This window comes from Staurois parvus, unplaced genomic scaffold (genome assembly GCF_062004578.1).
Source record: "Staurois parvus isolate SC_StPar_1 unplaced genomic scaffold, SC_StPar_1.0 ptg000257l, whole genome shotgun sequence".
NCBI classification, from domain to species: Eukaryota; Metazoa; Chordata; class Amphibia; order Anura; family Ranidae; genus Staurois; species Staurois parvus.
This window is the reverse complement of record NW_028318053.1, coordinates 605,807-894,164: the sequence shown is the minus strand read 5'-3', so window position 1 is coordinate 894,164 and position 288,358 is coordinate 605,807. Positions and strand designations below refer to the sequence as shown.

The 288,358-nt window shown below is 42.9% G+C and overlaps 3 protein-coding genes and 1 non-coding gene across 9 annotated transcripts in view; 2 read left to right on the top strand and 2 right to left on the bottom strand.

The window, feature by feature from the left end:
• Positions 1–7,577: 7,577 nt before the first annotated feature.
• LOC149459484 (uncharacterized) lies at positions 7,578–41,313 on the bottom strand. Its single transcript, XM_089681030.1, has 5 exons — positions 41,181–41,313; positions 36,128–36,292; positions 34,968–35,578; positions 11,714–11,892; positions 7,578–7,797 (listed from the first exon to the last, which is right to left on the bottom strand). Exons 1-5 carry the CDS (start codon positions 41,311–41,313, stop codon positions 7,578–7,580), a joined length of 1,308 nt encoding a protein of 435 aa, XP_089537156.1.
• A 7,705-nt stretch (positions 41,314–49,018) lies between these two features.
• On the top strand, positions 49,019–49,128 carry TRNAL-CAA (transfer RNA leucine (anticodon CAA)). The gene is made up of 2 exons: positions 49,019–49,056; positions 49,083–49,128. It is a non-coding gene; the product is annotated as a tRNA-Leu (tRNA).
• Positions 49,129–62,655: 13,527 nt separating this feature from the next.
• GALNT12 (polypeptide N-acetylgalactosaminyltransferase 12) lies at positions 62,656–201,627 on the top strand. Its single transcript, XM_089681039.1, has 10 exons — positions 62,656–63,253; positions 98,132–98,301; positions 100,482–100,671; positions 107,235–107,420; positions 123,754–123,871; positions 132,271–132,447; positions 135,090–135,221; positions 138,789–138,902; positions 174,869–175,024; positions 193,463–201,627. Exons 1-10 carry the CDS (start codon positions 62,835–62,837, stop codon positions 193,598–193,600), a joined length of 1,800 nt encoding a protein of 599 aa, XP_089537165.1. The 5' UTR covers positions 62,656–62,834; the 3' UTR covers positions 193,601–201,627.
• A 22,302-nt stretch (positions 201,628–223,929) lies between these two features.
• Positions 223,930–288,358, bottom strand: part of ICE1 (interactor of little elongation complex ELL subunit 1) — a 304,724-nt gene continuing 240,295 nt past the window's right edge. For 4 of the 6 annotated variants that reach the window (XM_089681035.1, XM_089681033.1, XM_089681037.1 and 1 more), the window contains 3 exons: positions 279,272–279,378; positions 273,321–273,419; positions 237,268–237,684 (listed from right to left, as the gene is read on the bottom strand). In XM_089681035.1, coding sequence (XP_089537161.1) covers positions 237,506–237,684; positions 273,321–273,419; positions 279,272–279,378 — 385 coding nt within the window. In that variant the 3' untranslated portion in view covers positions 237,268–237,505. Of the gene's footprint in view, positions 224,580–237,267; positions 237,685–255,841; positions 256,026–273,320; positions 273,420–279,271; positions 279,379–288,358 lie in introns of those variants that run through there. The other 2 variants (XM_089681038.1, XM_089681036.1) reach the window with 2 other exon arrangements.

The following is a 288,358-nucleotide window of genomic DNA, read 5'->3' as shown; positions in this document are numbered from 1 at the left end:
TCAGTTGGCACCTCTCTTTTCTTCCAATACCCGGGGATCAGACTCTTTGCTGCGGTCAGATAATGCCATATCCCCGAACTCTTATATACCTTCGTTGAGAGTTCTGAGATATGGAGGAGACATAATTCTGGGTCCAATCCTATATTGATTTTGGTAATTTTTCTTATTAAATAAACTATCCTCCTCCAAAACACCTGTATTTCTGGGCACTCCCACCACATATGATACCACGTGCCCTCCTCGCGACAACCTCTCCAAAACATCTGTGACATTTCCGTATTCATCTTGTGCTCCACGTTAGGGGTAATGTGCCATCTATTTAAACACTTATAATTTATTTCTACTTCCCTCATACTAATATTTTCGTGAATTAGTGTGAACATTTTCCTCTGCTCCTGCTCCTCTATTTTTCTTCCCATATCTCTTTCCCATTCTCTACGTGCATTAATTTTGTGTCAGTGTCAAGTTCCGTTAATATCTTGTATATTTTTGTCATTCCGTGTCTACCATTTATCCGTGTCTCAAATATTCTCTCAAATAGGTTCCAGTCTTTTCTAGTTCTTATTGGCTTTGGGAGGCTTTCAAAAAAGTACTTCAATTGGTAGTATCTCAATCTATCCATCTTGTTAAAGACTTCTCCCTTTCTTTCCTCCATTTCCTTATATGACCCGATTTCCTCTCCTACCATTATATCTCTCAATTGTGCCTCTTGTTTTATTATCCATTTCCCTGCTATACTGTCAATGCCTGGAATGAAATATTTTGTATTTCTAAGTGGTATTAATTGTGAATTAAAAACCCACCCCTTTTGTCTATGTAGTGAATCCCATTCTTTTAAAACATTAAAAGTGTACATACTAGTGCTCTCCTCTAATTCCCTATATTGTGCCGGTACCCAAATACTTTTACTTAAACTTATTCCACTCAGTGCATTCTCGATTTTAACCCAACTTTTCTCCGGGTTATGGATCCAGTCAAAGATTCTCGCAATAATCCCCGCTCTATAATATCTCCTAAAATCTGGTACTCCCAATCCTCCTCTCTTTACTTCTAATCAACGTCTCATAACCTATTCTAGGTTTTTTATTTCTCCATATATATTTTATTATCATTTTCCTGAGTTCTTTGAAATATGCCTCCGGGAGTTTGATTGGAATCATTTGGAATTTGTATAATACTTTGGGGACAATTACCATCTTTATCAGGTTTATGCGCCCTATCCATGAAGGATTTCCATTTCCCACCCTCCTGAGCTCCTCCTTGATCTCATTTAATAATGCTATATAACTGGCTTTATATAGGTTCTTAGTTGAGGTTGATAGTTTTATTCCTAAATATTTTAACTCTTTATCTCTCCAGAGGAAAGGGAATTCCTCTTGTAATTTTTCTTTTTCACTATTTTTAAGGTTTATATTTAAGATTTCAGTCTTTGTCGGGTTAATTTTCAGGTTTGACAGTTCTCCATACTCCCTCAATGCTTTCATTAAATTTGGAAGTGATGTTCTGGGGTTTCCAACATAAAACATCAGATCGTCTGCATACGCCACAACCTTATGTTCTCAATCTCCTATCTTTATTCCTTTTATATCTATATTCTTCCTTATCCTAGACAACAAGGGCTCCAGTGATAACACATACAGCAATGGAGACAGTGGACATCCCTGTCTTGTACCATTTTTTATTTTTTTATAATTTAAATATTTATTTATTTTTCAAATAAAACAATACACATTTCCATAATGTAAAAATATAACATTACAAAATCTCATAAAACACTAATTTCATATCATTTTCTCCCCCTAACCCCCATCCTTTCCACCCTCCCACCTCCCACCCTGCTTCGATATACCCCTGACATCTATCTGATCGACTTGTATCTCACATCCTCTGGATACCGAGGCTTGGAAAAGAAGAAGAAAGAAAGACAGGCTAATTGCTATATTTTCTCCTTTTCCTTGGCCTTTCCTCTTTTCTCTTCTTTTCTTCTTATCCTCTCTTTCCCTTTTCTTTATGTTTACTTACTCACTCAGTACCTTCCTTTACCTTTACTTTGAACTCCTCCCATTTCCCCCATTTCATATGATATGTCACCATCCTATCTTCCTGCATATAATAAAGTTTTTCCATTCTAGCAATCTGGTCCACTCTATTCATCCAATCCTCTTCCCTCGGTACCTCAACCCTACGCCAAAACCTAGGAATCAGACTTTTTGCTGCGTTTAAGTAACACATTATACCCAGTTCTTTATATTTATTTCCAGGTAATATTGAGTTATGAAAGAGACAGGTTTCAGGGTCCAGTCCTATCTCTATTCCAGTGATAATCGTGATTTGATTTCTAATTTTTTCCCAATATACTTGTATTTTTGAACATTCCCACCATATGTGATATATCGTGCCCAGCCCTCCACACCCTCGCCAACACCAGGGTTGGTTCTCCTCACTCAACTTGTGTTCTATCACCGGTGTAATATACCACCTTGTCAAACATTTAAAATTCATTTCCACCTCACGCATACTAATATTTTCGTGTACCATTCTATATATTTTCCTCTGTGTGTGCTCTTCCCACTCCACTCCTAAATCCTTTTCCCATTTTTCTATGTACTTTAATTTGAACTTACTATCTAAATCCGTGAGAGCTTTATATGCTTTAGCAGTGCTGTGTTTCCCATCACCTCGGTCTTCTAAGTATTTCTCAAATTCATTCCACTCTTTCCTAGTTCTAAGGGGCTTCGTCAATTTCTCCACAAATTGTTTCAGTTGATTATATCTCCATATATCTATCCTAGTGAAAATTCTTCCCTCTTCCCTTTTCAAATCCTCCAGTGTTCTTAAGTTTACCCCCTCCATTACATCTCTTAACTGAGCGTCTTCCTTCATAATCCATCTACCTGAAATTTCCTCTTTACCTGGGGGGAAAAACTCTGAATTTCTTAGTGACATTAATAGTGAATTATAATCCCATTTCCTCTGTTTGTGCATTTTATCCCACTCCCTTATTACAATTCTCGTGTATATACTCGTGTTCTCCTCAAATTCTCTAAACTGTGGTGGCACCCATACACTCCTACCCAACTCCTTTCTACTAAGTGTATTTTCAATTGTGACCCAATGTTTACTCTTTGAATTATATATCCAGTCAAAAATTCTTGCTAAAATGACTGCCCTGTGGTATCTTTTAAAGTCCGGTACTCCCAGCCCCCCCTTTTCTTTATTTCTGCTTAGCACTTCATATGATATCCTAGGTTTTTTATTTTTCCATATATATTTAGTTACCATTCGCTTAATTGTCCTAAAATACACCTCTGGAAGATTAATGGGAATCATCTGAAATTTATACAGTATTTTCGGGAGAATTACCATTTTTATCAGGTTAATACGACCCAGCCAGGGAGGATTTCCACTACCCATTTTCCTCAATTCCTCTCTAATTTCGTTTAACATTGGGATATAATTAGCTTTATAAAGATTTTTCTGTGAGGGAGTGAGTTTTACTCCCAGATACTTTATTTCTCTATCTTTCCATATAAAGGGAAATTCTCTCTGTATATTTTCTTTTTCACTCTTTGGAAGATTTATATTTAATATCTCTGTTTTGCTCGGGTTAATTTTTAGATTTGACATTTCCCCATATTCCTTCAGTGATTTCATTAAGTTAGGAAGTGTTATTCTAGGGTTTCCAACATAGAATAATAAATCATCCACGAAGGCGGCTATCTTATGTTCTGTCTTTCCAACATTTATTCCCCTTATATCTATATTCTTCCTAATTGTTGATAACAGGGGTTCCAATGATAAAACAAACAGCAGTGGGGAAAGTGGGCATCCCTGTCTGGTTCCATTTGACATAGAAAAGGTCTCTGATCTCTCTCCGTTTACCATTACCATCGCAGCCGGTCCTTCATACAACTTTCCAATCCACTTTCTCATCCTACTACCCAATCCCAGGATCTCCAGTGTATCTAACATAAAGCTGCAGTTAACCCTGTCGAACGCCTTCTCCGCATCTATCGAGAGCAGCACTACTGTTTTTTTTTTCCGTTTTACTTTTCTGTATAAGCATCAGGGATCTCAACCCGTTATCTCGACCCTCCCTTCCTCTAACAAAGCCCACCTGATCTCCATGTATCCAATCCGGCATCAGATCTCTTAACCTATTCGCCAATACTTTTGCATACAGCTTCGTATCTACGTTCAATAGTGATATCGGTCTATAACTTGAACAGTGGGTGATGTCTTTACCTTCCTTATGTATTAAGACCACCTGTGCCAGAAGGGATTCCTGTCTTATCTCCATCTCTCCCCCCAACACCTCCATATATCTCTTGAGCTTGGGTATCAGTAAATCACCATATTTTCTATAATATCTCACAGTATACCCGTCTGGGCCTGGACTTTTCCCCGTCTTAAAGCTTTTTAATGCTATGTTTAGTTCTTCCTGTGTGATTTCAGATTCTAAGGAGTTTAATAGTTCTTCACTTAATTTTGGTAATCCTGCATTTCTTAAATAATCCCTTCTTTTTTCAATATTTATCATTTTATCTTTATTTATGTCATCCTTGGGGGCAATATTATATAATTTACTGTAGTAATCTTTAAATACCTTTGCAATGTCTCTGGTTGAGTGGACTAACTCTCCCTTGGAGTTTTTTATTTTATCTATATAGTTCCTATTCTTCTTTTTCCTCAGGGCTCTCATCAGATATTTTCCTGATCTGTCTCCCCATCTATATCTTTCACCATTGATCTTATTAAAGGTTCTCATTTTTTCTTCCTCCATTACCTTCTCTAGTTCTTCCCTCTTTTTTATCACTCTTTGCTCTATATCTTTTCTTATGTTATTTTTATGTAGGAGTTCCATCTCAGCTATTTCCTTCAAAAGCTCACTGATCTTCTCTCGTCTTTCCCTTTTTTTCCTTGCCCCAATTGCTATTAGGATTCCTCTTACATATGCTTTATGTGCCTCCCACACTGTAGCTAGTGATACATCCCCTGTTTCATTTTCCTCAAAGAACCTCTCTATTTCTACCCTGATCTTCCGGTCAATATCTGGATCCATGAGGAGTGTCTCATTCAACTTCCATGATAGGCCTCCTGACACCTTCCCTCCCCATCTTAAATCCAATACTACGGGTGCATGGTCCGAGAAAGTTATTGCTTCTATTTTTACTTTAACCAGATCCTCAACAAGTTGATGGTCCACCAAAATATAGTCCAATCTAGAGTATGTCCTATGTACACTAGAGAAAAAAGTATAATCTCTATCTCTCATATTAACAATTCTCCAGCTATCCACCAATTGGCACTCTTTCATCACCGTTTTCAATAATCCCATGGACCTATTTTCCCCTCTTTGTGCTCTAGATGTTGTATCTATTTGTGGATCCATACATATATTAAAGTCTCCCGCCACTATTAGATATCCCTTTCCAAAGTCCATCAATCTTCTCATTACCCCTTTCAAAAATATCTCTGGCTTCTTATTCGGGCAATATATGTTTACAAGCGTGCATTCTATGTCCTGTAGTTTACCTTTCAAGAACAGAAACCTCCCTTCCGGGTCCGTCTTTCTATCTTCCAGTTCAAATCTAACGTTTCTTGCAAATCCTATAGCTACACCTTTAGCTCTCTTAACTGGGGAGTCTGCGTAATGCCATGTCGGGTGTTGTCTAGAGTTTAGCTTGATATTTTTTTTTAACTCTAGATGTGTTTCCTGCAAAAAGACGACTGAGGCCTCTCTATGTTGTAATTCTCTGTATAATCTAAATCTTTTACCTGGGCAGTTTAATCCATTTACATTATGGGTTACAAAGCGTATTACCTCCATATTTTATTTGTCTTCTTCCTATTTTACCCTTTCCTTTCCTCTTCCCCTTCCCCATACCTCTCCTTTCATACAAGATGTCAGTTTTAAAAACCTCTATGCCCACTCCCTCCCCAATTCTCTCCCTCCCCTCCACCCCCCCCCCTCCATCTCCCTCCCCCCAGGCCTCCTTTGCCTTTGGATCATGATCCTCCACTGATCCCTCCCTAGGGGTTCGGCTCCACCCATGACCGCTCACCTTCCCCCCCTCCTCCCCGATGTCCCCTTATCTATTGACTCTCTGTTTCCTCTTCTTACCAGCTGCCACTCTCCTTCACCAAAAGTACTTAACTCTCCCTCCTCCACTTCCCAACCCGGTATCACTAATCTCTGCAGACCAAGTTTATCACAAAAATCTTCCATGTCTTCTGGGAATCTTAATATTGCTGTGATTCCATCTCTCCAACCGATTAAACTCACTGCACGGCCCCATCTGTATTTCACATTATGCTTTTTCATCAGTTCTAATAGGGGTTTCAGTGATCTCTTTCTTCTCAGAGTCTCTGCTGTTAGATCTGCAAAAATTTGAATATCTTTCCCATCATATGAAATACTTGTTCTTCCTTTGATCTTTTTCCATATCTCTTCTTTATCTACAAAGTCATGGAATTTAACAATTAAATCTCTTGGTCTTTCTAATCTTTTTTCTTGTTGATATTTTCCTATCCTATAGACTCCATCCAATTTAAACGTCTCCACGTCTGTTTTCTCCATTATGGAACTCAAGATTTTGTCGATTAGCTCTTTTAAATCTTCCCCCTTTGTCAACTCTGGGACTCCTCTTACTCTAAGATTATTTCTCCTTTCTCTGTTTTCTTGTTCTTCCATCATAAAAAGCAGTCTTTTCTATCTTCTTTTATCCATTTCTCTAATTTTGGGACAACTTGGGAATGAATTTGAACCTTTTCCTCCATTTCCTCCACCCTAGTTAACATTTGCTGCAGTTCTTCCCGAATTGTCCCCATCTCTTGCTTTATTGATTTTTCCAGATTTTTGAACATCTCCGCCATTTCCTTTTTATTAGGCAATTGCAGGTCTCTTTCAAAATCTCTTGATTCAATCCCTTCCTTTAATTGTTGACTATTATATACCGGTCCCAGGGATAGTCTCGGGCTGTTATCCAGACTTATTTCCAACTCACTTTTTTCACTTACTCCCAACGTTCTTTCTGGGGTCAAATTTCCCTGTGATACATACTTTTTAATCGTACTAGATTGGGAACTCTTGGACCCACTCCCTTTAGTATTTTTTCCTTTCATGTTGATTTTTAATGCTTTACTTTTACTTCGAGGCTCCTCTTTCACTTCTCCAGGTCTTCAGACCCTCCCTAGGAATCCCCTATATCCTTATTTCAGACTCAATGCTTGATAAAATGTCTTTTTTTTTTTTTTTTTTTTTTTAGAGGCACAAGGAGATCCAATATAAAACAGGTTCAAGAACATAAATCCAGTTTATAAATAATGCATAAAGAGTTGCAAGAAAATCCCACAGTTAACACAGTTATCACTCACCCTCCACGTTGGAGTGTCTTTCTCAATACAGTCCTCTCCTGTAGCCGTGCTCTCTTAGGGGGATTCCTATGGGTCTCTTTTTTATATATATATTTATGCTGCTGATATGTCAATTGGAGGATTTGAGGGGATTTGAAGTTGGGAATGGTGTAGTTTGGAGGTAGTATGGCTGCATTCCCCCCCTCCACCAGTCCACCAGCTCACCCAGATGCCGAGTGTTGGAGCGTCAAGCTGACAAGCAGTCTCTCCTCCTGAAGCTCCCAGGGCTCCTTTGCGGCTGCCCACGTGTCTTCGCCGCTGCGTCCGTCTCCCTGGCAACCCTGCTCCTGCTCCTCCACTGCAGCCGCCGCGAGGGTTCCCAGTGGACCTCCCGGTCGTCTCTCTCCGGGATCCCGCCAGGCTCCAGGCTCGCCACCAATACTTATTAAGATAGTTATTAAAGAGGTTATTAAATACATTAACGTGTCACCCAATGTATGGTCTCCATTCAGTAGCCAAAAGAGGCATACAAAAAAGGAGGGTTGTGAAAAGAGATTCACAGAAAAGCGGCTACATAATGAACAGAACGTGACACTAAGGGAATAATTTCCAAAAATTATGCTTTATTACACACAAATGAATATGACATATGGGCATTCGCCCTGGTTTACCATCACCTCAGTATGAGACAATACACACAGACCTAAAACCATTTAAAATGACACAAAGACCGGTCTAAATGTATGTGTAGCAGGGAAAATGGCTACATGAGTCTAGTGTCCCTGCAACACAAACACACAGGTGAACACTTCCCCAAGGAGGTGTATCCAAAAATTATGCCATGGGCATACCATAATAGAGGATATAAGGGATTAAACAGTAACCATAATGGCAAATCCCTATCAACAAATCCAAAAAATTATGCTGTAGATATATATATCACATGTATGCAATGGAGCAAGCACAATATGCGTCAAAAAGGAGAGTAGCAGGCCTCAGGCCTGTATGAAGGAAGACATAAATGTCAAATATATTGTACAATACATTCCTGTGCCGGCACAAGTGGTTGGGGCCCATTCATCTGTAATATAGATAGCTGTTTCCTAGAGCTCTTGAATGGGAATATGCCCCATTTATTTCCAGGATGGAAGAAAAGATGCACACAGCAGCACTCTGCTTAAAATGGTTTCTTCACCACTACACGTGGACTATACACCACTTTTTGTAGGAAAAAACAAGACACATCCCAAAGACTCTTCTGCCTGTTGAAATACATATGGTATGTCTTGTTTCCTATACAAAGAACCATGATGTCCCCATCCTGTAGTGAAACAAACAATATGTGGGAAGTCACTGACAGAGCTCACACTCTATAGAAGATATATAGGTCATATAGATCACAGAGGACCAAATATCTAATGTCCTGCAACAATCCACTCACCACCTGTGCTATGGATAACGGGAATGAAAGAGAAATCCTTCATAGGTACTGCCATACAGGGCCAAGGCGGCCAAGGAACCACCGCTGACATCCGCCGATATACCGCGGGTTCCAGCCCCTTCTCGGCGCTTGTGCTGCTTAGGCTTGCCTCATGGCTTGTGAAGATGGCTTCCTCCTTATGGGTCAGCGTGCGTTCCACCTAGTGCGCATGACCGGAAGTGACGTATCTGACGTATGACGTCAACGCGTTTCGCCGATGGGCGTATCTCACTCAGCTTCGTCAGGACCAATGAAACAACCGCATTTCAATTTCCTATTTATAGTGGGTAAAGACCCACCCATTTATGCAAAAAGCCAACCTGCAGTTATTCCTAATGGAAGAAAGAAAGGGCTAAATACTTAGCACAGCTGCTGGTCATTATTGAATATAATTAAAAAACAGATATCCGGAGACAACAGAGAGGGGAGAGACTTTAGCAATTTTGACGATGCATATATTGATCAAAAAATCATGAATTAAATATATTCGTCAACTAAAGCACCCATCACATTCTAACCAGAAGGTGGCGATATTAATCAGAGAATCTACAAGTCTATCCACTGAGTCAAATTATCAAAGAAACCCCTCTGAATTACCATAATATACCACAAGATGGCAATATAACCTGAAAATTCTCATTAAGGGTCACTTCAACAGAAATACCCCAATTTTTAAATATCCATCCTATGGTATGATTATTATTAAAGAAAAAAGGTACAAAGAGAGAAATTAGCTCAAAATACCGTCCTGATACATATGGTTTGGAGCTATATTTAAACTCATAACTTGAGATCATCCATATTGTTTTAGTTGTTTCCATATACATACATACTTTTTAAGGATTTAAGTGACATATTAGTGAAAACAAAAATCCCACAAATTAACCACCACATGGCAATAATAAAGTACATGGCTATAGCTATTTTTCCAAAAATACTTGGAGATCACATTCCACATTTAACCCCTTAGGGTGCAATGTATCAAGTTTATATATCCAATATTTTTCTTTTTTAAGCAGTTCTCTGTCAAAATCACCTCTCCTCTGTGGAAAGTGCAGTGCATAGAAACCTTTCACTTTCGTACCATCCAGTTTGCCTCCATGATATTTAAAGTAATGTTGGGCAAGATTACTATCAGGTTCATTAGATCTAATATCTCTAAGATGTTCACCTATTCGTACTTTAAGTTGTCTTTTGGTCTTACCTACATACATCTTTTTACAGGGGCAGGTTAAGATGTATAATACTCTTACTGTAGAGCAATTTATGAGACTCTGAATTTTATAATGAGTATTATTTCCTGAATCATGAAAGGAATCCGTGCGATCCACATATTTGCAAATTTGACATTTTCCACATTTAAACATCCCTTTAGTACGTGATTTTAACCATGTTGTTTGTTTTAATGGTTGATAATCTGAGTGAATGAGAAGATCACCAAGATTTGGTGCTCTTCTCGCTACCATCTGGGGGCGTTCGCCTACAATCTTACTCAATCTGGGGCATTGAGTCAAAATCTTCCAATGTTTTTCTAATATCAATTTTACATCTTGCCATTGGGCTCCAAATTGGGTTATCATTCTAACAGGTTGATCACTCAAATTGGCCTTCACATCCTTTTTAGAGGATAATAAATCCTCGCGGTCAGTTTGATATGCCCGTCTCCGAGCATTTCTAATTTGGGAATGGGAATATCCTCTTTCCCTAAATCTTCTATAGAGGTCCTGGGCCTCCATCCTAAAGTCATTGATATTTGAACAATTTCTCCGACATCTCAAAAACTGTCCCACTGGAATCCCTGAAATCAGTGAACGCGGATGATAACTTCTTGCCTCCAATAGGGTGTTGGCGGCAGTGGGTTTTCTATATGTCTTTGTAAGAAGTCTTCCATTTTCAACTCTAATCTCCAGATCTAGAAAAGAGATACATCTTTCATCAAATATATATGTAAGTCCAATGTTAAAGGAGTTCTGATTAAGCTCTCCCAAAAACAATTTTAATTCCTCAGATGTTCCTCGCCATACAAGGAACACATCATCTATATATCTTAACCAGATCTGGACATTTGCAAGAAATCTTGATGATCTAAATACAACCCGCTCCTCCCAAAACCCTAAATGGAGACATGCATAGGCCGGAGCCCACGGTGCTCCCATACTGGTACCCCTAGTCTGTTGATAAAAGGTATTATTAAATTGAAAAAAATTATGTTTTAATGCAAATTCCAATAGCTCACTGATAAACTCATTCTGTCCCCCCGACGTAGGATATGTTCTGTCAAGAAAATAAGAGACTGATCTCACACCACATTCATGTGGGATAGAGGTGTAAAGTGATTCCACATCTATACCCACTAGAATGGCATCATCATTGATAATCATATTCTCAATTTTCGCCAACACATCTTTAGTATCCCTTACATAGGAGGGAAGATTAGGGACCATGTCTTTAAGAAACAAATCTATATATTTCCCTGTTTTATCTAGGGGGCCATTAATGGCTGAAACAATAGGTCTACCCGGAGGATTTTCCTGATTTTTGTGTATTTTGGGGATAATGTAGAAAGTAGGGTGATTAAATTCTTCAGTTCTCAAATACTCATATTCCTTTCTAGTTAACAGACCAGCTTCCTTTCCTAATGTTAAGATGGAATTTAATTTTTTAACCACCATATGAAAAGGATTCGTAGTCACTTTCCTATATGTGGATGAATCACTCAATAAGCGTTTCACTTCCCTAACATAATTTTGTTCATTCAAAATCACTACATTACCCCCTTTGTCACTTCTCTTAATAACAATATCCTTGGTCTCTTTTAGTTCTTTAAGGGCTTTCCTTTCTTTTTTGGTAAGGTTATCACCAATTGGCATTTTCCACTCAAGATTTTTCAAATCATCAGCAACAAAGTCTAGAAACGTCGATATCCTCATATTGGAACGAATTTTCGGCATTTTCGTTGATCTAATGTTCAGATCAACCTTTCTAATTATATCACTACAATTATCAAGATCAATATCACTTTCATCACCATCCTCATTTTCCTCTATGAGAGATATCTAAAAGAGACCAAGGATATTGTTATTAAGAGAAGTGACAAAGGGGGTAATGTAGTGATTTTGAATGAACAAAATTATGTTAGGGAAGTGAAACGCTTATTGAGTGATTCATCCACATATAGGAAAGTGACTACAAATCCTTTTCATATGGTGGTTAAAAAATTAAATTCCATCTTAACATTAGGAAAGGAAGCTGGTCTGTTAACTAGAAAGGAATATGAGTATTTGAGAACTGAAGAATTTAATCACCCTACTTTCTACATTATCCCCAAAATACACAAAAATCAGGAAAATCCTCCGGGTAGACCTATTGTTTCAGCCATTAATGGCCCCCTAGATAAAACAGGGAAATATATAGATTTGTTTCTTAAAGACATGGTCCCTAATCTTCCCTCCTATGTAAGGGATACTAAAGATGTGTTGGCGAAAATTGAGAATATGATTATCAATGATGATGCCATTCTAGTGGGTATAGATGTGGAATCACTTTACACCTCTATCCCACATGAATGTGGTGTGAGATCAGTCTCTTATTTTCTTGACAGAACATATCCTACGTCGGGGGGACAGAATGAGTTTATCAGTGAGCTATTGGAATTTGCATTAAAACATAATTTTTTTCAATTTAATAATACCTTTTATCAACAGACTAGGGGTACCAGTATGGGAGCACCGTGGGCTCCGGCCTATGCATGTCTCCATTTAGGGTTTTGGGAGGAGCGGGTTGTATTTAGATCATCAAGATTTCTTGCAAATGTCCAGATCTGGTTAAGATATATAGATGATGTGTTCCTTGTATGGCGAGGAACATCTGAGGAATTAAAATTGTTTTTGGGAGAGCTTAATCAGAACTCCTTTAACATTGGACTTACATATATATTTGATGAAAGATGTATCTCTTTTCTAGATCTGGAGATTAGAGTTGAAAATGGAAGACTTCTTACAAAGACATATAGAAAACCCACTGCCGCCAACACCCTATTGGAGGCAAGAAGTTATCATCCGCGTTCACTGATTTCAGGGATTCCAGTGGGACAGTTTTTGAGATGTCGGAGAAATTGTTCAAATATCAATGACTTTAGGATGGAGGCCCAGGACCTCTATAGAAGATTTAGGGAAAGAGGATATTCCCATTCCCAAATTAGAAATGCTCGGAGACGGGCATATCAAACTGACCGCGAGGATTTATTATCCTCTAAAAAGGATGTGAAGGCCAATTTGAGTGATCAACCTGTTAGAATGATAACCCAATTTGGAGCCCAATGGCAAGATGTAAAATTGATATTAGAAAAACATTGGAAGATTTTGACTCAATGCCCCAGATTGAGTAAGATTGTAGGCGAACGCCCCCAGATGGTAGCGAGAAGAGCACCAAATCTTGGTGATCTTCTCATTCACTCAGATTATCAACCATTAAAACAAACAACATGGTTAAAATCACGTACTAAAGGGATGTTTAAATGTGGAAAATGTCAAATTTGCAAATATGTGGATCGCACGGATTCCTTTCATGATTCAGGAAATAATACTCATTATAAAATTCAGAGTCTCATAAATTGCTCTACAGTAAGAGTATTATACATCTTAACCTGCCCCTGTAAAAAGATGTATGTAGGTAAGACCAAAAGACAACTTAAAGTACGAATAGGTGAACATCTTAGAGATATTAGATCTAATGAACCTGATAGTAATCTTGCCCAACATTACTTTAAATATCATGGAGGCAAACTGGATGGTACGAAAGTGAAAGGTTTCTATGCACTGCACTTTCCACAGAGGAGAGGTGATTTTGACAGAGAACTGCTTAAAAAAGAAAAATATTGGATATATAAACTTGATACATTGCACCCTAAGGGGTTAAATGTGGAATGTGATCTCCAAGTATTTTTGGAAAAATAGCTATAGCCATGTACTTTATTATTGCCATGTGGTGGTTAATTTGTGGGATTTTTGTTTTCACTAATATGTCACTTAAATCCTTAAAAAGTATGTATGTATATGGAAACAACTAAAACAATATGGATGATCTCAAGTTATGAGTTTAAATATAGCTCCAAACCATATGTATCAGGACGGTATTTTGAGCTAATTTCTCTCTTTGTACCTTTTTTCTTTAATAATAATCATACCATAGGATGGATATTTAAAAATTGGGGTATTTCTGTTGAAGTGACCCTTAATGAGAATTTTCAGGTTATATTGCCATCTTGTGGTATATTATGGTAATTCAGAGGGGTTTCTTTGATAATTTGACTCAGTGGATAGACTTGTAGATTCTCTGATTAATATCGCCACCTTCTGGTTAGAATGTGATGGGTGCTTTAGTTGACGAATATATTTAATTCATGATTTTTTGATCAATATATGCATCGTCAAAATTGCTAAAGTCTCTCCCCTCTCTGTTGTCTCCGGATATCTGTTTTTTAATTATATTCAATAATGACCAGCAGCTGTGCTAAGTATTTAGCCCTTTCTTTCTTCCATTAGGAATAACTGCAGGTTGGCTTTTTGCATAAATGGGTGGGTCTTTACCCACTATAAATAGGAAATTGAAATGCGGTTGTTTCATTGGTCCTGACGAAGCTGAGTGAGATACGCCCATCGGCGAAACGCGTTGACGTCATACGTCAGATACGTCACTTCCGGTCATGCGCACTAGGTGGAACGCACGCTGACCCATAAGGAGGAAGCCATCTTCACAAGCCATGAGGCAAGCCTAAGCAGCACAAGCGCCGAGAAGGGGCTGGAACCCGCGGTATATCGGCGGATGTCAGCGGTGGTTCCTTGGCCGCCTTGGCCCTGTATGGCAGTACCTATGAAGGATTTCTCTTTCATTCCCGTTATCCATAGCACAGGTGGTGAGTGGATTGTTGCAGGACATTAGATATTTGGTCCTCTGTGATCTATATGACCTATATATCTTCTATAGAGTGTGAGCTCTGTCAGTGACTTCCCACATATTGTTTGTTTCACTACAGGATGGGGACATCATGGTGCTTTGTATAGGAAACAAGACATACCATATGTATTTCAACAGGCAGAAGAGTCTTTGGGATGTGTCTTGTTTTTTCCTACAAAAAGTGGTGTATAGTCCACGTGTAGTGGTGAAGAAACCATTTTAAGCAGAGTGCTGCTGTGTGCATCTTTTCTTCCATCCTGGAAATAAATGGGGCATATTCCCATTCAAGAGCTCTAGGAAACAGCTATCTATATTACAGATGAATGGGCCCCAACCACTTGTGCCGGCACAGAAATGTATTGTACAATATATTTGACATTTATGTCTTCCTTCATACAGGCCTGAGGCCTGCTACTCTCCTTTTTGACGCATATTGTGCTTGCTCCATTGCATACATGTGATATATATATCTACAGCATAATTTTTTGGATTTGTTGATAGGGATTTGCCATTATGGTTACTGTTTAATCCCTTATATCCTCTATTATGGTATGCCCATGCCATAATTTTTGGATACACCTCCTTGGGGAAGTGTTCACCTGTGTGTTTGTGTTGCAGGGACACTAGACTCATGTAGCCATTTTCCCTGCTACACATACATTTAGACCGGTCTTTGTGTCATTTTAAATGGTTTTAGGTCTGTGTGTATTGTCTCATACTGAGGTGATGGTAAACCAGGGCGAATGCCCATATGTCATATTCATTTGTGTGTAATAAAGCATAATTTTTGGAAATTATTCCCTTAGTGTCACGTTCTGTTCATTATGTAGCCGCTTTTCTGTGAATCTCTTTTCACAACCCTCCTTTTTTGTTCGCCACCAATACTTCCCTCTTCAACCGGGTGAGTCTCCGCTCACCCTCCGGTGCAGCTGGTCTCTCTGTGGGAGACACCTAGGGAGGATATACGGGGGAGGCTAACGAGGAGTGCTTACAGCACACTCTCTCGTGCCGCCATGTTCAGGCTCCACCCCCTTTTGTGTGTCTTGTACCATTTGACATCTTTAACTGCTCTGATCTTCCTCCATTTACCATTATGGTGGTGGTAGGCCCTCTATATAACTCTCCAATCCACCCTCTCATTCTATCTCCCAATCCTAGCGCTTCCAGGGTATCCATCATAAAACCCCAACTTACTCTGTCGAATGCCTTCTCAGCATCTATCGACATCAGCATCATTGGGGTTTTTCCTTTTTTACCTTCCTGGATGAGCAACAGTGATCTCAAAGCATTATCTCTACCCTCTCTTCCCGGGACAAACCCCACCTGATCTCTGTGTATCCACTCCGGCATCAGTTCTTTTAGTCTTTTTGCCAGCATCTTTGCAAATATTTTAGTGTCTACATTCAATAACGCTATTGGTCGATAACTTGCACATTGCGAGGGGTCTTTATCCTCCTTCTGTATCAGTACTATATTGGCCTGTAAAGATTCTCCCCTCATCTCCAACCCGTTCCCCAAGGCGTTCATATAGATCTTCATCTTGGGTATTAAAAGCTCTTTATATTTTTTATAATATTTTACCGTATATCTGTCCGGACCCGGACTTTTCCCTCCCGCCATACTTTTTAACGCTATTTCTTCCTCTAAAGAGTTCAGTTGTATTTCTCCTAATTTCGGTAGGCCTGCGTCCTCTAGGTATAACTTTCTTTTCCCTCTATTTACTGTTTCCGTTTTTTTAAACATGTCCTGGGGTGTGATAATATACAGGCCACTATAATACTCTTTAAATACTCTGGCAATATCCTTGGTTGAGTGTACAAATTCCCCCTTGGGATTTCTTATTTTCTCAATATAATTTCTATTTTTCTTCTTTCTTAAAGTTCTCATTAAATACTTTCCCGGCCTATCTCCCCATCTATACCTTTCACATATTATTTTATTAAAGGCTCTTCTTTTTTCTTCGTCCATTACTTTCTCTAATTCTTCTTTCTTCTTTATTAACAGCTGCATTATCTCCTTAGATCTTTCCCTTTTGTGCACCTGTTCAAGATCATATATTTCATTTAATATTCTGTTTGTCTTTTCTCTCCTTTCTTTTTTCTTTTTTGCCCGTATTGCAATGAGAAGACCTCTAATGTAGGCTTTATGTGCTTCCCACACCGTTGTAACCGACACATCCTCTGTCTCATTCTCTTCAAAAAACCATTCAATTTCCTTCTCGATTCTTTGTCCAGTCTCTTCATCCATGAGGAGTGTCTCATTCATCCGCCACACATATCCCTCCCTCTCCTCTCTGCCCCATTTTAACTTCATTGCAACCGGGGCATGATCCGACACAGTGCTTTCTCCTATTTTTACTTCCCCCACCCACTCTATCATTTGATGTTCTACTAATATGTAATCTAGTCTAGAATAAGTCTCATGTACATGCGAAAAGAAAGTATAATCTCTCTCCTTCATATTCCTAATTCTCCAGATATCCACCAGTTGACACTCATGCATCAGTTTCTCAAGGACTTGCTTTCCTCTCTCCGCACACCAGAGTTAGTGTCCATTCGCAGATCCATACAGAGGTTAAAGTCTCCCGCTACGATCATACACCCTCTTTTAAAATCCATCAATCTCTTCAACACTTCTCTCATGAATGTCTCCGGCTTCTTATTTGGACTGTATATATTTGCTATTGTGCACTCAATTCCCTGTAATCTACCTCTCAAAAACAGAAACCTTCCCTCCAGATCTGTTAATCTATCCTCTATCCTCCACCTCAAACCTTATATTTTTGGCAAAGCCCATAGCAACTCCTTTTGCTCTTTTAATTGGTGAGTCTGCATAAAACCATGTTGGAAAATATCTGGTCCTCAATCTAACCTTCGACTCTATCTCTAGGTGTGTTTCTTGCAGGAATACCACTGAAGATTGTCTATGCTGTAATTCTTTAAACAACCTAAATCTCTTTCCTGGGCAGCTTAACCCTTTTACATTATAGGTTATATATTGGATTTCTTCCATCTTACTCTTTTCCTCCTAACCCCTTTTCCCTCCTTGCTTTCCTCTTTCTTATTCCTATGGAGCGTTTTTATCCTACTAACTTTTTCTCCCCCCTTCTCCCCCCCCCCTATCTCCCCCAAATCTCTCCTCCCTCCCCTTCCCCTCCCTCCCCTCCACCCCCCCCCAACATCGTTGCCATCACTCCCCCCCTCCCACCCCCCTTTTTTTAGGCCTTCGCTTTGCCTAAGTATCATTTGTGGAAATAACGTCCACCTTTGATATTATCCTTAGGGCTACACTCCTCCCATGAACGGCCTCCCCTCCAACCAGATCTCCCCATTGACCCCCCTTCTACCTATACTTCTTAACAAAAGGAAGAGAAAAGAGAGTCAAGTTAGAGGGGTTATGGAGGAGACAGGCGACGGAGTGGGGGCAAGAGAAAAAAAAAAACACGCACATCTTCTCTCCCCTCCACTCCCACCGCCCCCCCTCCACCAGTGTCTACCCCTCCCCCCCCTCAATCCACTTCCCCCGGGTTCTTCTTCCCAACCAGTAATTTCAATTCTCTGCATTTCCAGTCTATCGCAAAAATTTCTTAAGTCCTCTGGGAACCTCAATTGGGCTGTTACTCCGTTTTTCCATCCTATTAAACACTCCGGTATCCCCCATCTATATTGCACCTTCTGTTTTCTCATCTTCTGCAGCAAAGACCTCAGAGCTCTCCTCCTTCGGAGAGTCTCCGGTGACAAATCCGCATATATTTGGATGTCCATTTCTCCATATTTTATTACTGGTTTTCCCTTAGTTTTCCTCCAGATTCTTTCCCTTTGCTGCAGTTCATAAAATTTAACAAGTATGTCTCTCGGCCTGTCCTTTTCACGGTTCCCCTGGAGTTTCCCGTTTCTAAAGATTCCTTCTATATCAGTCCTTTCCATATCAGAGTGTCCCGTTATAAAGTTCAGAATTTTACAAACCGCCTCTTCCATTAGTTCTCCTTTTAGGCTTTCTGGTACTCCTCTTATCCTTATATTTCTCCTTATTTCTCTATTCTTTTGAATTTCCGCCTTATACAGCAATTTTTCCTGAACTTTTTCCATATTAATTATCTTCTTTTCTAATTTGGAGATAATCTGGGTCTGATTTTTAACTTTCTGCTCCGTTTCCTCCACTCTTAACAGCAGCTGCCCCAGATCACTCCGAATATTTACCATTTCTTGCTTTATTATTTTCTCCAGATCTTTAAACATTTCTGTCATCTCTTTTTTATTTGGGATTTGTAGGTCATTTTCTGTCTCTGATATTTGTTGACTACTGATGTCAAGATCCATTAATTGTTTAGGACTACTTTGCATACTTAAATCTAGTTCTCCTTTATCAATTCTACTCTGGTGCCTTTCCGGGGTCACGTTTCCCTGGGATGTGTACTTTTTAATTGTACCCGTTTGGGTTCCTTTAGGCCCGGTTCCTTTTGCACTTTTATTTTTCATTTCTTCTATTTCTTTTATTTTTCTCACATATCTTGAATTTTACACAGAGAAGGAAGAAATCAGTATGATATGGAGATAGAGATCCCAGCCCTTCTGTTAACTTTCCTGTGTTTTTGCCTACATCTTACGTTCTTCTCCTTTATATTCTCTGGGGGCCCCCCCCCCCTTTTCTCTCTCTCTCCCCTCCTTCAGCTCGACACAGTCTCACCAGAATCTACACAGTTTTTATGTTTGAGGTCACAGCCGGAGTCACTCACCCTCCCTGCTCCTCTCATGAGACTGCTCCAGGCTCCAATTCTCCAGCAGATCGACACTCTTGTTCTCAGGGGGGCCCTCCAGGACTTTCCTCTGTTTTCTTATTGTGCAGGCAGTTCCTCCCAGTTCACCCCCACCGGACTCCAGCAGTGGCTAGTCTTCCAGAAGGACGGTATCTCTCCTGCTCTTCCGTCGGCCTGCAGCCGGCCGGCCGGCTTCCTCGCTCCCAGGAATGCACCACGGCCGGTCACATGTCCCGGCCGCGCCTCCCTGTTTCCCGGGAACCACGTTCAGCGTCCCCGTCCCTCTCCGATGATCTCCGCTCCCCAGCTCCTCCTCACGCAGGCCGCCACTCAGCCAAGGAAGCCCGCCAGACCGAGGTAGGTCTCCGGCTTCTAGGGCTCCATATTACAGGGGCATTTTGCGGATAGGTACAAGGTGGTCGGTCGGAGGGGCTCCGGCCGGGAGCTCCTACCACGAGCTCTCCGCTGCCGCCATGGTTAGGCTCCGCCCCATGTGATGCAAATTAAAAATTTTAACATAATTATGGTAAAACATCATAAAAGTGGAGGTTTTGACAGTGCAAGAATATTGCAGTTGGATTCTGTTATTTCTTGGAGTGCAGGGTGAATTCTATGATGTGCCAGGGTAGGTGTTCATTTGGTAGATGGGCTTTCACATGCGCAGAATATGTAATGATTTAAATGCTGATTAAAAGGTACCTGCATGACTACATGTCGATTGTGTGCGTGTATATGACTTGCTTTTAGTTATTGCACCCTGTATCTCTATAACAACCTTATCTGAGTGTGGGTCAAACTGTGAGATAAGAGGCTGAAGTGACAGGTGGTGGGCAGACTTCTGTATATTGTGGATCACATATGAAAGTGTTTTATGAATAGCAAGGAGTCAGAAACATGAAACACATTTGATGAAAGACTTTTTGAGATCAGTGTATAGACTTCACTTTATGATGTTTGTTTTATTTATGGATCTATTTATCTTTGTTATTTGGACATTTTATTTGTTGGTCATATTATTGCACTGCACTCTAAATTATATTTACTACTCTGACCTATACAACCTGAGCCAGGCAACTTGCTCATTTGAGGGAAGACAATCTTGGGTTGCATTAACACAAGATTTTTTGAAGAGATACTGCCCTAAACTCATCTCCAGAACTGACACGCGACAACTGGAGAGCTCTATATCAGAAGAGGAGCTAAAACAAGCAATCAAAAAACTCAAACAGGTAAAAGTCCTGGCTCCAGTGGGTTTACAGCAGCCTATTATAAAACCTCTTCTCGACACATTTACTGAATATTTTCTGCGTGCTTTCAATCTTCTTCGATGCCCCTGTTTCACAGACTGATGGAAGCGCACATTACGGTTATCCCAAAAGAAGGGAATGATGTTACATCAGTAGCCAACTATAGGCCAATCTTGCTCCTAAATTTAGATATCAAGATATTCGCACTAAAATATTGCCTAATCGCCTGTTGCCGCTACTTCCTTCCTTAATTGAAAAGGACCAGGTAGGCTTTGTCCCTGGTCGGGAAGCCAGAGATAATGCTATTAAGGCCTTGAACTTACACCATTGGCTCACCTCCTCGAAATGCTGCGGCTTCTTCATGTCCTTGGATGTGGAGAAGGCATTGGACAGGTTGGCCTGGGACTACATGGGGGCGGTTCTCCATTCCATCGATATTCAAAACCACATGTTTAGCTTCATTGTGTCCCTTCACATACTACACCAACTGCCAAAGTTCGAGTTAACCTGTCGAATGCCTTCTCCATCCATACCGGCACAAGGCAAGGATGTCCACTTTCCCTGATTCTCTTCGTGCTTACTCTAGAGCCACTCTAATGCCGACTTTGAGTCGATCCATATATTAAGGGTCTGACTGCCTCAAATCAAACTTACAAATTAGTGGCATTCGCCAATGACATATTACTTTTTCTCAGGGAACCTCACACTACCCTCCCAAAGCTCTTAAAAGATTTTGAGCTTTTCTGAATAATTAATCCAATTTAAAAATTAACTTTGCAAAGTCACACATTCTCAGTGTTACCCTCCCTGCAGAGGTAGTCACCCAATGCCAGAGTAATTTTCTGTTCAAGTGGCAGTCAGAAGTGATCACATATTTAGATATCCAACTACCCACCTGTCTGTCAGATCTGTATTCTAGAAGCTATCTTCCCATTCTCTGTACCATTTCTGATGACCTACGTAAGGGATAAACCTTTCTTTTCATGGTTTGGATGGGCAGCCATTTTAAGGATAAATATTCTACCGCGCTTTCTATACATTTACAGACAATCCCAATTCAGGTTCCCCCGAACCTTTTTTCAGATGTATAGGCACTCCTGTGTAATGTTTCTATGGAAACAGAAATGCTCGAGGATAAGCTATGAACAGCTAACTTTATCCGAGCTGAAGGGTGGGATAGGTTTGCCTGATCCCTCAACTACTGTTGGACATGCCACCTGTCCAGCATTGTGGACTGGAAAGTTCACAAATGATTGAAAGACTGGTTGAATCTTGAAGGCTCCTTCTTCACCCTCCCTCTTAGTTCAGTTCCCTTGATATCGCCCCACTATATTCCTACTGCTGTCCAAAAGCATGCTCTAATTGGTCCTACCCTACATAGTTTTAGGAAGGTCTGCATGAATTCCAGCTTTCATCCTTCCCAGGGCCCATGACACTAGTTCAATTTAACCAAGACTTGCCCCCTGGAATGTCCAGACAATTTCTTGCAGACATATGGCCATATGTCAACATTTTAGCTCATAATTTTTTCCAGAATGGTAAACTACTAGATCAACTACACAACTTCCTTCATGACGTTGATAACTCCTCATCAGTCTCTTGCTCTTTCACTCCTTTTGAATTTCTATGCTCCATATCCTCACCAGAGCAACATGTTATTTCTGCTGTTCATGATGTGTTCTTTCTTTCCAAACTTCCCAAATCGAGTAAAATCTGCCAGGCCTGTGAAAAGGATCTAAAACTAGAGTTGTCAACGGAGCACTGAGAACATATTTTCACTGCCACAAATAAAAGTTCCATTAACGACATGAGGAAAACAGCTATAAGATTCTATCACGGTGGTGCCAGACTCCTGTACTGCTTCACAAATTTAACCCTGACACATCCAACCTGTGTTGGAGATGCTTTAAGGAACCAGGCATGCTTTTGCATATTTGGTGAACATGCTCATCTCTCCAAATGTCCTGGTCCCAGGCTCACGAAATAACCTCGCAAGTTTCCACATATTCCCTAGAACACACCTCGGCACAGTTTCTCCTACATCATTCCTTCCTTGCAGTCCAATTGCAAATCATTGGGTATGCAAAAAGTCAGCACTGCCAAACTCTGCAGTCCAGCACACTGGGGCTCGCCTCATGTCCCGTACATATCCAAATGGTTTATGCATGTACATAATATTGCAGAGATGGAAGAATTGATCTGCACAGTGTGAGATACCCTCTCCAAATTCTCAAACATATGGGCCTGCTGGACTCATTTTCAAACCACATAACAGTACAAAAACTTGATGGAAATGACCCCCTGATCGTGGCATCAGATAACTCTGCCACAGGCCCCTCATTATTACAATGCCTTTACACACAAAACAAACAGCGCAAACCAATTAAAGAGACAAAAAACAAACAACAAAGTCCCAAATAAAAAAAGTCTTGTGTTTCAAAAAAAACTTCAATAAAATAATATAAACATTATAGTTCCCAACATGTTCAAAATCATCTAAATGGTGCAAGGTTTCACTCACACTCCCTCAATCAGGTGATTGTCAAGTGGAAAATGACTTCAGGAATCAAACACACATTTTAGAGTTGCGATGAGATCTTCTGAACAAATCTCCCGATTACTTAAGTATTTTCTTAATCAATACCTCCCGAATAGATGACAGAAAAAAAACAAATTGTGTAATACAGCAAAAAATATTTTTTTGTCCCAAATATTATTCATTACACTCACATTTAAAAAATCATTAAAATATCTCACAAATATAGAACTTTGGGCAAAATGCATCGTGATTATACCTGCGTTTATGTCATAAAATTAACTATGATATGCGTATAAATAAACACCGTTCATCAATCAGGTCTCCTGATGACAATATTACTCCCAATAGTCTTGGTATTCTCAGGTGGTGCAGGAAATAAATAAAATGCACACTCACCGGATGAGGGGAAAGGCAGTCAATCAGAGTTCTCTTTAAGGAGATGCGTGGGTCACCCTCTTACGGATTTTAGATGGTCATCAGGGGATAGCTGGGAAGTTAAAATGCTCGGTGCAGAGCAAAATAAGGGGGGGGGGATACCCATAGTGCAGTATTTTAAATCACAAATACTTTAATGGTATAAATTAAAAAAAAGCAAAAGTAAACATACACTGTGGTTCATATAGTGCACAGTAGGTATTGCAGTAAAATTGCTGAATAAAACACTGACCAGTTGGTACCAAATGATGACCGCCGGACCTCCGTGATCCGGCGGTATAACGTCTGGGCGTACAGGGCTTCTCCCTTGACGCGTTTCAAACTACAGTTCTTTTTCAAAAGGGGTATGCTCCATAAGCTGTCAGATGTTATCAGAAAGCTGTTTATAGCTTCAAAAACCGTGCTTTAATTGATAAGCACCATCTTGCCGAAGACCAAACGCTACTGCGCATGCGCGAGCGCAAGGGCACCATTTTGTGTTGGTCTATAGGCTTGTTAACAGAGAACCGGAGCATGGTATGTACTGCAAATAAAAAAAATAAAAAACAAATAATGCAGCGCTAATACCATAAAGAACCTTAGCACATAGATAAATATGTGAAACAGTGCAAAAATAGTGACACAAATAACATAAATGCACAATATGTGAAAAATAATCACAAGTGAAAAAGTGTCAATACGAGGTCCTGTACGGACCAAATAACATAAACAGTGCCCCAAGTGGCCCAATGAGATCAAGTAGTGCTCCAAAACAAACAAGACACAACAGGACTCTCTGTGCTACAAACCTCCCACCGGAACTATAATTTAGTTCCAACCATATAACACAAAACACACATGTATTCCAATCAACGTATAAATTTATAGACAAACATAAATAAATATATATATATATATAGTCCCGTGAAGTGAAAAAACTCCTAATAATATTCAAGGAACCATAAATAAAGTCCACAACAATTCTTGGAAAAACGTGCTGATAGATGTGCAGAGATATCCACAAACGGCTGAATTGCCCACTCACCTCCCTCTTGCGACCTACACAGGGTCAAAAGGCCTTCAGGATCACTAGCACATGGACCCTTAATAATAGATAATCCTCCACAGCTCTCCACACTGGTCTCTCCTCATGTAAGATTCAAGCACAGGCTCACAGGGCAGCAGATCTCCTCTTCAGGTACATAAGGTGTCTAAACCACTTAATACCTCAAAAAGTAAGTGAATACTTGCATAGTGTAACACTATTTATTCACCAAACACAGTATCAGATAACAAATTATGCTCACATTGTACATCATCTTGTTCATCACATGTAAATCAAACCTCAGATCAGATATACTTGCATGGGTGTCCAATGTAAATAAAGATGGCGTCCGACCGGAAGTGCGTCACCGCCAACGCGTATCGTCGCACTTATCACGTAACTTCATCACGTGCATTTTAACTTCCCAGCTATCCCCTGACCATCCGAAATCCGTAAGAGGGTGATCCACACATCTCCTTAAAGAGAACTCTGGTCGACTTCCTTTCCCCGTGAAAAAATGGAGAGCTGACTACCCCCAGGCTGTATCCAGACCTGTTCAGTGCAGGGACACCAGACAAAGCACCTGTATATGATACAACACGCTTATTCTAAGCGCATCTGGTGAGTGCGCATTTTATTTATTTCCTGCATCACCTGAGAATACCAAGATTATTGGGAGTAATATTGTCATCAGGAGACCTGATTGATGAACTGTGTTTATTTATATGCATATCATAGTTAATTTTATGACATAAACGCAGGTATAATCACGATGCGTTTTGCCCAGAGGATTTTATGAACTTTTAATATATTTATCATTTATTTATCATTGCCATCTTCCAAATTTCATATTTGTGAGATATTTTTGTGAATTTTCTTAGATGCATATTTATTTCTCCACGTTTTTAGCACTGCACCTTTATTTGTATATTTTACCTGAAGGAGTTTGGTTTTTTACCTCAGTGCATTCGATGCTACCATACTTAGCACTCACTTTATCTCTTTTACACATTTAAAAAATTTGACTGCAAGCTCAAACGGAGACAAGTCCTTCCAAACAACCCCCAGCAATCCTTCCCTGGTAATCCGCAAACTTTCGCTCATGGATGGATGATGGGTGCAAAAAAAGAAGGGGGAGAGCCTAATAGCATAATACTGTATAAAGCCTTTTAATAAAACATTTTTTTCATATTGCACTCACACTTTAAAAGAATAAATCAAGCCTTTTGACACAATTTACTTCTGGTAAGCTGAAAAATCCATTTTTACACATATATGATCCCAATAGCATGGAAAGAGATGAATTGGCAGCAATTAGGGAATTTAGCCTGATTTGCCCACATCAAATATGGCTGCGGAACACCGAACCAGCGTGTGTTCCACTCACCGGACATGACGTCACACGTCGTGGATTGTAAACTAGAAATTATGAGTTTCGCCCTTCCTCCAAGGCGTCGTCACAGACTCAGAATCCCCGGCTTTCATGCTACATATACTAAACGAGTGCTTCTCCTCACCCTGTGATTCGCTAACTTCTCAATGTGCGGGAATACCTTAATTAGAACCAAAATACACACCTCTCCTGATCGTAACAAAAGGGAAGGAAACTAACTTTGCTGCAAATTCATCTCTCGATTGAAACTGCCACCATGCATGTTGCAATTCACATCCCAAAAATATATGGGTGTATATATATAAAAAATCTACAAAACAAATTACCATTAAAATAAACCTAACAAATGTAATAAATGAAAACAATATATAAAAATAAAAACTATCATAATGAAAAAATGAAAATGAAAAACTGAAAAAAAAAAATTTACATAAAAATAAAAAATGGAAAATAAATTATATTAAATAAAAAATAAATAAAAATAGAAAAAGACAAAAAAATATAAAAAAAAATAATAAAAATGAAAAATACAAATATACTCAAATAATATTGTAACCTAATAATCATTACACACCAAAATTACCAATTGGATAAATAATTCAAGTCAATATCGACGTTAAGCCCCCTAGGGGCCGGACAACCCAACCGCAAGATCCACTTTGTTTTGTTCTGTGAGATTGACTTCCTCCTATCGCCACCACGCCGATGAGGCTCGATTCTGTCAAATAGACCAATGACTTGTAAAAATATTCTCAACTAATCTATGTTGTTTAGAGAACCCGGTTATAAAGGCCATATCAAAATTATTACCCTTACACACTTTCTGTTTTAACAGATCATTCCTATCTAAATTGGCAATCACATCCCTGATCTCCTTTAATTCTTTACTTTTATATCCTTTTTCTTCAGATCTCTCAATCTACATATCTGTCTGCTTCCTATAGTCTTCTTGTTCATCACAATTCTGTTTAATTTGTTTAAACGGACTCTTAGGAATAGCTTTAAGCCATCCATGATAATGACAACTGTCTGTAAGGGAATGTAGCCATTTCTATCAACTTCTTTGAAATGTGTACTTGTATACAATCTATTCCCCCTTTTTAAAAATCGTTAAATCCAAAAAGTTGACAGAATCTGCATTAATGGTCTCAGTAAATGATAAATTAAATCTATTCCTCCCCATTTGCTCAATGACCTTCTTTAATGATTTTTCCATGCCTTCCCATACAATATGACATCTGTATTGTTTTTTGTCTCTTTAATTGGTTTGCGCTGTTTTTTTGTGTGTATTTTGATGTTTTTTTCATCTCTTGAACAGCAGCATTGTTTGATTGTGTGTTATTTTCCTTGGCTCAGGTCATTTCACAAAATTGCAATGCCTTTAACTTTGAGACAATGGTTTTTCTCACCTACCCCAGGGATTAGATAGGATGGACTCATGCCGAGGAGGTCCACCAAATTGACACACACGATCCTCTTTCTACACATGCTACAACTGATACACAGTAACTATTGTAACGAATAGTACCCCTAATTGTATTGGAGGCTGCGAAGACTTGCTCTGCCTCCTTCCACCGCTTCTGCCTCAACTTCACCCCATCTCTTGGCATGGGGTGTTCCCCAAAATCCAAACCAGACCTAAGGGCCTGGTATGGATATGGATATGACCCCATGCCATTTTTTTTAAATTTTGGTGTGGAGTTCTTAAAATTCATACCAGGCCCCTGTGCAGGGATTGTTTTTATAAATGTATTTCTGCATTCTTTTTTTTTCACATTCAGCAAGTCACATCCAAAGTCGCATTAAGGTCACACCCATCCAAAGTCACATCAAAGTGGCATCAAAGTCAATACTTTCCTAAGAGCAAAAAAAAGCAAAATGCGCCAAAAACGTGTGTTCAAAACTGCACTGTGAAATCGTGCAGTCTGCACAGATGTGAACCTAGTAAGGGCTTCTGACAATCTATCCTTTATCCTCTGTGTTGTTTCCCTATTGTAGTATAACCCACGTGCGCATTTTAACAAATAGACTACAAAGGAGACATGTATAATACCCCTCGATGTCTATTTTCCTGCTTGCGTGAGGGTGTATGAAAAATGAACCCTCTATCATGCCCAACAATGTACACAGGACAGGAATGGAAAAGATCCATTGCATTTAGGACCCAGAAGTGAAAGAGACTGCTTTTTAGGAAGAACTATGTCAGCATTGGCAATACTGTTCGTTATGGATTTGCCTTTACTGTAACACTTCAAGGGTGGTTGTTGGATTTCTTCCATGTCAGGGTAATTTTGCTGTAACAGTTTACAGTGTTTTTCAATAAATGGAATGGAAATGTTCAAATGTCTAGTAACATTGATATGTTAGTGATGTCATTATCTCGAGAGAGGATAAGACAGTGGTTGTAAAGTGGTTGTAAAGGCAGAAGATTTTTTACCATCATGCATTCTATGCATGAAGGCAAAAAAACCTTCTGCGTGCCACTCCACCCCCCAGTCCCCCTTATACTTACCTGAGCCCCATCCAGCAATGTGGACAAGAGCCGAGGCTCTCCTGGGTCTTTCTCTCCTCATTGGCTGAGACACAGCAGCAAGAGCCATTGTGTCCGAGACACACATAAAGGCTGCTCCTGGAGTGAGCATGCACGAGTGGCCCTGAGAAGATGAGGATCAGGGCTGCTCTGTGCAAACCCATTGATGGCTGATAAGGGTCACCTGAATGCAGGGCAGACAAAAGGAACCCTGCCTTTACCCCCTGCATCCCGCACCAGATGTTGTCTTTGGCATCGCAAAATGGAAATAACCATAGAAATAGAGAGAAAAGCACCATTAAAAGAGAGTTAAGGTAAACAGTAGTTATTTCAGACAACACAAAATATCTTGCAAAAACTTGCCTGCTGTTAGACCGCAACAGGTGATGAGTTTCAGCTGGGTCACTTCGCAAAGGTTCAGTTGCCAGGTCACTTGGACACCCAGGAGAACCTTCACTCTGGGTGTCGGTAGAGGCTCAAGCACAAGGGGAAGCAGGAATCATCCAATGGGTGCCTCGTGCAATAGTGGAAGATCTGCAGAGTTAAAGGCATCCTGATCATCGGCAGGCTTTCTGGAGCATTCACTGCTTAGCACACAGGGTCACAGCATGTTTTGGTGGAGTCACCTCTTCATGGGGTAGGGCCACTCAGAGACCAAGTTGTAGACAGGGGTAGGTGGGAAAGGTTGCCCCAGCACCTGATGCGAGGTGCACTTCCACTTGGGCTCCAGCTTGCTTCCTCGAGTGTGCTTGGCATTATCTACCTACACCCAGTCCCCTGGTCACAGTTACAGTTCTCCCAGGTTCAAGAACCATCTCCTTGTACTTGTCCAACACCAACTGCTTGGCCTTTTTCATCTGCTCACAAAGTTCCTGTCCCCAAGAGTTAAGTTTTCTGGATGGAAAGTGTTCCGGTGTCCCCAACAAGATGTCCACGGGCATCTGGCCGTTGTAACAGAACCAGACCCAGTCTGCACTTGGGCATGTACGTTAGACTCCTGCTTCCCTGTCCGAACACAGTCCATGGACCCCACCGCTGGCCATACGAGACTAGGCAAGACCAGTCTTGAAATAAACCAGGAAATAGACTGTTTTATTTTATCACAGACATAAGATCTATACATTCAAGGGAACAATTCCCCCCTCCCTGCATAAGGACACAGGGCGGGGAAAACCAAATCTAGCAACCAGAGACACATCAGCAGACACCCCCCACCAAGCCAATACACTAACACCTACATCCCATAATAGTTTGCTCCTAAGCAAGACACACAATAGAACAATGGGATACAATCACATGGCATTAAACAATGAACAAACCCCCCACCCCGCCTATACATATCTACACATTATGACATATCACCCTGCACCCCTAACAGGCACAGGATGACTTACACATAAGAGGGATATGGGGAGCTGAGACAGGGGTTTCCCCACCTCTCCAAAGTGAGCTGTGTTCCATGGGCCCCCCACACAAAGTGACTCCCATCACAGCCGTACTTGCCAAACATTAGAAAAAGGGCATGTAGACGGTAGAATTGCGGATAGTGCTGTTATAGGCCCACAGTATGGCCCCCCACGTTGGTGCCACTGATCCTGATAACTCAGTTCTAGGGTCCGCAGCATTCCCAGTAGGGTGTGGTTGAATTGCTCACATGCACCATTGCCTTGAAGGTGATTGGGAGTGGTGTGAGACTTCCAGATGCCAGTCATGATTACTGACTCGAAATTCAGGCCTTGGTCCAACAGAACCCACTTCTGGCAGCCATACAGTCGGACAATGTGCTCCCAGAAAAGCCTGGCAGTGGTGTCTGCCATCTGGTCCTTGGTGGGCACCACTACTGCAAATTTGGTAAAAATGTCGACAAAGACCAGCGCATATTGATAGTCAGAGAGAGAGCTGAATATTTTCAGGTAGTCTATGCTTACCAATACGAAAGGTTCAGAGGTAATGATTGTCATGGGGGTTGTTTACTTAGGTGAGCCTTGTGTGTGGCGCAACCTTCACACTCCTGACAAGCCTTGAGCACTCAGTATGACAAACAGGAGCAGAAGAAGTATCTCTAAACCAATGATTCAGTCTGATTCAACCCTGAAATGGCCGCCTGTCATGTGGAGCATCTGACAGACCTACAGGATATGTGACTGGGGGACCACGATTTGTAAGATGTCCTGCTGCTTGGAGGCGATATGGGACTGAAAATGGGTACTTTGTCCCACAATACTAAATGGTCCCAATGTCTCAGGAGGGCCCGAGGAACAGGGGACAACTTCTGACACTCTTGAGAAGTGATTTTGTGTTTCCGAGAGAGATAGCGCTGCATCGGCATCAAATCTGGATCTTTTTGCTGAATCAGTGCCCACTCTTCTTGACCGTAAAGCTCGGCCGCTTTGGTCCTTGGGTCTGGCTGTTGTTCCTCGATGGAGCGTAGTGTGGCTGGCAGCAGTAGAACATTTGATCTCTATGTCCTCTCGACTAGAGTTCACATCCTCCCATGGGCATTTCAGGGGTTGGGACAGAGCATCAGCATGCCCATTAATCTTCCCTTGCCAATAGTGAATCTTAAGCTTTAACAGGAATGCCCACCTCTGTTCCACCACCCCCAGCTTTAAGGTTTCCAGGTAGGACAGGGGGTTATTGTCTGTGAAAACATTGATCTCAGCCCCTGTGAGATATTCTGCAAATTTTTTCTTGATAGCCCAAACCAGGGTGAGTAACTCAAGCTTAAAAGAACTGTAGTTGTGGGTGTTCTTTTCAGTAGGCCGTCGGCTGCGGCTGGAATATTTTCACCCTGTTCTTCAGAAATGCAGTTGTGGCCTTAGATGTGTGTTTTGAATCATTGTCATGTTGGAAAAGTGCACGAAGACCAAGGGCACATAAAGATGGTGATGTCTTCTCTTTCAACATAGAGCAGTACATCTGTGAATTCATGATACCATCAATGAAATGCAGCTCCGACACCAGAAGCACTCATGCAGCCTCACAGAAGGACACAGCCACCACTATGTTTCACTGTAGGCACAATGCATTTTTCTTTGTACTCCTCACCTTTACGATGCCATACAGTTTTGAAGCCATCAGTTACAAAAACATTTATCTTGGTCTCATCACTCCAGAGTGCAGAGTCCCAGTAGTCTTCTCCTTTTTCAGCATGGGCCCTGGCAAATTCTAGGTTAGCTTTTTTGTGCATGGGCTTTAGGAGAGGCTTTCTGCATGGACGACACCCATGCATGCCATTCCTCTGCAGTGTACGCCGTGTTGTGTCACCCCAGTTTAGCTTTCTAATTCTTTATCAAACTGCAGTGAACTTGCATGGAGATTTTCTTCAACCCTTTTAATCAGAAGACGCTCCTGTCGAGGTGTTAACTTCCTTGGACAGCCTGGATGTTTCTGTGACATGGTTGCAGTTCTATCTTTTTAAAATTTTTGTATCACTTTTGCTACAGTATTCTGACTGATAAGTAAAGCTTTGCTGATCTTCTTGTAGCCTTCACCTTTCTTGTGTAAAAAAATGATATTCTTTTTCAGGCCTTGTGACATTTTTCTTCCATGTGGTGACATTGCTGATAGCATGAAATAGGAAGGAGTTTTCTTTAAGTAACACCCTTTTACAATCAACTGTCTGCTGGACACCTGTTTAATGAATAATTAGACTCACCTGTAGTTGCATTCTTGTTAGTTGTCTAAAATTTAGCTTTGCTCCTAAGACTTTCAATGGAGTGTATTCATTTTTACAACATGGTCACTATGTAGTGCAAGGGCCTGCCTAATTAGATACATTTGAAAGTGTTGTTTAGGTTTGACCTCATATTATATGGTGTTTGGTAAATCTAAAGAAAAAATCTCAGGAAAATTGTATAATGTATGTCCAGCCTTAGATTTAGCTTTGCTCCTAAGACTTTTATTGGGGTGTATTCATTTTTGCAATAGAGTCTTGAATGATTTTGGTTGAGATACCAGGCATTGAATGGACTGAGAGGCAAGTCTGTCAGCTGGTAAAGAATCTGGTGCTAGACCAGGAGGGTATCTCACTGACATGAGGATTGAATGCTCTATGGACTGCACTAGTGTATTACTAGAATGGAAGGAAGGTATACTTGCTTGTTTCCAGAGGGACAGCATACGTTTAGCAGATGGGGTTGAGGCCCAGATGATCCCATTGTTGCCCACAGGTGAATCGTTGTGGATCACCAACATGCAAGGGCGGAAAGTCCAGTTCTGGTGAATGCTGACCCACTCACAATTGGGTTTCCCCCTGCCTTGTTCTACACAGACATGAGCAAGATAGTCGAGAACTTAATAAAGTATAGCTCTGCTTCTGTTATTAAGGATATTGGAAGTTTCACTTTTTCTCAAGGCGGATTCCAACCCCTGCAGGAGAGGAAGAGTTTGAAACCTTGATGGATCAGGCAACTCAGGCTGTGGAAGAATGGAATGTCCCCGAAGCAGTCAAGAGAAAGAGACTAAGTGAAAGTCTTCAAGGGCCAGCAGCTAAAGTGATTCATAGTCTGAGGATGGGAAAGCAGGATTGTTTAGCAAAGGACTATATTGATGCTCTATATGTTGTGTCTGATTGAGTGGATAAAATTCCATACCTTTTGTATAAGTTCAAGAATAGTGGTGAGTGACTTTCTGAATACATTACTTGAGTGGATAAAATTCTACATTAGATTATCCTAAAGAAAGGGATTGATCACCGGGATACTGGCAAAGTCTGTTTGCAGGGGATTCTACAAGGTGCATGTAGTAATCACCTGATTGTGCTGAAACTATGACCCTGACTTTCCTTGAATTAGTGAGAGAGGTGAGAGAGGAGGAAGTTTTATTAGCATAGAAGAATCAAGAACTGAGAGAACTGCCAATATCTGCTTCCAAGAAAGAAAAAGTATTGACTATGGTCTTACAGGTAGATAGGTATTTCACAGATGAGGATAATAACAGGAAGACAGAAGCAGATGAACACTCAAGCTCTCCAATCAACAAAACCATTAGTAAGCAGCCCCAGCCGACCTGCTGACTCAAGTTCATAATCTAATTCAGCAAAGCTTGCTGAGCATAATGGAGTGAAAATGCAGGCAGCCAAACCATATCAGAGTGTGGCCCATATTTTGGCCTATGAAGAGTGGAAATGCTTCTGATGTGGCGAACCTGGACACTTTCGGGCTCACTGCCCCAGGAAAAAGACTGAGCCAGACCTAATGGATAAAGTGCTATGAACAATACATAAGCTTCCCCTGGCAAAGAAAGGGGGAAACTTCAGGTGTGCCTCAAGGAAGAAGCTAACGGAGGGCCCCCGAGATAAGCCAACGCTCCAAAAGACAGAAGAGTCTAAAAGATCATCGGAATCCTCAACAAAGCTCAATCGAAAGCCACCAGAGCCAGGGGAAAATGCACAGAGAGTCAATGCACCAACTCAATCTCAATCTAAAGTCACTGTCAGATCATTCCAACAACTAGCAGGAAAAACAAAGGGTCAAGCCAACCATGCAATGCCAGTTGACTTACCTGAAAAGCTTGTAGACCCCTCTCCTATAGTATCAGTTTAGATTGAGGGAGTGTACACTGAGGCACTGCTAGACACCAGGGCTCAGGTGACCTTTTGTCACGATATAAGGTCAGGTTCAGAGACCAGTTGCTACAGCAGTTGTAAGGCTTACCTGAAACCAGCAGGATTGGTACACCAGCGGCCTACCCTGGAAATGATGCAGGCTCACCTGAGGTGCGGGGTCTAAGCATCCACCGGTCTTCCCCAGAGCTCCTAATGGTGGAGATAGATTTGGCTGCGTGTGAATGCCAGGTCGCAGATCTCAGGATCACCCCACCAGGGAATGAGTAGGCTGGAAACCAAAAGCGGATCAAACAGTTCAGGGATCAAACAGAAGCGGAGTCAGTCACAAGCCAAGGGTCGGTCACCAATGGTAGTAGATAGGATGAGGCAGAATCGTAGTCAGTAGCAATCCAAAGGTCGGTAACGTAGATGAAGACAGCAGCAGGAACAGTAAGCGGGATATTGGCTGGTAAGGCACAATAATCTGGCAAGGAGTAAGTGCATGGACATGGCTTTTATAAGGAAGTTCATGGGAGGAGCAAGGAGTTCAAGGTTCAAGAGAAATCAAGGCACAAGGCAGGATTATCCAAGAATTGTCAAGGGAGCTGTCCAGCATTCCAGATAGCTTAGTGAGAAGAGACATTGCCTCCCACTGCAGAAGGACCAGGTTCAATCCCAGGCTCTGACAGTACTCCCCTCCTCACAGGATGTCCCCTGGATGTCTTAGGACCAGGCTTGTGAGGAAACCTCTGGTGAAATTCTCTTGTCAATCTAGGAGCATGGACGTTTTCCTCAGGCTCCCAAGAATTTTCCTCTTGCCCATATCCTTCCCATTGGACAAGATACTGCAATTTTCCTCTAAACAGCCTAGAATCAAGAATCTTCTCTACCACATATTCTTCTTTACCCTGTACCTCAACAGGTGGAGGAGGAGGAAGAATTCTTCCAGAGAAAGGATTTTCATGAAATGGTTTGAAAAGTGATACATGAAACACAGGGTGAATCTTCATGCTGTCAGGAAGTTTTAAGCGAAAGGTGACTGGGTTGATCTGAGCAGAAATCTGGAAAGGTCCCACAAACTTTTGGCCCAACTTTGCAGCTGGAACATGAACCTTCAGATTTTTGGTAGATAGCCAAACCTTGTCACCCACATGAAAGATAGGAAGTGATCTGCGATGACTGTCGGCAGCCCTTTTATAATTTTCCTGAGCCTTCCCCAAGGTCTCGATCAACTTCGCCTGAATCTCCGGCAATGTAGTTAATCTGTTGGCAACAGCAGGAATTTGAGTTGTGATAGGGAGATCCGGGATAAAAACTGGATGATACCCCATATTGAGGAAAAAGGGGCTTTGGGAAGTGGAGCTAAGTTTAGCATTGTTATAGGCAAACTCTGCCGTAGGTAGATAGTCCACCCAGTCATCCTGAAGATAACTGACGAAGCACCGAAGGTACTGTTCCAAAGTTTGATTGGTCCTCTCAGTCTGACCATTAGATTGTGGATGAAAAGCAGAGGACAGGTTAATGGTTACCCCTAAAGCTGAACAAAAGCTTTTCCAAAATTTTGAAGTAAATTGTACTCCTCTATCAGATACCACATCATCAGGGATTCCATGTAATTTAAAAACATCTCGAACCATAAACTCTGCAGTTTGTTCAGCAGACGGTACCCCCTTAACCGGTATGAAATGAGCCATTTTAGTAAGGCGGTCGACAACTACCAAGATCGTAGTCATTTCTCTTGAAGGAGGTAATTCGACTATAAAGTCCATAGAAATTGACCCCCAAGGCCTTGATGGAACAGGAAGTGGTTGGAGCAACCCCAAAGGAGAAGCTTGGGGTGTCTTATGACGTGCGCATGTCAAACAAGAGGCCACGTAGCTTTTGAAATCTTTCTTATAACAAGGCCACCAGAAGGAACGTGCCAGAAGATCCTCTGTTTTTGACATCCCAAAGTGTCCCGCCAGTTTGGAGTCATGCACTAATTTGAGGACTTCCACCCGAGCCGACTCAGGTACATAGAGACAATGCTCTACAGTTCAAAACCCGTTCTTGTACTCAAGGTTAATGTCTCTAGGAGAATCACTGAGAAGTGGGTCGTTCTCATACCCCTCTTTGAGAAGACTCAAGAATGTCTTTGCACTTGTGGCCCCTAGAACGTTTTGAGTCAGGATCGAACATTCGGAATTACCCTCCTGGGGAGGCTCAGACAGCATCCTTGATAAGGCATCGGCCTTACCATTCCTCGATCCAGGTCGATATGAAATGATAAAATTGAATCTAGAAAAGAATAGCGGCCAACGTGCTTGTCTAGAAGACACTCTCTTGGCTGAGCGAACAAATTCAAGATTCTTATGGTCAGTGAGAACAATTACAGGGTGATTAGCCCCTTGTAGCAGATGCCTCCATTCCGAAAAGGCTTCTTTAATTGCCAGTAGCTCTTTTTTCCCAATGTTGTCGGCTGGAGACATCAAACGGGAAAAATAGGCACAAGGATGAAGCTGCATCTTTTCATCACTTCGCTGAGACAGGATCGCTCCCACGGCAGAATTGGAAGCATCTACTTCCACTATAAAGGGTAGTTCAGGATCGGGATGTACCAAGATTGGTGCGGAAGTGAAAAGAGTTTTCAGCTTTTCAAACGCAGCTTGTGCCTCAGAGGTCCACACGAAGGGTACCCCTTTCTTTGTAAGTTGTGTGATTGGAGCTATCACTCTAGAGAAGTTTCTTATAAATTTTCTGTAGAAGTTGGCAAACCCGGCAAATTGTTGAATTTCCTTAACATTTCTGGGTGCTGACCAATCTAGCACTGCTTTGACCTTCTCGGGGTCCATGCTCACTCCCTCCGGAGAAATGATATAGCCTAAGAACTGGATCTGGGTTTGTTCAAACTCACATTTCTCCAATTTAATGTAAAGTCTATTTTTCCTTAATCTTTCAAAAACTGTGCAACTATGTTTGCGGTGCTCTTCCCAATTATCAGAAAAGATAAGGATATAATCCAGATAGACAATTACAAATTGTTCCAACAGATCACGAAAGACATCGTTGATAAAATGTTGAAATGTTGCAGGGGCGTTGCAGAGTCCAAACGGCATCACCAAGGATTCAAAATGCCCATACCTGGTTCTGAAGGCAGTCTTCCATTCGTCTCCTTGACGCATGCGGACAAGGTTATATGCCCCTCGTAGATCAAGCTTGGTAAAGATCTTAGCAGAACGAAGTCTTTGCAACATTTCCGAGATTAAGGGTAATGGATAGCGGTTTTTAATAGTGATTTTATTCATGTCTCGGTAGTCAATGCATGGACGCAAGGTGGAGTCTTTTTTAACGAAGAACAGGGCTGCCCCCGCAGGAGAAGTTAAGTGTCTAATAAAGCCTTTTCCCAAATTATCATCGATCCACTCCCTGAGTACTTTTAGTTCAGGTTCTGACAGATTGAACAGGCGGCCAAAAGGTATTTCTGCCCCTGGGAGCAGCTCAATGGGGCATTCATATGGGCGAAGAGGGGGCAATTTATCTGCAGTTTTCTTGTCACAGACATCCCGGAACTCATGGTAATGTGGGGGCAAATTGTCATATGACTGGATAGCCACTATATCACTTAGCACCTCCTTGGTTGGTGACGGACTTGGTTGGCAAGGTTTTTTGCAATATTTTTTACAGTGGGAGGACGTAAAATCTATAGTTCGTGCTCCCCAGTTAATGGCAGGATTGTGAGTGGAGAACCAAGGAATGCCCAGGATGATGGGAAACTTGGGTGATGTAATCAGCTGAAAGCTGATGGTCTCACAATGGTCAGCTTCAAACAACAGAACCAGTGGAACCGTTTTATGGGTAACAGGTCCTGAAGAACTGTCTTCAAATCAATAGGGGTAAATGTATCTCTTGCTTGAATATTATTGCTGTTGGCAAACTCTATATCCATAAAGTTCCCCCCCGCCCCGGAGTCCAGCATAGCTGAGCAGGAGATTTCACGGCCCTCAGATACAAGTTTAATAGGGATAACAAAGTGAGAAAGTAGTGAGTTCACTTTATTCTCTTCAGGAATCAGTGGGGAGACAGACTGGCTTATGGAGTTTATGTGTTCAGGCTCAATCACATCAGTCACAGCAATAGTTCTTTTAACCTTGTTAGGACAATTAATTGCATAATGACCAGAATCCCCACAATAAAGACATAAGTTCTCTGAACATCTTCTCTCTTTCTCCTGGATGGAAATGGATCTCTTGATCGCATCAACCTGCATAGGCTCAGGAGTGTTAGAACCCAGAGAGACTCTTGAATCCTGCTGAACAAATGGACTAGCAGAGAGATGCATGCCCCTATTGCTTCCAAACATTCCCAACCTCTCCTTCCTCCTTTCTGTAAGCCTTTGATCGATTCAGATACACAATTGGATAAATTCCTCAAGATCATTAGGAATATCTACTCTGGCAAGCTCATCCTTTACCTGTTCAGAAAGCCCTTGGCGGAACTGGCTCTTTTGTGCTGCAGGGTTCCAAGTGGTATCTGCCATCCAACTTCTGAATTCGGCTGTATATTCAGTGACCGAGCATCTACCCTGCCGCAGACTATGCAATTTTGCTTCGGCAGTAGCACAACGGTTGGGATCATCAAAAACCTGATTCGTTGCGGTCAAAAAGGTATCAAAATTATTCAGAATGCTATGGTTCTGCTCTATATAAGGGGAGGCCCAAGCTAGAGCTTCCCCAGTCAGAAGCCCAATAATAAACATTACCTTCTTTTTCTCTGAAGGAAACGCAGCAGGGTACATTTGGAAATATACACAACATTGATTAAGGAAACCCCTGTAGTGGCGGCGATCTCCAATAAACTTAGATGGTTGGGGCTGGGGCATATATGAACTAGTATCATCTCGGTTCAGCAGTTGTCTCTGTAGAGACTGAATCTCTCCCTGTTGCCTTTCTACTATACCTTGCAGTTCAGAAAATTTTTCTTGGTAGGTAACACCAAACTCTTGAAGCTCTGAAATTTGCTGCCTGACAGGAGCCATGGCATTTGCTATAGCGGCCTCCATGTTTTGGGCCAGATTATTCTGTCACGATATAAGGTCAGGTTCAGAGACCAGTTGCTACAGCAGTTGTAAGGCTTACCTGAAACCAGCAGGATTGGTACACCAGCGGCCCACCCTGGGAATGACACAGGCTCACCTGAGGTGCGGGGTCTAAGCATCCACCTGTCTTCCCCAGAGCTCCTAATGGTGGAGATGGATTTGGCTGCGTGTGAATGCCAGGTCGCAGATCTCAGGATCACCCCACCAGGGAATGAGTAGGCTGGAAACCAAAAGCGGATAAAACAGTTCAGGGATCAAACAGAAGCGGAGTCAGTCACAAGCCAAGGGTCGGTCACCAATGGTAGATAGGATGAGGCAGAATCGTAGTCAGTAGCAAGCCAAAGGTCAGTAACGTAGATGAAGACAGCAGCAGGAACAGTAAGCGGGATATTGGCTGGTAAGGCACAATAATCTGGCAAGGAGGAAGTGCATGGACATGGCTTTTATAAGGAAGTTCATGGGAGGAGCAAGGAGTTCAAGGTTCAAGAGAAATCAAGGCACAAGGCAGGATTATCCAAGAATTGTCAAGGGAGCTGTCCAGCATTCCAGATAGCTCAGTGAGAAGAGACATTGCCTCCCACTCAGAAGGACCAGGTTTGATCCCAGGCTCTGACACCTTTACTATACAGAGACTTTTATAACAAGTATCTGAAACATATCCCTTTACGCAAGTTGGAAGAGTTGGAGATCTGGGGTTTTGGCTTTGAAAAATTCCTCTATGATAGCTACATTCTGGCTAATTCCTTAATTAGGTTCATGTCTCCCACTGTGCGCTCCATCAGCTGTTGGAATTTGGCAGAAGCCCCTAATAGTCCTAGAGGCATCCGATTGAACTTGAAGAACCCTAATGGACAGATGAACGCCATCTTTTCTCGCTTGTCTGAATGCGTGGGGATCTGATAGTACTCATTTTTCAGATCTAGTATACTGAACCATTTCTCCCCTGACAGACACTGAAAGGCTTCTTTGATTTGAGGAGTTGTGTTCTGATCGGAAATGGTTCTTCTGTTCGCAGTTGTGTGATCGATACACAACTGCAGGGTCCCATTTTTCTTGGTGTACTTGGATGACATTGTCATTTTCGGGAAGACTTTGGAAGAACACAAAGTGAATGTTCTTCAAAGGTTTCATGAAGAAGGACTTAAGTTGTCACTGGAAAAATGTAAATTCTATCAAACTTCTGTCACTGACCATAAGAAGTTGGAGGTGGTTACCATGTGGCCCAGATCAAGAACAGTCACTGAACTGAGGTCTTTTCTAGGGTTCTGTTCCTATTATCACAGATTTGTGGTGAATTTCGCAAGACTTGCCCGCTCACTCAATAAGTTACTACAGAGTGATGAAGGGGAAAGGCAAAGGTGAGAATTGCAAGGCAGTTCAAGTGAGGCAAGGAGTTCAAAATGTTCAAAAATCTATAGGGCTTGTGAGCAGCAACCAGGATGGCTGCTTTCTAAAGTTCCACCTCGGCCGCCGGACACATCGGCCGATTTTCACCCTCCAGGGGGGGTCCCCCTGTTTCCTCCCTGGCCCCCTGTCTCCCTGGTGCCCTGATGGGCAAAAAAACGCCGGCCGCCCGTGCCTCCAGCTCCTGGCGGGTAGGCCGCAAACTCCGGAGCGGCTGAAGCCGCGGCCTCGATTTTGGGCCGGCCGCCGGACACTTCCAGGACCCCGGCCGCGGATTCGCGGCTCCCACCGGGGACCTCAGATAGAGCCCCAGCCGCGATTTTGGGTCCCTCGCTTTCACCATCCATGGGTGGGTCGGACCCTGGCAGTGGGGAGGACCTGGCACCAGAGCCATCCCTGCAGTCTCCCATCCCATCCCTGCGGGATGCTGAGCTCTTACGCCGCTTTAAGTGCATGTTGCAGTCCGAGTTGTCCTCCGCTACCTCCAAGCTGGCCGATCGTCTTTCACGGGAAATTCGGGAGTTGGGCAACCGGACAAACAACCTCGAAGATAAGATGGACGCGGCAGTCATGGTCATGGAAAATCACGAACAGGATCTGTGCGACCTCAAGAAAGAATTGGCGGACACGCTACTACGGCTTGAGGATTTCGAAAATCGTTCCCACCGTGGCAATCTGCGGTTAAGGGGTATCCTGGAAACGGTCGCGGATCTTACTTCTACTGCTACTGCTCTGTTCCAGGAGCTGACACCTGCTATTCCCATAGACCGGCTTGAATTTGACCGCATACATCGTGCATTGGGCCCCAGACGACCGGAGGGGCCCCCAAGGGATATTATCATCAAGTTTACGTATTACCGCACTAAGGAAACTATCCTCTTGGCGGCTAAGAACAACCCTGACCTCAGCTTCCAGGGGCATTGCTACCAGCTCTTTGCGGACCTCTCCCAGACCACTCTTCAGAAGCGCCGCCAGTTGAAGCCCTTCACTTCGGTCCTGGTGAAACACCGTATTAAATACGCCTGGGGCTTCCCGTTTCGCCTCACCTTCACCTACCAGGGCCGCAGTCACTCTGTGGCTACGCCGGAGGAGGCCCATTCTCTCCTGGAATCCTTACACCTTCTTTCGCCTGATTCTGCGGATCGGAGCCCGGCTCATTCATCAGGATCTCCGGCACGGCCGCTTCCTCCGGGCCGCATCTGGGAGCGGTCGTCCGATAGGAAGAGGGCTCTCCCCCAGACCCCTTCGCGATCAAGTCCTTCTTGTTCTTCTCCGGGCTGAGGATGTGTCTTGGACTTCCCGTGTATCATCTCAGCGATGGACTTCTCTGGCGGGACCGTGAGTTTGGCCCTTGGGGCTCCCCCGGTTTGTCATCATTCCGGGTTGGGATTGATCTGATTTACCCCCTTGGGTTCCTTCCCTGGTTGGGGGGGAGGGGGTCATCTCACGGACTCAAGAATTATGACTTTCCGCTGCCGCAACCTATCTTGGGCCTGGGTGAGGGTATTTTGGTTTCCGTTGGTAGCATGGGGTGAGGGCTCCCTCGGGCTTCGGGGTGGGAGGTTGATCTGGCGGGCCCGGCTGGGTGGGAGGGGGTTGGCCCCAAGGTTCTTTGGGTTTTTATGGGAGGTCATCACGGAGGCCTCGCTCCTGGGACCTTGAGTTTTATAGCTTCGGACCCCGTTTGATTATGTTTGTTGCCTTATTGCCCTTTTGCCCCCTGGGGGCTTTAGTTTCTGATGTTTCCATTTGCAGCCATGTGTCCGGTGGTAGAGCCACCCCTAACTGGTATCCTTCCTTTGTAGGATGCGCGTCACCATTGGCGTGACACAATTGCACTATTGTATATACTTTTTGTGTTTTTTTCCTTTTTTCTTTCTTTGTCTTTTTTCTCCTTTGGTTTTTTTTTTGTTCTTGTTTTCTGCAGGGTTCCAGGACGTCACGGTTCGCTCGCCATTGGAAGCGGAAATTGCTAGCTGCTTTATGGTTTTTTCTGCCGAGCGTGTTGCGTTGATATCACCATGGCCTCGCCCCTTTTGAAAATACACTCGCAGAATGTTCAAGGCTTCAATTCACCTCAGAAGCGGGCTAAAGTCTTTCATCACCTTAAATCGCAACAAATTGACGTGGTATGTTTACAAGAGACCAGGTTTTCGCAGTCCTCCGCTCCGCGTTATCTTTCACCTCACTATCCCACCTTTTACACGGCCTCGGCTCCTGAGAAGCGTTGCGGTGTACTGATAGCTTTTAAACGCAATCTTCCCTTTGTCTGTGCTCGGAATATAGCGGACCCCACGGGCAGGTATTTGCTTTTGCAAGGCACTCTCTGGGACCAGAAGGTTACTTTTGTCTCTTACTACGCACCCAATCGTTTTCAGGATAAATTCTTTTCGCATCTTTGCACCATTGTTTCCCGACACTCCAAGGGTCTCATTCTTGTTTTGGGGGATTCAAATGTTACTTTGGATTCCACGTTGGATAGGCGCTGTGCACGGGGGGCGGCCCCTTCCCATGACTTGGTGCTGGAGGAACATATGCGCTCTCTCTTGCGGACAGCGGGGCTAGCGGACGTCTGGAGGGAGCTTCACCCGACTGAATGCGACTTTACATTTTATTCCAGTCCTCATGATAGTTTTTGTAGAATTGATCATATATTTATGCCGGTTCAGCAGCTTCCCTTGGTCAGGCGGATAACTATTCCCTTCTCACCTTGGTCGGATCACGATCCCTTGGTACTTCTCCTTGCCCTCTCTGGGTCAGAACGGCGCCCTTTTCATTGGCGCATCAACGATTCTTTATTGAACACTCAGGCTACCTGCCAACAAATAGAATTTTTCTTACGTACATACTTCACGGAAAACTCGGGATCGGTCTCCTCGACAGTGCCCCTATGGGAAGCGCATAAGGCCATGGTGCGGGGTCATGTTATACAGCTGGCGGCGGTCCGGAAGCGGGAGCGCCGACTTTTGGAGCTTCATTCTCTCCTGGCTTCTGCGGATGCGCGCTGGAAGTCGTCTCCATCCGCAGCCCATAAACGCGCTCGGGGCGCTCTGGCGACCGAATTAGACCTACTTGCCTCTTCGGAGGCGGAACTGGCCCTGCGTTGGACCAAACACAAATTTTATTCTTGTGCTAATAAACCGGGCCCGATGCTGGCTAGGAAGCTCAATTCCGTGGGGAAACCCCATAAACCAATCCGACTGCGACTTCCCACAGGTGGATGTACTTCTAATCCCCGGCAGATTGTTTCCCGATTTTCTGACTTCCTTTCACTTCTTTACACTACACCTGATCCCTTCCCTGTGGCTCAGGCAGAGGCATTTTTTCAAGATCTTCGTCTTCCGGGATTATCCGAGGCAGCACAGGTGGCCCTCAATGCCTGTGTTACCGTACCGGAAGTGCTCCAAGCTATCAAATCTTTGAGGTCCACCGCGGCCCCAGGTCCTGATGGCTACTCCGGTCTCTATTATAAGAAATTCTCGGTCCTGTTGGCGCCCTTCTTGGCTGACTATTTCAATGAGTTACGACAGGGCTCCTTGCCCTCCCCGGACGCGCTTAGAGCACATATAGCCATGATTCCTAAGACGAACGAGGATGTACAGGAACCGCAAGCCTTCCGGCCCATTTCTCTTCTTAATGAAGACCTGAAGATATTGGGCAAGATTCTTAGCTCTCGCATCAATAACTATTTGCGTAGCCTGGTCCACAGGGACCAAGTGGGGTTTGTCCCTGGGAGGCAGGCGGGTGATAACGTTCGTAAGGTGGTCCATCTTATACATCTTCTGCAACAGCGGAAAATCCCGGGATTCTTACTGTCCTTAGACATATATAAAGCTTTTGACTCTCTATCCTGGGAATATCTGCGGTTTGTGCTGTCTCGTTGGGGTTTTGGGGATTCTATCCTTTCTTGGATTCAAGCCTTGTATTCATCTCCTTTGGCCTCCGTTAAATATGCTGGGTATTTCTCGAACCCCTTTTTTATTGGGCGAGGGACGAGACAGGGCTGCCCTTTGTCCCCGGCGCTTTTTGTACTGGCGCTTGAGCCGCTGGCTTTAGCGCTCCGGACCGATTGCAATATACCGGGGGTTTCATACGCGGGACAGGAGTTTAAGCTGAATCTTTTTGCGGACGATGCCCTCTTGACTCTTACTAAGCCTCTGACGACGCTTCCTAATCTGCAACAGGTTCTTGAGCGCTTCTCTTTGATTTCGGGTCTCCGTATTAACTTGGATAAGACTGTCGCTCTTAATATTACTTTGGATTCCGATTTGGTTTCACGCCTTCAATCCTACTTCCCTTATAAATGGGCTTCCTCCTCTCTTGAATATTTGGGCATCCGCTTGACCCCCACCTATGACTCCCTCTTTGCTGCGAATTATTACCCATTGCTTAGTTCTTTATCTTCTCTTCTGCATTCCTGGCAATTTCCGCACCTGTCTTGGATAGGGCGGGTTCATTCGGTGAAAATGACCGTCCTGCCGCAATTGTTATATTATTTTCGTACTCTCCCGATGCGGGTTCCCCCTCATTTCCTTTGGTTGCTTCAGGCGAAGCTTATGCGTTTCATCTGGGCCAATAAGCACCCCAGAGTATCTAGAAATACACTCTTTGCTCATAGACTCCAGGGTGGCCTTGGGGTGCCCAATGTAACTAAGTATTACCAGGCGAGCCAGATTGCCCCGCTGTCTATGTTGCACGCTTCCTCTGACGTCCCTCTCTGGGTCTTGCTGGAGCTACCTAACTGTGCCCCTATCCAACCGTCGGCGCTTCTATGGCTTCCCCCTGCCCTGCGCCCTATATCGCTGAGCCCGATGTTGCTCCATGGCTTACGAGTCTGGGACTCGGTACGTTATTCCAGTGGCCTGATGTCACCCTTTCTGCCTTTGCTTCCAATTGTTAACAACCCTCTTTTCCCACCGGGTTTAGATCACCCAAGGGCGTTCTCTTGGTGGGTGGCTCATGGGTTTTCGCAGGTACGACACTTTTTGGTTTCTCGGTCCTTTCCTACCTGGGATTTTCTTCGGGAGTCCCAGGATGTTCCCCCGGTGGAATTTTTTCGATACCTTCAATTGCGGCACTGGCTATTCTCGCTGCAGGGCACTTCTTCTTTTCCATACCAGAAATCGGCCTTTGAACAGCTTTGCCAGCAGCGCCCGGGCGCCCCGGGCCTTATCTCCCTTCTTTATGCAGCCTTGAACAGACGCCCGTCGCATACTTCTCTTTCATATGTTGTTCAGTGGGAGCGTGACCTGTGGATCCGGAGGACTGGAATAGGGCCTGGTCACTCATAGCTAAATGCTCATTCAATACCACCACGCTAGAGGCAGCCTATAAGGTATTGTTTCGTTGGTATTGGGTTCCGGCTCGTTTGGCCCAGGCTAATCCCGCTTGTAGTTATCGATGTTTCCGGGGTTGTGGCCATCGTGGCGATGTCTTGCATATCTGGTGGTCATGCCCGAGACTGGTCCGTTTTTGGTCTTGTGTATTTGGCCTCCTTTTCACGTTGTTTCATCTATCCATACGCCGGGATGCTCGGTATGCCTTGCTTCATTGCCCCATACCGGGTCTCTTTGCTCATCAGCAGAAGCTGGCGTCCTATTTGTTTTTGTCGGCCAGCAGAACAATTGCTCAGGCCTGGAAGAGTCCGTTTGTCCCTTTTCAGGGGGTGCGAGATCGTATGACCAATATGATGCTTAATGAGCAGATGTCGAGCATATGCAACGACTCCCAATGTAAATTCTCGAAAATATGAGAACCATGGTTGCAATATGCCTTTCCCACGCTTCCTTTGGCTAGTATGGGGATGTACTGGCGTTAGGCACTGGCGTTTGATGGTGGCGCTCTTGGATCTCTGCCCCCTCTTCTCCTTTTTTTTTTTTCTTTCCTCTTATTTCTCTTCTCTTTCTTTCTCTCCATTTCTGTTAGTTTTTTTGGGTGATAGTTGACAGCTGTCTTTAATTGCAGTTAGAATTTCATTACCGTCATTGTAACCTATGTGCCATTGATAGCCCCTGCGTGGGCGTACCTTCTGCCTTGTTGAAGTTAGAGCACTGTTTTTCTTTTATTATTATGTTTTTTATCTTATCGGTGCAATTGATAGCCCCTGTGGGGGCATGTTTTGTCAACTCTGTTTTATACTGCTGAAAACTAATAAAACTATTGAAATACAAAATGTTCAAAATTCCCTTCAGGAGAGATGGACTTCCCAATGTGAGAGCGCTTTCCATCATGGCAAGGAAAGCCTTATGGAAGATCCAATGCTGGCTTATGCAGATCCTACCAAACCATATGAGCTCCATTCAGATGTCAGTCGAGAGGGGCTGGATGGGGTCCTATACCAAGAACAAGATGGAAGGTTATGTCCCATAGCTTACGTAAGGTGAAATCTAACTCCATCAGAGTAAAACTAACCGGCCCTGAAGTGGGCCGTCATCAACAATTTATGTATGGCTCCTCCTTTGAAGTCAAGACAGACAATAATCCCCTAACTTATCTTCTGCCAACAGCCAAGCTAGATGCCACTGGAGATCATTTGCTACCTGATTTATTGGGATTTCAATTCACTTTGAAATATCAGCCATGAGTAGGGAACCGAGATGCTGACACTTGATCCTGAAGAGCACATAATTGGGACACAAGTCCAGAAAGTTGCCATGCATTTATCATCAACACAAAGGAGGCCATTTGAGTCACCCCATCGGGAGTGACCAAGTGCTAATGTGACTTGTCTCAAGTGAGAAGCAAGGGGCTCCCACAATTGTCAAATAAAGGCTTGAAGGCAGATCAGAGTGAAGACCAGCTCTGCAGTTTAACTTTGAAAGCTCTGACCAAACAAGATCCCAACCTGCTACTAAATGGTTCTATCATGAACTTGAAGTTAGTCTACAAAGAATAGGACTGGCTGCAGGTACAATACTGCATCATCTGCATCAAGCAGAGATCCTTTAGAAGATTCAGAGGAAAGGTGGCAGTTGTTCCTCCCAGAGAAACACAGACAAGCAGTATTAACGGCTCTTCATGATGAACATGGGCACTTAGGAGAGAGAGAGCTACTGTCACTCATGCTTATAGTGCATTCAAAGGAAAACTCTAGCTGCTTTCATGGGTCACTACAAAGTCAAGGGCCTATGGAGTTGGTGTACATATCAAATCAAAGACATTGGTGATCACTAGAACCCAAATTTTCTCCCACCTCAACATTAGACAGTTGATCCCCATTTGTCAGTACTATATCTAGAATATGATCACCTCAAGTTGGACTTTTTACTAACTTACTCCTGTCGTTTTACGCTAACCTTTCAACTCATTTTTTAGAAATTCACTCATTTCAGCAAAATTTGTCTTTTTGAAATCTAAAACTTTTCTTTTTGTATAGAATTTTTCAGTTCTTTTTGTCAGTACTAGGTCTAGAATATGTTCACCTTGGCTTGGACTTTTTACTAACTCTTTTAGAAAAAGCCCATTCAGTGCTTCCATTACATCTCTGCTCTTGCTTGTAATAGCAGTTTGAGAATTCCAATTAATGTCAGGCATGTTGAAGTCACCCATAATCAATACCTCCCTCTTCATTGCCATTTGAGTTATTTCGTCAAACATGTTATCACAATCTTCAGTCTGTCCTAGTGGTCAGTATATTACACCAATTCTAAGGGATCCTCTCTGGTTGGAAGGCAGACCAAGAGGGTTTTGAGTATCTCATCTGTTTTTTGAATGAATGTTAGCCTTATGTTATTTTTGACATATATGGCAACTCCACCTCCCCTCTTTCCTACTCTGTCTTTTTTGTATACTGTATATCCTGGTATAGTTATTTCCCAGTCATTTGAATCTTTCCTACCAGCCCCCTTCCCACTGGGCCCCCTCCCAGGCTCCTGCATCTCAGCTTTCCTCACATCTTCCACCCAAACTTTCCAGCTGCTGAGCATGACCAGTCATACTTAAGGGCTGCTCTGGTCCCATGCCAAGCCTCCTGCTTGGGGATTGTCCAGACTCCCTTGAGTATGCAGACCAGCAGCTCCTCACCCATTGCTTCTAAAATCTTCTCCAAGATTCTAGAGCATGGGGAGGTATCTAGGAACTGATCTGCAGAGCCTCTCAGCCCTGACTCAAATTTGACCCCACTGACTATTGCCCAGGCTGCTACTCAGCCCTTCTGACTGAAAAATAATCAGCTAGCTCTCAGTAGCTAACTAGGAGGGTGCTACATTTGATTAACAAAAAAATCCAAAATGTGTATATTGATTTTTTTTCTTTTAAATACTATTATTGCGGTCTCTTGTCAGGATGGCCGAGTGGTCTAAGGTGCCAGACTCAAGAGTTCCCTCTTCACATTGCGTGTGTGTTCTGGTCTCCAAATGGAGGCGTGGGTTCAAATCCCACTTCTGACAATCACATTTTTTCTCTCTGTTGGAGTACATGTGAGTGCGTTTTTGTCATTTTACCTTGTGTGCATTAAAATAGTGTTGCACTATGGAGGTCTGCTCTTCTCTTGCATATGCGCCCTGTTTGTGAGGGAAGGTATTTGAGAGGAACCCATAGCTTGGAGGAGGATCTTGATTTAAGTCGGTGGAGGCAGTGGAGTATCAATATCCTGGCAGAGATATATATTATATATATAAAGCCTTGTGACCCGCAAGGGTCGAATATTGAAGGTGAGGGGGCACTTTGGCTATTTATGAGGGGAGTCACTTCAAGAGTCACGAAGAGCACAATGGCAGCATGGAGTGAAATCATTACCACAGTGTATTGAACACTTTTATTATTTTACACAGTGTGGCATCACTAATAATAATTTTTGGATTTGATTTTGCATTATATTTTGTTTAATATTTGTCACTTTGCACAGTCTAAGTGTCATTCTGTTGAATATCACTATTTACCACTAGGGGGTGTATAATTTACGTGGGGGATTTTGCACTATATATGTTTGTAGATTGATTATTATTTTGAAGGATATAAGTTGAGCGCTTCATCATTTATATTATTTATTATTGCGGTGATCAGCAACTTATAATGGAACTGCAATGGTGCGGTAGGCAATCTGATACTGACTGACGCTGGGGGAAACTGACTAACTGCCACTGTTGCCAGTGACATTAATACAGTGATCAGTAATAATTCTATACACTGTCACAAAGGCGCTAACTAGTAAAGGGTTAACATCTCGGGTGATCAAGGGGTTAAATGAGTGCCTAGCTTTGTGTAATATGTATAAAATGTGCGCATGTGGTTAGGCAAGCAAGTATCTTGTGTTTCTGGGCATATTCTATCAGGGATATGGTTTTAAGAGTATTATCTTGGGGTTTCCTGTCTGGAGTAAACCCAACTTTGTCAAGATGTACAAGACTAGGATTGTATGGAGTAAGGCTGTTAGCCAACAGCTTAGTATAGGTGAATATCTACATTTCTGAAAGATAGAGGATACTACAAAGGGTGGCATCTTTCCCTGGTTTTGGCAGAACTGTTACATGGTCTTCTAGAGCCTGAGAAGGGAAACCTGGGAAGGTAGGAGACCACCTCATCCACATCTGCTCTTCTCCATAGCTAGGACATGCCATTCATACCTGAGGGATCACTGGGGAAGCTGACAATCACTGTAGTAGTTGATGGTATTTCAAGGAGAGCTGTGATTTTCTGGGTCCTGTCTCCGCTCTGCACCACTGCCATCCACAGAAAGCCTTGCATTTTTTAATGAATTCAAGGCATACTCTGATTGAGGACCCATTCACACTAGAAACTGCATGTGAATTGCACAGGAATGCGCTACATATTCCAGTGCGATTCACATGCAGTTCTGTGCAATGCAATTTCAGCCCATTTATTTTGAATTGGCTGAAATCGTACCATATTGCACCAAAAGTAATGCATGCACTACTTTTGGAAACACACTGCAACAGGATCTGCACTTTTGTACCATGCGATCTGGTGCGGGCAAACACACTTCATTTGTGACCTGCGTTTGGAGTGTCGTTACTTTGCACTGACACCTGCTGCAGATTGCAAGGGCAGTGCAATTTGAAGGAGATGCAGAAGGTGGAATTCCAGCACAGCATTCTAGTATGAATGGGCCCTGATAGACCTGATGATCATGATGTCACCTCCCCTCCTCTTCATCCAATCAGAATATGCCTTGTGTTCCATGAAGAAAATGCAAGGTGTTTTGTGAGTAGCAGCAGTACCAAGCAGGTGACCTCCTAGGGTCACAGTTCAGAGGAGAAGCCACTCACCACAGGACCAGGAAAATCACCATTGGTGCCAAGTTGGACTAGTATAACTTTACAACAATCATCATAGCTGATCATACCTGGTTGTCACCTCATCCCTTTAAAACCAAAAACATTAATTACACAAGTTCCGGGGCTAATTTAATGCAGATAAGATACTAAGTGAGTTTAATTACCACCTTAACCTCTTGGCGCCGGCCGCATGCAAATTTGTAAATGCTATAACTTTCACGTAAACCAATTAATTTACACGTATTGGGATTTTTTTTTTTAGGAAAGACATGTAGCAGAATACATTTTGGCCTAAATTTATGACTAAATTTGATTTTTAAATTTTTTTTACTGGACATGTTTAACCAGTTACCGCCCGCCCACAGTACTTTTACTGCGGCAGGGCGGCTTCGCTGCTTTTCGTGGGCCGGGGGGGCGCGCGCCCCCCCGCGACCTGCGGGTATCCCGATTCAATCCCCGAGGGATCAATCATTTGATTTAGGCCAGTGATGTCTGGCCTAAGTCAGATGATAGATCCCTAACCTATCCTGTCCTGTGTTGACAGTTACACAGGACAGGAAATCATATCAATCTTCATTGCCTGGGCACATTCCGTCCCAGAGAGAGAAGAAACAACACAAAACATAAGTAAACCAGCAAACAATTACAGTTAGAGCTCCCTAGGACATATTTAACCCCTTGATCGCCCCCCCCAGTTAACCCTTTCACTGCCCTGTCACCGGTGTCATTAGTACAGTGTACAGATTTTTTGCTAATCACTGTATTAGTGTGGATGGCGACTTCCGATAGCGTTAGCGTCAGTTAGCACCCCTCCCATATAGCGTCAGATTGCCCGCTAGTACACCAGTATTCACATTTAACCCCTTGATTGCCAGGAACATGCTCACTTTCACAATAAACCTCCATTGCTAGTATAGTGTCTGAACGGATCAATATCTTTGATCAGATCAGCACTATACTAGTGTTCACATTAGTATAGTGTCCCCAAAACTGCAGCGCTGGCAAATCAGCCCCAGCACCTGCGTGTAGCCCCTACGCTTACCACCCCTTCTCCCCCAGCAAGTGCAGTGTCAGTAGATCACTGTCACTTGATACATTGCACACAAAACCGCAGTGTTCACAGAATCAGGCCTGATCTCTGTTAGCACTTGTTGGTAAATTTTTTGTAGCGGTTCATGCAGTCCCTGACAGCCAGGCGCTCTTTTTCCCGTGAGTCGACTAGGTACCTTTAAATTTAGTGGGCAAAATGTCCAACCAAAGATGCACTAGTGAAGAGGCCTACATGATTCTCAGCATGTCAGGTGAGAGTGAAGGAGAAGACTCACTGACAGAATCTGGCTCAGAATATGAACCTGTAGACAGCAGCGGCACCCTGACAGATAGCTCAGACGACGGAGAAGAGGTTCCTGCTAAGATCAGGCATACCCGAACCCGTTCCCAGGTTGCTGAGGTGGTACAAACGCATGATGACTCTCATATGCAGCAGAGTGCCAGTACTAGTGCCACTCTACATTTTGGTGAACTGGCGAGCACCAGCAGCCTAGTACATCCCGGTCTTTTTCATACCAGCACTGCAGTATCACTTGACGTGGTGAGTCCCATAAGTGCAGTACAAGCTGGTCCGGTGGCGAGTATAAGTATTGTCCCACAGCCACCAAGAATTCGCACACAGGCCCATAGAGCCCCTAGTATCCTTCCGGATGTGCTTGCAAATCCTGATTGGCAGCCCACAAATTCTGCAACACCCGTACGTTCCCCCATTCAGTGCCCAACCCGGAATTCAGTTGGAAACAGCAAATTTAAATACTCCCCTTGATTTTTTGGAGCTGTTGTTCACAGAAGATCTATATGGATTGATAGTGGATCAAAGCAATTTATATGCACAACAAATTATCACCGTCAACCCAAATTCAAACCTTGCCAGACCATTCGCATGGAAACTCATTACGGTTTCCAAATTTAAAGTTTTTTTGGGCCTAACCCTCAACATGCGCATTACTAAAAAAAATTAATTGTGGTTGTATTGGTCCACAGAACCGATTCTTCATATGCCCGTGTTCTCTGCTGCCATGGCCAGGCATAGATACGAGACGATATTGCGTTTTATGCACTTCAATGACAATACACTCTGTCATCCTTGGGGTGACCTTGCATTTAACCGGCTACACAAAATTCAGCCCCTCGTAAATCACTTTGACTAAAAAGATGTGTATACTCCCCAGCAAAACGTCTGCGTTGTTGAATCAATCCTTAATTTTTCTGGCCACCTTGCATTCAAACAATTTATCCCCAGCGTGCCAGATATGGGATCAAGATGGGATCAAGATGATCAACAGGCTATACATATAAGTTTCGGATTTATGAGGGAAAAGATAGTCACATGGAGCCCCCCCGGAAGCCCAGATGAAATGGGGAGCAGTGGCAAGATAGTTTGGGACTTGGTGTCATCCTTTTTGCATATTGGCTACCACTTATATGTGGACAATTTTAATTCAAGCGTGCAACTATTTAGACATTTGTACAATCCTGGAATTGGCACATGTGGCACTGTGCAACCTAATCGCTGGGGCTTCCCCCAGTGGCTTGTAAATACCCCTTAGAAAGGGGGGAAAAAGCCTGCTTGAGAAACGAGGAATTGCTCACATTGAAGTGGAAGGACAAACAGGATGTTTTCGTCCTGTCTTCCATTCATGCAAACACGACCATCCAAATTGCCACGGCAGCTGGTGTTGGTGAGAAGCCCCCGTGTCCATGATTATAACCTTAACATGAGAGGGGTGGACTTCAACGACCAGATGATGACGCCATACTTAGTTTCCCAAAAAGCCAGACGCTGGTACAAAAAAGTGTCTGTTCATTTCAATTGGCTTTATATAATGCTTTTGGGCTTTACAAAGCAACTGGAGGACATGGATCCTTCCTAAAATTCCAGGAAGAGATCATCACGGCCCTTTTGTATCCAGAAGGTGCTATGCCCCAAACCCCCAACACAGATGCAGTTAGCCAGCTGCATGAGAGGCAGTTTCCCGATGCCATTCCTGGTACCCTAACCCAAAAGGCACCCCACAAAAGATGTTGTGTCTGTAGCAGACATGGCGTGACACCTACTTTTTTTGTTCCTCCTGTCCTGACCAACCTGGTCTCTGCATCAAGGACTGCTTCCCTCGCTACCATACACTAGTGGAGTATTAGTATAGTTTACAGCACGGCACAGTTCAGGGCACATATTTACACAGGGTCTCGAAAGATGTTACGTAGTCAGGAAACTGGCTATCGCATTTAGAGAGATCTTAGAATCTGTTTTTAAAATGTTAAAGTTAAAAAAAAAAAAAAGTACAAATCCCCCCCAAAATTAAACATTTTAAAAACCAAAAATAGTTATTGTTGTAATTTTTGATATTGTTCTACTGTTACACTTTTACTGTTTTATTGTTACTGTTTTATTGTTAACCATTGCTGTTTTCTTTGCAGGAATGTCATTAACTGCAGCACCGACTTGTTTATTCTGACAGCAACAGGGTCTTGCTCTCAGAATATACAAAGTAGGTGTGTGCAGTGCTGTTGGATGAGATTTTTCATCTGCAGTTAAAATAAGAGCATATATGCCCGAAGCATGGGGGTCTGAGGTGGCCAGTCGGTGGATGGCCCCTATGCTTCGGCAAATATATTTTATATTCTGTTGGCACATTTCAAGTGTGCCCACCATTAGAAGTGGGTGGATACAGAGAGGTACATTCTAATGGTGGGCATACCACACACTTTTTCTAGCAGAGATTTCTTCTCTTTTTCCCAATCAGCCCACAGGCTGCATAAAAAAAAAGAACATAGCATATATACTGACGTACTGGTGCATCACTGGACTTTGAGTGGTTATATCAGAATGATGCCTACAGCTGCAGGCATCATCCTGGTATCATTTTTTTCAGTCGGCAATAGGCTTTCATGTAAAAGCAATCCTAGTGGCTAATTACCTGCAGGATTGCTTTTAAAAACAGTGGGAGAAGATGCCCCTCCTCCCCCGCTGCCTTCCACAGCCTTCTCGGGCAGTCCCGTGCCATCGGGGAAACCTGAGAATGCAGCCAGTGTTTCTGCCAGCTGACCATAGAGCTGATTGGAGACCAGAAAGGTGCCAATCATTTCTATTGTCTAAGGAATTGGAAGCTAGGAGCATTTCATCACTTCAGTTGCGCAGGATATAAACAGTGTCATTTGTAAATTGGGAAAGCATCTGATCACACCGATCTTGGTGAGATTAGATAATCTAAGGACAGAGGAGATAGCTAGAGTCTGATAGACCCCAGATTTCTCAAAAAATAATATTTGACAATGCCCATTGAAGTTATAGGGGATATTTGAATTTCCTGTGATAGCATTAAAATTAATAAAAAAAAATGAAAGGAACAGTGTAAAAATAATTAAATATATAAAAATAACTTTTCTCCCCTGCGCGCACACCTGCATGCGTGAGCGTTGACCCCATGCCAGTATGTAAACAGCGGTTGTACCATGCATGTGAGGTATTGCCACGATCATAAAATCAAGGGCAGTAATTCTAGCACTAGACCTCCTCTGTAAATCTAAAATGGTACCTTATAAAGGCTTTTAAATTGTTGCCTATGGATATTAAAAATGTATGCAGTTTGTCGCTGTAACGGAACTGGACCCCAACTGCACTAGGGTATTTCCGTTAGACTCTCGCTTCCCTGTCCGAACACAGATCCACGGACACCACTGCTGGCCATACAAGACGAGACAGCACCAGATTTGAAGGAAACCTGGAGATAGACTGCTTTATTTTAACACAGACACAAGATATATACACAGGGAGGGGCAATACATTTAGTAACAAGAGACACACAGCAGACACCCTCCACCAAGCCAATAAACAAACACATACATCCCATAATAGTTTGCTCCAAAGCAAGACACACAATAGAACAATGGGACAACCAGGGGCGGACTGACAACTCATGGGGCCCCCGAGCAATAGGGGATCATGGGGCCCCTGTGTCCTTGCCCAAACTCAAAAAAGCCTATGAAAAAGGTACCAGGGGCATCTCATGGGGTCCCCTACTGACCCTGGGCCCTCGGGCAGTGCCCGAATTTCCAAATGGTCAGTCCGCCCCTGGGAACAACCACATGGCATTAAACAATGAACAACCCCCACCTATACATGTCTACACAATAGCAGGACATTTCTCCCTGCACCCCTATCATGCACAGGGTGACTTACACAAAAGAGGGATATGGGGAGCTGAGACAGGGGTCTCCCCACCTCTCTAAAGTGAGCTGTGTTCCATGGGCCCCCACCCAAAGTGACACCCGTCCCATATCTCCCCTTTCGGCAGGAGACTAACGCAGGAGTAAACCCCAGACGGGTGGACTCTGAAGTTAGTCTGTACTTCCAGTCCCCCAATGCCAGCACCCACACAGTACCTCAAACAAATTGTCTCAAACATAGCATTACTCACCCAGCCAACCTCTGCCTCTCTCGTAGAACATACCCGCCGCTGGGGAGAAGTATGGGCTGGTCCTTCTCCCTGAAGTCCTCTCAGCCGCTGGAGAGAAGACAGGGTGGCTGGACCGACTCCATCATGCTGTGGGGGATCTGGGCCGACTGCCCAGCATCCCTAGGGTATCCAGGTGGTGACTGTAGTTGCTAGGCAGAGGCCAGCGGCGCTCTGTCCTGTTGCCAGCACTTCTGCTGGGGACCCCACATCTGCTCCGACTAACCATAGGGGAGGGAGGCTGGCTTCCTCCACTCCCAGACCATGGATCTGCTGCTGGGATGGCATTCCTCTGTCACTGTCCCCCTGGTGCACAAATCCTGGCTTGGGAGGGAAGACAGTTTCCCCCACTCTGACTATGGGGGAGGGAGGACAACAACCTCCTCTCCCTTCTCCCCCTGGGCCTCTGAAACTACCACAGGTGTGGGGCAGAGGTACTGGACCCTCTGTCCGGTTGTCAGCGCTTCAGCTGGAGAAGTTTCTTCTACCTCCAAAGATGCTGCTGGCAGGAAATCCCATGTCCCTGTCAGTGGTGTAGGAGAAATGTCGTCCACCTCTTCTCTCAGGGAGACTGAAGCTGTTGTTGGTACTGGGTAGAGCTCAGCAATGTTTGGCCCTGTTGCCAGCTCTTCTGCTGGAGGCTCGCCGGCTGGTTCCTCCTCAGCAGAAAAGTCAAATAAATCCCCAGTCTCTGGAACTGGTGTCTGGGGATAGGGGTTCACATCTCCTGTCCGTGGAACTCAGAAGATGTTACCAGTGCTGGGCAGAGTTCAGAAATGTTTGGCCCTGTTGCCAGCTCTTCTGCTGGAGCCTCACCGGCTGGTTCCTCCTCAGCAGAAAAGTCAATCAAATCCCCAGTCTTTGGAATTTCCACTGCTGATTCTTGGGCATGCTGCTGAACATGTTTTAGCAGTTGCCTGTAAGCCCTTTCCAGATCCTGTTCTTTCATCAGCAGGTATTCCAGATCTGGTTCAAGCTCTGAGACCCCTGTGAGACCTAACATAGCCTCTCTGTCTTCTCGCAGGTCCTCAAGGGTAGGTTCTCCTTCATCGCCAAACAAAAAAGATCTGTAAGGCTCTTCCACAGCAATCCAGGGCCACTAAAGTCATATCCCTCCGGAAAGCATTTTGTTGTCACCCCTAAATATTCCTGCTCTGCGTACCATTTCAGAGCCCGATATCGGTTGTCCACCTCTATCTCCTGCTGGACCAGCCTGTCCAACTCAGTCACCCATTGCTCCTGGGGTCGCTCTCCAAGGAATGGCATCCATAACTTCCGATGGTCCTTGGCCCATTCCCCTGGGGTTGGATAGCAGCTGCCCTTGTCCATACCAGCAACCTGGAGGGCTCCTCTCCAAAGCACCTCCCAGATCCGCTGCCTGAGCTCCAGGTACTCATCCGTACTCAGTCCTGGGGTATGTTGCAAGAATGGTCTGCAGCAGCCCTGGGAACTCTGATGCCAGGTCTATATTTCCACTGGGGTGACCGACGTCTCCTTTCCTGATCTTGAATCCCGTTGGTGGTTTGGACATGTTCACAGCCAGGAAGCATAATCCCACCGTTTGCCAACAATGTAACGGAACTGGACCCCGACTGCACTAGGGTATTTCCGTTAGACTCCCTCTTCCCCGTCTGAACACAGATCCACGGACACCACCGCTGGCCATACAAGATGAGACAGCACCAGACTTGAAGGAAACCTGGAGATATACTGCTTTATTTTAACACAGACACAAGATATATACACAGGGCGGGGAAATACATTTAGTAACAAGAGACACACAGCAGACACCCTCCACCAAGCCAATACACATACATCCCATAATAGTTTGCTCCCAAGCAAGACACACAATAGAACAATGGGACAACCACATGGCATTAAACAATGAACAACCCCCACCTATACAAGTCTACACAATAGCAGGACATTTCACCCTGCACCCCTATCAGGCACAGGGTGACTTACACATAAGAGGGATATGGGGAGCTGAGACAGGGGTCTCCCTACCTCTCTAAAGTGAGCTGTGTTCCATGGGCCCCCCACCCAAAGTGACTCCCGTCACAGTCGCCATTGCATGGGGCATGCACAGTTTTAAAGCATGTCATGTTTGGTATCTATTTTCTCAGCATAGCATCATCTGTTATATTTTACCACATAATTGGCCCATATATTGTGTTTTTGTGCATTAAAATTAAAAAAAGTTTATTTAAAAAAAAAAAAAATAGCGATTGAAAAATCGCTGCGCGACTATTATGTGACATGAAAAGTTGCAGCACCCACCACTTTATTCACTAGGGTGTCTGCTTTAAAAATATATAATATTTGGGGGTTCAAATTAATTTTCTAGCAAAAATACAGATTTTTTTCATGTGAAGAAAAAGTGTCAGAAAAGGCTTGATCTTCAGGTGGTTAGTGAGTGAGTGATGTGTGGCATAAACTTCTAATACTGGGCATAAAATACCCCCACCACCCAAAACGATCCCTTTTTGGAAAGTAGACACCCCAAACTATTTGCTGAGAGGCACGTTGAATCAATAGAAGAATTTAAGTTTTTGGAAAATGACAAAAAAAAATTTTTTCTTTACACAAAATTGTCACTTAAATGATTTATTGCTTACACATGCCATGGGAATATGTGGAATTACTCCCCAAAACACATTCTGCTACTTCTCCCGAGTATGGGGGTACCACATGTAAGAGACTTTTTGGCAGTCTAGCAAAGTACAGGACCCCAAAATCCAGAGCTTTATTTCCTCAATACACTTCCTGACTAACTCTCACAGTTTTGGAGGCCCTGAAATGCTAGGATAGCACCAAACCCCCCAAATGACCCCTTTTTGCAAAATAGACAACCCAAGGAATTTGATAAGAAGCATGGTGAGTAATTTACAGGCCTCGTTTGTTGCCAAACGTTTTTGGAAAATGAAAAAAACAAAAACATATTTTTTCTTTTCTTATTTTATTTTTCAAAAAGTGAGAAAAAAAGCCTCCAAAACTGTGATACCTAATGAGAAAGTTGAATGAGGAAGTTACGCACCTTCAGGCTTTGAAAGTGGTTATTGGATTTCAGGCTCCTGTATGTGGCTGTATGTGGCTAGGCTCCCAAAAAGTCTCACACATGTGGTATCCCCATACTCAGTAGAAGTAGCAGAATGTATTTTGGGGTGTAATTCCACATATAGCCATGGCTTTTGTGAGCAATATATCATTTAAGTGACAACTTTGTGCAAAAAAAAACCAAAAAAAAATGTTTTTGTCATTTTCTAAAAAGTTGTGGAAAAAAAAATAAATCTTCCATGGACCTAATATGCCTCTTACCAGATAACTTAGGGTGTCTACTTTCTAAAAAGGGGTCATTTGGGGGTGTTTGTACTGTCCTGGTGTTTATGCACCTCAAGAAATGTGATGAGCAGTCAGAAAGAAAAGCTGTGTAAATTCCATTATCTATACCATAGTTTGTAGACACTATAACTTTCACACAAAGCAATCAACATACTCTTATTGTGATTTTTTTTTACCAAAAACATGTAGAATACATTTTGGCCTAAATGTATGACAAAATTTTAGTTTTTTGGATATTTTTTATGACAGAAATGAGAAAATATAGTTTTTGTTTCAAAATTTGTTTTTTTGTTTATAGCACGAAAAATAAAAAACACACAGGGGATCAAATACCAACAAAAGAAAGCTCTATTTGTGTGAAAGGACGGACATACATTTTGTTTGCTGGAGCTTTGCATGACCACTCAATTGTCAGTTAAACTAGTGCAGTACAGTATCTATACCATAGTTTGTAGACGCTATAACTTTCACACAAAACAATCAATATACGGTACACTGATTGGGATTTTTTTTTACCAAAAACATGTAGTAGAATACATTTTGGGCTAAATTTATGCCGAAATTTGAGTTTACTATATATTTTTTATAGCCAAAAGTAAAAAATAGTTTTTTTTCAAAATTTTCGGCCTTTTTTTGTTTATAGCGCAAAAAATAAAAAGCACACAGGTGATCAAATACCACCAAAAGAAAGCTCTATTTGTGTGAAAAAAAAGGACATACATTTCATTTGGGTACAGCCTGGTCAGGAAGGGGGGTAAATCCTCAGGATGGCAAGTGGTTAATGGCAAAAAGTCAAAAATATTTTTTTTTCTCAAAATGGTCGGACTTTTTTTTTTATAATGTGAAAAATAAAAATTGCACAGGCGATCAAATACCACCTAAAGAAAAAAAGGATGTAAATTTCATTTGGGGGCAGCATTGCATGACTGCACAATTGTCAGTTAAAGCGGAGTTCCACTCGACCTATCAAAAAACAAAAGTCAGCAGCTACAAAAACTGTAGCTGCTGACTTTTAAAAAACAGCCTCTTACCTGTCCCTCTGTCCTGCGGTGTGTCCCCCGCAGCCCGTTTCACCGGCCGCCCTGTATTCCAGGAGGCCGGCATCTTCAGTGTGGGCACCCGGCTGTGATAGTTTGCGGCTTTACAGCCAGGTACCCACTGCGCATGCGCGAGCAGCACTGCGCTTCATGAATGGTCCTGTAGTCTTCTGGGACCTGTCACGTGTCCCAAAAGACTACAGGGAGGGAGGGCCTAGGCGATCAGACTGGAAGTGGGAGCGGGTACCTGTCAAATTCGGGTACCCACTCCCCAAAGGTGCCAATCCTTAATGGGGAGCAGTCCTTAAAGGGGAACTTCTCTTTTTGGGTGGAGCTCCGCTTTAAAGTAATGCAGATGGCCTTGTCAGGAAGGGGGGGGGGGTAAATCCTCTGCAGGGCATTACCACCCTCATCATCCACAGAACCTGGGTAATTAATGTGTTTGGTTTAAAGGGATGAGATCCTACCTGGTGTCCACCTTTAAGCCACTCCCACTTCCTCACATGCCTCGTTTTCTCCAGTCCTATCAACATCTATTAACCAGCAATAACACTCTTTACCGGGGGGCGGACTGAACTGACACTGCCCGAGGGCCCGGGGTCAGTAGGGGCCCCATGAGTGGTCAGTCCGCCCCTGCTCTTTACAGACTATTGGCATCACTGGTCATTTTTAATAGCTAAAAACCCGACTTTAGGTGGCCTTTTTCCTCTATTGTGGGCCAAACGCGAGGCGCTGTACAAGAAGCCTTTGACGCCAAGAAGCCGTGAGAGGGTTTGCCGGAGTAGGCGGGGTCAGGAGAGGGGTGTGGTGTGAGGAGTAAGGTGACAGAAGGAAGAGGAAGACGTTAGCGAGTCATAAGTACTGCCGGACTTTTCGTAGGAAGGCTGCCGGACCGTACAGCCCCAGGAACAGGAACTATCACCCCGGTGTTGGGACCAGGGAAAGACAAGCTGGGCTGGAGGGGGAACCCTTATCGTGCGGAGCTGAGGGAGGAGGAAGGACCAAGTCAGCTGTGAACCCAGCGCAGGGCTGATAGTCGGCCGACAAAGTTTGCTTGTTGCGGAAGCTGCGATGTGTTTGTGGGATTCTAATGTTTATTGCTCGTAGGTCACAGGTGATCAGCTGAGGGAAGTGGGAGGGGTGTATAGATAATGAGCTAGACAGGTGAATGCTGGCCTGTTCCTGCATCGCTAAGAAGGTGATTCATTGGGATTGGTCGCCGGGTGGGAGCGGGTTTCCTCCTACACTATCGCTGTACACGTAGCTGGAGTGACAACGCTGGCATTTCCCTACACCTGAGACTTGATCATTCATGGTATAGAGCATTCCATATCTTGGACAATAGATCATTTGTATATAGGATCGCTGATCAGATGTAGGATCGCTGATCAGATGTAGGATCGCTGATCAGATGTAGGATCGCTGATCAGATGTAGGATCGCTGATCAGATGTAGGATCGCTGATCAGATATAGGTTAATTCATCATTCATAGATTGGATGCTAGCCGATATTTTAGATAATAGATCACTCATTTGTTAAACAGTGAATACAGTATACTTATTTGTATGCAAGATATTTGATCGTGCATATATAGGATCATTGATCATTCATCTATAAGAAGACTGTTTATTCATTAAAATATAGAATAATTGATCATTTAAAGAATACCTTGAAAACCAAGTTTTAAAGCTCAGGCACTAATATATATATATATATATATATATATATATATATATAATTTTTAATATTTGTTATGTACTATATGTTATATCTATAAAGTAGGTATTTGAAAACTATTGAAGGGGCTTGTTAGACATTTTAATGTTCAATCTTTGCAGATACACCGTAGACGAGTGTAGTTGTGGATGTGAATTTGTACATTTTAGTAATATTCTAGAAGATCACTGTAAGCCTCTGAAAACACTGAACTAGAAACGCACTTTCTTAGGTCAGTAAGCACTCTTTTACATAATGAGTAAAAGGAGACGTGGCGTTCTCGGTCCTTGGTTGCCACACAGGAGGAGGAAGAGTATATTTGTGTTGGTGGCTATAGCCTGTGTATTGTTCTTTGGGTTCCTGCTGCTAAGTAAAGGGGTGGACGATGGTAGTAGCCAGAACTCTGAGGGACATAAAGTAGAGAAGCATGTGATACCCAGGGAAGAGGCTGCTATACAAAATGAATTGAGCGATGAACAGCTTAAGAGGCCAGTATATGAAAAGCCACCGCTCGATCCTAATGCCTTGGGAGAGCTTGGGCGAGCAGTGAATCTCAACCTTGATGGCGACGAAAAAAAGCTGGAAGAGGACAGCATCAACAAACATCAAATAAACATCTACCTCAGCGATAGAATCTCATTACATCGTCGACTGGAGGAACGATGGAATCCATTGTAAGTTTGAGTTCTGTAATATACAGAACAATTTATTTTCACATTGGTAGGATTATGCTTTGTTGGCACTATGAGTGTTTTTGCATTTTGTTTTTCCACTCATACAGGATAGACGAGGTGAAGCTAGGCTCTTCCACTCATACAGGATAGACAAGGTGAAGCTAGGCTCTCATCCCTTGTGATTGTACTCAGTATATGTTAGTGTCCAGAGAAAAGATTAGGTATGGATATAAGGCCGTGGCTATTGACTTGTAAAGTTCTCTTTAGGCTACTTGCACGCTGCTCCATTGCAAAAATGCAGTATGCATTTTGCTGGCATTTCAAGTGCATTTTGCATCTGAATTAAAAAAAAAACTCAAAAAAGTGACTCAAAAAACGCAGTTTGCCACTTTTTGATGCGTTTAACATTCACGTCAATGGGGAGGTGCATTTTTTTTTCTTGCTGCAGTTTTTTTTTTTTTTTTACCGCACCAAAAATGCAGGAAGTTAAAAAAAAAATGCAACTGACCTTCAACTGATCTGTGTGAAGAGTTCCATAGGATTTGTCATGCTTTTTTCTTCCACTTTTTTGTACGCAAACCCGGAATAAAATGGATCAGTGTGAAAGCAGCCTTTGTGTTCTTTAGGGTATACACTTTGGGGAGAAGAGCAGTTCATTTGAAAGAACTGATAGATTATGAAAGAACCACTGCTAGGGCCGTCTTAAAGTGTTACTAAACCTAGGACCCTGCATTCACTATATCTGGTCTTCCACAGTACACAGAACATGGAAGTGCAATTATTTTAGGTAATAGAATCTGCTAAATACCTTTTCTCATCAGCAGTTAGAGCAGTCTTGTGACTTCTATCAGCGTCCAGCAGACCACATGTTAAAGCTTGTCAGAGGTGTTTTCATTCTGCTCTAGGAGGATGCAGAACCCTTGACCTCCGTCTGGACAGCGCGGATTGACCCTGTGCTGATCACATGCACTCTCCCAAGAAAAAAAATACCTCTCTAGCAATACACACCAAACTGAGTATGTACAGAGTGACCCCACACAATATATTTTATCAGGAGATAAGGGGGGCACTGGAAGAAGGGGAGGATCAGAGAAGTCAGGCTCAAATAGCCTTTTTACACAATGCGGAGGATTAAACCCTTAGGTTCCACAGTGAGTATAACAAACATGCTTTACTACATATACAGTTTGATTTTACTGTTGTGGGTTTAGTAACCCTTTAATAGCATTATGGGCCCTTGGGCAAAGTCATGCACTGGGGTCTTACCAGCCTGCTCCAATTTATGCACCCTCTCTCAAGAATTAAAGTATAAATAGTTGATAGAATTAAACCTATTTTTATTACTTTCACCAATATTGATTTTAACAATAAGAAAACCTGCCATAAATCAAAGACTAATCAACACAAAGGACACAGTACAGGGGGAGGCAAAAGGGCACAGTATAGGGGGATCAGGAGAGCACAGTACAGGTTCCTGGGCTCTGCCTGGAACATGGCCATCCTGGGTCAGCTTGGCAAAAAGCATGACTGTCCCAGCAAATCTGCAAGGGTTAGCGAGTATGATGTATGCCAGATTATCATGGAGCCCCCATGCATCTGGGGCCCCTGGGTATTGCCCAGGGATACCCATGCATTAAGACGGCCCTGACCACTGTAAACCTTTAACTATGAACATCAGGCAAAAACAAACCTACATTAAATATATACAGTACTTCCTTCAATAGCCACAAACCATATGAATCCACTTTGAGTACGCTAAATGCCTTTGCGTATCATTCAAAATCAGCAGGGGATCAAATACTTATTTCCTTCACTGTATATTGGAACACAGTAGTGGCAATATCACTGTGCTGGACATAACCTGTGCAGACAGCAGAGAAGAACACAGCAGGTCCACCCACTACAGAAAACTACAGGAGGGGTCGGAGTCATAACCAGTCATCCTTGCCAAGGAGAGAGAGCAGCAGTGACTGGTCTGTGTTACAAAAAAGTTAAAGGAAAAGTTTCATGCTTTTTTACTGCACAGAACTGGAAGAAATATACACAGCACTCCATGATTCAATACAAAAAGAAATACACATTCCTGTTGTATTTAGATAATATTTGCTTTATCAGCCTTGATTGACAACTTTAGGCAGGCAGAAATATGTGAGACCGGAGCATACTCGGAAAACTTTATAGCCACTTTAGACTTGCAAATTGGTGTCCATAAAAATTCGGAGGTAGTACAAAGATGAGTTGAAGAGAACATGCCACAGCAAAAATGATATCCCTTGTCTTTTTCAACAGGCAGTACTGTGCCCAATGTGACCCATTCAAGTGAGTGAGGCCACATTGCAAGGTCAAGCCAAACGCGGTATTTACATAGAAAAATCTTTGAGGTAAAAAAGAAGGGATTCAGGAGGCAGCAGTACCATGTCTTGAATGCCTGACGGGTGCTGTTCTACTGCAGAGAGTGCTGCAAGTGTGAACAGTCCATAATGTCCCTGGCCCCCCTTTTACACACATGTAATTGTTCTGTGTGTACAGCATACCAAGGTGAAAGGTGAGCATGACCAGATTGTGCCAAAGATTGAGAGTGATTTGAAGAGAGTGTTTAAATAGAAAAGGAGCCAATGCCGGGGAGTGTAAATTATTGAAAAAAAAATACTTGTCCAGGGACAGATCAGGGTCTTAATCTACCAAACTGAGCATGTGTAGAGTGACTCCACGCGATATGTCTTATAAGGAGAGGGGGGCACTGGAAGAAGGGGAAGGATCAGAGAAGTCAGGCTCAAATGGCGTTTTTTACTCAATGCAGAGGATTAACCCTTTATGTTTCACAGTGCATATATAGACTGATTTTACTGTTGTGAGTTTATTAAGACTAAGAATGCTTTCAGAAATAGAAGTGTTAATAGTTTGTTTTTTATTGAAGGTTTTCAAAAAAGAATATAAAAAAGAAAAAAACCATTATATAGAATGCACAGAGGTGCTCCATGATCGTCACAGTAACAGAACAAAGAAAATGTATCAAATCTTTTAGGAAGACTTCACTAGGTCACATAGAAACACCAAATGCAATATGCATAACGTACTTTCTCAAAGACTACACCAATTACACCGGTTTGATTTGATATGTCACATCACCTCCAGGTCAGGAGAAGGAGGGGAGGGGAGGGGAGCAGAGCAGATGTGTCCGCTCTCCTTCCTCCTCTATACCACATCCCGTGGTACCCACCGAACCAGTCTTGGCCCACAGATGGGCAAGCGGAGCCCAGGACATACAGTTGTGGCCAAAATTATTCAACCCCCACTGAAATTGAGTGTTTTGGCCAGTTTGACATTGCTTTTGATCATTCAGTCATCTTGCTTACATTTACATTAAAGAGGCACTTGTAGGTCAGACAAATATAACATAACAGTTATAATGAAATAACCACAAATGTCTTTTCTGTGCTCACAGCATTATCAGTTTTATTCAACCCCCAAGTGACATTCAATCTTAGTACTTAGTACAGCATCCTTTTACAGTTATAACAGCTTTTAAACGTGAAGCATAGCTTGACACAAGTGTCTTGCAGCGATCTACGGGTATCTTCGCCCATTCTTCATGGGCAAAGGCCTCCAGTTCAGTCACATTCTTAGGCTTGCGCACTGCAACTGCTTTCTTTAAGTCCCACCAGAGGTTCTCAATCGGATTTAAGTCTGGTGACTGCGATGGCCACTCCAAAATGTTCCAGCCTTTCCTCTGCAACCATGCTCTAGTGGACTTGGAGGTATGCTTGGGATCATTGTCCTGTTGAAAGGTCCAACGTCTCCCAAGCCTCAGGTGTGTGACGGACTGCATCACGTTTCCATCCAATATCTCCTGGTACTGAAGAGAATTCATGGTACCTTGCACACGCTGAAGCTTCCCTGTACCTGCAGAAGCAAAACAGCCCCAAAGCATGATTGACCCTCCACCATGCTTCACAGTAGGCAAGGTGTTCTTTTCATCATAGGCCTTGTTCTTCCTCCTCCAAACATAGCGTTGATCCATGGGCCCAAACAGTTCTAATTTTGTTTCATCAGTCCACAGAACACTATCCCACAACTTTTGTGGTTTGTCCACATGGCTTTTGGCATACTGCAGTCGACTCTTCTTATTCTTTGGAGACAGCAAGGGGGTACGCCTGGGAGTTCTGGCACGGAGGCCTTCATTACGCAGTGTGCGTCTTATTGTCTGGGCTGAAACTTCTGTACCCACATCTGACAAATCTTTTCTCAGTTCCTCAGCAGTCACACGGGGACTTCTCTCCACTCTACGCTTCAGGTAGCGCACAGCAGTCGAAGTCAGCATCTTCTTTCTGCCACGACCAGGTAGCGTTTCAACAGTGCCCTTTGCCTTGAATTTGCGAATGATGCTTCCTAAGGTGTCTCTTGGTATGTTTAACATCTTTGCAATCTTCTTATAGCCATTGCCCTTCCTGTGAAGAGAAATCACCTCTTCTCTTGTCTTCCTGGACCATTCTCTTGCCTTCACCATGTTTGTAACCACACCAGTAAATGTCTAGAAGGAGCTGAGTATCACAGTCATTTTAAAGCTGCCTAATTGGTGCTTATTATGCTTGATTGCTGCTCGGTGACATCCACAGGTGTTTTCAATACCTGATGGAAAGCACCTGTATGAACCTCTGTTCTTCAGAGTGGTAGTCTTTAAGGGGTTGAATAATTGTGGCAATGAAGAAACCACATAAGAACCATTTACTACTGTATTACATAAACAATTGATGTCATTTTAGTTGCATTTGGGTAGTTACAACGTCCTTGTAGGATTTGATTCTGAATACAATTCCAAATGTACACTATAGTCCCTAAACCCCTTTACAGCATTGGGGGTTGAATAATTTTGGCCACAACTGTATAGCGGAGGAGAGACTGACACTGTAGGCTTCTCCCTCCGCTATAGCTGATGGCGAACCAGGCCCGCAGATGGGCAAGCGGAGCCCAGGAAACCTCACTCCGGGTGCATGGAGAGGCTGGCACTGTGTGAAAGCAATGCTGGCGCCGATTGCTTCACCTGACAGGTGAGCCCTGCTGCTTGCCCGCAGCAGGGCTAAAGGCCAAAAAAAAACTACCTGCCCAGCACCTGGATCTACATGTCCCAGGCGTCGGGCAATAGGAATTGCTCATCCCTGTAAGTGTACCTAGAAAAATTGATGCTTTATTGATTTGATATGGATTTCTTTTCTGTTCATTTACTTTCCATTTTGTTAATTGGTAAATAAACTTTCAACACCTCTATTTCTGAAAGCATTCTGAACCACTTGCCCTCCAGAGGATTTACCCCCCCTGACCAGCCCATTTGTTATGATACGGTGCTGCATTACTTTATCTGACAATTGCGCGGTCATGCAACGCTGCACCCAAATTAAATTTACGTCCTTTTTTTCCCTTACAAATAATGCTTTCTTTTGGTGGTATTTGATCACGTGTGTGTTTTTTTTTTTTTTTGCGCTATAAACAAACCTAAATATGTGAAAAAAAAAAAAAACCCACAATTTTGAGGAAAAAAAATATATATTTTTGACTTTTTGCTATTAAACATGTCCAATAAAAAAATTTAAAATATCAAATTTCGTCATAAATTTAGGCCAAAATGTATTCTGCTACATGTCTTTGTTAAAAAATAATCCCAATATGTGTAAATTGGTTTACATGAAAGTTATAGCATTTACAAATGGCCAGTGTATATATACTGGATGTATTTATTTTTTTTACTAGTAGTGGCAGCGATCAGCAACTTATAGCAGGACTGCGGCGGGCATTCTGACACTGGGGGGGAACTGACTTGGTGTCATTGACATCCCCAGTGACACCAATACAGTGATCAGTGCTAATAAAAAGCACTGATACTGTACTAATGGCACTGGGCAGGAAGGGGTTAACATCTGGGGCAATCAAAGGGTTAACTGTGTGCTGTTTCACGTTATGTGCTGTGTGTGTGCTTCACTGTAAGCACACTGCTTTGTATGGCTCTGCTATGGAGCGCCATACAAAGCAGAGTGCAAGAGCTGACGGGAGAGATTTGTATTGTTTTACATACAAGAGGGATACTTGGTGATCGCTTGGTGCCGGCGAGTAATTACCGGCCAGGACCCGGTGATTGACAGTCGAGGCCGCGAATGACTGTGCGGGTAGGGCATGGGGTGGAACATGTAACATGTTCCCATAGCTGCAGCCGCCGCCCTCCCTCCCTCTGACACATAGTACGACCTTTAATGATCTAAGAATCATCAGCTGTCAGCTTACGTGCAGGTTACCCGCTGACAGCTGAATGTAAAAAAAAGAATTGAAGGCAATTTAAAAGTGGAGCAAAAAACCAGCGTGCTGTTCCCCCGCCCCCCATTCATACCAAGCCCTGTGGGATGGATTTTGAGGGAAACCTCAACTCTAAAATAAGTGATTTTCCCCTCCCCGCCCCCCCAAATCTTGAGCCCACCCATTTTGTCTCCATGTTGATTGGGATAAGGGCCTCTTCTCCACAACCCTGGCCGGTGGTTTTGTGGAGGTCTGCGGGGGGATTTTTGGAATCTGGACGAACCCCCAGACCCCCCTCTCTCCCATGTGAATGAGTATGGGGTATATGGTACTGCTTCTCATTCAACAAAAAAAAAAGTATAGTGCAAAAAAACCACATGAGGTAGTTTTTGACAAGTCTTTTATTAGAAAAACAAGCATAAAAAAAAAAAAAGTCCCTCGGTGTAGATCCATTGTCAATCACGATGCCTGCTGCCACCACCGACCCGAAAAAGAAAAAAAACCCTCTGCTCTTGACGAAGGCTCCTGCTGTCTGATAACTCTGCCACCCCCAGACAGTTCTTTTGTTTATATAGTGTGGGGTATTTTTTCAAAATCCTTATTCAGGGGATAATATAACCTTACTGCTTAACAATTATGATGGGGGTTGGGAGAGAAGCACCCTTTTTTTTTTTTTTTTTTTTTTTTTTTTTTTTTTTTTTTAATAAGTAAAGTATTTTGGTGAATGTCCGGTTTACTACTCTACAAATATGTCCCTAAGTGTTAGGTTTTAGGTTATGGGATGAAGACTAGCTGTCATGTAATGCACTCTGAGATAGGTTTGCAATGCCAATCTATGAAAAAAGAAGGTTGCCTGGCTGGCCCATTGATTCTTTGGGTTTAATACTTGAAGTTGTTTACCTGGGACCAGTTTACAGGATAACACTTTTGACAACTCTGAACCCGAAAGTGATGGAATGCTTTTGGGCTCAATAGTCACAGGAGACCTGGTAATGGATTTTCCCCGAGCTCCTCTCACTCCATGCTGAGGCATTTTACTGTAGTCTTGGGCATGATCCCTTTAGTTCTCAATCTCCAGACATGTATTGTTACCCTTCAGCACCTAGTACCCAGCTTGTGTAGATAAATCGCTCAGCACTCAGTGTCCAATATACACTATATTGCCGAAAGTATAAGGACACCCCTCCAAATCATTGGATTCAGGTGTTCCAATCATCTCCATGGCCACAGGTGAATAAAATCAAGCACCTAGGCATGCAGACTGCTTCTACAGACATTTGTGAAATAATGGGTTGCTCTCAGGAGCTCAGTGAATTCAAGAGTGGTACCATGATAGATTGCCACCTGTAAGCCAGGCCTACTCGTCTCGTCCGACATCAGTGCCTGAACTCTCAAATGCACTTCTGGAATAATGATTAAACATTCCCATAGACACAATCCTAAACCTTGTGGACAGTCTTGCCAGAACAGTTGAAGCTGTTATAGCTGCAGAGGGTGGGACAACTCAATATTGAACCCTATAGACAAAGACTGGAATGCTATTAAAGTTCATGTGCGTGTAAAGGCAGGCGTTGCGACAGGCGCGGCGTCAGACCCCAGTCCTTCTCACCAACTTGTGACCGAAGGACCAGCCAATCTTAAGACCGCGCTGCCACTTGCGCCCTGCACAAAGATATTCCAGCTCGCTGGACCTCAATCTGTGTGCCAGCAGCCCGAGAGCGATTGTTACTGGGTCAGGTTAATTACGCGATTAACCCGTCACACTGCCACCACCACCTTTTTACAGAGAAGGAGGAAACTCACAAATCTTAGCAGTAACACTAGGATGTTTTGAATAACCGTCTGTATACACACTGCCACCGCAGACAGATGTATGCAGAGGGTCAAAACACACGGTAGCACTCTTCAGAGACAGGGATTCTTTTAGTTTGCATTAAAAACATTAGAGACAGTTTCAACACTTTTCAGAAACTAGGATGTGTTACTAAAAAGGTCAAAATGGTGCAATTAAAGTATTTACAGAAAAGATGTAATATATATATCGAGAGAGAGAGAGAGAGAGAGCAATAACACAACAGAAAGATAAAATAAAGAAGTTTCAGAAGGTAGGATACTTGCAGAAGTCCTTTGGTTTAAGCAGAGTCCACGTGTCCGAGCAAAAGGTTGTCTTTCTCCCAAAGATGGTTCCTGGTGTTAAAAGGGAGAATCTCTTCTTCTCTCTCGAGGCATGACAGCCTTTTTTCTAGTGTCCCAGCAGGGGGTGTCTACTGAAGCCAAGGGCCAATCGCCTTATTTGCGGAGGGGTGTTAGGCGGGGGACCCAGGCTATGACCAAATCCCTCACAAGTTTATACCATGGTCAATAACCTTCAATGTACATGTAGCATTTTAGCCACTGGTAGATTAATATGCAGAATCATATTCTGAACATCCAGACACCAAATATGGCATATCTTACCATTCCAGATAAAAATATATTGCTTTCTACACTCTTGTAGACGCCACATAGGGATGTAAGGTGTCAGGTGACTCGTATCAAAATGACCTATCTGAATATATGCTTTATTTTACTGTGCCCTGTTCCTGTTGAAGTTTATGAATTTGTATGAAAAAGTTATTCACGTGGGATATGCGTTTTATGGCCACTCTGAGATAATGTTTCATGTCAAGTGACGACTGAGTTATAGTTTTACGACTGGGCAGATGTTTGTCAGACCCTCTGGCACCAGGCTTAATTGGGGTTACAACCATGAAGCGTTTCCAGCTGTGCCTTATGCACTTGTGACCCCAGTGCCCACACACACATCACATTCCATTCAAAGAGGGAGGGGTAACTGGAGAGAGCGAGAATGATAGTTGCAGAGTATGATACAAATATGATTCAGCGTCCGTATCTATATGCACAATTATCACAGGCGTCCCAACACTTTTGGCAATATACAGTAGTGTGTTCTTAACCCTCTCAAAACCTATTCTTTTGTTATGTCTTCTGCCTATGTGCATTAATCTCTCAACTGCCAGTACCCAACAGATGTGTACCTACTTCCCAGCGACCAGACCCCAGCATATGTGTAATTAACCTTTCATGCCCAGTGCATGTGTGTTAACCCCTCAGCATCCAGTCTCTAGCACAGTTAGGATAATCCCTCAATATTTCTTCATGGCATTATGCCAAATATCAGTACCACCTCCACTAAACAAAACCAATGATCATTTAAGCTCTGCTGTCGCATTTCCTGTGTAAGCATTCCCTGGCAGCCACATTTCCCATATCCCCAGTAATATCTCCACTGTTAATGGACTCTATGACTAAGTCCCTGCAAAAAAACCTGCTCAAATGTTGGTGTCTCATTTTTCATTCTTCATTCTCCCCATTTCCACTGACTTACTACTTCTGTTTTATTTTGCGTCCTCTAAACTACCTTCAAAGTCTTTAGACCACCTCATTGAAGGTGGTGGACAATGTGTTGGCAGTGCTAACACACTCCCCTCCAACTCCACTGTTCCAGAATAAACTACTTCATCCTTAACTGGCTGTTTCCCAGCCTTCTCTATAAAATCCCCAGTGTGAAGAGCCTGGCTCTGATTCTGCCAGTTTAGAATTGGTCCGTTTTGTGAGTGGGTGCTTAAAGAGCAACTTTACTCCTGGGATGTTCATGTCCTGTCTTGTCTCTTCTCTGTTGCCATCGTAACATACCTCACCCCTGCACAGATATGCTGCAGGTCTGGCAAAGACTTGGTAGAGACCTGTGGGGCATCTGCACACAAGCAGTGTAGTCCTGTATGGGTGAACACTCATTACTGTTATTGGTGTCTGGGACCTTGGATACCCCTGCAGCATGTGCACGTGCACAGGAATCCCCCGTTTGTGTGCACAGATGTGCTGCAGGTCTCTTCCAGGTTCCAGAGACCTGCAGGACATCTGTGCATTGCAAAAACACCTATTGACTTCAGTGCAAATCTCCTGCCAATAGCAATCCTATTTGAACACTTATCTTTGCATACACCTATTCTTTAACTTGCAAGTCTAGAACGCACCTAGGAACACCTAATATCTAGCCTGTCATGTAAAACCTGTGAGTTTGAAAACACATCCAGAATTGCATTTGTATGAACCAGGGCGGCTTTATTCACACCTGGGTGTGTTGAGATTGCGGCAGAATAACCATCATTGCAGAGCACAGGTTCAAGTGCCATTATTTTCAGGTGGTTGCATGGGAGGGAACTGCAAGTTTCCTGAAGCAACTGACGCCTGCTGCCAGTTTGGCTGATCAGGACGCAAATCCGTTATGCCTAAGTGTTCACCTTGGTGTAATCTGGTACAACTGCCCTGCTGGAGAACCAGGTTCCTCCTGAGAAGGATGCTGTTCTCCCTATCCGTACTGTTGTGCCAACAAAGTGAGTTGTGAGGGGTGAGTACCAGTCTGCTGTGACTACCCGGATATCGCAGCAGCTTCCATGGTGCCCACCTGATCACAAGACACGTCATGTGACGAACTGTCCCTTTGTGATAACATTTTGCCCTTTCTGTTTCGGTTTTATCCCCTTGGTAAGTGGTTTTCCCATTCTCCCCTTTGTAAAGCTGTATATGTTTAGCAGCTGTTATGTAGACAGGCATTCTACACTGTTTGTTTAGGGCAGTGGTGGGCAACCTTTTTTTTCAACTGAGCCAAATCTCGCCAAAACCACGATTGAAATTTATTTTGAGAGCCACATTTTTAAAACTGAAAATACATAGGATGGTACACTGTTTTTAGTTTCAATAAGTTTTTATAGTAATTCATCCCCCATATAGTAATTCATCCCCCATAGTAATTCATCCCTCATATAGTAGTAGTAAGTAAGTAGCAAGTAGTAAGCCAAGTCCCCCCTGTGTCAATTCACTTACCTTTGCTCCGCGCGTTCCTCTCGCCGTGTTCCCGCGCCGTTCCGGTCTTCAGGGCGGACTGTGAGAGAAGCCTAGCTCCTCTCACGTTTGTCACGCTGCCCCGCCTACACACATCCTGACAGCCAATCACTGGCTATCAGGATGTGAGTGGCAGCGAGACTGGCCAATCATTGCATTTGAGCGCACTGCCCTGGCTGTTTTTTTTTTTTTTTTTTTGGATCACGCTGCAGAGTCCCTGCCGCTCGAGAGGAGGGAGGGGAGCGGGCGCCCGGCACACAAGAGCCGCATTAAAGCGTGCAAAGAGCCGCATGTGGCTCGCGAGCCGCTGCTTGCCGACCACTGGTTTAGAGGAATGTGAACTTGTAGTCTTTCACTTCTCTAGATTTCATACTGTATTGTTGGATTGTAGGGTTTTGTTGTGGGTGGGGAAAACCTGGTGCCAGGCTGTCTGGTGGGGGTGGGCTGAAGGGGGCAGGGATTACTGCCGGGATGTGCTGTGTGTATATATACTGAGCTGTGTTCAATAAAGACTCATTCATTCACCCTACACAAAGTTCCGACTCGTGGTTTTGGATATCGGGGAAGGATTGTCTTTGAGCTCTAATACCCGACTTGGCAGAGCACTGGAAGACTTGCCGGAAAAGGGGACCATTGGCTGAGACGCATCGCTCCACACAAGGAAACCCAGGCGGAACGGTTCCGCCACACTTCTGTTCAGGGGTGTCATATGCTAACATCAAGTCAGCTCCCCCCCAGTGTCAGAATGTCTGCAGCAGTCCCGCCATATGTCGCTGATCGCCACTATTATTAGTGTGTGTCTGAGTGTGTGTCCATAGCAAAAAAATAACACGCATGGGCAATCAAATACCACCGAAAGAGAGCTCAATTTGTGGGGATAAAAGGACGTAAATTTAATTTTGGTGCAACGTTGCATGACTGCACAATTGTTACAGTAACGCAGCGCCATAACACAAACCGCTTATGTAACCGCTTCCTGACCGCCCTATAGCAGAAATACTGCTGCAAGGCAGTATGGGTGCTCAAAATCACATATATACATGATTCGCGCTCCCGTGGTTTTTACAACCCTCCCAGATAGCGTCAGATTGCCCGGCAGTACACCAGTAATCACATTTAACGCCTTGATTGCCAGGAACACGCTCATACACAATAAACCTCTATTGCTAGTATAGTGTCTGAACAAATCAATATCTTTGATCAGATCAGCACTATACCAGCGTTCACATTAGTATAGTATCCCCAAAAACACAGCGTTAGTGGGATCAGCCCCGGCACCTGCGTTTAGCTCCTATGCTTACCCCTACCTTCCCCCTTCTCCCCCAGCAACTGCAGTGTTAGTAGGTTGCTGTCATTTGATACATTGCACAGAAAACCGCAGTGTTTGCAGAATCAGGCCTGATCTCTGTTAGCACTTGCCGGTAAATTTTGATGACTACTACTGATTTTTTTGGAGCTGTTTTTCACGGAAGACCTGTATGCATTGATTGTGGATCAAAGCAATTTATATGCACAATAATTTCTTGCCACCAACCCAAATTCAAACCTTGCCATACCATTCGCATGGAAACCCAATACGGTTTTCGAATTTACATTTTTTTTTGGGGGGGGCCTGTCCCTCAACATGGGCATTACTAAAAAAAAATTAATTGTATTGCTTCACAGACCCGATTCATCTCATGCCCGTGTTCTCTACTGCCATGGCCAGGCATAGATATGAGAGTATAATGTGTTTTATGCATTTCAACAATAATACACTGTCATCCTCGGGGTAACCCTGAATTTGACCGGCTCCACAAAATTTAGCTCCTCATAAATCACCGTAACCAAACATTTGCAGATGTCTATATTCCCCAGCAAAATATCTGTGTTGATGAGTCCCTCATTAATTTTTCTGGCCGCATTCCATTCAATCAATTTCTCCCCAGCAAGCGTGCCAGATATGGGGTCAAGATGTAGAAGACCTGTGAGAGGGCAACAGGCTATACTTATAAGTTTTGGTTTTACGAGGGAAAAGATAGTCATGTGGAGCCCCCTGGATGCCCAGACTACATGGGGAGTAGTGGCAAGATAGTTTTTGACTTGGTGTCATCCTTTTTCCATATGGGGTACTACTTAGATGTTGTACATTTGTACAATCTTGGAATTGGTGCATGTGGCAAAGTGTGACCTAATGTGTGCCCACCATTAGAAGTGGGTGGATGCAGGGCGGTATATTCTAATGGTGGGCATACCACACACTTTTTTTCTGGCAGAGATTTCTTCTCTTTTCTTCCATTCAGTTCACAGGCTGCATAATAAAAAAAAAAAACACAAAAAAACATAGCATATATACCCAACAAGGACCAGCGACGTACTGGTACATCCCTGGAGTTATACCAGCTACAGGCATCATCCTGGTATTGTTTTTTTTCAGCCAGCAATTGGATTTCATGTAAAAGCAATCCTAGTGGCTAAATTAGCTGCAATATTGCTTTTAAAAGCAGCGGGAGATGATGCCCCCCTCTCTCCCGCTGCCTTCAACGGCCTTCTCGGGCAGTCCTGTGCCATCGGGGGAACCTGAGAATGCAGCCGGTGTTTCTGCCAGCTCACCATAGAGCTGATTGGAGACCAGAATGGTGCCAATCATCTCTATAGTCTAAGAAATTGGAAGCTATGAGCATTTCATCACTTCAGTTTCGCAGGATATAAACAGCGCCATTTGTAAATTGGGAAAGCATCTGATCACACCGATCTTGGTTTGATTAGATAATGTGAGGGCAGAGGAGATATTTAGAGTATGATAGACCCCAGATTTCTCAAAAAAGAATATATGACAATGCCCATTGAAGTTATAGGGGATATTTGCATTCTCTGTGATAGTGGTAAAGGTGATTAAAAAAAGAAAATGAAAGGGACGGTGTAAAAATAATTTAAAAAATCAAAATAATAAAAAAAAAAAGCACCCTGCCCCCCCCCCCCCCTTCTCCTGCGTGCGTGAGCGTTGACCCTGTGCCAGTATGTTATCAGCGGTTGCACCATGCATGTGAGGTATCGCTGTGAACGTCAGATCAAGGGCAGTAATTCTAACAATAGACCTCTGTAAATTTAAAATGGTACCTTGTAAAGGCTTTTAAAGCGTTGCCTATGGATATTAAAAATGTATGCCATTTGCACGGGGCATGCGCAGGTTTAAACATGTCATGTTTGGTATCTATTTACTCAGCATACCATAATCTTTTATATTTTACCAAATAATTGGCCGATTTATATTGTGTTTTTGTGCATTAAAAGTAAAAAAAGTGTATTTAAAAAAAAAAAAAAGTGTTTGAAAAATTGCTGCGCAAGTACTATGTGACATAAAAAATTGCAGCACCCACCATTTTATTCACTAGGGTGTCTGCTTTAAAAAAATATGTTTGGGGGTTCAAAGTAATTTCCTAGCAAAAAATGCTGATTTTGTTCACATGGAAAAAAAAAAAAAAAAAAGTGTCAAAAGGCTTGGTCTTCAGGTAGTTAGAAGAGTGAATGATGTGTGGCATAAACTTCTAATGCTGGGAATAAAATGCCGCCACCCCCCCTCCCTTCCAAAAAAAAACATCTCTTTGAAAAGTAGACACCCCAACCTATTTGCTGAGAGGCATGTTGAGTCACTAGAAGAATTTATTTTTTTACTTCAAGTTTTTGGAAAATTACAGGTTTTTTTTACACAAAATTGTCCCTGAAATGATTTATTGCTCAAACATGCCATGGGTATATATGGAATTACTCCCCAAAATACATTTTACTACTTCTACCAAGTATGGGGGTACCACATGTGAGAGACGTTTTGGCAGTCTAGCCAAGTACAGGACCCCAAAATCCAATAACCACCTTCAGGCTTTAAAGGGCTTTATTTCCGCATCACACTTCCTCACTACCTATCACAGTTTCGGAGGCCCTGAAATGCCAGAATAGCACCCCCCCCCCCCCCCCAATTACCCTTTTTGGGAATTGGAAGAATTTGATAAGAAGCATGGTGAGTATTTTACAGACCTCGTTTGTTGCCACAAGTTTTTGGAAAGGGAAAAAAGAAAAAAACACTTTCTTTTCTTTTTTTATATTTCATGAGATCTGCAAAATACTCATCATGCCTCTTTTTAAATTCCTTTAGGTGCCTACTTTCCAAAAAAGGGCTCATTTGGGGGGTTGGTGCTATCCTGACATTTCAGGGCTTCCGAAACTGTGATAGGTAGTGAGGAAGTGAAATGAGGATGGCTCCTGTATATGGCTAGGCTCCCAAAAAGTCTCACACATGTGGTATCCCCACACTCAGTAGAAGTAGCAGAATGTATTTTGGGGTGTAATTCCGCATGTACCCATGGCTTGTGTGAGAAATATATAATTTAACCACTAGCCTACAGGGCACTTATACCCCCTTCCTGCCCAGGCCAATTTCCAGCTTTCAGCGCTGTTGCACTTTTGAATGACAATTGCGCGGTCATGCAACACTGTACCCATATGAAATTTTTATCATTTTTTTGTGACAGAGCTTTATTTTGGTGGTAGGTAGTTTAATCACCTCCTGGGTTTTTTATTTTTTCTTAAACAAACCAAAAGCCACTCAAAATTTAAAAAAAAAATTTTTTTTTCTTTGTTTTTGTTATAAAATGTTGTAAATAAGTGATTTTTCGCCTTCACTGATGTGCGCTAATGAGGCTGCACTGATGGGCACTGATGAGGCACTGGTAGGTGGCAGTGATGGGTGGCAGTGATGGGCATTGACAGGCATCACTGATGGGTGGCACTGATGGGTGACACTGAAAGGCAGCTCAGATGGGCACTGATATGTGGCATTGATGTGGTACGGATGGTCACTGAAATGCGGCACTGATGTGGCACTGGCACGTGGCACTGATCGGCACTGAGAGCTGGCACTGATGGACACTGACAGGTGGCGCTGCTGGGGCTCTACAGATCATCAGGGCACACTGATCATCAGTGCTCTGATGATCTGTGTAGATGTCCCCTCTGAGGAAAGCCGATTACCAGCTCTCCTTTCCTCACGAGCTGTCAGCGTGACAGCTCGTGGGGAGAGAAGTGCCGATAACTGGCATTTCCTTGTTTACATGTGATCAGCTGTGATTGGACACAGCTGATCACATGACCGAGCCGACATCTTCGGCTCTTTCCATGGATCGGTTATCCACTGTGTCCGAGGGACACAGCGCACCGCCGATCGCCGCGCTCCAGGAGCCGCGCATGCGCGGTTAGAATGGGAGGACGTCACATGACGTGCTCCCAGAACTAGAGAACCACCTTGTGTCCATCATATTACTATATGGTGGGCGGGAGGAGGTTAAATGACAACTTTGTGGAAACAAAATAAATATTCCATGGACTCGATATGCCTCTCAGCGGATATCTTGGGGTTTCTACTTTCCGAAAAGGGGTCATTTGGGGGTGTTTGTACTATCCTGGTATTTTAGCATCTCAAGAAATGTGATGGGCAGTCAGAAAATAAAAGCTGTGTAAATTCCATTATCTATACCATAGTTTGTAGATGCTGTAAATTTCACACAAAGTAATCAATATACACTTATTGGGATTTGTTTTTAACCAAAAACGTAGCAGAATACATTTTGGCATATTTTATGACAGAAATGAAAAAATATCTTTTTTTTTTTTTTTTAACGTTTTTTGCAAAAGTTTTTTTTATAGCGCCAAAAATAAAAAGCTCACAAGTGATCAAATAGCACCAAAAGAAAGCTCTATTTGTGTGAAAAAGACGTAAATTTAGTTGGGGTACAGCATTGCATGACCGTGCAATTATCAGTTAACCACTTCCATACCGGGCACTTTTACCCCCTTCCTGCCCAGGCCAATTTTCAGGTCTCAGCGCTCTCACACTTTGAATGACAATTGCGCGGTCATACAACATTGTACCCAAATTAAAATTTTATCATTTTCTTCACACAACTAGAGCTTTATTTTGGTGATATTTAATCACCACTGGGGGTTTTATTTTTTGCTAAATTAACAAAAAAAGACTGAAAATGTTGAAAAAACCCCCCACATTTTTCTTTGTTATAAAAGTTTGCAAATAAATAATTGTTCTTCATAAATTTAAGCCAAGATATATTCTGCTACATTTTCTTTGGTGAAAATAACCCAAATCAGTATTTATTATTTAGTCTGTAGGAAAGTTATAGAGTTCACAAACTATGGGATATATTTGAAAATTGATCAATCCTGAATTACTGACAGCCAATCTAATTTCTTGAGGTCCAAGAATGTCAGAACAGTACAGATATCCCCCCAAATGACCCCTCTTTGCAAAGTAGACAGTCTGACGTATTTCATAACAACAGGCATGGCGAGTTTTATGAAGTTGTCCTATCAACACCGGCATAAACACAGCCTTGAGAACCCGAAGAGAAAATCTACTTCAGTACAAAGAGAAAAAAAACAAACAACCGTGTACCTCTAGTAACCACATACAACCCAGCACTAGAAGGAATAAGAAAAATAATCAAAGATTTACAAACCATCATAAAAGAAATATTCCGGCAACCCCGAATACTGGCCTTCAGACAACCCCCCAACCTCAGAAATAAACTAATCTGTAGGAAACTTCGTTCTGATTATGATGTCACAAATAATGGCATCAAACCCTGCAATAAAAAACGCTGCAAACTGTGCAACCAAATCAATCCATCAAAAAGTGTCACACTCAAAAGGGATCTTCAATATCTTCGTATCATACAGCTGCACCTCCAGTAATGTTGTGTACCTTATCCAGTGCAGAAAATGTAGCAAAGGATCTTATGTTGGCGAAACAGGTCAGAAGTTGCAAGCAAGGATGAATTTGCACAGACATACCATCAAGGAGCATAAAGAAGATGACCTCTACACACCTGTGGGACACCATTTTGCACAACCAGACCACACTTTGGGAGACCTCAATGTTTTAGCTCTGAAAGGAAATTTTCAAATCCATTCAGGAAAGAAAAACTTTTGAACTAAGAATGATACAAGAGATAACGGCCTTAATTTGGACATGGGATTCCTCAATCATTATCCAACATTTTTATGACTGCCTCTGAGAGTGTTGTTCTATCCCCCAGTCTTTGCTTTTGCTTTGCTGTGTCTTATCTCTAGGCTGACCTTAGGCTTGTGTTTCTTTCTGCCCTCTTTTTTTTTTTCCTCAATCCCCACATATCTTCTAACATTCTGCTAAAACTTTGTAACCGTACTGCTTGGACCTTGAAGAAGGAGACATTCCCCGAAAGCTTGTCCTCAAAATTCTATGTTAGTGCAAATAAAAAAAGTATCACGGACAGTACTCAATTGTTCATTTTCCGAAAAAATTATAACAAAAATTACAACTTCATAAAACTCGCCATGCCTGTTGTTATGAAATACGTCAGTATCACGGACAATACTCAATTGTTTATGTCGCAAATGCACTAATACGGCTACAATCGCCTCTTGGAAAATTAAGAAATTTAAAAATATTATTTTCACATTTTCACTTTTTTTTTTTTTTTTTTTACATACTGTCACCAGTGCAGTACAGCGTCATCGTGTAACTGGCATGGCAATGATCAGGGACACTGATGACAGTACGAAAAAAAAATTTGTTTCAATTTTTATTTTTATTATTTAAATTTTATTTTTTTTTTAAAGATTTTTTTTTTTTTTTTCATATTGCACTATGGCCAAAGTAGTATAATGTTACCATAGTAACATTGTACTACTTTGGGGAAGTGATCAGTATTTTTTTTTTTTTTTACACACAATTTGCTTATAGCAAAGAATTACTTTACTATAAGCAAGCATTTACCTGAATGACATCGATTCATTCAGGGTTTTTTTTTTTTCTGTGCTTAGCTGTGATTTGGCCACAGCTAATCACATGACATGTGCATGTGATTAGCTGTGACCATTCACAGCTAGACACTAGTATACAATGGATGGCATGAATGAAGCCATCCATTGTATACAACTGTCATGTGACCTGCTGTGATTGGTCACAGCAGGTCACATGGTACCGGGGCCGGTACTCAAATCTGTCATCGGCCGTGTCCGAGGTACACGGCCGGTGACAGATCGCGCCGCTCTGCAGGAGCGCAATCTGCGCATGTGCGGGAGGACGCCATATGGCATCCACCCGGAACGCTAATGACATTTGCCGCCTGCCATTCGGCCATAGGGCGGGTGGCAAATGGTTAAAGACACCTGTCCACCCCACAGTCAGTTAGATGCCAACTACTACCATGGGCAAGACTAAAGAGCTGTCAAAAGACACCAGAAACAAAATTGTGGACCTCCACAAGGCTGGAAAGGGCTACGGGGCAATTGCCAGCAGCTTGGTGAAAATAGATCAACTGTTGGAGCATTGTTAGAAAATGGAAGAGGCTAAAGATGACTGTCAGTCTCCCTCGGACTGGGGCTGCATGCAAGATCTCGTAGATATAGATCACTAATTATATGCATGCAAGATCTCACCTCGTGGGGTATCACAGATTAGAAAGATGAGGAATCGGCCCAGAACTACAAGGGAGGAACTGGTCAATGACATGAAGAGAGCTGGAACCACAGTTTCAAAGGTCATGGTCGGTAGAACACTACGCTGTCATGGTTTCAAATCATGCATTGCACGGAAGCTTCCCCTGCTCAAGTCATCACATGTCCAGGCCCATCTGAAGTTTGCCAATTACCATCTGGATGATCCAGAGGAGGCATGGGAGAAAGTCATGTGGTCAGATGAGACCAAAGTAGAACTTTTTATCTAAACTTCACTTGTCGTGTTTGGAGGAAAAAGGATGAGTTGCATCCCAAGAACACCATCCCTACTGTGAAGCATGGGGGTGGTAACATCATGCTTTAGGGGTGCTTTTCTGCGAAGGTGACAGGACGACTGCACTGTATTAAGGAGAGGATGAATGGGGCCATTTATTGTGAGATTTTGAGCAGCAAGCTCCTTCCCTCCATCAGAGCATTGAAGATGGGTCGTGGCTGGGTCTTCCAACATGACAACGACCCGAAGCGCACAGCCAGGATAACCAAGGAGTGGCTCCGTAAGAAGCATATCAAGGTTCTGGAGTGGCCTAGCCAGTTTCCAGACCTAAATCCAATAGAACATCTTTGGAGGGAGCTGAAACTCCGTGTTGCTCAGCGACAACCCCGAAACCTGACAGTTCTAGAGGAGATCTGTGTGGAGGAGTGGGCCAAAATCCCTGTTGCAGTGTGTGCAAACCTGGTCAAGGACTACAGGAAACGTTTGACCTCTGTAATTGCAAACAAAGGCTTCTGTACCAAATATTAACACTGATTTTCTCAGGTGTTCAAATACTTACTGTATATTCAGCAGTGCAAGACAAATCATACAATGTAATTTCCGGAATTTTTTTTTTAATTCTGTCTCTGAGTGGGAATGCACCTACAATGTGAATTTCAGACCCCTCCATGATTTCTAAGTGGGAGAACTTGCAAAATCGCAGGGTGTTCAAATACTTCTGTTCCTCACTGTGTAACTGTCATGTGACCTGCTGCAATTGGTCACAGCAGGTCACATGGTACTGGCAACGGTTTCGGTACACAGATCTGTCATCGCCCGTGTCCGAGGTGCTGGTGACAGATCTTGCCACAGCGCGGCCCTGCTGGCCTGCACAAAGAGCGTTCCGGAAAGGATGCAATATGGCATCCACCCGGAGGGATGAGCTGTTATAGCTGTTATATCTGGCTATAGGCCGGGTGGCAACTGGTTAAACTAGTGCAGCGCTGTATAGCAAAACAAATGGCGTAAATTACAGTATCTATACCATAGTTTGTAGACGCTATAACTTTCACACAAAGCAATCAATATACACTTATGGATTATTTTTTTTTTTTACCAAAAACATGTAGCAGAATACATTTTGGCCTAAATTTATGACTAACTTTGAGTTTACTATACATTTGTTTTATAGCCGAAAGTAAAAAAATAGCGTTTTTCTTCAAAATTTTCAGTCTTTTTTGTTTATAGCGCGATAAATAAAAAGCGCACAGGTGATCAAATACCACCGAAAGAAAGCTCTATTTGTGTGAAAACAAGGAAGTAAATTTCGTTTGGGTGCAGCATTGCATGACCCCGCAATTGTCAGTTGAATTAGTGCAGCACCGAGTAGCAAAAAGAGGCCTGGTCATTAAGGGGGGTAAATCCTGGAGGGCAAGTGGTTAAAAAAAAAAATTTTCCTCCTACACTCCAAAAACGCACAGATGCAAACACTCTGTTAAGGACCGACTGGCGGTAGCCTCTAGCAACCCACAGGCCGGAGTCCCTCAGGAGGCTGAGTCTAAGCCTCAGTCTGCTGTTTCACCAGAGCCCCTGCTGGTGGGGATGGACTTGAAGCAGCCTGAGACCAGGTCGCGACCCCCGAGTTCAACCAGCTGTGGTAGAGCTGGATTTGCCAGTGGTAGGTAACAAGTGAGAGCCAGATGTGAAGAGGTAGTGTGTAACGTAGTCAGACAGGTCAGGTCGGTAACAGCGGAGGCAGACGGTACAGATCAGCAGGCAAAAGGATAAACGGGTCACAGGCCAGGTTCAGCAACAGGAGGTCCGGTAAACAGGAGAAAGCAGAAGAATGGTCAGACAAGCCAGGGATCAGGGCAGGAGAGAATCACAATAATCCGGGTCAGGCAGGTTCTGCAACAAAGGCAATCTCAGGTAATAGGAAGAGGAACACAGGAATAAGACCATACGGCAATGTGAGCATTGCAAGAGCTGGTTTAAATAGCCGCCCGGCACTGACAGGCGCGCCTGGGTCCTAGTGCCTGCCAGCACTGTCATTGGTGACAGGCGCTTCTGGGTCCTAGTGCCCGCCTGCCTCTGTCTTGTCGGAATCCTACGCATGTGCAGATTCATGCGTCGTGGCGATCTTTTCGTTCCCTGACACACAGCCTAAATGGCAACACAAGTGCGATCTGCGTTTTGAAGTATGTCGTGCTTGTGTTGCTATTTAGATTGCATTTGTGCTTTTCCGAACACATTGCATCCCGCACAGAAAACACGCGCTTTGTCATACGAGTTGCACTGATGGGAATGTTCACCATTGAACATGATGTGATTTCACTTGTCATGCGACTCTGTTGCAAGATACATCACAGGTGGAAGGAAAGAAAATTTCTTGTCTCTGTGATGAGGGTATCCCTTCTGCAGTGCTATTGTGTTCTGCTGGCTTGGAGCCTTCCCTGATGGCAGAACACCATTGTGACAGGAGTCACTTTGGGTGGGGGGCCCATGGAATCCAGCTCACTTTGGAGAGGTGGGGAGACCCCTGTCTCAGCCTCCCATACCCCTATTTTGTGTAAGTCACCCTGTGCCTATTAAGGGTGCAGGTTGATATGTCCTGATATTGTGTAGACATGTCTAGGAGATCGGTGGGGTGGGGGGTTGTTGATTGTTAATGCCATGTGGTTGCATCCCATTGTTCTATTGTGTGTCTTGCTTGGGAGCAAACTATTATGGGAATCGTGTTTATGTGTATTGGCTTGGTGGGGGGTGTTTCCGGCAGCCCTCCACCCTGATGGGACTGTCTGCTGATGTCTCTTGTTACTGGGTGTGGATTGCCCCGCCCTGTGTATATATCTTGTATCTGTGTTAAAATAGTCTATTTCCTGGTTTCCTTCAAGACTGGTGTTGTCTCGTCTTGTATGGTCTGCTGTGGTCGGTGTTCGGACGGGGAAGCGGTATTCTAACGGAAGTACCCAAGTACAGTCGGGGTCCGGTTCCGTTACAACAATGATCACTGCTGGTGGTAGTAGTAAATGACGGTAGTGATCGCATAGAAAAAATCCGACAGGCTAGTTGTACTGAAGTTGATAGATGGACTTGATTCATCTATGGCCAGCTTAAGTAAAGCAGGATATCATTAAGCTGCAAAAATGAAACCAACCCAATGGGAAGAGAGCGCAGCAATGTTGAAGTGGCCAAATCAACAATTTTGTACATTCTTAAAAATAAAACATGCACTGGTAAGCGCAGTAGTGCCAAAACATTGCAAAAGCAAACTATGATGTAAAAAATGAAAGTTCTTCAGTATACTAATTTCTTTTATATAAAAAGAAACAATCAAACACTTATTTTTTACTCTGTGTTGAAACAGGATCTTTAAAAGGCACTGCCTCCTCTTCATTAAAGCAATTACAGATGCTACGTGTCTCACCCAATATTTGTTTTACACGAAGTCATAGAAACTAATCAGATGTTTACCGAGCGTTATCATTAGAATGTTCTGACTAACATCACTGCTTACAGTGCAATACATAATGTTATTTTATACTGTAACATGCAAAAGTAAACCAAAAAGGTTTACATCATTATTTTTGTTACCAAAATTATTCAGCAAATTTGTCATCAAGAGAATACACAAACATGCAGTAGCAACTAGGCTCACTAAATATGTTTCCACAAACCGGTTAGCTTCTAGAGGTAGAGCTCCAGCTCTTTATTTTGTCTTTATTTAGACTGAAGATGGGTTAGATCTGCAGTTTTTTTTTTTATCCTTTTTCTCTCCCCTTCGATTTCTCCCTCTCCCTCAATCGCTCTCCCTCTCCCTCAATCGCTCTCCCTCAATCGCTCTCCTTCAATCGCTCTCGATCTCCCTCTCCCCCTCGATCTCCCTCTCCCCCTCGATCTCCCTCTCCCCCTCGATCTCTCAATCTCCCCCCCCCCCTCGATCTCTCAATCTCCCCCCCCCCCTCGATCTCTCAATCTCCCCCCCCCCCCTCGATCTCTCAATCTCCCCCCCCCCTCGATCTCTCAATCTCCCCCCCCCCTCGATCTCTCAATCTCCCCCCCCCCCTCGATCTCTCAATCTCCCCCCCCCCCCCCCCCCTCGATCTCTCCCTCGATCTCTCTCCCCCTCTCTAAGGACATGGATGAGCGACTTTGACTGGCCTGCATAGAGCCCTGACATCAACCCGAAAGAACACCTTTGGAATGAAGAGCAGACTGCGAGCCAGGTTCTCTTGTTCGATGTCAGTGCCTGACCTCACAAATGCGCTTCTGGAAGAATAGTAAAACCTTCCCATAGACACACTCCTAAACCTTGTGGACAGCCTTCCCAGAAGAGTTGAAGGTTGTTATAGCTGCAAAGGGTGGGCCAACTCCATATTGAACCCTACGGACTAAGACTGGGTTGACATTAAATTTTATATGCTTATAAAGGCAGGCGTTCTCAATACTTTTGGCAATATAGTGTGTGTGTGTGTGTATTATATATAATATATGTTATACACTGCTCAAAAAAATTAAAGGAACTCTTTGAAAACACATCAGATCTCATTGGGGAAAAATATGCTGGATATCTATACTGATATGGACTGGGTAATGTGTTAGGAACGTAAGGATGCCCCATCGTTTGATGGAAATGGAAATACAGGGAACTAAATTCAAAGACACCCCCGAAAATCAAAGTGAAAAAATCATGCAGCAGGCTTGTCCATTTTGTTCCTCCCAATGCTAGAGCCACAATTTTTAAGGATTTTTATATTATCATATCACCTCTTAAACTATTACTAAACCCAGGACCCTGCATTCACTATATCTGGTCTCCCACAGTAAACAGAATATGGAATTGCAATTATTTTAGTAAATACAAACCGCTAAATACCTTTTCTCATCAGCAGTTAGAACAGTCTTGTGCCTTCTATCAGTGTACAGCAGAGCACATGTTAAAGCTTGTAGAATGAGTTTTCATTCTCCCCTGATTGTCCTATGCGACTGCATAACCCCTGACCCTCTCTCTGGACAGTGCTGATTGGCCCTGTGCTAATCATATGCTCTTTTCCAAGAAAAAAAACAATACACACCAAACTGAGCATGTGCAGCTTGCCCCCAAGGCTCTGTTCTATCAGCAGATGCAGTGGGGACAGTAGAAAGGGACGATCAGAGAAGACAGGATCAAACCTCTTTGTACACCGTGCAGAAGATTAACCCCTTAGGTTCCTCAGTGAGTATTACAAGCATGTTTTACTGCATATACATACGGATTTTACTGTTGTGGGTTTAGTAACACTTCAAGTGCCTCTTCTCAAGGAATAATAAGTAATGTTTGTAGTTATTTCTCACAGGTCTCTAACCCCTTATTAGCATTGGTGCACTTCTCTGGACTCGCTCCAGTTTAAGCACATCCTTCCTGAGGATTGGTGACCAAAACTGGACGACATGCTCAATGCAGCAGAATCAGAGTTTTGTAAAGTGATAGAATTATAGTTTTATCTATTGAGTAAATACCCTTTTGAATGCATACTAATAGTCTTCTGACATTGCTTGCTACATCTTGGCATTGCATGCTATTGCTGAGCCTGTGATCTACTAGGACCCTGAGATTTTTCCATCCTCGACTTATTCTACAGAGGTTCTCCCTTATGTAACTTGCATGCAGATGTTTAGCTTCCAAATGGATTACTTTACAGGGATGCGGACATTTTTGAAAAAACTGCTTGTCCAGAGACTAAATCGGTGCCCCAATCTACTTTTTTTTTTTTTTTTTTTTTTTAACCAAAACCAAATTTAAATCAGAGGTGATTTTAAGAATGTCAGGCTTTAAAAACAAAAGGGACTTTATGGCGACTTAAACAAATAATAATTTTATCATTGCTCTGTTTTATCTCCTCCTCACCTCCCTGCCTGTCTCCAGCACCACACCTGGGGACTAGCAGGGAGGAGAAAGACCGTGCAGTGTAATGAGCACAGATTGGCTGCACCTCAGGAAAGTGGAGTGTTGGGCCTATCCTTTACCCCTTTTGCTGCCATAACCATTTTTGCGTTTTTTGCATAAGTTTAAAAAAATAATTTTAGGCCTGAAAATTACATAAAACCCCAAACGTATATCCTCCAAAAGCAGAGACGCTAAGCAATAAAATAGTGGTAGATCCAAGTTTTTTTTACATTGCATGATATTGCCGCAAAATTTCAGTAAAAAATACAAGTTAGTTAATTTTAGGGCACAAAAAAGCAATAAATTACACTTTTTGTAAAATATAAAAGATGCGTTTGCACCGACTAAATAGATATCCAACATGTCAAACCTTAAATCTGCGTGTGTTCGAGAAATGGTGACAAACTTGGTGATATTTTTATAGCTCCTTATAGGTCATCAGTATAATGTACGGAGAAGGTCTCATGCTAGAATTATTGCTCTCATTCTGGCGTGCGTGGTGATATGTAACATGTGTATTGCAATTGACATTTGCATGCGTGGGCGCCCCAGTGTGTGCTTTTACGTTTTTTGTTTTTTTTTTAATCACATATGGGAAAAAGTCCTCTATGTGATGATTTTTGGTGACAGGTTCTCTTTATTGAGACATCAAGGGTCTAAAAGATCCTGCATGTCTCCCCTCTGCTCCACTGGATGTAATGCAGGGAACTTCGCACTGCATTACATTCTTTCCCGGCCTCCATGGCTGGGAATCTGTCAATGGGGACCTGAAAGTGACATCATATTGTCACTTCCAGGTCAGGATAAGAAGGGGAGGGGAGCAGACATGTCCAATCTCCTCCCTCCCCTCTAGCTGACAGTGGTGAGCTGGTCCCAGGCCAGCCGATGAGCAAGCGGAACACAAGAGATTTCACGCGCGAGGAGGTTCACACACAGAGGGGGGCAGAGGCTGGCACTGTGTGGAAGCAATTGGTGGCAGCGCTACTGCCTGAATGCTTCCACATGACAGGTGAGCCCAGCTGCTTGCCCACAGCAGGGCTAAAGGTTAAAAAAAAACTACCTGCCCGGTACTACATGTCCCGAGCATCTGGTGATATGACTTCAACATCCCTGCTTTACATTTTCCTGTACTTGAGCCTATTCTGCCATATAGCCACTCTCCTCCTCTATTTTAACTAGATCTTGTAAAGTTGTTGTCTCAGCTCCCCATATCCCTATTATGTGTAAGTCACCCTAATATTGGGGTGGGGGGTTGTTTATTGTTTAATGCCATGTGGTTGCATCCCATCATTCTATTGTGTGTCCTGCTTGGGAGCAAACTATTATGGGATGTATGTGTTTGTGTATTGGCTTGGTGGGGGGTGTCTGCTGATGTGTCTCTTGTTGCTAGATGTGGTTTGCTCCACCCAGTGTCATTATGCAGGGAGGGGGGAATTGTTCCCTTGAATGTAATATATGTTGTAAAATAAAGTAGTCTTTTCTCCTGGTTTCATTCAAGACTGGTGTTGTCTCGTCTTGTTTGGTCAGCGGTGGTGTCCGCGGTCGGTGTTCGGACAGGGATGCAAAATCTTAATGGAAGTACCCCAGTGCAGTTGGGGTCCGGTTCCGTTACAAACGTAAACAGATTTGGTCCCACAGAGTCTTGGGGCACCCTACTCACGACTCCAGACCATTCAGAAAATGCTATTAATCACTACCCTCTGGACACGCTCCTGCAATGAGTTTCCTCTCCAGCTACATACCATGTGATCAATACCAAAAGACCTTAATTTGTAGATTAATAATTTGTGGGTATTGTATGAAGTGCCTTGGTGAAATCTAGATACACTATGTCCACAGGCCCTCCTCTATCTAAATTACAGCTCCCTTCTTCATAGAATGTTAAAAGGTTGGTATGGCAAGAACAGGTCTTCATAAATCTTTGATGGCTATTGCTAATGATACTGTTTTCATCAGCAAATTCTATGATCTGGTCTCTTTTATCATGTCTTTTTCAATAGTTTACATACTATTTGTTAGGCTGACAGGTCTGTAGTTACTAGATATATATCTCAGCTAGGGCTGCAACTAACGATTATTTTCATAATCAATTAGTTGTTTCGAAAACTCAGATAAAAACCTCCAAAAAAAATGTTTGTATAATTTAGTTAGTATGCAAAGTTTAAAAAGACAATTTTGTTCCTTATCGACAGCGGAGGTCGCCAACCCTTCGATTGCAATTGACTGGTCGACTGCGGGAACCGACAGAATGATCATAAGTGCGGTTCTGCTTCCCGCCAACCTCCACCGCTCTCATGTTACAGGCAGAGCGGAGAGCAGGAGACAGCATAGTGCTGGATGGAGGTTTGGGTCAGACACTGTTCAGTGATTGGTTGCTAGGCTGTCCTAACAACCAGTCACCAGCTTGGTAGCTCCTGTTCCCGCCTTCCACCCAGCAGTGTGTTGTCTTCTGATCTCTACTCTGCTCTACACACGCTGACAGGTAGGCAGTGCTACGTGTGTGAGATATGAAGGGGACACAGGAGACACTGGGCGGGGGCTTAGGAGACACTGTGGGAGGGAGGACAACTAGGTATCTCCATCAAGAAGCTGCTTCTCAGGCTCTGGAACATGAGACCAGTGAACATGAGACAATAGCCAGATGGCTATTGTTACCCCAAGATCCAGATGACACCAGATTTGAAGTAAACCAGAGGAAGTTTACTTTATTTGAACACAGATACAAGATATATACACTCAGGGGACAATCCCCCCTCCCTGCATAATGACACAGGGCGGGGCAATCTACATTTAGTGACAAGAGAGACACAGGTATTCAAACTTCACACCAGCAGACAGTCCCATCAGGAGGGAGGGCTGCTGGGAATCCCCCCCCCCCACTAAGCTAATACACATAAACACATACATCCCATAATAGTTTGCTCCCAAGCCAGACAAACAATAGAACAATGGGATGCAGCCACATAACATTAAACAATCAACAACCCCCACCCCACCTATCTCCTAAACATGTCTACACAGTCTGAGACAAAGCCCACACAATATTAGGACAGATCACCCTGTACCCCTTACAGGCACAGGGTGATTTACACATAAGAGGGATATGGGGAGCTGAGACAGGGGTCTCCCCACCTCTCCAAAGTGAGCTGGGCTCCATGGGCCCCCCACCCAAATTGACTCCCGTCACAAAGAGTGCAGAGAACACTGCATTTGGGGGGGGGGGGGGGTACAGGACACTACAGTGGGGCGTGATATAGAAGGGGACAGAGAACTCTACTGTGAGGGGGGTGATGTATGTTTTTTTTGTTGTTTTTTTTAGGGCGCTGCTTACAAACCCCCCTCAGGGGATCTTTCCTTTACTCGATGTTGTCCAGGTGGACCTCAACCTCTGAAAGGTTGCCTACCCTTGATCTACAGTATATGCTGTGGTAAACATACTGAAATAACCAGCTGTATAGATGGGGAGCAAAATGTCTAATCCTCTCTGAGAACAACAGACAGAAGCGATGTACACTCACTGGCCACTTTATTAGGTACACCTGTTCAATAGCTTGGTAACACAAATTGCTAATCCGCCTATCACATGGCAGCAACTCAATACATTTAGGCATCTTTTAAACATAAAACACTTCCAATGCACTGTTCCAAATTATTCCGCACAATAAGTTTCAAAACATTTTATAGGTTGTAAAGAACTAATAATTGTAATTTGTTGTGTTTGCAGCATATTTACTGAAATCAAAAGCTATTTCAATCAAACTTTTCACACCATTTTAACTTTAAACATTTGAACAGGTCACGTTACATTTTAACATAGGACCCCTGATTTGATAGCAGCTTCACAAGTCTTGCATCCATTGAACTTGTGAGTTTTTGGACAGTTTCTGCTTGAATTTGTTTGCAAGATGTCAGAATAGCCTCCCAGACGTGCTGTTTGGATGTAAACTGCCTCCCACCCTCATAGATCTTTTGCTTGAGGATGCTCCAAAGGTTCTCAATAGGATTGAGGTCAGGGGAGGATGGAGGCCACACCATGACTTTCTCTCCTTTTATCCCCATAGCAGCCATTGATGCAGAGGTATTCTTTGCAGCATGAGATTGTCATGCATGAAAATGATTTTACTACGGAAAGCATAGTTATTCCTTCTGTACCAGGGAAGAAAGTGGTCAGTCATAAACTCCACATACTTTGCAGAGGTCATCTTTACACCTTCGGGGACCCTAAAGGGTCCAAACAGCTCTGTTCCCATGATTCCGGCCCAAAACAGGACTCCACCACCGCCTTGCTGACGTCGCAGCCTTGTTGGAACAGGGTGGCCGTCCACCAACTATCCACTACTCCATCCATCTGGACCATCCAGGGTTGCACAGCACTCATCAGTGAACAGGACTGTTTGAAAATTAGTCTTCATGTATTTTTCTGCCCAATGCAGCTGTTTCTGCTTGTGAGCATTGGTTAGTGGTGGCCGAATAGAAGGTTTATGCACAGTTGCAAGACTCTGGAGGACTCTACACCTTGATGTCCATGGGACTCCAGAGGCACCAGCAGCTTCAAATATCTCTTTGCTGCTATGTAATGGTATTTTAACAGCTGCTTTCTTGATCTGATGCATGGATCTGGCAGAAATCTTCCTCAGTGTGCCTTTATCTGCACGAACCCGTCTGTGCTCTGAATCAGCCACAAATCTCTTAATAGTGCGATGATCACGCTTAAGTTTTTGTGAAATATCTAATGTTTTCATACCTCGTCCAAGGCATTGAACTATTTCACTCTTTTCGGCAGCAGAGAAATCCTTTTTCTTCCCCATATTGCTTGAAAATGGTGCTCTGCTTAATAATGTGGAACACCCTCCTTTAGTAGTTTTTCCTTAAATTGGGCTCACCTGCCAATCTAATTATTACAGGTGTCCGAGATTGTTTTCAGTGATCAAAAGAGCCCTGACACACAATGCCATCCATGAGTTAAACTGAAAAACAAAATATTTCATCTTTGTGACACTTAAATAGAATTTGCTTAATAATTTGGAAGAGAGAGAGATATTACAGGGTATTTTAACTGGGAGTCAGATATGAAGAGTGGGGAGTATCCATCTTTTATATTAAAGTAGTAGTAAAGGCTGAGACTTTTTGTATGGATATAATAATTTTATATATAATGCACAATAATGGTAAATTTTTATTTTTAATGCTTTATATTGCCTACAGTCTATCAGCCTCAAGCTTCCCTGGATTTGGATTTTGATCTTCTCTGCACAATGCCCTTAAAGTGATTTGTAAACCTTGGATTTTTTTTTAATCTTCAAACTTCTACTTCCCTGCGCTGTGTAAATGTTTTTGCACAGAGCAGCCCTGAGTCTCCTCTTCTGGGGTCCCCCACTGACACTGTTGGCTCCTCTTGCATTCAGAGTGCCCCTACAACAAGTGTCAAAGTAATAGTATAAATGGCAAGATAAAAAAACTTCTGTCAGAAGAATCACTCACTTTCTTCTCCTGCCCAGGAACTACATGTTCCATGAGGCATTGCTCCTCACACAGTCACATTCACAAATTAACAGGCACTTACTGACATGTATGGATGGTGTACTGAGCTGTATGTGTACTGCACTGTATTTTCTGATATGTGAACAAGTAATGCATTCTGTATGCAGGCCAACTAATCGGTTGCCCAGCTAATTGATTATGCAAATATTTGACAACTATTTTCATAATCAATAATAATCGATTATGATGATTAGTTGTTGCAGTCCTAATCTCAGCCCTTTTTTTTTAATATTGGTACATGCTTGCTTTTGGCCAATTAGCTTGTATCATTCCAGTCAAGTAAGCTGTCCTTAAAGTACTACTAAACCCAGAATCCTGCATTCACTGTATCTGGTCTCCCACTGTACACAGAACATGGAAGTGCAATTATTTTAGTAAATATAAACTTAAATACCTTTTCTCAGCAGCAGTTAGAGCAGTCTTGTGACTTCTATCCGTGTCCAGCAGAGCACATGTTAAAGCTTGTAGGAGGAGTTTTCATTTTGCTCTAGGAGGATGCAGAACTGACCTGACCTGCTGATTGGCCCTGTTTTGATCACATGCATTCTCCCAAGAAAAAAAAACACCTTTTTAGCAATACACACCAAACTGAGCATGTGCACTGTGTCTCCACACGATATGGCTTATCAGGAGATGAGGGACACTGAAAGAAGGGGAGGATCAGGGAAGTCAATTTTTTTTTTTTTCTTATAAGATGTATGAACAAAGACATTCCTTTAATGAGGGAAATTTAGGAACTTGCGTCAAAGTTCATTATTTACTACCAAGCTTCAACTAGAGCTGCCAATTTCACAGTGATGAACCATTATCGCAATCATGAACATTATTATCATTACAACCATAGGCACTTGTGGCTTAATAATAAGATCCACAACCACGTTACAGTGATTGATACCCGCAGCCGCGATCGGTGCAGTAGGTAGAGCGGTTGTGCGCTTTGCACGCGCCCCCTACCCCGTAATGCAGGATCACGTTTATATACGTGATCCTGAGCACAGGGGCCTTGTAGCAGTATATGTACTGCGGGCGGTACCATAGTGGTTAAAGGGACAGTTCACCATTATTAAGATTATATTAAGTTGGCACTTTTTTTTGTGTATTTGTACCACGATATACAGGAAGTGTGACTACACTGGTCCACGTGATGTGATTATGGATTTAAAGGGACAGTTCACTACAAATTATTTTATTGCATGATTTATGTTGTATTCATAGCACTGTTTATGTGCACAATCTACGGGAGTTTATATGTACTTATTGGAAGAGATTGAGTAGCATACAGTGGGGCAAAAATGTATTTAGTCAGCCACCAATTGTGCAAGTTCTCCCACTTAAAAAGATGAGAGAGGCCTGTAATTGGCATCATAGGTAGACCTCAACTATGAGAGACAAAATGAGAAAAAAAATCCAGACAATCACATTGGCTGATTTGGAAAGAATTTATTTGCAAATTATGGTGGAAAATAAGTATTTGGTCACCTACAAACAAGCAAGATTTCTGGCTCTCACAGACCTGTACCTTCTTCTTTAAGAGGCTCCTCTGTCCTGCACTCATTACCTGTATCAATGGCACCTGTTTGAGGTTGTGGACAGGTGTCTTTTATACTGATAAGTTCAAACAGTCACACTCCAAACTCCACTATGGTGAAGACTAAAGAGCTGTCGAAGGACACCAGAAACAAAATTGTAGACCTGCACCAGGCTGGGAAGACTGAATCTGCAATAGGCAAGCAGCTTGGTGTAAACAAATCAACTGTGGGAGCAATAATTAGAAAATGGAAGATATACAAGACCACTGATAATCTCCCTCGATCTGGGGCTCCACGCAAGATCTCACCCTGTGGGGTCAAAATGATCACAAGAACAGTGAGCAAAAATCCCAGGACCACACGGGGAGACCTAGTAAATGACCTGCAGAGAGCTGGGACCAACGTAACAAAGGCTACCATCAGTAACACACTACGCCGCCAAGGACTCAGATCCTGCAGTGCCAGACGTGTCCCCCTGCTTAAGCCAGTATATGTCCGGGCCCGTCTGAAGTTTGCTAGAGAGCATTTGGATGATCCAGAAGAGGATTGGGAGAATGTCATATTGTCAGATGAAACCAAAATAGAACTGTTTGGTAGAAACACAACTCGTTGTGTTTGGAGGAGAGAGAATGCTGAGTTGCATCCAAAGAACACCATACCTACTGTGAAGCATGGGGGTGGCAACATCATGCTTTGGGGCTGTTTCTCCTCAAAGGGACCAGGATGACTGATCCATGTACAGGACAGAATGAATGGGGCCATGTATCGTGAGATTTTGAGTGCAAACCTCCTTCCATCAGCAAGGGCATTGAAGATGAAACGTGGCTGAGTCTTCCGACATGACAATGATCCCAAACATACTGCCCGGGCAACGAAGGAGTGGCTTTGTAAGAAGCATTTCAAGGTCCTGGAGTGGCCTAGCCAGTCTCCAGATCTCAACCCCATAGAAAACCTTTGGAGGGAGTTGAAAGTCCGTGTTGCCCAGCGACAGCCCCCAAACATCATTGCTCTAGAGGAGATCTGCATGGAGGAATGGGCCAACATACCAGCAACAGTGTGTGCCAACCTTGTGAAGACTTACAGGAAACGTTTGACCTCTGTCATTGCCAACAAAGGATATATCGCAAAGTATTGAGATGAACTTTTGATATTGACCAAATACTTATTTTCCACCATAATTTGCAAATAAATTCTTTTCAAATATGATTGTCTGGATTTTTTTCTCATTTTGTCTCTCATAGTTGTGGTCTCCCTAGGATGCCAATTACAGGCCTCTCTCATCTTTTTAAGTGGGAGAACTTGCACAATTGGTGGCTGACTAAATTCTTTATTGCCCCACTGTATATTGATTTTCACAAGCACGGCAGATTGATTGTCACCATTTATATATGCACGTATAAGGTTGCAAGCAAAATTATATTTATTTCATTGTTGCGCTGCATTTTTTTTGCGTAAGTCAAAAATATTGTTTTGCTTTTTTTTTTCTCAATTGTCACTTCTTTTTTTTTTTTTTTGTATAAAGAAAAAAATAAACGCATATGCAATCAAATACCACCAAAAGAAAGCTATATTTGTGGGAAAAGGACATAAATTTCATTTCGGTTCAGCGTTACATGACCGCGCAATTGTCAGTTAAAGTAAAGCAGCGCCATATCGCAAAAAATGAACTGGTCAGGGGAAGTGGGTAAAGGTGGAGAAAGTTCTGAAATTATTTCTTTTGTCTTTTTTTTTTTTTTTTTTTTTTACATCACAGAAACCTGACATTTTAAAAGGGGTGTGTAGACTTTTTATATCCACTGTATCACAAGATAGGAGACATAGTCACTTCTTGGTTCTTGGACTGCATGCTACAAAACGTGCATGTAACTGACGATGTAGGATAGGCTTTAATGTAAATAGGGTCAGACATTGTCCTTGTAAGAGACTCTTATGATAAACTGTTTTCCTGTTTACAGGTGTGGAAATGTGAAATATGGCTATAATAGGTTACCCAGAACATCTGTCATCATCGCATTTTACAATGAAGCATGGTCCACACTCTTGCGAACAGTCCACAGTGTCTTGGAAACCTCTCCAGACATTCTTCTTGAAGAAGTTATCTTAGTAGATGATTACAGTGAGAAAGGTAAAAAACTTTTTTTTTATTTTTTCTTATAAGATGTATGAACAAAGACATTCCTTTAATGAGGGAAATTTAGGAACTTGCGTCAAAGTTCATTATTTACTTCCAGGCTTCAACTAGAGCTGCCAATTTCACAGTGGTGAACCATTATAGCAATCATGAACATTATTCTAATCCCCAATGCTATCATTACAACCATAGACACATGTGGCATCATAATAAGACCCACAACCACAAGTAACCTTCATTCTACTTCAAATTTGTGAGTAAACAGATTTGCAATGGATAAGATTGGCTGTGTACTGTAGCCACTCCAGGAGATTAAATCACAGTTCTATAGGAATGAATGAAGTCTCTCTCAGTTGAATAATTTAAGCAGTTCAGTTGGTTAAAGCACTTTGCTGCAAAATTTGTGGATGTTGGTTCAATTTTATTTTGACCAACGTTTTCCCTGTTGTACTTAAGACCCTGGAAGAAAAGCATTATTCAGAAGCTGAAGTTGGAGGGTGCTGGAGACTAACACTGGGGTTTTCGATCTAATCCCATAACCTGACATATGTCCATGTACCTGGGCTTCTTTTATTTTTGGTAGTCCTGTCACTTCTTTACAGTAGGTGTAAGGGTTCAATCCAGGGAAACTCTGCAGGAGAAAAGGGAATGTGCCTCCGATGCCAAGGCCTAGTAACTTCCATATTTGATATAAAATATTCAGTTTTCAGTATACTGTAATTAACATCACTATTTTATATCTGTATTTTGATTGTATAGTAACTTTTTTTCTTTTTTTTGTCATTTGTTATGCTAACAGGAAGTCACCAGTAAGTGATTTGTGTAGATTGTGTTGAATAGCAATTAAAATTGCAAATGCCTATTCGGATTATATGCCTGTGTTTTTTATTTTTAATGAAAAATAAAGCAGTATATGCACTAAAGGTCACAATTTGGATTTCTGCAAGTAAGTTTGAGGCATATTGTGGATGCCTCATGATTGCAAGGTAAAAGTGGTGGAAATCCTGCCTGACCTTTACATTTTATTGGCCATAAAATTTGTCAGCAGTTCTTCACTAGCAGGACCACTGATTTGAATCTATGTACACTAGTGGTGCACCGAAATGAAAATTCTGGTGCCGAAACCGATACCGAAAATTCAAAATGCATGTGGCCAAAAACCGAACCAAAATGTCTGCGTATGTGGAGGAGGGGAGGCTCCAATTTTTATTGTATTTTATTTATTTATTTTTTTGAACTTATGATTTTATTGCTGTCACATAGGGGACCAATAGTTCCCTATGTGATAGCATATGAGTGACAGGCCCTCTTTGTAGGGGAAGGAAGGGGGCAGGAGAGGAGCAATGTATACAGAGGCTCTCACACTGGCTGTCACCATATGTCATTGCCGGGTTTTAAATGCAATTCCCGGCTTTTTTGTTTTTTTCTTTCTTCACCATAGCTCAGAGAATGAATGAAACTTTTCTTTCATAAACTTTTTGTTTCGTTTAGCTCTGGGAAAGTGACAGCTGATTCTCTGAGCTATAGTGAAAAAAAAAAAACCCGGCAATCGCATTTAAAAACAGTCACTGACATATAGTGACAGCCAGTCACTGTATACACTGCTCCTCTCCTGCCTTTCTCCTCCAGCCCCCCCCCCCCCCCTCACATCTGCAGTACACACAGCCCCCTGTATCGGCACCTGTAGTGACTACATTTTTCCTATCAGCAAAATGCTGATGGAACTATTTTCGGCCGATTATGTTTCGGTGGACCCTTAATGTTCTCCCTTTTACTGTGAACACCTATGTATAAAAGCATTAGTGTATAATTCTGATCTATATCTCTCTGTTAAACAGGCTAACATGTTTTCCCTTCAGCCATAAATGAAAAACGAGAGAATAGACATTTTATCATAATACACAAAGTCAAACGGAGCACATCAAAGTAAACCTTGCAAATGGGTGCTAGATTATATTGCAGGACCCTCAAGGTGTAGTTACCGGGGTGCTGTTATGCAAATTGTTACCTCAGCTAGCATAGTTTGTTCTGTTTTTCATGCTTTTTTTTTTTACAGTAGTACCTGCATGTTGGTATGAGTATGCAGTTTGTGTTTTTGTTTATTAAATTTGAACCTTATTCTTACAGCACTAATTTGATTTACTGTAATTATGTAATGTTCAATATGGTTTTAGAACATCTGAAGGAAAGTTTGCAAGAATATGTGTCTGAACTGAGGAAAGTTCGACTAATCCGTGCAAACAAGAGAGAAGGTCTCGTACGAGCACGGCTCCTTGGTGCATCCCAAGCTAAAGGAGAAGTTTTGACTTTCCTTGATTGCCATTGTGAGTGTCATAATGGCTGGTTGGAACCACTTCTAGAAAGGTACCATCTTTCATATGGATTATATTGCTCCGTGTATACTATGTTTGTTTTTTTTTGTTTTGTTTTTTTAAATCACACTTTTTAAAAATGTTTGTCTTTTTAGATTATTTTTTTTTTTAAATATACATATATGAATCCAAATTGATTTACATAGAACATCAATAGCAGTGTTAAAAACTGACTTTTTTGTCAAATTCCCATGAGCTGTACATATAAAAGACTAAAAGTGGAATCAACCTGGCACTTAATGTGAAAAAAAGGGAAAAACACTTTTAATTCTATCATTTTCAGCTCTTTTTTTTTTTTTTTGCACATTTAAAAAATGAAAACCTTTTTAAAAAAATGAAAATACACCTTGCACAATATTAGCTCAACTGTTCAGCAAATCTATATTTCAGTATCAAAAATATGTATGTGCAAATTGTTGGCTTACTTGGCTCACTATGATGAAAACACGTCTGTTATAACCCTATGTACACAAGAGGGTATTATTGTCAAGGGCCTCATTTGGTCATGGCAGAAGTTCATGAATTTTTTCATGATTTGTATTCTTCTACCCTGAGCAGCTCATTGTGTAACACCAGTGTGTTACACAATGCCTTCAATGCATAGCATGCACATAGATAGCACCAGCTCAAAAAAATGACTCCCTGCAATTTTGAGAGTCGAGAAAGTAGAAATGGCAATGGCACATTTTGTGAAAGCTAAATCTCCAAGTACTGATTGCTTTCCAATAGTATTTAATGCACTATATCTGCAGACTTTCCCCCCAAAATTACTCATATTCTTTAATAGAATGGGGTTTTTTTTAATATGGCTTTGATTCCTTCACCCTACCAACTCAAGGAGGGAAGCTTTGATTACCTTTATTCCCAAGGCTGGAAAGGATCCCCTATATCCTTCCTTCAAGAGGATGTAAAATTACTAGCAAAAGTGTTAGCTACTCAACCTAATCACAACCTTTTAATCCATATAGATCATTGTGGCCTTATACCAGGCAAGAATAAAACTTTAATACTAAAAGCCTTTCCATGAATTTCCAGGCTTTCCATGACTATGTTAGCAGAGGAAAGATGGTAACCTTGAATGCTGTGAAAGCCTTTGATTCTGAAGAGTGGTGTTTTCTGCGGCATTGCTTGCAAAATTATGGATTTTTTTTTTAAATTTGTCAAATGGCTGCAAATGTATATCAAGCCCTTGTGGCCAGAATATCAACTAATGGTTGGGTATCAAAAATTTTTCCTCTTTTTTGGGGGACAAGTTAAGGTTGCCCTCTGTCAGCGTTACTCCATGCTCTGGTTGTTGCATTACCAACAATCTCTGTTCATTTCCACCCTGATAAAGTGGCAGTAAACCGCCTACAAAAAATCTTAAATAATGGCCCCCCTGCAGTGTTAGGTCATAATGTACCAGTATATGCACTGAACCCTCCAGTGCCATGCTGTCATGACTTCCCAGTGCCGCCATCTTCAGCTGGTCTTCCTTCCAGATTCGGAGGCTCCAGCAGTATGAATGGCCGGAGCCACGATGACGTCACTCCTGCGTATGGGTTGGTGACATCACTGGCTGCATTATGTGTGAATATTTCCTAAACTGTGCACGCTTAGCAGATATTCACTGTACCTACAGGTAATCCCTAATATAGGCTTACCTGTAGGTACAACTTAAAAAGTGGACTTTACTTCCACTTGAAGGAGCTGCGTATTGGTGACTTTGAGGAAAACATAGGGCTGTATGGAGACTATCTCCCAAAATCTCTATTTAGAAGACTTGCATCCATGCCTCTTGGGTGCCCTAAAGGCCATTAAGCAATATGGAAGGTTCTCTGGTCTATAAATTAACACTGCAAAATCGTAAATCCTACCCATTGATGGCTTTATGCCCATGATCAGTGAATCCTCCTTACCTCCACTTGTGGGCTAATGCTGTCAAATACTGAAGTCTTTAAATTTCCAGAACACTCCCAGACTTTATCCTTCTAAATATCAAACCCCTTATTGAGCATATTAAATCTAAAATTCAGTAGATCTAATAAAAGTAATTCTGCTTTCAAAAATCCTTTATGTACTGTGGCACTCCCTGGTATATCTCCCATTGAAACGCTTCCAAATGGTAGACTCCCTTTTTAATAATTTTCTAGTAATACTAGAATGTATAACATATGCTGAAATAGCCTGTACTTAAAGTGGAACTTCACCCAAAACACAATCAGCCCCTGCCCTCACCCCCATATATTTGTGGTTTAACTATTTTTTTCTTGGAGCAGGTACCTATTTTTGGCAGGTACCTGCTTCACTTCCACTGGACAACTGGAATTTTACCCCCCCCCCCTTAAACCTTCTGAGACATGTCGCAGATCCCAGGAGGCTGTTGGTCTATTGAGAAATTGGCAGTGCTACTCGCGCATGCACAGTGGGGAGCCAGGTATGAAGCACCAGGGAGTCACCGCTGGATTTCTTCATCCAAGATGGCGGAAAAGGATTCAAAAGACCATCGAAGAACCAGCTTGGGTGAGGACATCGCTGGGTCCCTTGACTGGTAATTACATGTTTATTAGAAACCAGCCTCTGACGTATTTGTAGCTGCGGACTTTATTATTCATATTTTTGTCCACAGAGTTCCTCTTTAAAAACACAACTACTCTTGGGGGAACTGAATTACCAGACAAAATAGAAAGCTTTATATTTCTATATTCTGCTGTGTACAGTGCCTTGAAATTTCAAACTTTGTGTGTCCTTAAGATTTGCACAACAGAGCGTAGAGAACTTCATGGAGTGGGTTTCCATGGCCGAGCAGCTGCATCCAAGCCTTATATCATCAAGTGCAATGCAAAGCTTTGAATGCAGTAGTGTAAAGCATACCGCCACTGGACTCTAGAGCAGTGGAGACATGTTCTCTGGAGTGACAAATCACGCTTCTCTGTCTGGTAATCTGATAGATGTGTCTTGGTTTGGTGGTTACCAGGAGAATGGTACTTGCCTGACTGCATTGTGCCAAGTGTAACGTTTGGTGGAGGAGGGGATTATGGTGTGGGGCTGTTTTTCAGGGGTTGGGCTTGGCCCCTTAGTTCCGGTGAAGGGAACTCTTGAGGTGTCAGCATACCAAGACATTTTGGACAATTTCATGCTGCCAACTTTGTGGGAACAGTTTGGGGATGGCCCCTTCCTGTTCCAACATGAATGTGTGCACCAGTGCACAAAGCAAGGTCCATAAATACATGGATGAGCGAGTTTGGGGTGGAGGAACTTGATTGGCCTGCACAGAGTCCTGACCTTAAAAAATAAATTATAAAAAATCCGAAGCTTTGAACTCATCTCTTACCCCTCATACACTGCACTTGGCACAGAAAATTGTTCCTTTAAATGGGAAGACAAGACACTGAATTACTTTGGAGTCAAGCTTACACCTACCTTAGATGCTTTATATGCTAGGAATTTCATTCAGTTACTTAAAAGTCCATTTCTCTAGGTCTTTCTTTAAACTTTGAAGTATTTCTCCTGGTTTGGCAGGACAGCAATAGTCAAAATGACCATATTGCCAAAAATAATATAATTTTTTCCAAACCCTACCAATCTACATTCCATCCTGCTTTTTCCATTCATTGCAATCGCTGCTTAGGAGATTTCTATAGGCAAACAAGAGACCGCAAATTAATCTTCATCTACTCATTAGATCTAAAAGTGGAGTTATAGGCTTTCCTAATTTTAGGAATTATTATTATGCTTCTCACCTGACTCGAATCCTAGATTGGCACGGTTATGCAAACCATAAAGATTGGGTCTCTCTGGAAGAAGACCTTGGTTCCTTACCAGTGAAATTCACCCCATAGGTACCACCAGAAACATGTCCAACCAGTCTAAAGCAACATCCAATAGTTGGGGCAACACTAAAAATATCAAAATTCAGTCTTGCAGTTAAAGGCTTTAGCCACTTCAGGTTTGGACACTTTCACCCCCATCTAGTCCAGGCCAATTTTCAGCGCTGTCACACTTTGACAGTTGTGCGGTCATGCAACATTGTACCCAAATGAAATTTAGCATTTTGTTGAGACCGATTAATACTTTTCTTTTGGTGGTATTTATTCACCACTGAGATTTTTATTTTTTTGCTATATAAAGGAAAAAAGACCAACAATTTTTTTTTTTTCAACAATCCGTTTTTTATTGAATCTTAAAGATCAATATACAGCGATCAGACTTACAATGTAGATAGTCCTTTGTAAGTGATTGTAGGGAATGTATAACAGCAGTATTCCACAACTTCATCCTAATAACTTCAGTAAGTTCTCTGATAGAAGAAAATTAAAGAAAACAAAACAAAAACATGACATTCGTGAGAAGTAGTAAAAAAGGCAACATTCGTATGGTACATATCAACCAATTTCAAATGGGTATATAAGGAATCCAGTATTTCCATGTCTGTTCAAAGTTTTGTAAGGAGTTAAGAGCTTGCTAAGAGCAAGCATTCTTTCGTAAGTGTAATTAAGATTAATCATGGTTATGAGTTCTGATATACTGGGTGCTATGTTTTTTTGCCACACTTTGGTAATTAGTGATTTGGCTGCTAGCAAGATATTTAGTATAAGAGTACGATGAGGAATAGGCAATATCTCAATACCCAAGCTGAGTAATGCTAATGCTGGGTCAGGAGGAGATACAGTTGCAAGAAAAAGTATGTGAACCCCTTGGGATTACGTGGATTTCTGCATGAATTGGGCATAAAATGTGCTCTGAACGTCATCTAAGTCACAACAATAGAAGAACACAGTCTGCTGAACGTAATACTACACAAACATTAGATGTTGCCATGGTTTAATTGCACATAACATGTAAACGTTCACAGTGCAGGGAGGAAAAAGTATGTAAACCTTTGGACTTAATAACTGGTTGACCCTCCTTTTGGCAGCAATAACCTCAACCAAATGTTTCCTGTAGTTGCAGATCAGACCTGCACAACGATCTGGAGTAATTTTGGACCACTCCTCTTCACAAAACTGTTTCAGTGTAGCAATATTCTTGGGATGTCTGGTGTGAATCGCTCTCTTAAGGTCATGCCACAGCATTTCAATCGGGTTGAGGTCAGGACTCTGACTGGGCCACTCCAGAAGGCGTATTCTGTGCTGTTGCAGCCATTGTTTTGTTGAATTACTTGTATGCTTTGGGTCATTGTCCTGTTGCATCACCCATCCTCTGCGGAGCTTCAGTTGCTGGACAGATGGTCGTACGTTTTCCTGCAAAATGTCTTGATAAACTCTGGAATTCATTTTCCCATCAATGACAACAATCCGTCCAGGCCCTGAGGCAGCAAAGCAGCCCCAAACCATGATGCTCCCTCCGCCATGTTTTACAGTGGGGATGAGGTTTTGATGTTGGTGTGCTGTGCCTTTTTTTTTCTCCTCACATAGTGTTGTGTGTTCTTCCCAAACAACTCAATCTTGGTTTCATCTGTCCACAGTATATTTTGCCAGTAGTGCTGTGGAACATCCAGGTGCTCTTTTACAAACTTCAAACGTGCTGCAATATTCTTTTTGGACAGCAATGGCTTCCTCCGTGGTGTCCTCCCATGTACTCCATTCTTGTTTAATGTTTTCCTTATTGTAGATGTGTCAACAAAAATGTTGGCATGTGCCAGAGATTTCTGTAGCAACACATCCAATATCATCACACTGATTGGAGTCAAGGTTGGCTCACTCCTGGCTCCATTTAGCTCTGGGAGAAGTCATTAAGCTAGGGCCTCACATACTTTTTTCCTCCCTGCACTGTGAAAGTTTACATGTTATGTGCAATTAAACCATGGCAACATCTAATGTTTGTGTAGTATTATGTTCAGCAGACTGTGTTCTTTTATTGTTGTGACTTAGATGACGTTCAGAGCACATTTTATGCCCAATTCATGCAAAACTCCACGTAGTCCCAAGGGGTTCACATACTTTTTCTTGCAACTGTATAATTTCTACCAAAAACAGTGATTGATCTAGTTAGTGATGTTGCACTATTATTTTGAATGCAACTGTGTATACCATAGTTTGTAGATGCTATAACTTTCACACAAACCAATTAATATACACATATTGGGATTTTATTTTTTTTACCAAAGACATGTAGCAGAATACATTTTTGCCTAGATGTATGACTGACTAAATTTTGAGTTTAGTTGTGTGAAAAAGGATATACATTTTGTTTGGGTACAGCGTTGCATAACCGCACAGTTACCAGTTAAAAGGCACAGTGTTGGGTAGCAAAACATGGCCTTGTCAGGAAAGGGGGGGGGGGGGCTTCCGGCCTGAAGTGGTTAAGTTCCACATAAAGAAATGGTTGTTTACTGTAAAGCTTTGAATAGCAAATTAGACTTATGCAAGACCTAAGGACCTACAGTATGTCATTTTTTAACCTAATAATTTTGTAACTATGTCTTTAGTGGGGGCTAGACTGTGTAATTAGACATTGTCACAGTAAAGTGGATGAAATAAGAAAATAGGGGTTGTTAGTATAATGGAGGTTGTGTTGTTGTCTTTTGTTATATGGCATAAACATGACTGTAGTTTATTTTGTGTTGTTCCTCAGGATCCGGGAAGAGGAAACTGCAGTAGTATGCCCAGTGATCGATGTCATAGACTGGCGTACTTTTGAGTATTTAGGCAATTCTGGTATACCTCAGATTGGAGGACTCGACTGGAGACTTGTTTTTACTTGGCATGTGGTCCCAGAGAGAGAGGAAAAGCGAAGGCGATCATCTATTGATGTCATCAGGTTTGTATAGCTATACAGTAATATTGATATATTGTATGCTTTAATATTGTGGTAAGTAAAGTGATTGTTTTTTTGTTTTTTTTACACACGCATATTATGTTTATAGTATGAAGAGAGAAAACCTGTGGGGCTAACTCTGGCAATGGTAGCAGGCAAATAGACAAAAATGGATAAAGTGCATTCACCATGAAAAGTATGACATGAAGAAGAATCATTTTTAGTACTTTTTTCTCTTGTCAGAAACTAAAACTACAGTTTTTTGGAGAGAAAGAAAAGCTATAGTCCCCAAGGTTAACATTGCAAGAATTTCCTAATTTAAAGTGGTTGTAAAGGGTGAAGGTTTTTTACCTTCATGAGTTCTATACAGGGAGATAAAAAAAAACCTTCAGTGTGCAGCTCTTCCCTCAGCCCCCCTCCAATACTTACCTTAGCCCGATATTGATCCAGCAATGTGCACAAGGGTAGCACCTCTCCCAGGTCTCTCTCTCTCCTCATTGGCTGAGACACAGAAATGGGAATCTGTAAGGAGGGGGCAGGGGAGGGAGCGAGCATGCAAGCTGCTTGCTCTGGGGGCACTCGGCAAGGGGGGGAGGGGCCAGAAGCACCAGTGGGGGGGACCCAAGAAGAGGAGTATTGGGGCTCCACTGTGCAAAACCATTGTACAGAGCAGGTAAGTATGATGGGTTTATTTAAAAAAAACAAAAAAAAACTTCCATAACCACTTTAATGGTATGTATTGTAATTTGGGATTATAAAGATATTGAAACAAGCCATTCTGTCAAACTTCCCAAAAGTAAGGCTGGCTATACATGGGTAGAAAATAGCTTGAAAATAAGTTTGCATTTGACAAAGATCTGTTGAATGAGCATGTGATTACTCCATTGTTAATACAAATTCGCCCCCCCCCCCCTTATTAACATAAGCTCGTTCAGTTACAACATAAGTAAATTTTTTTGTCGATTTGATTTCAAAATGCAGAATGTGCTCATGCGCAGTACAATATTTTTTTTTTTTGTGGGTTATTCCCGATAGATTCCCCATTGATTCCACTTCTTGTGCTTTGAAAATTGTTTGTACAAAAAAATTCCAACATGTCTGTCTTGTTTTGCCTTTCTTTGCATTTCAAGAATCAATATGATACCCCCAACATTTAGAAAGTGCTTCAAACAATTTCCGAGCAATTTTCTAATCATCTATGGCCCTCTTTAGTGCTTAGTACAAGGGTTTGTTTATAATAAAGTCTCAGTGTTGTAATAAACTATTCCCCAGGTGTCCTTTCACACTTGCAAGGCCCTTATCAGATAAAACAATCACTGCAATTGCAACATTTTTTTTCTTCATTAAAGTTTATAATCTGTTATCTGGTAAAAAAACTATTTTAGTAATTTTATATACAGGTGAAACTCGAAAAATTAGAATATCGTGCAAAAGTTCATTTATTTCAGTAATGCAACTTAAAAGGTGAAACTAATATATGAGATAGACTCATTACATGCAAAAGCAAGATAGTTCAAGCCGTGATTTGTCATCATTGTGATGATTATGGCTTACAGCTCATGAAAACCCCAAATCCACAATCTCAGAAAATGAGAATATTGTGAAAAGGTGCAATATTCTCGGCTCAAAGTGTCCCACTCTAATCAGCTAATTAGGCCATAACACCTGCAAAGGGTCCTGAGCCTTTAAATGGTCTCTCAGTCTGGTTCAGTAGGAATCACAATCATGGGAAAGACTGCTGACCTGACAGTTGTGCAGAAAACCATCATTGACACCCTCCATAAGGAGGGAAAGCCTCAAAAGGTAATTGCTAAAGAAGTTGGATGTTCCCAAAGTGCTGTATCAAAGCACATTAATATAAGGTTATGTGGAAGGGAAAAGTGTGGAAGAAAAAGGTGCACAAGTAGCAGGGATGACCGCAGCCTGGAGAGGATTGTCAGGAAAAGGCCATTCAAAAGAGTTGGGGACTTTCACAAGGAGTGGACTGAGGCTGGAGTCAGTGCATCAAGAGCCACCACACACAGTCGGATCCTGGACATGGGCTTCTAATGTCGTATTCCTCTTGTCAAGCTGCTCCTGAACAGCAAACAATGTCAGAAGCGTCTTACCTGGGCTAAAGAAAAACAGATCTGGTTTGTTGCTCAGTGGTCCAAAGTCCTCTTTTCTGATGAGAGCAACTTTTGCATCTCATTTGGAAACCAAGGACCCAGAGTATGGAGGAAGAATGGAGAGGCACACACTGCAAGATGCTTGAAGTCCAGTGTGAATTTTCCACAGTCTGTGTTGATTTGGGGAGCCATGTCATCTGCTGGTGTTGGTCCACTGTGCTTCATTAAGTCCAGGGTCAACGCAGCCGTTTACCAGGAGATTTTGGAGCACTTCATGCTTCCTTCCGCAAATGAGCTTTATGGGGATGCTGACTTCATTTTCCAGCAGAACTTGGCACCTGCCCACACTGCCAAAAGCACCAAAACCTGGTTCAATGACCGTGGGATTACTGTGCTTGATTGGCCAGCAAACTCGCCTGACCTGAACCCCATAGAGAATCTATGGGGCATTGCCAAGAAAAAGATGAGACATGAGACCGAACAATGCAGAAGAGCTGAAGGCCGCTATTGAAGCATCCTGGTCTTCCATAACACCTCAGCAGTACCACAGGCTGATAGCTTCCATGCCACGCTGCATTGAGGCAGTAATTGCTGCAAAATGGGCCCAACCCAAGTACTGAGTACATATTCAGCATAAAGGATAGTGAGCGCTCTTATAAATACAGCAGCTAGAACACTTCAGGCAACCACAATGCCTCCAAAATATCAATAAAACCATAAAACATCAGAGTGCAGCGCTTAGAAAAATAAATATGTGATTAACAATAGCAGAGAGTCAAAGCATCCACAGTGTTTCACTGGAGTAATGTGAACTTCCACGGCCTTTACTCTTTCAAATAACAGAAATGCGCACTCACCAGAAACGCAATGGTTATGCGCATGTATGATCAAGCATCCCAGGTGATAGGTACATCAAAGGTTAGGCAGCAGGCATTTCCCTCATGGTGGGTCATCACAGACTCTTTAGTCAGGTCCAGGGGTCCCCTTAAGGTCAGCCAGGTGCTCCACACAAAACTCCTCTCAGGGTGGCAAAGTGCTTTCTCTGTGGGGATGATAGCTCCACATAGGAGCCCCAGAAAACAGATGCCAGAGATAGTGTAGTACTTCCCAAAAAATTTTTATTTATAAAAAACACAGCAGGGCAGTATGCATAATCAATTTCATGTAAGAACAGGAAAAGCAGCAGTACTGACCCCAGTAAAGATGGCCGCCGGGCCTCCTCGTGGCTCCGGCGGTGAAATGACGTTACGCTCTGCACAGCTCCTCCTTAGGCCTTTCGTGCTACAGGTACATTATCAGAGGGGAGGCTGTACAGGAGCGTGACCGACGTCCGTGATAAATATAGGGAAACCGGCACATGCGCAGTTAGTCTCGGCCATCTTCCCGAAGAAAACAGGTACTGCGCATGCGCGAGCACGGCAGCGCCATTTTGCCGTGGATCCGCAATCTAATACATAGCAGGGAAGAGACAGAGAGATGTCTCATTTCACAGCCCTTCGGTAATAGTTACCTACTATGCCGCAGACCCCAGGGAATTGTTATAAGCACTCTACTCCCAAATAAAGTGACAGTGCAAAGTACAGTAACAGTAACCATGCGCATATTAATATATGGGGTATGAGAATCCCCTCAGTGAATGGCATATGGTTACAATAACGGACCATGGCAAGATGAAAAATAAAAATACATACATGTCACAAAGTCATAATAAATCACAAAAGAATTAAATAAAAGCAAATAGAAGAATAAAAGAGGTAAACCTTCGCAACGGATGGCATATCTGGTCTTATAATGCTAGACCACATCAAGGTAAGCATTATAAATATATATATGCCCTAAAAACATGATAAATGAAAGCAGACAAAGGGATAAAAAGAGGTAAAAAACCCAAAATAGAGTTGAATAAACAATGTAGAACAATCCATTAAAATCTTATACAGTCACAATAGTTCCTCTATTAGTCCCCACATCAGCGGTACAAATGGGGGTAAGGAAAAGCATCCAATTGTACAAGGACTGGTAAATAATAGTCAGTAGGGGTGGGAAAATGATCCATGATCACTAATAAAAGTGAAATCTAAAAAGCGTAAAAAATTATTATTAAAACATCATACTCATGAAAAAAGTACCCCACGTATTGGTAATAAGAGAACACACTGAAAATTCGACCAAGTATGGAATATAAAAAAAATTGAATAGAACGCATCAGGTAAAAATTGGGCCAAATATCATAGAGGGGTAAAAAAGAAAAGAGGGGGGGACACAGAAACAGATCCCATCAGCTGTTAGCAATAAAGCAGTTAACGTCTACCTCAATATTGTGGCCTAAAGGGTGTAAGGTATGGAGCTCAAACACCCATTTCGTTTCGGCTTGGGAAACTGCTCTTGTCTTATTGATACCCCTCCAGTGGTTACCGATCACATCAATACCAATGAATTTTAACGAAGATGGATCATTATTGTGATGAAGACGGTAGTGGTTTGATAAAGAGTGCTCCCTGAACCCTTTCTTAATATTTGAAACATGCTCACGCAACCGATCGCGTAACCGTCTTGTTGTCCTGCCAACATACAGTTTACGACAGGGGCACTGTAGTAAATATACTACAAACTTACTGTAGCAAGAGATAAATTGTTTAATGTTGTAAGTTCTGCCAGTAATTGATGATTCAAATGTGTCGACTCTCTTTTTTCTGATATTATTGCACTTGCAAATGATACACCTATTACAGGGGTGAAACCGTTTCAGATCATTAAACAGGGATATGTTTCTAGGGGGGTCACGCTAGGTTGCGTGAGCATGTGGCCACTCTCTCGTTCCTCCTCCTTTCCTGACCTGCTGGGCTGCATGTTCGGATAAGGTTCTGGTATGGATTTGGGGGGGGACCCTCATCCCATTTTTTTTTTTTTTTGTTAATTTGTGTGGGGGTTTCCCTCAAAATCCATACCAGACGCGAAGGGCTTGGAACGGATGTGGGGACCCCACACTTTTTTTTTTTTTTTTTTTTTTTTTTTTGTCTTAATTGCTGAGCAATGCAAGCAATTCTTTTTATATTCAGATGTCAGCGGGGAACTCCACTGACGGCTAAAAAAAAAAATTTTTTTAGTAGCTGTGTGGTATCTTACCGCATACGCCAGATGTGGTAAGCTACTGTTTTGTGAATTCTCCCCTCTGTTCGAAGTACATGGTTGAACTTTTGTTATGTTTGATTGACTGACTGTGAACCGAACAGGGAGGTGTTCGGCCCATCACTATTCATGATGGATGAAGACCAGTGAAATGGGTAAGATTGCTGTAGGTTAGTCAGTCTATCATGGAAGAGTTTTTTTATGTTCAGGGCCTCTGATTTTGAATAATTGATAGAGAAATTTGACAGTTCCCCATACTAGGTATTCAAATGAGGTAATGTGGGCAGGGAGAACTCTGTCTCTGTGAGGCAAAACAGAAAATAGTCAATGCATTAAGCGATTGTGTTCCATGTGCATGAATCTTGCATATAATGGGTTCATGAATCCGTATGAAAATAAAGAAGATAGTCCCGCTGGATCCTATTTGACAGGGGAAAATAATCTGATCAAGTTTTATTTACCTTTACTTTGGTGAATGTTTGGTGAACTCTGGAGCATGTTTACTTCTCAAACTCTGACAATAACATGACTTTCGGCACTGTATTCTCACCCTATAGCCAGAGTCACCCTAGTAACCCCTTAACGATGAGGTACCTACCTTCCTCATCTATGATCTGTGCACCTGACTGCCAGGGAAAAGACCAAGTTATCAAGATGCGCATGCCCTTTGCTTTTGAAATAGGAGGATGACAGTGTTAGGCCACTGGACAGGTGTAAATGAACAGTTTAGGAACCTTCCCTGGTTGAAAATGGGTCTCCTGTAAGAAAACCACCTAATTACACATCTTGGCCAAATCGCAGAGAAGATGCAATCTCTTCTCAGAGACATTAAGACCTCTAACATTATATGATCGTTATATGATTATACTTGATTGGGCTATTTTTGATGACATGGACCCTGGGACGTGCAGTCCCATCTTGGGGTCTTCTGAGGGGGATAGATAAGGGGGGGGGGGGGTAGTTTGGGAAACCAGCAAAAAATAAAATGAGGGAACTACACCGAAGAGGATAACTATTATAACAGTGCACCCCACCAGGTGATCCGAGGACTAACTAACCTCATAATACTTTTACAAAACAACATAACCAGGAAATGTTTATGGATATTCGTTAATCCACCGCAGGGGTGAACAGGGTTGTGCAGTGTAAGAGGGGAGGTTGGCACAGGGACTATTCTAACGAAGGGCGTAACATGGCCGGCATATGCCCTTTTGTCAAGCTGTGTGCGTATAGAAGGGGACCCAGCCAAGCACATCCTCTGATGTAGATGAGGTGCTGCTTCTCAGTAGAGGGTCCCGATGCACCCTTTCGAGCTTCAGATCAGCCTCAGGAGCTTAATCCATAATAGTGTCACAGATTGACTGCCTGGACGGAAGATTTTAGGTCTACTCCAGTTGTGGCTTCTAGGAGTCCATGTGTTCCTGCTGTGGTTTTCTGCATCTTCCAGACAGAGGATTATGGAATTAAAGCAATGGTGGGAGAAGGCACAGGATTCTTCCGGTGCTGTTAGGCAGAAGTTTATAATGTTAATTTTCCCCCTCTCAACTAACCACCCTAGCATTCAGGTTAGATAGCTCTTGCCTGATTTCGGCTATTTCTTTCTATAAAGCTCCCTCAATTCTCTGAGCCACTGATTCCAGATCTGGCTGTGTGGGAAGGTATCCAGGTCTCCTCTGGTCGGGAGGGCACAGAGAATCTCTTTGAGCTCTGGGTCTGTAGCCCAGGATTGTGATCCAAAATGATGTGAAGATTCGGAGGCAGAGAGAGAACACTCCCTGTTAAGCCATGGGGTAGGTATGGGAGACAGGGCTGCATATTGACTTGCGCTCTTTGCAAGGAGCCAGAGTCTGCCCCGTTGTGTTGCTTTTACTGAAGCCAGTGAGCAGTGGTGGGACAGGGTGCCATCTTGACTGCTGCAAGTGACACTGTATGGTGGGGAGGGGGCAGGGGAGAGGCACCTGTGAGTATCCACTGTATGAGGCTGTCAGCAGCTGTGTCCTGGGAGTCTCCTGCCCCTAGTCATCTGTGTTTGAGCAGTAAAAGCCCTCAATTTTGTCTGTGAAGCACAGAGTTCAGTTGCTGCTCTCCTCCATTGTCCGCACACACCCCTGGAGTATACAATGAAGGAGATACTTATTTCATCCCTTGCTGATTTTGAATGTTTGCCCACTCACAAAGAAATGACCAGTCTAAAAATGGTAGGTGTATTGTAACACTGAGAGAACAGCAACAAAAAATTCAAAAGAAATCCATAGCTAACAAATTATGCACTGATTTGCATGTTCATAAGGGAAATAAGTATTTGATCCCTTATCATTCAGCAGGATTTCTGGCTACCAGGGGTCTTTCATACAGGTAACAAGCTGATATTAGAAGCAGTCTCTTAAAGGGAGTGCTGCTAATCTAATTTTGTTATCTATATAAAAGACACCTGTCCACAGGAGCAATCAAACAATCAGATTCCAAACTCTCCACCATGGCAAAGACCAAAGAGCTGTCCAAGGATGTCTGGTTTTGATCTTGGCTCTGCTTGCTAACCTGGTACTGACCCCAGCCTGCCTCCTAACCACACTGCTGTCTCACGGTGTATGACCCTGGCTCATCTTGACCGTGGCAATCACCTGCTATCAAGCTATTTGCACCTGTGCTTCTTTGAGCCTTGTACCTCTATCACCACATTCAGGGGTACTCGGACCAGAGCCGCAAGGAAAGCCCTCTCATCAACTTGGCCTTCAACCAAGGTACATGACAGAAACATCCAGCCCTGTCTGAGGCCAAAAGAGATGCTACCCCTCAAAATTGCGGCTCTTACCCAAGCTGTGACAAATCTTCAGGAGAGATACTTCCAGCTCAAGGGACTGATACAGAACCTGTCTGCCACTGCCACCACCTCAACTCAAAGCTCTGCTACAAGTGCAACTGCACCAGCCTCTACTTTTGGAAACTCTCAACCTGTGACTCCTGCTGTGGTTATACCACCAGAACCTCGTGTGCCAACCCCTGAATTCTTTTCAGGCAATTGCAGGAAATTCCGTGGGTTAAAAAATGCATGTGAACTGTACTTTGTTTTACATCCTCAAATTTTCTTTTTAGAATCCGTGAAGGTGGGGTTCATTATCTCCTTGCTGACTGATGAGGCCTAGGCATGGGCGCGCCACCTCCTGGAATAACACAATCCTGTTCTTAACTCGGTAAAGACTTTCTTTGAATACATGGCTCAACTTTGATGATCCACATTGCACCACTACAGCAGAGACTGTGCTACAAGCACTTTAACAGGGCCTGGAATGACGTTGCTCTAAAATATCAGTACTGCTTGCACTTGTAAGAGACTTTGAAAGATGAACTTGCCCGCGTAGAAATGCCTGACTCTTTGGAGGACCTGGTACAACTTGCCATCCAATTACATCGTTGGCTTCGGGAACGACGGTCAGAAAAATACCCCTCCGCCAGGCCCACATGGGTAATGCCGAAGATCCAACTCGCCTTGTCTACTAATCCTCCAGTCCAGCCAGGTTGAACTCATGCAGATCGACCTTCTTCGTCATGCCTTGTCCTCAGAAGACAAACTACGGCGACGCCAGGCCAACCTATGCCTGTACTGTAGAGAATCTGGTCAATTCCGTATCAACTGGCCTATCCGGCCAAGTAAGTCTCTTCACAGACATTCTACTTACTGTATTTTTTGCTTCATAAGATGCACCTGACCATAAGACACACCTTATGAGATGACCAGAGACTGGGGAGCGGAGGGGGGGCAGAGGGTACCCAAATTTGACAGGTGCCTGATCCCACTTTTGTGGCGTTGTCCTTCCCCCTCCCTCCCCATAATCTTCTGGGACATGTCCCAGAAGATTATGGGGCCATTCACAAAGCGAAGCGCTTCTCGCACATGCGTAGTGGGCACCCAGCTGTGAAGCCACAAGCTGTCACAGCCAGGTGCCCATGCCGGCGCCGGGGGAAGAAGACTGAGGACACCGCTGGACCAAGGAACAGGTAGGACCGCTGGAGGTCTGCAGAGAAGAGCCGAGCGGCCGGCCCGGTATTCTAACACGAACGGAATACTGAGCCGGCCGCACCATATTCGCTCCATAAGACACAGACAAAAGTGCATCTTATGGAGTGAAAAATACGGTACCTTCAGGTTTCAGTAATCCAGTCACATTGTCCTTCCTATCTCTCTACAGGTGCCTGGAAGGGAAAACAAGTTCCAGCCCATCATTGATTCCACAGCTTGTAGCTGCTCTATGGACATTACCTAGCAAAAGATTTGCAAATTTCTCTAGTGCCCAAGGGACAACAACTTAATATTCATCTTGTGGATGGAACACATCCAAAATTTGGGCCTATTACCCAAGAGACTGTGCCTGTCTTAACCACCACCAGTTTGGGTCACCAAGAACTTTTACGCTTTGACATCTTATGTTCTCCCATGTTACCAGTAATTCTTGGCATACCCTAGTTACAAGCTCATAATCCCCTGGTGGATTGGGGTACAGGGACTATAACTTTCCAGTCAGCCTATTGCTAGCAGAACTGCCTCAGCACAAACCCTGTTGACCCTACACTGGTCCTCAGCAGCCAATTGAACTCTAATCTTTGCCTGCTCATACCAGGATATCATGACTTTTTTGATGTTTTCGACAAGAAAGAAGCAGACACTCTTCCACCACATCGGTCTTACGACTGCCCATTGAACTGCTCCGTGGGGCAGAGATTCCATTTGGCCGCATATTCCCTCTGTCTGAACTGAAACTAGAAGCATTACATCAATGAAAATTTGAAAAAAGGTTGCATGCTCCCTTCATCATCACCAGCAGGAGCTAGCATATTCTTTGTGGAAAAAAGACAACTCTCTCCGAACCTTGTGTGGACTATTGGGAGCTCAATAAGATTGCCGTTTAAAAATGGCTACCCTTTAAGTCCTGAACTTTTTCAAAGATTCCGGGGGGCGGATATTCACTAAGCTTGTCTTGCAGGGGGGCCTATAACTTAGTACATATCAGGGAAGGAGACGAGTGAAAGACAGCATTTCGAACTCACTTTGGGCATTTTGAGTACCTGGTGATACCTAGATGGTCCTAGAAGTAAAATTTGGAGACTCAATTCATCTTTACTTAAGGACAAGGTTAACATAAAAAAACCTTAAGCTGTCCATGCAAGAATATTTCGCCTTCAATGACACCCCTGAGTTTGACCCTCTAACTCAATGGGAAGCCCTTAAGTGCTCGATTAGAGGTGAATTTTTATCACTGTCTGCCACTTTCAAAGGCAAAAAAAGCCTTTGTGCATTCCCTTTTGCTATGCATTAGGCGGCTGGAAACCATGCACAAACTCACTCATGTGGTGACTACTCTCCAAGATTTAATGGAAGCCAGATGACAACATGCGGAGGAATTAGGAAAGAGTGCAAGCCATTAATATGTATTGTGCCAAAAAGTATTTTATGAGCAAGGCAATAAATGTGACTGTCTGCTAGCTAGAGTGGTTCAAGCTAAGAAAGGCTGGTATATCAGAGACCCAAAGGGAGGCAAACGCTTTTCAAATGAGGCCATAGCTAAGCAATTTAAAGACATGTATACGTCCCTTTTTATAATCTGTCGGATTCACCTTGCCCCTTCTCGATTCCCTTTACAGGCTCTTCTCCTAGATACAGGCGCATCACAGAGTTTTTACGAAAATATAGCCCTACTTCTATCAGGAAGAGGCCCAGAACCTTGAAACTCCAATTACTGGAGGGAAATTGGATAGAGCCATAAAAAAAAATGTAAACAAGGCAAAAGTCCTTTTTGCCTTCCTCTGGATCAACTGTGGGTATAGGATTATAACTTTTTTTTTTTTTTTTCAATAGTTGAACTGGATGGACTTTTGTCTTTTTTTTTTTTTTTTTTTTTCAGCCAGACTAACTATGTAAAATTCCTGGCCCAGACGGCTTAACCCTCCAATATTATAAAACCTTCTTGGATATTCTGAAGCCACGTTTTCTAGCGGGCTTTACCTCTTTGGCTTCCTTTCCACCCTGGACCTCTCATCTTCAGGAGGCACATATAGTGGTCCTACCTAAGGAGGGGAAGGATGATATACTAATCACAAATTACCACCCCGTTTCCCTTCTAAACATGGATGTGAAGCTTTACTCAAAGATCTTAGCAAATCTGTTACTGCCCTTCTCTTGATGGATCTCCTGGGATCAAGTCAGTTTCATTCCAGGACGAGAAGCTTGCGACAACACAATTAAGGCAATGAATCTTTACCACTGGCTGACCTCACAGAAAAGAAGGGGGTTCTTCCTTTTACTTGATGCCGAGAAGGCCTTTGATAGGGTTGCCTTGGGATTACTTAGCAGCAACCCTGAAAGCAATAGGCATTCTACCGAAGATACTGAACAACATTCCGGCTCTTTACTCTAATCCTTTGGCAAAGGTAAGTGTGAATGGCCTTTTCTCTGGCAATTTCTGTTTGAACAATGGCACAAGGCAGGGTTGCCCTTTATCCCCTCTCTTATATGTTCTTTCTCTTGAGCCATTCCTAAATAGAATAAGGTCAAACCCTAGCATACATGGGATAGAAGTCTGTGGCACTACTTATAATGTAGCTGCCTTCACAGATGACATGCTCTTCTTCCTAACTGAACCCCATTTATCTTTGCCGAACTTACTTCGGGATTTGAAACCGTATAAATCACTCTCTAATCTCAAAATTAATTATTGCAAATCACAAGCTTTGAATGTTACTCTTATGGATAAGGAGATGGGACACTGTCAATCTAATCTTCCTTTTTCTTGGTGTTCTGAAGCTTTGAAATACCTAGGCATCCGCATACCGCATAGTCTCTTGGAGCTTTTCCGCCAGAATCACCAAATGTTTTTGGAGGATATGCATAGATACATGCGAGCTTGGAACTCCTTGGATGTATCTTGGTTTGGAAGGGCAGCTTTAGTAAAAATGTCCCTTCTTCCCTACATCTTATATATTATGCAAACGGTCCCGATTTTAGTTCTTTCCACTTTTTTCTGTACTTACAAGAGAGAGTGTACCCTTTTCATCTGGCGTCATAAACCCCCGCGGGTTAAATACACCCCGACTGATAAGCCCAAAACCAAAGGAGGCATAGGCCTGCCAGATCTCTATAGCTATTACAAGGCTTGTTTATTAACTCATCTACTTGATTGGAATGTTCATGCATCTTCTAAGGACTGGGTCTCTTTGGAGGACTCACTGATTTAGTTACCACTGCATCTATTGCCTTGGTTACACCCATCTCAGGTTCCTTCTGAGGCTAGAGAGCACCCCTTTACTGGTCTGCCCCACCAAATTTTCCACCGACATTTCTTCCCGACTCAAGGGAGGTTTAACGTTGGACCACCTGGAATGTCCACTTAATTTCTCCAGCAGGGTTGACCACACAGAGATGTCATGGCAATGCATTTTTTTCATCGGGGAGTACTCCTCATCTAGAGATGCTCTCCATGCCAAATTGGCTCTATTTAAACTATCACATTGGACTTGCCTCCGAATCCACCATTTTTTGTCTACAAGGGGCTCCAGGGCTATGTAGACTAGACCATTGTCACATTTGGAAACTCTTTGCATGCGCTGTTTACCCCAATGGCACATTATTTCCACCTTTTATATACTTCTTTGCTAGACACCTCGTTGGCATTCGCAAATTCAGCTTACATGTATTGGACTAGAGACCTGGACCTATCTCTTTCCAATGAAGACTGGGAGACCATTTGCACATACATCCATAAAGGCTCATCCAACTTTGCTGTACAGGAAAACTGGTACAAAGTTTTATCGCATAAATTTTATCCCTCAGTTTCCGATCTCTGTTGGAGGTGCGGAGAGGCTTCTGAGTCAATGCTTCACATATGGTGGACATGTTCTCGCTTGCAGCCATTCCAGACTCAGGTCCATGCTATTATCACCAGGGTGAAGTCTTATACATTGGAGTTTACCCGACCACATTATTTTCTCCATCATACTTCAATTTCCAAGAAAGAATACAATAAATCTTTGGCTATGAGCATGGTTAATGTGGCTAAATTATGTATACCTTGTCATTGGCGTAATACTAATATTCCTACAATACGGGAATGGTTCGGCAGAATCAACAAGATGGAGGAATTGATCCACATTACTCAAGATAGGATGTCACGGTTTACTACCACATGGGCTCGCTGGATGGATTTTAAGACATCAGCTGAATATAGATCTCATCAATAAATACATTATTTTGGGGCCCCCTTTTTATATGTGAAATTTGGTCAAACTTCCACCCCCATTTCCTTCAGAACTTTGGGAAGTGAGATAGGGTTGGTCTAAGTAGGCAAGTGGTATAGGTGGGGGCTTCGCGAGGGCTTCCCCCCCCCCCCCCTCCCTTTTTTTTTTTTTTTTTTTTTTTCCCTCTCTCATTTTTTCTTTTCTACTTTTCTCTTCCTTTCGATATCTTTTGTTTTTGTCTGCTGTGTTGTAACACCTTTAAAAGGGAACGCCCAGGAGGTGATATGATACACATAACGAGGACTCACTCTTACCAATCCTCTTACAATATTTAACAATTGATGTGTTTTTCAGTGTATCAGGTTTGATTTGGGTATGGGCATGTTCCATGTTTTATTATGTGTACATATTTTATGTATGCTTTTCATCTAAATATTTATGTACTTTTGGATGTTAAATGTTACAAAATTATATTGTATACTGCTCCTTTTTCCTTAATAAATTGTTTATGAAACCAAAAAAAAGTTTTCTTGATCTGGTTGGTTATGGTTGATTTTTAAGCCATGTTCAGACATGTATAGTTGATCCTAATTGTTAATTTTTCTGGGTGAAAGAGAATCTTTAGAGCCCTTTCACAATGATGTGATTTTGGCACGCTTTTGTGCTGCTTAAGGCCCTTTCACATTAATGCGCTTTTGATATATTCCCTTTGACTTACAATGGAAGATGCCTTTCGTTGTGCTTTTGAAGAACCACACCAAAGATGCAGCATGCAGGACTTTTCAAAATGCAGCACACCTGCAGTTTGACCAGTTACATAGGATTTAATGGGGAATAATTTTAATGCACCTGTCACTCTGGAAAATTGCAGCAAAAGCACGCCAGTGTGATTGCGGCTTTACTAGCTTGCATGTTGCGTATGTTGATAGATTAAGTTAGGTAATTGCTGTTGGGTGCATGCAGGTTGTCATAATACAGGATTATGTTTCACTGTCTGTAAATTATTAATAAAATATATATCCACATTAGGTAACACCCCTTTCAGCTGGTAAGAAATCTGAAACACGGTAGTTTGAGAGTGGGGTGTAGTTGCAGGATGGTAGGATCTAAAAGTACAAGGTGAGCATGCCGGCCATATACCAACAGACTTTTTTTTTTCAACCTGCAGGCTTGGGCCTCATGCACACTGGGTGTTTTTACAGCTACTTTTTTTTTTTTTTTTACTGCTTCTAAATTTTCCTGCATGTTATCCTATATGTTCATATGCACACAGGCTTTTAGCAGCATTTTCTGGCAGGAGAGTTTAGTGGCAGAAAGAAAAAGAAAACCCTCTGCCAGCGTGTTGTGGAGCAGCATTGTTTTGGTAGTAAAAACGCAGACCGCTCATAAAGTCTACTAAATGCCGGTGCCCAACATGTTGCAGTTGTTTTTTTTTTTTTTTTAAAGTGGAAGCCAGCCGCCATGTCCTTAACAACCTGATGACACCTAAGTTCTCTGCTGACAGCTGAATGTAAAAAAAAAAAAACCTTTGCTGCCAATAAAAAAAATTGTGAAAACAATGGCATGGGGGCTCCTCTCTGATCCATACCAAACCCTTTTGGGCCTAGTATGGATTTTAAGGGGAGTCCCATGGCAAGAAAAAACACGGCATGGGGTCCCCCCAACATCCATACTGGACCCTTATCCAAACATGCAGCCTGGCAGCCCCCCCCCCCCCAAACCTTACCTGGCCAAATGCCCTCAACATGTTGATGGGGGATAAGGGCTTCTTCCCCACAACCCTGGCCAGTGGTTGTGGGGGGCTTATCAGAATCTGGAAGCCCCCTTTAACAAGAGGGCCCCTAGATCCTGCCCCCCCCAATTGGGAATGACTATGGGGTACATTGTACCCCTATTCATTCCACAAATAAAGTGTAGTGTAAAAAGACAGTAGGCAGTTTTTGATAAGTCAGTTATTAAAAAATGTAAAAAAAAATAACCCCGGGTGTAGATCTGTAGTCAATCACAATGCCTGTTGCCACGGCCAACCTGAAAAAAAAATTTCCAGTCCCGCCATATGACAACACTTAAATAACTAAGGGGCGGGTGCCTCTGCCCCTTGTGGTCTGGTTTGGATTTTGGAGGGGGGGGGGCATCCATTGTCAAGGACTCGGCAGCTGACTGTCTGGCCAGCTCCTTAACCATCTTTTCACTGGTTGTTCAGAAAGCTGGCAGCCCTGCTTCTTAGTGCTGAAGCTACTAAATGTAGCTTACACACTAGGCTAAGCACTGCTAAAGGCTGGCAAAAAAAAGCTAATGTTTTAGCGTTTTTTTGTCCAGCGTTTCTAAAGCAGTTTTTAGCTTTTCTAGTGGGCATGAAATCTTAAAAAAAAAATCTAACAGATTTCTCAATCTTTGCTATACAGTGCAGATGAACACAATTTCTGCTGAGAGTATTGTATTCTGACAGCTGATTGGCTGCAGTAGCTGTTTGGTCAAGTTATTTCTACCCAGCTCCATCAATTTTCAGATCAAAGTAGGTCGACAATTGTTGCAGGATTATCCACTGCTTGAATTTCAGCCGGTTCATCCATAACTGGTCAGAATTGGATCAGTGTATGGCCAGCTTTAGACAGGCAGGGGCTTAAAAGGTGAGATTCGATTTGTACACCCCTTTCACTTAACTGAAAGTTGTTTAGGAAGAGAATTTGAATCAGCCCAGATAAATATTTAGCATACACTTAGAAATCTCAAAACTTCTTGCTGGAGTTGACCCATTGTGAAATTTAAATCTTGATGCCAGATAAATTTGTAAATTTTCCCCAAGTACTGAAGATCTAGAGAATTATTTTTATTATGTTATTGCATGTCAAATTTTTTTTTTCTTTTTTCAGATCACCCACCATGGCTGGTGGATTATTCTCTGTCAGTAAGAAGTACTTTGATTACTTGGGATCTTATGATACAGGCATGGAAGTATGGGGAGGAGAAAACCTTGAATTCTCTTTTAGAGTAAGTAGTCAATGTTGTATTTTACGCAATATTTACTTAAAGCCCAGCTGAAGTTTAAAGCGGTATTAAACCCAAAACAAAAAATTATATTGCAACTTTATTGCTAAATGTCGTGGTGGCGTTAGGTTTCTTTTTGTAGGCTTTTCCCCCTCTATTTTCACCTGTTAATCTGGCCAGTAACACCCTTGCTATATTAGAGAGCCTACACTCTGGATAAAGAAGCATAGAGATACTGTTAGACAGCAGGATGGGATTGTACACCCCATTAACACTCAGCATACCATAAGAACGTAACTAAATAATAAAATAAACACACAACAAGGATTATGGAACGATTTAGGCCGCTGCCCCTTTTTATTAGGTTTAAATCTTTTTTAATTATGAAATTAACTTTAACCTTTCATACCAAACAACCTCTGTTAACCATTAACAGATCAACATGCTTAGTCACTAAGACTCAAGCAGCAATATCTTATACCACCCAAATAACAGTTTACCAACCACTGTCCACCCACAAAGGGAGGGCCTTTTAAGTATGGGAGTGATGCGTGCATGCTTTAGAGGGGAGGGGAAGGCACCATTAGAGAGGAAGACCTTCTTCAATGTGAGTGAGGGAGCATAGGATAGAAGAAGAGGGTGACCGTAGTTGTGAGGGGACAGGATCCAGGGGGCAGATAGTGAGACGGGCTTCTGAGAAAACCTTAGTGACCTCTTCGGTAGTAGCAGGGTCAAAAGAGGAAAGTGTTGAGGGAGGTTTAGTATAAGGTATGCTAAGTGGGATGGATGTCTGTGCAGTAGAGATGCCACTACGAATTGCATCAGTCTTGTTTTTGAAATGATTTGCAATCTCGTAAGCAGTGAGTGAGGTACTGGGTGGAGATGGAGGTGGAGAAAGTAGAGAGTTGAAAGTAGAGAAGAGACGACAAGGACTGGATGACAAGCTATTGATGAGAGTGACAAAGTAGGCTTGTTTGGCAGCATGGAGGGAGGAATTGTATGTTAAGAAAGAAAATTTATATAGGGTGAAAATTTGCTGAGATTTGGTTTAAGCCACAATCGCACCAGCGCACGACTGTCGCTTAATATTTCTGGTGTCATCAGTCTGCCAAGGTTGTAATGGTCGTGTTCAACTGCTGCTTCACACTCCAGCATCAAACACAATCACGCAGGGGGGGAGGAGCCGTAACATTGCACCATGAGCAGCGTGGCCGGTAAGTCTGGGATGCTGACCCGCTACAGCGCCACTGGGGGTGAAATATGAGCACTGTGTGATGAGGATATCCTCCTACCTGGAGCCTGGGACCGGAGATCCGAACTGAAAGTGCTGTGGCCGATCGGTATCCAAGTGAGAGTCGGTGAGCGGTGCGGGGGGGCCACGAGCAGCTGCAGACTGGAGGCAGCAGTGGGCGGATGGACGAAGAGAGATGGGGACCCAGGAGCAGGGAGAGAACTTGATAGGTGTCCGGAGACTGCCTGAAAGCATGGAGGAGAGAATGTTCAGATAATACACAGGAGGTTGGCAGGCAGGATCTGCAAAATCATTGCCATAGATATGAGTGGATCTCATCCACCCTCTTATCCTATGAAAATCCTGGTGCCCTAACAGATTAAAGGAAAGAGGTAAAAAGAAAAGGGGAAAAATCCATTTAACCACTAGGAGACCGCCCACAGTACATATACTGCGGCAAAGCGGCCCATTTGCGCAGGATCACGTTTATAAACATCATCCAGTTTACATGGTAGGGGGCGCGGGCCTGCCCTACCCGCGGCACCGATCGTGGCCGTGGGTGTCAATCACCGGATCCCGGACGGTGATTACCTGTCGGAGCCAGGAGAACACTGACAGGAAGCACAGCTTGCATTGTTTTCAATGCAGGCCTCCTCCCTGTCAGTTTCCAGCACACTGTTCTGGAGAGCAGAGCTTAGCTTTCTGGAACAGTGTGCAACTGTGAAGTATACCCCCCCCCCCTAGTAAAACACTCCCCTTGCACAGTTAACCCTTTTATTGCCTAAAATGTTAACCCCTTCCTCCCCAGTGCCATTAGTACAGTGTCAGTTCTTTTTTTTTTTTTTTGCACTGATCACTGTATTGGTGTCACTGGGGATGTCAGTGACCCCAAGTCAGTTCCCCCCAGTGTCAGAATGTCCGCCGCAGTCCCGCCATAAGTTGCATAAGATTGCCGCTATTATTGGTATAAAAAAAAAAATCCAATATCTATACCGCCATTTGTGCACAATATGACTTTCACGTAAACCAATTAATTTAAACATATTGGATTTTTTTTTTAGCAAAGATATGTTGCAGAATACATTTTGGCTGAAATTCATGACTAAAATTTTATTTTTTTACTGGACATGTTTTATAGCAAAAAATCCTAAATATTGTTTTTTTCTCAAAATTGTCAGACTTTTTTTATTTATAGCAAAAAAAAATTAACGCAAAGGCAATCAAATACCACCAAAAGAAAGCTCAATTCGTAGGGAAAAGAGGACGTAAATTTAATTTTGGTGCAAAGTTGCATGACCGCGCAATTGCCAGTTAAAGTAACGCAGCGCCGTAACACAAACCGCTTCTGTAACCGCTTCCTGACCGCCTTATAGCAGAAATACTGCTACAGGGCGGCACAGGTGCGCAAAATCACATATATATACATGATTCGCGCTCCCGTGGTTTTCACGCCCCTCCCAGATAGCATCAGATTGCCCGTCAGTACACCAGTTATCACATTTAACCCCCTGATTGCCAGGAAGACGCTCATACACAATAAACCTCCATTGCTAGTATAGTATCTTAATGTGGTTGTAGCCTGCATCGATTCTATCCCCAAGCGCAGGAGCATTTGTGTTTACTGGTGTACCTAAGACCTTATCTCCATTAAGAAGTTGCAACTCTTCTTATTTTTTTCTTAAGGTATGTAGATGTCTATAAAAGGGAAAATATAGCCTGAAATGTGACTTTTATTGCGTTCAAATGAAAACCCTTGTAATTCTAATTTGTACAAACTAAATAGTGTGTTTGCTGATTCATCATGTTCGTGTTCTCTGCTGCCATGGCCAGACATAGATATCAGAGTATAATCTATAATAATTATGCATTTTAATGACAATACACTCTGTCGTCCCTGAGGGGACCCTGAATTTGACTGGCTCCACAAAATTCAGCTCCTCGCAAATCACCTTAACCAAAAATTTGCAGATGTCTATACTCCCCAGCAACAAATCTGCGTTGACGAGTCCATCATTAATTTTTCTGGCCACCTTGCATTCAAACAATTTCTCCCCAGCAAGCGTGCCAGATATGGGGTCAAGATGTAGAAGACCTGTGAGAGGGCAACAGGTTATACTTATAAGTTTAGGATTTACAAGGGAAAAGATAGTCATGTGGAGCCCCCCGAATGCCCAGACTACATGGGGAGTAGTGGCAAGATAGTTTGGGACTTGGTGTCATCCTTTCATATGGGGTACCACTTATACGTGGACAATTTTTATTCAAGCGTGCCACTATTTAGACATTTGTACAATCTTGGAACTGGCGCATGTGGCAAAGTGTGACCTAATGTGTGCCCACCATTAGAAGTGGGTGGATGCAGAGCGGTATATTCTAATGGTGGGCATACCACACACTTTTTCTGGCAGAGATTTCTTCTCTTTTTTTCATTCAGTCCACGGGCTATATACAAAAAAAAAAAGAACATAGCATATATACCCAACAAGGATCAGCAACATACTGGTAGATCCCTGGACTTTGAATGGTTATACCAGGATGATGCCTACAGCTGCAGGCATCATCCTGGTATCGTTTTTATCAGCTGGCTATCGGCTTTTATGTAAAAGCAATCCTAGTGTCTAATTAGCTGCAGGATCACTTCAGTTTCGCAGGATATAAACAGCGCCATTTGTAAATTGGGAAAGCATCTGATCACACCGATCTTGGTTTGATTATATAATGTAAGGGCAGAGGAGATATCTAGAGTCTGATAGACCTCAGATTTCTCAAAAAAGAATATATAACAATGCCCATTGAAGTTATAGGGGATATTTGCATTCCCTGTGACAGCATTAAAAGTGATCAAAAAAAAAAAGAAAGGGGCAGTGTAAAAATAAAATGTATAAAATGGTTGCGCCATGCATGTGAGGTATTGCCGCGAACGTCAGATCAAGGGCAGTAATTCTAACACTAGACATCCTCTGTAAATCTAAAATGGTAGCTTGTAAAGGCTTTTAAAACCTTGCCTATGGATATTAAAAACGTATGCAGTTTGTCACAATTGCAGGGGGCATGCACAGTTTTAAATCATGTCATGTTTGATATCTATTTACTCAGCATATTAACATATTATATAAGTTACCAAATGGCCAATATGTTGTGTCTTTGTGCATTAAAAGTAAAAAAAGTTTTTTTATATTTAAATTTGCATTTGAAAAATTGCAGTGCGAGTATTATGTGACATAAAAAATTGTAGCACCCACCAAAAAAAAAAAAAATTTGTCATTCTCCAGAAACTTGTGGGAAAAAAAATAAATCTTCCATAGGCTCAATATGCCTCTCGGAAGATAGTTTAGGGTGTCTACTTTCCGAAAAGGGGTCATTTGGTGGTGTTTGCACTGTCCTGGTATTTTAACACCTCAAGAAATGTGATGGGCAGTTAGACCGTAAAAGCTGTGTAAATTCCATTATCTATACCAGTAATGGGCAAACTACGGCCCGCGGGCTGTATACGGCCGGCGGACCTTTTAATCCGGCCCGTGGAGCGTGATACTGTCAGGATGGCTGTCAGGATGTGTGTAGGCGGGGCAGCGTGACGAACGTGAGGGGAGCTAGGCTCCTCTCACAGTCCGCCCTGAAGACCGGAACGGCGCGGGAACACGGCGAGAGGAACACGGCGAGAGGAACGTGCGGAGCAAAGGTAAGTGAATTGACACAGGGGGGACTTGGCTTACTACTTGGGGGGGGGGGGGGGGGGGAATAGTACTATGGGATGAATTAATATGGGGGATGAATTAATATGGGGGATGAATTACTATATGGGGGATGAATTACTATATGGGGGATTAATTACTATGCTTACTATGGGGGAATATTACTACCGTATATACTCGAGTATAAGCCGACCCGAATATAAGCCGAGGTACCTAATTTTACCACAAAAAACTGGGAAAAACTATTGACTCGAGTATAAGCCGAGGGTGGGAACACCAGTGGGAAGAATCGTGCCTCATCATTGGTGTCAGTGGGAGGAATAGTGCCCCATCATTGGTATCAGTGGGAGAAATAGTGCCCCATCATTGGTATCAGTGGGAGGAATAGTGCCCCATCATTGGTATCAGTGGGAGGAATAGTGCCCCATCATTGGTGTCAGTGGGAGGAATAGTGCCCCATCATTGGTGTCAGTGGGAGGAATAGTGCCCTATCATTGGTGTCAGTGGGAGGAATAGTGCCCCATCATTGGTGTCAGTGGGAGGAATAGTGCCCCATCATTGGTGTCAGTGGGAGGAATAGTGCCCCATCATTGGTGTCAGTGGGAGGAATAGTGCCCCATCATTGGTGTCAGTGGGAGGAATAGTGCCCCATCATTGGTATCAGTGGCGGGAATAGTGCCCCATCATTAGTATCAGTGGGGGGAATAGCACCCCATTATTGGTGTCAGTGGAATAGTGTCCCATCATTGGTGTCAGTGGGAGGAATAGTGTCCCATCATTGGTGTCAGTGGGAGGAATAGTGTCCCAACATTGGTGTCAGTGGGAGGAATAGTGTCCCAACATTGGTGTCAGTGGGAGGAATAGTATCCCATCACTGGTGTCAGTGGGGGGGTGGAGGAATAGTGCCCCATCGTTGGTGTCAGTGGGGGGGAGGAAAAGTGCCCCATCAGTGTCAGTGGGGGGGAGGAAAAGTGCCCCATCAGTGTCAGTGGGGGGGAGGAATAGTATCCCATGATTGGTGTCAGTGGGGGGTGGAATAGTGCTCCATGATTGGTGTCAGTGGGGGGTGGAATAGTGCCCCATCATTGGTGTCAGTGGGGGGGGGAATAGTGCCCAATCGTTGGTGTCAGTGGGGGGGAGGAAAAGTGCCCCATCGTTGGTGTCAGTGGGAGGAATAATGCCCCATCATTGGTATCAGTGACACCAATGATGGGGCACTATTCCTCCCACTGACACTTGCTGACCCCTGTTCCAGTATGGTGCTGCTGCAGCCAGCATATGTGGTTGCAGCAGCACCTAAGCACGGCACACTTACCTGCATCTCCTTCACTCGATTTTCGCGGGGCCGCTCAGCTCCACCTCCTCGCCGGTGATTGGCCGCCTGTGTGCTTTTCCTGAGCTACAGTTCTGGCGGCCAATCACCGGTGAGAAGGCGGAGCCGAGCAGCCGCGCGAACATCCAGTGGACGAACCGAATGAAGGAGCAGCCGCGCTTCCTGGACCGGATCGTCATGGGACCGGAGCCAGGTAAGAGACAGCAGCCCCCTGCAGACGTTGACTCGAGTATAAGCCGAGGGGGCCGTTTTTCAGCACAAAAAATGTGCTGAAAAACTCGGCTTATACTCGAGTATATACGGTATACTTACTATGGATGACACATACACATCATTCATCTACTCTTGGTCCGGCCCCCGGGTCCAATATATGAACCCATTGCGGCCCTCAAGTCAAAAAGTTTGCCCACCCCTGATCTATACCATAGTTTGTAGACGCTATAACTTTCACACAAAGCAATCAACATACACTTATTGGGATTTTTTTTTTTTTAACCAAAAACATGTAGCAGAATACATTTTGGCCTAAATTTATGACAAAATTTTAGGTTTCTTTGGTTTTTTTTTTATGACCGAAATGAGAAAATAGTTTAAAAAAAAAAAAAAAAAAATGTCATCAAAACTTTTTTGTTTATAGCGCCAAAAATAAAAAGTGCACAGGTGATCAAATACCACCAAAAGAAAGCTCTATTTGTGTGAAAAGGACATAAATTTCATTTATTTACATGACCGTGCAATTGTCCGTTAAACTAGTGCAGCGCTGTATGGCAAAAGGTGTAAATTGCAGTATCTATACCAGGGGTGGGCAAACCTTTTGACTTGAGGGCCGCAATGGGTTCATATATTGGACCCGGGGGCCGGACTAGCTGCTGGCCGGCCCAGCCACTACCATGCCATCCATAGTAAGTATAGTAATATTCCCCCATAGTAAGCATAGTAATTCATCCCCCATATAGTAATTCATCCCCCATATAGTAATTCATCCCCCCTATAGTAATTCATTCCCCATATTGTGTCAATTCACTTACCTTTGCTCCGCACATTCCTCTCGCCATGTTCCCGCGCCGTTCCGGTCTTCAGGGCGGACTGTGAGAGGAGAGGAGTTTGTCACGCTGCCCCGCCTACATCCTGACAGCCAATGTTTGCCACGCTCCGCGGGCCGGATTAAAAGGTCCACCGGGCCGTAGTTTGCCCATTGCTGATCTATACCATAGTTTGTAGATGCTATAACTTTCACACAAAGCAATCAATATACACTTTTTGGGATTTTTTTTACCAAAAACATGTAGCAGAATACATTTTGGCCTAAATGTATAACTAACTTTTATACATTTGTTTTAAAGCCGAAAGTAAAAAATTATTTTTCTTCAAAATTTTCAGTCTTTTTTTGTTTCTAGTGCAAAAAATAAAAAGCACACAGGTGATCAAATACCACCGAAAGAAATCTCTATTTTGTGCGGAAAAAAGGCCGTAAATTTAATTTGGGTACAGCATTGCATGACCGCTCAATTATCAGTTGAATTAGTGCAGCGCCAAGTAGCAAAAAAAGGCCTGGTCATTAAGGGGGGTAAATCCTCTAGAGCAGTGGTTTTCAACCTGTGGGTCGCGACCCCTTTGGGGGTCGAACGACCCTTTCACAGGGGTCCCCTAAGACCATCAGAAAACACATATTTCCGATGTGTAAAGAGCAGCTGCTGTGTTGAAAGCAGCTGCTGTGTTGAAAGCAGCAGTATTGGAGGTAAAACGACACTCATGAATTATAATTACTGGGTAAATAATTTTATGGTTGGGGGTCACCACAACATGAGGAACTGTATTAAAGGGTCACGGCATTAGAAAGGTTGAGAACCACTGCTCTAGAGGGCAAGTGGTTAAATAATGGTTTCTGTATAACATATATTCGTGTGTGTATGTATATGTATGTATGCGTGTGTGTGTGTGTATATATATATATGTGTGTGTGTGTGTGTGTATATATATATATATGTGTGTGTGTGTGTGTGTATGTGTGTGTGTGTGTGTGTATATATATATATATATATATATATATATATATATATATATATATATATATATATTAATTACACACACACACTGTACTTATGAATTGTACTAATTTTCACAAACTGTTTCTTCCTAATGATAGATTTGGCAGTGTGGAGGAACACTTGAAGTACACCCATGTTCACATGTTGGACATGTTTTCCCCAGGCAAGCCCCATACTCACGTAGTAAAGCTTTGGCTAATAGTGTGCGAGCAGCAGAGGTTTGGATGGATGAATATAAAGAACTTTATTACCACCGAAACCCTCATGCACAGCTGGTAAGATAGATCTTATTAAACAAAATGTTAAAAAGTGTCAAAGAAAAACATGCTTAACCAACAGGTACTATACCTTTTTTGAAGGCTTGTCTTTTCATCACTTTAAAGCTACTGTTCTTTCTTTTGTAAGGCTAATATTGTTATATTAATACAGTTTTTTTTAATCACCTTAAGGGTAAGTGCTGGTAATTTTTTAGGACCAGATTCCTGGCATTGAAAACCAGGGTGAATACACTTGGGGCTCAATTCACTAAAGCCGATTGCATGCGATATTTAGGTGATCTGACACGTTTTTCCCAAGTACCGCATGCAATGCTGAAAATTCGCTATCCCTTTATGCAGTATTTACCACAAAAAGCAAAAACAATAACTCACAAAATTGCATTAAAATGAATTCACTAAAGGAAATAAATAAATGCACGTGGTAAATAGGAAGCATTCCAGGCATGCAATAGCTAAAGAAAATATTTTATTTTAGCTGGTTGTCAAGGAGCTTGCATCTGCTGGTATTCTTAACAACCAGTAAATAAGTGGTTGTTAAGGAGCAGGTGGCTGCCACAACCTTAATGAGCATGACTTGTCTGCTATCAACGGCAAATCAGGAAAGGGAGGGGGACCAATGAGTGCACCAAAACACCTTGTCCCCATGTTGATGAGGACAAGGGCCTCTTTCCCACATCCCTGGGCAGTGGTTTTGGGGGTTCTGCGGACAGAGGGCTTATCAGAATCTGGGAGTCAGACCCTGCCCCCCCCATGTGAATGAGTATGAGGTACATAGTATCCCTACTCATTCACAAAAAAGAAGTGTAAAGTAAATAAAAACACACCACCAGGTTTTGACAAGTCCTTTATTTAAATCCCCACAAAACAAGTCCCCTCAAGTGGATCCAAAGTCAATCACAATGACTACCGGCCCGCACCAATGCTTGGCTCCCGTCAAATGACTGCACAGCTGCCTCCCGCCCTAAATAGTCTGTTCAGCCTGAGTTAAGTTGCAGGCTGTACTTGAGCAGAGGGAGTGTTCTGCAGACAGGCTGTGATTGGGAGGGGGTATGCACCAGAGGCAGGGTGTAATTGGTCAGGGGGCGTGGTGGCTGAACAAACTACTCAATTCAGGCATGCTGTGTGTTTGGATGGTCATTTAGAGGTACAGGACACTGTGCAAAGGATGAAAACAGACCACATAAGTAGAGATGGAAGAAGTAAATGAAAAGGATAAAGACTATGGATTCATAAAATACACGTGAACATAGATGGAGAAAAAATATTTAGGGCAACATACACTTCAAACTAAATTTAGTTCTTGGCACCTAATCCAACACTTACTCTAACCTTTGAAATCAGTTACCAATACCCACCTTTGTTCTTAATACTTAAAATGAGTTTTTAACACTTAACTGCCCTTTCTCACAATCCAAACATTTAAAGTATGTCCAGTTTTGACTAGAGTGGGAAAAGGTTAAAACTCCTTTTTTGCCTTCCTCCTGATCAACAATGAGTATAGGATAGTGCAGGGCTCAACAAATCCCAGGTGCCAGGTCATCATGGCGACTAGAAATTGCACCCTGGCTCTGGGGTTCACACAATGCCTCCCATTAACTTCAATGAAAAAACGCCTTCCATTGACTTTAATGTAAAAAGACCATTGACTCCATCACTTGCGAGTCTGAAATGCACTGCTACAAACTCACACAGGATCCTTTCTGTAATGGCATTCAAAACGCAATGCGTATGGATTGCATCTGTGTGAACCACCTCCATAGGAACACATATCTAGCCTGTCATGCAAATCTGTGAATTTGAAAACTTGGCCCTTTAAGTGTTTTGAAAGCCGGGAGGCGAGACGGAGTTTTAGGGTCATGTGACCACCGTGATTCACCGTCACGGCGGTCACATCACTGGGAAAGGTCCCGATCGAAAGAGGAGATTGAGACCTTTCCGAGAGTACCGGACACGTGTCCCGGGAAAGCGCAGGGTGTGCGCTCTCAGCACATGTTTTTCTTAATTGCACGCAAATGTGTGGCCACTCTGCGTCAATGTCCAGATGCTGGGAGGCCGCACATTTGCGTGCGGCCGGCGCCAAGAGGTTAAGATCTCTGTTAGAGAGATTTACCCTTATTTCCCATCCTACTGACAGATTTTACCAGACAGAAAGTGAGGGGTGATTCTCCAACAGCAATACAGGCTGGGAAAAAAATGTTTTTCTCTGGTAGAGTAGTTATATGATTCCCTATCACTATGCTATGCTGTCATTGTGGTCATTTTATGTCTGGTGAAAGTGAGGTTATATCTCTCACTGGATAGCAGTAAAAAAAAAAGAAAAGTATAAAACTAGTAAAAAAAATGTTTTGGTTTAACATAATCTAGAAAATATCATCTTAACCCCATCTAACCCCCAAAACTAAGGCTATAAAAAAGCAACTATCAATGTATGGGCAGAATTATACTAACCTCCATTTTGCTGTTTACTCTCCCTTTCCCTGGTGCATCTCTGCCAATTGCAAGCAGTCCTACATGAAAATCATGCAGTGATGAGAAATGCTTGATAATCTTAGAAATGTTTTCCTACAGTATTTTACATACTTTTATTGTATCAAAACTTATCATCTTTGACTCTACTACATTATCTACAATTTATTTAGGAGCCCTATGGAGATGTGACAGAGCGAAGGCAACTCAGGGAGAGACTGCAGTGCAAACCTTTCAAATGGTTTTTGGAAAATATATACCCTGAGCTCCATGTACCTGAGGACAAGCCAGGCTATTTTGGAATGGTAACCATCTCTGATAAACCTAAAACCAGGAAAGCCACCTAAAAGTGACTGTATCTGCAAAATTGTTATAGTGCTTTTTGGTTCATTACCATTCTTAAAGTATATGTAAACCCTTACCTTGTAAAACAACCTATTCTGTTTTAAAATAGAAATGAAAAGCAAAACATTTGTGTGTGCATATAAAAATATTATAAATACCTTTTTTTTCCAGTAATCACATACTTTCTGATCAGCTGCATAAGGAGCTCAGGGAGGAGGAACAGCATCATACTAATCTTCTCATTGAATGGCTGTGTAGAGGGGGTAGTGTCAGGACAAGCCTGATCATTGGAGGAGAGCAGGTGGAGTTCCAGCACTGCTGTGCTTTAATGCCTAGTGTGGTCAGTTTTTAATAGGAAAGCAGAAGGACTGTCAGGAACACCAGGGATTTCACACAAACGAACCAATACAAAGAACATGATGCTTTTTCATACAGGTACATGGTATAGCAGGCATGTATCAGGAATATGAAATGTTGGGTTTACATATTCTTTAAACTGTAACTATCACTGGAGCCTACTTATAATTCTCACTGTAAACTGATTGAAGTTTCTGCTAGTGATGTGCACGACGGAAAAAAATCCTTTTGTTTTCTTTCGGTTTCATTCGTTAAGTAAATAATTTTTGATTTGTCATATTCATTATGTTATAGTGATTCATTTTAGAGTGCTTGTCATTATTTCGGAAGAGTACTATATTTGTTGTTGTGAAACGATTTGTATGTTCGGAAGTTCTGTTATTCTTTTGTTATTTCTGAAGATAGGCTGTATTCGTTTTGATGTTAATTCACTGTTTTGGGAGATTACTTATGCACTCTAGCTTAGTCTAGTCATCCCTGCTAGTCCAACCTGCAAAGAAAAATGAAATGAGCTGATAGGACAATATCGACTGGAGTCGCGTACATCCAAAACTAATAGAACTAAATTCATTTCAGATTCATTCATTCTGTTATGATTTCTGAGATTCTGATGGATACACCTCCATTCAGCCCAAACACAATATGTAGGAATCCTCATCTTATTTCACTTTTATTCCTTCCTATATTTATTACAGTATGTTTTTGTTTCATATGTAGTGCATTTCTTAAAATAATGAAATATGTTAATGCAAAAAGAATTGGCTGTTTATCCAAGAGTTCAGGACTACTGCGCCGCTCTCATCCAAATAAAACAAATTAATCCATATTTTTATTATATGATTAGGTTGAATTAATTTCCCCATTCCCAAATGACTTTGGGAATGGGGAAATTCCTTGGGCTGCACACATACAAATTACCACTTGCCAACCGCACTATAGCTGAATGACGTCTACAGCGCGGTTGTCCAGTTCTGGAAGGGCATCATATGACGTCCTCCCAGAACACGCCCTCCTGTGCACCCCCGGCGATCTCCATGATCGCTGTGTCCAATGACACAGCACATCACCAGGTAAATGCAGTTGCCGGTTATAGGCTGCACTTTCCTCACACTATGACAGGAAGTACTGCAGATAACCGGCAATTGTTAGAAACAGATGATCAGTGCCCAGCAGTGCCACCCACCAGTGCCAAGCAGTGCCAACCACCTCTACCAAGCTGTGCCCCCCGTTCAGTGCTGCCCAGCAGTGCTGCCAGTCAGTGCCCAGCAGTGCTGCCAGTCAGTGCCGCCCATCAGTACCGCCTATCAGTGCGGCATCAGTGCCGCCTTTCTGTGCCACCTCGTCCGTGCTGCCTTTCTGTGCCACCTCGTCCGTGCTGCCTTTCTGTGCCACCTCGTCCGTGCTGCCTTTCTGTGCCACCTCGTCCGTGCTGCCTTTCTGTGCCACCTCGTCCGTGCTGCCTTTCTGTGGCACCTCGTCCGTGCTGCCTTTCTGTGGCACCTCGTCCATGCTGCCTTTCTGTGCCACCTCGTCCGTGCTGCCTTTCTGTGCCACCTCATCCGTGCTGCCTTTCTGTGCCACCTCGTCCGTGCTGCCTTTCTGTGCCACCTCGTCCGTGCTGCCTTTCTGTGCCACCTCGTCCGTGCTGCCTTTCTGTGCCACCTCGTCCGTGCTGCCTTTCTGTGCCACCTCGTCCGTGCTGCCTTTCTGTGCCACCTCGTCCGTGCTGCCTTTCTGTGCCACCTCGTCCGTGCTGCCTTTCTGTGCCACCTCGTCCGTGCTGCCTTTCTGTGCCACCTCGTCCGTGCTGCCTTTCTGTGCCACCTCGTCCGTGCTGCCTTTCTGTGCCACCTCGTCCGTGCTGCCTTTCTGTGCCACCTCGTCCGTGCTGCCTTTCTGTGCCACCTCGTCAGTGCTGCCTATCTGTGCCACCTCGTCAGTGCTGCCTTTCTGTGCCGCCTCGTCAGTGCTGCCTTTCTGTGCCGCCTCATCAGTGCTGCCTATCTGTGCCGCCTCATCAGTGCTGCCTATCTGTGCAGCCTCATCAATGCACATCAGTGAAGGAGAAAAATTACCTGTTTGCAAAATTTTATAATAGAAACAAAGAAAACCTTTTTTTTTCTTTTTCTTTCACATTTTTTGCTCTTTTTTTTTTTTGTTTATAGCGCAAAAATAAAACCCCCAGTGGCTATTAAATATCACAAAAAGAAAGCTCTATTTGTGTGAAAAAATTCTAAACATCTGATATGGGTACAATGTTGCATGACCGCGCAATTGTCATTCAAAGTGTGACTGCGCTGAAAGCTAAAAATTTACCTGGGCAGGAAGGGGGTATAAGACCATTGGTTTAACAAGTGGTAAACCAATGGTCTCTCAAGTTAAATCCCAATACAAAAAGAATTTTATTTGAATATTCATGCTATGCTCACTAGAATAAAAACATTGGATCCTAATCAGTTCGGATCATTTGTTATGTTGTTACATTATTCTGGATAATTCAAACATTAACAAAAGGCCCAAACTACCGCATCATGTCATTCGAATGAAACAAATGAATTCGTTTTCGTTATTTTATTTGTTCTGGATTCATTCAAATTCGTTACTATTGTGATTCAGAGATTCCAATACATTTGAATCATGAAAATCTTGTCCGAATTTCAATTCGTAACAAAATGAATCGTGCATGTCGTGTCTCTGCATTGTCTATACAAGTGACCTGTGCTCAGGATGACTACGTCATAGTGAGAGGATGGCGTGACTAGATCAAGAGACTGACTAGAGGAAAGGGACAGGGACAACCTTCATTTCAAAAAGTACAAGCATTACATAAACATGAATGAAAGTTATGGGTCATGGCAGGTTTATATAGCTGTTCCTCTGAGCAAAGACCAAGAATGGCATAAATTTTGCACTCTTCATTAGAGAGCTTTGATCTTAAACATTGACACTAAGCCTCTGTTAACTGTTAATTTGTAAGAACATTACTTGATAACCTTTTATTTACTTTTAAGTTTTTATCCTTTGTTACTTATACCTATTTAGGTAAACCATCCTTCTTTTTAGCATAGATACAGTATATAGTGCCAATTGACTTTTTGGATTTTTGCAGACTTTTTAGTCGCCGTTTCTTTTAGTAATGGTAAATTTTATATATGACTTTTCTTCTGCAGCTCAAAAGTAAAGGGATGGCCAACCACTGCTTTGACTACAATCCTCCTAGTGAGCATGAAGTCACAGGACAGAAAATTATCTTATACCCATGTCATGGTATGGGACAGAATCAGGTAAGAATGTGGTCTGCTTTCTTCATATTAAACATACTGTATAGATGTTGTTCATTTAGCTCTGCCTAGATGTGTTTTAAAGGGAAATGTGGGTCACATTTTTTTTTTTAGTTTATATGATCATTAATATGATCTTTAATAAACATTTAATACAGAACAAAGGGTTCCCAAAGCACTGTGAGTATAGAGACAGCACACCAAATTACAGTGATATTAATGGTTCACTTAAAAAAAAAAAAACGCATGAAGGTTAAAAAAAAAAAACCTTAAGCCTTTAGAAACACTTTAAGCCTGCTTTGTAGCTTCCTTTGCTTTAATCTTCATGCCGCTGCAAAATTTACCATTGTCTGGCATTCCCCACATAGAGCAGAGCCGTCTTTAATGCAGGGCAAAAGGGGCAACTGCCCAGGGCCCAATCATTGTTTTGAGGCCCAAAGCAGCTGCCCCATGAACCCATGCTACCTGCAAATTGTTGGCCCCGTTGGCACTACAGAACAACCGGCCAGGAACACACACTGTTCACGGGTGACAGCTGGGACAGGACACCAGAAGACAGGCAGCGTTTATTGTTTTTGAATCCCCAGCAAGGAAGGAGTTGGTGGGGCCATGAGCTGCACTGACGCTCTTACCCCACCCCATGCCTTGCTGCATGTATACCCAGGACACCATGGGGTAGGAGGTGATAGTGGGAGCGTCCGGGAGTACTGAGAGGCGAGCCTGCAGATGGTCAGCAGAGCTCTGCTGGCTGGGACCAGGTATGTGTTTCTCTCCTTGCTGTTCCTAAACCCTGACTTGGCAGTGGCTGTTCTGTAAATAGAGAGTAAGGGTCACAGTGGCACTGGCACTTGCACTGGCACACATGACATCTTCCACACAGGCAGCCATAGTGAAACACAACACTGCTTGAGCTTGATGGATTTCTTTTAGGCCTGGTTCACATCTATGCCGTGCCCGTGCCTGCGGTTTCCACAGAAAAAAGGTGCATGCAATACTTTAAAAATGTCCTTGGTATAAATTTTGATGTTTAAGAGAGATTTCCAGAGCAGGATGCGTCTGTGGAGACTACACCCCACCTATAAGCTTGTTTGACTATTGAGCCTTATCAGCTAGGAGTTCACTTCATCTGGTGAGTGCAGGTTGGATTGGAAATCACGGATGGTTTGGGCACATTGGAAAATATTTTTCAAGCACCTTTTATCTGATTTGAACACATCACTTATTTTTATTTAGGACTTTTGAACTTTTATTATAATTTTTGTATCATTTATTATATATGCTTATTTTATGTTTATATTTTTTTGTGCTGAGGTTTGGTCATATTTTATTTGAAGTTTCTTTCATCTTTGAGCAGTAGCATTTTTTACAAAGGTTTTCATTTCTTTATGCACAGGTTTATTTTACGTTTGATCTCCTATAGAACATCTTCAGTCTTTGGCCATCTCCTGTAGTATGTCTGCAGTCTCTGGCCATCTCCTATAATACATTCACAGTCTCTGGTCATGTCCTGTAAAACATTTGCAGTCTCTGACTATCTCCTGTAGTACATCCAAAATCTGCAATCTCTAGTCATCTCCTGTAGTATGGCTGCAGTCTCAAATCCTCTCCTGTAGTATGTCTACAGTTTCTGACCATCTCTTGTAGTATGTGTATTAGTGTACCACTTTACTTGCTCAATTATTTGGGATTGCTGCTCTGCTCTGTGAGCATTAATATAGTGCAGTACCCTCTAGCAACCAGTGAATAGTAGTGATGTGCTGTAATCTCTAGCAACAAATCAGTTAGCAGTAATTATGTGCAGTAACCACTAGCAACCAATCAGTTAGCAATAATGATGTGCTGTAACTTCTAGCAACCAATCAGCAAGCGGTAATGATAAGCAGTAATCTATAGCAACCAATCAGTGAGCAGAAATTATGTGTTGTAACCTCTGCCAACCAATTGCAATCGCTCCATGATTTGCTGCTGTAAACTGATTTTGAGTCTACCTGCTATTTTTTGTATGTCTCGGAGGATGGGGGGCCCAAGAAAATGTTTGCCCAGGGCCCAATCGGTATTAAAGATTGCTCTGGCTTAGAGCTACACATATTTGTAGAAGTGAAACCATTGCTAATCAAGTTCCCAGCATTTATTAGCTAATAATTTTATTTGAACAGTAAACAGAGGGAGCATGTAGTAGCATCAGTGTTGGATTATTATGCAATTCTCCATTTGTGCTATAAAATTCTACCATTTGCTGCTAGTGTATTCCGTTGGGGTTTATATTGTGATAAACCTTGTTAATTTTATTTATTGAGCAATCACAAGCTTATTTGGTTCACGTACACATTTAACAAACATTGTAAAGGTAAACCACCTAAATCTGGTGGTGTAAGAAAGGATTCAATCTCTGTCCCTTATCTACAGCTGTGCTTAAAAGTTTGCATACCCTGGTAGAAATCGTGAAATTTTGTCATTGCTATTGAAACTATGACTGATCATGTCATCCTCTTTATATAAGGATAGTGATCATATGAAGCCATTTATTATCACATACAGTTAGGTCAATATATACAGTTTGGTCCATATATATTTGGACACAGGCACAATTTTAGATTTTTCATGTATTTACCAAAACATGTTCAAGCTATAGTTATATAATGGATATGGGCTGAAAGTGCACACTCTCAGGTTTAGTTTGAGGGTATGTACATCCAAATTGGAGGAAGGGTTTAGGAATTACAGCTCTTAAGAGTAGCCATCCCCCCTTTTTCAAGGGACCAAAAGTAATTGGACATTTGAATATAATCATAAATGTTAAAAATGTTAATTTTTTATATTTTGTTGAGAATCCTTTACTGGCAATAACTGCCTGAAGTCTGTAACCCATGGACATTACCAAAGACTGGGTTTCCTCCTTTCTGATGCTTTGCCAGGCTCTAACTGCGGCTGTTTTCAGTTGTTTTTTGTTTGTGGGTCTTTCTGCCTTTAGTTTTGTCTTCAACAAGTGAAATGCATGCTCAATTGGGTTGAGATCAGGTGATTAACTCATCCATTGCAGAATATTCCACTTCTTTTCCTTCAAAAGCTCCGGTTGTTTTAGCAGTGTGTTTTGGATCATTGTCCATCTATACTTTGGAGTGACGTCCAATCAACTTTGCTGCATTTGGCTGAATCTGGGCTGACAGTATATCTAACACTGCAGAATTCATCCAGCTGCTTCTGTCACATCAATACAATGACCCAGTGCCACTGGGAGCCATGCATGTCCATGCCATCACACTGCCTCCACCATGTTTTACAGATGATGTTGAGTACTTTGGATCATGAGCTGTTCCAAGCCTTCTCCACCTTCTCCACAGTTTTTTCTTCCCGTCATTCTGGTACAGATTAGTCTTCGTTTCATCCGTCCAAAGAATGCTTTTCCAAAACTGGTCTGGCTTTTTTAGATGTTTTTTGGCAAAGTTCACTATATGAACCAATGTATTTATACATGTTGATCATATCCCCCCTTAATCTCCTCTTTTCAAGAGAGAATAAATTCAGTTCCTCTAATCTTTCCTCATAGCTGAGCTCCTCTATGCCTCTTATCAGTTTTTTTTTTAATTTAAATTTTTATTTATTTTTCATATATAATACATATTTCATCGTTATTCTCATACAAAAACCATTTCCATATCCTTAATAACATTTCTTACTATCTTTATTCCCATTTACCTCCCCCCCTATCTAATTTCCCCCCCTCCCTAGCTAAAGCCTCCCTCCCCACATAAACCCACCCACTCTGCATTGTTCTATTACCTCTCTTCCAACTAGAATATGGGGTATATAAATCCTTCCATCTTTCTCACATTGCTACTTCATATATTTCACCATAAATTCTTCCCATTTTCTCCACCTCCTAGAGAACAACCCCATCCTGTCTTCCTGCATATAACACAATCTCTCCATCTTACATATTTGGTTTATTCTTTCCACCCAGTCCTCTATCTTCGGCACCTCTGGTCTGTGCCAAAACTTAGGTATCAAACCCTTCGCCGCATTCAGGTAGCACCATATACCTGAGTCTTTATATTTATTTACTGATAACTCTGTGCTATGTAGTAGACATACTTCTGGATCCAGTCCTATCTTTATCCCAGAGATATTCTCAATTAGTTGGACAATTATCTCCCAGAAACCTTGGATCTTCGGGCATTCCCATCATATATGATATAACGTGCCTATTTTTCCACACCCCCTCCAGCACTCTTGTGAATTTTCCCCACATATCTTATACTCAACCTTCGGTGTAATGTGCCATCTTGTTAAACACTTATAATTTACCTCCACCTCTCTCATACTTATATTCTCGTGTATTAATCTATATATTTTCCTTTGCTTATCTTCATCTATCTCTATTCCCAATTCTCTTTCCCATTTTACTATATACATTGGCTTTGTGTAAGTGTCTAACTCAGTGAGGGTCTTATAAATTTTTGCCGTACCCCGCCCCCCATTCTAACAACCTCTCAGATTCCAATCCTTTCTCGATCTCAACGGTTTTGGAAGGTTTCTGACAAAGTGTTTTAATTGGTGATATCTCCACTCATCTATTTTAACGAAGAGTTCCCTTTTATCTTTTTTTCAAATCCTTAAGTGTTCTCAATTCCTGGCCTTCCATAATATCTCTCAATTGGATATCTTCTTTTTTAAACCATTTTCCTGTGCACTCCTCCTTACCTGGAGGAAAATAATCCGTGTTCCTCAGTGATATTAGTTGTGAATTAAAATTCCATTTCATAAGTTTATGCAATTTATCCCAAACCTTTAAAACATTTAATGTAAAAACACTTGTGGTATCTTTTAACCCTCTATATTGTGCTGGTGCCCATATAATTCTACTCAAGGTAACTCCACTTAATTCATTCTCAATCTGAGCCCACCTTTTCTCCTCTGAGTTATGTGTCCAATCATAAATTCTCGCTAGGACTGCTGCTCTATAATATCTCTTAATATCTGGCACTCCCAAACCTCCTTTCTCCTTTTTTCTACTTAGCAAGTCATATGATATTCTAGGTTTTTTATTTTTCCATATGTATTTTGTTAACATCCTTTTTATTACTTTAAAAAAGACCTCTGGGATTTTGATTGGAATCATCTGGAATTTATAGAGGATTTTTGGTACAATTATCATTTTTATCAAGTTTATACGGCCTATCCAAGACGGATTACCTCCTCCCAATCTCCTTAGTTCCTCTTTGATCTCATTTAAGAGTGGGATATAGTTTAATTTATACAGGTTCGTATATGAAGCAGAAAGTTTAACCCCCAGATACTTTATCTCTCTATTTTTCCATATAAAAGGGAATTCTTTTTGTATTTTTTCTTTTTCACTATTTGGAAGGTTTACATTTAAGATCTCAGTTTTTGTTGGATTGATTTTCAAGTTTGATAACTCCCCATAATCTTTTAAGCTCTTCATTAGATTTGGGAGTGTTATCCTAGGATTTCCTAAATAAAACAGCAGGTCATCCGCAAAGGCAGCTACTTTATGTTCGATTTCCCCTATCTGTACTCCTTTTATGTCTATATTCTTCCTAATAGTTGCCAATAAAGGTTCCAATGCCAATACATACAACAATGGGGACAGTGGACATCCCTGTCTAGTTCCATTAGACATCCCAATAGGTTCCGACCTCTCTCCATTAACCATGACAACCGCTGAGGGCTCTCTATACAACTTTCCTATCCACTCTCTCATTCTTACTCCCAATCCTAGAGTTTCCAGGGTATCCATCATAAAGCCCCAATCTACTCTATCGAATGCCTTTTCAGCATCTATCGAAAGCACTACTACCGGGGTTTTCCCCTTCCTAGCTTTTTGGATAAGTAACAGAGTTCTCAGCCCATTATCTCTACCCTCCCTCCCTGGGACAAATCCTACCTGATCCCCCTGGATCCATTCTGGCATAAAATCTTTTAGCCTATTTACTAGAACCTTTGCGTATACCTTAGTGTCTATGTTCAAGAGTGATATCGGTCTATAGCTAGAGCACTGAGAGACATCCTTCCCTTCCTTTTGTATCAACACCACATGGGCCTGTAAAGATTCCCATCTCATCTCCATCTCTCCTCTCAGGGCATTCATATATTTCTTTAATTTGGGTATTAATAAGTCACTGTATTTTTTATAGTACTTCACTGTATAACCATCTGGGCCTGGGCTTTTCCCCGTCATATTACTTTTTAATGCTCTTAATATTTTCTCCTGCGTAATTTCCAAATCCAGGGAATTCAGTTGGTCTTCACTTAGTTTCGGTAGCCCTGCGTTTTTTAAATATTCCCGTTTTTTTTCTCTCTTCTCTCATTTCCACTTATATTTACTGGGTCTTGGGAGGCAATATTATACAGCTTACTATAGTACTCTTTGAACACCTTAATGATCTCTTTAGTAGAATAAACCATTTCCCCCTTGGGGTTTTTTATTTTCTCTATGTAGTTCCTATTTTTCTTTTTCCTCAAGGCTCTCATTAAATATTTTCCTGGTCGATCTCCCCATCTATACCTCTCACTTGCAACTTTATTAAATACTCTTCTCTTCCTCCATCAGTAGCTCTAGTTCATCTTTCTTTTTTATTACCTTCTGTCTTATTTCTTCTGATCTTTTACTTTTATGTATCTGTTCCAGGTCAAATATTTCTTTTAACAGCCCAGTAAGTTTTTCTCTTCTTTCCCTTTTCTTTTTTGCCCCGGACGCAATCAATATACCCCTTATATAGGCCTTATGGGACTCCCACACTGTAGCTACCGACACCTCCCCTGTCTCATTCTCTTGAAAAAATCTTTCAATCTCTTCTCTAATTTTCTGATCCACCTCCTGATCCAGGAGAAGAGCCTCGTTTAACTTCCAACCTATCCCACCTGTCGAGCGTCTTCCCCACCTCACTTTCAGTGTAACAGGGGCATGATCTGAAAGGGACATCACCTCTATTTCTACTTTATCCACCATTTCTATAAGTTGATGATCTACCAATATATAGTACAATCTGGAATACATCTCGTGTGCTTTGGAGAAGAAGGTATAGTCTCTCTCTTTTCCATGAATCACTCTCCAAATATCCACCAGTTGACATTCATGTATCACCCCCTTCAGGTTTCTCAGAGCTCTACCTCCTTCTCGCTGCACAGAAGAGGTCGTATCTATCTGTGGGTCCATACATAAATTCAAATCCCCTGCCACTATCAAGCGTCCCTTCTTAAAGGCCATCAGTTTTCTCAAAACTCCCTTCAGATAATCTTCCGGTCTTTTATTTGGGCAATAGATATTCACAATTGTACATTCCTGCTCTTGCAGTCTACCCTTCAAAAATAAAAATCTCCCCTCCGGATCTACTTCTCTTTCTTCTATCTCCAGCCTTATATTTTTTGCAAACCCTATTGCCACTCCCTTGGCTCTCCTGAGTGGGGAATCCGCATAAAACCATGTTGGGTAATCTCTAGAGTACAACTTTATATTTGACTTAATCTCAAGGTGTGTCTCCTGTAAAAATACCACCGAAGCCTCTCTATGTTGTAGCTCCTTGAATATTTTAAATCTCTTCCCAGCACAATTCAATCCTTTTACGTTATATGTTATGAATCTTAGGTCTTCCATATGTCTTGTGTCCCCAATTTTTTACCTTTCCCTTCCATCGTGCAGAGTGTTGACCCTAAAACCCCTCCCACCCCCCTCTTCTTTCTAACCATGTCCCTCCTCCCCTCTCCCGATACACCCCTCAACCCCTCCCCCCCTCTCCCGATACACCCCTCAACCCCTCCCCCTTCCCTCCCCATCCACCCCCTCTCCCTCCCCCCCTTTTTAGGCTTTTAATTTGCCTATCAATCATTTGTGGAGCTTAGTCCACCTTTGATTTAATACTTAGGGCTTCACTCCTGCCAAGGGCAGCCTCCCCTCTATCCATATCCCCCACTGGTCCCCACTTTCTACAAGGTCAACTCAAAAATAAGAAAGAAGGAGACAGACCGGACGGGTGAGGGAAGAAGAGGACGATGAGAGAGAGGGGGAGAGGGAGAAAAAAAAAAAAAAGAAACACTCTCTCCCCCTCTCCGCTCCCCCCCCCCCCCCCTAACCCCTTCCCCACACAAGCTGCCAATCCCCCTGACTCTCAGATCTAATTTCCCCCAGTTCTTCTTCCCAGCCGATAATTTCCATTCTTTGCAATTTCAGTTTATCACAAAAAGTTTTCATATCCACTGGGAACCTTAGATAGGCTGTGACTCCGTTCTTCCATCCTATTAGACACTCTGGTGTCCCCCATCTATATTGAATATTCTGTCTTTTCATTTATTCTAGCAAAGGTCTCAGAGTTCTTCTCCTCCACAAAGTCTCTGGTGATAAATCCGCATATATCTGAATATCTATTTCTCCAAACTTGATTACCGATTTTCCCTTGATTTTCCTCCAGATTTTCTCTTTTTCCTGACAATCATAGAATTTCACCAGTATATCTGTCGGCCTTTCCTTCCCAAGATGGGGTTTCCCCTTTCTAAAAATTCCTTCTATTTTAGTCCTTTCCATTTCAGAGTTTTCCATTATAGAGTTTAATATTTTACAAGTCACCTCATACAATATTTCTCCTTTTGGGTTTTCTGGGACCCCTCTTATCCTGATATTTCTCCTCCTTTCTCTATTCTCTTGTATTTCCGCTTTGTACAGCAATTTTTCCTGAGTTTTTCCCAGATTAATTATCTTCTTTTCTAATTCGGATATAATCTGGGTCTGATTTTTAACTTTCTGCTCCGTTTCTTCCACTCTTACCAGCAGCTGTCCCAGGTCATTCCGAATATTTACCATTTCTTGCTTTATTGTTCTCTCCAGCTCTTTAAACATTTCTGCCATCTCTTTTTTTATTTGGTATTTGTAGATCTTTTTCCAGCTCTATATTTTCTAATATTTGTTGATTACTAATGTCCAAATCCAGAGACTGTCTGGAGCTATTTTGCGGGCTCGGGACTATTTCTCTTTTTTCATTTTTACTCTGAGGCCTTTCTGGGGTCCCATTTCCCTGGGACGTATATTTTTTATTTGTGCCAGTTTGGGTCCCTTTAGGCCCACTCCCTTTTATATTTTTGTTTTTCATTTCTTCTGTGATCCTAGAGACTCGTCATTAAAGAAAGGCATCCATTAACATACAAGTCCCAGCCCTATCTATTATTTTAACTTTTAGCTTTTCCCATCTCCGAACTTCTTCTCCTTATTTCTATTCTTCTGAGAGTCCCCCCTATTTCTCTCATATTCTGCTTCCCCGCCAACTCAATACAAAATTTATATGTAAAGCCACAGCCAAGCTCACTCACCCTTTTGCGTTTCTCTTCTTGTGAGGTGGCTCCAGGCTCTTTTCTCCAGTCCAGTCAGCAGGTCAGCCTTTCTTCTTCTCCTTTCAGGGGGGCTCCTCTGGGTAACGCTAGGAGTTGTAAAAATGGGAGTATCTATACAGTACTTGGAGTTGTAGTGCAGAGGGCTATGGGACGCTGGGAGTTTTGATCTTCTGAGGTTTGTAGGATAGAGGGTTATGGGAACACTGGGCGTTGTGATGTAGGGGGCTGTGGACCGCTGAGAGTTGTTGTGGAGGAGTTTTATAGGTCAGAGGGCTGTAGTCTTTCTCTCTTCATACCGCACTCTCTCCTCTCTGCAGCCCTCCAGCCACGTTCGGAAACAGCAGGGTGACGGGGAGCTCAGCGTCTCTCCCTCCTCCTGTCAGACGCCGGCCGGCATCCTCACTTCCCAGTGATGCCTCGCGGTCACACGCTCGAGCCGCGCCCCCCTCACCTCTCTGCATCCAGGCACACTTTCCCTGCAGAGCTGCACTCCAGCTGATCTCCGGTTCCCGGGTCCCCTCTCCCACGTGTCACTGCTCGTCCCAGGGCGGCCACAACGCAAAGGTAGGTCTCACCCTACCACCAAATAACTCATGTCGGTTGGGGCTTGGGGGCCTGGAGGGGATCGGACAGAGGAGGCTGAGCCGAGAGTTCCTACCTCGAGCTCTCCTCGACCGCCATAGTCAGGCTCCGCCCTGTGTGTGTGCCTCTTATCAGTTTGGTTGCCCTTCTCTGTACTTTCTCCAGTTCCCCAATGTTCTTTTTGTGAATTGGTGCCAAAAATTTAACTGCATATTTCAGATGAGGTATTACTAATGATTTGTACAGGGGTAAACTGATATCTCTCTCTGGATTCTATACCTCTTTTAATACAAGAGAGGCTTTTGCTCACTTTAGAAACCGCAGCTTGGCATTGCATGCAATTATTAAGCTTGTGATCTACCAGAATGCCCAGTTCCTTCTCCACCATTGATTCCCCCAGTTGTACTCCCCCTAGTATGTATGATTCATGCATTATTAGTGCATAACCTTACATTTATCAACATTAAACCTCATTTGCCACATAGTTGCCCAATTAAACAGTGCATTGAGGTCGGCTTGTAAGTTGAAGACATCCTGGAAGGACGTTATATATTTTATAATATTTTTTGGCACATTTCATGTGTGCCCACCATTAGAAGTAGGTGGATGCAGGGTGGTATATTCTAATGGTGGGCATAACACACATTTTTTTCTGCCAGAGATTTCTTCTTTTTTTTTTTTTTTTTTTCATTCAGCCCACAGACTACATAAAAAAAAAAAAGAATATAGCATATATACCCAACAAGGACCAGCTACGTACTGGTACATCACTGAACTTTGAGTGATTATACCAGGATGATGCCTGCAGCTACAGGCGTCATCCTGGTATCGTTTTTTTTCAGCCGATTTTTCATTCAGTCCACGGGCTATATACAAAAAAAAAAAAAGAACATAGCATATATACCCAACAAGGATCAGCAACGTACTGGTAGATCCCTGGACTTTGAATGGTTATACCAGGATGATGCCTACAGCTGCAGGCATCATCCTGGTATCGTTTTTATCAGCTGGCTATCGGCTTTCATGTAAAAGCAATCCTAGTGGCCAATTAGCTGCAGGGTTTGCTTTTACAAGCAGCGGGAGAAGATGCCCCCCTCCCCCGCTTCCTTCCACGGCCTTCTCTGTGTTTTTGCCAGGTGTCCATAGAGCTGATTGGAGAACGGAATGGCGTCAATCATCCCTATAGTCGAAACCAAAAAAGATACAAGCATTTCATCACTTCAGTTTTGCAGGATATAAACAGCGCCATTTGTAAATTGGGAAAGCATCTGATTACACTGATCTTGGTGAGATTAGATAATGTAAGGGCAGAGAAGATATCTAGAGTCTGACGGACCCCAGATTTCTCAAAAAAGAATATATGACAATACCCATTGATGTTACAGGGGATATTTGCATTCCCTGTAAAAGTGATAAAAAAAAAATGAAAGGGACACTGTAAAAATAATTTACAAAATCTGAATAACTTAAAGAGAAAAAAAAAAAAAGGCACCCTTGCCCCCCCCCCCATCCTTCCCCCGTGCGCGGGAGTGTTGACTCCGTGCCAGTATGGAAACAGCAGTTGCACCATGCATGTGAGGTATCACCATGAATGTCAGTTTAAGGGCAGTAATTCTAGTACTAGACTAGTTTTTGGAAAATGACATATGACAATGAAAATAGATTTTTTTTTTCACAAAATTGTCACTTAAATGATTTATTGTTCACACATGCCATGGGTATATGTGGAATTACTCAATTACTCCCCAAAATACATTCTGCTACTTCTCCCGATACCACATGTGAGAGAATTTTTGGCAGTTTAGCCAAGTGCAGGACCCCAAAGTGCAATAAGCACCTTCAGGCTTCTAAAGTGCTTTATTTCCTCATTACACTTCCTGACTACCTATCACAGTTTTCAGAGGCCCTGAAATGCCAAGATAGCACCAAACCCCCCAACTGACCCCATTTTGGGAAGTAGACACCCCAAGTAATTTGATAAGAAGCATGCTGAGTATTTTGCAGATCTCGTTTGTTGCCACAAGTTTTTGGAAACTGAAGAAAGAAAACAAAAACGTATTTTTTCTCACAAGGTTTTGAAATATAAAACAGAAAAGAAAAAATAAGATCTGCAGAATACTCACCATGCCTCTTTTTAAATTCCTTGGGGTGTCTACTTTCCAAAAAGGGGTCATTTGCGGAGGGGGTGGAAGGGGGGGTTGTGCTATTCTGGCATTTCAGGGCTTCCGAAACTGTGATAGATAGTGAGGAGGTGAAATGAGCTAGTTAGCTAGAGCCTTGTTGACAAAGTCCGGAGGTGACAAAACGCGTCCGGGGCACGTGACGTATTGACGTTCCCGGAAGTGCCGAGGCGGCCATTTTGGATTCTGGAGCGCATGGTGGTCTGTATTCCTGGGACTCTCAGTATACTCCTGGCACCCTTCTAGAGCTGAAGTGTCAGTGGTTAGAAGTACTGTGGCAGTTATACTTATAATCAGGAAGCTGTTTGATACCACAATATGGCTGTATACACATCGTCAGGACCAGGAAGCTGTTTTTATCGGTTTATAATGTAAGTGGCTACAATACAATTTGTATGTTATTTGATTCATACACTGATCCCTGGTCTGTTTGTGAGGTCTAAGGGAAGTGTCTGGAGAAGAGGATGTCAATCTGAGGATATTCCATGCCTAAAATTTTGGATTACATGTAGATTATATTGAATTTAGGGTAATTATGCACTTTTACTATATGGTTTGCAGTGGTGTATATTGAGTATTTTTACACGATTGCTGTGGCACTATAGTGTTTGCATGCTGCACGTGTGGCACTGTCTTTGAGACCTACGATAATACACTATGTCTAGATTTTTCTTTTTTTGAGGTATATGAAAAGCATCTGGGATTCATCTTCATTGTGTACGAGTGGGCACCTATTTATCAAGATCTGGATGTAATTTGGACAATTTTTCACAATTTGGGACATTTATTTGGACTTTGGGTGTATTTTAAGTCGGTTGATATATGATATTAGTACTTCAGGGGAAGGATTGTGATACGACTTTAATGGGTATTGTATTTTTGATGTGTGCTGACTTATAGTTATTTTACTACACATAACCACTTGGATGAGTTGGAGATTCTTTGTGATGAAAATCTTACTCAGCAGTCCCGTCTAGAGGATTTTGAAAATAGGGCCTGACGCTCCATATCCGTATTCGCGGACTTCCGGAAACCATTACTGATGTCCTCTCCACAGTTCCGGCTCTTTTTCAAGAATTGGCCCCGGCTATACCAACTTAAATTGTACAGGGTCCACCGTGCTCTGATCCCTTGCCACCCAGATGGCCCACCTCGCGATATCGCCAAGTTCCACTTTTTTCTGCACCAAGGAACAGCTTTTGCAAGCGGCTCGCAATGCAGGCTCTCTAATCTTTCAGGGCCACAACTACCAGCTATTCCAAGACCTATGCCCCATTACAATTGCCAAACGTGGAGCCATGAAACTGCATTTACAAGTTCTGCAACAACAGCGTATTGCCTACAGATGGAGCTTTCCTTTCACTGTCCGCTTCTCCTATCAATCCCGTGATTACACCTGCAGGTCTCTGGAAGATCTCCTTGCAACTCTACAGCATTTACAGCTTCAACCCCGGCAGCTTCCCCGTAATGGATCCCATTGCCGATCAGTGTCGTTCTCCCTCAGAAAAGTTGAATCTCCCAGTCGGCTAAAGGTCAGCTACGTTTGCATAAATGAGGGCGATATTCTTCTCCAACTCCAGCTCCCAGGAATCCATGGACTGAGGTATGCAATAGCTCTATACGTTACTCCAATACCTTTACCTGGGCCACACCTCAGTGTAAACTACCTTGTCCCTATACTCCTACATACCCCTGTCAGACTCCTAACTACCTGCTGAGTTCTTCAAACACACTTTAAGCTCGACCCGGTTTTTTAGTTTATCGCCCTACCTATGACTTACCTGATGATCATGCTTAGCAGCAACCTACTTCTGATACTCCACCCGCCTGCCCCATCACAAGAAGCTGCTTTGGATATTACGCAAACCGCAGTGCCTCCAGGATGACAGCCATTGGTTCTAGGCCTGGTTTTTCCTGGTCCTCTTGCCTTGACTGTGGACTGAGGCAGTTTGTTCCTACCTAGCATATTTTCTCCTTACATGTTTGTTACTGTGTTGTACTTTTATGTTTGTTACCATGTTTGCATTGCTTGCTGAAGCTCCAGTGTGCTCACTTGGACGTTCCGGGCTTAGTCTTGTTCTTCATCCATCTGGTTTTACACCTTGAGACTCCCCCGGGTAGCCACCCTACCCTGATGTGAGCTCTGAGCCCCAGACTTCCTTGATATTCCAGGAGCCTATTGTATTTGTTGCTTCCACACATATCCATTCATTCATTCATCCATCCATCCATCTATTTCTGGTCCCCCAGATTTACTGCTTTGCATTTGTCTTGGGGATCAGGCTAACTGCCTCTTTTGTTTTTTCCCTTTTCTGCCTGCTACTGTTTCTTACTTCTCTTATTCTTCCCTTCTTCCCATATGGCTACCCTCTCTTTTTCTCTTTTCCTTATTTCCTTGCTCCACCATGAGACCATCCCATGCATACCCTATTCGGGAGCTATTTTTTTATCGATTACCATGACCATTACCATGGGACCTTTGAACATACTTACCCTAAATATGCAGGGTCTTAATGTCCCTCAAAAGCGTAATAAGGCCTTTCGATCCTTTGCCTCTCAAAAGGCACATGTCGTATGTTTGCAGGAAACACATTTTACTCAACTCCACCCCCAAATTTTTCAGGCCACACTACCCTCAAGTCTACAAGGCCTCTGCCAATACCAAATGCAGGGGAGTTATCGCCTTCCATCGCACAGTCCCCTTTACCCCCCATGCCAGGATCAAAGACCCTGAGGGTTGATACCTCATCCTGTCTGGTCTCCTATACACTATAGTTGCTTACTATGCTCCTGATCAGGACCCACTCCTGTTCCTCTCACACTTACTAGCTCTTACAGATTCCCATAAGCACAGCACCCTGTTTATCTGTGGAGACTGCAACCATACCCTCTATCCCTTCTTTGACAAATCCCCCCAACACCTCTCTCGCCTTCTTTGAGGCTTTCCTTCCAGCAACTGCTCCATCGCCATTCCTTAGACTCCTGGAGAGAACTTAACCTGGTCAGGCAGCAATACACTTATTACCATCCACACAAAACGTTCTCTCGCATCGACCATATCCTAACCACTGTCTGCTCCTCCTCTCGACTTCTGGCCTGTAGTATACTTCCTATACTGTGATCATAGCGCGGTCGGTTATCACATCCATATCATCCTTGGCCCCTTCTACCACTCCATACATCTTGGATTCTCAGCGACAATTTATTGTCCCATCCATTCCATTGCCTAGAGTTAGAGATTGCACTTAAAGACTGCCTGTCCACAAGCTATTCCCCTGAGGTCTCTCCCCTACTCTTGTGGGAGGCGCATAAACCAATTCTTATAGGGGTTTGTATCAGCAAATCGTCCTTTATTAGTAGAGAGAAACGTCTGCTTAGAATCGACTTATAACCAATCCCACCTGGTGTTCCAAGCTACTCCATCGTCTGGTAACCAAAAAGCTCTAGAAAAGCCGAAATTGGAGCTTGACCTCTTTTTCACCGATCAAGCAGAACTGTCTTTTTGCAGATCTTGCCATAAATGCTACACTAAAGTAAACACTCCGGATACATTCCTGGCCCTCTCACTTCGCAGACTAGTTCGTGCCCCAAAACTAATCCGCTTGAAGATATCTAAGGGTAGTTACACAAGTAACCCTGTACGGATACTGCAAATCTTCCGTCAACACCTAGCTCATTTGTACTCCCAAACAGGAACCCTTCAACTAGTCTCATGCTGAAAGTCTTCTCTCTCGCCTCACGCTCCCGAAATTTATCAACCCTCATCAGGAAAATCTTGAGAAACTGATCTCGCAGGAAGAAATATTGAACACTATCAAGCCCCTGATGTCACGCAAGTCCAGACTTACTACAAGAATTTTGCTCATCTCCTTTCCTTTATGTTAGCAAATGCCTTTAATGCTATCCTAGCCGGCCAATCATTTAAACCTGAAACGTTGACAGCCACTATAACCATGATCCCGAAACCCAACACGGACGACTCCACTTGGTCTAACTACAGACCTATTTCTCTCCTAAATATTGACACTAAACTTCTTGCGCAAATTCTCTCCACCCTATCATTTGTTTCCTTGTTCACAATGATCAAGTGGGCTTTATTCCCACTCGCCAAACAGGTGATAATATTCGGTGCACGGTCCTCGCTCACTTAGCCAATGACCGTAACATCCCCACCTGCTACCTGTCCTTAGATATCAGGAAGAGCTTTGACACGGTCTCCTGGCCAAACTTTCGGGGCCCATTTTATGTCGTGGCTCTCCTCATTATACTGCAACCCATCAGCTAGTATTCGCTACATGGGACATAAGTCGGCCTCTTTTCCTTTTTTTTTTTTTTTTTTTTTTTTTAATTTAAATATTTATTAATTTTTCACATTATTACAAAATTTCCATAAGAAGAGACACAATACTTATAAATATCAGTACATTTCTACTTTGTCCCTTCTATTTACCTCTTTTATTTCCCTTCCCTCCCAACCCACCATTTCCCCCCCTCCCTCCCCTCTGCAAAATCTTCCGTCTCTCTAGGCCCTACAACTTTGAATAGCTTCCTAGTTTAGAGTTTTCTATATTTCTCTTTTAATCCCGATTTTTCCCATTTTTCCCATCGTGAATAGTATATTTTCATCCTGTCTTCCTGCATATGATAAGATTTTTCCATTCTGCTAATCTGGTTTACCCTATTGATCCAATCCTCCTCCGTTGGTACCTCTGTCTTCCACCAAAATTTGGGGATCAACCCTTTTGCTGCACTTAGGTAGTACCATACTCCTGATTCTTTATATTTATTTACTGTTGTCTCTACACTATGTAGGAGACACATGGTTGGGTCTAATCCTATGTCATTTCCAGTTATTATTTCTATTAATTTGACTATTGTCTTCCAGAAAACCTGAATTTTTGGACATTGCCACCATATGTGAAACACCGTGCCCTCTTCCACACATCCTCTCCAACACATTTTTGAATTCTCCCCCCTCATCCTGTGCTCAGTGCTCGGTGTAATATGCCATCGTGTCAGACATTTATAGTTAATCTCAACGTCTCTCATACTAACATTCTCGTGAACTAATCTAAATATCTTATTCTGTTGCTCTTCATCTATCCCCACCCCCATATCTCTTTCCCAATTTGTTATAAAAATTAACTTTGTGTCTGTGTCTAGTTCTGTAAGTATTCTATACATTTTTGTAACACCGTGTTTCCCATCTCTACGTATTTCTAATAACCTTTCAAACATATTCCACTCCTTTTTTAATCTCAAGGGTTTTGGGAGAGCTCCTATAAAACATTTTAATTGATGATATTTCCATTCATCTATTTTAGTAAACATATCTCCTCCCTTCTCTTTTAATTCTTTAAGTGTTCTCAATTCCCCCTCTATCAATATGTCTCTCAATTGGATATCTTCCTTTTTAAACCATCTCCCTGATATCTCATCTTTTCCTGGGGGGAAAAACTCCGTGTTTGCAAGAGGCATTAGTATAGAGTTGAATTCCCATTTCATGTGTTTATGTAAGTTATCCCATATCCTTAAGACAGTTAAGGTGTAAGTGCTTGTGTCCTCTTTAATTCCTCTATAATGTGCTGGAACCCATATCATCTTACTCAAATTAATTCCACTCAGATCATTTTCCATTTTTACCCAAATTTTCCTCTTGTGATTAAAAGTCCAGTCATAAATTCTTGCTAACATTACTGCTTTGTAATATCTCTTGACATCAGGTAGTCCCATCCCCCCTTTCTCTTTAGTCCTACTTAGTGTTTCATATGATACTCTTGGTTTTTTATTCCTCCATATAAATCTTGTTAACATTTTTCTCATTATCTTAAAAAACGCCTCTGGGAGTTTGATCGGGATCATTTGAAATCTATAGAGTATTTTAGGTATAATTACCATTTTAATTAGGTTCATACGTCCTAACCATGATGGATTTCCTCCTTCTAATCTTTTTAGTTCGTCCTTAATCTCATTTATCAGAGAGATATAATTTAATCTATACAGTTTTTTATATGAGGTAGCAAGTTTTATTCCTAGGTATTTTATATCGTTTTCTCTCCAAATAAAGGGGAATTCTTTTTGTAGCTTTTCTTTTTCGCTCTTTGGTATATTAATGTTCAAAATCTCAGTTTTTGTTGGGTTAATTTTTAGATTAGATAATTCACCGTATTCCTTCAGGATCTTCATAATATTTGGTAGTGTTATTCGGGGGTTGCCTACATAAAACAGTAGGTCGTCCGCAAAGGCCGCTACTTTATGTTCTATATTTTCTATCTGGATTCCCCTTACCGCTCCACTATTCCTTATTATTGATAGCAGGGGTTCCAATGTCAATACATACAGCAAGGGGGACAATGGGCATCCTTGCCTTGTTCCATTGGACATCCCAATGGATTCCGATCTTTCCCCGTTTACCGTGATGATTGCAGTGGGCTCCTTATATAGTTTACCTATCCATTCGCGCATTCTCTCTCCGATCCCCAACACTTCCAAGTTATCCATCATAAAGCCCCAGTCCACTCTATCAAACGCCTTTTCGGCATCAATTGACAAAAGCACTACCGGGGCTTTCCCTTTTTTACTTTTCTGGATAAGCATCAGAGTTCTCAAGCCATTATCTCTACCCTCTCTCCCCTGAACAAAGCCCACCTGGTCTCCATGAATCCATTCGGGCATTAGATCTTTCAGCCTGTTTGCTAGGACCTTTGCGTACAACTTAGTATCAGTGTTTAATAATGAAATTGGTCTGTAGCTAGAGCACTGAGAGGGATCTTTTCCCTCCTTATGGATGAGAACTACATGGGCCTGAAGGGATTCCCTCCTCCCCTCCATCCCACCTCCCAAGTCATTCATGTATTTCTTTAACTTTGGTAACAGTACTTCACTAAATTTTTTATAGTACTTAACTGTATAACCATCCGGGCCTGGGCTTTTCCCTCCCCCTGTACTTCTTATTGCTGCTTCTATTTCTTCCTGAGAGATTTCTGCATCCAAGGAGTTCAGTTGTGTTTCGCTAAGCTTTGGCAATCCCGCATTTTTTAAATATGTCCTCCTTTTTTCATTGATACCTTCCCGCATTTCTTTTGGTGATCCTTGGTGACTGATATTATACAACTTTCTATAATACTCCGTGAATACTTTAATAATTTCTTTAGTTGAGTGGACCATCTCCCCCTTAGGGCTTTTTATCTTTTCTATATAATTCCTGTTCTTCTTATTCAGGGCTCTCATTAAGTATTTTCCTGGTCTATCACCCCATCTATATCTTTCACTTAATACTTTATTATATACTCTTCTCCTCTCCTCTTCCATCAGTCTCTCTAATTCATCTTTTTTATCCCTTAACTTCTGTCTTGTTTCTATTGTTATTTTTTTCTTGTGTATCTGCTCCAATTCCAGGATTTCCTTTAAGAGTCCACTAACCCTCTCTGTTCTTTCTTTTTTCTTCCTTGCTCCCATCGCAATCAGGATTCCTCTTATATATACCTTATGACTTTCCCATACTGTAGCTGTCGATACTTCCTCTGTTTCATTCTCCCGGAAATATACCTTAATCTCTTCTCTGATCTTCTGCACAATATCCTCATCCAAGAGAAGAGCCTCATTCAACCTCCATCCTAAACCTCCCGTCCACCTTTTTCCCCATCCTATTTTCATTACGACTGGGGCGTGGTCCGAAAAAGTTCTTATCTCTATTTCTATTTTAACCAGCATTTCAATGAGTTGATGATCTATTAGAATGTAATCCAATCTCGAGTATATCTCATGTGCATTAGAGAAGAAGGTATAGTCTCTGTCCTTCATATGCATTATTCTCCAGGTGTCCACCAGTTGGTACTCGTGGATCGCCTTCCTCAAAGCTCTCAGAGACCTACCCCCTTCTCTCCGCACAAGGGAGGTTGCATCCATTTGTGGGTCCATACAGAGATTCAAATCTCCTGCTATTATCAAACGCCCTTTTTTAAAATCTATCAATTTTTTTAGCAAACCCTTCAGAAAGATCTCAGGTTTCTTGTTGGGGCAATATATATTGGCTAGTGTGCATTCAATTCCCTGTAATTTACCTTTCAAAAACAGGAATCTCCCTTCCGGGTCAGTCCTTCTATCTTCCAACTCAAATCTCATATTTTTTGCCAATCCTATTGCCACCCCCTTTGCTCTTTTAATTGGAGAGTCAGCGTAATACCATGTAGGATAATATTTAGATTTTAATTTCACATTAGATTCTATCTCAAAATGTGTCTCCTGCAAAAATACCACTGACGTTGCCCTGTGATGTAACTCTTTAAACAACTTAAATCTTTTCCCAGGGCAGTTCAACCCATTCACATTATATGTTATAAACTGTATTTCTTCCATCCTTCTTGGTTTTTTTTTATCTCTCTTCTAGTTCGCCTCCTCCTATTAGGACCGAATGATTTGCAGAATATTAGCCCCACTCCCCCTCCCCCCCCTCCCCCCCCCACCCCCGCCCCCCCTCTCTTACTTTTCCCCTACCCATTTTTAGGCTTATAAACTGCCTACAAATCATTTGTGGAACTGTTTCCACAGTTGATTTAAAATATTGGGCGTAGACTCCGCCCATGGACGGCTCACCTTTCCTCCGACCTCCCCAGTACCCCCTTCTCTCCCCAACTCAACCGGATCCTCCAGAGGGACTTCCACCTCAAAAAAGGGGGATTACTAGGGGGGGCAAGGGAACAAGAGAGAGAGAAAAAAAAAAAAAAAAAGTATTTTCTCCTGTTCACTTCTCCCTCCCCCCTCTCCCCAATCCCTGAGCCTCTCTCCCCTTCCCCCCGACCTGCCGCCAATCCTCCCCTCCCGCATCATCCGAGTCTCCTTTTTCTTCTTCTTCTTCCCACCCAGTTATCTCCATTCTTTGCAGGCCCAGTCTATCACAAAAATCTCTCAGTTCCTCCGGGAATCTCAGGTATGCTGTCACCCCACTCTTCCAGCCAATTAAAGATGCTGAAGTGCCCCATCTATATTGCACGTTCTGTTTTCTCATTTGCTCTAACAGGGGTCTCAGGGATCTCCTTCTCCACAGAGTCTCTGGTGTTAAATCCGCAAAAATTTGAACAGTCAAATCTCCATATTTGATTAACGTTCTTCCCTTGATCTTCTTCCAAATCTCATTTTTGACCCCAAAGTTCTGGAACTGTACAACTATATCCCTCGGTCTTTCCCTCTCAGTATCTTGTTTGAACTTTCCTATTCTGAAAACTCCATCCAGTTCAATCACTTCTATTTCAGGTCTGTCTCTTATGGAGTTTAAGATTTTTTTAACTAGTTCATGTAATGTTTCCCCTTTTGCTGCCTCTGGAATTCCTCTCACCCTAAGGTTAGACCTTCTTTCTTTATTTTCTCGAATTTCCATCCTGTAGAACAGTTTTTTCTGGGTTTTCTCCAAATGGGTTATTTTTTTCCTTAGCTTATCTATGGTTTGGGCCTGGGTTTTGACTTTCTCCTCTGTTTCTTCCATTCTCGTTAGCAGATGCCCTAAATCGTTCCGAATTACTGTCATTTCATGTTTTATCGTTTTCTCCAAACTTTGGAACATTTCTATCATCTCCTTCTTATTCGGTATTTGTAGTTCACCATCAAGTTCTTTTTGACCCAGGCCATCCGCTATTTGTTGGCTACAACTGCTGTTCATACCCATTGATAGTCTCGGGCTGTTTCCTGAGCTAATGTCCATTTCCCCTTTGGCGCTTGCGCCTTGGGCCCTTTCTGGCGTAATGTTTCCATGTGATGTAAATTTCTTTATCGTGCCTGATTGAGACCCTTTAAGCCCTGCTCCCTTAGGACCTTTATTCTTCATATCCTCAATAAAATCTTTTGTCTTCTATATTCTCTAGATGGGGTTATATCTCTCCTCTTTGGTTTGTAATCCAGACAGGTTTACTGAGTTTACTTGTGCTCTCCTAGGGGGACATGGATCTCTTCTCTTCTAAACTCAGGGAATCCTCTCCTCTTCTCCTTAGCCCCTTGTTCCCCACTGTCACTCAAGAATCCACTACACAATACAATAGAATAGGCCCCCAGCAGGTCTCACTCACCCTTCTCTTCCCCAGATGGTGACTCCAAGTTTGGTCGGAAGGTCTCCACAACAGCTCTGTCCTGGGGGGGGATTCCTCCGGGCCTCCAACTCTGCACCTCGGTTTCTTTCCCTTTTATTTTTTTTCCTTTTGCCTCTGGGCTTCGTCCCAGGGATGCAGGGTGGGTCTCCTGGCGCTCCCGGGCTCCCTGACCCAGAATCGTAGAGTCAGCTGGCCGGGGGCCCCAGGCAGCAATAGACCGGGGGTTGCACACAGCAGCCGGGGACCATGAACAGTAATCAGCCGGGGGGGTTGAGGGCAGCAGAGAGCCAGCGACTGCAGCCGGCGTCTCGCCGTCAGTTCAGGCGGCCGGCCGGCTTTCTCCTCTCCCAGAGAGCCTCCGCGGCCGGTCACACACCCCCGCCACGTCACTCCGCTCTCCAGCCGTCCGGGTCCTTCCTCTCACCAAGGACCGGAGAGGCTGGTCCGTCGCTGCGACCCCCGTCTGCCTCCCATCTCCGGCTCTCAGGACTGCACTTCTCGGCCCTCCAGACTCCGGTGAGTCGGCTCCTTAGGGTCACCAGGGAGGTCGGGGAGCGGTACCTAGTCGAAGGCTAGCACCGCTCACTCCCCACAGCCGCCATGACCAGGCTCCTCCCCCTAGATTTTGCTTCCCATCTGTCGGCCTCTTTTCCTATTCTGCGAGGCAGCCGTCAAGGGTTCCCACTCTCGCCGTTGCTTTTTTCCCTAGCTATCATACCCCTCGCCCTCCTAATATGGGCCAACCCCAATATACCAGGGCTCGAGATAGGTGGCTTTCATTACAAACTGTCTTTTTGTGGACGACGTACTCCTCTTTATGACGTCTCCACTAACCTCAACCCTGAATGTACTTTGACTTCTCCGCGATTTGGCCCACGTCTCCAGCCTCCAGGTTAACCCCCAAAAGTCGACAGCGTTAAATGTTTCCTTGCCCCCTCATGAGATGGCCCATCTGCAACACGTCCTGCCATTCTCTTAGTCCCCTCGCTCTATCTCCTACCTGGACATTAAACTGATGTCTAGTTTGTCAGACCTTTATTCAGCCAACTACCTTCCTATGCTAGCCCATCTCATGAACCTCATGGCTAAATGGTCCTCCCTGCTGCTGATTGGATGGGTAGGATCACAGTAATAAAAATGACTATCCTGCCTAAGATACCGTATTTATTTGGAGTCCTACCCATTCCAGTGCCAGCTCATTTTCTCCGCATTTTACAACAACGTGCCTACACATTATGTCTGGGGCTCTATCAGTCCTCGTATCCCACACTCGACCATACATAAATCTAAAGCTCTATGCGGTCTGGGCCTCCCTGATTTTGCTAAATACTATTACACTGCACATCTTGTTCAATTACCGAAATACCACGCAATGTTTGAAATCCCTCTATGGGTTGCCCTGGAGTCTGTTGACTGTGAACCTTTATCAGTTGCCAATCTTCTATGGCTCCAGCCCTCAGACCGTTGGACGGTCCAGAATCCAGTCACTTGCCACCTCATTTCACTCTGGGATCGATTCAAATCTCAGCATGCCCTCCAGTTGCCACACAATCTTCTACTTTCATATGTACGAAACTCAGCTTTCCCCCCTGCTTGGTCCTCCCCTCGATCCTTTGTCACTTGGTCATCGGTGAATCTACTCCGAGCCTACCAATTTTTATGTAGGACCGGGATTAAATCCTTTCCCGGTGTCCGAAATTTTCAGATACCTTCAACTTGAACACTTCTTTGCTCCCTTGTCCGCAAAAGCCACCTCTGTTAGATACATGACCCTCTTCGAACGCACCTGTAAGGGGGACCCACACAGGCAAGTTCTTATTTCGGCACTTTATTCGCTTCTTTTGTCTCCCAAGACCTTCCTAAATCCTTCCTATGTCACTAAGTGGGATGAGGACCTTGGATAACCAACCCTGTCTTGGAAATTCGCTTTCAATGAGTGCCCGCAGTTGGATGCGCAGCAATCCCCCAAACTTCGCTGCAACCGTATTGCGCCATCTACTTACCGCGACTTCAGCTTAGCTCCACGATTCCTGCGCCTCCAACCGGTGTGCAAAGGTTTAGCTCTTTTGAGATGTGGGGAAATGGAGCTCCAGTAATCCAGGAATAAATCAGACGATACTCCCAGGTTAAAGTTGGAATCCACTCTGTCTGGGTCTAACACCAGACTCCTGTTTTTATTATCTTACAAAACACACCCCCCACACGGGGCCAAGTCAATCCCCTCCCACAGAACAATGTATAGGGAGTGTCCATACACGAGAATGTCCATCCTGCTCGGAGTGCAAAGTTCCCTCTTAACCTATACTAAAAAACTGTTTTTCCAGTTTTTCTGTCCTCCCCCGTAAGCTTGCTTCGGAGAGCGAGTTTCACATTATTTACATGCTATCAGCTCAGTATGTACATTGTCTGTACAAGCATCCCTTAGATTAAACAGTGTCAGTCTGTATCTGAATGGGCCCGATACGATCTTTATTAAAACACATCCATCCAGATACAGTTCAGGTCGGTAGCGGCTTGTAGAGATGTACATGAGCCTACACGCGGAGTTCACACTGCCTGGCGCCTGGCCATACGAAGTCCATGTGGTACTATGCTGCTGATATGTGAATACAGGCCCGCGGCCTACCGCCAGCGGCATTCGCATCGAATGCCGTGGTGGCATACACGCCGGTCTATAAGCGCAGATCTGCCATCTCATCCATTACCGAGCGGAGTACTGTAATATATACATTGTAAATGCGCATGGCCTAATTGCAGCCTTCAGAGCTTTAATTAAGCCACACGAGAGACATATGAATAACACTAATATATGACACATTTAAAGGACAACCTGTAATAGAAAATTTCCATGACAACCCTACTGATTGAGACCAAATTTGGCTAACCACCAAATCATCTTCGCCAAACATATTTGCTGTTGAGACTAATTATAAGGTTCTAACCCGCTGGTACTTGGTGCCGGCAAGAATCGCTAAATATACCCCCAATTATTCTTCCGATTGTTTTCAGGGCTGTGCGATGGTGGGAACTCACTTCCATATTTGGTGGTCGTGTTCGGTTGCCCAAGGATTTTGGACTGAAATCTTCAACCTTCTATCTTCCCTTTTTGTGACGCTCCTTGCCCAAACCCGGCCATTGCTCTGCTGAACCTGTAAGCCGCATTCCTTATTTAAACCCCAATTCAAACTCCTTTTACAAGTTGCCACAGCGGCCAGACAAATTTTAGCGAAGTCTTGGAAGACCCCGTCCCTAGCGGTTAGAAACAAGGTGACGCAAGCTATGATTCATGCTAAAGTGGAAACGACCATTACAGACTTCGTCTCTAAATTTACAACTATTTGGGCTCCCTGGATGGAACAATACCTTCCCCCAAACTTTGACTACTCATTGCTCCTCCCTTGATGACCACCCGCCCGAATTCCTATGCTACCCCTTAGCCTGGTTTGGTCCTGGGAATTTCTCCTTCTCTGTAGCCACATACCCCTCTCTTTTCCTATTCCTTCTTCTATGTTGCCTACCCTACCATGTCTTCTCCTTATCCTGTTCTTTTTCAGACTTTACTCCTTTTCCTATCCTGTCTTTACTCCTCTTCTTTCACTCTTTTATTAGCAGCCATTTCCTATTTGTGGAACCCTATGTTACTTGCCGGAGCTGCGCTCTTGCGCCTGATCTTTGTGTTTTATCTGCTTTAGTAATGCTACACTCTTTATTGTTTGGATGCGGTTCCCTGTTGTTTAACCTCCCTAGCAGTCTGATTATGTCCATATTTCTGTGCTCAAAGCGGTACATTTTTTTGCATGGAAATATGTTTTTTTTTTTTTATTGTAGGCCTGTAATTTTTAGGAATAACTCTGAAATCTGTCTGAACAAGAGTCTAGTAAACATCCTGGGTATCTAAAATTTGAAACACAAAATCATAAATTATAATTTAATAAATAATCATAAAAAATTATAATATAATAACAAATTTAATTCAATAATATAATCAAACCAAAAACACTGAAATTTGAAATATAGCGCCAAGTTCGCACATCGCTGAGCAAAGTCGGAGAATCGTTTTCAGTGTCTGATGACGAATTTTCCCCACAAATCATCACTCAATTCTGCAAGTGGTTCTAATTTACTATCGCTGTTCTCTAGCTGGTCTAAAACCGATTTTGACCTAAAGGGACACTTTTTGGACGACATGGACGTTTCTCAGTTTCCAGGCAATAAGAACAGTAAAAATGTAGGCAGGGCACAGGACAAAGCACTAGGGACAAATGTATGTAAAATGGTTTGATACAGTAATGTTTTACTATGTAATTTTAGTGTATTTAATGAATGTCAGTTTTTGTCATTTTCAAATTTCCCACCGTTCCGTCCCCGTACGTCCCGGCGCTCGCAGGGGACGGAACCCAGATAACAGATGCCGGCATCCGCTGGATTACATTGCCGGGGACACTGCAGGAGGGACATCGCGGGAGCGCAGGACAAGGTAAGTGAAGAACAGATGCCGGAGCAGCGCCGCATGTTAAGCCTGAGTGTAGCTCAGGGTTACCGCTCTTGGTACTGAAACTTTGCCCCGAGCTACACTCGGGAATACCGTCAGGGAGGTTAAACATGGATGATAATTTCATCATTGCTTTTGCCCCAATGGTTCTCCTTTGCTTGTTAGCACGTTGTATGCTTTGTATTTGTCATTGTCTTAAAATAATAAAATATTTGAACAAGGAAACTTATACAGGATTTTTGGTACTTTCACCATCTTTAACAAATTTATGCGAACTATCTAAGATGCTGCTCCTCTTGAAAGTCTCCTCAACTCATCCCTTATTTCATTTATTAATGGGATATAATTTGCCTGATATAGGCCTTTTATTAAAGGAGCTAATTTTATCCCCAGGTAACCTATTTCCTTTTCACTCCATATAAATGTAAATTATTTTTGTAGACTCTGCTTCTCAGCCTTTGAGGGATTTATTTTCAGATTTGATAACTCACCATACTGTTTTAGTAGTCTCATTAAACTAGGCAATGCAATTCTGGGATTTACAATATAGAATAACATCTCATCTGCATAAGCTGCCACCTTATGCTCCACTTCACCTATCGTTATTCCTGTTATATCTATACACTTTCATACCCTTGCTAACACCGGTTTCAAGGATATTACAAATAGCAAAGGCTTCTTTTTCTAGTACCATTATACATTTTGAAAAATAGAGAGGGATCCGTTGACCTTAACCAGGAAAAAGTTTGGAATTCTCCTCTTCTCTCTTCCCTGGCCTCCCTTCCTCCCCAACGTCCTCCCCACACACACACACAACCTCTTCTTGTTAGATGCCCGGTTTGTGCTGCATCTTTGAGGCAAGAAGCACAGACCAATTTTGTAGGTAGTGCTGGCGCTGAACAGGGCCAGCACAAATTCTCGTGCATGCGTGATGGAGGAACCTCTTGAGAGGAGTCTGCGCCTACGTCGCTGGTGTGCTCACCTCCTGTGAGAAATTCTCGATTTGTGGGCGACCTTTGTTCCCACTTTCATGAGCAACTGGGGAAGGCACATTGATCAGCACCACTGATAGACTTTTATTCCATGCTGGGCTCTTCCTCCTGTGTTTTTTTTTTTTTTTTTTTTTTTTTTTTTTTTTTTTTTTTTAAATAGTTGCCCAAATAATGATAAAAAATAAACACTTGTTCTTACTAGTATAGGGAACACACAAAATAAATGAATACAATAAATACCCTTTCAAAAGTTTGCTTCAGTGCTTTAGTTGGTGGCATGGAGGAACTTATGATGGCACTAAAGAAACCGAAATAAAAGAGAGCATGTGAAAAACACAGCACAGGAAGAAGCTGAAACTGACAAGACCTCAGAAGGATCTATAGACTCACAGGGGCAGTTGGAGCTTGAAGCCAGCAGAAAGAGATCAGGAGGCTGCAGGTCTGTGTGAAGTCCCCACAACTGACAGGAGCAGAGAAGGAAGCTGGATTTAAATCTGCTCAGAAGCCTCAGAGAGGAGCTCAAAGTTTCCAGACCACTGCCTAGCAACCAGGAAGTCCCAGCCACTCACACATCCTGCTGCAGCCAATGAGGCAGCCTGAAACCCAATCAGCTGCCTAGCTCAGAGTCTCTGCAGCCGTTGCCCCTTTCCTGTGAGCCACGAGGGAGGAGGAGGACAGCAAGTCCCAGCCAGTCCAGCCATAACTAATGAAATAGAAAGGAGAGGTAGAAAGGTAAGCAGCTCCACACCTGCCAGCCCCAATCTGGGGCAGTTTATGCTCCTAACATCCCCTGTGCCAGAGCACTCGGCACCCACCATATTGGAGCCTTGCACCTAAACAGAGGGTTGCCCCCCCAGAAGAGACTGAACCTGGGCAGGGGTCACACTTTCACCACTTCTGTCTCTTTAAAAAGAACACCTGATGGGGGGATTAGCTTAGATTTATGTGCTGATTAAGGCTTGTCCTGGAGGGGTCAGGAGAGCGGAGCTGACCCATAGTAGGCTGACATGAGGAGGTCCAGGAAATTTTATATATATTTAGATAGAGAGAGGAACATGGATTATGGAATAGAAAGAGGAAGTAAACATTTTGATACGTGTTATTGGTGAATGTTACAATAGATAAATACTTATTTCTAATATTTGTTTCTTTAGTACTTAGGGTACTATGTGCCATGTAGATAATGCAAAATAATAGTAACATACATTTGTTAATACTGTTTGTCAGAATGTACTATAAAAGTGTGTTGTAATATAAATATATATGTGTTTTATTGACTCTTACGTTATATTTTAGGTCTTTTAAAGTGGAACTTCACTGTTAATCAACATTGACTATTTTTCTGTTTCAATATTTTTATTAATAAAGTTTTGTTTTTAAGAATATAACAAGCACAAAATACGCCCTCGCAGGGGCAGAGCAGAACAATAACATATAAACAGAGACATCCTGCTGACTTGTATTAGTCAAATAACAAAATGTCCAATGACATCAAGAAGGGACGGCAAAAAGCCGAGCCAAATAGCAGCAGTAATTAAACATAATATAGGAAAAAAAGAGAAAAGAAAAAGTTAGAAGAAAAGAAAAAGAAAATAAAACAAAAGGTAATCCGAAAGAAACCATGAAAGAAGGGAAACTAGAGGGATCACGGATCCGGGGTTAGCACAGGCAGCGACTACAGGAGGCCATAACTAGTATGAGGCAGGGATGGTAAGGAATAACGTATCCAAGGTTCCCAAACCTTAAGGAATCTCGGATGAGAATCATGAAGAATGCTAGACATCTGTTCATTGAACAACATAGCATTCATCCGGGTCCTCACCTCCTGGAAGACTACCGAAGGGTTTCTCCAAGCTTGAGCTATAGCATGTTTGGACGAAATGAATAGGTAGGATGCCAATTTCTGTTGAGACCTAGACAGACCCAAAATTGGGCAATGCAGGAGGGCCACCTTTGCATCCCTACGGACCGTAATATGAAATAGCGTTTGTAGCAAACCAAAAACCCTAGACCAGAAGACTATCAATCGCGGGCACGACCACCAAATGTGCAAGACGTCCCCACGTAGATCACCGTTCCGGAAACACTGATCTCCGCCAGTCAGATTAAAGTGAGCAGTCCAAGCCAGAACCCAGTACCACCGCAGTAGAACTTTGTAGGCTGCCTCAAGAGTGACTGTATTGAATGAACATTTTGCCACCATCCCCCAGGCCCTACGCCAATCTTCCGCCGCAATCGAAACACCCAGATCTCGCTCCCATTGAGAGACATAAGACAGGGGTGATGAGGAAGAGCTACTGTTAAGGGAGGCATAAATTACAGAAATGGGACCCTGGGGAATGCTGACAAGAGTGTTCAAAGGGCGTTTTGCGGTAAGGATATGTAGAGGTACGACGGAGGGATAGGACCCAGTGGCGCAATTGCAAATACTGGTAATATTCCCGTGGTGGGACCCCCCTTGATTCTCGAAGAGACACCCAAGATGGAAGCGTACGAGAGCTCAGAAAGTTGTGTACAATAACAAAGCCATGGGAGGTCCATCAAGAGAAAGAAGGGGGATGTTCTAGGCCTGGCGGAAATAAAGGATTATGTGTGATCGACAAAAGAGTTAGGAATGACGAAATCAAGTTACCTGAATATTTACAGAATCCCAGGTTCTTAAACTGTGAAGCATGATAGGGCTCAAATCCGAAGGGCGCATCTTAGGCGGGAGACAAAGCAATGTAGTTAAGGAAAGTGGAGTACAGTTGGGTAATTCCAAGAGTACCCATAATCGGATATCTGTCGTGGCATGAAGCATAGACAACTGAGAAATCTGAGCCGCTAAATAGTATCTAGAAACGTGTGGAACTCCCAAACCTCTCTGTAGTCTGAGTATACAGAGTGGCTCTAGGCACTCTGGGATGTTTATGAGCCCAAATAAAACTGAGAATCCGGCTCTGTAGTACATGAAGAAGAGACGCAGGAACATGAATAGGGAGAGTATGGAAAAAGTACAGGATCTTTGGCAGGATAGTCATCTTAACAGCATGTATTCAGCCAATCCATGATAAAGAAGGAAACTGCCAAGAATGAAGCAGGGAAGTAACAGAGCGCAGTAAGGGGTAATAATTAGCCGAAAATAAGGCAGAGTAGGAGGAAGTAAGTGTAACGCCAAGATAAGCCAGAGAATGGGCTGCCCAACGGTAAAGAAATTGTGTCTGCAACCGTTCAACCAGGTCAGCAGGGAATGTAATATTCAATGCCGTAGTTTTAGACAAATTGATGCGAAAGCCAGATATAGTCGAAAAGTGGTCCAATAAGACCTGGAGATTGGGGAGAGTGATGAGGGGATTGATTAAAACCAAAAGGGCATCATCCGCATAAAATTTGGCCTTGTATTGAGTGCCGGCATAGGGGACAATATCTGGGTGATTTCGAATGGCTGCAGCTAAAGGTTCAAGAGCAAGAACAAAAAGAGCAGGTGATAATGGGCATCCCTGTCTCGTGCCCCTGAAAATAGGGAAGGATGAGGGAAAAAAACCCTGCATATTTAACAGAGGCCAAGGGAGACGAATATAAAGCCGAGATCCAAGCCAGAAATGCGTCGCCAAACCCCCGTCTAGACAGCGTATTTGTCAAATATTCCCAAGAAAGTGAATCGAACGCTTTAAAAATGTCTAGGGATAATAGAAACTCTGGTATCTTGCGGCGATGTAAAATATGAATGAGATGGATGACTTTACGGATGTTATCAGCAGCTTGTCGCCCCGGAACGAAGCCAACCTGATCTCGATGAATAATTAAGTGAGAGTAGATACTTATTAATTCGGGTGCTCAGAATCTTTCCCAGAATCTTCAAGTCCACGTTTAGCAGTGAGATCGGTCTGAAAGCTTGCGAGTCAAAAGCATCTTCAGCTTTCTTAGGGATTATAGTAATATGTGCCTTAAGAGACTCCAAGGAAAGCCGGGAACCCTGCTTCAAAGAATTGAAAAAGGCTGTTAAATGAGGAACCAGAACGGTGGCAAATTTTTTATAATAGAGCCCAGAAAACCCATCTGGGCCCGGAGCCTTGGAGGCCTTCAATGATTTGATGGCTTGGTAGAGTTCAGATTCAGAGATATCCACATTCAGGACATCTCAAGCTGCATCAGATAAAGAGGGTAGGCGTAGCTCAGCAAAAAAGCTATCAGCACATTCAGCGACAAAGGTGTTGGGTTTTTGGTAAAAAGAGGACAAAAAATCTGCAAATCTATGCGTAATCTTCACCGGGTCCGAGATAATGCCACCGCCTCTCATGCGGAGTTTTAACAGGTTTATGCGTGTGACCAAGGGAATTAAGTTTCTTGGCCAACATTGGCCCGGTTTATTGGCGCATGTATAAAACCTATGTCCGGCCCAACAGAAGGCCTTCTCAGCTCGTGTAGTGGAAAGAAGATCAAGTTCAGCAGCCACCACATCTCGAGCCTTCCTATTGGCCGTAGTCGGGCAGGCTTTCCACGGCCAATCTCAAGGTCAATTCCAACATCCTCTTCTCTCTGGCCCGTTTCCTGGACAAGGCAATTTGAATCAGATGACCCCTAATGGTAGCTTTGTGAGCCTCCCACAGAGAAACGGCAAATGATACAGAACCCACGTTGTCCGTAAAATAGGATTGAATATGCTCAAGAAGCCTGGGTGGTGAGCAGGGATTCATTGAGTCTCCACAGAAAAGAGGGCCGAGCCATACCAGAAAGACACAACGAAAAGACCAATAGGTCATGATCAGACCAGTGTGAGGTCGAGATGACAATCTTTTGAATTAAAGATAGATGTTGGAAGGAAATGAAAACGTGATCTATTCTACAAAAGCTCAAGTGAGGGGCCGAATAAAAAGTGTATTCCTGTGACGTAGGATGCATTTCCCGCCAAACATCAACCAAACCGTAAGTTTACTATGTAGCACGCAATTTAGATTCCTGAGAAAGGTCGTGGCTAGGGGTCCCTCCCGTCAGGTAATGACGATCAACAGAGGAATTAAGAGCAACATTCGAATCACCCAGCAGTAAGAGGATACCACGTTGGTGATGCGAAATCACCTTCAGCAAGTGAGAAAAAAATTTGAGTTGAAATCAATTGGTCGCATAATAACCCACCAGGGTCACCTCCTGATCCCAAAGGGTACCCCGGAGGAGCAAATACCTACCGGTGGGGGTCAGCTATTTCCAGGTTGCAGGTAAACAGCAGATTGCATCTAAAAGCGATCACCACGCCCCTATGCTTCTCAAGGGCCAAGGCAGAGAAAAAGGTCAGATAATGGTGGGAGAGATGGCGCGGAGGATTGAGAAAACCTTGTCTCCTGTAGGCAGACTATGTCCACGTCTTGGGACTTAAGATGATGGAACACTTTAGAACGCTTGGTCGTAGAATTAAAACCATGGATATTTTGAGAAAAAATCTTCAAAGGTTTTAAAGCCATACTGAGTCAAGGGAATTCAGCTGCCAAAGTATGCTAGGAATAGTGGTCCAATCCTCAAATGTAACCTTACCCTGGGCTGTCCCGGATCTGTGAGAAAAAAGAAGAAAAAAAACAAAAAACGAGACCGAAGAAGAAAACGTACACTCTCAGGTAGTGTACCACGGAACCACACTCAGTGGAAATTGCGTCCCAACCATAAGGACACACATAGGGGGTGGCTCTACCTCCGGGCACATGGGTGCATCATAAACAACATAATACAAAAAGAACCTTCATGGGGAGGGGAAGGGAAAGAAAAAGGAAAGAGAAAAGGGGAAGGGAAAGGAAGGGAGAAAAGAGAGGAAAAAAAAGGGGGGACAAAACAGGCAAAAAGACAACAAAGTACATTACCTTAATAATGCATAATATGATACCGTAATACATAAAGAAAATGTAAACGGGTACACAGACATATCAGAAAATAGAAAAGAGGCATTCCCGGGTCTCGGCCCCGTAAGATCGGAAGCCGGCACCAATCATATAAGGCATAGGACTATGAGCCAAAAAAAAAACCCCCAAGGAGCCGGCGGGAGCCGGGGATCTACATGACCAAAATCCAAGTATATCAAAAAATTAGCGGAGAAAAAAAAAAGAAAAATTCAACTTAAAATTGGACCGCGAGGAGCCGACGGGGAACGAATATCGCCACCAGTACAGACCATTATTGCATAGAAGAATATTTCAAACTGTAAAACTAAAAATAAGCAACATCAAAAACATACGAAAAGTTCGCCCAACAAGGGCCAGTCAAGGTCTCCGCCCCATAAGAAACGCGGATCATCACGACAGTGGACCAAGCCAACTAAAAAGTGAAAAGTCTTACCCTTCCTGGATTGGAGAACTCAACCTGGATCGGAGCGGGAGGATCCGGACAACGGAGGGGTACTAGGGAGAGAGCGTTTACGGCTACCAACTTTCTTCCATATACGCCCCAGCTGAGATGAAGAAGGATGGGAACCGGAGGGCTGCACCAGGCTGTCGGAGGTATCCAGCAAGGGCAGAAGGTGTAGCGCCTCCAGGGTCGACTTGGTCTCTTCCGGATTGTGGACAACATGGCTCCGACCTTGGTATGCAAATGTAAGCTTGAATGGAAAGCCCCATTGGTACTTGATGTGGCGGTTCAGGAGGACTGACGTGAAGGGTTTCATCTGTCAACGTTTCTGGATGGTGGATGGTGCCAGATCCGCGAACAGCTGGTACGAATGACATTGAAAGCAAAGATCCTGCTTGTCTCGTGCAGAGTGAAGGAGCGATTCTTTCATACAGTAATAGGTGAATTTAATTATGCTGTCCCAGGGAGGACCCTCAGACCTCCACAGACCCAGTGCCTGATGAATGCAAACGAACTGTAGAGGAAGATGAAAGAGAGAGCGCACAAACCTTGCGCATTACCTCAATAAATAGTGACTAATTTTATTAATAAGGAAATATACTCACAAAATGATTGTATAACAGGCATAAGTAACCATAATCCAAACAGGGTTACAGGTAAATCAAAAAGGGGGGGGTATGAAGGCTAACGCGTTTCGAAGGGTGCTCCCTTCTTCATCAGAGCTGGGTTTGGCAGATAGAAACTTCAGTATGGCAGAGTTCCTATGGCAAGGAGATATTCACTATCCACTGAGTGTCAGTATTACAGCAGTTCAGCCTGTTTGAAACATACTTATGCCTGTTATACAATCATTTTGTGAGTATATTTCCTTATTAATAAAATTAGTCACTATTTATTGAGGTAATGCGCAAGGTTTGTGCGCTCTTCTTTCATCTTCCTCTACAGTTTTATTAAGCTTCCCCAGCTTCATGATAGAGCTGCACAACCTCTGATCACCAGTGGATGAATACACAACACGCTGCTTGTCACTAACGCCTGTTTCATCTGATGAGTCCTTGAGCGTAGGAGATAATGGATCTTTGAATGCAAACGAACGCCAGATGGTCTATCCGTATTGCCGGATCCAACTCTTGAAAAAGCGCGGTAGAAGTGGGCGTGAGATCAACAATGGCTTCAGGCAGGCCACACAGGCGAAGATTACCCATACGGGGACCTATTCTCAAAATCTTCCAAGCGCAAGAGAGCCGCGTCAAGCTCTCTTCTCAGATCTGAAAAGTCCTGTTCATGATTTTCGATCACCATTGCCGCAGCGTCCTTATCTTCAAGACCATAAGTGCGGCTTCCCAATTCGCAAATTTTCTTAGTGAGATGATTCGCTAGTCTGGAGGTAGCGGTGTGAAGCTCCTGCTGCAGCATGGTCTTAAACCTGGCCAGGAGGTCTGTGTCCCACAAGGGGGGCTGTGGGAACATTGACTATCTTTAATCCTTATGCTGCTAGCATAACAAAGTATATCCTATTTACTTGTTTTAAACTTTTTTTTTTTTCCTTTTTTTTTTTTTACATCGGCTACTTTTTGATTTCCATATCTAGGCAAATGATGTCGTACAACGCCAGGAGTCTTCAGAAGGAGAGGGAGGCTTCTCAGTTTAGTCAATGCTACATGAATCCTTTGCCCTTACTCAAGATGACCTCTGCAAGAAATGCCAGGGGGTGTCTTTCAAAATGATTTCTCAGCAAAATAAAGCGTGGAGACATGAATGGATGGGGAGTTTGCTTTGAATATTAACAATGAATGAAATAGTATTTTTGGTTTGTGGTGCTCACATGCAGTGCAGTTCCACTTTAAGTAACTAGGTACACAGTAAAGGCAAAATATATTACACAGGGTTTCTTTCTCAGATATATTGACAGATAAAGGTTGAAGCAGCAAAGTATTAAAGTACAAGTGGACTGTTATTCCTACTAAACACAGTGCATCACTTTTTCTTTCTACAGTTCTTTGAATATACATCATACAATGAAATTCGATACAATACTCGCCAGCCTGAAGGATGTGCAGCAGTAGATCAAGACTCTGATCACTTGATGATGTATTTATGCCGAGAAAATGGCCAAGAGGTTCCTGAAAACCAGAAGTTTATTTTCAGAGAGGTACGGTTTTGTGAGACAATTTTGATGTAACAGTGACGGCTTCCTTTTGTCTAGTTCACTCTTGCTCAAAGCATAACATTTTGTACAAATACTTTAAAGTGTAAGGCCACCTTTTCATAAAAAATGGAAAGGTGAACTAGCACCATACACCTTCCCAACTCCTCAGGTCTCCACTATACATACCTTCGTGGGTTATGAGCTGTCAATGCCCAGACAACCGGGGCAGGACTTTCTTCTCCCTCTTCTTTCTACAGTGCTTCCAGGATGGATCAGAGTAATTCTGATTGCTTAGTGCAGGCACAAAGTATCACTCTGATCCATCTTGGAATTACTGCAGAAAGAAAAGAGAGAAGTGTGGAGATTTCAACTTTCCAGACCGCTGCACCAGCTGCATAGGCACTGACGGCTCATCACCTATGAAGGCAAGTACAGCGGGGACCAGGTGGAAAAGGTGTCTAACCCTTTAAACATACCCATTTTCAAGATCTGTTGTTTGGTCTTTTAAAATACTTAAACGCATTTTTTTAAATTTATCAATTAACAACCTACAAAGTACATGAACAGAAAAACACAAAATTAATATTTGGGGTGTCTACTTTTTCCTTTACAAACGTTTTTATTAAGAGTTGGGCAAGAAAAACAGTGCAACCTTTTGAGGTACAAAACCTCTAAAAAAAAAAAGAAAAGAATGGCACATAGTAATGAACAGTATTATAAAATACATTCATAAAGATAAAAAGAAAAATGCAAGTACATGAATGAGGTAGTCAATAAAAAATACAAAACAGCCAAACTGTTTACAGAGACTCAAAGCACTTCAAACCATGATAGACCATCAATCAAACAATAGACGTCGATGTGTTTTCCATTCATCCCATTTTCTGTTAAATAAGTACATCCTATCTAGCAACATATAATGGATACATTCCATGAACATAACCATATCGACCCTTTGCAAAACTGAGCCAATGGAACTGTCGGTTATTTCCAGTGAAGGACAATGGCCCATAAGGAGGACACACAAATCGCGTGGAATAGCCTGATTTCATTGACTGGAATCAATGCGAAAAATGCAAGAACATGGGTAACCAGTTTGGCTACTGACATCCGGGGGCTGAACAGTAACCATGGTTGTCAATAGGTTGTCGTCATGTATCAGCTGAATTAGCTTGTTAAATTTCAAAATCGGGCTGAGGCTTTGTAGGCACAAGTGTATCGTTAGAGAGGTCATGGGACCATCTGATGATGTACAATGCTCAGGTCCAACCACCCTCCATTTGGTGGGGTTGATGTGGAGTCGGTCTGATGTAATCAGCGGGGAGAATCTTCCAATCTTTTAGGAGGTCTAGGCCTTCTTCCAGGTTGCAAACTACGTAGGATCTACCTTGATTTTTTATGAGGAGTTTGGTGGGGAATCCCCATTGGTACCCTATACCATGGTTCTGTAAGGCTTTAGTATAATAGCTATAGTATAAAGGCAATCAGGATAATGGCTTTTTTCTATTATGGAGTGCCAATTTGGATAGGTCAGCATATTGCTTTACCCCTGTATTTGAGACAGGAAAGGCTGATGGATTTCTTGCCGCCAACATTGGCTTTTCTTGTATGTGGTAAAAATGGACTCTTTAACAAGAACATCTCTAGTGATAGAAGCTGGTAGGAAAGTAGGTTTGGGAATCCTGTGGGCTCTGTCGAGCCTCTAGAGCAGGGGTCCTCAAACTTTTTAAACTGTCACTGTCCCTCAGACTGTTGGAGAGCCGGACTATAGTTTAAAAAAAAACTATGAACAAATGTGGACACAGTACAGGAGATGACCAGAGACTGCGGACACAGTACAGGAGATGAGCAGGGACTGCGGACACAGTACAGGAGATGACCAGAGACTGCGGACACAGTACAGGGGATGACCAGAGACTGCGGACAGTACAGGAGATGGGCCAGAGACTGCGGACATAGTACAGGAGATGGGCCAGAGACTGCGGACATAGTACAGGAGATGACCAGAGACTGCGGATATAGTACATGAGATGACCAGAGACTGCGGACATACAACGGCGGCGGGAATACTGGGCCGGCCGCTCCATAAGACGCACAGACAATTCCCCCCAAGTGTGTCTTATGGAGCAAAATAGTGCCCCATCATTGGTGTCAGTGGGAGGAATAGTGCCCCATCATTGGTGTCAGTGGGAAGAAACGTGCCCTATCATTGGTGTCAGTGGGAAGAAACGTGCCCCATCATTGGTGTCAGTGGGAGGAATAGTGCCCCATCATTGGTGTCATTGGGAAGAATCGTGCCCCATCATTGGTGTCAATGAGAGGAATAGTGCCCCATCATCAGTGTCAGTGGGGGGAGGAATAGTGTCCAATTGTTGGTGTCAGTGGGGGGAGGAATAGTGTCCAATTGTTGGTGTCAGTGGGGGGAGGAATAGTGTCCAATTGTTGGTGTCCTCCTCCTCCTCCAGTCCCATGTCGTCGTCGTCGTCCTCCTCCTCCAGTCCCATGTCGTCGTCGTCGTCCTCCTCCTCCAGTCCCATGTCGTCGTCGTCCTCCTCCTCCTCCAGTCCCATGTCGTCGTCGTCCTCCTCCTCCTCCAGTCCCATGTCGTCGTCGTCCTCCTCCTCCTCCAGTCCCATGTCGTCGTCGTCCTCCTCCAGTCCCATGTCGTCGTCGTCGTCCTCCTCCTCCTCCAGTCCCATGCCGTCGTCCTCCTCCTCCTCCAGTCCCATGCCGTCGTCGTCCTCCTCCTCCAGTCCCATGCCGTCGTCGTCCTCCTCCTCCAGTCCCATGCCGTCGTCGTCCTCCTCCTCCAGTCCCATGCCGTCGTCGTCCTCCTCCTCCAGTCCCATGCCGTCGTCGTCCTCCTCCAGTCCCATGCCGTCGTCGTCCTCCTCCTCCTCCAGTCCCATGCCGTCGTCGTCCTCCTCCTCCTCCAGTCCCATGCCGTCGTCGTCCTCCTCCTCCTCCAGTCCCATGCCGTCGTCGTCCTCCTCCTCCTCCAGTCCCATGCCGTCGTCGTCCTCCTCCTCCAGTCCCATGCCGTCGTCGTCCTCCTCCTCCAGTCCCATGCCGTCGTCGTCCTCCTCCAGTCCCATGCCGTCGTCCTCCTCCTCCTCCTCCTGTCCCATGCCGTCGTCGTCCTCCTCCTGTCCCATGTCGTCGTCCTCCTCCTCCTCCTCCTGTCCCATGTCGTCGTCCTCCTCCTCCTCCTCCAGTCCCATGTCGTCGTCCTCCTCCTCCTCCTCCAGTCCCATGTCGTCGTCGTCGTCCTCCTCCTCCTCCAGTCCCATGTCGTCGTCGTCCTCCTCCTCCTCCAGTCCCTCGTCGTCCTCCTCCTCCAGTCCCATGTCGTCGTCGTCGTCCTCCTCCTCCAGTCCCATGTCGTTGTCGTCCTCCTCCTCCTCCTCCAGTCCCATGTCGTCGTCGTCCTCCTCCTCCAGTCCCATGTCGTCGTCCTCCTCCTCCAGTCCCATGTCGTCGTCGTTGTCCTCCTCCAGTCCCATGTCGTCGTCGTCCTCCTCCTCCTCCAGTCCCATGTCGTCGTCGTCCTCCTCCTCCTCCTCCAGTCCCATGTCGTCGTCCTCCTCCTCCAGTCACATCTCTTCCATCCCATGTCCTCCTGCTCCTCCTCTATCCCATGTCCTCATCCTCTAGCCCATGTTCTCCTCTAGCCCACGTCCTCCTCCATCCCATGTTCTCTTCCTCCTACAGTCCCATCTCCTCCATCCCATGTCCTCTTCCTCCTCTAGTCCCATCTCCTCCATCCCATGTCCTCTTCCAGCCCCATCTCCATCTAATGTCCTCCTCCATCTCATGTCCTCCTCCTCCATCCCATGTTCTGCTCCACCAGTCCCATCCCCTCAGTCCCATGTCATTCTCCAGTCCCATGTCCTTCCCCTCCCCCAGTCCCATATCCTTCTCCTCCTCCAGTCCCATCTCCCCCAGCCTATGGTCCTCCTCCTCCAGTCCCATCTCCCCCAGCCTATGGTCCTCCTCCTCCAGTCCCATGTCCTCCTCCTCCTCCAGTCCCATGGCCTCCTCCAGTCCCATCTCCTCCTCCTTCAGTTCCATCTCCTCCTCCTCCTCCTCCAGTCCCATCTCCTCCATCCCATGTCGTCCCCCTCCTCCAGCCCCATCTTCTCCATTCCATGTCTTCCCCTTCCAGCCCCATCTCCTCCATCCATGTCCTCCTCCAATCCCATCTCACCAACTCTTCCAGTAAAATCTGCTGCAACAGACCACCTGCTACAGAGTGAATATACTAAGGTAAGTGGGGGGGGGTACTGATACAAGAGGGGAACTTTATATTAGTGCCCCACCCCACCCTTACCTTATTGTATTCTCTTTCCCCTTACATTATTAACCTGCCCTCAAACTGGCCCGGTGGCGCTGTCACTGACCTCAACCTCCTCTTAGGTGCACTGTGCAGGGCTCAGACAGACAGTCCTCTCCAAGCTCCAGCTTGGCGGCTCTGGTTTCATCCTATATTCTTTCCACAGTCCACACACATCTGACTCCTCCCATGACCACGGTTTCTGACTCCGCTCCAGGCTCCCCCCTCAGTGATTGCAGACATGATACAAGAGATGGTCAGAGACTGTAGACATGATACAAGAGATGGTCAGAGACTGTAGACATGATACAAGAGATGGTCAGAGACTGTAGACATGATACAAGAGATGGTCAGAGACTGCAGGCATGATAGAGCAGATGGTCAGAAACTGCAGACGTGATGCAAGAGATAGTTGGAGATTGTGGACGTAATACAAGACATGGTTAGAGATTGTGGACGACGTGATACAAGACTTGGTTAGAGATTGTGGACGTGATACAAGACATGGTTAGAGATTGTGGACATGATACGGTCAATAGTTAGAGATTGCGGACAGGATACAGGAGATGGCCAGAGACTGCAGACATAAAAAAGCATTAAAATCTTGCCTCTGCTTGTGCCTGGCTGCTGTTCTCATGTCTCCTCTCTTCTGCAGTATCATGTAGTTTCTATTCTGACCTCCTGTCTGGCACTGCCACTGACAGCCCCTCGCTGAGACTCCTGATGCTGGCGGGCAGGTCTCCCGCTGATCCAGTCCTTTTGGGTCCTGGGCTGGCTGTTGCTGACTCAGAACGTATTAAAAAACTGTTCCAATAATATCACTGACTGTGTACCAGTGTCACCAAAGTGTCAATGTACTCCTCAAGTGTGGGTGATCAGGGATTTTTTTTTTTTACATTATTATTGCTTATAACAGTGATGAACAGCAAGCTGTTCTCCCAGAACAGCCAGAAGACTGACAACACTGGAAAGGATGTGCCTCTATGCCTAGTGTGGTCAGTTTAAAATAGGAAAGCAGGGGGGCTGGCAAGATTACCTGGTGTTTCACACAAAGGAAGCAATACAAAGAGAACAGAATACTTTTTAACACAAGTACATGGTACAAAAGTCACATTCAAAAATATGAAATGTACCATTTGCCACCTACCTAAACGTGGTTGTGACCAAGTACACCTCTTCATGGAAATGGTGTGCCCTGATGGCAGTGTTCTCTTTCAGCAGTATGTTTTCATCCTCGTTTTGCCACACTGCAAAATGATGGGGAACACGAGTTTGAGATCTGGAGATTTTGGAGGCCAAACCAACACCTCAATCAGTGTGCTGGAAAAACAAGTCTAATCCACAGAAGCCTCGCCTCACAACTTATAGGACTTAAAGCATCTGCAACTGACTGCTTTGTGCCATATGCCACAGCTTATCTTCAGAGCGCTAGCTGTGTCCATGCCTCAGCTTTCCAGGGCTATTTTGGTGACAAAAGGGGGACCTACTTAATATTAGGTGGGTGGTCATAAAGTTCTGGCTGATCTGTGTGTGTATTGAAGAAAAAAAAATGTGAACATTATTATGTCCAGTACTGTGCAGAACGTACAACTATGTGCAGTAATTTACTTCTGTGCTCCACTTTATAAGTGCATAAATAGTGTAGAGTTCTGTGCAATCATGGTCACCCCAAGTGGACACAAGCTCAGCTTAGAGAATGGATTATAAAAGGTCTCATTTCTTGGAGGTGTCTGGCACAACGCAATACGTCAATACAAACGTCAATACTCTGATAACAGACTTGTGATTGGGAGTTTTCCGCTTCGAACCAAAGATTCTGGACAGCCTGATTTTGCAGATGTCCTTGGAAAGTTCTCGCCCTGCACCTATTCCATTTTGGACCTTTAGTGGATGTCAGAATCAGAAAGTTGCACTACTTTTTAGAACTGAAGAGAAATTTGAACTACTGAAACAAGAATTCTGTGGATACTTGCAAATCTGCCACCAGACCCAGACAATAGCAAACCCACTGCAATTTTCCAGATTGATATTTTGAGAGAATTTCTTTGATAGGTTTCTCCCGCAAAGGAATAATATCCAACATTCATAATTATTAAAAACAGCTCCCCTACAAAACTCATACAAACATTCTTGTATGGAAAAATAGGAGAGGATTCTGGGCAAATAATCAGCTAAAATCTGGATCTGCACGCTTTGCAAGGAAAACCTATGTATAACATACTACCAAGCCCCGGAACTCCTCCAAATTAACACAGCAGCCAGTGATGGGTGTTGGTGTTGCAAAAAGGAACTTGGCTGTCGCTAGCATCTATACCAGCACTGCCCAATCTTTAAGCTATACTGAGAATTGGTTCATTCTCTTGTTTATCAAGTATTTGATACATGGGTTCCTAAATCTTACATCATGATGTTGTACTCTGTTAAAATATAATAAAAAGTCATTGGTACAAGAGTGAACAGGAAGGTCAGCAACTGCAATGCAGAAGAGACAAAACATAATTCCTGCCTGTTCGCCACTTATTTTTTGGCCTAAAGTTCCATTTTAACACACATGGACATTGCTACCCACAATACAGTATCTCCTTTCATCAAATGATATTCATTTATACCTGCATCTTCATGGCAATAGTCAAAAGGACAGAATATTTTCCAAAGTGCTGTCAGTATATGAAAATCATACATTTATTTAAAAAGAAGTTTAAAACCTCATGCTCTCCTGTGCACTTACACTGAATATCATACACTGGATAGTGACAGCTTGTTTTGATAATAGTGGGTTTACAGATACAGAGGGGTAGATGTTGCTGATGCTCCATTGGCATGCATCCATTCCATCTTGCTTTGCCTTACACAAGATGTTGGAAAAACTTTGTCAGGGACATGGAGAAGGGGGAAAAGCAATGCTGCACCCAAACGAAATTTTTTTTTTTTTTTCACACAAATAGAGCTTTCTTTCGGTGGTATTTGATCACCTGTGCACTTTTTATTTTTCACGCTATAAACAAAAAAAGACCAAAAATTTTGAAGAAAAACAATATTTTTTACTTCCAGCTATAAAAAATATATATAGTAAAGTCAAGGTTAGTTATAAATTTAGGCCAAAATGTATTCTGCTACATGTTTTTGGTAAAAAAAAATACCTATAAGTGTATATTGATTGCTTTGTGTGAAAGTTATAGCGTCTACAAACTATGGTATAGATACTGCAATATACGCCATTTTTTTGCTATACAACGCGCTAGTTTAACGGACAATTGCGCGGTCATGCAATACGGTACATAAATTAAATTTATATCCTTTTTTTCACACAAATAGAGCTTTCTTTTGGTGGTATTTGATCACCTGTGCACTTTTTATTTTTGGTGCTATAACCAGAAAAAGTTTGGAAGAAAAAACAAAAGTTTTGAAAAAAAACAATATTTTCTCATTTCGGTCTTAAAAAATATCCAAACAAAACCAAAATTTCGTCATAAATTTATTCCAAAATGTATTCTGCTACATGTTTTTGGTTAAAAAAATCCCAGTAAGTGCATATTTATTGCTTTGTGTGAAAGTTTATAGCGTCTACAAACTATGGTATAGATAATGGAATTTACACAGCTTTTACTTTCTGACTGCTCATCACATTTCTTGAGGTGCTAAAATACCAGGATAGTACAAACACCCTCAAATGACCTCTTTTTGGAAAGTAGACACCCTAAGCTGTCTGCTGAGAGGCATATTGAGTCCATGCAAGATTTATTTGTTTTCCACAAGTTTCTGGAAAATGACAAAAACATTTTATTTTGTTTACACGAAGTTGTTATTTAAATAATTTATTTCTCGCACAAGTCATGGATATATGTGGAATTACACCCCAAAATACATTCTGCTACTTCTACCGAGTATGGGGATACCACGTGTGTGAGACTTTTTGGGAGCCTAGCCACACACAGGAGCCTGAAATCCAATGACCACTTTGAAAGCCTGAAGGTGCGTAACTTCCTCACTACCTATCACAGTTTTGAAGGCCCTGACATGCCAGGATAGCACCAAACCCCCCCAAATGACCCCTTTCTGGAAAGTAGACACCCCAAGGAATTTAAAAAGAGGCATGGTGAGTATTTTGCAGATCTCATTTTTTCTCACAACGTTTTGAAATAGAAAAAAAAATAGAAAAAATATGTTTTTGTTTTTTTTCTTCATTTTCCAAAAACTTGTGGCAACAAATGAGATCTGCAAAATACTTACTGTGCTTCTTATCAAATTCCTTGGGGTGTCTACTTTCCAAAAAGGGGTCATTTGGGGGGGGGGGTTAGGTGCTATCCTGGCATTTCAGGGCCTCCGAAACTGTGATAGGTAGTCTGGAAGTGTAATGAGGAAATAAAGCCCTTTAAAAGCCTGAAGGTGCTTATTAGATTTTGGGGTCCTGTACTTGGCTAGACTGCCAAAACGTCTCTCACATGTGGTACCTCCATACTCGGGAGAAGTAGTAGAATGTATTTTGGGGGTTAATTCCACATATACCCATGGCATGTGTGATCAGTAAATCATTTAAGTGACAATTTTGTGTAAAAAAAAAAAAAAAAAAAAAAAAATATATATATATATATATATATATATATATTTTTTTTTTTTTTGTCATTTTCAAAAAACTTATGGTAAAAAAATAAATCTTCTATTGATACAACATGCCTCTCAGCAAATAGTTTGGGGTGTTTACTTTCCAAAAATGGGTCGTTTTGGGGGGTGGGGGCATTCTATGCCCAGCAGAAGTTTATGCCACACATCACTCACTCTTCTAACTACCTGAAAACCAAGCCTTTTCTGACACTTTTTGTTCACATGAAAAAAAATCAGTATTTTTTGCTAGGAAATTAATTTAAACCCCCAAACATTATATATTTTTTTAAAGCAGACACCCTAGTGAATAAAATGGTGGGTACTACAATTTTTTCAAATGACCCCTTTTTGGAAAGTAGACACCCTAAGCTGTCTGCTGAGAGGCATATTGAGTCCATGAAAGATTTATTTGTTTTCCACAAGTTTCTCCACAAGACACCCTAGTGAATAAAATGGTGGGTACTACAATTTTTTATGGCACATAGTACTCGTGCAGCGATTTTTCAAAAGCAAATTTTTAAAACAAAATACACTTTTTTTACTTTTAATGCACAAAAACACAATATATTGGCCAATTATGCCGAGTAAATAGACACCAAACATGACATGCTTTAAAACTGCGCATGCCCTGTGCAATGGTAATAAACTGCAAACATTTTTAATATCCATAGGCAACGCTTTAAAAGCCTTTAAAAGCTACCATTTTAGATTTACAGAGGAGTTCTAGTGTTAGAATTACTGCCCTTGATCACTTTTAATGCTATAACAGGGAATGCAAATATCCCCTGTAACGTCAATGGGCATTGTCATATATTCTTTTTTTGAGAAATCTGGGGTCTATCAGACTCTGGATATCTCCTCTGCCCTTACATTATCCAATCAAACCAAAATCGGTGTGATCAGATGCTTTTCCAATTTACAAATGGCGCTGTTTATATCCTGCGAAACTGAAGTGATGAAATGCTTGTAGCTTCTGAATTCTTAGACTATAGAGATGATTGGCACCACTCTGGTCTCCAATCAGCTCTATGGTCAGCTGGCAGAAACACCGGCTGCATTCTCAGATTCCCCCGATGGCATGAGACTGCCCAAGAATGCCGTGGAAGGCAGCGGGGGAGAGGGGCATCATTTCCCGCTGCTTGTAAAAGCAATCCTGCAGCTAATTAGCCACTAGAATTGCTTTTACATGAAAGCCGATCGCTGGCTGAAAAAAAACGATACCAGGATGATGCCTGCAGCTGTAGGCATCCTCCTGGTATAACCATTCAAAGTCCAGTGATGTACCAGTACATCGCTTATCCTTGTTGGATGTATATGCTGTTTTTTTTTTGTTTTGTTTTTTTGTATGCAGCCTGTGGACTGAATGAAAACATGAGAAGAAATCTCTGCCAGAAAAAGTGTGTGGTATGCCCAGCATTAGAATATACCGCCCTGCATCCACCCACTTCTAATGGTGGGCACACATTAGGTCACACTTTGCCACAAGCGCCAGTTCTAAGATTGAACAAATGTCTAAATAGTGGCATGCTTGAATAAAAATTGTCCACGTATAAGTGGTACCCCATATGGAAAATGGATGACACCAAGTCCCAAACTACTGCTCCCAATGTACTCTGGGCATCCAGGGGGCTCCATGTGACTATCTTTTCCCTCATAAATCCAAAACTTAGTATAACCAGTTGCCCTCCCACAGGTCTTCTACATCTTGACCCCATATCTGGCACGCTTGCAGGGGAGAAATTGTTTGAATGCAAGGCAGCCAGAAAAATTAATGAGGGACTCATCAACGCAGATGTTTTGCTGGGGAGTATACACATCTGCAAATTTTTGGTTAAGGTGATTTGCGAGGAGCTGAATTTTGTGGAGCCGGTCAAAGTCAGGGTTACCCCGAGGATGACAGTGTATTGTCGCTGAAATGCATAAAACACATTATACTCTCATATCTATGCCTGGCCATGGCAGCAGAGAACACGGCATATGATGAATCGGGTCTGCGGACCAATACAACCGCAATTCATTTCTTTTAGTAATGCCCATGTTGAGGGTTAGGCCCCCAAAAAATGTAAATTCGAAAACCGTAATGAGTTTCCATGCGAATGGTCTGGCAAGGTTTGAATTTGGGTTGGCGGCGATACATTGTTGTGCATATAAATTGCTTTGATCCACAATCAACGCATACAGATATTCCGTGAAAAACAGCTCCAAAAATCAAGGAGGTATGTGAAAGACCATGATGTACTAGGCCGCTGGTACTTGCCAGTTCACCAAAAGGTAGAGTGGCACTAGTACTGGCACTCTGCTGCATATGAGAGTCATCAAAATTTACCGGCAAGTGCTAACAGAGATCAAGCCTGATTCTGTAAACGCGGTTTTGTGTGCAATGTATCAAGTGTCAGTGACCTACTGACACTGCACTTGCTGGGGGAGAAGGGGGAGGGTAAGCGTACGAGCTAAATGCAGGTGCTGGGGCTGATCCCAATAACGCTGCGTTTTTGGGGACGCTACAGTATACTAATGTGAACGCTGGTATAGTGCTGACCTTATCAAAGATATTGACCCGTTCAGACACTATACTAGCAATGGAGGTTTATTGTGCATGAGCGTGCTCCTGGCAATCAAGGGGTAAATGTGATGACTGGTGTACTGACAGGCAATCCGACGCTATCTGGGAGGGCCGTGAAAACCACGGGAGCGCGAATCACGTGTATGTGTGTGTGTGTGTGTGTGTGTGTGTGTGTATGTATGTGTGTGTGTGTGTATATGTATATATATATATATGTATATATATATATATATATATATATATATATACACACACAGTTGTGTTAAAAATAATAGCAGTGTGTTGAAAAAAGTGAATAAAGCTCAAATATAAAATTTGTGTTGTTTCTCTAAAAAAGTTGAAGAAAAGTGAATATTAGACTGTTCAAAAAAATAGCAGTGTTTGTATTCATTCTTCTTTACAAACTCAAACATTCACTATATAAACTGAAAATTGTTTGAAGATTTTGCTTTCCTTTGAATCATTAATGAATATTTAGTTGTATAAGCACTGTTTCTGAGAACTGCTGTACATCTGTGTTGCATGGAGTCACCCAACTTCTGACACCTGTGAACAGGTATTCCAGCCCAGGATGATTGGACTACATTCCACAGTTCTTCTCTATTTCTTGGTTTTGCCTCAGAAACTGCATTTTTGATGTCACCCCACAAGTTTTCTATTGGATTAAGATCCGGGGATTGGGCTGGCCACTCCATAACGTCAATCTTGTTGGTCTGGAACCAAGATGTTGCACGTTTACTGGTGTGTTTGGGGTCGTTGTCTTGTTGGAACACCCATTTCAAGGGCATTTCCTCTTCAGCATAAGGCAGCATGACCTCTTCAAGTATTCTGATGTATTCAAACTGATCCATGATCCCTGGTATGCGATAAATAGGCCAACACCGTAGTATGAGAAACATCCCCATATCATGATGCTTGCACCACCTTGCTTCACTGTCTTCACAGTGTACTGTGGCTTGAATTCACTGGGGGTCGTCTGACAAACAGGAGCAGATTTACTAAAACTGGAGCACTCAGTCTGGTGCAGCTGTTCATGGTAACCAATCAGCTTCTAACTTCAGCTTGTTCATTTAGGTTCTGGCAATGAAACCTGAAAGCTGATTGATTTCTATGCAGAGTCTCACCAGACTTTGCACTCTTCAGTTTTAGTAAATAACCCTCACTGTCTCTGGCCACTAGACCCAAAAAGAACAATCTTACTTTCATCAGTCCACAAAATGTTGCGCCATTTCTCTTTAGGCCAGTCAATGTGCTCGTTGGCAAATTGTAACCTCTTTTTTTCAACAGTAGGACTTTGCGGGGGCTTTTTGCAGATAGCTTGGCTTCACATAGGCGTCTTCTAATTGTAACAGTACTCACAGGGAACTTTAGACCTTCTTTGATCTTCCTGGAGCTGATTGTTGGCTGAGTCCTTGCCATTTTGGCTATTCTTCTATCCATTTGACTGGTAGTTTTTCGCTTTCTTCCACGTCTTTCAGGTTTTGGTTGCCATTTTAAAGCATTTGCAATCATTTTCTGCACTTCTTTATATGTTTTCCCCTCTCCACTCAACTTTTTAATCAAGGTACGATGTTCTTCTGAACAATGTCTGGAACAACCCATTTTCCTCAGAATTTCAGAGAGAAATGCACTGTAACCAGCATGTACAACATTTGCTGCCTTTCTTCCTTAAATAAGGGCAATAATTGCCGCCTGTTTTTCAAAGAATGAATGACCTCACTAATAAAACTCCACACTGCTATTATTTTGAACATGCCCCTTTCAATTAGTGATTCAATTACACAGAATCAGCAGCATGCATGTCAAGACGGTTGGGTCTGTTGGATTTGTATTACTCTACTACACCTGCTAGTAAATTATTTGCCATGTAGAAATATCGTTTCTACCAAAAACAGTGATTGATCAGGTTAGTGATGCCTGACTGCTATTATTTTGAACACAACTGTATATGTGATTTTGCGCACCCATGCCACCCTGTAGCAGAATTTCTGTTATAGGGCGGACAGGAAGCGGTTACAAAAGTGGTTTGTGTTACGTCGCTGCGTTACTTTAACTGACAATTGCGCGGTCATGCAACACTGCACCCAAATTAAATTTACATTCTTTTTCCCACAAATTGAGCTTTCTTTTGGTGCTATTTGATTGCCTGTGCGTTTATTTTTTGCGCTAGAAAAGAAAAGGCTGACAATTTTGAGAAAAAAAAACAATATTTTGGACTTTTTGCTATAAAACATGTCCAGTAAAAAAATTTTTAAATCAAATTCTGCCAAAATGTATTCTGCGACATGTCTTTGCTAAAAACAATCCCAATACGTGTAAATTAATTGTTTTACGTGAAAGTTGTAGCGTCTACAAATGGCGGGTAAGATACTGGGATTTTTTTTTAATATACTAATAATGGCGGCGATCAGCAATTAATGACAGTGATCAGCGACTTATGGCGGGACTGCAGCGGACATTTTGACACTGGGGGGGGGGATTGACTTGGGGTCAATGACATCCCCAGTGACACCAATACAGTGATCAGTGCACAAAAAAAAACCACTGACACTGTACTAATGGCACGGGGAGGAAGTGGTTAACATTTCTTAGATACTCAAAGGGTTAATTGTGTGAGGGGAGTGTTTTACTAGGGGGCGGGGGTGTATACTTCACGGGAACACACTGATCCCGAGAGATAAACTCTTCTCTCAGGTTCAGCGTGCTCTGAAATGACAGAGAGCAGACTTGCAGTGTAAACACTTCAGCTGTGCTCTCTGTCAGTGATTGCCAGTAATCGCCGGGACCTGGCGGGTAATGACCGGCTGGGACCCAGTAATGGACACCTGCTGCCGCGATCGGTGGGAGGGGTAGTGTGGGCACGTGCCTCTTGCGCCCTCTACCTGTTTTGCCCTCTACCTGTTTAAAAACGACGTTCTGCGCAGAGGTGCCGCCCTACCGCAGTAAAAGCACTGTGGCTGGTCGGCAACCAATTAATGCAGATAGAAAAAAGTCCAAAATGGTGTTTAAACACCTATCTCTTCCAAACTTGACAAACACCTGTGAAAGTGGGTAATAACAAGTATCCACAGATAGCTGTAATACGCGCTCACCTCCTTGCCTCGCCCTGCTAGGGGTCAAAACGTTTTTTGGACCACTACATTGGATCCTCCATGCAAGAGACTCCTCTGCAGTGGTGGCGTTTCCTGGAGACCGGTGACAGGCGGAGGCCCTAGCTACAGATAACTGGCCATATTTTGCGTATCTGCCTGTAGAGGAGTTTTATTACCACTTAGCCTGTCCTTGAGGGGGAGACCACTGTGGAGAGAAGGATGCGATCCCAGAGGAGTCTCTTGCATGGAGGGTGTTTGTCAAGTTTGGAAGAAATAGGTGTTTAAACACCATTTTGGACTTTTTTCTATCTGCATTAAAGGGACATGCGTTGTTCCTGGATTATATATGATTTTTTAATTTTATTTTTATGTGTACACATGCATTTCTGATTGTCCTTATTTGGATACACTGGTTATATTGGTCCCATTTGGACTTTTTTTCATTTACTATCACTTTAGACCCTATTAGGGTCATTCTTTGGGCACTATTATGCATTTGGACTATTTTTGCACACTAATATTATTTATGGATCCCATTGGGATAATTTCACACACTTAGTAGTGTGATTACTTGAGTTCACTTACCTGTTTCTTGATCACATCTTTCTTTTTCACTTATTCCTGATCCTTGAGAGATCATGGTGTATGTTTTGGATTTACAGCCCACAGGCTGTACTTAATAGGAGTAGTCACTATATATTTTGTCATTTTGTTTTATGTCACATATATGCATTTTTGATAAATTTTATATTTTTATGTGCATTTGTATTTTATGCAGTTTTGTTGTTAGCGCTACATCACTTACTTCAGTGTTCATTGTAACAAATGTTCATTAGATCAATGGGTATGTGATTGGATGTTGACAGCTGTACTCATTATAGTGATTTTAGTGTTTAGGTAGGAGTACTTATACGCCTTGCTAGGCATGTAACCCTTCCGCTAGATAATGTGGTAACCCTAAGGGATGTGTTGGATAGGAGAGTTGATGTAGAACTTAAAAAAGATCTACACACTTATCGGTGGGTCATATAGGCCTTCCATAGTATTGGCTGCTATTTCTAAGGCCATGGAGGGTCATAAGTCAGAAATGGTAGTGGAGAATGACCAGGGCAAAGCAAGGTCTTGGCCTTGTTTGCCATCTTGAAGCAAATAGCTTCTTTTTTGCTGGAGGCATCCATTGACCTGATTAAGATGTTGGCCAGGATTTTGCTTAATGCGTTAGCAGCTTGAAGAGTCCTGTGGCTGAAGCCCTCGGTGGTGGACCCAGCATCCCAACAGGGATGTTTGATACCATTGAAGGGCAGTCCCTGTTTGGAAATAAGTTGGATGCAGCCATCGCAAAGGCCACAAGTGGACAATCGGTGTTGATTCCTCAGGATCAGAGGCTCTGCTGCAAACTTCAAGTTGAAGAGACCAACTTCTTCTCTGGGGCAGGAGTCTGAGACGTCTTTCTGACTATCCACCAACGCATAGGGGCTCGGTTATTCAGGTTCCGTCAGGTGTGGGAGTACAGTATAAGGAGCCTTGGGTGAAATCTATTTGCCTCTGTTTTTAGTGCAGAAATCAGGGGCAGGGAGACCAGTGATGGATCTCAGGGGCCGGAAGGACTGATTTTGAATGTCATACAGCCAGCGGATTCCTCAAGGACATGTATTTCCACATGCCGGTAGGTCCAGTCTGTCAGAATTTTCTGTGGTTCATGGTGGGTCAGCTTCACTAGTAGTTTGTATGTCTGCCCACTGTCTGTGGACTGACCACATCGCCCAGAGTGTTCACAAAGATTCTACTGGCCCTGGTGGCATACCTGATGTTGCAATGAATGCAAATATCACTATTTGGATGACATTCTGCTGCTAAATCAAGACAGGGACACGCTTCTGCCACACCAGAAGATAACTTTAATTTGCACACATTGAACTCGCGTCCCTTTCAGATTGGGCTCATGAAACAATGGAGGTCGGAGGACTTTGGAAAGAGGTCCAGATCACATCCCAGATGATAGCAAGTCTGGACTGGTGGTCGAGACAGCAGAATCTCCTACAATACAGTGGCATGTAGTCCATTTGGATGCCAGTGATCACTGGGCCCAGGGCCAATGGCATTCAATGTTGTGAATGTAGTTTCCAACATTGTGGAACTGAGGGCAGCTTTCCAGGGCCTCCTGGTTTTCAAAAGTCTGATTCAGGGTGCACTGTCCAGAGAGAGTTTGGACAACGACGAGTGGGCCCTTTACCGCAAGTCTTTCAGAGCTTAGTGGCATGGGTCTTTCTCCCAGAGATAGACCTGTTTGCCACTCCAAAAAATGCCAAACTGCCACTTTTTTTTTTTTTTCTGCTTAGACTAGTCACCCACAAGCGATGGGGGTATATGCATTGACAGTGGCATGAAATTTCAGGACCATATACGCCTTCTCTCCAACTCTAGTGATCCTCTGCTTTCTCTGCAGAGTGTGTCAGAGGGAGTGACCATTCGGGCAGTGCTGGATGGGGTGAAGAGACCCTGGAACCTGCTGCTCCTCTCGGGCAGTGGCTGCAGGATAAAGAACGTTACACATTCTACCCTAAAAACGGGTGCAACATGTAACATGTTCCGAAAGGTTGACTTATCCTTCAACCCCTTCACTGCCAGGTCTGTATGTCATACAGACCTGACAATGTGGGGTTTTATACACAAACCGCCACTGCCGCCACCAGATTGTGTATAAAATAGACAGGCAGACTGCTGCTTGTCTGGTGGAAGCAGTCGGGGAGCCCAATTGCTTCCACACACCCTGGTAATGGCCCCCCTGTGCACTTCCGCCATATATTCCGGGCTCCGCTTGCCCATCTGTGGGCCCGGGGCCGACATGGTGGGAGCCGGAAGGTGGAGGGGAAAAAGGAGAGCAGACACACAGTGGACATCTTGCTGTGACCCGGAGAGCAACGTACATGACGTCGCTTCCGGGTCACCGCTGTCACTTTCCCCGGCTAGAATACCTGAGCAGAGATGTATTGCAAATTGCAATGCGGTCTGCAGTGCAAAACATCTAGTGAAGCCCAGAGGTAAAAGAGATAAAGTTACACCCAAGCACATAACATCCCCTCTCAAAAAAAATTTGAGCCCCCCCCCCACCCCCACATATGCGCACACACGTACGAACATAAACACACACGTTGGGGGCACCTACGCGTGAAAACATCGATTATGATACACATGTTACATATCGCCACGCAAGCCAGAGTGAGATCAATAATACTACCATTAGACCTCCTTCGTAACACTAAAATGTAGGGGCTTTTAAAGCATTGCCTATAGAAAATATAGGGTACTGAAGTTTGTCGCAATTTCACAGACGAATGCAAATTTAAGGTTTGACATGTTGGGTATTGGTTTACTCAGGGCAACCTTGTCTTTTATATTTTATCAAAAAATGTGAGCAATTTATCACGTTTGCCCAAAAATGTACTTTTGTGTGGGTTTTTCTGAAATTTTGCGTTAGACATTTGTGGTAATATTGTGTGACATAAGAAATTGGAACTACCACTTTTTTCTTCTCTAGGGTGTATGCTTTCAGAAAATATATAATGTTTGGGGGCTTTATATAATCTTCGGCCAAAAATTATTTTTTTAAACATGTATGCAAAAAAAAAATAAATAAAACCGGCTCTGGCAGCGGAGGGGTTAAAGAAACAAAAAATATGAACTATATATGTTGACTGTTTGCCCACCATTTTGGGGTCCACCTTCTGTTGTCGGTTTAGTCTGACATACTGTGTGTGTGTGTATGTATATTTATTTGGATGAAGGCTACTGTGAATTGTCTAGGTCAAATGGTTTTAAATGTATTCCATATTTGTTTTGGTTCCTTACAGGATGGTACCCTGATGCATCAACAAACCCAAAAGTGCATTCAAGCTGAAAGAAACGCTCAAACAGGAAATCCTGAGCCTGTATTAAAGCACTGTTTAGATATCGATATACAGAAATGGTTTTTCCAAGAAAGAAGTTGAAACCGTTGTGGACTGATTTTGCTTCAACAGAAAGGATCATTTGGCAGCTATGTGATGTCACTGACACTTTTTTGTATTGGATTTATGTAGGATGTGCACAATTGTTGAAAACTGCAGTACTTTTCTTTTGAACTGTGCCTTTTTAGAGTAACGGATAATGGAAAACTTCCAGGATTCGAATGCAATCATAGAGATGTGATTTTAAAGGCATAGTCCACCTTTTTGAAAAAAATAATAATAAATGCGCCCATATTGATCGAGAAAAAAAAAGTGCATTTATTATTTTTTTTTCTTGCGTTGGAGCATCTGGAAATCATTGCAAATGCATGGGGATAAAGGAAGTATCAATGAACCACAAGACATCTGTCTGCCACTGTGTTTTTTACATTTACAGATTCCTGTGAATGAATTGCATGACTGTATGTGCAGAGCCATGTACAGCTGTGCCAAAATAAAAAAAAACAACAAAAACATGAGAAGATGCTACAAGGAGAAGAGTCCCTGGATGTTGGGTGGTAGCGGTGGCAGCAGACTGTGGCCATGTTTATGTTATACTGTAAATATGAGTGTAACATGAAAGATGGTAGGAAAGATTACTTTGTATTTTAATGGTGATGGTGTGTAATGAAAAAAAAGCATTTATTTCTCATATAGCATATTTGAAAAGATTGCAACTTAAGGGAAATTGCTGTTTTTAATTCTTTTTAAAATCATGTTTTAATTTTTGTACCAGGATTGTAGATTTTTATTTCTGTAGGTGGAAGTTGACTATATTGAGCCCCTTTTTATTTTAATACTAAAACAAAGCATTATGTTTATCGTTTGTTTCAAAAACTGATGAATCATAAGTGAGTATCACTTATGCAATTATTTAAATGCAAAATAATCACATTTGTGAAAGCTGCTGCAAAAGACCTATAGTTATATTCAATGTAAATTGTCTGCACTTTTCTGTGTGTCCATTTATTTGGCTCTGCTAAATGAAACCTGTAGTGAGAGAATGTGGAGCTTGCCGTTCCTGACCTTTTATGACCATGTCCGTTGCTGTGACTTTCTGTTCAAAAAGTACTGAAGTTAGACAATGGGATAACTAGTTTTTTTTAAGGTGACCATTGGCTCCTCTCATATTTCTTACTATATTTAGTACAAGTTTTAAATGTTTAATATGTGTTTACTTTCTATGGAGAGTTGTTCTAACTTGCACTGCAGAGGTTTCGTAAAGTAAGTCAAAAGTTTAATCCTGAAAATCAATTTTGCACTACAAAATTGCATATGGCCAGAATATAGAGTACGGCTGTGGGTAGAGGAAACCTGTCAGGGTAGAAATGCTGTATGTTCTTTTCTTTTTGGACATTTTCAGGTGCGGAGCTTTAAGTGCCAATGTCAGAATAATGACCATGGACTGTATAAGTTCATGTTACAATTATCATAGTAGTGTGTTTAATTCATCTATTTATCGTGTCAGATGTTGGAGAGTTTCAAAATGTGTACACGTTTTTGTGAAATTTACCTTTTTTTTTTTGCACACAATCTTTGTGTAAATGTGTGTGCATGTGTGTGTATATAAATATATATATACACATACATACATACATTGCATGCATACATACATAGCTCAATATAAATGAGTACACTCCAACAGATTTGTCAGAAAACATTTACTTTCAGAAGCAACATTTTCTATGGGACACTATACTACAAAATACTCCCATAAATGCGGGGCAGTGATTGCAAGCAAGATTTGTTAATTTGCACACACAAAGTATTTTTCCTAACAAATTCATTCAAGACCATGTTGCAAAAATGAATACACCCCAATGAAAGTCTTTGAAGCAAAGCTAAACAAAATCCTAATTTACAAGAATTTAACTACAGGCAAGTCTAATTATTCATTAAACAGGTTTCTAGCAGACAGTTGATTATAGAAGAGCGTTACTTAACAAAGAAAACCCCTTCCCAGTTCATGCTGTCAACAATGGCACCACATGGAAGAGACATGTCACAATGCCTGAGAAAGAAAATAATTTCTTTACACAGCAGAGAGAAATACATCTAGTATCTGCAAGAAGATCAGCAAAGATTTACTTAGTCAGAATACTGTAGAAAAAGTGATACAAAAATTTAACAAATATGGAACTGCAATCATCTCACAGGCTGTCCATGGACGTTAACACCTTGACAGGAGTGTCTTTTGATAAGGGTTGAAGAAAATCGCTATGTAGGTTCACTGCAACTAGCTAAAGAAGTAGAAAGTAAAACTGGAGTGATTGTTTTCTGTGCCAGAGGAATGGCATGCATGGGTGTCATCCATGAAGGAAGCCTCTCCTAAAGCCCATGCACAAAAAAGCCCACCTAGAATTTGCCAGAGCCCATTCTGAAAAAGAGGAGAACTGGGATTCTACACTGGAGAGATGAGACCAAGATAAATGTTTTTGGAAAAATGCATGGTGCCTACAGTGAAACAGTGGTGGCAGTGTCCTCCTTCTGTGGAGCTGCATGAGTGCTACTGATGTCGGGGAGCTGCATTTTATTGATGGTATCATTAATTCACAGATGTACTGTGAATCTAGAGATTGAAAGAGAAGATGCTACCATCTCTCCGTGCCCTTGGTCGTCATGCACTTTTCCTACATGACAATGATCCAAAACGCATCTAAGGCCACTGTTGCATTTATGAAGAAAAACAGGTTGACAGTGATTCAGTGGCCAAGTACGTCTCTTGATCTGAACCCAATCGAACATCTATGGGGAATTCTGAGGAGACAAGCTGAGCATCACTCTCCATCCAGCATCCAGGCTCTAAAAGGTAATTCTTGAAGAATGGAAAAAGATCGATTTTGCAATATGTTGCCAACTTGTTCATTTCATGCCTAGAAGACTTCTTGTTGTCCTTACAAATCATGGAGGTCATACAAAATACTAGATGGAGGAGTTTTTGTGCAATGTATTCATTTTTGCATCAACTATCTTGAGTAAAACTAAAGATTAAAGATCTAAGTTTTATTATTGCCCTTACTTTCATGTAATAAGCTAAACAAATTTTCTGTAAAGCTCAGTTTTATCAATTTTGGAAATTGTTCTTGTGTTCATTGAGATATTGATTAAAATCTTACTTTCCAAAAGGGGTGTGCTAAAATATACTGAGCACTGTATATATACACACAGTGGGGAAAATAATTATTTGATCCCTTGCAGATTTTGTAAGTTTGCCCACTTACAAAGAAATGAGGTCTATAATTATTATCATAGGTGTATTTTAAATGATAGAGACAGAATATCAACCAAAAATCCAGAAAAAACACGATACGAATGTTATAAATTGAGTTGCAGTTCAGTGAGCTTTTACTCATCAAGTATTTGATTCCCTACCAACCAACAATAATTCTGGCTCCCGCAGACAGGACTGATCTGTGTACCACATGAGCACATAGCCAGTACATTTAAGAAGGTGCTCCTAACAATAACTCGTTATGTGTATAAAAGACACCTGTCCACAGAATGTTTCTTCCATTCAAAATTCACCATCATGGGCAAGACTAAAGAGCTGTCAAAGGACGCCAGGGACAAGATTGTAGACCTGCACAAGGCTGTAATGGGCTTACAAGACCATGAGCAAAAAGCTTGGTGAGAAGGAGACAACTGGTAAAGCAATTATTCGCAAATGGAACAAGTACAAAATCACAATCAATTGTTCTTGGTTTGGAGCTCCATGCAAGATTTTGCTTCCTAGAGTAAGGATAATGATGAGAAAAGTGAGAGATCAGCCCAAAACTACACAGGAGGAGCTTGTGAATGATCTCAAGGCAGTTGAGACCATAGCCACTAGATAAACCATTGGTAACACAATACGCCACCATGGATTGAACTCCTGCAGGACCCTCAAGGTCCCCTTCCTCGAGAAGGCACATGTACAGGCCTGTGAGAAGTTTACAAATGAACGTCTAAATGATTCCAAGAAGGATTGGGAAAAAATGCTGTGGTCAGATGAGACCAAAAATCTCTTTGGAATTAACTTGACTCACCGTGTTTGGAGGAACAGTCACGGAGGTGGAAACATTATGCTTTGGGGCTCTTTCGCTGCTAAAGGTACAGGCTGACTTTGTCGCTTTGAGTGGCCAGTGCACTGGGCCATGTATTGTGAAATCTTGGATTGGAACCTTCTTCCCTCAGCCAGAAAACTGAAGATGGGTCTTCCAGCATGACAATGACCCAAAATATACCACCAAGGCACCAAAGGAGTGACTCAAGAAGAAGCACATTAAGGTGCGTGTGCATGAAGTGGCGTAGCCAGTCTCCAGACCTTATTCTTATAGAAAATTTATGAAGGGAGCTGAAACTTTGAGTTGCCAAGCGACAGGCAAGAAACCTTAAGGATTTAGATGAGATCTGTAAAGTTGAGTGAACCTAAATCGCTCCTGAGATGTATGCAAACCTGGTAACCAAGTACAAGAAACATCTGTGCTTGCCAACAAGAGTTTTTTTCCACCAAGTACTAAGTCATGTTTTGCTTAGGGACCAAATACTTATTTTACTCACTGAACGCCAACTCAATTTACAACATTTGTATCATTAGTTTTTTCTGGATTTTTGGTTGACATTCTGTCTCTCATTTAAAGTACACCTACAATAAAAATTATAGATCCTTTATTTCTAATATGTTAGGAACGCAAGGATGCTCCATTGTTTGAATTTCAGTCCTCTGTAGGTTGCTTATTTTCATTTTGATCAAAGACATCCCAAAATAAAAGTGAAAAAATTATGCAGCAGCCTAGTCTTCTGTCTTTTTTTTTTTATGTAGTCTTGTATTAAACTCTCCATTATCTTACCGATTATAGACTAATATGTCTGTACTTTACTTGGTAAAGACTTTGATCCTTTTTTAACCACTGCAATACCAGGCACTTTCACCGTCTTCTTACCCAATTTTCACCTTTCAGCGCTGTCGCTTTTTGACATTTGCGCAGTCATACAGTGGTTACCCATATTACATTTTTAACATTTTTTCCACACAAAAACCCAGTGGTGATTAAATACTTAAAAATATGTTTTTCTAAATAAATGAAAAAAGCGTTTTTGTTTCTGTTATGCAATATTGCAAATAATCTTCATAAATGTAGGCTAAAATGTATTCTCCTACCTTTTTTTTTTGGTGTAAATAACCTAATAACACCAGGAAAGTATGGAGATTCCCCAAATTACCTCTTTTTGGAAAGTAGACAGTTCAAGGTATTTTGTTGTTTGTTTTTTGTTTTTTAAGTTGTAATCTTTTTGCTAAATGTTTTAATTGTGTAATTTTTAAATTACCTTTTTTTTGTTTGCAATATATTATTTTTTTAAATACTGTCAACAGTGCAGTATAACGTCATCATATGCCTGGTGTGGCGGCAATCGGACAGTTGACTGCTGGCAGTATGTAAAATAAATACATTTTTAATCTTTCAATTTTTTTAAATATTTTTAATTCCTTTTTTTTTCTATGATTGTTTTTTAACATACTGTGACCAGAACCATACAGTGTTACAGTACTACAGTACTACTCTGGGAAAGTGATTTATTCATTTATTTATTTACACACTATGATTGCTTATAACACTGAAATTCACTAATATAAGCAATCATTTTTACTGAATTAAATCAATTCATTCAATGTTTAGCTGTGCCCAATCACAGCTAATCACAACAGTAATCACACGGTACAGGTGGGCTGTGTCCCTCTCTGTACCATATGGTCACTTTGACCAATCACAGAGGTCAACACAATATTACACAATGGATGTCATGAATGAATGCCAGTTGCTAGTACCATGTGACCTGCTGTGACCAATCACTGCAGGTCACATGACAGTTGTATACAATGGATAGCTTCCTTTCATGCCATCCATTGTATACAAGTGTGTCTAATTGTGAATGGTCACAGTGATCACATGCACAGGCTGGGCCAATCACAGCCCATCTGTGTCATGTGATTAGCCAATCACAGCTAATCACAACAAAAAACCTGAATTAATCGATTTCATTCAGTTAAATGTTTGCTTATGGCAAAGAAATTCTTTGCTATAAGCAATCAAATTGTGTAAAAAAGAAATACTGATCACTTCCCCAAAGTAGTACAGTGTAATATGAAAAAAAACTTAAATAAAAAATATTTTAAAAAATTATTTATTTTTTTGTACTGTCACCAGTCAGTGTCCCTGATCACCGCCACACCAGTTATATTATGACGATGTACTGCACTGGTGACATCATGTAAAAAAAAAAAACAATTGTGAAAAATTTTTTCATTTCATTTTCCAAAAAATTATGATAAAAAAAATTACAACTTCAAAAAACTCGCCATGCCTCTTAAGGAATATGTTGGACTGTCTACTTTGCAAAAAGGGGTCATTTGGGGGATATCTGTACTGTTCTAACATGTTTGGGCCTCAAGAAATTAGATTGGCTGTCAGTACTTCAGGATTGATACATTTTCAGATATATCCCATAGTTTGTGAACTCTATAACTTTCCTACAGACTAAATAATAAATACTGATTTGGGTTATTTTCACCAAAGAAATGTAGTAGAATACATCTTGGCCTAAATTTATGAAGAACAATTATTTGCAAACTTTTGTAACACAAACCAAGAAATGTTTTTTTTTTTTTCAACATTTTTGGTCTTTTTTTGTTAATTTAGCAACAAATAAAAACCACAGTGGTGATTAAATACCACCAAAAGAAAGCTCTAGTTGTGTGAACAAAACGATAAAATTTTAGTTTGAATGACAATTGCGCGGCCATGCAACACTGTACCCAAAGTGTGAGAACGCTGAAAGCTGAAAATTGGCCTGGGCAAGTGCCCGGTATTGAAGTGGTTAAGATATAATAACATTTACTGCCTTGTTTCTAACTCTCTGCTTGCTTGCGTGAGCTCATGTTCCTGTGTAATTAAGTTTCTATATTCATATTGACAATACTGCCTCCAAAACCTTTTTTACACTCTTACCAGATTTAAAGATTTTAGTCATGCCTTTCCTTTCCTTTCGTCGAGACTTACAGGTGTATTTAGTTCCTCAAATCTTTACTGCTATGTTGTCCTCTAAAATTCTACATTGTGCAATCAAGAGGACCATCCTACTGGGGATCTCCCTAGTAATGCGCTCATGTATTCTTATGTACAGCAAGCACATCTTTCTAAGACAAATCGTTGGGGTCAAGATACACAATATTTACTTCACAAGTATGTCTCACATTCTTGCCAAAATATCTGCTATCCCTTTTGGCAATAGAACCAGGTACCCACCTCACCTCCATTCCCAAATAGGCATTTTACACTGTGCCAACAAGGTGTCAATGGCTCTTGTATCATTCCTTTTGTAGTTGCCTTGCTACATAAGTTCATTTTTTTCAAACAACAGAAAAAAAAGTCAATAGAAAATCACCATATATACAGAATCCTATGCCCATAATTGATCTTCAAGAAGGCAGAAAAAAAAACCTCTAGAAGGTTAACTACATTTTTTCAGTATTTTGACTTGACATAAAAGTGCAGATAGGGACTCTGACTTTCCTCACAAGCATACAGCTTGTTCCTAGGAAAGTATTAAATCATGCATATCAGACATTTAGCTAGGAAACGGATTTCTGGGAGATAAACACTATTTCTGTCATCTGGTTCCCTTTAATATTAATTAACACAGAAAAGTGACTAATGTGTACACAACATTAAACACTTCTAAACGTTCCTTGGCACATACATTTTTAGGGTAAAGAAACATACTTGCTGAGAACCTATGCTCTGAAATGAAGGATAAGTGATAATTGAAGTATAAAGAAAGTTTACATGCCTAGGTTTTGTGTAAATGAAAAATGAAAAAACTGTACATTCATTGAGGTTTTTGTTAATTTGCTGAATTTAACAGTGAAAGTTGATTCTGTTTATATGTTGGGTGTTTTATCAGTTATGTAATGGATTTACCATAATTTTAACAAACTAATGTAATGCCAATTTTCTATAAGTTAATAAAATAAAGTAATTTTTCATTTTGAAGTGTGATTATGCTGAGCAGCTCAAAGGCCCTAAAATATGTTTTTCCCTTTAACCATGTTGACATACTGAATAAAAGATACAGTTGTGTTGCATACAGCTGCTTTAACTATCACAAAGGTCTTCACAACAAATGGTGTACCACCCGAAATTTATATGGCCATATTTAAAATAATTTTTCTTTTATGAGAGTACTCCACGGGAGCATTAATATTAGTTTACGTTGCCCTTAACCCTATAGGGCCAGTGAATAGATAATCATTGCTCTTACAGCCCCTGTTCCATACCTATGATTCTTATACAGTCTAAGGGAATGAACAGTAAGTATAGTCATACAATTTTCCAGTTTTCTGGCAATGCCCTCTGGGGACACACATGGCATGGAAAGGAGAAAAAAAAAAAAGACACGGGTGGGGAATGCACACACAGAATCAATTTTATTGTCCAACATAAACCACCTATATTTAAAAAAAAAATAAATGAAAGGATGTTGGAAAGGAAGGCTTGATCTAATATCCCATAGTTACCTGTGCGGTTATGGTGGTAGTATTATTTTCCTAACCATACAGTACAAAGGTAAGATATTCATAGACCCTGGGGTTGTGAGCTGTTATCCAATGGACACTGGCAAAGCTTTTTAGGACATGCCTCCTGGGCATCGCCCCTATAACCCACCCCACTCTGTGAGTCTTCTGTTTTTTGCTAGCGTTCTAAGGTGATGGGCCTCGTCCGCCCTTATAGAGAAATCACTCTTAAAATAAGAGTTAATTAAATTACTTCAGATTTTTCATTTAACTTTTACTTGTTAAAAAAAAAAAGAAAAAAAAGTTTAAAAAACGAGGTTCAAAAGGGTTCTAAATATCCTTCCTGAGAACTATTAGTGATTCCGGATTGGTGGTTGTAGTTGAAGTGTAACTAAGGCTTCGTTCACACCATGGTGCAGAGACTTTTGATGTTTTTTTTCTGCAAGTGAAAAAAAATGTGCACTGTTCACACCACAATACTGGTATTACATGCAGATTTTTTTCTGTGCAGGAATCTGCAATGTTTAAAAAAAACTGACATGACAAGACTGGGCACATTACTGATGCAACTGCATGAAAACTAACTGAACTGATGTCAACGTGCATAAAAGCTCACTGAAATAGTCATGAAAACGCATGTTAACGCAAGTGAAATCTGTACAGATCTCCCTTCAGTTTTCATGCATGGTGAATGAGCCCTAAAAGGAAAAAAAACTTTTTGTTTTGGATAGCGTGAAGAGGCATTGGATCACGTCCATATTTTTTTTTTTTTTTCTGCCTGTGTCCTTATTTGGGAGATTCATTCTATTTGTCCTGTTTACCATGATCAAAAGTGAAAGTAAAAGAAAATCACAAATTTTGGGTTGATACCAGAAGAGTAATAGGGAAATCTTCCAACGGGTACACTCCCCAAGAGGGTAACTCCCCAAGATTTCCTCACTTTGTAGGGATTTCCACTCACTTCCAGTTTTGGCTATGTGACAGGAAGGGAAATCTCCCCTCTGGGGATACAGATGGCACCCCCCAAAAAAAACCAAATCTGAGGGTATAATAAATATATAACCGTCCTTTTAGCTCTCCAAAATGGGAAGAAAAACAGGATTTTTTTTTTGTTCACTGTAAAATCCCTTTCTCAGAGTTCATTGATGGACACCAACACAGCTCTAAAGGGTTCAGGAGTAGAACACTACACTAGGTAGGGGAGAAAAACAAAAAAACAAGGACAGCTCTATCTTAGCTGGCAGTAACCCCCCCCCCCCCCTTCTCTGCTATAGGCAGCTCAGTTTATCACAAAGCAATACAAACAAAACAAGGAGGGGTGGGTACTGTGTCCATTAATGAACTCCGAAAAAGGGATTTTATAGTAATTACCACAAAAAAAAAAATCCAGTTTTCTCTATTCATTGACGGACACAGCTCTTCATATTCTTGACCATAGGGACGTCCCAAAGCAGTGCCTCAATGAAGGGTTGGGTAATCAGATAAAAACAACACCACCCAAAAAAGGGGGAACCAGAAACCTCAAACAGCACCTGCAAAAACCTTTTTGACTGCAACCAGCATCCAAAGATGCCAGAACATCAATCTTGTAAAACTTGGCAAAGGTGTGTACAGACGACCAGGTAGCTGCCTTACGAATTTGAGGCACATGTAAGATGGGGAAACAGCTCTCATTGGTTGAACACTGGAGTAAATCAAATGTTTTGACTGACATTCTGTGGTTTAGCCACAAGATGTCACTGTTTTTCTAACAGCCTCAGACTGCATAGATACTTCTATATTCATGAAGAGGTGGGGTTTTCACACAGGAGTTGAGTGAACAGGAAGAGGAGACAGCAGCCATGCTTTGGAGAATGGGGCTGTGTGTGAGCTGAGAATCCAATGCCATCCAGGTGTGAGAACATCCCTCCGTAATCAGAAATGCAGCTAAGTGAAGCTGATGGTGTTCAAGATGCTGATCCTGTTCAGAGAAAGGAAGATTGCTGCTAGGAATGCTGATGAGATTGCTGCTTGTTGGAGAGACATTTGTTCTGTTCAGAGTCATCAGCGGATGAAAAGCAGACCCGGGTCGGTAAGATAGTGCATGCACCTCATTTCAGTGTTGGCGCCTTGTGACTGAGACAGGCTATAGTTAGTTAGGGTCTCTGTTTGTGTCAGGCCACAAGGACTCCACAACTTAAAGTGACATTTCACATTGGAGAGCTGTTAAAATCCTACAAACTCAAGCCAGACTGGCGTTCTGCGCAGAAGGAATACTCAGGCACGTGCTACAGGACCAGTTATGGGAGGGGGAATACTGTAGATTTGTGTAAGATTGTAAGCTGTTGTGCTGCACCGCAGGCTAGCCCATACCATACACCCATACACTGATTCTTCCTCTTTTAGGGTAATAACAGGTAAGGTGTGGCAGCTTATTTGTGCCTGCCAGTAGGTAAATTACTACACTTTCTACCTTCATCAGTAGCGCCGTGCTGTGCAGCACAAGGGTCTCTGCCTTTGGGCTGGGTGTATGTAAATTTATTGTATGTTTCCAGCATTTGTAGTTGTGTTTATTTGCCACATCTAAGTAAAATTCTGTTGTTGCAAATGGTGTCAGGGTTGCTTTCCTCGTTCGTGACTTCACTGTATCCTGGGGAGCCCACCCCGGTACACGGCTTACACACGGATGGTGTCAGAAAGCCCAGGAAGCAATAATCTCCCTGGTAGAGTGTGCTGTGACGGGGCAGGCCCTTAATGACATAAGTCTGGACAACTTTCTGGCCAAAGCCTTTTGCAGGCCATTCACGATCACAGAGTCCAACCTCCAAAAGGATGCCGTCTCTGACAAGAACAAACAAGATGCTGCCTGGACCATGTCCAATGAGTGCAGTGCAACTTCATTAGGATGTGATAGCCACAGACCCAGGGAAGAGGACAATATCCTCATTTAGGTAAAAGTCGGACACTGCCTTTGAAAGAAAGGAGGGGTGCAGAGAACCAAATAGGGGGACTTTCAGAACAAGGCAGTTAGCTCCGACACCCAATGTGCAGAAGTGATAGTGACCAGAAAAGCGGCCTTCTGGGAAAGTGTGAGCAAGGGACGATCCCTAATGTTCTCAAATGGAGACTTCGAAGGACTGAAAGCACCAGGTTCAGGTTCCCCTGTGGCAATGTAACGTGCACTGGAGGTGCAACATGTTGAAGTCCCTGAAGAAAAGGTATGAACCAAAGAGTGCATAGCCACGGGACATTGGAAGAAGATAGCCAGAGCAGAGACCTGGCCCTAAATGGCACCAGTTTCTTATCCATGCCATGTTGAAGAAAACCCAGGATCCGAGACACAGATGCCAACCCACAGCCTCGCACAATGAAATGTAAGCCTTCTAGGTGCAATGATAGATCTTCCAAGAAGTGGATTTACACGCCTTCAACATAGTGGGGATCACAGAAGTCGGCAACCCCTTATCCCTCAGAACCTGGCTTTTAATAGCTACGCTGTCAAAGCCAGAGACAATAAAGCAGGGTGGAAGATCAGTCCTTGGGCATCTACCTCAACTGTACCACGTTGGCATACCAGTATCGCCAAGGCCAGTCTGGAGTTATCAGAATGAGCAGGATTCCTTCAGCCTCTATCCTTCATAGAAGACCAGGGAGATGTTTGAGCAGGGGGGAATGGGTGGATGAGTAGATAATGACTCCACCGTTGCATTCGCCAGGGGATCTTGTGCTCTCACTACGAATTTCAGCACCTTGCGATAGAGGCTGGAGGCCAGCAGATCCACAGCTGGTGTACCCCACAAAAGGCAGATTTGATGAAGCACCGCCAGGTGCAAGGATCATTTTCCTTAATCTAACATCTGCTGAGGTAGTCCACTTGCCACTGGAATGTAGATGGCATAGAGAGCCAGCACGTGGAGTTCGGCAGCGGCGCTGGAGGTTTCTCAAATTCTTTGGTGGGCAAAACTCCTCATGATTGACAAAGGCCACTGCCGTAGCGTTGTCTGATTTGGTTCCTGTCTGGATGTCCAAGTAGACATTCCTTCTATGGGATAGACATAGTCTGATCACACATAACTCCAGAGCATTGATCGGTAGCAGAGACTCCTCAGATGTCCAGCAGCCCTGGGCTGACTGTGAACCCCCCCCCCCCCCACACACACACACCTTATCAGGCTGGCATCTATCATGACCACTGTCCACTGGAGAGGGAGAAATTACTGGAGAGCTTAGCAACCAGAGAAGTGAGGCCTTGGTCAAGTGTCCCTCACAGATTTGGTTGTCGAAGTACCCAGGAGATCTGTCCCACATTGTCCCTCAGCACAGAATATGGAGGAGATCATCCAGGTAGCCGATGACTGCAACACCAGAACTGGAGCCAGCACCTGCGTGAACATCTATTGGGTAAAGGCTAGACTAAAGGGCAGTGCCACAAACTGATAAGGGTGTCCCCAACTGCAAAGCGCAGTGTACAGGTTGGAGTAGAACCCCTGAAACCTGTCCGAATCCATCACCGGGTCTATAATGCCCCCAAATCCATCACAGGGTCTATAATGCCCCGAAGAAGCAAGTCATGCACTGCCCCATACAGAGCCAGCAGACGAGACAGGGATAGATGAAGATTGGAAGGAGAGAACTTGTCTGCCGGAAATTTGATTTTGTAGCCAGACAAAATCCGTTTGCGAACTCAATTTTTGGAGAGAAGAGGGGTCCACTGGTCTGTGAACCAACAGTGACATCCCCCACCCAGAAAGCAGGTGGGGGCAAACCTTCATGCTGAGGAAGATTTGTGTGCAGGCTTGCACAACCAGAGGCACTTAGTTGCACTCGCAGGAGCCTTTGCGGACCAGGATCCTTTATCGTTCGGCAGGTTCCGTAGACAAAGCCACTAGTGAGCTGAGAAAGAAAGGACCTTGCTTGTGGCGCAGGTCCTTGCCCTTTCTGAGTTGTGGGCAAAAGGTACTCTTTCTCCTGCAAGATCCTTAACACTGCTGGCCAGGGTTATTCCAAAGAGCTGCGCACCCTGGAAGGGTAGATCGGCCAAAGGTTTTTTTAGATGGTTGGTCTGCTGACCAGCACTTAAGAGCACGTGCCAGAGTACCACTGTCAAGATGGACAACTTAGAAAGTAAAGGGGTCGCATCCAAAGCCACATCGTGAATATACTTGAGGCCCTGTAGCAGCAGGTCAGCAAGTTCCACAAAAAAAGGGGGTACCTGCTTGGTACCCAAATTGTGGCCCATTCTGTAAGCATCTGAAACACAAGGGCTGTGGGTGAAGGGCTGAGCCCGCAATCGTAAACAGAGTGGGCAATTGATTCTGACTTTCTGTCTGTGGGGTCCTTGAAAGAAGGGGACCCCTTCGGGTATGACCGTGACCTTGTTTATCCTGGATTAATGACAGCAGGAGAGGTCCACTTCTTCAGAAGGGCCTCCTCAAAGAGATAATGCATCCAACAATGCCTTGAAACTGACCCAGACTTTTTAGGGTTTTCCACACAGCAGTAACAAGTGCTGCAAACAGCGGTTTTTCATGCATGGCAACGGCTGCAGAGAATTCTCCTTCACTATCAGACGGATCGAGACCAGCATTGTCTGGACACACGTGCAAGTGTGAATTGCCTGCTTAGGGTTTACAATATGTCTTGGAAATAATGTTAAAATCATTGTAGAACTAAGCTGTAGATCCAGAAACACAAGTGTGTTGTCTAGAGATGAGCGAATCGAAGTATCCGAAGTGGAATTCGAGTCGAATATCGGAAAAATTTCGATTCGTGCCGAATCCGAAAAATAGCCTAATTCGGACGCGCGAATCGAAATTTTTCAGAAAATGGCGGCTGACATGTGCGGCGACGGAGCGGGGATGTCTGGGAAGGCGCGCAGACAAGGCATAATGCATTCCTCAACTACATGTGATCGCATCAGCCAATCAGCAGCCAGCCAGCCAGCACTGTGTAATGGTCGAGCTATAAATAGCGGCCATTTTGGAATTCTTCATTTGCCTGCAGTTATTGAACAGAGGCAGACCGCTCTGTACTAGGGACAGGGACAGAGTTAGGGCCACAGAAACGATAATTGGGGACAGAGAAAAGTTACTTAGGGACAGAGAACCATTACTCAGGGACACAGACTTGTTAATGAGGGCCACAGAATCGTTATTTAGGGACAAAGAAACGCTAGTTAGGGCCACAGAATTCATACTCAGGGACAGACAGAATTGTTACTCAGTGCCAGAGAATTGTTACTTAGGGCCACAGAAACGTTATTAGGGCCAGAGAATTGTTACTCAGGGACAGACAGAATTGTTACTGAGTGCCAGAGAATTGTTACTTAGGGCCACAGAAACTTTACTTAGGGCCACAGAATTTTTACTCAGGGACAGACAGAATTGTTACTGAGTGCCAGAGAATTGTTACTCAGGGACAGACAGAATTGTTACTGAGTGCCAGAGAATTGTTACTCAGGGCCCCAGAAACTTTACTTAGGGCCACAGAATTTTTACTCAGGGACAGACAGAATTGTTACTGAGTGCCAGAGAATTGTTACTCAGGGACAGACAGAATTGTTACTGAGTGCCAGAGAATTGTTACTTAGGGCCACAGAAACTTTACTTAGGGCCACAGAATTGTTACTCGCACAGACACAGAATTGTTACTCGCACAGACACAGAATTGTTACTGAAGGCCACAGAACTGTTACTTAGGGCCACAGAATTGTTACTCGCACAGACACAGAATTGTTACTCGCACAGACACAGAACTGTTACTGAGGGCCACAGAACTGTTACTTAGGGCCACAGAATTGTTACTCGCACAGACACAGAATTGTTACTCAGGGCCACAGAACTGTTACTTAGGGACAAAGAAACGCTAGTTAGGGCCACAGAATTCATACTCAGGGACAGACAGAATTGTTACGGAGTGCCAGAGAATTGTTACTCAGGGCCACAGAAACTTTACTTAGGGCCACAGAATTTTTACTCAGGGACAGACAGAATTGTTACTGAGTGCCAGAGAATTGTTACTCAGGGACAGACAGAATTGTTACGGAGTGCCAGAGAATTGTTACTCAGGGACAGACAGAATTGTTACTGAGTGCCAGAGAATTGTTACTTAGGGCCACAGAAACTTTAATTAGGGCCACAGAATTTTTACTCAGGGACAGACAGAATTGTTACTGAGTGCCAGAGAATTGTTACTCAGGGACAGACAGAATTGTTACGGAGTGCCAGAGAATTGTTACTCAGGGCCACAGAAACTTTACTTAGGGCCACAGAATTTTTACTCAGGGACAGACAGAATTGTTACTGAGTGCCAGAGAATTGTTACTCAGGGACAGACAGAATTGTTACAGAGTGCCAGAGAATTGTTACTCACGGCCACAGAAACTTTACTTAGGGCCACAGAATTTTTACTCAGGGACAGACAGAATTGTTACTGAGTGCCAGAGAATTGTTACTCAGGGACAGACAGAATTGTTACTGAGTGCCAGATAATTGTTACTTAGGGCCACAGAAACGTTATTAGGGCCACAGAATTGTTACTCAGGGACAGACAGAATTGTTACTGAGTGCCAGAGAATTGTTACTTAGGGCCACAGAAACTTTAGTTAGGGCCACAGAATTGTTACTCAGGGACAGACACAGAATTGTTACTGAGGGCCACAGAACTGTTACTTAGGGCCACAGAATTGTTACTCGCACAGACACAGAATTGTTACTGAGGACCACAGAACTGTTACTGAGGGCCACAGAACCGTTACTTAGGGCCACAGAATTGTTACTCGCACAGACACAGAATTGTTACTCGCACAGACACAGAATTGTTACTCGCACAGACACAGAATTGTTACTGAGGGCCACAGAACTGTTACTTGGGGCCACAGAAACGTTAATCAGGGACACAGAATTGTTACTTAGGGCCACAGAATTGTTACTCGCACAGACACAGAATTGTTACACAGGGACACAGAACTGTTACTGAGGGCCACAGAACTGTTACTTAGGGCCACAGAATTGTTACTCGCACAGACACAGAATTCTTACTCGCACAGACACAGAATTGTTACTCAGGGAAACAGAACTGTTACTGAGGGCCACAGAACTGTTACTTAGGGCCACAGAATTGTTTCTCGCACAGACACAGAATTGTTACTGAGGGCCACAGAACTGTTACTTGGGGCCACAGAAACGTTAATCAGGGACACAGAATTGTTACTGAGGGCCACAGAACTGTTACTTAGGGCCACAGAATTGTTACTCGCACAGACACAGAATTGTTACTCAGGGACACATAATCGTTTAATTAAAGAGTATGTCAGACAACATGCAGAGGAGTGGCAGAGGAGGCAATGTTTTAGGAGCGAGCAGACGTGGCAGCAGAGGAAGGGGTCGAGGCAGCACTATTCGCAGCCAGAGGCCAGTGCTCCCGGTGTCATCCAGCGGTCGTGTCTCCACCGACAACCCTGCCGTCATCGATTGGTTGGCTCGGTCGTCTTCCTCTTCCCAGGTCACCTCTGACACCTACAGCCAACGGTCGGTGGGTACGTCAGACACAACCGTTAGTTGGCATGGACCGGGACCAAGCCCACTGAAATCACGTGTCCTCTACCTGCCCCTGTCCTTTGGTGTTCCCTCACCAAGCGAAGTATCGCATGCTGTGGGCTCAGCCCCACTGTACAGTGAGGAAGAGCTAACAGAGGGCGGTCAGGAACGGGGGGAGACATCCGCCTTTTCAGCAGCTAGGCGAAGAAGTAGTGGCGAGGAGAGTGGCCCGGTAGCCGGTCTAGAGACAGGTCTGTCTCCTGACCCAGACGCAGCCGAGGGGGCTAGTAGTGAGGCGGAGACCCTACTTGATGATGAGGAGGTTGATCGCACTTGGCAGCCTCGTCGTCATCAGGCAATTTCTTCCGCATCATCAGGAGAAGAGGGTGGCAGCTTGGCAGTGAGCGAAACAGTCGGTGGGTTGCCCAGGAGACAGCAGCAGGGTCGCAGCAGTGTCAGTGGAAGCAGTGTCAGTGGAGCCAAACGGCCACGGAGTAGAGCACCAGCTCCACTGCAGCCTACCACCACGGCCAGTAGTGGGCACCACGGCACGGTGTGCACGGAGGAAGCAGCAGTCAGCCAGTGAGGAGTATCGGGGGCAAAGTTTCCTACTCGGCGGTGTGGCAATTTTTCGTCAAGCCGCCCGAGGAAGTAAACGTAGCCGTATGTCGACTATGTGGCCAGAAAGTCAAGCGTGGCCAGGGGGCCCATGTTGGGACTACAGCGTTGCGGCAGCATATGCAGCGTCGCCATTTGGTGGCCTGGGAAAACCGTGATAAAGATACAGCGGTTCTGCCCGCCCCAGCCCCCGCTCCATCACCCGCTCTGTTACTTGCTCCGTCACCCGACGTCAATCGCCCTCCATCAGCCAGTCAAGGCTCCAACACCTCTGCTGAGGGGAGTTGTCACTCGTTGGCATCTTCCGCTCGTTCAGATGCTCCTTCTCCTGCTACTCCTCTTCACGGATTCCGTCAGCAGTCTTTCTTGGAATCCGTTTCCAAGAGACAACAGTTTGCGAGCACGCACCCGACGGTGCAAAAGCTGAACGTCGTCCTGTCCAAGTTGCTGGTGCTGCAGTCCCTCCCTTTCCAAGTGGTGGACTCAGCACCTTTCAGAGAAATGATGGCTTGTGCCGCGCCGCGGTGGAGAGTGCCAAGCCGTCATTTCTTCGCCAAAAAGGCAGTGCCAGCCCTGCATTCACATGTAGAAGACATGGTGGGCCAGTCTTTGAGCATGTCGGTCTCTGCCAAAGTGCACGGCAGCGCCGACGTGTGGAGCTGTAACTACGGTCAGGGACAGTACATGTCATTTACGGCCCACTGGGTGAACGTGGTGCCGTCACAGCCGCACCAGCAACTTGAACAGGTCACGCCGCTTTTGCCTCCACGTTTGCACGTCCTTGGTCCGGCAAAGATGTCCGCCTCTACCACCTCTTCTTCCGCCGTGTCCTCAGCCGCCACCCCCGTGCCAAGTCCCATTACCCGACCGGCATATCACATGTGCAGGGCGCAACGGTGTCACGCTGTTCTGCACCTGGTATGCCTTGGCGAACGTAGTCACACAGGGGAGGAACTTCTGAGTGTAATGAACAGAGAAATCGACAGATGGCTGTCTCCGCGCAAACTGAAAATCGGAACCATGTTGACCGACAACGGAAAGAACATGGTGTCTGCTCTGCGTCAAGGAAGGTTGTGCCATGCGCCATGCATGGCTCACGTGTTCAATCTGGTTGTCAAGCGGTTCCTAAAATCCACCATCCCACTGCAAGACATCCTTAAAATGTCACGTAAACTTTGCATGCATTTCAGCCATTCCTACACCGCAAAGCACACCCTCCTTGAGCTGCAGTGGCAGAACGGAATTCCACATCATCGCCTGATCTGCGACGTTGCAACAAGGTGGAATTCAACCCTACACATGTTAGACCGCCTTTACGAGCAGCGAAAGGCCATCACCGATTTCCTGATGTTACAAGCGGATAAAGGTACTCCCCTGTGTAACTTCGATGTCAGCCATTGGCAGCTCATGCGTGACACCTGCCGCTTGCTCAGGCCCTTTGAGGAGGCCACGCTATTCGTGAGTCGGCAGGACTATGGGATGAACGACGTCATTCCTCTGTTGCACGTCCTTGAACAAATGCTGTTAACAATGGCTGGTCAGGGTGCGGTAGACGTGGCGCACAGATCTCAACGCCACATGACCCCTGTGGGGGCAGGACAGGAAGAAGAGGAGGAGGTAGAGGAGGACATTTGTGCTCAGGAATTATTGAGTGAAATGGGTGGTTTTTCCACTCAGCGGACAGGAGTGGAGGAGCAGGAGCATCTGGTAGAGGAGGAGGAGGAGGAGACAGAGGACCCAGACGCACCGTGGCAGTATGCTGTGGAGATGGAGGCAGGGAGTCCCTCGCATTCCTTGGCACAAATGGTCCATAGCATGCTCGGTTGCTTGCGTAGCGACAGCCGAATAATAACCATCAGACAGAGGGATGACTTTTGGCTGTCCACCTTGTTGGACCCTCGCTACCGTTCCAAAATGGTGGCCTTTTTCACACCTGCTGAGAGGGAGGCCAAAATAACGTACTATAAAAACCACCTATGTAGTCAGTTGGTCTCTGCCTTTGTGCGCCAACGTCCATCCTCAGACACTGTGGGCCCTGTGCGCTCGCGTTCCGCTGCCATGGCAGCAGGGGAGGGGTGGGGTGGTAGGAGCAGTGGCAGCTCCACCAGCAGCGGCTGCCTCAGTCTGCAGTCGATGATGAGTAGCTTTCTTCACCAGCGCAGTGAGGAAACTACTAACCAGCCGCAGCAGCAGCAGCAGCAGCATCAGGTGGACCTGGAGCAGGACCTCAAACAACAGGCTTGGGCCTACTTGGACAGCACCCTGCCAACCGAGGTAGACAATCCCCTTGACTACTGGGCAACGAAACTTGACCTTTGGCCCCAACTAGCTGAATTTGCCCTTGAAAGGCTGTCATGCCCGGCCAGTAGCGTGGCATCGGAGCGCGTGTTTAGTGCGGCAGGAGGTATTGTAACTCCGCGGAGGACACGACTGTCCACCCAAAGTGTGGAGAGACTCACGTTTGTGAAAATGAATCAAGCGTGGATTAGTCTGGATTTCAAACCACCAGTTCCTGACACAACTGACTAAAACCGCCATGAATCATGCCTCAAACATGTGCCACTTTCAGGTCTCCTCACACACTGCTGGTGTGTTCCATTTTTTGTCATAGGGTGCTGGCAGATTACGGGCATCCCATAGCTGCTGCCAGGCCCCTAATCTGCCATAGGCCCCTATATACCGCCTCCTCATGCTGCTGCCAGGTCCAGAGTCTGTCATGGGTCCCTGTACGGCCTCCCATTGCTGCTGTCTCCATCGCCACACTCTGCCATGTGCCACTTTCAGGTCTCCTCACACACTGCTGGTGTGTAGAATTTTTTGACATAGGGTGCTGGCAGATTACGGGCCTCCCATTGCTGCTGCCAGGCCCCTAATCTGCCATAGGCCCCTATATACCGCCTCCTCATGCTGCTGCCAGGTCCAGAGTCTGTCATGGGTCCCTGTACGGCCTCCCATTGCTGCTGTCTCCATCGCCACACTCTGCCATGTGCCACTTTCAGGTCTCCTCACACTGCTGGTGTGTAGAATTTTTTGACATAGGGTGCTGGCAGATTACGGGCCTCCTATAGCTGCTGCCAGGCCCCTAATCTGCCATAGGCCCCTATATACCGCCTCCTCATGCTGCTGCCAGGTCCAGAGTCTCTCATGGGTCCCTGTACGGCCTCCCATTGCTGCTGTCTCCATCGCCACACTCTGCCATGTGCCACTTTCAGGTCTCCTCACACACTGCTGGTGTGTAGAATTTTTTGACATAGGGTGCTGGCAGATTACGGGCCTCCCATTGCTGCTGCCAGGCCCCTAATCTGCCATAGGCCCCTATATACCGCCTCCTCATGCTGCTGCCAGGTCCAGAGTCTCTCATCGGTCCCTGTACGGCCTCCCATTGCTGCTGTCTCCATCGCCACACTCTGCCATGTGCCACTTTCAGGTCTCCTCACACTGCTGGTGTGTAGAATTTTTTGACATAGGGTGCTGGCAGATTACGGGCCTCCTATAGCTGCTGCCAGGCCCCTAATCTGCCATAGGCCCCTATATACCGCCTCCTCATGCTGCTGCCAGGTCCAGAGTCTCTCATGGGTCCCTGTACGGCCTCCCATTGCTGCTGTCTCCATCGCCACACTCTGCCATGTGCCACTTTCAGGTCTCCTCACACACTGCTGGTGTGTAGAATTTTTTGACATAGGGTGCTGGCAGATTACGGGCCTCCTATAGCTGCTGCCAGGCCCCTAATCTGCCATAGGCCCCTATATACCGCCTCCTCATGCTGCTGCCAGGTCCAGAGTCTCTCATCGGTCCCTGTACGGCCTCCCATTGCTGCTGTCTCCATCGCCACACTCTGCCATGTGCCACTTTCAGGTCTCCTCACACTGCTGGTGTGTAGAATTTTTTGACATAGGGTGCTGGCAGATTACGGGCCTCCCATTGCTGCTGCCAGGCCCCTAATCTGCCATAGGCCCCTATATACCGCCTCCTCATGCTGCTGCCAGGTCCAGAGTCTGTCATGGGTCCCTGTACGGCCTCCCATTGCTGCTGTCTCCATCGCCACACTCTGCCATGTGCCACTTTCAGGTCTCCTCACACTGCTGGTGTGTAGAATTTTTTGACATAGGGTGCTGGCAGATTACGGGCCTCCTATAGCTGCTGCCAGGCCCCTAATCTGCCATAGGCCCCTATATACCGCCTCCTCTTGCTGCTGCCAGGTCCAGAGTCTCTCATGGGTCCCTGTACGGCCTCCCATTGCTGCTGTCTCCATCGCCACACTCTGCCATGTGCCACTTTCAGGTCTCCTCACACACTGCTGGTGTGTAGAATTTTTTGACATAGGGTGCTGGCAGATTACGGGCCTCCTATAGCTGCTGCCAGGCCCCTAATCTGCCATAGGCCCCTATATACCGCCTCCTCATGCTGCTGCCAGGTCCAGAGTCTCTCATGGGTCCCTGTACGGCCTCCCATTGCTGCTGTCTCCATCGCCACACTCTGCCATGTGCCACTTTCAGGTCTCCTCACACTGCTGGTGTGTAGAATTTTTTGACATAGGGTGCTGGCAGATTACGGGCCTCCTATAGCTGCTGCCAGGCCCCTAATCTGCCATAGGCCCCTATATACCGCCTCCTCATGCTGCTGCCAGGTCCAGAGTCTCTCATGGGTCCCTGTACGGCCTCCCATTGCTGCTGTCTCCATCGCCACACTCTGCCATGTGCCACTTTCAGGTCTCCTCACACACTGCTGGTGTGTAGAATTTTTTGACATAGGGTGCTGGCAGATTACGGGCCTCCCATTGCTGCTGCCAGGCCCTTAATCTGCCATAGGCCCCTATATACCGCCTCCTCATGCTGCTGCCAGGTCCAGAGTCTGTCATGGGTCCCTGTACGGCCTCCCATTGCTGCTGTCTCCATCGCCACACTCTGCCATGTGCCACTTTCAGGTCTCCTCACACTGCTGGTGTGTAGAATTTTTTGACATAGGGTGCTGGCAGATTACGGGCCTCCTATAGCTGCTGCCAGGCCCCTAATCTGCCATAGGCCCCTATATACCGCCTCCTCATGCTGCTGCCAGGTCCAGAGTCTCTCATGGGTCCCTGTACGGCCTCCCATTGCTGCTGTCTCCATCGCCACACTCTGCCATGTGCCACTTTCAGGTCTCCTCACACACTGCTGGTGTGTAGAATTTTTTGACATAGGGTGCTGGCAGATTACGGGCCTCCCATTGCTGCTGCCAGGCCCCTAATCTGCCATAGGCCCCTATATACCGCCTCCTCATGCTGCTGCCAGGTCCAGAGTCTGTCATGGGTCCCTGTACGGCCTCCCATTGCTGCTGTCTCCATCGCCACACTCTGCCATGTGCCACTTTCAGGTCTCCTCACACAGTGCTGGTGTGTAGAATTTTTTGACATAGGGTGCTGGCAGATTACGGGCCTCCCATTGCTGCTGCCAGGCCCCTAATCTGCCATAGGCCCCTATATACCGCCTCCTCATGCTGCTGCCAGGTCCAGAGTCTGTCATGGGTCCCTGTACGGCCTCCCATTGCTGCTGTCTCCATCGCCACACTTTGCCATGTGCCACTTTCAGGTCTCCTCACACACTGCTGGTGTGTAGAATTTTTTGACATAGGGTGCTGGCAGATTACGGGCCTCCCATTGCTGCTGCCAGGCCCCTAATCTGCCATAGGCCCCTATATACCGCCTCCTCATGCTGCTGCCAGGTCCAGAGTCTGTCATGGGTCCCTGTACGGCCTCCCATTGCTGCTGTCTCCATCGCCACACTCTGCCATGTGCCACTTTCAGGTCTCCTCACACTGCTGGTGTGTTGAATTTTTTGACATAGGGTGCTGGCAGATTACGGGCCTCCTATAGCTGCTGCCAGGCCCCTAATCTGCCATAGGCCCCTATATACCGCCTCCTCATGCTGCTGCCAGGTCCAGAGTCTGTCATGGGTCCCTGTACGGCCTCCCATTGCTGCTGTCTCCATCGCCACACTCTGCCATGTGCCACTTTCAGGTCTCCTCACACTGCTGGTGTGTAGAATTTTTTGACATAGGGTGCTGGCAGATTACGGGCCTCCTATAGCTGCTGCCAGGCCCCTAATCTGCCATAGGCCCCTATATACCGCCTCCTCATGCTGCTGCCAGGTCCAGAGTCTCTCATGGGTCCCTGTACGGCCTCCCATTGCTGCTGTCTCCATCGCCACACTCTGCCATGTGCCACTTTCAGGTCTCCTCACACTGCTGGTGTGTAGAATTTTTTGACATAGGGTGCTGGCAGATTACGGGCCTCCCATAGCTGCTGCCAGGCCCCTAATCTGCCATGGGCCCCTATACCGCCTCTTCATGCTGCTGCCAGGTCCACAGTCTCTCATGCCATGTGCCACTTTCAGGTCTCCTCACACTGCTGGTGTGTTGAATTTTTTGACATAGAGTGCTGGCAGATTACGGGCCTCCCATAGCTGCTGCCAGGCCCCTAATCTGCCATGGGCCCCTATACCGCCTCTTCATGCTGCTGCCAGGTCCACAGTCTCTCATGCCATGTGCCACTTTCAGGTCTCCTCACACTGCTGGTGTGTTGAATTTTTTGACATAGGGTGCTGGCAGATTACGGGCCTCCCATAGCTGCTGCCAGGCCCCTAATCTGCCATAGGCCCCTATATACCGCCTCCTCATGCTGCTGCCAGGTCCAGAGTCTCTCATGGGTCCCTGTACGGCCTCCCATTGCTGCTGTCTCCATCGCCACACTCTGCCATGTGCCACTTTCAGGTCTCCTCACACACTGCTGGTGTGTTGAATTTTTTGACATAGGGTGCTGGCAGATTACGGGCCTCCCATAGCTGCTGCCAGGCCCCTAATCTGCCATGGGCCCCTATATACCGCCTCCTCATGCTGCTGCCAGGTCCACAGTGTCTCATGCCATGTGCCACTTTCAGGTCTCCTCACACTGCTGGTGTGTTGAATTTTTTGACATAGGGTGCTGGCAGATTATGGGCCTCCTATAGCTGCTGCCAGGCCCCTAATCTGCCATAGGCCCCTATATACCGCCTCCTCATGCTGCTGCCAGGTCCAGATTCTCTCATGGGTCCCTGTACGGCCTCCCATTGCTGCTGTCTCCATCGCCACACTCTGCCATGTGCCACTTTCAGGTCTCCTCACACTGCTGGTGTGTAGAATTTTTTGACATAGGGTGCTGGCAGATTACGGGCCTCCTATAGCTGCTGCCAGGCCCCTAATCTGCCATAGGCCCCTATATACCGCCTCCTCATGCTGCTGCCAGGTCCAGAGTCTCTCATGGGTCCCTGTACGGCCTCCCATTGCTGCTGTCTCCATCGCCACACTCTGCCATGTGCCACTTTCAGGTCTCCTCACACTGCTGGTGTGTAGAATTTTTTGACATAGGGTGCTGGCAGATTACGGGCCTCCTATAGCTGCTGCCAGGCCCCTAATCTGCCATAGGCCCCTATATACCGCCTCCTCATGCTGCTGCCAGGCCCAGAGTCTCCCATGGGTCCCTGTACGGCCTCCCATTGCTGCTGTCTCCATCGCCACACTCTGCCATGTGCCACTTTCAGGTCTCCTCACAGACTGCTGGTGTGTTGAATTTTTTGACATAGGGTGCTGGCAGATTACGGGCCTCCCATAGCTGCTGCCAGGCCCCTAATCTGCCATAGGCCCCTATATACCGCCTCCTCATGCTGCTGCCAGGTCCAGAGTCTGTCATGGGTCCCTGTACGGCCTCCCATTGCTGCTGTCTCCATCGCCACACTCTGCCATGTGCCACTTTCAGGTCTCCTCACACTGCTGGTGTGTAGAATTTTTTGACATAGGGTGCTGGCAGATTACGGGCCTCCCATTGCTGCTGCCAGGCCCCTAATCTGCCATGGGCCCCTATACCGCCTCCTCATGCTGCTGCCAAGTCCAGAGTGTGTCATGGGTCCCTGTACGGCCTCCCATTGCTGCTGTCTCCATAGCCACACTCTGCCATGTGCCACTTTCAGGTCTCCTCACACTGCTGGTGTGTTGAATTTTTTTACATAGGGTGCTGGCAGATTACGGGCCTCCCATTGCTGCTGCCAGGCACGTAATCTGCCATGGGCCCCCGTACCGACTCCTCATGCTGTGACGTTGCAACAAGGTGGAATTCAACCCTACATATGTTAGACCGCCTTTACGAACAGCGAAAGGCCATCACCGATTTCCTGATGTTAAAAGCGGATAAAGGTACTCCCTGTGTAACTTAGATGTCAGCCATTGGCAGCTCATGCGTGACACCTGCGCTTGCTCAGGCCCTTTGAGGAGGCCACGCTATTCGTGAGTCGGCAGGACTATGGGATGAACGATGTCATTCCTCTGTTGCACGTCCTGGAACAAATGCTGTTAACAATGGCTGGTCAGGGTGCGGTAGACGTGGCGCACAGATCTCAACGCCACATGACCCCTGTGGGGGCAGGACAGGAAGAAGAGGAGGAGGTAGAGGAGGACATTGGTGCTCAGGAATTATTGAGTGAAATGGGTGGTTTTTCCACTCAGCGGACAGGAGTGGAGGAGCAGGAGCATCTGGTAGAGGAGGAGGAGGAGGAGACAGAGGACCCAGACGCACCGTGGCAGTATGCTGTGGAGATGGAGGCAGGGAGTCCCTCGCATTCCTTGGCACAAATGGTCCATAGCATGCTCGGTTGCTTGCGTAGCGACAGCCGAATAATAACCATCAGACAGAGGGATGACTTTTGGCTGTCCACCTTGTTGGACCCTCGCTACCGTTCAAAAATGGTGGCCTTTTTCACACCTGCTGAGAGGGAGGCCAAAATAACGTACTATAAAAACCACCTATGTAGTCAGCTGGTCTCTGCCTGTCTGCGCCAATGTCCATCCTCAGACACTGTGGGCCCTGTGCGCTCGCGTTCCGCTGCCATGGCAGCAGGGGAGGGGTGGGGTGGTAGGAGCAGTGGCAGCTCCACCAGCAGCAGCTGCCTCAGTCTGCAGTCGATGATGAGTAGCTTTCTTCACCAGCGCAGTGAGGAAACTACTAACCAGCCGCAGCAGCAGCAGCAGCATCAGGTGGACCTGGAGCAGGACCTCAAACAACAGGCTTAGGCCTACTTGGACAGCACCCTGCCAACCGAGGTAGACAATCCCCTTGACTACTGGGCAACGAAACTTGACCTTTGGCCCCAACTAGCTGAATTTGCCCTTGAAAGGCTGTCATGCCCGGCCAGTAGCGTGGCATCGGAGCGCGTGTTTAGTGTGGCAGGAGGTATTGCAACTCCGCGGAGGACACGACTGTCCACCCAAAGTGTGGAGAGACTGACGTTTGTGAAAATGAATCAGGCGTGGATTAGTCTGGATTTCAAACCACCAGTTCCTGACACAACTGACTAAATCCGCCATGAATCATGCCCCAAACATGTGCCACTTTCAGGTCTCCTCACACTGCTGGTGTGTTCCATTTTTTGTCATAGGGTGCTGGCAGATTACGGGCCTCCCATAGCTGCTGCCAGGCCCCTAATCTGCCATGGGCCCCTATACCGCCTCCTCATGCTGCTGCCAAGTCCAGAGTCTCTCATGGGTCCCTGTACGGCCTCCCATTGCTGCTGTCTCCATCGCCACACTCTGCCATGTGCCACTTTCAGGTCTCCTCACACTGCTGGTGTATTCCATTTTTTGTCATAGGGTGCTGGCAGATTACGGGCCTCCCATAGCTGCTGCCAGGCCCCTAATCTGCCATGGGCCCCTATACCGCCTCCTCATGCTGCTGCCAGGTCCAGAGTCTCTCATGGGTCCCTGTACGGCCTCCCATTGCTGCTGTCTCCATCGCCACACTCTGCCATGTGCCACTTTCAGGTCTCCTCACACTGCTGGTGGGTTCCATTTTTTGTCATAGGGTTCTGGCAGATTACGGGCCTCCCATAGCTGCTGCCAGGCCCCTAATCTGCCATGGGCCCCCGTACCGACTCCTCATGCTGCTGCCAGGCCCGTAATCTGTCATGGGCCCCTGTTGTCGCTTGTTGGCATATTCCGCTCGTTCAGATGCTCCTTCTCCTGCTACTCCTCTTCACGGATTCCGTCAGCAGTCTTTCTTGGAATCCGTTTCCAAGAGACAACAGTTTGCGAGCACGCACCAGACGGTGCAGAAACTGAACGTCCTCCTGTCCAAGTTGCTGCTGCCAGGCTCGTAATCTGTCATGCGCCCCTGTACCGCCTCCTCATGCTGCTGCCAGGTCCAGAGTGTGTCATGGGCCCCCGTACCGACTCCAAATGCTGCTGCCAGGCCCGTAATCTGTCATGGGCCCCTGTACCGCCTCCCCATGCTGCTGCCAGGTCCAGATTGTGTCATGGGTCCCTGTACGGCCTCCCATTGCTGCTGCCAGGCCCGTAATCTGCCATGGGCCCCCGTACCGACTCCTCATGCTGCTGCCAGGCCCGTAATCTGCCATGGGCCCCTGTACCGCCTCCTCATGCTGCTGCCAGGTCCAGAGTGTGTCATGGGTCCCTGTACGGCCTCCCATTGCTGCTGTCTCTATCGCCACACTCTGCCATGTGCCACTTTCAGGTCTCCTCACACTGCTGGTGGTTTCCATTTTTGTCATAGGGTGCTGTATGGCCTCCCATTGCTGCTGCCTCCACCGCCACACTGTGGCTCCACACTCTGGTTTTGGCCCCGTGACTGCCCAAATGAGTGAGGTGTGCGGTGATTCTAAGATCGACGGCACTCATCTGCATGTCATACTGCCTGACAGTATTATTTCTCTTCCCCAGCAGACTCCAAGGGCATTTAAATTAAAGGTACAGTGTTCAGCACGAATATTAAGTCTCTCTGAAGCCTAGAAACACCCTTTTTTAAGTTAAATTCACAGCGAATATATTCGACTCGAATCGAAATTTTTCCACGAATTCGCCGAATCAGTCGAATCGAATTTTTGAATACTTCGCTCATCTCTAGTGTTGTCATCTACAACTTGTGTGAATTCAATGTTAAAGTGATTGTTCCAGCAATGAGAGGAAATGGTCTAACTCATTATCTGTGCCGTTCCAAATGATCCAGATGTCATTGATGTACCTTGCAAAGAGAACTAGGTTCGCTCCAAAGGGGTTGTTGAATTTCTCCCAAAAGCCCATGAATAAGTTTGCATAGCTAGGGGCTCCCATGGCTGTGCCTTCAATTTGTCTGAAAAAGGTGTCTTGGAACCCAAAGTAATTGTGGCTAAGGCAATATTTGATACAGTGAATGATAAAATTTGCCTGCAAGGGATGTAGAGTGTTATCCAAAAAGAGAAAATATTGGACTGCTGATAGCCCGAATGTGTGTACTATGGAGGTGTATAAAGAGGCCACATCTAATGAAACCCACCTGTGGCCCAGCTGCCAACGGTAATGTGATAAGAGGTCAAGCATATGTCCCAAGTCACGGACATATGAAGGGAGTGATGTTACATATTGTTGTAAGAAATGATCGATGTAATTTCCCACATTACTGACGAGGCTGTCGATCCCAGATATGATGGGTCTTCCAGGTGGATGGATGGGATCTTTGTGTATTTTTGGAATGTGATAGAAGTGTGGGGTGAGTGGGAATTATCTATGCAAAAATTGCCATTCCTGTTTGTTCAACACCCCCTCACTGAGTGCTTGGTCTAGTAAATATTTGAGGGTGGATTTATAAGGCCTGATGGGGTCCTCTGAAAGTTTCTGATACGTTTCACAGTCTCCTAGAAGTCTCATGGCTTCTGTGAGATAATCTTGTCTGCTTTGTATAACTAGGCCTCCCCCTTTATCTGCTTGTTTGATAACAGTTTCTGAATTGTTCTTGAGGGTTTCCAATGTTGTTTGCTCTAATCGAGCCATTTCTGATGTGTGATCCTGTCTGGTGGTGGTGCATAGTTTACTGAGTTCCAAATACACAACTTCATAAAATGAGATGAAGTTGCCCTTAGCCCAATGGGGATAGAAAATAGATTTTGGTTTGAAATGGGTATGTGATGTCAGCCATGCTGAGATATGTATGAATCTGTTCAGGAGGTATCGGAATGGGAATTTCGGGATCATAGAATTTCAATGTTTGCAAAGTAGCAATATCACCAACATTTGATGTCTCAGAGACTTCATCAGTGGTATCCTGGTCTATATTGTTGGAAATGTCCTTCATGGCATAATCTCTTTAGAGTGAGATGACGAATAAATTTAAGATCAACTAATATTTTGCTTAAGTTGGGGGCAAAATTTAGGCCTTTTCTTAAGAGAGGTAGTTCAACCTTACTGACTGTTGGGTAAGGTTGAAAATTTTCATTGCATCACAGTGTCCACCAGTCCACCAAGACTTTGCCTCTTTTTATGTTTATTGCCTTCTTGCTTTCCTCCTTCTGGTTTTTCTATTCTTTTTCTCCTTCTAGTCTCCTCCTTTTTTTTTTTTTTGAGGAAGCCATACCCTTGAGAGGAACCAAGGAGAGGGAGATGAAAAAGTGATATTTACTGGTGGTGAGGATGCTGATACTGGATGGACTATTGCTGGCACTTGTTGTCTTAAATTAAGAAAACAACTATCACAATCCATAAAATACAACAGATGAAGATATTTGCAACAAATAGTTCATACCAAACATGGAGATTCAGCCCTTCTCCAGATGAACAGTGTATATTTATATATGTACTTTTCCCGCAGCAACCAATAGTTCTTTTCCAGAGAGATGCATTTATTCAGATAAAGATATTTGTTACAGATGACAGAAATCCAGCTGAATACTTATAAATATTACAATGAACAACAGCCCTCAAAGTCCCATTCAAGATACAGTTGTGTTCAAAAAAATAGCAGTGTGTTGAAAAAAGTGAATAAAGCTCAACATTCTTCTAATAGCTTTTATTTCCATACACACAAATGCATTGGGAACACTACACATTCGGTTCCAAATCAAAACATGAAGAAAAATATATCAAATTTGTGTTGTTCCTCTAAAAAAAAAAAGTGAATATTAGACTGTTCAAACATTTTTCAGTTTATATAGTGAATATTTGAGTTTGTAAAGAATACAAACACTGCTTTTTTTTTGAAGATTTTGCTTTCCTTTGAATCACTTAATTAATATTTAGTTGTATAAGCACTGTTTTTGAGAACTGCTGTACATCTGTGTTGCATGGCGTCAACCAACTTCTGGCACCTGTGAACAGGTATTCCAGCCCAGGATGATTGGACTACATTCCACAGTTCTTCTCTATTTCTTGGTTTTGCCTCAGAAACTGCATTTTTGATGTCACCCCACAGGTTTTCTATTGGATTAAGATCCGGGGATTGGGCTGGCCACTCCATAACGTCAATCTTGTTCTATAATAATAATACATTTAAATAATATAATCAAACCAAAAACACTGAAATTTGAAATATAGCGCCAAGTTCGCACATCACTGAGCAAAGTCGCAAAAATGTTTTCAGTGTCTGATGACGAATTTCCCCACGAATCATCATGACTCAATTCTGCAAGTGGTTCTAATTTACTATCGCTGTTCTCTAGCCGGTCTAAAACTGCTTTTGACCTAAAGGGAAGCTTTTTGGACGCCATGGATGTTTCTCAGTTTCCAGGCAGAAACAACAGTAAAAATGCAGGCAGGGCGCCGGACAAAGCACTCAGGACAAAATGTATGTGAAATGGTTTGATACAGTAATGTCTTACTATGTGATTTTAGTGTAGTTAGTGAATGTCGCTTTTTGTCATTTTCAAATTTGCCGCCAGTTCTGTCCCCCGTACGTCTCGACGTTGCAGGGAATGGAACCCAGATGACAGATGCTGGCATCCACCAGATGACATTACAGGGGACGCTGCACGAGGGACATCGCGGGAGCGCAGGACAAGGTAAGTGATACTGGGATCCCGGAGCAGCAGTGCATGGTAAGCCCAAGTGTAGCTCGGGGTTACCACTTGCGGTGCTGAAACTTTACCCCGAGATACACTCGGCAATACCGCCAGGGAGGTTAAGTAAAATGACCATTTTGTAGTGTGTGTGTATATATATATATATATATACACAGCTACTCTTTTCTATTCCTTGCTCAAAATGGCTGCCACATGCACCCCCTCCCATTGAGTGAAATGTGTAATTAAGATGGCACCTCCATCCGGGACTACACCCAAAATGATGATGTTTAGATCCTGGACGAAGTTTACCTTATATGGACATGACCAATCAGAAGCTTATGAGTAGTCTAGTGACGCTACGCTCAGATGACCTTTGCACACAGCACTAGCTGCTTGCCCATAAAAACCTCTATGTCTTATCTCAATAAAGGAAGTGTCATTTGTCTGAACATGGCTTCAGTGTGATTCTTCTTGTGCATGCACCATAACCATACAGCGAATCAGGACGAGGGCAGATACTCAGACGATTGGTCTACTCCAAAACAGCTGGCGCCCAATGTGGGGCTCCGGGTTGTAAACCAACGGACAGCCGACCGAGAGGACGCCGAGGTGGACCAACGCGGACGGGACGGAGACTGATTACCTCCGCAGTACAGAAAGACATATTTTGATATCTTACCAGTGCATACCCTGTCTCCGTTGTTGGTCCCTTCTTGTGTCCAATTCGGCTGCCGGCAGTTACCAAAGACAGGTAATAACCTGCCCGGAGCCCAGTTTTATTAGAACCTGTACTTGACTAGCTGCTGCCCAGTTTGTGTTTGTGTGTATGTGTCATCCAGTCTCGGAGAGAGGGAGCAGAGAGAGGGAGGTTTGTTCACAGAGGGGATTTTTGACACAGAAATTATCCTAATCGTGGCAGCGCGGTGTGCGTGCCATGGACGGCGACAGCACAGTGACTCTGTGAAAGGTATTCCTGCTTGAAGTCTCCCTTTCCTCCACGACCAGCTGATATGTCATGTCCTAAATGTGTTTGTGGATTGATGTTTGGTATTCATCAGGGTGGCTGGGGTCTAGCGAAGGTAAAGGAGCTAGGATACAGCCAGGAACTGTTAGGACACCACCCCGATACCCAAAAGACCTGAAATCTTAGTCTTCCGCCTTAACGTCCACTACCCGGTTAAAAGAGGCATAGGGAAGTCGATACAGCAGATAGAGAGAGTCTAAGCGGGAGAGACACAGTGTTGAGAGGTGCCCCTGCCACCAAGAACAGTTAGAGGACTGTGAGGAGAGCGAGTAAAGGGTCTTGGGTTTTTGCTGGGAGGGCCACAGAAGGAAGGAGAAGATGGGACAGAAACTAACTAAACCAGAAAAGGGTGTTTTGGCCTGTGATTTGGTGACAGAGAGGGGGAGGGGCATGTGAAAAAGTTGAGAAAATTGGCAAAGGTATGTGGGATAACTGCAAGTTGCTAAAAGAAAAAAGAGGTGTTTTGGTTGACAACAACCTGTTAAAGACAGCAGAAGCCTGGTATAATGTAGCAAAGGCCATCCACAAAGAAGAATGGATAGAGCAGGAAGTACAACAGGGAGGAAAAACTGTATTTGTATATCACCAGTGTATTAATGAGTGTGAACCGTCATTTGAAATGACCACAGACAGACAGCCGCCACCCTATCATGGCGGTGCTTCCTTCTGGACGTGCACCAAATGTAATGGCCAAAATCCCCAGTGGCGGGACGTGTGTTGTAACTGTGCCGCCCCTCTCACCGAGTCCCACCCAGTGTCAGCCGCCCCATTGTTGCCCATACTTCCGCTTCAGGCCCAACCCACCATGGCACCCTCCATGACCTCTTCCAGTGGCGGCCATCTTGGTACACCCAACCAACACATCAGAAGGCCTACGCACCCTGTAACTTCCCTTTACCCAGTCCTGAGAGCGGACGGTACCTATTATGTGCCACCCGCAGAGCCCCAAAACCCCATCACGCCTAGTCTGGCGGGGCCCGACACCACCCGCAGGTGGAGTTTTAGTTCTCCCAAACGCCGGACCCAGACAAGACGGAAGCGCACACTCACACTCCTATCAAGACCCCCCGGCATCCTCACACCCGTACCAGAGCCACACCGAGGCATCTCCACCCGATCCCTTTGACTCCTACCCCCGGATGGAGAGCAGATTACTTGGAACCCCGTTCCACAAGCCCACCCAATGCCACAGACATCCAGAGTAAAACCTGGGTTAGTAGCCGATGCACCCGTGATGTATGTCACTTTCACTCCATCCCAAGCATCCACCCTAGTGACCACCCTACCAGACCCAGAAAAACAGCCCATGGCCTTCTACCGGAGGGTAGCCCAGATTAAAAAGACCTACTCTGCAGCATGCAGAGACTTGGTCAGCCTGTGTGAAATAAAGGCAGGTGACGTTTACTGGCCAATAATGGAAAAAAGCCTCCAAGACGCAAGGATTGTCGATGACAATACCTTTACTTCCAGTGTGGAGTTCTGGGAACAGCTGCGCGCTTGGGCAAGTGAAAGACTGGCCGAACAGACCCACTAGCTTTCAAGATGTTACCCAAGAGAAGGCCAAGTCGGTGGAAAAGTTCCATACTAGGTTGTCACAAATTTTCTCAGAGCTAGGCTTCAGTATCCATAACAAGGTGCACAGCCAAATGCTGTCATCAGCTTTCGTGGCAGGCATACCGTGTGCTGCCCATAGACACCCTCTTACTAGTGGCAAAAGGCCTGGGGTCCTCCCAGCCCACCAAAAAGGCCACGCCACTCATGGTTGCAGAAACTACCCCATACACACCAAGACCACCAGCAACCTGTTTCAATTGTGGAAAACCGGGGCATTTCAAAAGGGAATGCAGAGCTCCCAGACATCCCAGACGGTTCCCCCCACAAGCACAATGGAACCCAAACCCACAAGGCCAGCAACAACACCACCAAAATCCCGGACCTAGTTCAGAACACCTGGATCTCCTGCGCTAAGCATTGGGCAAGCCTATGTCACCCTCCCCTTTCATGGCAGTGTCTTCAAAGGATCCAAGGGGCCCATTAGTGAAGGTGACCTTACCTATTGAAGGGCACCCAACCACATTTTTAGTCGACACAGGTACAGCCAGAAGTGTAATCAGAACAGAAGACCTGCCCGACCACTCATATCTCTCGGACATCGACATATCCTGTGTGGGAGTAGATGGGACCCCCAGAGCTAGCTCACTGAACCGCCCTCTACAAGTTGGGACATTTCCAGACCTACTAGCTCGGTTTGTTGTCTCCTCTACTTGTCCGTTAAACCTCCTGGGCGCAGATGTACTGTCCAGACTTCAAACTTCCATCATATTTTCCTCAGATGGGACCATCACTGTCTCCTCTCCATTGGGGCTCGAGGACACTTCTGCACTGTGTTCCATTCCCCTGCTAATGGCCCTGGAGGAGTCACCCACTGACACCATCCCTGGCTGTGATGGCCAGGATCCCAAGTTGCCCGTGGTCCACAGGACCTGAAGATATTGGACACCTAAAAGTCCCGCCAGTCATGGTGCAGCTGAAGCCTGGAGCTCCTGACCCCGGAAGCCACACACAATCTGCCACCATCTCAAAGCAGATCAAATCCCTTGTGGCAAATGGGGCCCTTACTCCTTGCACCTCCCCTTGCAATACACCAAGCTGCTTGCCCATAAAAACCTCTATGTCTTATCTCAAGAAAGGAAGTGTCATTTGTCTGAACATGGCTTCAGTGTGATTCTTCTTGTGCATGCACCATAACCATACAGCGAATCAGGACGGGGGCAGATACTCATTAGACGATTGGTCTACTCCAAAACAGTATGTTGTCCAGTAAACAGCCTGGAGCAATTAGTAAACTGAATTACCAAACCAGAAAAATGTATGTTATCTGCCTGCCAATCAGTGTGGCAGAAGGAAAAATATATATATAATTTTTTGTTAACCGTTTCCCGACCGCCCTCTAGCAGAAATACTGCTACAGGGCAGCAACGGTGCGCAAAAATCACATGTATATGTTTTTGTATTTCCGGGTAAGGGGCACGCGAAAAGCCATTTGCGGGGGCGGCTGTCAATCACCCGTCGGCGATTACCCACCAGCGCCCAGTGATTACCGATCACAGATGGGGAGGAGGGCTGCTTTGTTTACCAACAGTCCTCCACCCTGTCGGCTCTGGCACACTGCTCTGGATGGCTGTGCACAACCATCCAAAGCAGTGTGCTCACAGTGAAGCACCCCCCCCCCCCCGCCCATAGGTAACCCCTCATGTTATTCCCGACCTCCTCCACTCTTCCTACCATTCCATCCCCCACAGCTATTTCCTCCTGTACCACTATCCCCCTCCCTCCTAGATTGTAAGCTCCAAGGAGCAGGGCCCTTGAACCCCTGGTGTATCGCATTGTATTGTATTGTGATTGTACTGTCGCATGTTCTGTCTCCCATTGTAATGTACAGCGCTGAGCGAACTGTTGGCGCTTTATAAATACTGTGCAATAATAATGTTAACCCCTTCCTGCCCAGGTCCATTCGTACAATGTCATTGCTTATTTATTTTTAATTTTTTTAGCACTGATCACTGTATTGGTGTCACTGACAGCCCCAGTGACACCAAGTCAATTCCCCCAGTGTCAGAATGCCTGCCACAGTCCCACTATAAGTTGCTGATCGCCACCATTACTAGAAAAAAAAAATATTAAATTCTAATATTTATACTGCCATTTGTAACTTTCACGCAACCCAATTCATTTACACATATTGGGATTTTTTTTTTTTTTAGCAAAGACATGTCCCAGAATACATTTTGGCCTAAATTTATGATTAAATGTGATTTAATTTTTTTTTACTGGACATGTTTAACTGCTTCCGCACCACCCTATAGTAGAAATACTGCTACAGGGGGGCACAGGTGCGCAAAATCACATATATATATATATATATATATATATATATATATACACACACACACACAGACACACGTCATTCGTGCTCCCACGGTTTTCTTGCCCCTCCCAGATAGCATCAGATTGCCCATCAGTACACCAGTAATCACATTTAATCCCTTGATTGCCAGGAACGCGCTCATACACTATTGCTAGTATAGTGTCTGAACGGATCAATATCTTTGATCCGATCAGCACTATACCAGCGTTCACATTAGTATAGAGTCCCCACAACCGCAGCATTAGCAGGATCAGTTCCAGCAGCTGCGTTAAGTCCCTATCCTTACCCCTCCCCCCTAGCAAGGGCCATGTCAGTAGGTCACTATCACTTGATACATTGCACACAAAACTGCAGTGTTCACAGAATCAGGCCTGATCTCTCTCAGGGACTGCTTTAACTGCTACAAAAAACATTACTGGAAAGTGCTGACAGCCAGGTGCTCTTTTTCCCATGAGTCACACTAGGTACTTATAAATTTAGTGGCCAAAATGTCAATGGAAAGGTACTCTAGTGAAGAGGCCTACAGGATTCTGACCATGTTAGATGAGAGCGAAGGGGAAGACTCAAGGACACAATCAGCCTCAGAATACAAACCTGTAGAGAGCAGCAGTACCCTGACAGATAGTTCAGACATACATACGTGAGTGCAGTGTAGCTGGATGAGATTTTTCATCCACAATTTAAAAAAAAAAGCATATATGCTGAAGCATGATGGTTAGATGGCCCCTATGCTTTGGCATATATATTTTATAATATTTTTTGGCACATTTCATGTGTTCCCACCATTAGAAGTGGGTAGATGCAGGGCGGTATATTCTAATGGTGGGCATACCACACACCTTTTTCTGGCAGAAATTTCTTCTCTTCACATGCTGAAAAAGAAAAAAAAAACATAGCATACATACCCGACAAGGACCAGTGACGTACTGGTACATCACTGTACTTTGAGTGGTTATACCAGAATGATGCCTGAAGCTGGCGATCAGCTTTCATGTAAAAGCAATCCTAGTGGCTAATTAGCTGCAGGATTGCTTTTACAAGCAGGAGATGACCCCCCCCATCCCCGCTGCCTTCCACGTCCTTCTCGGGCAGGCCCATGTCATCGGGGAACTTGAGAATGCAGCCGGTGTTTCTGCCAGCTGACCATAGAGCTGACTGGAGACCAGAATGGTGCCAATCATCTCTATAGTCTAAGAAATTGGAAGCTTCAAGCATTTCATCACCTCAGTTTCACAGGATATAAACCGCACCATTTGTAAACTGGGAAAGCATCTGATCACACCGATCTTGGTGAGATTAGATAATGTAAGGGCAGAGGCGATATCTCTGATAGAGCCCAGATTTCTCAAAAAAGAATATGACAATGCCTATTGAAGTTATAGGGGATATTTGCATTCTCTGTGATAGCATTAAAAGTGATAAAAAAAAAAAAAAAAAAAAAAACTATAAAAGCCCCCCACACACACCTGTGTGCATTGACCCTGTGTCAGTATGTAAACAGGCGGTTAAACCATGCATGTGAACGTCAGATCAAGGGCAGTAATTCTAGCACTAGACCTCCTCTGTAAATCTAAAATGGTAGCTTATAAATGCTTTTAAAGCGTTGCCTATGGATATTACAAATGTATGCAGTTTGTTGCCATTGCACGGGGCATGCAGTTTTAAAGCATGTCATGTTTGGTATCTATTTACTCGGCTTAGCATCATCTTTTATACCTTACCAAATAATTGGCCAATATATTGTGTTTTTGTGCATTAAAAGTAAAAAAAAGTGTATTTTTTTCAAAACATTTGTGTTTGAAAAATCACTGCGCGAGTACTATGTGACAAACAATTGCAGCACCCACCATTTTATTCAATAGGGTGTCTGCTTTAAAAAAAAAAATATATAATGTTTGGGCATTCAAAGTAATTTCCTAGAAAAAAAAATACAGATTTTTTTCAGGTGAACAAAAAGTGTAAGAAAAGGCTTGGTCTTCAGGTGGTTAGAGGGAAGGATGTGTGGCATAAACTTCTAATGCTGGGCATAAAATGCCCCCAACCTCCAAAACAAGTCCTTTTTGGAAAGTAGACACCCCACACTATTTGCTGAGAGGCATGTTGAGTCAATAGAATGAATTTTGTGTAAAGAAATTTTTTTTTTCGTCCTTTTCCAAAAACTTGCAGTAAAAAAAATAGTCACTTAAATGATTTATTTCTCAGACATGCCATGGGTATATGTGGAATTACTACCCAAAATACATTCTGTTACTTCTCCCAAGTATGGGGGTACCACATGTGAGAGACGTTTTGGCAGTCTAGCCAAGTACAGGACCCCAAAATTCAATAAGCACCTTCAGGCTTTTAAAGGGCTTTATTTCCTCATTACACTTACTGACCCTATCACAGTTTTGGAGGCCCTGAAATGCCAAGATAGCACCAACCCCCCCCCCTCCCCCCAATGACACCTTTTTGGAAAGTTGACACCCAAAGGAATTTGATAAGAAGTGTGGTGCGTATTTTGCAGATCTCATTTGCTGCCGCAAGTTTTTGGAAAAATAAAAAAAGAAAAGAAAAAATGTATTTTGTTTTCTTTCTTCAATTTCAAAACCTTATCAGAAAAAAATGAGATCTGCAAAATACTCACCATGCATCTTTAAATTCCTTGGGGTGTCTATTTTCCAAAAAGGGGTCATTTGGGGGGTAAGGTTTGGAGCTATTCTGGCATTTCAGGGCCTCCAAAACTGTGATAGGCAGCAAGGAAGTAAAATGAGGAAGTTGCGCACCTTCAGCCTTTCAAAGTGGTCATTGGATTTCAGGCTCCTGTATGTGGCTAGGCTCCTAAAAAGTCTCACACGTGTGGTTTCCCCATACTCGGTAGAAGTAGCAGAATGTATTTTGGAGTGTAATTCCACATATACCCATGGCTTGTGTGAGCAATATATCATTTAAGTGACAACTTTGTGTAAAAAAAAAAAAAATATGTTTTCGTCATTTTCCAAAAACTTGTGGAAAAAAAATAATCTTCCATGGACTCAATATGCCTCTCAGCAGATAGTTTAGGGTGTCTACATTCTGAAAAGAGGTAATTTTGGGGTGTTTCTGACTGCCTATTACATTTTTTAGGTGCTAAAATACCAGGATAGTACAAAGTAAAAGCTGTGTAAATTTCATTTCTATACCATTGTTTGTAGATGCTATAACTTTCACCCAAAGCAATAAATATATACTTATCAGGATTTTTTTTTTTACCAAAAATGTAGCAGAATACATTTTGGCCTAAATTTATGATTAACTGAGTTTACTGTATATTTTTATAGCCAAAAGTAAAAAATATTTTTTTTTCAAAATTTTCATTTTTTTTGTTTATAGCGCGAAAAATAAAAACTTTGTTTGGGTACAGCATTGCATGACCGCGCAATTACCAGTTGAAATAGTGCAGTGCCAAATCGCAAAAAAGGAAGGGGGGTAAATCCTCAGGAGGGCAATTGGTTAAATATATATATACTGTGTATGTATGTATATATATATATATATATATATATATATATATATATATATATATATATATATATATACACACAGTTGCAAGAAAAAGTATGTGAACCCCTTGGGATTACGTGGAGTTTTGCATGAATTGGGCATAAAATGTACTCTGAACGTCATCTAAGTCACAACAATAGAAGAACACAGTCTGCTGAACATAATACTACACAAACATTAGATGTTGCCATGGTTTAATTGCACATAACATGTAAACATTCACAGTGCAGGGAGGATAAAGTATGTGAACCTTTGGACTTTATAACTGGTTGACCCTCCTTTGGCAGCAATAACCTCAACCAAACGTTTCCTGTAGTTACAGGTCAGACCTGCACAACGATCTGGAGTAATTTTGGACCACTCCTCTTCACAAAACTGTTTCAGTGTAGCAATATTCTTGGGATGTCTGGTGTGAATCACTCTCTTAAGGTCATGCCACAGCATTTCAATCGGGTTGAGGTCAGGACTCTGACTGGGCCACTCCAGAAGGCGTATTCTGTGCTGTTGCAGCCATTGTTTTGTTGAATTACTTGTATGCTTTGGGTCATTGTCCTGTTGCATCACCCATCCTCTGCGGAGCTTCAGTTGGCGGACAGATGGTCGTACGTTTTCCTGCAAAATGTCTTGATAAACTCTGGAATTCATTTTCCCATCAATGACAACAATCCGTCCAGGCCCAAACCGTGATGCTCCCTCCGCCATGTTTTACAGTGGGGATGAGGTTTTGATGTTAGTGTGCTGTGCCTTTTTTTCTCCACACATAGTGTGTGTTCTTCCCAAACAACTCAATCTTGGTTTCATCTGTCCACAGTATATTTTGCCAGTAGTGCTGTGGAACATCCAGGTGCTCTTTTGCAAACTTCAAACGTGCTGCAATATTCTTTTTGGACAGCAATGGCTTCCTCCGTGGTGTCCTCCCATGTACTCCATTCTTGTTTAATGTTTTCCTTATTGTAGATGTGTCAACAAAAATTTTAGCATGTGCCAGAGATTTCTGTAGGTCTTTAGCTGACACTCTGGGATTCTTCTTTACCTCATGCAGCATTCTGCGCTGTGCTCTTGCAGTCATTTTTACAGGACGACCACGCCAAGGGAGAGTAGCAACAGTGCTAAACTTTCTCCATTTGTAGACAGTCTGTCTTACCGTGGACACATGAACATCAAGGCTTTTGGAGATACTTTTGTAACCCTTTCCAGCTTCATGCAAGTCAACAATTCTTGATCGTAGGTCTTCTGAGAGCTCTTTTCTGCGAGGCATGGTTCACATCAGACAGTGCTTCTTGAAACCAGTAAACCCAAAACAGGTGTGTGTTTTTTAAGGGCAGGACAGCTGTCAGCAACACATCCAATATCACACTGATTGGAGTCAAGGTTGGCTCACTCCTGGCTCCAATTAGCTCTGGGAGAAGTCATTAAGCTAGGGCCTCACATACTTTTTCCTCCGTGCACTGTGAATGTTTACATGTTATGTGCAATTAAACCATGGCAACATCTAATGTTTGTGTAGTATTATGTTCAGCAGACTGTGTTCTTCTATTGTTGTGACTTAGATGACGTTCAGAGCACATTTTATGCCCAATTCATGCAAAACTCCACGTAATCCCTAGGGGTTCACATACTTTTTCTTGCAACTGTATATAGATATATATACACACACACACACACACACACACACACACACACACACACACACACACATACAGTTGTGTTCAAAATAATAGCAGCCAGACATCACTAACCTGATCAATCACTGTTTTTGGTAGAAATGATATTTCTACATGGCAAATAATTTACTAGCAGGTGTAGTAGAGTAATACAAATCCAACAGACCCAACCGTCTTGACATGCATGCTGCTGATTCTGTGTAATTGAATCACTAATTGAAAGGGGCATGTTCAAAATAATAGCAGTGTGGAGTTCTATTAGTGAGGTCATTCATTCTTTGAAAAACAGGTGGCAATTATTGCCCTTATTTAAGGGAGGAAGGCAGCAAATGTTGTACATGCTGGTTACAGTGCATTTCTCTCTGAAATGCTGAGGAAAATGTTTTTTCCAGACATTGTTCAGAAGAACAGCGTACCTTGATTAAAAAGTTGATTGGAGAGGGGAAAACATATAAAGAAGTGAAGAAAATGATAGGCTGCTCAGCTAAAATGATCACAAATGCTTTAAAATGGCAACCAAAACCTGAAAGACGTGGAAGAAAGCGAAAAACTACCATTCGAATGGATAGAATAGCCAAAATGGCAAGGACTCAGCCAACAATCAGCTCCAGGAAGACCAAAGAAGGTCTAAAGTTACCTGTGAGTACTGTTACAATTAGAAGATGCCTATGTGAAGCCAAGCTATCTGCAAGAAGCCCCCCGCAAAGTCCCACTGTTGAAAAAAAGACATGTGCTGAAGAGGTTACAATTTGCCAAAGAGCACATTGACTGGCCTAAAGAGAAATGGCGCAACATTTTGTGGACTGATGAAAGTAAGATTGTTCTTTTTGGGTCTAGTGGCCGGAGACAGTTTGTCAGACGACCCCCAAACACTGAATTCAAGCCACAGTACACTGTGAAGACAGTGAAGCATGGTTGCGCAAGCATCATGATATGGGGATGTTTCTCATACTACGGTGTTGGGCCTATTTATCGCATACCAGGGATCATGGATCAGTTTGAATACAGCAGAATACTTGAAGAGCTCATGCTGCCTTATGCTGAAGAGGAAATGCCCTTGAAATGGGTGTTCCAACAAGACAACGACCCCAAACACAACAGTAAACGTGCAACGTCTTGGTTCCAGACCAACAAGATTGACGTTATGGAGTGGCCAGCCCAATCCCCGAAATTTTACTCCAATAGAAAACTTGTGGGGTGACATCAAAAATGCAGTTTCTGAGGCAAAACCAACAAATAGAGAACTGTGGAATGTAGTCCAATCATCTTGGGCTGGAATACCTGTTCACAGGTGCCAGACATTGGTTGACTCCATGCAACACAGATGTACAGTAGTTCTCAGAAACAGTGCTTATACAACTAAATATTCATTAAGTGATTCAAAGGAAAGCAAAATTTTAAAAAAAATTTCAGTTTATATAGTGAATGTTTGCGTTTGTAAAGAAGAATACAAACACTGCTATTTTTTTTGAACAGTCTAATATTCACTTTTCTTCAATTTTTTTTTAGAGGAGCAACACAAATTTGATATATTTTTCTTCATGTTTTGATTTGGAATAGAATGTGTGTGTTCCCAATGCATTTGTGTGTATGGAAATAAAAGCTATTAGAAGGATTTTGAGCTTTATTCACTTTTTTCAACACACTGCTATTATTTTGAACACAACTGTACACACACACACACACACACACACACACACATATATATATATATATATATATATATATATATATATATATATATATATATACACACATACATACACATACACACATTTTTTTTTTTTTTAGCAGTTTTCTGCAGCTTCTCTTTAAAAGGCCTCAACGTTAAATCCATTCTTTTTCCAAGCACAGCTACTTGGAAATAGAGATGCTATTTTTAAAATAAAGATAAGTGTACAAAATATTAGTTTGCTTTTAACAGATCACTAAAAGCATGTAACAAGCATGTGTATGTGGTTATACATAACAGAAATGTTTAGGCTAGCCATTTTATACATTGGTAATTTACACAGCATTGGTACAATTCTTTTGCAAAATTTATTATACAAAAACTTTACAAGCGATATTTATAATGTACAGACATACAACTTTTCTGTTTCTGCTTTGCAGACTACAAAAAATATATATATTAAAAAAAAAAGTCAGATAATTGATTTTTATCTACATAACAAAGTGCAAACTAATAAATGGATGAAGGCACTTCCTTCCGTAAGTGCAAAGAGACACTTTGCACCTCAAAGATGGCATTATACCAAGTCACTTTATGTGTCCACACATAGATTCCAATTCCTGTATACAGCATGCAACTGCTGGTGGGATGTCATTTTTTGCAGACTCCTTCCAGGCTTGTAGTGTCTTGCATATTGCAGCTGGATCACTTGGCGCTAAGTCAAAAAGCATGTACACACAGGCCAATTGCACTCCCCAAGGCATACCTGCATAATACAGAAATAAGAAATACAAATCATAAGTATTTCACAACTGCCCAAATAATGTCACAGAGTATAAGTAAAGCCGACATCAAGTGCCCACTAAGCCCATGCCAGTTTATTTTTAATACGGATTTAAAAGGATACGTTCACCTTCAGGAACAGGTTACATGTTCCACCCGTTTCTAGGAACATGTTCCCGCTTCTGCAGCTCTCCCCCCGAGATAGTAGGCTGCGGTACTTGTCTCACTGTCACAATTTGGAAAGAGCGCAGCCGTGACGGGCTTCGCCACACGGCCGCTTCACTAATTCACAGACATCTGTTAATGAATAGACTACAAGTACTGACAGCCTTTGCAGCTGACGGATTGTAGTTCTCAAACTATGAGGGCACTGGTGAGATTCCTCATAGTTCATTGATTCTTGCTGGACTAAAATAACTGCCTGCCCATATCGGATGTACGGGAAAACAGCTACACTGACAGTCTGCAGGAGTATGGCATTGCAGTCGTGATCTGCTAATCGCAGGTGCAATGCTTTCCAGGCTCCTAGCAACTGTTGCTAGGGTATAGGACTTCTAGAATTTGTAACCATTTCTACCATGACTGTTTACTTTTCTTGTTAAGGGAGATGATTTATAACTGTTGGGGAACACCGTTTTCATTCCTTAATGTCTGGTGGCAGGTTTGCTTTATTTTTTAAGCTCAGTAAATCATTACATTTGTTTAAATAGTGCACTAGTTGTTCAGTAAGCTTAGCAACGACCACATTTTTTTCTACAGTAATGGAATATCTTTAATAGGTATGAGGTACAGGCACCCTGAAGTGACTGCACATACCCAAGTGCAGCTTTCAGTGTACCCTGCTTTACCTGAATATCCAAGCCTTTCCGACAGACAAAGCTTCAGCATTCCTGATTAACTCAAAATTTCCTTTGATTGCCCTCAGTCTCCTTCAAATTCCTTTTTGTTTTTTGCTGCTGTGATTTGACTTTTTGCTCATTATCTATGGGTCCACTGTATAAACAGTTGCAAGAAAAAGTATGTGAACCCCTTGGGATTACGTGGAGTTTTGCATGAATTGGGCATAAAATGTGCTCTGAACGTCATCTAAGTCACAACAATAGAAGAACACAGTCTGCTGAACATAATACTACACAAACATTAGATGTTACCATGGTTTAATAGCACATAACATGTAAACATTCACAGTGCAGGGATATATGAACCTTTGGACTTAACTGGTTGACTTAAAAGGTTCAAAATATGTGAACCTTTGGACTTAACTGGTTGACCCTCCTTTGGCAGCAATAACCTCAACCAAACGTTTCCTGTAGTTGCAGATCAGAGCTGTACAACGATCTGGAGTAATTTTGGACCACTCCTCTTCACAAAACTGTTTCAGTGTAGCAATATTCTTGGGATGTCTGGTGTGAATCGCTCTTTTAAGGTCATGTCACAGCATTTCAATCGGGTTGAGGTCAGGACTCTGACTGGGCCACTCCAGAAGGCGTATTCTGTGCTGTTGCAGCCATTGTTTTGTGGAATTACTTGTATGCTTTGGGTCATTGTCCTGTTCCATCACCCATCCTCTGCGGAGCTTCAGTTGGCGGACAGATGGTCGTACGTTTTCCTGCAAAATGTCTTGATAAACTCTGGAATTCATTTTCCCATCAATGACAACAATCCGTCCAGGCCCCGAGGCAGCAAAGCAGCCCCAAACCATGATGCTCCCTCCGCCATGTTTTACAGTGGGGTTTGAGGTTTTGATGTTGGTGTGCTGTGCCTTTTTTTCTCCACACATAGTGTTGTGTGTTCTTCCCAAACAACTCAATCTTGGTTTCATCTGTCCACAGTATATTTTGCCAGTAGTGCTGTGGAACATCCAAGTGCTCTTTTGCAAACTTCAAACGTGCTGCAATATTCTTTTTGGACAGCAATGGCTTCCTCCGTGGTGTCCTCCCATGTACTCCATTCTTGTTTAATGTTTTCCTTATTGTAGATGTGTCAACAAAAATGTTAGCATGTGCCAGAGATTTCTGTAGGTCTTTAGCTGACACTCTGGGATTCTTCTTTACCTCATGCAGCATTCTGCACTGTGCTCTTGCAGTCATTTTTACAGGATGACCACGCCTAGGGAGAGTAGCAACAGTGCTAAACTTTCTCCATTTGTAGACAGTCTGTCTTACCGTGGACACATGAACATGAACATCAAGGCTTTTGGAGATACTTTTGTAACCCTTTCCAGCTTCATGCAAGTCAACAATTCTTGATCGTAGGTCTTCTGAGAGCTCTTTTCTGCGAGGCATGGTTCACATCAGACAGTGCTTCTTGAAACCAGTAAACCCAAAACAGGTGTGTGTTTTTTAAGGGCAGGACAGCTGTCAGCAACACATCCAATATCATCACACTGATTGGAGTCAAGGTTGGCTCACTCCTGGCTCCAATTAGCTCTGGGAGAAGTCATTAAGCTAGGGCCTCACATACTTTTTCCTCCCTGCACTGTGAATGTTTACATGTTATGTGCAATTAAACCAGTAGTAGTATTAGTATGTGTAGTATTATGTTCAGCAGACTGTGTTCTTCTATTGTTGTGACTTAGATGACGGTGAGAGCACATTTTATGCCCAATTCATGCAAAACTCCACGTAATCCCAAGGGGTTCACATACTTTTTCTTGCAACTGTAGGAATGTAACAACCCTCCCTTACTCCCAAGATTAACTATGGACTATGGAATTTGTAGCGTGCATACAACAGCACACACGACTAACGCACACAGATTGTTCTAAACAAACGGAAAAAAAACAAAAAAAACAATGGGCTATTAGGTAATGGATGTGTATGGATTGTTTTAGAGAACACTCCCCCCCCCCCATTCATATTTATTAAAAAAATTTTAAATTTACAAAAGTCCAAAAAGAATAAAGTACAAAAAACGGCAAGCAGATCTTAATATACAGTAGCAAACATACAACATTGCAGTACCATCATGTTGTGCGTCCAGCACTCTGTACAAGTATAGGGATAGAACAAGTATTGCCATAAAACAAAACTTTAAAAGATCATCACTACATTCTCCAAACTTACATTTCGTCTATTAAATATAAAACCTGTGATTGCATAATAAGAAACCACATAATGCCCCTAGCGCCATCAGAAGAGATAAGTCAAAAACATGAACCTTGTTATATCCGATACCATATATAGACACACTGTCAGACAATAACTTCACCCTTTCATGTATCCCTGGCACTTCTTACTGGTTTCAGCATTGAAGAATTTGTAAGTAGTAGTACTAATAGTAGGGTCAGAGGAGCTAATCCTGGTACCTGCAGCCAGGGGTCCCATAGCTTATTAAATTTGTGAGGGGTACCTCGCTGAAGCAAGATTCGCCACTCCTTGAGCAGAGTGATATTAACCTCTTCACACTGAGCACACGCAAATGTGCGGCCTCTTGGCGTCTTGGCCTTGACGCTGAGCGGCCGCACATTTGCGTGCAATTAAAAAAACATATGTGCTGAGATGTCCGGTACTCACGGAAAGGTCCCGATCTCTTGCGATTGGGCCCTTTCCCGATCACGTGACCACCGTGACAGTGAATCACGGTGGTCACATGACCCTAAAACCCCACCTGCCCCCCGGCTTCTGAAACTCTTAAAGGGTCAGGAGGCGCCGGCGCCAAGGGGCTAACCTCCAGAGCTCGAGAATTGGAGGAGAAGGGGAGATCCACTTCAATAAAATACATTTGTGGGCTTGAAAAATTAGTCTGGAGACAGAAGTCTGGGCATAGGGGGGCTCCTCATCTAAGAATCCGAGTATGCAAGTTAATGCGTCATTATGTAGTTGTGTCTGAAATGTTTGATTAATGATATTGACTATATCATGCCTATATCTAACTAGTTTTGGGCATTTCCAGAGCATGTGGAGGCGGTCCGCAGGGGAACCTCCACATCTAGAGCAGTCTGGAGTCTCCCTACAATGCCATTGATACAGCTTATGTGGTGTTCAGTAGACTCTGTGTATAATGAAAAGCTGGAACAACCTTTGAAATGGGGAAAGGGACACCAGGGTAACCTGTTCCAGAATAGCCTGCCAAATCTTCCCATCTAGGGAATCAATATCCTTAGCCCACTCTGACCTACCATAGAGCTGAATATTTCCAAGGGTATTGTGCAATAAAGATTGGTATAAAGATGAGATAAGTCCCCTCTTGTTGGTAGAAGCTAGCTGATCTATAAGCGGGGCTAGAAAAAAAAAATACACTTTTTTTGTAACTGATAGTTGCACTTTGTTGGAGGCACAAACTGTTTAGTATAAATATTTAAACTCAAAATTATCAGCACCAACATGATAGAATCCTGTAGTTATTATACTTAAGTATATTAAATTATTTTTCTTCTAAAATTTCCTTTTTACCATCGGTGTTTCTGTGTTAAAAAAAAGCTAAAAAATAAATGAAAAAAAAAATTACATAAAGGATTTTACTAATACCACAGGTGTTTAAAGATAGTCTGCCTAGCTTATATAGACAGGGTGTGCCTACGCTGGAGAAACTGATAAAATCTCTGAGGTGGAAGGCCAAATTCCCTTTGTATGTCTTGGAATGATTTCAACTGATCATTAATGAATAAATGATGGAGAAAGAGAATGCTCGCAGCATACCATCCTTCAAAGCCTGCAACTTCTGTAATTTGGCCAACCACCACTTTTCCTACAGGGGCAAGTAACAAGTCCTTCCCTCATATCTCATGATCCTCTTCATTTCCCAGAAAGGAAAGTGGTTACTTAAACATCCACGCGGAGTAATGTAAGCTAAGTAATTACAGAAAATACTTTATTTTGATCACATAGATCATAGGGAGGTTGAACACAGGCACAGTGAACATATCAAACGAAATAAAATCATTTAAAAGCACTAAGCGTCTTCATTTCTGGGTAATTAGGGCACATAGGGAACCATATAAGGCAATAGAATTATCTCGCATAGTTCTCTTAAGTTTACATATAGTCCAGTCTTGTATTTGATTTAGCCATGTAGTCTTCAGACACATTCTTGGTATAGGCCAGGATATGTAGAGTAGCTTCCTGGTGAGTAGAGACTATAACACAAAAAGATGGCAGTCAAAAACTATAAATAACGTATATATCACACCAACTCTACCCCATAGACATGAACTGTTACTCCAATTACCTTCTCCGTAATTTCGCTGTCATACCAGCATGATGAGTGTGGAGACTTCCTGGGTAACCACCCCAAGTGAAAAAAGATCCACAATAACAAGTGATTCTAAGGATATATATAAAATATATAGATCATAAATAACAGGCAGGGTCCCTGAATAAACACAAAAAAATATATGTGTATGAGGTATATATTACCATCAATGATGATCAAGAAGACTTCACGTCGACTTGAAATAAGATCAGGTCCTTTCTGCTTGTTTAGTTGTATATATATGGATGGGAGGCCAGGTAGTCTCAGAGCAACAAAACTTCAAAGAAAAAATAGTATATATATATATATATATATATATATATATATATATATATATATATATATATATATCGCAGGCAATATATACCTGAAGCTGTATACCCACTAGGGGGTTTTCCAAAAATTACTCAAGTTGAGATAGCAGAGCGGTTCCTAAAGGGTATCACCATGTCACAGTGTGTCGCACATGTGTGACATAGGATACATATATTCCTCCACAGAGGATTTCCAAAAAATTCCCTGAAACTGCAGGGGTACTGGGCACATATAGCATTCCATAAACTTTCCTATAGGATTATAGGCCTTAACCAGCGACTACCCGCTATCTTAGCCAAATAGGCAAAAAAAATTACTTGCCACCGGTGGAAGATATGCTCTATTTTGTATTGCCGCAAGCGGACTGCTGGAAAGGTAGCCCTTAAGGTAGTTTTATCGGAGCCTCGTGCCTTCTTAACATGGATCTGGAGCAAACGCCGCTCCTTCCCTCCTCGTGGGCACCGCACCCTATGAAGACGCCGAGCGTAGTGACGTCATTACGTTGACGCGTTTCGTCCGCCAATCACCGCGGACTTCGTCAGAACTGGGAGGGGACTTCATTTCCATTGTCTTATATAGTACACTAATTGCATATAGAGAAATCTCCATGTCGCCCTCTTGTGTTGAAAAGATATCACTACATTAAAAAATCCAAAGTGAATTTAAAACATATAATGACTACTGACATTGCTTAGAAAAGCCTTGTTTTACAATAGAAAGACATTCTTTATTGAGAGTAAAAGTAAGGGACAAAATAGTTCCAAATCCAGGGACAAAGGAAAGAAGGAAGAGGAAACAGGGGGACCCGCAGGGCAAAGCGAAGACCACATCATAATACTATCTTTTTAATATTTTAAATAGTACCGAGATCGGGTTTGAGGCCAGATAGAGCCTAGGGCTGATTCGATTTCCCATCTATTCCCATAGGGGCCTTAATATCGGGGATATATTATATAATAACAGAGGGAATCCGTATTTTCCTAGTTTGAGAGTAACCGTATGATCATAGTAGTATAGGAAAGAATATATATATAGTGTTTCAATCATTTATTTCAGAAAGACTTTAAAGTTAAGTTCTGTATTCAATCCATAGGGGGCAAGTGCACCCAAAGTATATATCCAGAACTTTTCTTTTTGAAGGAGGACTTTATCAAAGTCACCCCGTCTAGCTGAGATATTCAGCAAGAAGATCCCTTTAACTTTCAGGCCTTCTGTTCTTCCCCCATGTACTTCTTTAAAAGTGTTGTGCCAGGGGATTTTCTTTCTCACCCTTCCCTACATTCCTATTCTCATTTCTAATGTCTCTCAGGTGTTCGCCAATCCTAGTTCTAAGATTTCTTTTAGTTTTTCCTATGTACATTTTCTTACAGGGACATTCTATCATGTATGTAACTCTATTGCTGGAGCAGTTGATAAAGCTACGTATCTGAAATTCCCGTGAATTATCCTTATTGGAAAATAGATTAGTCTTATGTACATATGGGCAGATTTGACAATGACCACATGGAAACATACCTCTCATGCGTTTCTTCCTAGTCAACCAGTTAGTTTGTGGAGTCCTCTGAAACTCTGACTGTACTAGTATATCATTTAAGTTCTGAGCCCTTTTTGCTACCATTTGTGGACTCTCCCCTACAATTCTCGCTATCTGTGGATTTTGTGTTAGTAGGTGCCAGTGAGAATTCAGAGCATTCCTAACATCACTCCATTGTTGTCCAAATTTGGTTATGAATCTTATAGGTTGATTCAGAATGTCTTTCTATTGTAAAACAAGGCTTTTCTAAGCAATGTCAGTAGTCATTATATGTTTTTAAATTCACTTTGGATTTTTTAATGTAGTGATATCTTTTCAACACAAGAGGGCGACATGGAGATTTCTCTATATGCAATTAGTGTACTATATAAGGCAATGGAAATGAAGTCCCCTCCCAGTTCTGACGAAGTCCGCGGTGATTGGCGGACGAAACGCGTCAACGTAATGACGTCACTACGCTCGGCGTCTTCATAGGGTGCGGTGCCCACGAGGAGGGAAGGAGCGGCGTTTGCTCCAGATCCATGTTAAGAAGGCACGAGGCTCCGATAAAACTACCTTAAGGGCTACCTTTCCAGCAGTCCGCTTGCGGCAATACAAAATAGAGCATATCTTCCACCGGTGGCAAGTAATTTTTTTTGCCTATTTGGCTAAGATAGCGGGTAGTCGCTGGTTAAGGCCTATAATCCTATAGGAAAGTTTATGGAATGCTATATGTGCCCAGTACCCCTGCAGTTTCAGGGAATTTTTTGGAAATCCTCTGTGGAGGAATATATGTATCCTATGTCACACATGTGCGACACACTGTGACATGGTGATACCCTTTAGGAACCGCTCTGCTATCTCAACTTGAGTAATTTTTGGAAAACCCCCTAGTGGGTATACAGCTTCAGGTATATATTGCCTGCGATATATATATATATATATATATATACTATTTTTTCTTTGAAGTTTTGTTGCTCTGAGACTACCTGGCCTCCCATCCATATATATACAACTAAACAAGCAGAAAGGACCTGATCTTATTTCAAGTCGACGTGAAGTCTTCTTGATCATCATTGATGGTAATATATACCTCATACACATATATTTTTTTGTGTTTATTCAGGGACCCTGCCTGTTATTTATGATCTATATATTTTATATATATCCTTAGAATCACTTGTTATTGTGGATCTTTTTTCACTTGGGGTGGTTACCCAGGAAGTCTCCACACTCATCATGCTGGTATGACAGCGAAATTACGGAGAAGGTAATTGGAGTAACAGTTCATGTCTATGGGGTAGAGTTGGTGTGATATATACGTTATTTATAGTTTTTGACTGCCATCTTTTTGTGTTATAGTCTCTACTCACCAGGAAGCTACTCTACATATCCTGGCCTATACCAAGAATGTGTCTGAAGACTACATGGCTAAATCAAATACAAGACTGGACTATATGTAAACTTAAGAGAACTATGCGAGATAATTCTATTGCCTTATATGGTTCCCTATGTGCCCTAATTACCCAGAAATGAAGACGCTTAGTGCTTTTAAATGATTTTATTTCGTTTGATATGTTCACTGTGCCTCTGTTCAACCCCCCTATGATCTATGTGATCAAAATAAAGTATTTTCTGTAATTACTTAGCTTACATTACTCCGCGTGGATGTTTAAGTTACCACTTTCCTTTCTGGGTGGTGTTGCTCTTGTCACACTACCATATTTTTTATTACGCAATCCTCGGTTTATTAATCCACACTTCTATAATAAGTGAGAGGGAGATAGTATTATGACACAAGTACTTGTGTTATTATTGGTGGCTTTTCTCTGCTGTTGTTTTTTGTGATATCCTCTTCATTTCCACCCATACTTTATCTCATGATCCTCTTCATTTCCTCCCATACTTTAAGCATAAGAACTAATGTAGGATATCGGGAGTCATTCATCATCTCCCTGCTTCCAGCTGAGCCATTAAATATCCGCCCTAGACAAAAGTATGGCTTTGTATAGGGTCTCTTATGTTAGTAGCATCTCAGCCGGAAAAGGGCTATAGCTGAGCTGCAAGAAAATATAGTCTCGCCAAAATAACGGACAGGCCTCCACTATCTTTAGATAATTGCAAAATAAAATTGGTAAGCAAATTCTTGGCTTCTTACTCCAGATTAGAGCATTATGCAACACAAAGTAATTGTGGGGACAAAATAATTTTAATAGGATTTGACCAACCTACAACGATAGGGGGAGTTCACTCCATGATTTAATTTTCAGTTTAAATTTAGCCAGTAGGGGCTGTAAATTGTAACATATGTAATCCTTAATATCGGAATGGACCCAAACTTCCAGGGGGGCAACATTATATTTTGCGAGTCTAAGGGAAGTAATACAGACATGTCCAAATTTATCACAAATTCAGAAAAGGATCCAAATCTCATTATAGTGGACATAAGAGCAGACAGTGATGAGACCATGTCTTCCAGAAACAATAGTGCGTCGTCAGCATATAGGGCAAGCTTGTCCTCCCTGTCTACCGTTCTAAAGCCAAAAATGGATGGCGACTGACAAACAATCTCAGCAAGAGGATCTATCGCCAAAGCGACGAGGAGAGTGGACAACCCTGCCGTGTGCCCCTTTACAGAGAAACGGAGGCAGACTGAGAACCCTTAATCAACATTGTAGCCTGGGGTGCAGAGTATAATAAGTTCACCCAGCCTATAAATTTAGCCCCCAGACTAAAGAGGTTCAGTACCTTCCAAAGATAGAGCCACTCCACACTATCCAATGATAGAATGGCCCTATCTCCCATATTATCTGAGGGTAATTGCAGATTTAAGAAAAGTCTGCGTATTTTGATGGCAGTTGAGCGGGTGGGTATAAACCCCAATTAGTCAGGGTGCACCAATTTCTGCATAACTTTACTAAGTATATTAGCCATTACCGTAGCTAATAATTTAACATCAAAGTTTAAAAGAGAGCTCGAATGACAGGATTCCGGAAGAAAGTTGTCCTTTCCCAAGATAATGCCTGCCATATTCATGGAATCAGAAAGTTGATGAAGTTCATAGGCCAAGTTCAATATTGCCAACAACTCTGGTAGCAAAACTTCCCCAAACGTCTTGTATATCTCAGATGGGAGGCCATCCAGGCCTGATGCTTTATTAGTGGGAGCCACACATGCCACTGCGGTCTTCTAAAGTGATAGGGGAGTTTAATAGTTTTCCATCCGCAGCCATCGAACTGGCACCGAAGGGGGCTCAAGAAATCAATCAAGTGTTGCTCAGGGTATTAGACTGGCTGAAAAAAAGACAAAAGTCAATCCAGTTCAACCATTAAAAAAAAACTGTTGATCCAGAGGGAGGCAAAAAAAAAAAACCCAGCAAAGCATGATACAATTTGCTCCTGCAGGGATAAAAATCCCTTCCTGATCCCCTGAGAGGCAATCGGATATTCCCTGGTACAACTTTACCTATGACTGTTAGTATCCAGTTATATTCTGTGCATCTAAGAAAGAATCCAGGCCTTTTTTAAAGCAATCCACTGAGCTGGCCAGAACCAACTTTCGAGGGAGTCTATTCCACATTTTCACAGCTCTCACTGTGAAAAAATCTTTTCATGTTTGCAGATTAAATTTCTTTTTCTCCAGACATAGAGAGTGCCCCCTTGTCCTCTGTGATGATCTCAGGGTGAATAACTCTACACCGAGTTCACTGTATGAACCACTAATGTATTTATACATGTTGATCATATTCCTCTTCTCAAGGAGAGAATAAATTCAGCTCCTCTAATCTTTCCTCATAGCTGAGCTCCTCCATGCCTCTTATCAGTTTGGTTGCCTTTCTCTGTACTTTCTCCAGTTCCCCAATGTTCTTTTTGTGAATTGGTGCCCAAAACTGAACCTCCAGATGAGGTCTTACTAATGATTTGTACCGGGGTAAAATGATCTCTCTCTCTCTGGAGTCTATACCTCTTAATACAAGAGAGGATTTTGCTCACTTTAGAAACCGCAGCTTGGCATTGCATGCTATTATTAAGCTTGTGATCTACCAGAACCCCCAGATCCTTCTCCACCATTGATTCCCCCAGTTGTACTCCCCCTAGTATATATGATGTATGCATAATCTTACATTTATCAACATTAAACCTCATTTGCCACATAGTTGCCCAATTAAACAGCGCATTGAGGCCAGCTTGTAAGTTGAAGACATCCTTTAAGGATGTTATTCCACTGCATAGCTTGGTGTCATCTGCAAATGCTGAAATGGTATTTTTAATCCCAGACCATTTACGGTTTATAAATATATAAAAAAATAAGGGTCCCAACACTGAACCTTTGGGTACACCACTGACAACCCTAGACAATTCAGAGTATTTATTTATTTATTTCAGGTACTTATATACAGTGGGGATCGAAAGTTTGGGCACCCCAGCTAAAAATGTGTATTAATGTGCATAAAGAAGCCAAGGAAAGATGGAAAAATCTCCAAAAGGCATCAAATTACAGATTAGACATTCTTATAATATGTCAATAAAAGTTAGATTTTATTTCCATCATTTACACTTTCAAAATAACAGAAAACAAAAAAATGGCATCTGCAAAAGTTTGGGCACCCTGCAGAGTGAATATCTTGTACTGCCCCCTTTGGCAAGTATCACAGCTTGTAAATGCTTTTTGTAGCCAGCCAAGAGTCTTTCAATTCTTGTTTGAGGTATCTTTGCCCATTCTTCCTTACAAAAGTCTTCCAGTTCTTTGAAATTTCTGGGCTGTCTGTCACACACTGCTCTTTTAAGGTCTATCCATAGATTTTCAATTATGTTGAGGTCAGGAGATTGTGAAGGCCATGGCAAAACCTTCTGTTTACGCCTCTTGATGTAATCCCCCGCGGATTTTGAGGTGTGTTTAGGATCATTATCCATTTGTAGAAGCCATCCTCTCTTTAACTTCAGCTTTTTCACAGATGGCATCAAGTTACCATCCAAAATTTGCTGAAATTTTATTGAATCCATTTTTCCTTCTACTCGTGAGATGTTCCCTGTGCCACTGGCTGCAACACAACCCCAAAGCATGATTGATCCAATCCCATGCTTAACAGTTGGACAGAGGTTCTTTTCATGAAATTCTGTGCCCCTTCTCCAAACGTACCTTTGCTCATTCCGGCCAAAAAGTTCAATTTTAACCTCATCGGTCCACAGAACTTGTTTCCAAAATGCATCAAGCTTGTCTATATGTTCATTTGCAAAGTTCAAACGATGATTTTTGTGGTGAGGATGTAGAAGAGGTTTTCTTCTGATGACTCTTCCATGAAGACCATATTTGTATAAGTATCTCTTTATAGTGGAATAGTGTACCACAACTCCAGTGTCTGCCAGATCTTTCTGGAGGAATCTTGCAGTCAAACGTGGGTTTTGAATTGTTTTTCTCACAATCCTGCGAGCTGTTCTGTCTGATATTTTTCTTGGTCTTCCAGATCTTGCTTTAACTTCCACTGTTCCTGATGACTGCCATTTCTTAATTACATTCCGAACAGAGGATATTGACATCTGAAAACGCTTTGCTATCTTCTTATAGGCTTCTCCAGCTTTGTGAGCGTCAACTATTTTCAGTTTCAGCTTTCTAGACAACTGCTTAGAAGAACCCATGGTGCTGATTGTTGGGGCAAGGTCAGATGAGTCTGGGCATTTAAAACCTTTGAGCTTGACATCACCTGGTTTTCCAGACGATGACTGAGAACAATCCATGACACTGGCAGGTCTCAGCTTTGCAAAGGGGGAAGTGCATGCTATAAATTCTGCAGGGTGCCCAAACTTTTGCAGACGCCATTTTTTTGTTTTCTGTTATTTTGAAAGTGTAAATGATGGAAATAAAATCTAACTTTTGTTGACATATTATAAGAATATCTAATCTGTAATTTGATGCCTTTTGGAGATTTTTCCATCTTTCCTTGGCTTCTTTATGCACATTAATACAAATTTTTAGCTGGGGTGCCCAAACTTTCAAACCCCACTGTAGCGCCGTCAATTTACGCAGCGCTTTACATATATATTGTACATTCACATCTGTCCCTAACCCTCAAGGGGCGTACAATCTAAGGTACCTAACTCACATTCATACATACATATACTAGGGCCAATTTAGAAAGGGGCCAATTCACCTACCAGCATGTCTTTGGACTGTGGGAGGAAACCGGAGTACCCGGAGGAAACCCACGCAGGCACAGGGAGAACATGCAAACTCCAGGCAGGTGGTGCCGTGGTTGGGATTTGAACAGACGACCCTAGTACTGCCTGGCGGAAGTGCTAACCATTTAGCTACTGTGCTGCCCATGAGTATGAATCATTAACCAATACTCTTTGATTACGATCTTTCAGCCAGTTTTCTATCCATTTACATACAGATTTTTTTCAAGCCTGTAGACTTTACCTTACACATTAGCTGTGTGTGGAGAACTGTGTCAAATGCTTTTGTAAAATTATAAAGTATACCACGTCCACTGCCACCCCTCTGTCCAAGGTTTTGCTCACCTTCTCATAAAAATAAATCTGATTTGTTTGACAATTTCTGTCTTTCATGAATCCATGCTGTCTGTTGCTTAAAATATTATTTTCCAGCAAGAACTCATCTATTTGGTCTTTTATTAAACTCTCCAGTATCTTCCCAACTATAGACGTTAAACTACAGGTCTATAATTACTTGGTAAAGACTTTGACTCCTTTTTAAACATAGGCACCACATTGGCCTTTACTACAGTATAAGTCGCTATAAAAATTTAGGAAGGTATCGGAGATCAAACCAAAGTCATGAGCAATTTCTCTTGTAGCTGTGGTAATAGAAGCTATTTAATAGCTGGTTTTGGGAACTGGCTATGACACCCAAGGGGTGCCCTGTGTTTTTGCTAACTGCAAACTATTAGCAAAGAGCGAAAAATTGTTTGCTCTTTGCTTTATCCTCCACCTTCTGTTTATAAAGTAATTGGGTGTCCTATCAAGGAATGGAGGGACTGAGGAGGAGGGGCAGACAAGTATTGCTCTTAGGTTCTACAAACCTCATCAGACAGAAAAGTCTCCCACTCCCAAGATCTGGACACCTCATACACAGATCAAGTGGGCAAGGTGAACAGGAATATGCCAGACAACATGCTTATGGGCTTCATGCCCCTTTACAGGGCATGAAGCCCAGAAACATGTTCCTGGTGAGGAACATCTCCCCCACGCAGTCCAGGAGGTGATCATCCAGTATACCGAAAAGTACAGTGCTATGTGTTTGTGTTAAGCTGGTGGCGTCAGCTTCTGTTCTTCTCCCTCACCTCTCCCTCAGTGTTGCCTGGCCTGTATCAGAGTGTGGTCTCCAGCACTTCTGCATGTCGATCTCTACTATTTTCGTTGTAAGTGGATACTATGTTTTTACTGATTAAAGAGTGCAAGATACTAATGCATCCATACACCATTGCCGTTTTCCTTTATGTTGCCAGGAAGCATCGTCTCTAGTGCCAGATGTCCATCACCTGTTAGCTTCCTGTGGAGTGAACTTTCATTCAGTGAACTGAGTCGACAAGAGAGTGCCACTCAGCACTGCCACTCAACACATCAACCCCCCCAAGTACTACCACTAATCACAATCCCCCCCCCCCCAACACTGCTACTAATCACAATGCCCCCCCCCCCCCAGCACTGCCACTGATCCCTTCCTCCAACACTGCCACTCATCACCCCTCCCACCAGCCCCAGAAACCAATGGGTAAGCAGTAATGATCTGCAGTAACCTCTAGCAACCAGTGAGTGGTAATGATGTGCAGTAACCTACAGCAACCAATCAGTGAGTGGAAATAATGTTGGTAACCTCTACCAACTAATCAGTGAGTGGTAATGTGTGCTGTAACCTCTAGCAACCAGTTAATGAGCAGTATTAATATGTTATAACTCCGGCAACCAATTGCTGCCTGATCTGCTGCAGTAAACTGGTTCTGAGTCTAGCCCGCCCCTCTGTGTTATCTAGGCAGGAATTTTTTGCGACCATGTCAGACTTCACTTCACATGGATAAATCACTTTCATGATACCCAACTCAGAACTCAAGAAACAAAAGCATCTGAGTCTATCTCTGTACACTTAGCTGAGAAGGTGCAACCTTTCCTTTTTGGATGTGATTGCATCTGAGGAGTCCCAATTTGCTGCTATGAATCCAAGGCATAAGGATATAATTTTGGTCCTTGCTGATGCGTTACACCAATGCTTAGAGCTGCAGCAGCCTGCACCCAAATATTCTAAGGTTACCAGTGCACTGTAGTTAATGTGGACATTTTTTTTGTCTTAATAAGACAAAGTCAAGTACACACATTTCAGTTTTTAAAGATCCTGTGTATGAAAGACTACAAGCCCTTTCCAAAGCTTTATTCTACCTAGCAGGCCCTGCTACTGGTCATTGATGCCTTGTCCATCTGCAGACTCTAGTTGTATGGTCAAGGATATCTGTAGAGATCCTGGTTCAATCCCTACTGATCCTGCAGTTCACCAACAATTGGAACTTATGCTTGTTGCCCTGCACTACTGTTATGACAGGCATGAAGACATTATACACCTGGTATCTATAATGGACAACCTGTCTGTACATATGCATAGGATCCGTTTGCTAAAATGATGATCTGCTGAACATCAGTACAAAGTAAACCTATGCTGCATGCCCTTTGAGGGCTACTGTGATGCTTATCTTAACAATTTTATCAAGTATGCCGGAGCAGGAAAAAACGCCATTTTGTTTCAGCAAAAGTAGGCTAAGCCTCGGACTTTAAAAAATTCTACCTCAGAAGCACTCAGTTCCACTGCAAGCCTTAACTTCCAAAGCAATTCCTCCTATTACGAGACACTCTCACTTCTAAAAATGAGGGGACATCTGTAAGCCTTTGTTACCACATGGACTGAACTAATTTTGGACGAATGGGGACAGATGTGGTATCCATTGGCTAAAAGCTAAAGTTTAAAACACTACCTCTGCCACTTCTCATATTAATCACAATGCCCCCTCCCCCCCCCCCCCCACCAGCCTGACAACATCCCTGCAAATATGAAATATGAACAGAACTGAGTGTGAGTAAAAAATCCTGAAATATTTATTTCCAGAACAATTACTATAGCACCCTGAGAGAAGAATTGTGCCAGTGCAGCCATTATTCTGGAAAGAAAGATTTCAGGGTTTTCTATTCAAACATATTCACAGTCCCAGGCTCCTATACTTGCTCTGCTTTGTTCACAGGGCATCTAAATGAAGGAATATCTGCATGACCTTCTCCTGGTGGAACAGTTGACAGAGGCCTTTTCTGTCAATGCCCATCAAACTGTTCTGAGTCTGACTTTGCAGGTGTTTAGTTGAGTCCTGAACCAATCAGCAATGGATCATACTCATCACTTGGAGTATGAAGGTCACCTACTATGTATGGCTGAGTCAGTCAGAGTGATCCTTCCACAAGAGAAACATCTGACTCTCTGCTCCCAAGTTTGGACTCTGCAGTCCAATAGTCAGCTATCCCATCTCTTTTGCATTAGAAGGTTCTGGGATTGATGATTGTTCTGTATGCCCAATTCCTGTCATTTATTAGATCATATCAGGGACTGCCAATTGAAGTTGGTATGCTGCTTGTGTTTCATCTGTGTTAGCTTTGTGGCATTCTTACCTTTTTACCATTTTAGTATTAGCAATATTACAGTTTCCAACGCATCTTTTTATTCTCTTTTATTTGCAATTTTCCCTATTTTTTTAGTATATTTTTTCATCAGGGTTATATATTAATTTTTAGGGAATATCTTGTGCTGTTTTAGTTTTTAGGTTTGTTTTCTGTATGGCTAATTTGGACACCCCTTTTAGTGCAGAATTCTTGGTAGCAGAAGGAAGCTCCAATAATATATTAGAATTCAGAGCAATCCAACTATTCCTTCTGTGCTTGGCCTCTCAATTACAGGGTCATCCAAGCAGAATTCAGTTGGACAATGCCACAGTGGTGGCATATATTAATCCTCAGGAAGGAACCAAAGGTCTTGTGGCTCAAAGGCTGAACAGATTATGTTTTGGACAGAACTTTGCATTCCAACCTTGTCCGCTGCGTACATTCCAGGCACTGAAAACTGTCAGGCGGACTCTCTCAGTCGCCAAAATGTTGACTCCAGAGAGTGGTCTCTTCATCCAGAGGTGTTTCAAGAACTCAGTCACAAGTGAGGAATGCTGAATGTGGAACTCCTGGCTTTGAGATTCAACAACAAAAGGTCCAGGGACTGTCTAGCTATAGCAGTGAATCCTCCTGTGACTCTGTGGGATTGGTTCAACCTGATGTTTATCACACAAACTGCTTCCTCCTCTATTTTGCAGAATTAATATTGACTGCATCCAGATGATACTCATCGAACCAAAATGGCCCAGGCACATACAGTGTTTGGACCACATCAGACTCCTGGCGAACTTCTTCATGGTCAATGGCTTTAACTGCATGGCTTTGGAAGTCCAGGTTCTAAAAGAAAGGAGCCTATCCCATTTCACTATTCCTATGTTAATTAGCATTGTATGGCAAAAAGTGTAGCTAGCTCTACCAACCCTTAATGCTCTACCCCCAGCCAGCTGGTGTGGGCTAGAGTGCATGAATGGGGACCTGCAGCTGTCACCCTTTCTGCCATACACTATTGTCTATAGTGCTGAGAGCTTACAGCGGGGATAGAGCTGGACTGAGCCACTGTCACTAAGGCTTGGGTTGATAAGATGGAGTGGACAGCTTCAGTGTGACAGGCATCTGTTACCCTGTCTGCTATTGTGACACTGTAGTGCTTACCCCCGCAGAAGCCACTGGTGATGATGGGTTCCCTGTTCTGCCACAACTCTTAAGGATATTTGGTCCACTGACACACACTACAACATTACACAGGAAATAGGGCAAGCAACTGGTAGCAGACTAAATGAATGTATTGAAGCAATACAGTTAAACAATACATAAATCATACAACAAGCAAATAAACAGATTTGAAAATATTGTACTAGGTAGGTGATCACCGATCCAAAAACGGACAATCAATAGAACTGCAGCAATGCTAAAGTTAACTAAAACTAGTGTAACTAGAGTTTAACGAACGGCATAATTTAATTCAGGAAAATAAAGGGTCTTTGTGTGCGCACTATGCATGCAACCCCAATAGCAGGTTCTTGACATACCCATGAAGAGGTCTGTAAGTTATCTGGTGCCTAATTGTCAGCATTGGCCGACTTACATTAGGGTCCTTCTGTAGGTGGTGCACCATCCATTCAAAAGAGTGGGTTATGAGTAACACATGAGCTGCTAGGTGAGAGAAGTCTCTGTTACATTTTTTTTTTTTTTTTAATAAATATTTATTTTTCAAATCATATACAAAACATTTCAACATTTCTATTAAAATAGTTATCAAAACCGTATTTTTGCTTTATATCATTTATATATATATATATATATATATATATATATATATATATATATATATATACACATACAGTCAGGTCCATGAATATTGGGACATTGACACAATTCTAACATTTTTGGCTCTATACACCACCACAATGGATTTGAAATGAAACAAACAAAATGTGCTTTAACTGCAGACTGTCAGCTTTAATTTGAGGGTATTTATATCCAAATCAGGTGACCGGTGTAGGAATTACAACAGTTTGCATATGTGCCTACCACTTGTTAAGGGACCAAAAGTAATGGACAGAATAATAATCATAAATCAAACTTTCACTTTTTAATACTTGGTTGCAAATCCTTTGCAGTCAATTACAGCCTGAAGTCTGGAATGCATAGACATCACCAGACGTTGGGTTTCATCCCTGGAGATGCTCTGCCAGGCCTCTACTGCAACTGTCTTCAGTTCCTGCTTGTTCTTGGGGCATTTTCCCTTCAGTTTTGTCTTCAGTAAGTGAAATGCATGCTCAACCGGATTCAGGTCAGGTGATTGACTTGGCCATTGCATAACATTCCACTTCTTTCCCTTAAAAAACTCTTTGGTTGCTTTTGCAGTATGCTTTGGGTCATTGTCCATCTGCACTGTAAAGCGGCGTCCAATGAGTTGTGAAGCATTTGGCTGAATATGAGCAGATATTGCCCGAAACACTTCAGAATTCATCCTGCTGCTTTTGTCAGCAGTCACAACATCAATACATACAAGAGAACCAGTTCCATTGGCAGCCATACATGCCCACGCCATGACACTACCACCACCATGCTTCACTGATGAGGTGGTATGCTTAGGATCATGAGCAGTTCCTTTCTTTCTCCATACTCTTCTCTTCCCATCACTCTGGTACAAGTTGATCTTGGTCTCATCTGTCCATAGGATGTTGTTCCAGAACTGTGAAGGCTTTTTTAGATGTCGTTTGGCAAACTCTAATCTGGCCTTCCTGTTTTTGAGGCTCACCAATGGTTTCCATCTTGTGGTGAACCCTCTGTATTCACTCTGGTGAAGTCTTCTCTTGATTGTTGACTTTGACACACATACACCTACCTCCTGGAGAGTGTTCTTGATCTGGCCAACTGTTGTGAAGGGTGTTTTCTTCACCAGGGATAGAATTCTTTGGTCATCCACCACAGTTGTTTTCTGTGGTCTACCGGGTCTTTTGGTGTTGCCGAGCTCACCGGTGCGTTCCTTCTTTTTAAGAATGTTCCAAACAGTTGTTTTGGCCACGCCTAATGTTTTTGCTATCTCTCTGATGGGTTTGTTTTGTTTTTTCAGCCTAATGATGGCTTGCTTCACTGATAGTGACAGCTCTTTGGATCTCATCTTGAGAGTTGACAGCAACAGATTCCAAATGCAAATAGCACACTTGAAATGAACTCTGGACCTTTTATCTGCTCATTGTAATTGGGATAATGAGGGGATAACACATACCTGGGCATGGAACAGCTGAGAAGCCAATTGTCCCATTACTTTTGGTCCCTTAACAAGTGGGAGGCACATATGCAAACTGTTGTAATTCCTACACCGTTCACTTGATTTGGATGTAAATACCCTCAAATTAAATCTGACAGTCTGCAGTTAAAGCACATCTTGTTCGTTTCATTTCAAATCCATTGTGGTGGTGTATAGAGCCAAAAATTTTAGAATTGTGCCGATGTCCCAATATTTATGGACCTGACTGTATATATATATATATATATATATATATATATATATATATAAATAACTTCCTTTTCTTACCATCCCCCCCACCTCTATCCCCCTATCCCCTCCCTCCCACGCTCAACATTTTCTCTTCTCTGATTAAGTCCATATTATTCTGTTGTTCCTAAACCCAATTCTAGACCCACTTCCAGGGATATTATCTCTTCATATATTTCACCTTTTTTCTATATTCGTCCCAGCCTTTCCATTTGTTATTATATATCTCCAACTTGTCCTCATGCGTATAGTACAATCTTTCTGTCCCTGAAATCTGATTTACTCTACCCATCCAATCCTCCTCAGTTGGCACCTCTCTTTTCTTCCAGAACCTGGGTATCAGGCTCTTTGCTGCGGTCAAGTAATGCCATATCCGAGCGGACAAGGGTGGGAGGGGGTGGAGCCTGACCATGGAGGCGCGGGAGAGCGGAGATTAGACGCTCTCCGATCACCTTCCCCTCCTAACCTCCCTAATGTGTCCGTAACCGCTGAGCTACCGAAGACTCACCGAGAAAAGTGAGGGATCCTGGCGGTGGTGCGGTGGCTTGTCGGGGAGTAGGAAGCCGAGGCGACTATCCGCTGGAGGATTGCCTGAGGTGATCCCGGAGAGAGAGTGGGGTTGCCAGGAGACGGGGAGAGCGGAGTAACCACGTGGGCTGCCGCGGGGGACTGCTGGGAGAAGAGGAAGCCGGCTGGCGTCCTAAGAGACTGGGGGAAAAAAAACGTTGCCTGTGTCCTGCCACCAAGCAGACCCCAGGAGAGGCTGTACGACACATGGAGAAAAGCAAAAAAGGGACCCACTAGGAACCCCCACCAAGAACATGGCCGCAGGAGATCAAACAACCCAGAACGGCAAACTCTGAAGCAGCTTCATTGAAGTGGGTGAGTGAGAACTGTTAATCTGCCTACATGATTACTATTTGGCTACTGCTATAGCCCATTTGATAAGCACCTTGAGAAGTAAGGAGGGGGTTCCCAGAGAGGGTCTGAAGATTAGAAGAGAAAGAAGTAATAGCTTAAATATAGACTAAAGAGCCTTAAGAAACCTTTAAAAAAACCTTACAGGTGACATGAAAGGGAAAAATAGCAAAGGAAATATGCCCAAGAATTCCCAAATTCAAACTGCAACGATAAAAAAATATACATCGCAGGGGAAATTGACTCCTATAAGATCCCAGGAAATAAGTGAAAGGAGTGACCTGGAAACAAGCTTAGATAATAGCTCAAGATCCTCCCTGGGAGCAGCTAACAATAGTCAACAAATAATTGAAGGGATAGAGCTGGGAGAAACTGAAAAAGACTTGCAAATACCGAATAAAAAGGAAATGGCGGAGATGTTTAAAAACCTGGAAAAATCTATAAAGCAAGAGACGGGGATAATGCGGAAAGAAATGGGACAACTGCTAATTAGGGTGGAAGAAACCGAGGAGACAGTCAAATACCATACTCAAATTATCCCAAAAATAGAGAAATTGATAGTGGATACCCGGAAGGAACAAAAAAGACTGCTTTATATGATGGAGGACCAAGAAAATAGAGAAAGGAGAAAAAACATTAGAATAAGAGGAGTCCCAGAGTTGCTACAGGGGGAAGATTTAAAGGAGACCACATGCAAAATTTTGAACTCCATAATGGATAGACCTGGTGCGGAGACGTATAAATTGGATGGAGCTTATAGGATAGGAAAATTCCAACAAGAAAAAGGCCCAGAAAAATCAAGAGATATAATTGTCCAATTTCATAATTATGGAGATAAGGATGAGATATGGAAGAAGATTAAGGGAAGATCGAATATTAAATATGGAGGAAAAAATATTCAAATTTTTGCAGATATAGCACCTGGGACATTGAGAAGAAAAAGATCACTGAAACCATTGTTGGAACTGTTGAAAAGACATAATGTGCAGTATAGATGGGGTCGATCAGCATGTTTAATCGGCTGGAGAGATGGAGTCACTGCATTATTGAGAACCCCTGAAGATATGAAAGAATTTTGTAACAAATTTGAACTGCAGAGAATAGAGATCCCGGAATGGGAAGAGGAGGAGGGAGAATCATATATGTTGGGAAAAGAGGAATGGCAGCTAATTAGGAGAGAAAACAGAGAGCAGATAAATAGAGGGACACCGGGGAGGAGGGGGGGAAGGTGAGCGCCACATGGACAGAGCCGAACTCCCAGGTAGGAATCAAAAGTGGGACCTTTTCCACAAATGATTCATAGGCAAATAAAAAGCCTAATGGGGGGGGGGGGGGGAGGAGGGAGGAGTATCTGAGGGAGGAGGGGTAAGGGGAGGGAGGAGGGGGGGATTGAGGGGGGGAGAGAGGTGGGGATGGGGTGGGGGGGAGGGGGGGGGATGGAGGGGGGGAGGTTGGAGGGGAGGGAGAGAATTAGGGAGGGACAGGGATTTCTAAAACTGACATCTTGTATGAAAGGAGAGGTTTTGGGAGGAGGAAGAGGAGGGGAAAGGGTAAAAAAAAAAAAAAAAGGAAGAAGACAAATAAAATATGGAGGAAATACGCTTGGTAACCCATAATGTAAATGGATTAAATTGCCCAGGTAAAAGATTTAGACTATACAGGGAACTACAACATAGAGAGGCCTCAGTTGTCTTTTTGCAGGAAACACACCTAGAGTTAAAAAAAAATATTAAGCTAAGCTCTAGACAACACCCGACATGGTATTATGCAGATTCCCCAGTTAAGAGAGCTAAAGGGGTAGCTATAGGATTTGCAAAAAACATTAGGTTTGAACTAGAAGATAGAAAGACGGACCCAGAGGGGAGGTTTCTGTTCTTGAAAGGTAAACTACAGGACATAGAATGTACGCTTGTAAACATATATTGCCCTAATAGAAAGCCAGAGAAGTTTTTGAAAGAAGCTATGAGAAGATTGATGGACTTTGGAAAGGGATATCTAATAGTGGCGGGAGACTTTAACATTTGTATGGATCCACAATTAGATACAACATCCAGAGTACAGAGAGGGGAAAACAGGTCCATGGGATTATTGAAAAGGGTGATGAAAGAGTGTCAATTGGTGGATAGTTGGAGAGTTGTTAACATGAGAGATAGAGATTACACCTTTTTCTCTAGTGTACATAGGACATACTCTAGATTGGACTATATTATGGTAGACCATCGACTCGTTGAGGATTTGGTTAAAGTTAAAATAGAAGCAATAACTTTCTCGGACCATGCACCTGTAGTATCGGAACTAAGATGGGGAGGGAAGGTATCAGGAGGCTTATCATGGAGATTGAATGAGACACTCCTCATGGATCCAGATACTGACCGGAAGATCAGAGAGGAAATAGAGAGGTTCTTTGAGGAAAATGAAACAGGGGATGTATCACTAGCTACAGTTTGGGAGGCACATAAAGTATATATAAGAGGTATCCTTATTGCGACTGGGGCAAAGAAAAAAAGGGAAAGACGAGAGAAGATCAGTGGGCTATTGAAGGAAATAGCTGAGATGGAACGCCTACATAAAAATAATATAAGGAAAGAGATAGAGCAAAGAGTGATAAAAAAGAGGGAAGAACTAGAGAAAGTAATGGAGGAAGAAAAAATGAGAACTTTTAATAAGATCAGTGGAGAAAGATATAGATGGGGAGATAGATCAGGAAAATACTTGATGAGAGCCTTGAGGAGAAAGAAGAATAGGAACTACATAGATAAAATAAAAAACTCCAAGGGAGAGTTAGTCCATTCAACCAAAGACATTGCAAAGGTATTTAAAGATTACTATAGCAAATTATACAATATTGCCCCCAAGGATGATATAAATAAAGATAAAGTAATAAATATTGAAAAAAGAAGAGATTATTTAAGGAAGGCAGGATTACCAAAATTAAATGCAGAGTTATTAAACTCCTTAGAATCTGATATCACACAAGAAGAACTACAAATAGCATTAAAAAGCTTTAAGACGGGAAAAAGCCCAGGTCCAGACGGGTATACAGTGAGGTATTATAAAAAATATGCTGATATACTGATACCTAAGTTAAAGAGATATATGGAGGCGTTGGGGGGAGAGATGGAGATAAGACAGGAATCCCTTCTGGCACAGGTGGTTTTGATACATAAGGAAGGTAAAGACATTACCAACTGTTCAAGTTATAGACCGATATCATTATTAAACGTAGATACGAAGTTGTATGCAAAAGTATTGGCGAATAGGTTAGGAGATCTGATGCCAGATTGGATACATGGAGATCAGGTGGGTTTTGTTAGAGGAAGAGAGGGTCGAGATAATGGGTTGAGGTCCCTGATGCTTATACAGAAAAGTAAATTGGAAAAAAAACCAGTAGTGCTGCTCTCGATTGATGCGGAGAAGGCGTTCGACAGGGTTAACTGGAGTTTTATGATAGACACACTGGAGATCTTGGGACTGGGTAGTAGGATGAGAAAGTGGATTGGAAAGTTGTATGAAGGACCGTCCGCGATGGTAATGGTAAACGGAGAGAGATCAGAGACCTTTTCTATGTCAAATGGAACCAGACAGGGATGCCCACTTTCCCCACTGCTGTTTGTTCTATCATTAGAACCCCTGTTATCAACAATTAGGAAAAATATAGATATAAGGGGAATAAAGGTTAGAAAGACAGAACATAAGATAGCTGCTTTTGCGGATGATTTATTATTCTATGTTGGAAACCCGAGAATAACACTTCCTAACCTAATGAAAACACTGAAAGAATATGGGGAAATGTCAAATCTAAAAATCAACCCGAGCAAAACAGAGATATTAAATATAAATCTTCCAAAGAGTGAAAAAGAAAGTATACAGAGAGAGTTTCCCTTTATATGGAAAGATAGAGAAATAAAGTACCTGGGAGTAAAACTTACTTCCTCACAGAAAAATCTTTACAAAGCTAATTATATCCCAATGTTAAACGAAATCAGAGAGGAATTGAGGAAAATGGGTAGTGGAAATCCTTCCTGGCTGGGTCGTATTAACCTGATAAAAATGGTAATTCTCCTGAAAATACTGTATAAATTCCAGATGATTCCCATTAATCTCCCAGAGTTGTATTTTAAGACAATTAAGTGAATGGTAACTAAATATATATGGAAAAATAAAAAACCTAGGATATCATATGATGTGTTAAGCAGAAATAAAGAAAAAGGGGGGCTGGGATTACCGGACTTTAAAAGATACCATAGGGCAGTCATTCTAGCAAGAATTTTTGACTGGACACATAACTCAAAGAGTAAACATTGGGTCACGATTGAAAACACAGTAGAAAGGATCTGGGTAGGAGTGTATGGGTGTCACCACAGTTTAGAGAATTAGAGGAGAGCACGAGTATATACACGAGGATTGTAATAAGGGAGTGGGATAAAATGCACAAACAGAGGAAATGGGACTTCAATTCACTGCTGATGTCACTAAGAAATTCAGAGTTTTTCCCCCCAGGTAAAGAGGAAATTTCAGGTAGATGGATTATGAAGGAAGACACTCAGCTGAGAGATGTAATGAAAGGGGTACACTTAAGAACACTGGAGGATTTGAAAAGGGAAGAGGGAAGGATTTTCACTAGGTTAGATATATGGAGATACAATCAATTGAAACAATTTGTGGAGAAATTGACGAAGCCCCTCAGAACTAGGAAAGAGTGGAATGAATTTGAGAAATACTTAGAAGATAGAGGTGATGGGAAACACAGCACTGCTAAAGCATATAAAGCTCTCACAGATTTAGATAGTAAGTTTAAATTAAAATATATAGAAAAATGGGAAAAGGATCTAGGAGTGGAGTGGGAAGAGCACACACAGAGGAAAATATTTAGAAAGGTACACGAAAATATTAGCATGCGTGAGGTAGAAATGAATTTTAAATGCTTGACAAGGTGGTATCTAACACCGGTGATAGAGCACAAGATGAGTGAAGAGAAGCAACCTTGGTGTTGGCGAGGGTGTGGAGGGTTGGGCACGATGTATCACATATGGTGGGAATGCTCAAAAATACAAGTATATTGGGAAAAAATTATAAATCAAATCACGAATATCACTGGAATGGAGATAGGACTGGATCCTGAAACCTGTCTTTTTCATAACTCAAAATTACCTGGAAATAAATATAGAGAACTGAGTATATTGTGCTACTTAAATGCAGCAAAAAGTCTGATTCCTAAGTTCTGGGGTAAAGTTGAAGCACCGAGGGAAGAGGACTGGATAAATAGAGTGGACCAGATTGCTAGACTGGAAAAACTTTATTACATACAGGAAGATAGGATGGTGACATATCATATGAAATGGGAGAAATGGGAGGAGTTCAAAGGGAAGGTAAAGGAAGGTACTGAGTAAGTAAGCATAAAGAAAAGGGAAAGAGAGGACAAGAAGAAAGGAAGGAAAAAGAGGAAGTGATAGGGAGAGAGAGAAAATATAGGAACTGGCCTTCCTTTCTTTCCTTTTCCTTTTCCAGGCCTCGGTCTCCAGAGGATATGAGATACAAGTAGATCAGATAGATGTCAGGGGTATGTTGAAGCGGGGTGGGAGGTGGGAGGGTAAAAAGGAAGGGTGTCATGGGGAGAAAATGATTTGAAATTAGTGTTTTATGAGATTTTGTAATGTTATATTTTACACTATGGAAATGTGTATTGTCTTATTTGAAAAATGAATAAAGTAATGCCATATCCCCGAACTCTTATATGCTTTCTCTGAGAGTTCTGAGATATGGAGGAGACATAGTTCTGGATCTAATCCTATATTGATTTTGGTAATTTTCCCTATCAAATAAACTATCCTCCGCCAGAACACCTGTATAACTGGACACTCCCACCACATATGATACCACGTGCCCACCTCTCCACAACCTCTCCAACACATCCGTGAAATTTCCGTATTCATCTTGTGCTCCACATTAGGGGTAATGTGCCATCTATTCAAACACTAATAATTTATTTCTACTTCCCTCATACTAATATTTTCGTGAATTAATGTGAGCATTTTCCTCTGCTCCTCCTCCTCTATTATTCTTCCCATATCTCTTTCCCATTTCTCTATGTGCATTAATTTTGTGTCGGTGTCAAGTTCCATTAATATCTTGTGTATTTTTGCCGTTCCGTGTCTACCATTTCCCCGTGACTCAAATATTCTCTCAAATGGATTCCAGTCTTTTCTAGTTCTTATAGGCTTTGGAAGACTCTCAAAAAAGTACTTCAGTTGGTAATATCTTAGTCTATCCATCTTATTAAAGACTTCTCCCTTTCTATCCTCCATATCCTTGTATGACCCGATTTCCTCTCCTACCATTATATCTCTCAATTGCGCCTCCTGTTTTATAATCCATTTCCCTGCTATGCTATCCTTACCCGGGGTAAAATATTTTGTGTTCCTAAGTGGTATTAATTGTGAATTAAAAACCCACCCCTTTTGTCTGTGTAATAAATCCCATTCTTTTAAAACATTAAGAGTGTACGTGCTTGTGCTCTCCTCTAATTCCCTATATTGTGCGGGTACCCAAATACTTTTACTTAAACTTATTCCACTCAGTGCTTTCTCAATTTTAACCCAACTTTTCTCCGGATTATGAATCCAGTCGAATATTCTCGCGATAATCCCCGCTTTATAATATCTCCTAAAATCTGGTACCCCCAATCCTCCTCTTTCTTTACTTCTAGTCAACGTTTCATAACCTATTCTAGGCTTTTTATTCCTCCATATACATTTTAATATCATTTTCCGAAGTTCTTTAAAATATGTCTCTGGGAGTTTGATTGGGATCATTTGAAATTTGTATAATACTTTGGGGACAATTACCATCTTTATCAAGTTTATGCGACCCAACCACGTTGGGTTTCCATTTCCCACTTTCCTCAGCTCCTCCTTAATCTCATTTAATAATGCTATATAATTGGCTTTGTATAGGTTCTTAATTGAGGCTGATAGTTTTATTCCTAGATATTTCAGTTCTTTGTCTCTCCAAAGGAAAGGGAATTCCTCTTGTAATTTTTCCTTTTCACTATTTTTAAGGTTTATATTTAAGATTTCAGTCTTTGTCGGGTTAATTTTCAGGTTCGACAGTTCTCCATACTCCCTCAATGCTTTCATTAGATTTGGAAGTGATGTTCTAGGGTTTCCAACATAAAACATCAGATCGTCCGCATAAGCCACTACCTTATGTTCTCTATCTCCTATCTTTATTCCTTTTATGTCTATATTCTTCCTAATCATGGACAATAAGGGCTCCAGTGATAACACATATAACAATGGCGACAATGGACATCCCTGTCTTGTACCATTTGACATCTTAAAATACTCCGATCTTCCTCCATTTACCATTATTGTAGGCCCTCTATATAACTCTCCAATCCACCCTCTCATTCTATTTCCAATTCCTAACGCTTCCAGGGTATCCATCATAAAACCCCAACTCACCCTGTCGAATGCCTTTTTTACCCTCCTGTATAAGCAACAGTGATCTCAAAGCATTATCTCTACCCTCTCTTCCTGAGACAAACCCCACCTGATCTCTATGTATCCACTCCGGCATCAACTCTTTCAGTCTATTTGCCAGAACCTTTGCATATATTTTAGTGTCTACATTCAACAGCGCTATTGGTCGATAACTCACGCATTGCGAGGGGTCTTTATCTTCCTTCTGTATCAATACTATATTAGCCTGTAAAGATTCTCCCCTTATCTCCATCCCATTCCCCAAGGCGTTCATGTAAATCTTCATCTTGGGTATTAAAAGCTCTTTATATTTTTTATAGTATTTGACCGTATATCCATCCGGACCCGGACTTTTCCCTCCTGCCATGCTTTTTAACGCGGTTTTTATTTCCTCTGCAGTTATTTCTGCCTCTAAAGAGTTCAGTTGTGTTTCTCTTCGTTTCGGTAGGCCTGCGTCCTCTAGGTATGTCTTTCTTTTCCCTCTATTCACTGTTTCCATTTTCTTAATCGTATCCTGAGGTATGATATTATACAGCTTGTTATAATACTCTTTAAATATTCTGGCAATATCCTTGGTTGAGTGTACAAATTCCCCCTTGGGATTTATTTTTTCAATATAATTTCTATTTTTCTTCTTTCTTAAAGTTCTCATTAAATACTTTCCCGGCCTATCTCCCCATCTATACCTTTCACATGTTATTTTATTAAAGACTCTTCTTTTTTCCCCCTCCATTACATTCTCTAATTCTTCTTTATTAACAACTGCATTATCTCCTTAGATCTTTCCCTTTTATGCACCTGTTCAAGATCACATATTTCATTTAATAATCTATCTTTTCTCTCCTTTCTTTTTTGGCCCCATTGCAATGAGTATACCTCTGATGTAGGCTTTATGTGCTTCCCACACCGTTGCAACCGACACATCCTCTGTTTCATTCTCTTCAAAAAACCATTCAATTTCCCTCTCAATTCTTTGACCAATCTCTTCATCCATGAGAAGTGCCTCATTCAACCACCATACATATCCTTCTCTCCCCTCTCTACCCCCTCTTAACTTCATTGCAACTGGGGCATGATACGACAGGGTGCTTCCTCCAATTTTTACTTCCACCACCAACTCTATCATTCGATGTTCTACTAATATGTAATCTAATCTAGAATAAGTCTCATGTACATGTGAAAAGTATAATCTCTCTCCTTCATATTCCTGATTCTCCAGATGTCCACCAGTTGACACTCATGCAACAGTTTCTTTAACATTCTCAAGGACTTGCTTTCCTCCCTCCTCACACAGGAATTAGTATCCATCCGTGGGTCCATACAGATGTTAAAGTCTCCCGCTACTATCATACACCCCCTTTTAAAATCCATCAATCTCTTCAACACTTCTCTCATAAACATCTCCGGCCTCTTATTTGGACTGTATATGTTTGCTATTGTACACTCAGTTCCCTGTAATTTACCTCTCAAAAATAAAAACCTTCCCTCCAAATCCGTTATTCTCTCCTCCACCTCAAACCTTATATTCTTTGCAAAGCCTATAGCAACTCCGCTTGCTCTTTTGATTGGTGAGTCCGCATAAAACCATGTTGGAAAATGTCTGGTCCTCAATCTAACCTTCGATTCTATCTCTAAGTGTGTTTCCTGCAGAAATACCACTGAGGATTTTCTATGTTGTAGTTCTTTAAATAATCTAAATCTCTTTCCTGGACAGTTTAACCCTTTTACGTTGTAGGTTATATATAGGATTTCTTCCATCTTACTCTTTTCCTGCTAACTCCTTCTTCCTTCTTCCTCCTTCCCTTCCTCTCATTCCTATAGAGCGTTTTTATCCCACTACACATTTCTCTCCCCTTATCCCTCCCCGCCTCTCTCAGTATTCCCCTCAATCCCTTTCCTCTCCCTCCCCTCCCTCACCATCTCTCCCTCCCCCCTCTTTTTAGGCCTTCGCTTTGCCTAACCATCATTTGTGGAGAGGACATCCACTTTTGATTTAATCCTTAGGGCTACACTCCTCCCATGGACAGCCTCCCCTCCCTCCGAATCTCCCCATTGACCCCCTTTCTGCTTCTACCTCTAAAGAAAGAAAAAAAAGAAGAAAGGAGTTAAGCTAAAGGAGCGAGGGAGGAAAAGGCGATGGAGCGGGAGCAAGGAGGAAGAGGGAAAAAAAAAAAAACCCTTCTCTCACCTCCACTGCCCGCTCCACCTCCCCTCCTCCACCCGTCTCCACTCCCCGCCCCACCTCCCCTCCTCCACCCGTCTCCACTCCTCTCCTCTTCTTGATCTATTTCCCCCAAATTCTTCTTCCCAACCATTAATTTCAATTCTCTGCATTTCAAGTCTATCGCAAAAATTTCTCAAGTCCTCTGGGAACCTCAAATGTGCTGTTATTCCGTTCTTCCATCCTATTAGGCACTCCGGTACCCCCTATCTATATTGCACCTTCTGTTTTTTCATCTGCTCCAGCAAAGGCCTCAGAGCTCTCCTCCTCCAGAGTCTCTCTGATGACAAGTCCGCATATATTTGGATATCCATTTCTCTGTATTTTATTACTGATTTTCCCTTAGTTTTCCTCCATATTCTTTCCCTTTGCTGCATTTCATAAAATTTAACAATTATGTCTCTCGACCTATCCTTCTCATGGTTCCCCTGGAGTTTCCCAATTCTAGAGATTCCTTCTATATTAGTCCTTTCCATATCAAAGTTTTCCATTATAAAGTTCAGTATTTTGCAAACCGCCTCTTCCAATATTTCTCCTTTTAAACTTTCTGGTACCCCTCTTATCCTTATATTTCTCCTCCTCTCTCTATTCTCTTGGATTTCCGCCTTGTATTGCAATTTTTCCTGAGCTTTTTCCATATTAATTATCTTCTCTAATTCGGAAATAATCTGGGTCTGATTTTTAACATTCTGCTCCGTTTCTTCCACTCTTAACAACAGCTGCCCCAGGTCATTCCAAATATTTACCATTTCTTGCTTTATTGTTCTCTCCAGATCTTTGAACATTTCTGTCATCTCTTTTTTATTTGGGATTTGTAGGTCATTTTCTATCTCTGATATTTGTTGACTACTAATATCCAGGTCCATAGATTGTTTAGGACTATTTTGTATACTTAGATCTAATTCTCCTTTGTCATTTCTGCTCTGGGGCCTTTCCGGGGTCACGTTTCGGTGGGATGTGTACTTTTTAATTGTGCCAGTTTGGGACCCTTTAGGCCCGGATCCTTTTGCACTTTTATTTTTCATTTCTTCTGTATCTTTTATTTTTCTCTTATAAACTTGTACTTTACACAAAAAAAGCAATTAATATGAAATAAAAACAGAAATCCCAACTCTGTCTGTTCACTTTTGCTTTTCTGTGTTTTTTCTGCACCTTACGTTTTTCTCCTTATTTAAATTCTCTGGGGGTCCCCCCCTTTTCTCTCACTCTCTGCTTTCCTCCAGCTCCATACAGTTTTTTTTTTTATGCAGTTTTTATGTTTGGGGCCACCGCCAGACTCACTCACCCTTCCTGCGCTTCTCGTGAGACGGCTCCATCCTCCAGCTCCTTCAGTAGGTCAGCTCTTTTTCCACCCAGGGGGACCCTCCAGGACTTTCCTCCACTCTCTTCTTTTTGTTGGGCAGGCGGTTCTTTCCAGTCAGCCCCTCGGCAGGGCTTCAGAGATAGCTGGTCGTCCGACAGGACGGTATTTCTCCTGCTCTCCCTCAGCCTCCGGCCAGCTTCCTTGCCTCCCAGGGATGCCCCGCGGCCAGTCACGTGTCTCGGCCGCACCTCCCTGTTTCCCGGCAACCAGGCTCAGCGTCCCAGTCTCTCTCTGTTGGTCTCCGTTCCCGCGGGCCACCGCTCAAGCAAAAGGAGCCCGCCCGGCCGAGGTAGGTCTCAGCCTTCTAGGGCTCCATGCTTCAGGGGGAAATTTGAGGTCAAAGAGGGATCGGACGGAGAAGCCCCATGCGGGAGCTCCTACCACGAGCTCTCCGCCGCCGCCATAGTCAGGCTCGGCCCCCCGTAACCCAGAGGCTAAGAATAGTGTCTAACTGCAGACCAAGTCTCTGTTACATTAACTGTGTGTGACAAGAGTTTACGATGTGTAGCTCAGCTCACCACTCCTGGCAGGCAGCTAGCTGTCTCAGAGATCCCAGTCCTCATGACCGGATCTTCACTGCCTCTCCCAGACTGTAGACACAAACAGCAACGGGTCCCTCCAACTTTGGGTTCCAGTGCACCCAAATAACTCTCAGTGACCAAAGTTCCAGGGTCTTTCATATGGGCATAGAAACCCCAGTGTTGGGGCTGCACTGCTACAGGTCCACACACACGGCTCAAAATGGCTCAGTTTCTTGGCCTTCTGAGGTATATGGACACAGGCATATATCAGTTTTATAACTAGATACAGGTTATTTTTAATATGGTTGTGGGATAAAGGTTTCTTTGCATAATTTATTTTATTTATTTTGTATTTTTGATATTATTAAATTAGGAATTTTCATGTACTGCATTGTGTCCCGTATTTGGTGACCACACTTTGTGGCCATATGAAACTAGTAAGCATCATTCATGACTTTTGGGTTAAAGCAGAATTCCTGCCTAACACTAACTACTCCAAAAATGTCCCCTCCCCCCTCTTGCTACCTCTGCCAACAAACCTGTGGAAAAAAAATGTGTATACTTATCCATTTTAGCTCACTCCTGTGAGGTCATATGACTTGGCTCCTGCGGCGGCTGCAAGGGAGAGGAGGGAGCACCAACAACAGCTGGGACATGGGAGCCTATGGGTGATGTCATTGCACCCAGACCTCCCAGCCATTGTTAAGCGCAATCTCCTCTCCCTTGCAGTCACCGCTTATTGACACAGGGAAACACGCAAATGGACTGGCGCAGGATAAAAACAGATAAGTATACACATTTTTTTTCCTTTTACAAAGGTTAATCAGCATGGGAGAGGACATTTTTAAACATAGTTACTGTTAGACAGGAATTCCACTTTCTTGACAACGTTCCATCTTTTCTAGAGCAGTGAGTGCCTTTTGAGCCTCAGGCATCTCAGATTTGCAAAGCTGTCACCTTCTGTTCACATGTTCACCAAGTTCTAGCAGGTGAATGTTCCAAGTCTCTTCTGTTGTCAGCTTCGGACGTTACACAAAAGAGATATATACTGTATGTGCTGCACTATACAGAAAGCAGTCCAAGATATGTCCAAAGGGTATTAGAGGCTGGTACACATGGGGAATATCTATAATGATCCAGATGCTTGACCCAGTGGCTGCAACTTGTAGGAAGAGCTAGAAAGGACAATGGATAAGAGAGAGAAGCAGCTCCTTCTGAGTGTAGAATAAAGGCACAGACTTTATTAATCATTGTTCTTTTGTGCCTTTTTGCATAACACTTGACTTTCTGGGTGCTGTAGTCTGCCGCTTGCCCTTTGCCCTTAAATACCACCACAAAGATGGCCTCCCCCATGGCCTGCTGAAGGAGCACGCGTGCTTCGAATGCATACCACACCTGCCGCTCCCTCTTCCAGGGCTGACTTCCGGTCACTTCTGTCTTTCCAAGGGACCCAGACCATTCAGGATGTGCCAGGAACCACCAAGACAGCTGAGGGCTACTAGGATCCATTACAGAGGGTACAGTGGGACCAGACCAGCATATTACAGCAGTGTTTTTGGACTTGATGAACCTTTTATCTTCAACCTTTGTGAGTTGCCAGTTTGTTGGGTTTGGCACTGCTTCTCTCTTCCTTGTGGGGCTTTTTAGTGTTTCACTTACCTGCTTTGTTGTCTAGCCCCAAGTTAAACTGGTTTTGGACAACCCTCTTGTCTCAGAATACTGTGTCACCTAATAAACTATAAGAAAATTGTAATTCTGTGCTTACTGTCAGGAAAGGCCTGCCCATAGTGCAGGTGAAGTTTGGCAGCGCACAAATATGTGCATGCGCAGAGTCCTTGCAGAGTCCTTACGAGCCAAACAGATGTGCAGGCACTTGGACATAGGCGCACATCTGCCACTAATTCTGGCGCCAAAAGGGCTATTTAAACTGGCTGCAGTAGTTGTCCCATTGCCGTATGGTCTTATCCCTGCTCGTGTTCCCTGATTCCTGTGATTGTCTCCTGATACCGAACCAGCGTGTTCCTGACCTCCGCTTGACCGCTAACTACCCTGACCTCTGGCTTGCCTTGGATTATCCTTCTGTCTCCACTCCTGTCTGATTGATCCTCCGTTGCTGACCTAGCCTGTGATCAGACTACTCTTCCTCCTGCTGCTTTAAGCCTGATCTGCCTGACCAATACCGAACCCGGCTCGTCTGACCCTGCATCCTCAGCACGCTGCTCTCGGGTATCCATCTATCCAGCATGGCTGCATCAGAACCCTGCTCCCTGCCTACAACTCATCAGTTTACCAGCTATTACTGGACTGATCACAGGCACTCATACCCCACCGTGCCCCTGCGACCGCTGTCTCACCATCAGCGGTCCTTGAGCCAGAGTTGTACGGGAGGCCTGCCTCTTCACATTAGGCTCACTATCCAGGTGCGTGACACTTACTCTGGAAGACGATGGGAGTAGAAGGCGTTATATCTGCCTGACTAACTAGTGCCCAAAAACTACTCCACTCAGAATTAACACTTTGTCCCCCAATGAAGTGTAAGAATCTTAGCTAGATGGATATCAGAATCACCCAACATCTAGATATTTAGGATATTCTCCACCTTCAGTTGCTTATTTTTGCACAGAGGATGTTTTTTCTGTTTGTTGGGATTCTTCTGCTTCATCACTTATACAAAATGCTAAGTAGTGGGGAAAATTCTAAAAATGCTACAACCACAGCTGAAAAATTGTCTGCTACTGCTTAAAATGGTTTTAAATCCAGTGGAGGTGATAGCAAGCAAAACTTGGTTGAGGCTTCAAGATTTATAGCAAGGCCTGCCTGAACATTGAACCCCAGAGGACACAACACAGTAAAAGTTATGTAATGTAAGGGACTTTTGGTGTTTGTTACAGGATAATAAAAACAAAGGTATTCAAAAATAGCCTAAAATGTATCATTACCTTCTTCATTAGCATGTTGTAGAAATGCAGTGAAAATAGCACCAATGTTCTTCACATCAGTAACACAGCCTTCCTTTAAACCCATTTGACACAGATGTCCTAAAATAAGAAATTAGATAATAATGAGATAATTAAAGTACCATGTTACCACTGCGAGAAATATACTGATCACTCAAAAATCACTACGCAGAGGAAAATCAACTCTGCTATATTTTCCTGCATGAAAGAAATATGCATTGATGAAAGAATTTACTAAACAAATTAAAGGATAAGTTCACCTTTGGAAACATGTTACATGTTCCACCCATTTTTACATGTTTCCGATCCTGCAGCTGCCACTCGCTGCTCCCCTCTCCCTATGACAGAAGTACAGAGAGAGGTTTCCCATACTAGCTGTCACATTTCAAAAACAGCGCACGGCTGCGTTATTTATTCACTGTCTTTTTAATTTATTCAGCCTTTTTTAATCAGATAATTTTTATTAGAAAAATCAACAGGTTTTTGTTTTAAAAATAACAGTTCTTGTACAAAAACGCATACAACAGTAAAAACAATCAAAAACAGTCAGAGAAATCAGAAAAAGAGCACATACAAGGACAACTGCCAAAATCACGGCCACAGATCAAACACACACTAGATTGTCATGCAGGGCTATACCATCAGAGTATACAATACATTGACTATATGTTTACCTGTGCAATCATGTCACACAATGTTATTAATAGCATGAAACTTGGATACAAGTCGAAAGGGAAAACAATTTAAATAAAAAATAAAAGGGAAATACAAAAACCATTTAACCTGCTGTCTCTGTGCGGATACGTGTCACTCAGCACCATTTGGAGTTGGACAGAATATTAGCCGTTAAAGGACATTATTACATAATGCAAACACCTCAGCCCTAGTGGAAGGGAACACACGTAGCTTATTCTTGATAATGTGAGCAGTTCTAACAAGGGGATTTCCAACCCAAGTGTCATACCAACCCAAGGGGCGATCCACCGCTCAGTAGCCTATGCTTAACTAGGTGAAATGGTGCCAGGCCTGGCGTACCCAATCAGTTTCATGAATTTAAATGTCGTTCCGGGTAGTTATGGCTATTAGGGATACGTGTGAATGTGGTAAAACCTTGATATTGGAAATAATGTTGTGCCTTGCTCCAATTCTGTCAATCAGTGCTACAGTCGGGAACTGTGCTAGGGCTTTGAAATCACCTGCCTCCAAGCATTCCACTAAATTATCTGTGGACACTATCCCTAGAAGGAGCAAAACTGACCAGGTCCGAGTGTGTATTGCCCTGCCAGTCTGTAAAGTGTTGTAACTGGGTTGCAATGTAATAAAGAAAAGGATTGGGAACCGCAAGGCCTCCCATATCTTTAGCTTCCTGTAGAGTTTCTAGTTTAATCTGAGACGTGCACATGCACCAGATTAAGGAGCGAAACACAGTATCAAATATTTTAAAGATCTGTATAGGAATCCAAACAGGGGCATTGTGCAGAATATAAAGTAATTGGGGGACCCAGATCATTTTGATTAAGTTACACCTCCCTTCCACATATAGAGGGAGTTTAGTCCGACTAGTTTTCTGTTGAAATGTTTTAATTAACAGAAAAAAGTTTAGTTCTCTATACAGTGAGGAACAGAAGTATTTGAACACTCTGCGATTTTGCAAGTTCTCCCACTCATGGAGGGGTCTGAAATTCACATTGTAGGTGCATTCCCACTCAGAGACAGAATTTAAAAACAAATTTGGGAAATCACATTGTATGATTTTTAAAGAATTTGTCTTGCACTGCTGAACATAAGTATTTGAACACCTAAGAAACAGCAAGAATTCTGGCTCTCAAAGACCTGTTACTGTGCCTTTAAAAAGTCCACCTCTACTCCACTCATTAATCTAACTTAGTAGCACCTGTCTGAGCTCTTTAAACACACCTGTCCACCCCACAGTCAGTCAACCGTCTTATATTTTTTTTGGCTCAAAAAAAAAAAAAAAAATTCTATTCTGTCACAAAGATGAAATATTTTGTTTTTCAGTTTAACTCATGGATGGCATTGTGTGTCAGGGCTCGTTTGATCACTGAAAACAATCTCGGACACCTGTGATAATTAGATTGGCCGGTGAGCCCAATTTAAGGAAAAACTACTAAAGGACGGTGTTCCACATTATTAAGCAGAGCACCATTGTCAAGCAATATGGGGAAGAAAAAGGATCTCTCTGCTGCCGAAAAGAGTGAAATAGTTCAATGCCTTGGACGAGGTATGAAAACATTAGATATTTCACGAAAACTTAAGCGTGATCATCGCACTATTAAGAGATTTGTGGCTGATTCAGAGCACAGACGGGTTTGTGCAGATAAAGGCAAATTGAGGAAGATTTCTGCCAGATCCATGCATCGGATCAAGAGAGCAGCTGCTAAAATACTATTACATAGCAGCAAAGAGATATTTGAAGCTGCTGCTGCCTCTGGAGTCCCACGGACATCAAGGTGTAGAGTCCTCCAGAGTCTTGCAACTGTGCATAAACCTTCTATTTGGCCACCACTAACCAATGCTCACAAGCAGAAACGGCTGCATTGGGCAGAAAAATACATGAAAACTAATTTTCAAACAGTCCTGTTCACTGATGAGCGCCGTGCAACCATGGATGGTCCAGATGGATGGAGTAGTGCATGGTTGGTGGACGGCCACCCTGTTCCAACAAGGCTGCGACGTCAGCAAGGCAGTGGTGGAGTCATGTTTTGCACCGGAATCATGGGAACAGAGCTGGTCGGCCCCTTTAGGGTCCCCGAAGGTGTAAAGATGACCTCTGCAAAGTATGTGGAGTTTATGACTGACCACTTTCTTCCCTGAAGGAAGAACTATGCTTTCCGTAATAAAATCATCTTCATGCATGACAATGCACCATCTCATGCTGCAAAGAATACCTCAATGGCTGCTATGGGGATAAAAGGAGAGAAAGTCATGGTGTGGCCTCCATCCTCCCCTGACCTCAATGCTATTGAGAACCTTTGGAGCATCCTCAAGCAAAAAATCTATGAGGGTGGGAGGAAGTTTACATCCAAACAGCAGCTCTGGGAGGCTATTCTGACATCTTGCAAACAAATTCAAGCAGAAACTGTCCAAAAACTCCCAAGTTCAATGGATGCAAGACTTGTGAAGCTGCTATCAAATAAGGGGTCCTATGTTAAAATGTAACGTGACCTGTTAAAATGTTTAAAAAGTTAAAATGTTGTTAAAAGTTTGATTCAAATAGCTTTTGATTTCACAACACAACAAATGACAATTTTCAGTTCTTTACAACCTATACAGTGTTTTGAAACTTACTGTGCGTAATAATTTGGAACAGTGCATTGGAAGTTTTTTATGTTTAAAAAAATCCTGTTATCATTAGGAGGTTTGTTCAATAAAATGTGAATTGTACTCTTAATAGTTGATAACATGAGAATTATGCTGACTGTTATTTACATCAATTATTTAGGTAAATGAGAAAAATATCATTTGCATAATAATTTGGAACAGGGTGTATGTCTTGTTTTCAGGGTATGTCTTATTTTTTAAATGTTCAGGTGTGGACAGGGGCTGCAGAGGTGAGCTGCAGGCAGTTGTGGATGAGGATTACTATGGAGAGGGCCGGCTGATGACAGTTGTGAGCTGCAATTAGGTGTTGCAGGGGTGACTTGACAGCTGAGTTTCAGACAGGGTGCAGATATGAGCCACAGACAGGGTGCAGGGGTGATTTGCAGAGGCGAGCTGTGGCCAGGGGGTGCAGAGCTAACCTGTGGCCAGGGGGTGCAACGGTGGGTTGCAACTCAGCTCACCTCTGCACCCCCCCAGCCGCAGCTCACCTATGCACCCTGTCTGCAACTAACCTGACTCAATTTACCTCTGCAACACCTGACTGCAGCTCACCTTTAAACATCCCCCCCTCCACTGCCCTCATATGGTTAGCTAGCGTTGCAAAACACAGCTGTCAGCAGCCGGCCCCTCTCTATAGTAACTCCCGTTTTGGGTCCTATTTCCCACACAGTGTACCAAGCGCACTTACCGCTCCACCTCTTCCCCACTGGCCGGTGATCACCCCTGGGGCATCGGCTTCCATGCATTAGACTGCAGAAGGAGATGCCCCACCCCTAAACACACTGCATACTGCACCCGCAGATATCTGTTCCTTCCCTGTCCCATAGTAAGTACAGAGGTAGGGAGGTTCTGTGGGACCGGATGGTGCTGTCACTTCAGCCTCGCTTCTGTGTTTATAAGAGACAGATATGGGTGTGCGCAGGGCCAGTGCCGGAGGTGGCAGAATGGCGTTCCACCATGTCCCGGCTGGAAAAAAGCCCTGATCAAAACTAGGTCTTATTTTCGGGGTAGGTCTCATACTTTAGCAATTCCCAAAAATAGCACTAGGTCTTATTTTAGGGGAAACAGGGTGTGTATATATATATATATATATATATATATATATATATATATATATATATATATATATATCTATCTATAGATCTCTCTCTCTCTCTCTCTCTATATATCTATCTATCTATCAATATATATATATATATATATATATATATATATATATACACACATATCTATATATATATATACACACACACACACTATTCGTATACTTTCTACGATTAGTCAACACTGACTCAGAAGAATAAACTGAATACAAACTGTATATTTCATTGACAGAGACTTTGACATGCAGGAATATTTTCCGTACACTATATGTTTCTATTTGAGGTATATGGAACAGGTGATGGGAACAAACTTCAGGATAAGTTCCAATTGGGACTGATGCATTTATGCTAATTTTGGCAATTCAAATAGGGACCTTGAATGTCTGTAGATTATGTTATATGATCATATGATATATGTTTGTGAGTAAATTCATTTATCAATTGTCTTCTTTGCTCTTCATTACTTGTGCTTTTTATTTTCTATATATGCGAGTTTATACATCTTTGACTATACAAACATTCCTATAATTGAACTATAGCATTTTGAACAATATACTATCTCTACTGGAAGACAGGTTGTTTTGCCTTGTACTTCGTTACATTTCTCTTCCTTCTTTGTTCTCTCCCCTGTTCTTTTTCCCTTTTTTATTTTTTACTCTTTTTGGATTTTTCAGGATGGTGGTGACACAATGATGTGATGACATCATATATAACATTATTAGCGTGCGCATGCGCACTTCATTTGCGGTGGCCATCTTTAGTCCTTAAATAGCCAGATGGACTCAAACTTGATATCAGCCTCTGATGCAGCCAGGGGGGTGCAGAGAAACCGGTCAGGCAGGGTCATTGGTCGCACTATCACTATTTGGTCACTTTTTTTCCATGTCTACCAGTCACTATTTGGTTATTTCCATGTCTACCAGTTCATTCCCTGATATCCATTATATCTTGGATCCTTATGGCTTATCCAGCATATCTTCACACAAAATGAGCAATGGACAGGAAGGAGATACACCAATATAGCAGCTGCATTTTTTAGTGGCCACTCTTTTTCTGCACTTCTTTACTCTCTATGTCTGTCTCACTTCTCTGAGAGCTCTCAGTCCAATCAATAACTATATATCTATAGAATGTAATTATTAATGAAACATATTATATGGATTACATTTGATTCATTGGATCCAGGGTTACTACCTCTAACCATAACTTTCTTTTATATTGTGTTTATGTTATTGTGTGTATGTGTTATTTTAACCAATAAAAGTTCATTATTGCTGCCAATGATCTCTGTTAATATTTAATCACAAATTAGATTTTTCCCTTTATGTTTCAAATATTTTGGGTGTGAGATGTTGAGCAAAAGCCATTTTTATGTGCGGAGTATTTTTACTTTTAAAATGAGCACATCGTTCTTTCCTCTTTTTTTAACTATGAATGTCAAGGATTATGGGCAGAAAATGTAGGACAAATATCAACAGCAACACTTACCTACTAGACGGAGTACTGTAGCGGCAATGATATCAGAAACAAATGAGACATTAAGATTGCCTTTTTTGCGCTTCACCCATTTATCAAGTAGGGGCCACAATTCTTTACTAAGGAAATATAAGGACAAAAACTTAGTCTGTTTTCTAGTGCAAAAATACATTCTGGTCAACAATCATTGACTTGTACATCATTAAATTAAAGTTAAACTCCAAGCAAGCAACTAAATACACAGTTGAAATACCTATATTTAACATTACAATATTTAAAATTACCATAGCAAGATTCAGAACATCCAATGCAATTGCAATATAGCTTGATAAAGAATAAGACCCCAGTGCACAGCATAAAAGCAGCACAGTGATCGCTCATCACAACATACTCCAATTAAGTCTGCCCTAACACTGAATACGTCTTTGAAATTGTGCAACTTCACTTGAAGGTGCACGATTTCAGTTGCATGTCAGTGCGACTTCAGGTGCTACTTGTAAGACATCTGTGCAAGTCGCATACAAAATCACCAAAAGTAATGCAGGAACTACTTTCAAAATCGGTGTGACTCCAACAGAGTCGCATCGATTAGAACCGTTCCATTCCGAACAACAGGGTGAGACTTGTCATGCAATTTGACACGCAAATCTCATAAGTTGCTCATTGTGAACCAGGGCTAAGTTGGCTATACACGTAACTGATTGATTACAGACTTGACCACTTTAGGGCCTTTGCATACTGAAACACTTTTGATGTGCTTTCGTGCACATCCAGCTGCTATACCTCTCAGCCTATTCCGGGAAGATTGCTGCCCAGCATCTAACAACCATCTTCCTGTGAGCCAAGGGCATCAAGACTTTACTTGGACACACAGGAGAATGAATCCAAAATGGTGCTCCACTCTGCAGTATTTAGGATTCCACATCCACCAAAGGAACAGCACGATATGACTGGTCAAAAATGTATGTATACTGATTTCTTTTTTTATAGTGGCAGCTATCCTTGAAGGAGGTGAGGGGCATACAGAATCAGAGTTGGATTTTAATGATGGTCAGAAGGTTGGTGCCTCATCCACTTTTGGAACGGTCTGGTTCAGGCAACATATTGACATCATTCTGACATTTTCAGAACTGGTTACCTGCCAATCTCCAGTTCCCAAAACAGTGAATACACTGCTTAGCATATTCTTAACCATACCCATGGCATGCTTTACAGTTTTACTAGGTGTCTCCACTGAGATCACTGGTGTAAGAGTAGTCTCTAGTATCACCCTGTATACAAAGTACTCCCATTCACATTCAATCTGAGATAGTCGTGCCAGTATCCACCAGACTAGCATTCGATATGCCAAGTCTAACAATGCCCTCACCTGATGTCCTTCTAGGGTAATAGGACTTATCGGCCTTCCAGTCTCAGTTTGTATGTGTGCTGCAACAACAGGATTGACAAACACATCTACGAGGACTGATGTAGTCACGTGGTGTGTGACGAAATGCTTTGGGCGGAGCTAGGTGACATTATTACACACAGAAAATAGAAGTGGAGCGCCGATTGATGTATTGCAGTATTCCGATTCCTTTACATGATATGCAACCTTGTTATTTTATATTGTGAGTGCAATTTTTATTAAATTCAAAACCTTTGAAATAAAATACACTATGAGAATTTTTTTCAGCATACGTTTGAGTTTATCCTAGTGTGAGAGCAGGACCCCAAACCCTTAAAGGGGAATATACCTATTGTAAACGTGGAGTGTTCAAAAAAAAAAAAAAAGAGGAGCAGCAGACTTATTGGGTACCCCCGAAGGTGTCTTTATGCGCATTATGACCTATGTGGTAGGGGTCATAGGTCAAAGGTGAGGGCACGGTTTTCACTGAGGTGGAGCGCGTGATGTTTTTTGATTGATGTGCAGCACTGGAGGTTTGGTTACCCATTTTATTGAAGGAACACAAGATTAAAAGGAGAGGACAAGAGTTATGTGTTCACTATTTAATGTTGGATCATTTTTGCTAGTGCAATTGTGGTTTCACTATCACTTAAATATATTATTTTGTGGGATTATGTTCTCTATTTTAGTATATTTATCTATAGTACAGCTGTTTTCTTATAGAGTATTTATACTTTTTGTTATGTTACAACCAAAAACTTAAATGTATTTTATTGGCATTGTATGTGATAGACCAACACAAAGTGGCACATAATTATGAAGTGGAAGGAAAATGATAAACCGTTTTCAAATTTCAAATAAATATCTGAAAAGTGTGGCGTGAATTTGTATTCAGCCCCGCGGAGTCAATACTTTGTAGAACCACTTTTTGCTGCAATTACAACTGCAAATCTTTTGGGTATGTCTCTACCAGCTTTGCACATCTAGAGAGTGAAATTTTTGCCCATTCTTTGCAAAATAGCTCAAGCTCTGTCATATTGGATGGATGGATAGCGTCTGTGAACAGAAATTTTCAAGTCTTGCCACAGATTCTCAATTGGATTTAGGTCTGGACTTTGATTGGGCCATTCTAGCACATGAATATGCTTTGATCTAAACCACTGCATTGTAGCTCTGGCTGTATGTTTAGGGTCGTTGTCCTGCTGGAAGGTGAACCTCCGTCCCAGTCTCAAGTCTTTTGCAGACTCTAACAGGTTTTCTTTTAAGATTGCCCTGTATTTGGCTCCATCCATCTTCCCATTAACTCTAACCAGCTTCCCTGTACCTGCTGAAGAAAAGCATCCCCACAACATGATGCTGCCACCACCATGTTTCACAGTGGGGATGGTGTGTTCAGGGTGATGTGCAGTGTTAGTTTTCCGCTACACATAGTGTTTTGCTGTTAGGCCAAAAAGTTAAATTTTGGTCTCATCTGACCAGAGCACCTTCTTCCATATGTTTGATGTGTCCCACACATGACTTCTCACAAACTGGAAACAGGACCTTCTTATTGCTCTTTCAACAATGGCTTTCTTCTTGTCACTCTTCCATGAAGGCCAAATTTGTGGAGTGCACGACTAATAGTTGTCCTGTGGACAGATTCTCCCACCTGAGCTTTGGATCTCTGCAGCTCCTCTGGAGTTACCATGGTCCTCTTGCCTACTTCACTGATTAATGCTCTCCTTGCTCGGACTGTAAGTTTTGGTGGATGGCTATGTCTTGGTAGGTTTGCAGTTGTGCCATATTCATTCCATTTTTGGGTGATGGATTGAACAGTTCTCTGTGAGATGTTCAAAGCTTGGGATATTTTTTTTTAAAAACTAACCCTACTTTAAACTTCTTAACAACTTTATCCCTGACCTGTCTGGTGGGTCCCTTGGCCTTCATGATGTTGTTTGTTCACTAATGTTCTCTAACAAACCTCTGAAGGCTTCACAGAACAGCTGTATTTATAGTGAGATTAAATTAGGTTACTAGATTTTAGATTCGATTTTAGTTCGGGGTATCAGAGTAAAGGGGGCTGAATACAAACACATACTTTTCAGATATTTGATAAAAAATTTTGAAAACTATTACTTTCTTTCAACTTCACAATCATATGCCACTTTGTGTTGGTCTATCATATAAAATTCCAATAAAATAAATGTATGTTTTTGGCTGTAAAATGACAAAATGCAGAAAATTTCAAGGGGTATGAATACTTTTTCAAGGCATTGTACATATACATACACACAATACACAATTCTATACCCAGTTGATCCAGAGATAGCTTGATCTAATTTGCTCCAGCAGGTGAAAAAAAGCCATCCTGATCCCCCAAGAAGCAATCGGATATTCACTGGATCAACTTTACCTATAAATAACAGTATCCAATTATATTATGTACACTTAGGCAAGAATCCAGGCATTTTTAAAACAATCTACTGAGATGGTCAGAATCAGCTCTTGAGAGAGTCTATTCCACATTTTCACCGCTCTCACTGTGAAGAATCTTTTCCATATTTGCAGATTAAAACGCTTTTTCTCCAGACATAAAGAGGGTCCTCTTGTCCTCTGTGATGACCTGTGAAAAACTCTACACTGAGTTCGCTATATGGACCATCTATGTATTTATACGTTGATCATGCAGTTAGGTCCATATATATCTGGACACAGGCACAATTTTAGTTTATTTCAGGTATTTACCAAAACATATTCAAGCTATAGTTATATAATGGATATGGGCTAAAAGTGCACACCCTCAGGTTTAATTTGAGGGTTTGTACATCCAAATTGGAGGAATGGTTTAGCAATTACAGTTCTCAAGAGTAGCCATCCCCCCTTTTTCAAGGGACCAAAAGTAATTGGACAAATGAATCAAAAGCCGTTTCGTGGCCAGGCGTGGGCTACTCTTTCATTATTTCTTCATCAACTAAGCAGGTAAGAGGTCTTGAGTTGATTCTAAGTGTTGCAATTGCATATTGCTGTGAACTTACATCATGCATTCAAAGGAGCTGTCCATGCAATTGAAACAGGCTATTGTAAGGCTTCAAAACAAAACAAATCCATCAGAGAGATAGCAGCAACATTAGCAGTGGCCAAATCAACAGTTTGGTACATTCTGAGGAAAGAAGAATGCACTGGTAAGCAAAGCAACATAAAAAGGCATGGATGTCCATGGAAGACAATAGTGGTGGATAATCAAAGCATCCTTCCTATGGAAAAGAAAAACCCATTCATAACATCCAGACAAGTGAAGGACACTCTACAGGAGGTGGGCGTATCATTGTCAAAGTCTACAATCAAGAGAAGACTTCACGAGAGCAAATACAGAGGGTTCACCACAAGGTGCAAACCCTTCATAAGCCTGAATAGAAAAGCCAGATTAGACTTTGCCAAAAAAAAAAAAAACATCTAACAAAAGCCAGTTCTGGAAAAGCATTCTTTGGACGGATGAAACATAGGTTAATCTGTAAGAGAATGATGGGAAGAAAAAAAAAAAAGTGTGGTGAAGGCTTGGAGCAGCTCATAATCCAAAGCATACAATGTCATCTGTAAAACAGGGTGGAGGCAGTATGATGGCATGTGCATGCATGGCTTTCAGTAGCACTGGGTCATTGGTGTTTATTGATAATGTGACAGTAGACAGAAGCAGCCAGATGAATTCTGCAGTGTTTGGAGATATACTGTCAGTCCAGATTCAGCCAAATGTAGCAAAGTTGATTGGATGGCGCTTCACAGTACAGATGGACAATGATCCAAAACACACTGAAAAAGCAACCCAGGAGCTTTTGAAGGAAAAGAAGTGGAATATACTGCAATGACCGAGTCAATCACCTGATCTCAACCCAATTGAGCATGCATTTCACTTGTTGAAGGCAAAACTAAAGGCAGAAAGAACCACAAACTGGAGAGAGCTGCAGTTAGAGCATTGCAAAGCATCAGAAAGGAGGAAACCCAGTCTTTGGTAATGTCCACGGGTTTCAGACTTCAGGCAGTGATTGCCAGTAAACGATTCTGAACAAAATAATAAAAATGAACATTTTGTTTATGATTATATTCATTTGTCCAATTATATTTGAGCCCCTGAAAATGGAGGGACTGTGGTTGCAAATGGTTGCAGTTCTTAAAATTTGTACTTGATATTTATGTTCAACCCTTTGATATTCATTTTCAACCCCTTGAATTAAAACTCAAAGTCTGCACTTCAAATTAATTTGGATTGTTTTGTTTTAATTTATTCTGGTGGCATACAGAGCCAAATGTATGAAAACTGTGCCTTTGTCCAAATATATATGGAACTAACTATACATGTTGATCATATCCCTTCTTAATCTCCTCCTCTTAAGAGAGAATAAATTCAGTTCCTCTAACCTTTCCTCATAGCTGAGCTACTCCATGCCTCTTATCAGTTTGGTTGCACTTTTTCCAGTTCCCTGATTTTCTTTTTGTGCTGCCCAAAACTGAACTGCATATTCCAGATGGTCTTTCTGTTGATTTGCACAGGGGTAAAATGATCTCTCTCTCTCTGGAGTCTATACCTCTCTTATTACAAGAAGCAATTTTGCTTTGGAAAATGCAGCTTGGCATTGCATGCCATTATTAATCACTTGCCCTCCTGAGGATTTACCCCCCTTCCTGACCAGGCCATTTTTTGCATTAACGGCACTGTGTTACTTTAACTGACAATTGCGTGGTCATTCAATGCTGCACCCAAATGAACGAACGTCCTTTTTATCCCCACAAACTGACCTTTCTTTCGGTGGTATTTGATCGCCTGTGCGTTTTTTATTTTTTGTGCTGTAAAAAAAAAAAAAAAGACCGACAATTTTGAAAACAAACCCAATATTTTTGACTTTTTGCTATTAACCACTTCCCAACCGCGCTATAGCCAAATGACGGCTACAATGCAGTTGTCTAGTTCTGGGAGGGTGTTATATGACATCCTCATAAAACGCGCCCTCCCGCACACCCGGCAATCTCTGTGATCCCACGGACACAACTGATCACGTGATGTGGTAAAAGGCAAATCACAAGAAACAGCCTTTAACCACATGATCAGTAAGAGGGCGAAAAAAGAAAACTGTATTAAGTCTCAACTCTTGTTCCTCTAAATAAAAGTGACACCACCCTGTGGCCTCTATAATTAAGGACAAATTGTCCTGTGAGAAAATTAACCGGGTAAATCCTCCTGTCAGCTAGTCAGCGTTACCTAGTAATCCTACGGTATGGTTTACAAATTGAATTCAGTGAGCAACCAACATGTCCAGTGGTTCAAGTTAACCTATCTCTTATCAGTTAAATGTGGAGGAAATTAACATTCCTATTAAGCATGAAAAATTAAACATATTAACCATGAAGGGCTAAACATATAAAAGACTCAACATATTCAGATATGTCTTCAGCCCCTATTATCTAAATCCTCTAGGTGTCTAATAATAAGGATAAGGTAAGTGGCATGAGAGGATACAACTGATTCTAGGCAATCAACAGCTCTGTCCCTCTTGGCATCTTCTCTCTCCAAGTCAGTTAGCCTGTCAGTGCTAACAAGTCAGCCTTAAGCTCGGTGATAGCTGAAGAAAGTATTTTTAATGTCTGCAGCAATCTTTAGCATATCTGACAGTGTAAGGGGATGGTCAGATACCAGATCTTTTGAGGTAGCCAAAGATTCCTCACTGTATTCTGCCTCATGTCTCTCAGTCGCCATCTTGACTGCAGCCCCACCGTGAGTATGAGGAGCCAGTGAACAGAATAAATGTGGTATACTGCCAGATCTCTGAGCGGAAGGTGATCTGCCCCCAGGAAAACTGAGCTGTCATTCTTAGAACATTGTCTGGGTGGGAGGTACAGACCAGGAGTCTGACTCCCCCCCACTACAGTGAGCAGGGAGTAAATACATCACAGCTTTCTGGAGAAAGAACGACAGAGGTACTGGGCCAAGACCAGTGGCTGGGGGAATAGGAGGCATAGCAGCCACTGGTCTTACAAACAGGAAACCACAGGGGATTAATGGTTTTATTTGAAAATCATCAGCTTGTTTCAGAGCAACTACTGAGTGAACCAGAAGATGGATGACATATTCAGTGAAGGTAGGAGATCAGCAGCAAGGACATGAAAAAATGTTTTTGCCTTGAGTTCTGCTTTAACCACTACTCTCTGAATCAGGTCTTTAGCCAGTTTTCTAGGCATTTACAAACTGATTTTTCCAAGCCTGTTGACTTTACCGTACACATTAGCCATGTGGGGAACGGAGTAAAATACTGTAGCAATGCAAAATTCAAGTATATTATATCCACAGCCACTCCTTTGTCTAAGGTTTGGATTACCTCCTGATCAAAAGAAATAAGATTTGTTTGACAACTTCTGTCTTTCATGAATCCATGCTGTCTTTTACTTTCCCTCCAGAAGATTTTCCTCCATTCATGACCCGACCATTTTTTGCTATACGGCACTGCACTATTTCAACTGGTAACTGCACAGTCATGCAATGATGTACCCAAATTAAATTTATGTCCTTTTTTTCACACAAATAGAGCTTTCTTTTGGTGGTATTTGATCTCCACTGGGGTTTGTATTTGTTGTGATATAAACAAAAAAAAAAAAAACCCCAATATTTTCTACTTTCGTTTCTAAAAAAAAAAATCCAGTAAACTCAAAATTAGTCATAAATTTAGGCCAATATGTATTCTGCTACATCGTTGGCAAAAAAAAAAAATCCCAATACATGTATATTATTGGTTTGTGTGAAAGTTATAGTGTCTACAAACTATGTCACATATATTGGAATTTACACAGCTTTTACTTTCTGACTATCACATTTCTTGAGGTGCTAAAATGTCAGAGCAGTACAACCTCCCCCTCCAAATGACCCCTTTTTGGAAAGTAGATACCCTAAATACAAATTTGGTCACTTAAATGATATATTGCTCACACATGTCTTAGGTTCAGTTAGGTCCATATATATTTGGACACATGCATGATATTTATACTTTTGGCTCCGTATGCCACCAGCATAAATTAAAACAAAACAATCCAAATGAATTTGAAGTGCAGACTTTCAGATTTAATTCAAGGGGTTGAACATAAATATCAAGTACAAATTTTAGGAACTACACCCATTTTTATACACAGTCCCTCCATTTTCAGGGGCTCAAATGTAATTGGACAAGTTAATATAATCATAAATAAATCAATAAATCATGTTAATGTTTTATATTTTGTAGAGAATTACCAAAGACTGGCTTTTCTCCTTTCAGATGCTCTGCCAGGCTTACTGCAGCTATCTTCAGTATTTTTTTGTTTGTGGGTCTTTCTGCCTTTAGCTTTGCTTTCAGCAAGTGAAATACATGCTCAATTGGGTTGAGATCAGATGATTGACTTGGCCATTGCAGAATATTCCACTTTTCCTTCAAAAGCTCCTGGGTTGCTTTTTCAGTGTGTTTTGGACCACTGTCCATCTGTACTGTGAAGCGCCGTCCAATCAACTTTGCTAAATTTGGCTGAATCCAGACAGGCAGTATATCTCTGAACACTGCAGAATTCATCCGGCTGCTTCTGTCTTCTGTCACACCATCAATAAACACCAGTGACCCAGTGCCACTGGAATCCATGCATGCCTATGCCATCACACTGCCTCTGCCATGTTTTACAGATGACATTGTGTGCTTTGCATCATGAGCTGTTCCAAGCCTTCT

Coding starts and splice junctions, on each gene's coding strand:
- LOC149459484 (XM_089681030.1), bottom strand. CDS start 41,313: ATGACTGCCGCGTCCATCTTATCTTCGAGGTTGTTTGTCCGGTTGCCC. Junction 36,293..41,180: donor CAACATGCACTTAAAGCGGC/GTAAGAGCTCAG, acceptor TTTGAACTGTAG/AGCATTGTCTCTATGTACCT. Junction 11,893..34,967: donor AGACATCCAGGGGACATCCT/GTGAGGAGGGGA, acceptor GGTCTCTTTTAG/ATATCTCTCATAGAGGAAAA.
- GALNT12 (XM_089681039.1), top strand. CDS start 62,835: ATGAGTAAAAGGAGACGTGGCGTTCTCGGTCCTTGGTTGCCACACAGG. Junction 138,903..174,868: donor ATGGTATGGGACAGAATCAG/GTAAGAATGTGG, acceptor TTCTTTCTACAG/TTCTTTGAATATACATCATA. Junction 175,025..193,462: donor AGAAGTTTATTTTCAGAGAG/GTACGGTTTTGT, acceptor GGTTCCTTACAG/GATGGTACCCTGATGCATCA.